General features: G+C 43.1%; 2 protein-coding genes across 8 annotated transcripts in view; one reads left to right on the top strand and one right to left on the bottom strand.

The window, feature by feature from the left end:
• Positions 1-44437, bottom strand: part of epb41l4a (erythrocyte membrane protein band 4.1 like 4A) — a 201741-nt gene extending 157304 nt beyond the window's left edge. The window contains 2 exon segments of the mRNA XM_055633209.1: positions 43332-43779; positions 44232-44437. Of these exon segments, the coding sequence (XP_055489184.1) occupies positions 43332-43430 (99 nt within the window). The 5' untranslated portion in view covers positions 43431-43779; positions 44232-44437.
• A 62773-nt stretch (positions 44438-107210) lies between these two features.
• Positions 107211-266071, top strand: apc (APC regulator of WNT signaling pathway). 7 transcript variants are annotated; one of them, XM_055633204.1, is made up of 17 exons: positions 107217-107442; positions 134130-134226; positions 161548-161706; positions 190169-190259; positions 214102-214303; positions 217739-217847; positions 222817-222930; positions 225047-225130; positions 229513-229620; positions 238492-238614; positions 249043-249421; positions 250294-250389; positions 254454-254593; positions 255009-255086; positions 256080-256196; positions 257177-257391; positions 258518-266071. In XM_055633204.1, exons 3-17 carry the CDS (start codon positions 161566-161568, stop codon positions 265152-265154), a joined length of 8634 nt encoding a protein of 2877 aa, XP_055489179.1. In that variant the 5' UTR covers positions 107217-107442; positions 134130-134226; positions 161548-161565; the 3' UTR covers positions 265155-266071. The 7 variants fall into 7 exon arrangements, with proteins under 7 accessions (XP_055489177.1, XP_055489178.1, XP_055489176.1 ...); XM_055633202.1 differs by lacking the exon at positions 134130-134226 and having other exon boundaries at positions 107211-107442; positions 222829-222930; XM_055633203.1 differs by lacking the exon at positions 134130-134226 and having other exon boundaries at positions 107211-107442; positions 238492-238590.
• Positions 266072-269150: the final 3079 nt, after the last annotated feature.

Below are 269150 nucleotides of genomic sequence, written 5' to 3'. Positions count from 1 at the left end.
AACAATTTTAAAATTAATAGAACTGTGGTTGCTGGTTCCAAAAGGTTTGCCCACCGACACATCAGTCACTTGCCTTTCCCAATTTCCTAGGTCAAGCTTTGCCCTCTCCCTGGAGGACCCCTCTACATACTGTCGAAGGAAACCTTCCTGAGCACATTTGACAAATTCCACCTCATCTAAGCCCTTAGCACCATGACAGTCCCAGTCTATATTGGGAAAGTTAAAATCCTCTACTACGATAACCCTATTAGTTTTGCAGCTACCCGCAACCTCCCAGCTCATATTTGCTCTTCTAATTTCCCTTGACTATTTGGGGGCCAATGGTACACTCCCAATAATGTGATCAATCATCCATTTTATATTTCTCAGCTCTACCCATATAACCTCACTAGACAGACTATCTGTAATGTCATATCAGACTACTGCCATGACATTCTCTTTAATCAGCAAAGCAACTCCCCCAACTCTGTCTCATGTGTAACACCTGTAACCTTGAACATCAAGGTGTCAGTCCTGGCCCTCTCTTCGCTAATGTTTTATGTATTTTGTAATGTTGATAACGTCCCAGTTGCATCTTATTACCCACTCCCCGAGTTCACCCGCCTTACCCATCAGGCCCCTCACAGTGAAATAAATGCAACATAAAACAATAGTCCTGCCTCGCTCCCCATCTACTGAACTTGCTCTCATCCTCTTCCTTACCAACTTCCAGCCTCTCACCTTGCTCACTCATGCATTGGATCCCATCCCCCTGCTAATCTAGTTTAAACCCTCCTATGTAGCAATCTCAAACCCCCCATCAGGATATTGGTTCCCCTCCAGTTCAGGTGCAATCCATCACTCTTGTACAGGTCATCTCTGCCCCAGAAGAGGTCTCAATGGTCCAAAATTCTAAATCCCTGCCCAAACAACTCAGCCACAAATTTAACTGTCCTGTCTTCCTGTTCTAACCTTAACTAGCACATGGCTCAGAGCAATTAAAAAAATATTACTCTGCATTGTTTACCTTTGCCTAGCTCCCGTATTTACTCTGCAGGACCTCTTCCCTTTTTCTACCAATGTAATTTGTGTCAACATGCACAATGACTTCTGGCTGCTTGACCTCCTCTTGGGAATGTTTTGCAGACACTCCAAGCAATCCTGAACCCTAGCACCAGGGAAGGAATACACCATCCTGAAGTCTCTTTCACAGCCACAGAATCTCCTATCAAATGAGTCTCCTATCACTGTCGCTCTGCCCATCTTCACTCTTCCTTGCAGTGCCTCAGAGCCAGGCATGATGCCAGAGATCTGACCACTGCCACTCTTCCCTGACCAGACATCCCCTTGACAGCATTCAAAGGGCCATGCCGGTTATCAGGGGTAATGGCTGCTGGGGATTGCTACACACTTTGCCACACTTTGCCTACTCCCTTTTCTGGTGGTCACCTATCTACTTTCTGCCCATACCCTGAGCATGACCACCTCACTGCAACTCTTATCTATGACCTTCTCAGTCTCCTGGATGATCTAGAGGTCATCCAACTGCTGCTCCAGTTCCCTAACAATCTGTAAGGAGCTGCATCCAGATGCACCTCACACAGGTGTTGTCCTGAAGGACACTGGAAGTTTCCCTGACACTCCACATCCTGCAGGAGGAGCATACATGCGTATATACTGCACTCGACCAAGGAAAATTTACAAAGGAAGAAAAAGCACAGGCCATACCTTATCCCACCATCACCCCCTACACAAAAGCCAAAGGGTGGGGGGGGGGGGGGGGGGGCTTTCTGGAGCGCTAGTATGGGTGTTATGGGCTAAAGGGACTGGTTTCCAGAGGGCTAGTATGGACATTGTGGGCCAAATGGATTCTTGGGCTGGCGGCTCAGTCACTCAAGCCTGTTGTGCTGGCAGCTCACTCACTCGTGGCTTGTGGGCTGGCAGTTGACTAACTGCTATTCCTTGAAATTCCATTTCAAGCTGGGTGCAAGGTCATCAAATTCAAGTGCAGTTTCATACCATTTCAAGCAGGGTGCAAGGCCACTAAAGACAGCGAGTCGTGACCTCTCCCTCCTCCATCTAGCAGAGACTGAGTCACGCCCACACTTCTGGGTTTTATTGTCCCTCCTCCCTCCCACCAGAAGGGGCATGGCCTTCATGGCATGATTGACAGGAGAGAGAATCTCAACATTTTTTAAACACTAATAACTCTTTTATTTTTCATCGATGGGAAAAATCCTCGGCACCTGATGAGCGGAGGGGGACTCTGAGTAAGATGGCCAAAAATCACAGCCGTACGTGATAGAGTTTTTTCTACAATCAATATAAAGCGCAAACAGGAAGTGGTCAAGATTAGACTTTTAATAATATAGAAGGCACGGCAACTTTAATTGAGCAAGGCAACGTTAGTTAGGCAAGGCAACTTTAATTGGGCAAGCAAGGCAACTTTAATTAGGCAAGGCAACTTTAATTAGGCCAGGCAACTTTAATTAGGCATGGCAACTTTAATTAGGCAACACAGCTTTAGCATTTCCAAACCAAAGGCAACACAGCTTTAGCATTTCCAAACCAAAGGTAACACAGCTGCAGCATTTCCAAACCAAAGGCAACACAGCTTTAGCATTTCCAAACTATATTTTCAAACCACATTAAGGGCACTGACATGTCAGTAAAACCACTCACAGTTTAGTAGACATTTGTTCAGTGTTATTCACAGCTCAGACTGAGAGACGTGACCCTCTCGCTCCCCCATCTTGCAAAGACTGACAGAGGCACTCAACACTTCCGGGTTTATAGTCCCTCCGGAAGGGGCGTGGCCTTCAGGAGAGAGAATCTCAAACATTTTTAAACACTAATAGCTCTTTTATTTTTCATCAATGGGAAAAATATTCTTGTCCTGCGCAGCAGAAGGGGACCCTGAGTAAGATGGCCAAAAATCACAGCTGTAAATGGCAGCGTTTTTTCTAAAATCAATATACAGAACAACAGGAAGTGGTCAAGATCAGACTTTTAGTAAGATAGATTATGGTAGATGGTGCTTGTCTAGATTCGCTGGAATTCCCCACAACTACACTGGAGAATCGCCTTTTTGATTCTTGTCTTGGCGACTAGGTTGTTACTATTTTACTTCAAAGTCAAATTTATTCATCACATGCACCAACCAAGGGACAGTGAAATGAAGTTGCCAGCAGCGATACAGTTGAAAGAAAGAACACACAATACACAATAAAATCCAACACAAACATCCATCACAGCAAGTCCATGCTAGAAGCTCTGCGGACCACAGCCCCATGATGCCAAAGTCACCAGGCCAGCGATCTGAGCACTCCTTTCTGGCGACCCCGGCAAGGGTTCGCCCCCGCTCCGCGATGGAAAAGTCCGCACAGCGCCCGCTGCTGATGCTCTGGGCCCAACTCCGAGAGGGGAGGCGGAGAAGCGACATGGAAAAACTCACCTCTCCATCAAAAACGGTTTCCCCCTCCACCACCCCCCACATAAGACATACAGAGGGACACTGAAACAAACACTCGGACATACAAAAAAAAAGTCGAAATAACGAACACGCTGCTCGCAGGGCAGCCGACTCGCAGCGCCCCCAACCGATCAATAATAATGATTTCTATAATGATACTCCAACCTTTATAATGAAATTCCCGTTATATTAATTTCTAAGGATTTGCTATGCTTATATTGATTTTATTTCTCTAATTGTAAGCTTCTATTAAAAACGATTAAACCTCACAATGTTCCATCTCCAGCTTTAGCTTCCATCAGAGTCTGTCAAAGTATTACTGTTGCTGGCGCTTCTGCTGCCTGCTGTCCAAGACCTACTCAAAACATGATTCCAGGTTGCACAGGGTCATTGACTTCAAATCTGCCCAGTGAGTCAGTTGAGGCAGGGGATAGTTGGTTTTAAGTCCTCAATTATAAAACAAGTTTCATATACCTGGTCAGAGATTCCAAATGCAGATCAGAGTCCATGAATATCTGATCCAAAGACTTCACAGGGACCAGGCATTTTGTGGAGATAAGAGAAGGAAAATAAACGGCACAATTTAAAAACAAATCTATTATTCACAGTGGACAGGTTTATTACCCACAGTAAAAACTACTTCTGGTGCAGTGGAGAATAGGTTTCTGAGAAAATTAGTGGTAGGGGGGAGCGGGACAGGATTTCCTAACAGAAATGCTAGGCGTAAACACAATGGGCCGAATGGACTCTTTCTGTGTTGTAAGTAAATATGGAAATTATTACCCCTCTATTTTGATCTGATGATATGATGGATGTACCTGTACTATTATTGTCTGTTTATTTTTTATGTTTACGCTAGACCAATGGCAGACCCGTTGTGTCTGCTCCCCCAACGCAGCCGTTCCCTACCCGTAGCCCCCACGGGAGACGTGGCCCTCGAACTGAAGCCGTTCTTGAAAGGCCAAATTAAATGGCGTGTCTTGAGGTTGAAATGCGGGCGCCAGCAGCCGTTATGGTCGCTGGCCAGCAGGAGGCGACAAAATGAGTGAGTAGGGAGGGGAGAAGGTTTTATTAAAAGTGTGTACTTAAAGGCGACGAAATGTAATGAGGAGCGGATACTTAGAAAGAAAAGCGAAATCGCCACCGAAATGGAAAAGATCTGGGAGATTGAGCGTCTGGATTTGGCGTGGCAGTGAATCAAAGTCGGTAGTGGGGAAACTGCTAGAGTCAGTTATTAAAGATGGGATAGCAGCACATTTGGAAAGTGGTGAAATCATTGGACAAAGTCAATCTGACGAATCTTATAGAATTTTTCGAGGATGTAACTAGTAGCGTGGATAGGGGAGAACCAGTGGATGTGGTGTATCTGGACTTCCAGAAGGCTTTCGACAAGGTCCCACATAAGAGATGAGTATACAAACTTAAAGCACACGGTATTGGGGGTTCAGTATTGATGTGGATAGAGAACTGGCTGGCAAACAGGAAGCAAAGAGTAGGAGTAAACGGGTCATTTTCACAATGGCAGGCAGTGACTAGTGGGGTACCCCAAGGCTCAGTGCTGGGACCCCCAGCTATTTACAATATATATTAATCATCTGGATGAGGGAATTGAAGGCAATATCTCCAAGTTTGCAGATGACTAAGCTGGGGGGCAGTGTTAGCTGTGAGGAGGATGCTAGGAGACTGCAAGGTGACTTGGATAGGCTGGGTGAGTGGGCAAATGTTTGGCAGATGCAGTATAATGTGGATAAATGTGAAGTTATCCATTTTGGTGGCAAAAACGGGAAAGCAGACTATTATCTAAATGGTGGCCAATTTAAAAGGGGGAGATGCAGCGAGACCTGGGTGTCATGGTACACCAGTCATTGAAGGTAGGCATGCAGGTGCAGCAGGCAGTAAAGAAAGCGAATGGTATGTTAGCTTTCATTGCAAAAGGATTTGAGTATAGGAGCAGGGAGGTTCTACTGCAGTTGTACAGGGTCTTGGTGAGACCACACCTGGAGTATTGCGTATAGTTTTGGTCTCCAAATCTGAGGAAGGACAATATTGCCATAGAGGGAGTGCAGAGACGGTTCACCAGACTGATTCCTGGGATGTCAGGACTGTCTTATGAAGAAAGACTGGATAGACTTGGTTTATACTCTCTAGAATTTAGGAGATTGAGAGGGGATCTTATAGAAACTTACAAAATTCTTAAGGGGTTGGACAGGCTAGATGCAGGAAGATTGTTCCCGATGTTGGGGAGGTCCAGGACAAGGGGTCACAGCTTAAGGATAAAGGGGAAATCCTTTAAAACCGAGATGAGGAGAACTTTTTTCACACAGAGAGTGGTGAATCTCTGGAACTCTCTGCCACAGAGGGTAGTTGAGGCCAGTTTGTTGGCTATATTTAAGAGGGAGTTAGATGTGGCCCTTGTGGCTAAGGGGATCAGGGGGTATGGAGAGAAGGCAGGTACGGGATACTGAGTTGGATGATCAGCCATGATCATATTGAATGGCGGTGCAGGCTCGAAGGGCCGAATGGCCTACTCCTGCACCTAATTTCTATGTTTCTATGTTTCTAAAGGAAGAAAGTAAAAGGATCCATTCCGATTGGACATCTGCGAGCATCAGCCATTCCGATTGGACATCTGCGAGTATTGGGCACGAATCAAAAGGCAGAAAGGCAGCCACAGAGTTTTATAAATATACTAGACCAAGTGCAGACCCGTTGGGTCTGCTCCCCCAATGGTGTGATCCCCCAACCTAATATTCCACCATGCACCCGTCTCCTCCAACGGAACTGAAGCCGTTCCCAAATGTAAGATTCCAGCACTCCCCTGCCTCCCTCAGCAGTGGATTAAAAAAAAAATCCAATTGCACCTCCCCTGGCTGCTGCAGCAGTGAAAAGTTCAGAGTGTTCCTGTCTTGCAACTTTGTATTGAAGTGTGTTGGAAGCTGATAGGAAGGAGCAGCCGTCAACGAATCAAAAGGCAGAAAGGCAGAAAGGCAGCCGGACGGCTGCCGGTCGGATGTCACGAGAGTTTTATATATTAACTAGACCAAGTGCAGACCCGTTGGTCTGCTCCCCCAATGGTGTGATCCCCCAACCCAATATTCCACCATGCACCCGTCTCCTCCAATGGAACTGAAGCCGTTCCCAAATGTAAGATTCCAGCACTCCCCTGCCTCCCTCAGCAGTGGATTAAAAAAAAAAATCCAATTGCACCTCCCTGCCTGCTGCAGCAGTGAAAGGTTCAGAGTGTTCCTGTCTTGCAACTTTGTTTCAAAGTGTGTTGGAAGCTGATAGGAAGGAGCAGCCGTCAACGAATCAAAAGGCAGAAAGGCAGCCGGACGGCAGCCGGTCGGATGGCACGAGAGTTTTATATATTAACTAGACCAAGTGCAGACCCGTTGGGTCTGCTCCCCCAATGGTGTGATCCCCCAACCCAATATTCCACCATGCACCCGTCTCCTCCAATGGAACTGAAGCCGTTCCCAAAAGTAAGATTCCAGCACTGCCCTGCCTCTTTTAAAAAAAAATCCAATGGCACCTCCCCTGCCTGCTGCAGCAGTGAAAAGTTCAGTGTTCCTGTCTTGCAACTTTGTTTCGAAGTGTGTTGGAAGCTGACATGTAAATGGAGAAGCCTGTTTATTTTTGAAATACTTGGGGGTGGGGGGGGGGGGGGAGAAGGATTTGATTAAAAACGTGTACTTCAACACGACGAAATGAAATGAGGAGCGGATACTTAGAAAGAAAAGCGAAATCTCTACCGAAATGGAAAATATCTCGGAGATTGAGCGTCTGGATTGGGCGTGGCAATGAATCAAAGGAAGAAATGCAGCCGGCAGCCGTACATGCAAATGAATCCATTCCGATTGGACATCTGCGAGCATCGGCCATTCCAATTGGACATCTGCGAGTATTGGGCACGAATCGAAAGGCAGGAAGGGCGCCGGTCGGCAGTCGGTCGGATGGGGCCAGAGTTTTAAATATATATAGAAGATAGATAGATAGATAAATAGATGTGTGTGTATATGTGTGTGTGTGTGTGTGTGTGTGTGTGTGTGTGTGTGTGTGTGTGTGTGTGTGTGTGTGTGTGTGTGTGTGTGTGTGTGTGTGTGTATACACACATACTGAACTTTTTTTTCTTGTTTATTATATTATTCTATCTGAGACAAATGATAATAAAACGCTCTTGATTCTCTTAATCTCTGATTTCACCAATCTGCTAAACAAGGCACAAGATTGCGTCCTGGAACTATTGTTGTAAATATCTTAAACAGTAATGAATTATAATCTAATTACAATATATAATAGCAATAAACTGGAAACTTGAGTCAGCACTTTCAGAACATGGAATTCTTGAACTATAACTTTGTGATGAGGGTTGACATTGTGCCAAAATAAATAACCTGTGTACCCGACTTTCTGAAGTAATCTCTTCACATTTTAAATAATGCAATGTGCAATATCGATTTTCTTCTGTAAATTGTATTGATCTATACATTTTAAACCAATTCTTCCTCGTCTAATTCCACCCTGCAATAAACTAACTATTGGCTCTATTGACCCAGCTCTGCTAAAGGTCCCATTGCCCAAGAGAAATTAATATGTTAATTAAATTAGCTGTCAGGCTGCAAAGAGAGGAACATTATTTTTTAAACTGTAAATCAATCAGGAAGTTGGATTCCCAGAGAATCCATTTATAACTCATCTCACCTCATGAGTTGGAATGCTAAGCTTTGTAAATACTAAGGCTACGTTAAATATTTAATATATATAAAATATTAATTACATGAAACAAAAGCGATTACAGAGATACAGAAATGTCTGGCACAACTTGTGTAGTACAGAAAAACAGTTCCAGTTGGTGTAACATACATTAAGATATTGGATTGGTCTTTACTTGAAGTACATATTATAGTGGAAGTCTTGCAGACATAGGGTGTAACGATGGTAGTTTAGCTTTGTGACACTGGGACATCATTGTTACTCTATAGTTCAGGTTGAGCTACAACCACTGTGAAAGTATTACTTTCATTATTGGCATTACTTTCTATATCGACAACAGTAAATGTAGGGAAAACACACAACAGGTTAGGCAATAAATGTGAAGAGAGAAACTTGCCATTTAAGTTCACCAACCTATGCATTTCATCTGATGGTAAATGAGTGTAAGGGGAGGGGGAACTGGTTGGGCCTTCTGGAGTGAACGGGAATCTAAATGGGTTTGATATCCTTGGTGAGCCAATTGGGACCAGGAAAAATGTCAAATTGGCAGATGGCATCAGAGATGTCATGGATGTGATGGTGACATCTCTGATGTCATCTCTGTGCACATTCCCCTCTGTGAATTAAACAGTAATTCAAAACAGGCTAGATGCAGGGAATAGGTCCCGATGTTGGGGGAGCCCAGAACAAGGGGTCACAGTTTAACAATAAGGAGTAGAGATGAGGAAAAATTAGGACTGAGATGAGGAAAAAACGTTTCACCCAGAGAGTTGTGAATCTGTGGAATTCTCTGCCACAAAAAGCAGTGGAGGCCAATTCACTGGGTGTTTTCAATATAGTTAGCTCTTTGGGCTAACAGAATCACAGGATATGGGCAAAATATCCCATATATGTAGCTCTTTGGGCTAACAGAATCGAGGGATATGGGGAAAAAGCAGGTTTTGATTTTGGATGATCAGCCATGATCATATTGAATGGTTGTGCTGGCTCGAAGGGCTGAATGGCCTACTCCTCCACCTATTTTCTATGTCTATATCTACAAGAGTAAAACAAAGGATCTCATATGTTGTGTTTTGCTTTTAAATACAATTTACAAAATCCTTACAATATAAACCTAATTTACGAAGTTTCGCAGCCCTCACATACTTTTCAGTCCTTTGACAGAAAACGTGTTATGATTATAAACAGTGTGAACTTTCTTAAAGAACAGTATATTTGTTTCAACTGCATTCTCAAAAATAAATGTTCCAATTTACATCCAAATTTGCATTATATTATTGTGTTTAAATTCTAAACATCATGTTGTTAAGACCACCATCCTAATCCCTTAGTGTTTTCTATTTTTGTCAAAGCAATCAATGATGTGATTGTAATTGGGTAGGAGTCCTTAAATGTTTTATTGAAGAAATGCAGTAGAATATAAATAACCCAACTGTTAAAAGATAAATAGCCACTGTAATGGATAACCCTGTTGTGACACAATTAATACACATCCAACATCTTATAACCATATAACCATATAACAATTACAGCACGGAAGCAGGCCATCTCGGCCCTACAAGTCCATGCCGAACCATGCCGAACAATTATTTTCCCTTAGCCCCTCTTGGAAGAAGAGTTTATTTCCAACAACTAACAGAAACTTCTAGAAGGTCATTTCTAGAAAGTCACATCTCCCCCTTCAACTTTTATTACATTACATCTCACCCTTCAACGTTGGGGTCACAAATTTTTCAATACTAATAAATTTAACCTTTAAACAATTTAATGTGGATAACAAACTATTTTCAATACTGATATTGATGACAAATACAATCACACATCTGACACCATGTAACCATATAACAATTACAGCACGGAAACAGGCCATCTCGAACCTTCTAGTCCGTGCCGAACACATATTCTCCCCTAGTCCCATACACCTGCGTTCAGACCATAACCCTCCATACCTTTCCCGTCCATATAACTATCCAATTTATTTTTAAATGATAAAAACGAACCTGCCTCCACCACCTTCACTGGAAGCTCATTCCACACAGCCACCACTCTCTGAGTAAAGAAGTTCCCCCTCATGTTACCCCTAAACTTCTGTCCCTTAATTCTCATGTCATGTCCTCTTATTTGAATCTTCCCTACTCTCAGTGGGAAAAGCTTATCCACGTCAACTCTGTCTATCCCTCTCATCATTTTAAAGACCTCTATCAAGTCCCCCCTTAACCTTCTGCACTCCAAAGAATAAAGCCCTAACTTGTTCAAACTTTCTCTGTAACTTAGTTGCTGAAACCCAGGCAACATTCTAGTAAATCTCCTCTGTACTCTCTCTATTTTGTTGACATCCTTCCTATAATTAGGCGACCAAAATTGTACACCATACTCCAAAATTGGCCTCACCAATGCCTTGTACAATTTTAACATTACATCCCAACTTCTATACTCAATGCTCTGATTTATAAAGGCCAGCACACCAAAAGCTTTCTTTACCACCCATTCTACATGAGAGATTCCACTTTCAGGGAACTGTGCACAGTTATTCCGAGATCCCTCTGTTCACCTGCATTCTTCAATTCCCTACCATTTACCATGTACGTCCTATTTTGATTTGTCCTGCCAAGATGTAGCACCTCACACTTATCAGCATTAAACTCCATCTGCCATCTTTCAGCCCACTCTTCCAACTGGCATAAATCTCTCTGTAGACTTTGAAAATCTACTTCATTATCCACAACCCCACCTATCTTAGTATCATCTGCATACTTACTAATCCAATTTACCACACCATCATCCAGATCATTGATGTACATGACAAACAACAGTGGACCCAACACAGATCCCTGTGGCACCCCACTAGTCACTGGCCTCCAACCTGACAAACAACCATCCACATTACTCTCTGGCATCTCCCATTCAGCCACTGTTGAATCCATCTTGCTACTCCTCCATTAACCCCCAACCATTGAACCTTCTTAACCAAGTAGTGTAATAAACTGTTCTTACAAGATGTCGGACATGTATTCATAATGCTAGTCACAAATGGGTTATACAGTTTATTTCCAACAACTAACAGAAACTTCTAGAAGGTCACTTGACCTGAGTAACGAGGCACAGACACACTCGCCAGCTTCTTCTCCTGGCCTCAAGGGGAGCTGGCATTTACATTACAGCCATATCACTGAAGTACATTATTCGTCTTTTTTAATTGGTTTAGTTTAGAGATACAACATGGAAACAGGCCCTTTGGCCCACTGAGTCCGTGTGGGCCAGCAGTCATTCCCGTACACGGGCACTATCCTACACGCTAGAGACAATTAACAAGTTCTGTCCTTCCCCCTCCACTTATATTCCTTTCAATGTCTTCACAATTATAGACAATAGACAATAGGTGCAGGAGTAGGCCATTCGGCCCTTCGAGCCATTCAATGTGATCATGACTGATCATCCCCAATCAGTACCCCGTTCCTGCCTTCTCCCCATATCCCCTGACTCCGCTATCTTTAAGAGCCTTATTTAGCTCTCTCTTTAAAGTATCCAGAGAACCTGCCTCCACCACCCTCTGAGGCAGAGAATTCCACAGACTCACAACTCTCTGTGAGAAAAAGTGTTTCCTCGTCTCTGTTCTAAATGGCTTACCCCTTATTCTTAAACTGTGGTCCCTGGTTCTGGACTCCCCCAACATCGGGAACATGTTTCGTGCCTCTGGCGTGTCCAAATCCTTAACAATCTAAAATGTTTCAATATGCATCCAATCCACTCTCATCCGTCTAAACTCCAGAGTGTACAAGCCCAGCCGCTCCATTCTCTCAGCATATGACAGTCCCGCCATCCCGGGAATTAACCTTGTAAACCTATGCTGCACTCCCTCAATAGCAAGAATATCCTTCCTCAAATTGGGGGACCAAAACTGCACACAATACTCCAGGTAACAACCCCCCCCTTCACCCTCCCACTTCACCTCCCCCTTATCCACCCATCACCCCATGCTTTGTCCTGCCCCCTCCTACTTCCAGCTCTCTCCATTCCCCCCCAACATACATACATTTTGATTAGTGTATGCCTAAGAACTGTGTGCACCTTGTGGTATGATTTGACCCATTGTTAAACCAGCCACACTTGCTAATTCTCTTCAACAAAGGATGTTTTGTTAGTACCTCTACCTGTCATTTGCTTTTTCTAACTGGTATCACCAAACGCACATTATATTTTGATACGATGAGATGGTTACAAAAATATAGTACCTGTAGCACACAAATAATTAACTTAGATTTAACATCTCCTCGTCCTTTTGGGAGGAAAAATATAATGTCACTTTGTATTTTATTGTAAAGGGAGAAATTGAGATTCCATTGATTGAAAAGATACCACATCATAGTAAATGATTAACCAGGAGCCAGCAAAGGCATGCAAAGTATGCTTACCCAGCTATGTTGTGGGGAGCTGGGTGATCAATGTTTATTCTGCACATTCTGAAATCCTACAGTCAGTACAAAGAACATACAAATGAAACAAACCTACAAAACTCTAGGTTATTTCAAACACCAACTGCATGAAGCTTCGAAACGGAATCCAGTGAGTCTAATTAGTAATTTGCAACGTTTAATGGTTCTAATTTAAAAAGATGAAGGGTTAAGGGAGTTTAACTCTGGTCTCTTCAGTTACTGCTGTTTAATAATAACTAATCAGTTAACTTATTCACTGAGAACAAATTGTACCAGCTGGGAACATAGAAAACAGGGAAGAAAGAAACAAGCACAGTATTTAAAACTCACTAAAGCAGGCTGCATGAAAATACATCTTTATTTTCTTGTTTCAAAAATAACATATCTATCAAAGATGAAGTTTGTAAACTCAAAAATTGACCATTGGGAAAATTGCAGAAAATGCAGTTCTGTTAAAGCCTAAAACATTCCGCAAAATCTTCTTGACTTTGCATTTATTGTTTTACAGAACAAGCCATAACTGACACTGACAGATAGTCAAGTGCATCCATTGTGCAAATTTGGAATTTTTTAATGAAGCAGCTCTCTAAAGTAGTTTGTTGTGCTCTTCTTCTCATAGAATCAACCTAATTTCCCACCCACATATTCATGATGTTAGTGCAAAGCTGGCACAGTTAAATTATAAAAGGTAGCCATTCATAGAAATGCAAACCAATCTTCATAAATAATTTCAAAATCTAAATTCAAAAGGTAGACAGTTCTGAAATTAAAAGCACAAGTACCGTCATCTTATGAGAACTGGCAGTAGGAGGGTGCTTAATAAATATGGTTTGTAAACTGACATGACAATAAGGCATTCCAAATTACATGCTTAGAAAAAGAGGTGATGTTAATTGGCCTACATCAAACTAGGCATCAGATATCTTCACTGAGACAGAGATCATGGAGAGCTCCTCACTGTAATTGCCATTTGTCATCAAAACATGGTAACAGGAATTTTGTTCCATCAATTAATAATTGGGGACATATGTTCACCCAGCAAATCAGCCCCCATAACACTAATTCCGAGTGCCTGGTGTTTGTCCTCAAAAGCTTTCAGACTATCCATGCAAATTCCTTTACTCAGAAGTGTCTTGTCTTGGGGGTATGCAATTCAATGCAACTCTAACTACTGAAATAATATTCCATCACTTGTTATTTTGTTCTTCAGTGCATAAAGAAGGATCACAACCTGAAAAGTCGACTATACATGTCCTCCAGTGATGTCTCCTTAAGGGCCTGTCCCACTAGGCAATTTTTTTAGGCGACTGCCGGCGACTGTCATAGTCTTAGCCGGTCGCCAAAAAACCAGCGACTGGACTAATGGGCCTGTCAGCGACTGCAGGTGACTACGACATTGGAATTCACCAAACTCAGCACCTGGGACAACTGACATCACCTGGCGACAACCTACGACAACCACTATGTCAAGAGAAGACAAGCTGCGACAAGCCCACAGTCGCTGACTGTCGCCGAAAAGTTTTGAACCTTTCAAAATCCAGCTGCGACCAGAAACACGCTACGACTCTATGGGCGATTGAGGAGACTACTCACAGGTGACACCCCGGCAACCATGTGGCGACAGCCTAGTCGCCGGCAATCGGCTAAAAAATCGCCTAAGTGGGATAGACCCTGAAGTGGGACAGGCCCTTTACCTGCCGAATTATTCCAGCACGTTGTGTTCTATATAAAAATTGAATAAACTTTCAGTTAAGAGAAATTCTACTCCAATGAAAAAATCTTCTCCTGAATGCCTGCTTGTGCTTAATGAAGACCTTTTCCATCTACTACTACAGTCATTCACATTCACATTCACAGCACCTAGAGTGCCCTCCATAAAGTTTGGGACAAAGGCCCATCATTTATTTATTTGCATCTGTACTCCACAATTTGAGATTTGTAATATAAAAAAATCACATGTAGTTAAAGTGCACAGATAAAGGGTGTGGCCACGGGGAAAGATGGCAGTCCGCTGTCTTTTCATTGCTATTGTTATATATTTTGTCTGTTAGAAGTTTGTTTTAATGTTCTACTGGTATGTTTTATGTGGGGGGGAGGGGGGGAGGGGGAAACTTTTTTCAAGTTGTTACCTTCCCGGAGATGTGATTAATTTTCGGATCACATTCTCCGGGCTCTGCGGCCTACCATCGCTGGAGCTGATAGCCTCCTCGGACTGTCGTGAGCCCCACCGCGGGGCGTGGACTTACGTGGACTTACATTCCATCGCCACGGAAGGCTCGACCTGCCCCGACGCGAGGTTCGTTCACCCGGCGCGGGGGAGCTGACAACTCCCCAATGCGGGAGTGGAGCGCCTTGATGCGGAGAGCCCGAACACCGACTATGGGAGTCAAGATCGTCCCGTCAACGGGGGCTCGAGGCCCACGACTGCGGAAGAGCAAGGGGAAGGACTTGAACTATATTTCACCTTCCACCACAGTGAGGAGTGTGTAGGAGTCACTGTGATGGATGTTCAATGTTAAAAGGTGTTTTGATTGTTTTACCTCCAAGATGGCTGCCGGAATCGAGAGTGAACGCTGGTGCGTTAATCTGCCACTGCTCTCTCTTTGAATTGTGTGTTGTTGATGTCCCTACTATTTTTTTGTTTTTGTTTTTTGTTTTATTCTGCTTATATGTTTTGTAATCTGCTTATTAAATTTTGTAAGGCGTCCTTGAGAGTCATTGAAAGGCGCCCTTAAGTATGTTAATAATAAAAATTGTCAGATTTAAAAAAAGGCCATTTTTACACATTTTGGTTTCACCATGTGGAAATTACAGCAGTGTTTATACATAGTCCTCCTTTCAGGGCACCATAATGTTTGGGACACAGCAATGTCATGTAAATGAAAGTAGTCATGCAGTATAATGTGGATAAATGTGAGGTTATCCATTTTGGTGGCAAAAACGTGAAAGCAGATTATTATCTAAATGGTGGCCGATTGGGAAAGGGGGAGATGCAGCGAGACCTGGGTGTCATGGTACACCAGTCATTGAAGGTAGGCATGCAGGTGCAGCAGGCAGTAAAGAAAGCGAATGGTATGTTGGCTTTCATAGAAAGAGGATTTGAGTATAGGAGCAGGGAGGTTCTACTGCAGTTGTACAGGGTCTTGGCGAGACCACACCTGGAGTATTGCCTGCAGTTTTGGTCTCCAAATCTGAGGAAGGACATTATTGCCATAGCGGGAGTGCAGAGACGGTTCACCAGACTGATTCCTGGGATGCCAGGACTGTCTTATGAAGAAAAGACTGGATAGACTTGGTTTATACTCTCTAGAATTTAGGAGATTGAGAGGGGATCTTATAGAAACTTACAAAATTCTTAAGGGGTTGGACAGGCTAGATGCAGGAAGATTGTTCCCGATGTTGGGGAAGTCCAGGACAAGGGGTCACAGCTTAAGGATAAGGGGGAAATCCTTTAAAACCGAGATGAGGAGAACTTTTTTCACACAGAGAGTGGTGAATCTCTGGAACTCTCTGCCACAGAGGGTAGTTGAGGCCAGTTCATTGGCTATATTTAAGAGGGAGTTAGATGTGGCCCTTGTGGCCAAGGGGATCAGAGGGTATGGAGAGAAGGCAGGTACGGGATACTGAGTTGGATGATCAGCCATGATCATATTGAATGGCGGTGCAGGCTCGAAGGGCCGAATGGCCTACTCCTGCACCTAATTTCTATGTTTCTATGTCATGTTTAGTATTTTGTTGCATATCCTTTGCATGCAATGATTGCTTGAAGTCTGCGATTCATGGGCATCACCAGTTGCTGATATGTCGGACAGGTGTTTGGGAATTTTTCTTTATTATAGAGAGAAGTCTTCTGTCATCAGCTGTGGAGGTCTTTCTTGGCCTGCCAGTCCCTTTGCGATTAGTAAGCTCTCTTTCTTCTCAATAATGTTCCAAACAGTTGATTTTGGTAAGCCTATGGTTTGGCTAATGTTTATAACAGTTTTATTCTTGTTTCTCAGTCTTATAATGATTTCTTTGACTTTCATTGGCACAACTTTGATCCTCATGTTGACAGCAATAAAAGTTTCCAAAGGTAATGGAAAGACTGGAGGAAAGACAAGGTGTTGAGAGCTCTCTTATACCTGCATGAAGGAGGCAATTAAACACACCTAAGCAATTACAAATACCTGTGAAGCCATGTGTCAAAACATTATGGTGTGCTGAAATGGGGGACTATTTTTAAACACTGCTGTAATTTCTACATGGTAAAACCAAAATGTATAAAAATGGCCTTTAATAAAATCTGACAATGTGCACTTTAACCACATGTGATTTTTTTTTCTAGTACAAATCTCAAATTGTGGAGTACAGAGGCAAATAAAAAAAATGATGGGTCTTTGTCCCAAATATTATAGCGGGCACTGTAACACATAGCATTACACAACCTTCTTTTGTCATAGCTCAATTTTCTGAAAAGTATATGCCCTTGAATTGTTAACTTTTTTATTAAATTAATTCCCATCCTCTCAATTCAGGATCTTTCTTTTTTTCCTTTTAAATCAGTATTCGCTTCTGCCAAAAAACATCGTTGTCAAATCTTATTTCCAATGCTTTGGCATTCAACTATGCAAATCATAATATGTGGACAGAGATTTATGCCCTTGGTTATAAGTTTGCATTTCTTATCAGGTGGGCAGAGGGGGTGTGGTAGCTCTGTTGGTGAGGAATGCAATTCAGGCCATTGCGAGGGGTTTCATAGAATCAGGAAATGTAGAGGCAGTATGGATAGAACTGAAGGATTGTAAGGGTAAAAAGACCCTAATGGGAGATATCTACAGGACCCCAAACAGTAGCCTGGATATAGGGTGCATGTTGAATCAAGAGTTAAAATTGGCATGTCGCAAAGGTAATGCTACGGTTGTTATGGGAGATTTCAACATGCAGGTAGACTGGGAAAAACAGGTTGGTACTGGACCCCAAGAAAGGGAGTTTTTGGAGTGCCTCTATGATGGATTCTTAGAGTAGCTTTTACTGAAGCCTACCAGGGAGAAGGTAATTCTGGATTTAGTGTTGTGTAATGAACCTGATTTGATAAGGGAACACGAGGTAAAGGAGCCATTAGGAGGTAGTGACCATAATATGATAAGTTTTAATCTGCAATTTGAAAGGGAGAAGGGAAAATCGGAAGGGAGAGTTAGTATTACAGTTGGACAAAGGGGACTATGGAGCCATGAGGGAGGTGCTGGCCAAAGATACCCTAGCAGGGATGACAGTGGAACAACAATGGCAGGTATTTCTGGGAATAATACAGAAGGTGCAGGATCAGTTCATTTCAAAGAGGAAGAAAGATGCCAAGGAGAGTAAGGGGCGACCGTGGCTGACAAGGGAAGTCAGGGACAGTATAAAAATAAAAGAGAAGTATAACAGAGCAAAGATGAACGGGAAGCCAGAGGATTGGGAAACTTTTAAAGAGCAACAGAAGATAACTAAAAAGGCAATACAGGGAGAAAAGATGAGGTACGAAGGTAAGCTAGCCAAGAATATAAAGAAGGATAGTAAAAGCTTTTTTGGGTATGTGAAGAGGAGAAAATTAGTTAAGTCCAAAGTTGGACCCTTAAAGACGGTATCAGGTGAATTTATTATGGGGAACAAGGAAATGGCAGGTGAGTTGAACAGGTACTTTGGATCCGTCTTCACTAAGGAAGACACAAACAATCTTCCTTATGTACTAGTGGCCAGAGGATCTAGGGTGACGGAGTAACTGAAGGAAATTCACATTAGTCCGGAAATGGTGGGACTGAAGGCTGATAAATGAAGGGATAAATGAACTGATGGGACTAAAGGCTGATAAATCCCCAGGGGCTGATGGTCTGCATCCCAGGGTACTTAAGGAAATGGCTCTAGAAATCTTGGACGCATTGGTGATCATTTACAAATGTTCTATAAATTCAAGATCAGTTCCTGAGGATTGGAGGGTAGCTAATGTTATCCCACTTTTTAAGAAAGCCAGGGGAGAGAAAATAGGGAATTATAGACCAGTTAGCCTGACATCGGTGGTGGGGAAGATGCTGGCGTCAATTATAAAAGACACATTTGGATAGCAGTAACAGCATCGTTTTGAGTCAGCATGGACTCATGAAGGGGAAATCATGCTTGACTAATCTTCTGGAATCTTTTGAGGATGTAACTGGGAAAATGGACAAGGGAGAGCCAGTGTACCTGGACTTTCAGGATGTAGTGTACCTGAACTTTCAGAAAGCATTTGATAAGGTCCCACACAGGAGATTGGTGGGTAAAATTAGAGCACATGGTATTGAGGGTAGGATACTGACATGGATAGAAAATTGGTTGGCAGACAGGAAACAAAGAGAAGGGCTAAACGGGTCCCTTTCAGAATGGCAGGCAGTGACTAGTAGGGTACCACAAGCTCGGTGCTGGGACCGCAGCCATTTACAATATACATTAATGATTTAGATGAAGGGATTAAAAGTAGCATGTAAATTTGGCAGTGAGAACTGTGAAGAGGATGCTATGAGGATGCAGGGAGACTTGGACAAGTTGGGTGAGAGGGCAAATGTATGGCAGATGCAGTTTAATGGGGATAAATGTGAGGTTATCCACTTCGGTGTCAAAAACAGGAAGGCAGATTATTATCTGAATGGTGTCAAATTGGGAAAAGGGGAAGTACAACGAGATCTGGGGGTCCTTGTACATAAGTCACTGAAAGTAAGCATGCAGGTACAGCAGGCAGCGAAGAAAGCAAATGGCATGTTGGCCTTCATAACAAGCGGAGTTGAGTATAGGAGCAAAGTGGTCCTTCTGCAGTTGCCCTAGTGAGACCACACCTGGAGTATTGTGCGCAGTTTTGGTCTCCAAATTTGAGGAAGGCATTCTTGCTATTGAGGGAGTGCAGCGCAGGTTCATGAGGTTGATGCCCAGGATGGCGAGACTGTCATATGTTGATAGAATGGAGCGGCTGGGCTTGTATACTCTGGAATTTTGGATGAGAGGGATGAAATTATTAAGGATGAGATTATTAAGGGTTTGGACACGCTAGAGGCAGGAAACATATTCCTGATGTTGGCGGAGTCCAGAACAAGGGCCACAGTTTAAGAATAAGGGCTAAGCCATTTAGAACGGAGATGAGGAAAAACGTTTTCACACAGAGGGTTGTGAATCTGTGGAATTCTCTGCCTCAGACGGCAGTGGAGGCCAATTCTCTGGATGCTTTCAAGAGAGAGTTAGATAGAGCTCTTAAAGGTAGCGAAGTCAGGGAATATGGGGAGAAGTCAGGAACATGGTTCTGATTGTGGATGATCAGCCATGATCACAGTGAATGGCGGTGCTGGCTCAAAGGGCCGAATGGCCTACTCCTGCACCTATTGTCAATCCACAATCGTTTTTTTTTCTCTCTCGTGATTCCTTTCATGGGAAGAAAACACAAAATGCTGGAAATATTCAGCAGGTCAGGCATCATCTGCGAAGCAAGAAACAGAGTTAACAATTCAAGAAAATGTTTCAGGTTCTGTCAAAAGATAATTGACGTGAAACATTGACTAAATGTTTACTTTTTCAGATGTGTTTGCATATAGTATTTCCTTCACAGGTCAGAGCATAAGGGTCAGGAAATAATGTTGTGACTTTATCGGACTTCGGTCAAGCCACATTTGGAGTATTGTATGCAGTTCTGGTCTGCCCATTACAGGAAAAATTGTGGGGGCTTTGGAGAGTGTGCAGAATGCTACCTTGATTATAGAGTTTAACTACAAGGAGAGGTTGGACAAAGTTGGATTGTTTTCCCTGGAGCATCAGACGCTGAGAGGAGACCAAATAGAAATACCGTAAACCGGGGGGGGCTGATGATGCCTGTTATTGCCGATTGTCCACTAAACCAAGTAGGCCTTTATCATTGGATAGGTAGTAGAAGCAACCAACTGCAGTTGCTGGTTAATGCACAAAAGAACGCAAAGTGCTGGAGTAACTCAGCCAGTCAGGCAGCGTCACTGGAAAACAGGGATAGGTAATGTTTCGGGTCGAGATCCTTCTTCAGACTTGCGACTAGAATCCAGGTGCGTTGCCAGCCCTGGACTACTGGTGGATGATCGGCAGAGTCAATGGTCATGGCCCGCGGATGGCCGGAGTGCAAGGGACGGCGGTGGTGGTATCAGTGCAGGCGCAGCCTAGAAGCAGCCATGTGGCCCGGCAATGGGGCCGTGGGTGGGGAGCAGTTGGCATCAGGATGGAGTCGCTGTTTTACAGCACCAAAGACCAGGGTTCGATCCTGACTACTGGGTGCTGTCTGTACTGAGTTTGTACGTTCCCCATATGACTGGTGCTCTGGCTTCCTCCCACATTCCAAAGACGTACAAGTTTGTAGGTTAGTTGGCTTCTGTAACGTGTCCATAGTGTGTAGGATGGATCTAGTGTGTGGGTGATCAATGGTTGATGTGGACTCGGTGGGCCAAAGGGCCCGTTTCCTCTCTGTAATCCCAAACCAAACTAATCCAATGGCGACAGAAGATCAGGCTAGAGAGACTAGTGTCTGCCTCTTGTATTATCCTGGATTCCTATAGTAATGTATATTTTGTCATTGTTATCTGGTTTAGGTGCAACCTAAAATCGTTAGTTATGAAGATAGCATTGTTCTATACTCATTGTTTTGTCAACCACTGATTTATATTCTCTTGATAAATAATCCTATCCCAAATACCAGAAGTATATGTGAAATGATTCCAAGTGTTACTTGCAATTTTTAGACAGGCAACTGGTAACTTTTGAAGCCTTTACAATATTTCTCCTTTTGACATTTAACCCTGAAATCATTTTTCTACTTCATCTCTCACAGTCTGTAGTATTCTTCTAATTCTTCTGCAATATACTGTATATTATTCTAATTTGTTCTTATCTTATCAACTGCACGGTATTACACTCTGCAGTAATTTCCATTAAATGCAGAATGCATTGTCGTCCAAGTTCAACTTAAAAAAAAAATCTCTTACTGAATATATAAAGTTTGCTCTATTCATCTTGTTGTGCGTTCCAAAGACCTGAGATTGGCTTGGAGGATTAATTAAATTACATCAACTTCCAAGTAAAATAAAACATCTTTGAAGGACATATTGTTTACATATTGATGCTGGTTTACACCGAGATAGACACAAAATGCTGGAGTAACTCAGCGGGACAGGCAGCATATCTGGAAAGAAGGAATGGGTGATGTTTCGGGTCGAAACGTCCAAAGAAGGGTCTCAACCCAAATCGTCACCCATTCCTTCTCTCCAGAGATGCTGCCTGAGGTACTCCAGCATGTTGTATCTATCTTAGGTTAGCTGGGTTTCTATTCACTGGAGTTCAGAAGAGAGAGAGGCGACTTCAGTGAAACTTACAAAATGTATAGACAGCTCTACAGGGAGATACTGCTTTGGATTCCGTTGGGTCACAAAACCAGAAAAGGGACCAAGGGGTACCAGTAATGCACAGGAACATAATGTTGTGTTAGAACCACAAGATGACACAAAGTGCTGGATTAATTTAGCAGGTCAGGCAGCATCTTTTGAGAATGTGGACAGGTGACATTTCAGGTCGAGACCCTTCTTCAGACTCCATTTTAGGCCGAGACCCTTCTTCAGTTTTTTGTTTCAACTCAATGTTCATCCAACTGGGTTATAAGTTACCCAAGCTGAATATGAGGAGCTGTTCTTCCAATTTCTGCGTGGCTTCACGCTGGCAATGGAGGCTGAGGACAGACAGGTTGGAATGAGGAGGGAAAGGAAAACGGTTAGCAACCGGGAAACTCCAGCTAACCCTGATGTATAAAGTGCAATTGGGCAGCCAATCTGTTGCCTAACCTATGCCCGATGTAGAGGAGGCTGCATTTCAGAGCAAATTACCAGGGATACCACTAGATTACATTTACATAGTTAAATCGCTGCCTCAAAAAGGCAGCCAGCATGATCAGTGACCGTTACCATCCTGGCCACACACTCAGTTCACCCCTGCCATTGGGAAGAAAGTACAGGAGCCTGAAAACTGTAACGTCCATGTTCAAGAACAACTTCGGCCATTCAGCTATTAAACACTACAACCTCAAATAAGCTCTGAACTACAGAGACTATTGTTATTATTGCACTATTATTGTTTGTTTTTTGTGTGTACGTGTGTGTGTGTGTGTATCTATATTACTAAAAGTCTGTTCTTGACCGGTTTTGGCCATCTGTGCTGCGATTTCCGAGAGAACGCCGCCACCTACGGCCGTCATTGCTCAGAGCCCCCCTCGCCGTATGTGTGCCGAGGATTTTTCCCGTCGATGAAAAATGACAGAGATATTAATGATTTTACAAAATTCCCCATTCTCTCTGCTGCCCCTGCTGGCGGCAGGAGGGGAGGGACTATAAAACCAGGAAGTGGTGTGCCTCAATCAGTGTCTGCAAGCTGGAGGAAGGCAGAGGGTCACTTTTCTCTGAGCTGTGAATAACACTGAACACATGTCTACTCAAATGTAAGTGTCCTTAGTGGTTCTAAAACGCTTGCAGAATGGGTCTATTGGTTCTAAAATGTTTGCAAAAAGTGTTTATTGGTTCTAAAATGTTTGCAAAAAGTGTCTCTTTTGGTTCTACAATGCTTGCAGAATGTGTCTTTTTTGGTTCTAAAATGTATTTTAGGATCTCCTCCCCCTCTGCTGCTCCCCCCCCCCCCCCTCTCCCCCCCCCCCCCCTCTCCCCCCCCCCCCCCCATCTCCTCCCCCCCCCCCTCTCCTCTCCCCCCTCTTCCCACCTCCACCCTCCTCCTCCCCCCCTCTCCTCTCCCTCTCCCACCCCTCCCCTCCTCCCCCCCCTCCCCTCCTCCTCTCCCTCCCCTCACCCCTCCCCCTCCCCCCCTCCTCCTCCCCCCCTCTCCTCTCCCTCCTCCCCCCCCCCTCCCCCCCCCTCCCTCCTCCCTCCCCTCTCCCTCCCCTCCTCCCCCCCCTCCATCCCCCCCCCACCATTCCTCCCCTACCCCCCCCTCCTCTCCCCACACACCCCCCCCCCTCCCTCCCCCCCCCCTCCCTCCCCCCTCCCCCCTCCCCCCCCCCCCCCCCCCCCCCCCCCCCCCCCCCCCCCCCCCCCCCCCCCCCCCCCCCCCTCCCCCCCCCCCCCCCCCCCCCCCCCCCCCCCCCCCCCCCCCCCCCCCATCCCCCCTCCCCCCCCCCCTCCCCCCCCCCCTCCCCCCCCGCTCCTCTCACGCCTTCCCCTCCCCCTCCCCCCTCACTCCACCCCTCCCCCCCCCCCTCCCCCTACCTCCCCTCCCTGCTCCCCCCCGCCCTCCCCCTCATCCCCCTCAGCACACTCTCTCTCTCCTCTCTCACTCTCACCCTCTCCCCCCCTAAACCCCGTCCCCTCTCTCCTCCCCTCCTCCCCCACCTTTCCCCCCCTCATCCACCCTCCCTCTTCTCCTCCCTCCTATCCCCCCCCTCTCCCTCTTGCCCCTCTCTCTGTGTGTCTGTCTCTCTCTCTCTCTGTCTCTGCCCCTTCTCTCTCTGCCCTCACTCTCTACCCCCCCCCCTCTAGTGTGACTGCAAGTTGGGGGCTATGTGTCAGTAGATAGGGTGTTTATGGGGTAAAAGGAGCAAATTAATAATATTAATATAATATCAAGGGGGGTAATTAGCGTGAGTGCGGGGGGGGGGGGTAGATAGTGTGTGTGACGCTGCATGCCGCCGCCCCCCCCCACAACCGCACGTTGGGGGAACAGACCCAACGGGTCTGCACTTGGTCTAGTATATCTCTATAACTTTATTAACTCTCATCTTGTATGTGTGTGTGTGTATCTACATTTTTCGCCAAAATGCTACGCGGTAACGATAAATTTTTTACATATTCTGACTCACATTTTTCCCCTCTAAACAATGATCAGCTTCACAAGATATGATGCAATATTTCACGACATTGGTGATTAAAGTTTAAAAAAAATCCAAAACTGCCTTTTAAGCTTCGACTGATGACGTCACAATGAGGTGGGCGGCCACGATGGCTCTAGACGGCGCCGTTTCACACACAGAATGAGCTTCGAGTGACGTCAGGGGGAGGGCCGCATTTAAATTAATGTTCCGCTTTTTCCAACCGGGCTTCTAGCCGTGACGCCCCAGCTGGGCTTTTATGCGGCCATCAAGGAGGCATTGAGACCGCAGTGGTGAAGGTGTTAATACTGACCAAATTAAAGACACCATAAAATGGAGAATCCCTGCACTTGTCAGAATTGCTTAACAAGTGTCAGCTGATATTTACAGGCTTTGGATGGGGCCAGCCATCTAGGCTCAGACTGATATGCAGAATGGTGAAGGATCCAGGTGTTCTCCTTGTTTCTCCCAACTTGATAAAATGTATAGTAGTTTTGCAAACAAACCTTAAATGCATCATTCCGATTAGATTGCTGCAAGGGCATTGCAAATAGTATAAATAATGTTGCAAGACGAGTGTCCTGTTAATTGTTGATTGGTTGAAATGTTGAGCCTTGGAGGAACTGTTTGAATCCCAGGGCACATGTTGCACTATTCATCTGTGTTGGCTTCCTTCAAGAAGCTTCTTTCAAATACAATGTATTCAAGATTATATTATTGGGTTAGGGAACTTTCAATTATGTAGTTATTATCAATATGTTTGATTGGTTTATAAAGAGACCACCCCCATGTGCTTTGGCCCCTCAAGGTTCGGGGACCTATAAAAGGTAGCCCCACGGGGTCCTGTGCCGATCTTCTGGAAGAGCGCTTGGGACTGCGTGACCTTTTGAAGTGTCTCTGCTTGCACAAGGGCTTGGCCAAGCAGATACAAGGATCAAACCCACGGTGGTTAGGTATTGTATAGGGGAATTTGTGTTGTGTTACCCAAAATAAAGTTTAGTTGCTCAAGTGCTTGATTCAGCATTTTATTGACTGAAACTAGACTGGGAATATTCTTAGAATAAAGGGGAGGTCATTTAAGACTGAGGTGAGAAAAAACTTTTCACCCAGAGAGTTGTGAATTTATGGAATTCCCTGCCACAGAGGGCAGTGGAGGCCAAGTCACTGGATGGATTTAAGAGAGTTAGATAGAGCTCTGGGACTAGTGGAGTCAAGGGATATGGGGAGAAGGCAGACACGGGTTATTGATAGGGGACGATCAGCCATGATCACAATGAAATGCGGTGCTGGCTCGAAGGGCCGAATGGCCTTCTCCTGCACCTATTTTCTATGTTTCTATGGGGGGGAGCTTAGAACGAGCTATTTACAAGGAGACATCGAGACGGCAGCGGTGAGTCATCGCGACGGTGGGGCCTCGTGGTGGCGGTGGGGTCCGGCCCTGTCGGTTGGCCCGGCGAGAGTTGAGATGGGGTTTCTGATTCTTCTCTGCACTAGCTGTTGGGCTGAGTCCACTGGTGTCGTCGGTCCGGGTCTGTCAGTTGGCCCGCGGGAGTTGAGCTGTGGTTGATGCTTCTTCTCCACGCTTGCTGTGGTCCCAGGCCCACTGCCAGCGCGGAGAAGAAATGGCAACCCCAGCTCAAAAAGGCTGTGATAATAACCCCTCGGGTTATTCGCACCCCCCCCCCCCCCCCCCCCCCCCCCACCCCGGGTTATACACACACACCCACACCCGCCCCCTCAAAAGGGCAGCCAACATCATCAAAGACCCACAACATCCTGACTACACACTTATTTCACTTTTGCCATCGGGAAGGTACAAGAGCCTGAAAACTGTAACGTCCAGGTTCAGGAACAGCTTCTTCCCTACAGCCAAGCAGGCAAGAATTTAATTGTCCTATCTGGGACATATGACAATAAAACACTCTTTTCTCTTGACCCTCCCCCTCCCATAGCCCACCACCCACCCACCCTGGGGGGTGCTGAGCTGGGGCAAGAACGGAAAGACTGATTATTATCTGAATGGTGTCAGGTTAGGAAACGGGGAAGTACAACGAGACCTGGGTGGCCTAGTACATCAGTCACTGAAAGTAAGCATACAGGTACAGCAGGCAGTGAAGAAAGCTAATGGCATGTTGGCCTTCATAAAGTGAGGAGTTGAGAATAGGAGCAAAGAGGTCCTACTGCAGTTGTATACCACACCAGGAGAATTGTGTGCAGTTTTGGTCGCCTGATTTGAGGAAGGGCATTATTGCTATTGAGGGAGTGCAGCATAGTTTCACAAGGTTAATTCCCGGGATGGCGGGACTGTCATATGATGAAAGAATGATGCGACTGGGCTTGTATTCACTGGAATTTAGAAGGATGAGAGGGTATCATAGAAATAAAATTATTAAGGGATTGGACACGCTAAATGCAGGAAACATGTTCCCGATGTTGGGGGAGTCCAAAACCAGGCAAATAAATAAATGATGGGTCTTTGTCCCAAACATTATAGAGGGCGCTGTAGATCTAAGTGATGGTGAAGCAGCATTTGATACCACAAAAACATATCTGGAATTGCAAATATACTTGTTTTATGTGATATCAAGTTACTGACTAAATATTTTGTAACAGCATGGTTTTGTTTTGTGTATTTTGCCTTGATCAAGAGTTGATATATACTGACTTACGCTTTCATCATTGAACTATTAATGTATATCAGCAGTTCTAAAATGTTTACACGTTTCAGTTCAGTGAATTCAAATTACATTTTATTTAAAATAATATCACAACAAAGCACAATGTATTGACGTAAAAACAGAAAATGGTGGAGACATTCAGCAGATAAGGCAGATCTGTGGACAGAGAAACAGATTAGGTTTCTTCAACCTGTCAATTTAGCTCGGTTTCTCTTTGCACACAGTTATAATGGCCTTTTTCAGAGTAGAGAAAGGGATGAGAAGGTCAATAAATAAAAGGATAGAAAATGAATTACAAGGAAAATAACCAAAGGAGTTTTCTTTAAAAATGGAATCAGTTGCTAAAACTCAAAGAGGCCTGAAGAAAATAACTTTCAAAAAGCCAATTGCATATATCATAGAAAATGAGAGAATTGTGGACTACGGAGAAACAGCAAAAAAAAAAGACATAGGAACCAGGTTTACAAAAAGAAGACAAAAGCACTGGAATAACTAAGCGGGTCATGCAGCATCTCTGGAGATCATGGACAGGTGACGTTTCGGGTCGGGACCCTTCATCAGACTGATTATATGGTGGTGGGGGGGGGGGGAGTCAGAGGGTGGTGAATCTGTGGAATTATTTGCCACAGAAGGCTGTGGAGGCCAAATCAATGGATATTTGACTATGAGTGACAGGGGTTATGGGGAGAAGTTAGGAGAATGGGGTTAGGAGGGAGAGATACTTCAGGGAGTAGACAATGGGCTGAATGGCCTAATTCTGTTCCTATCTCTTATCACATAAAATAGGGACCTTTACATAGTTTTGAAATTAAGCATGTATGGTACCCTACTATGCTGTATGATTCCATGAATTGAAAATTCAGGTAGTATAGGTGGGACTTCCAATTCTCTAGAATTGGTGGATTGAGACCAGGTGACTGTATGGGATTTTTGGGGGAAAACACACACCCTGTTCCAAAACCCCAGTCTAAGCATAACAAACCTCGGCTGCCAGTGAACAATCAAAATGCTTAACTTGGGAAACAAATTAAAGCCAAACTAGAATAGTTGAATGTAGACAAGTACTTACATGTGCATTTAATGTTCTTTGGATAATTTAAAATGCTTCTTAAATTATTATTTTAAATTGGTTCAAAACTTTACGATGTTGCAAGGATTTCCTGAGGTTGAATGACCATGAAACAGAGGCAAGTTTGAACAACATTTGTTCTAGCTATTTGACTCTTCATTGTCCTTTCTGAATAAAATCTTTTTTTTTTGCAATTGGTTGCTCAGTTCATGAAGCGGTCAGGAATAATAGTGTCAGTTCTTCAAATATAACTTACACAATTAAACTATTCGTAGTCTGTCGGATGCCTGGAATAGACCATGAAGGACTCATCTATTATATGTGACTTTTCAGCTACCTCTACATGTAGAAGCTCTTTTTCTTTTCAAAAAATAAAACCTGTTGACGTTCAACATGCTATTAATGAATTAAAGGATGATTGTGGATCTGGACCAGCTGGTATTGAGACTAAATTCATTAAGTTAGGAGCTAATATTCTAATGTATCCACTATGCGACCTGTTTAATTTGTCCTTCTCAACTTGTACCCTGCCTTCCGCATGGAGGTGTGCCAATGTTACTCCACTGCATAAGGGAGGCGACCCACAAGATATTAACAATTACCGCCCCATCTCAATTATCAACTCGGTGGCTAAAATCCTCGGGAAACTAGTGTTCAACCAGCTATCACATTATGTCTCAACTTTCAACATTCTATCTCCATGCCAGTCTGGGTTCAGACCTAATCACTCCACAACTACAGCTCTGTTAAAACTCACCAGCGATGTGTTCACTTTAATGGTTGTCCTTCTAACCAAGGCCTCAATGTTGTGACCAATACCTACCTGCTTGATAAACTTTACTCCTTTCTTCCGCATGGAGTGTGCCAATGTTACTCCACTGCATAAGGGAGGCGACCCACAAGATATTAACAATTACCGCCCCATCTCAATTATCAACTCGGTGGCTAAAATCCTCGAGAAACTAGTGTTCAACCAGCTATCACATTATGTCTCAACTTTCAACATTCTATCTCCATGCCAGTCTGGGTTCAGACCTAATCACTCCACAACTACAGCTCTGTTAAAACTCACCAGCGATGTGTTCACTGCTTCTGAGGATGGTAAACTCACCGGTGCCATCTTTCTTGATCTAACCAAGGCCTTTGATTTGTTGTTGACCACTACCTACTTGCTGTGATCTAAACTTTACTCTATGTATTGTCTTTCTGAGAAAAAAACAATCTACTGTGGTTTAACTCATACCTTCATAACATCTTCAACGCCAATGTGTCACCTTTATAATGGAAGTCAATCCAATTCCTTAATTGTTGAGAAGGGGGTCCCGCAAGGTTCGTCCTTGGGATCCCCCCACTCTCGAAGATTCTCTCCATTTTCATAAACGACCTCCCTAATATCTGTTCTGACTGTCAAACACAACTATATGCCTATGATTGCAGTGCTATATACATCCAAGTACTAATTGGGAAGTGCATTGAAATTGAAAGAACCCTTCAATCAGATCTGCCTACATCTGTTCAGCTAAAATGGCTATTATTTAACAAATTAACTTTAAATAAAAATAAATCATGCAGTATCTGTTATTTGGTACCAGTATACAAGGCCTTGGTAATTCTGTAGATTTGACTATATCATTTGAAATGAAGGATCACCATTAGAACAAGTATTGAACTTCAAATATCATGGTGTTTGGCTTGACCCAATGCTTTCATTTACGCAGCATAGTGAGACGATTACTAAAAAACTCAGCTGTAATCTAACTATTCTTTACCGCCATATAAATTGTTTCTCTTGAGTTCCAAAAAAGTTCCCACCCTTTTCAGATGAGAAAAAGAATTGTCTCTCAACTACTACTACCAACACTGGATTATGCTGATATTGTCTATCAGAATACATTTGATATACATCTTCAACCCCTTAATATAGTTTATAATAGTCTTTGCAGATTTATTTTAAGGTGTCCATATCTAACTCACCACTGTTCTATGTACGAAACTCTAAACTGGTTATCCCCCCACGCTCGAAGATGCTACCACTGGTTCCAGTTCATCTTTAAATGCATCCACCTCAATTACCCTTCTTATTTAAAACCCAAGACCTATTAGCCCCGCTCCAATACAGAGGAACACGCTCCCCTCATACTCACTAAGACGTCTTATTCAGCAACCCTCTTATTCACGTCTCCGGCCACCCCCCTGTCAGGAGCTGAACTGGGAAACAAAGTGAGCAGGGATGGGGACGTTTGCATTTGCAGAATTCAAGGGCGGTACAGTTCCCAGTCTCCTTCCTGGACTGGAACACTTTGCCTAGCAACCATAATCCAAGAACTCACATTAGCTCACTTTCGTCTATTTAAACTCCAGAGGAACACTTTTACCTTTTCTTATAAAATCATGATTCCTCTGGAGTTGGAGGGACGAGGAGACACAGCGCTTTTGAGAATGGTGGGCAATCACCTGCCCACACAGTCAGTACACCTCTCCTACACTTATTTCTAGTATTAGAGTCTTCGAGCTCCTTTATCCTAGCCTAACCCTCCCTGTGTGATCATTTGCAAGCAAAACCATTGTATACTGCATGGCCATTACACCTTATGTATTATTGCAAATTGCATATTGCGGTAAGCCAAGGTCTTATATTGTATTATTCCCAATATCGAAAATAATCTGAATACGAAAAGTGTCTGGTCCCAAGGCTTTCGGATAAAAGGTTGTATGTATTAACGTACGATGTATGATAGGTGGTATATGGTATTATGCATTAACATTATGCTGTAACACATAACTATTGTTATTATTGGATATGTAAAGCCAATTAACAATTGTTATAAACTATAACAAGTGGGGATGGAGGGGTTTTGGGATTGGTGTGTGGGTAGGTGGGTCAATGAGAGCCTCTATGTATGTTATGTCTTGTGCTGTATGTTCTATGTTGGACCCCCTCGAAAACGAGATGACTGTCCATCTCAAGGGGTTATCCATGAATAATCTTGTTTCAACATGTGCTGGCACTGGAGAGGGTCCAGAGGAGGTTTAAGAGAATGATCCCAGGAATGAGTGGGTTAACATATGACGAGCGTTTGAAGGCACTGGGCCTCTACTCGCTGGAGTTTAGAAGGATGAGGGGAGACCTCATTGAAACTTACCGAATAGTGAAAGGCCTGGATGATTTGGCTAGGTATTCTTATGTACAGAAAATTGATGTTAACATTAATTTGTATAACTGAGTTTAAAAACCAAACTCTCATATACTCAGTTGACATCTGGCTTGCACTGTGCAATTCCATCCTATTTCATGTTTTGGAAGTCACCTTAGTATTAACATCAAGACCACTTGCTAGGCAACATCACTTTCCAATTAAATTTGTAAAGACATTTCTTTGTTGCATCAGTAATGGATGTTAACAAGATTCAAATCACTCTGGCCTCTGATAGTCAACAAAACAATATTAACTAGAGTAATAAATGGATTGATACAATTTATACCATTAGATGGATTGATAAAATTTATACTGTATGTTTCAAGGGAGCAACGTTTCCATCACTCTGTCTGTAAGGTCTTACAATTTAAAGTGATTCCCTGAACAAATGAAGCATAAATTAAAACTGATCTGCTATATACACATATTGGAGCCATTAAACTGGTGGCAATTCTCAGTGGCATGAAGAATGATGGATTCCAAACCTCAAATCAAATGAAGAATTATACAAAAAAAATGTGCTTAAATATTTCACATATAGATGACATTCTTATGACTAACGGATGGGTTCAGACATTGTCTGAAACCATATTCTGAAATTCTAATGTCATCGAGCAAATTTTCAATGATTACCTAATCCAAATCAATCAAATAATTTAACTGCAGAACAATTACAGCAACAAATAGAAATATCAGGTTCAAATCCTTGAAACTTTGAATGAAATAGGTTCTTTAAGCATTAGCCCTAAACTTTGTAAAATGCTTGAATCTTGGAACAGGATAAGAAAAGCAAGCCAAAATAAATTTAGAACCAGCCTTCTTTCTTCAACATGGTAGTCAATTTAGAAGTTCTGAAAATAGAGAACCACCACTAAAGACCATCATTACCACTAGAGATGGCCAGCAGCAACATTTACTGAAGACATATGTATCGTAAGAAAATGTGTTATGATATACGGAGTTTGTGCATTCTCCCTGTAACCACATTGGTTTTCTCCGGGTGCTCGTTTCTTCCCTCACTCCAAAGACGTACATGTTTGTAGGTTAATTGGCTTTTGTAAAATTGTAAATTATCCCCAGGGTCTATGATACTGTCAATTTACAGGGTGATCGCTGGTCGGTGCGGACTCGGTGGGCCAAAGGGCCTGTTTCCGCGCTGTTTCTCTAAAGTCTGAAGACTTTTATCATAATAAAATAATCAGATTGTACCCAGGTGGATTGTTTTTCCCCATTAAATTAGTGATGTCGTAAATAGAAATGCAGATTATGTTAGGATAGAATTAAATTGAATGTCAGAAATGTTTGTTTTACATTTGGGAAGGGGAATAAAACAAAGATCACTGGATTATAATGGCAGTCTGAGCAACAAATTCTGTGCACAAAAGAATGCTGTATGTTGGACTTAACTTACATTGGTTTCACTACATTTGGAAATTAGCTGGGATGCTGAATATTGTGCCTCATTACTACTGTGAAAATTAAACTGATTGGTTTCAAGGCTTAGAATGTTACTAGAATTCTTTCCACAACCATCTTTCCACTTTATTTTTCACACACAGAGTTGTGAGTGTCAAATTCTCTGCCTCAGAGGGCGGTGGAGGCAGGTTCTCTGGATGCTTTCAAGAGAGAGCTAGATAGGGCTCTTAAAGATAGTGGAGTCAGGGGATATGTGGAGAAGGCTGGAATGGGGTACTGATTGGGGATGATCAGCCATGATCACATTGAAAGGCGATGCTGGCTCGAAGGGCCGAAGGGCCTACTCCTGCACCTATTGTCTGTTGTCTACCCCTACCTCTCGCTGAGATCGCCAGTGTGTGGGGCTCCGTTCGGCGTGGTCTGTTGGCTTGGAAGCCGTCTCCGGTAGGAGGGCCCGTTCCTGGCACCCCACAGGCCTGCTGCTAATCTCACACGTCTCAGTACCAACGAGAACTGCACAGAACATTAGGCCCCCTTAGTTACTATAAGGCCTCTGATCTTGGATGTGTGTGGACAAGTGTATGGGGACTGGACTTTGTGCGTTCCCCCACAGTGGAAAAACCATTGTGCTCTAACGTTTAAAATGTTTATGTTAAAGTTCTTGGTAGAGATTTAGTGTGCTGGAGACATCTGAATTGCTCCTCGGGGACAAATAAAGTGTTTTGTATTGTATTGTATTGTATTTATAAAAATGTTCACAAATCCATCGCGCAAGGGTCTTGGGCCTGTCCCACTTTGGCCGTCAGTTCCACGACAGGCCGTTGGCGCGCAAAGATTTTGTTCACTGCAAGACTTTCGGAGCCCCGCGCAATGTCGGGACCAGCCCTGCACAACTCTACACCCCACCCCTTCTAAGTGGGACCGGCCCCGCGCGGCCATACGGTGCCCGTACGCCTCAAGTGACCACAAGGTCGCGTAATTTGCGAGCCATGGACGAGTAAGTGGGACAGGCCCTTTAGGAATGCTGGTGCTGGACTCCCAAAAAGTTAATTTGCAATTCGAATCAGTAGTAAGGAAGCCATATTCAATGCTAGCATTTGTATCAAAAGGACTGGAGTACAAAAAACAGAAATGTATGCTGAGGTTATATTAGGTGCTGGTCAGGCTGCATTTGGACTACTGCGATCAAATTTGGGCCCTATATCTGTGGAAGGATGTGTTGGCTCTAGATAGGGTCTAGAGGTTTACAAGAATGATTCCAGGAATGAGTGGATTAGCATGTGATGAGTGCTTGACAGCACTGGGCCTCTATTCGCTGGAGTTTAGAACGTTGAAGGGAGCAAAATAATGAAAGGCATAGATAGTGTATGTGGAAAGGATGTTTCCACTTGTGGGAGAGTCTAGGACCAGAGGTCATAGCTTCAGAATTAAAGGGCGCTCTTTTAGAAAGGAGATGAGGAGGATGTTCTTTAATGAGAGAGTAATTAATCTGTGGAACTCAGTCACAGAGGGCAGTGGAGGCCAAGTCAGTGGATATTTTTAAGGCAGAGATAGACAAATTCTTGATTAGAATGGGTGTCAAGGGTTATGAGGAGAAGGCAGGAAAATGTGATTGAATGGCAGAATAGATGGCAGAATAGACTCAACACCATTGTTTAGAGTATAGAAGTGAGATTGACCGATTGACCACTGCCCAGTCCATCACCGGCTCTGACCTCCTCACCATCGAAGGGATCTATCGTAGTCGCTGCCTCAAAAAGGCTGCCAACATCATCAAGGACCCACACCATCCTGGCCACACATTCATCTCTCCGCTTCCATCAGGTAGAAGGTCCAGGAGCATGAAATCTGGTACATCCAGGTTCAGGAACAGCTCGTCCCCACAGCCATCAGGCTATTAAATTCGCCATCAAACAAACTCTGAACTATAACAGACTATAGCACTTTATCTGTTGATTTACGTGTGTATATATATATGGTCTCTGCTATATAGACACACTGAACGGTTCTGTAGTTATGCTTACAATACTCTGTTGTGCTGCAGCAAGTAAGAATTTCATTGTCCTATCTGGGACACATGACAATAATCTCTATTGACTTGACTTGATTGGCCGAATGGCCTAATTCTACTCCTATAACTGTGCTGTAGTCGGTCAACGGAACAGGCAGCATCTCTGGAGAGAACAAGTGGGTGATGTTTCTGGTCGAGACCCATCTTCTGACTGAGTCAGGGGAGAGGGAAACAAGATATGGAAGGGTACAAAGAACATGCAAGGTGTGAAAAGAATAGACGATGATCAAGGAAATGTGGAAATGGTTCATTGTTGGATGAGGGAAAGGTGATATGAGGCATACAAACAATAAAATTACTCAGGAGAACCGTGAAACTAGTCAGAGAACTGGGGTGGGAAGCGGTGGAGAAAGAGGGAAAGCAAAGGTTACTTGCAGTTAGAGAAATCAATATTCATACCGCTGAGTTGTAAGCTGCCCAAGCAAAATATGAGGTGCTGTTCCTCCAATTTGCATTTGGCCTCACTCTGACAGTGGAGAAGGCCCAGGCCAGAAAGCTAGTTTATGGATATGGAACTAATCAGGTGAGAAGACAAGCAAATTCATCTGAGACGCCACATGTTACTAAATGGATTGCTATCACCAACTTCTTCAGCATAAAACAACTAGATTACAGCAAGTAAAACAAAAAGGAAGCAGACCCATTCTACTTTCAATATTTAAATCACACAAACTAAGCCACATTTAAAATTAGAATATTAAATTCCTACCAATTAATTGCTTATTGCACAATCAAATATCAAGTGGTAAGAATGCTTTTTCACTTTGTTTTATTTTAAAGTACATTAATAACAATAACACAACATTAACTTGTAGAATGTTTTATAATTTGTTGTGGAATTATCCATCTTTATCCCATATTTCACTTCAATCCAAATAGCCAAACCAGATAACCTGGGCTATCATGACGAATAGTAAAAAAATCATGTTTTTAATAAATTAAAAAATAATAACGTTGTGCCAAATGAGAAAATATACAAACAAAATGGCTTGACACATTGCAATTTAGTATGCCTATAGAATTAACGGAAGGTAATCTGCAACTGCAATGGAGATAGTTTCAATCGGTTATCCATTATGTATTTCAGCCAAGTTTATACTTCCAATTATTTCAAGTCAGTTATTTCTGCGTGTTCATCTCACCTCCTGAACTGGTATCCCTTCCTTTTCTTCAGTCAAAATTCTCAGTTGTACATCACAACGTCCCTCTGGTTTATCTCCTTTAAGGTTAAATATTTTCTATACAATTTCCTTTCCAATAGTAATACCAATATCCATTTTACACACACTTCCTTTGCTTTTAATGATCCATCTCCTCTGCAAATTGGAACAGCGTACTTATTTAGTATTTTGACCTTTCCCTCATTGTCAGTGTGCTAAGGTCACCGATTGTGATAATACAAATAGACCAATAAATCACAGGACCAGCAAACTAAATTAGATGTTAGAAACTTATTTGTCAATGTAATCATACAATTAAGAGTTTTGACAAAATAAATAAATGACTCAGACAAAATGTTTGTAACGAAAAAGAAAGATTTAGCTCAGATATGGCATCTATCTATATATTCCTAAAACTTTCTGTTTGTTTGTATGTATGCGCGTGAATGCGTGACAATTCAAAACTCCACCAAAACGGTACATGATAGCGCCTTACTCACCATTAACCTGGGATGTAAAAGGGATGTTTCGTTCGGATTGATGTTATATTTTACAAGGGGGTGGGGAGAAGAGAGGGTTATGGAGGGACTGAGGGTAGGGGAAAGGAAAGGGGGAGGTAACATAGAAACATAGAAATTAGGTGCAGGAGTAGGCCATTCGGCCCTTCGAACCTGCACCGCCATTCAATATGATCATGGCTGATCATCCAACTCAGTATCCCGTACCTGCCTTCTCTCCATACCCCCTGATCCCCTTATCCACAAGGGCCACATCTAACTCCCTCTTAAATATAGCCAGTGGATGAACTGGCCTCAACTACCCTCTGTGGCAGAGAGTTCCAGAGATTCACCACTCTGTGTGTGACAAAAAGTTTCTCTCATCTCAGTTTTAAAGGATTTCACCCTTATCCTTAAGCTGTGACCCCTTGTCCTGGACTTCCCCAACATCGGGAACAATCTTCCTGCATCTAGCCTGTCCAACCCCTTAAGAATTTTGTAAGTTTCTATAAGATCCCCTCTCAATCTCCTAAATTCTAGAGAGTATAAACCAAGTCTATCCAGTAAGGGAGGGAGTGGGGAGGGGAGGGGAAAGAAGAAGGAGGGAGTGCTGGGGGTGAGGGGGAATGGCGGACAGGGGTAGGAAGAGGGATGGCAAGGTAATGGAAGGGGGAAAGGAGAGGAGGGGAGGGAGGGGTGAGGGGAGGAATCAGAGGAGGGTTGGTGGAGTGTGGGGAGAGGTAGGGTAATGGAGGAGGGGAATAGGGGACTGAAAAGGGAGAGTGAGATGCGTTCACATTGATCTTATATTTTACAAGTTTTTGCCATTTTAAACTTACAAATGTCAGCCTCGCCTGCGCAGTTGGGGGCTATGGGTGAGTGGTGGAATATTGCATTGGGGGGACGGGTCCGCATGGTCTAGAATGAACCTAAACACAAACTGCTGGAGAAACTCAGTAGGTCAGGCAACATCCGTGGAGGGAATAGGCAGACAATGTTTCAGATTGGGATGGTTCTCCAGTCTGATTGGAGGAGTGAGGAGAAAGCTGGAAAGAGAGTAGGGGGCGGGATTAAGCCTGGCAAGTGATTGATAGATACAGAGCGGAGATTAGGTGTTGATAAACAGATGGGTGGATGTGACAAAAGCTAGAGGAAATAATAGGATGTCAAATAAGGGGGGGGTGAAATGCATAGTGAGGGATGAATATGCAATGAGGTGGGCAGGGGGAGGGAAAAGAAGGAGGATAAAAAGGGAAATTTGGGACAGGAATGGATTTAAGCATATGAAGGAGTGGAAAGGACAGGGTGACTAGGGTGGTGGGATGAATGTGTGAACGTTGGGGTGGATAGGGCAAGGAACAGAGAAGTAGGTATTACATGAAACTGGAGAATTCAATGTTCAAACCATTGGGTTGTAAACTATCCAAATGGAATAAGAGGTGCTGTTCCACTACTTTGCTTGTGACCTCACTTTGGCAATAGAGGAGGCCAATGACAGGTCGGGTATTGGAACGAGAATGAGAATTGAAACGATTAGGCGAGACGACCAGCAGGCCTGGGCGGAGAGAACACAAATGTTTGGTGAAACGGTCACCAAGAAATATAAATCAGTTTGCATTTCTCATTGATATCAACAACGATTGCAAAAAGCACTTGTTTTGATTGTTTTATTCTTACGTTTCACAAACTTTTTTTAGCCTTCAAATTTCAGTTTTTATCATTTCCCTTTCTATATGAACATACAAAGCTACTGGACTGTATTCAAGACAAGAATTTCACTGTGCGTTTGTGCTTCTCACATGTGACAATAAATCACCATTGAACCAATTCCCTTTGGAATGCACTGCCTCAGTGCAGAAGATAAATATTCTACAGCAGCCATCAGATGGAAGTAAATAATTAATTGGGGAGGGGGTTGATTTTGGTTTCCACCTAATAACTACTATAGAATATTAATCTCTTGCCTCATAAAGTAATGCATTTCAAATCCTAAACAGATGTGGAAATATATTTCCTTACATCCCACTGGATATATGGTAAATTATATCACCAGAGAGTTGGGTTAATAAAGGAAAGCATTTCAAACTCTTCATGATGTTAAACCCTCGATAAAATCTTCTTTAAGTCTTCTGTGTTTTAAGGAGAAAATACATTTGAAATATGGTCTTTACTCACTATTAATTTATCTGTAATGTTTTCAGGAAAACATTTTGACCTCTGCTGTAATCACCATCATTTCACCTCCATAGTCACCAACAACAGAAATGTTGCATTGATTGGTGAACTGACACCAATGAATAATCAACCCTCAGAAGATGCAACTAATTCTCTCAGTATATCCAATGCCAGAGGTTTATTTTACGACAACACAAATTCTGGAAAAAAAACATTCCATGCCAATGGAAATCACCCTGATGTTTCAATGAAATAGAAGTCAAACAGAAAACAGACTGAAACTTAGTCATCAGCACACCAGATTACTGTAATACTGCACTTTCTTGAATGATAATACTTGAGATTGTACCTCCCTTTGAAACAGTGGAGCAATTGTCTATTAAATGCCTAACCACTCTCTTTCTACAAGCTTCACCTAACATCAGCTGTTCTTTCAGATCTTAACATCAACAACTGGGAATTATATAATGCCCTTTTTGTTAGTTTCTCTGTCAGACACCGATATATATTTCACTGCCATTTTAATTCTTGGCTAGAGCTATAAACATTCTTATTGTGTTTGTTCCATTCTCACCTTACAGCTGTGTTAATCCCTGTATTTATACAAATATTTGTCTAATGAAAAAAAGAATCAGAATTAAAAATGTGTTGGGGTAATTCCAGCTCCCACATTCCTAATGGGAAACTCCTGCTTCACTGAATTTAAAAGTACTTCACCTCCATGGCCCTGATTCTGCAACATAACTGTCTGTCAGTGAGAGCCTGTAAAACACTGAACCATGTTAAACAATGCATACCGCAGAGTACGAACCAAATTCCAGCTTTGATGTGACAATATTTCTCTGCCTTACTATAAGCACCGGCTCAGGTGATCCACTATTGTATAGATTCAGACCATTATATTTATTGTTTGAATGAGATATTGGAATGATTGAATGAGATATATCAAAATTGGGATAATGTTAAACAATAGTTAGCATAGTTTTCTTTTAAACAGTAATGGTTAACAAATTATTTGACATTTGAACTGGGTAGAATAGAAATAAATCTTTTCATATGGATCTGCATCATCTATACTGTACATAGTGCATAATACCCATCTCATGATGAATCATTCATTGCATAATAGGATGTACATTTTCAACCACATTGTGCATAGACACCTTAATTACACTCACAGCAAATTCTGCTTAGAATACAATTGTTCATCTGTTCTACAGATAAAGAGGAATTTCAGGCTAAATTCAGGAAATTTATCTGCAGGAATGGAAACATATTTGACAAAAGTACTGATCAGAGAACTAAATTAGTTTAATTTATTATTGTCATGTGTACCGAGGTACAGTGAAAAGCTTTTGTTTGTGTACTATCCAAAGAAAAGACTATACATGAATTGACCCACCCATAGTTCACAGATAAAGGAAAAAGGGTAAAACATTTAGTGCAAAGATATAACACCAAAGTCTGATAAAGTCCAATTAAAGATAATTCAAAGGTCTCCAATGAGATTGATGGGAAATCAGGACTGCACTCCAGCTGGCGAGAGGCCAGTTCAGTAGCCTGATAACAGCCTGGAAGCAACCGTCCCTGAACCTGGAGGGGTGAGTATTCAAACTCTGTACCTCATGCCCAAATGGGAGAGGGTAGAAGATAGAAGGACCAGAGTGAAACTGGCCCTTGATTATGCTGGTTACCTTGTCGAGGCAGCGTAAAGTGTAGATCGAATCAATGGAAGGAGGGCTGGTTTGTATGATGGTCTGGGATACATCAACATCTTTAAGGAATTTCTTCCGGTCTTGGATGGAGCTATTCCTAAACCATGCTGTGATGTATCCCAATTAGATGCTTTCTACGGTGCATCTGTAGAAGTTAGTGAGGGTTGTTGGGGACATGTCAAACTTCCTAAATCTTGTAAGGAAAGTAGAGGTGTCGGTGTGCTTTCTTGGCCATAGTTTCAATGTAGCTGGTCCAGGACAAATTGGTGCCGATATTTATTCATAGGAATTTGAAGTTTTCAACCATCTCTACTTCAATGCCATCAATGTACCTAATGTTCCATCCTAATGTTCTCATTATAACCATATAACCATATAACAATTACAGCACGGAAAACGGGCCATCTCGGCCCTTCAAGTTCATGCCGAACACTTATTTCCCCCTAGTCCCATCTACCAGCACTCAGACCATAACCCTCCATTCCTTTCCCGTCCATATAACTATCCAATTTATTTTTAAATGATAAAATTGAACCTGCTTCCACCACTTCCACTGGATGCTCATTCCACACAGCTACCACTCTCCGAGTAAAGAAGTTCCCCCTCATGTTACCCCTAAACTTCTGTCCCTTAATTTTCAAGTCATGTCCTCTTGTTTGAATCTTCCCTATTCTCAAAGGGAAAAGCTTATCCACGTCAACTCTGTCTATCTCTCTCATCATTTTAAAGATCTCTATCAAGTCCCCCCTTAACCTTTTGCTCTCCAAAGAATAAAGACCTAACTTGTTCAACCTTTCTCTGTAACTTAGTTGCTGAAACCCAGGCAACATTCTAGTAAATCTCCTCTGTACTCTCTATTTTGTTGACATCCTTCCTATAATTAGGCGACCAAAATTGTACACCATACTCCAGAATTGGCCTCACCAATGCCTTGTACAATTTTAACATTACATCCCAACTTCTATACTCAATGCTCTGATTTATAAAGGCCAGCACACCAAAAGCTTTCTTTACCACCCTATCTACATGAGATTCCACCTTCAGGGAACTATGCACAGTCATTCCTAGATCCCTCTGTTCAACTGCATTCCTCAATTCGCTACCATTTACTATGTACGTCCTATTTTGATTTGTCCTGCCAAGATGTAGCACCTCACACTTATCAGCATTAACCTCCATCTGCCATCTTTCAGCCCACTCTTCCAAATGGCCTAAATCTCTCTGTAGACTTTGAAAATCTACTTCATTATTCTTCATTAAACTTTAGTCTTAATTATTAGAAAATGCTAATTCTATGAATTAAATACCCAAACCTGTATTTCTGATTACCTAGTCCATGGTCTAGCTGAGCAAATCCCCTTACAAACATAAAATTACTTGTTTAAGAAGGAACTGCAGATGCTGGAAAATCGAAGGTACACAAAAATGCTGGAGAAACTCAGCGGGTGCAGCAGCATCTATGGAGCGAAGGAAATAAGCAACGTTTCGGGCCAAAACCCTTCTTCAGATTGATGGGAGGTGGGGGGGGGGGGGGGGGGGGGGGGGGGGAGAAGAAAGGAGAAAGGAGGAGGAGCCCGAGTACTGAGGGAGAGATAGGAAGGGGAGGAGACATCAAGGACTAACAAAATTGGGAGAATTCAATGTTCATGCCACCAGGATACAGACTCCCCAAGCGGAATATGGGGTGCTGTTCCTCCAATTTCTGGTGCTGCTCGCTCTGGCCATGGAGGAGACCCAAGACAGAGAGGTCGGATACGGAATGGGAGGGGGAGTTGACGTGCTGAGCCACCGGGAGGTCAGGTTGGTTAATGCGGACCGAGCGGAGGTGGTCGGCGAAACGATCGCCAAGCCTACGCTTGGTCTCACCGATGTAGATCAGCTGACATCTAGAGCAACGATGCAATAGATGAAATTGGAGGAGATGCACATGACCCTCCCATTCCGTATCCGTCCTCTCTGTCCTGGGTCTCCTCCAGGGCCACAGCGAGCAACACCGGGATTTGGAGGACCAGCACCTCATATTCCGCTTGGGGAATCTGCATCCTGGTGGCATGAACATTGAATTCTCCCAATTTTGTTAGCCCTTGCTGTCTCCTTCCCTTCCTATCTCTCCCTCAGCCCTCGTGCTCCTCCTCCTTTTTCCTTTCTTCTCCCCCCATCCCCACCCCCCATCAGTCTGAAGTAGGGTTTTGGCCCGAAACTTTGCCTATTTCCTTCGCTCCATAGATGCTGCTGCACCCGCTGAGTTTCTCCAGCATTTTTGTGTAAATATAGCAGTCACCCTCTTTCTATATTTTTAGAAATAATCACTTTAACACACAGATATCACCGCCTACAAAACATTGTTGAAATTATATGTATAGGAGTAATAGGTAAAACGATTTACCGTATGGCCGCTGTCACTAATCAAGATTGTGTAGAACTGAACTGCAGATGCTGGTGGACACAAAGTACAGGAGTAACTCAGCGAGTCAAGCAGCATCTCTGGAGAAAAGGGATAGGTGACGTTTCGAGTCGGCACCCTTCTTCTCACCGATCAAGATTAATGGCTAACAAGTCTCATTAGTTTCAGGTTCTTTGTATCAAAATTGTTATGAGTAAATAAATGTTTTATTCATAAACATCTATTCCCTGCGTGGTAGAGGCAAGATAACTCCAAGTTTATATCCTCGTTCACAAAATTGAACAACCGTGCAAAAGTCTTTTAATATACTTACAACACATAAAAAGACCGCTAATCATTTTCTACCATATTCCTGGATCTATAATAAAATGAGCATGAATATTGTAACTAACATCACATTATGAAAGAATTTGACTAAATTAATTAATTAAGCTTCCAGTGTTAATATTTCAGAGTAAATCGACACGTGCCTTGATGACTGTATAGCGATCAACTTACTTTTATTCCTTGTTGTTGAGTGGTTAGAGTAAGCTTGGTCTCGTCTAAAAGTAATACTTCGCAATAAAATTCTTCCTGTGTCGTGCAGAAACAACCCATTGCTGCATTGAAACCAGAAGTGGGGCCGAATCCTGATAAAGTCCACTAATGGTCCGTGTTTTTTATTTAAATTTAAATCGACTTGAAATTCCAGTTAAGCACGCATCGAGACGGATAGCATTGCACTGTGCCGCTTTCTCATATCTCAACGAGAGAAAATGTACCAACTGGTAACATGAAACATCAGGTGCAGCATATCTTTTCTCTCTTCGGATGGGAAAAAAACCCCGCAACAAATACAATACGGACTGTTGTATCCTTTAAAATGAATGGTGTAGAACGAAGTAATCCTGGCAACTGATAAGTTCGGCGAGCTGGTTTTTGGAAGTGGAACGATGGGATGGGTGATCTGAAAGAACAAAAGCAGCCTTTAATTAAATATTTCCACAATTTACACAGCGCAAGAATAGAGACTTCGTGAAAATTACAAGGATCAAAAACGAATCACGATCCTCTCCTAGGTGTTTACGTATTGATCGTTTTATATAATGGGTTCGATTGTCTGAATTTACGTGAACGGTCCGCAGACGCCCCTCTTCACAATAGCAAGGGGGAAATCTAATATGCGCTCGTACAAAAAAAAAGCAAACACGTTTACACACAGGACAGCAACCACACATTTCAGTGGCTAAACGCGCTATTTAAAATCGCCGATCTTGTTTTTAAACACCATTATGGGACGTTAACTTGCCCTGCGACCGTCGCTGTCCCTGAGACAACAGATGGTGAACGGCGGGGAATGTCTCGCCTGTTTCTGCCCGTCAGCTCCGCACCGACTTGCACCGACCCACAGGAGCTCACCTTCCACCTCCCTCCCTCAGGCACAAGCCGGCAACCTCCCGGGGGCTGACGCCCAGGCGGCCAACATCCCGCCCGCCCGCCTGCACTGGTGCTGGTGCTGGAGCTGGTGCTGGAGCCGGAGCCGGGCGGCAGAACTACGTCTCCCTGGCGCTTTCTCCCACTTTCCACATGTTTCAGTAGCTCCTGCACTGGGTCCGCTCCTTCAGCTGGCAAATGCAAGATCACTGCCCCCTTCGCCTCGCCGCCTCCCTCCAGCGTCCCCATCCCCGCCCCATCCCTCCCCTTCCCCGCCCCATCCCCGCACTGACCCCGGCGCTGCCCCGGTAACCGAGGAGATGCCGCCACCTTTCACCCACAGCAGCGGTGCGCGATCCCGGCCGCCAGCTCGCTCCCCTGCCGGCACCGCTCTGCAGCCTGGAGTTTGCAGTCTGTGCCAGACAAAGCCTACTGCTTATCAACAGTAATCAATCACTTCTACTAGAATGTTTTTTATATATTGCACACAAAAGACACTGTTGGCGGACGTGACAGCAAACTTTGCAAATGTGAGTGACAACTACAAAACAATCACAAAGAAGAGGTGGCCATTTCAGGTTATGTGCTTGTGACATTCAGCTTGCAATCTTCACGGTTCCCTCAACGAACATTAATTACTTTCTGACTGGTGTGAGGCGCTATTTTCTTAACATTTAGCTTTCGTATCCTTTGTTCTTTTCAACCTAGAAAAGGAACAAAAATAACCAACAGCTTCTAAAATGTTGCCAGCTGAAGAACAAGTGTGACTATAAGCTGATGTCGTTGCTGGCTGTTCAATGGCCAATTTTCCTTCATTAATATTGATGAGTATCAAATATAAGTACATATGCTAACATTTGAAGGAGGAAAGCAAGACATGGGAAGCAAATCAAATATGGAAAAGCACTTACTGCAGGTAGGAACTGAAATGCTTCTGAATCAGCAACATTCTAAGGTGATGTAATCATAGAGTAATACAGTGTGGAAACAGGCCCTTCGGCCTAACTCATCCATGCCAACCATGATGCCCCATCTAGGTTGGTCTCAGCTGCCTGCGTGTGACCCGCCACTCTCTAAATCTTTCCTATCCATGTACCTATCTAAATATCCCTTAAATGCTGATGTACTGATGGGAAACTAGCCTGATTCACATTGATAGTTTATCAGGGGGGAGAGAAATTCACCGTACCCTCAAAACGCTGCCTCAAAGCTCTGATGCTTGTCATGTATTAGAGAAAGAAAACACATCAGATGCGTATTACGTGTTTGAAATCCCAAGGGGAAGGTGGAGAGAATATTACATTTGTGAACATTTTACTGATGGCAATAACTGATACCAATAACGTATATATGACAGTTTTATCATTCAAAAACAAGTTGCATGAGTATTCATTCTGAACTCAATCACATAATTCAAGGAGTGTTTTAGGTGAGTTTACTAAGTTAAAATCTAAGGAAGTCTTCCAATGTTTTGGAGACATGAAGAACCTAAAGGGCCAGGCCCACTTACGTGACTTTTTCGGCGACTGCCATCACCCGTCATAGGTCGTCGCAGGTCGGCAAAAATTTTCAACATGTTGAAAATTTAGCGGCGACCAGAAAGGCGCTACGACTCTTTGGGTGACTGAGGAGACGACTCATGACCATACAGGCGACATGTCACGGGGTGAAGCCTGTATGGTCGTGTGTAGTCACCCAAAAAGTCGTACCTTGTTCAGGTCGCAGCTGGATTTTCAACATGTTGAAAATTTTCGGCGACCTGTAACGACCTATGACGGATGCCTGCAGTCGCCGAAAAAGTCGCGTAAGTGGGACAGGCCCTTAAGGAGGGCCTATGAGGACCAGTGGGAAATCCAGTGACTCGGGCACTTGAGTACACAATCACCAGCCATATGACAGAGACTGGAAATTGTATAACTGGCCAGATTTGGTAGGGTAGAGAGCGATGTACAATTATTGCATTAGTGAAAGTTGCAGAAAGTAAGGACAAGACCATGGAGGGATGCAACCATGAGAATGATTTTTTTAAGTGATGAGCTGTTGTGCCAATTGAATCCCACTGAAATCTGCAAATGAGATTTAGTCCAGAATAGGATGCAAGTAGCAAAGGCTTTGATGGTTTGTAGAAGGAGCAATGAGAGGCTAACCAAGAGATCTTAGGGATTATCATGTCTGAGGAGAAAAGATTACAAATTAGTTTTTCTGCACCAAATGGGCAAAATTGCATAAGAAGAAACATAGAAACATAGAAATTAGGTGTAGGAGTAGGCCATTCGGCCCTTCGAGCCTGCACCGCCATTCAATATGATCATGGCTGATCATCCAACTCAGTATCCCGTACCTGCCTTCTCTCCATACCCTCCGATCCCCTTAGCCACAAGGGCCACATCTAACTCCCTCCCAAATATAGCCAATTAACTGGCCTCGACTACCCTCTGTGGCAGAGAGTTCCAGAGATTCACCACTCTCTGTGTGAAAAAAGTTCTTCTCATCTCGGTTTTAAAGGATTTCCCCCTTATCCTTAAGCTGTGACCCCTTGTCCTGGACTTCCCAAACATCGGGAACAATCTTCCTGCATCTAGCCTGTCCAACCCCTTAAGAATTTTGTAAGTTTCTATAAGATCCCCTCTCAATCTCCCAAATTCTAGAGAGTATAAACCAAGTCTATCCAGTCTTTCTTCATAAGACAGTCCTGACATCCCAGGAATCAGTCTGGTGAACCTTCTCTGCACTCCCTCTATGGCAATAATGTCCTTCCTCAGATTTGGAGACCAAAAGGGAGTTAGATGTGGCCCTTGTGGCTAAGGGGATCAGGGGGTATGGAGAGAAGGCAGGTACAGGATACTGAGTTGGATGATCAGCCATGATCATATTGAATGGCGGTGCAGGCTCGAAGGGCCGAATGGCCTACTCCTGCACCTAATTTCTATGTTTCTATGTTTCTAAAACTGTACGCAATAATCCAGGTGTGGTCTTACCAAGACCCTGTACAACTGCAGTAGAACCGCCCTGCTCCTATACTCAAATCCTTTTGCTATGAAAGCTAACATACCATTCGCTTTCTTCACTGCCTGCTGCACCTGCATGCCTACTTTCAATGACTGGTGTACCATGACACCCAGGTCTCGCTGCATCTCCCCTTTTCCTAATCGGCCACCATTTAGATAATAGTCTGTTTTCCTGTTATATCATCTTTATATCAAATACATCATCTTTGAGATACAGGCTTAGAAAAGTGTGACAACATTACAAATGGTCTGGTTTATCCAAAGGGGGTGATAATGGAATCCACAATGAAGATATATTGTGACTAAAGGGTGATGACTTTGGTGCTTATCTGGAAGGATTTATAGCTCACCCAAGACTGGATTTAAAACAATGCGACATGAAACAATTGAAACATAAAAACATCTCAATAAACTGAATTGTCTATTGTACATCAGAGACTCAATTATTTAAATTGACTGTCTACATGGTGCTGAAGTGGAGACGGTTAAGAGCATCAAGTTCCTAGGTGTAGATATCAACAGCAATCTATCCTGGTCCTGGTTCAAACACAGCCAAAAAAAACACACCAATGCTTCTATTTGCTCAGAAACCTATGGAAATTCGACATGCCTGAAATGATTCTTACCAATTTCTATAGATGCACCATAGAAATCATCATATCCAGATGCGTCATAACTTGGTTTGGCTATTGTTCTGCCCAAGACTGCAAGAAATTGCAGAGTTAATGGGCCAAATGGTCTCTTCCTGTGCCATAAATTTCCATGATTCTATTAAATGGTGTACGATAGGTATAAGCTAGTGTGGAGCATAGAGAAAGGTGTCATCGAGTTATAGCAGGTGATTTACTTCTGTAAAACCCTAAGTAATGTTATAAAATGTAATTTAAGATGTAGGACTACTTATAAATCTTTTCTCATATTATTGTTGCACACAGCTGCCTTCTAAGACAGCAATTTAAAAATAATTTATCCCATTTAATTTATTTTTATAATGTTATTTATACATTCATAAGGATAATTGCTATGGCCTTAAAACTTTGTGTGTGACTTGTGAGGGAATTTAGAGGAGGTAGTACACCTATAATCTGTTACCCTTGTCCCTTGTTGGTGGCAGATCATGGATTTGTGAAGTGTTGCTGAAATGAAGCCTGCTGAGTTACTGCAAGGTTGCTTGTAAATGTTATAAACTGCAAACATGGTGGACTGCAAAGGAATGAAATAACACTTAAGAATAATAGGAGATGGTATGAATATGAATGAATATGAATGAATGAATATGAATATGAATATTTATTACATGTCATTTGAACCTCAGTGAGGCTCAAACGAAACTCCGTTTCCACAGCCATACAAACAGAGACAATTCCTACAAGACATACAAACAATTCAATTTACACAAACATCCATCACAGTGAATCTCCTCCTCACTGTGATGGAAGGCAAAGTATTTTCTCTCCCCTGCACCATTTTTCTCCCGATGTTGAGGCCCCAGGCGGGTGATGGTAAGTCTCACGGCCATTTTAGGCCACGCCGAGCGATGTACACCCCGCTCCATGTCTAAAAGTCACAAGGTTGGAGCCCCCGGTCGGTGTTTGAATGTCCCGCGGCCATTAAAGCCGCGCCGGGAGAAGTCGCGTTGCGGGAGCTCCGAAAACCGGTCACCATCCGGACCCGTGAGCTCCCGATATTCCAGTCCACCGGACCTACGGCTGCAGCTGGAGCCTCCGAGCTCCGGGGTTGCTTTGTCCTGGAGAGTGGCGAATTTCTCAAGGGTCTTGGAGATTCAATTGTCCAGTAAAGGGGCAAATATTCTCTCACATTCTTGACTTGTATAAAGATGGAAATGAAATGAGGTCAAAAGACCAGAGTTACTCCTTACAGAATTTCCAGCCTCCAGCCTGTTTTAGTAGCCCCAACATTTATGCACTGGCTGGTTGCATCCTGGTCAATAGGGATGGGTGAGATTCTTTTTTTTAAATTTTTTTAAAATATATTTTTATTAGAAGCAAACACATATTATAAACATTTCATGTATATCAGTAGTGCATTATTAATATTATCAATTGTGGATTGGTTCTGCTTCTAGTTTTTTTTTTAAAGATAGGAAGTAAGAGAGAAAGAGGAAAAAAAACCCACAAATGTCAAGATAAAAAAAAGAATGGAATGGTTTACTAATAATACATCATTGGAGATAGGCTAGTGGATTATAAAGTATAACTTTTCATCTAATCCTGAGGTCAAGCTTCAGTTAGGTTCCTGTGCTGAACTGATCTACCCCTTCAAATAGTCAATGAATGGGGTAGATCGGATGGGTGAGATTCAGCAATAATGTGCTGAATGTCAAGGAAAGCAATTAAAGTTTCGTCAGTTGGAGATGACAACTGTCTGACAGATATTCAGCAGGAATGTAGTCAGCGACTTTTGAATTGTTTAACAATTTGTCCTCGATGTTTGAGATCTGGGCAAGGCTAGCACGTGCAGTATGTATTACTCTTCCAAATTATAAAATAGTTGTGGGACCCTTTCTTGAACCACTACCTGGTTCCCGATGAAGGTACTCCTATAGGGTTGTTGAGTTCTGAGATCCATGATTTAGAATGAATAATGATGAAGGACCAGTGATATTTTACTAAATCAGGACCCAGTAGGGAATCTGAAGTTAGTGGTTTCCCAAGTCCCTAAAACCTCTGTTCTTCTTGAATGGTGGAGTTTGCAGGTGTGGGAAGTACTGTCAAATAACCTAGTTTGAATACACTGTCACCACAATGTGGCAGCAGCGGGGGGAATGAAGGTTTAATGAATAGGGGACCTATCAAGAGACCTATTTTGTCCCGGATGGTGTTGAGTTTTTGGAACTGCACCCTTCTAAACACTTAGAGAGAACTCAATCACACCCCTAATTTATAGATTTAAAGACTTGAGGATATCAGAACAAGATAATATCAGAGTTTTTGTGTTAGAGGGAAGCTCGGCAGAAGATAATTGGCACCTGAGAAACTCCTGCAACAAAGCCCTAGGATTGACAGCAATTCCAATACAATCTTGGTGACCCTCGGACTTTCCTTGATCGGATATTGCTGGCTTTACCTTGCACTAAAAGTTACTACTTTATCCATGTATCTATAAACTGTAAATGGCTTGGTTGTAATTATGTACTATTTTTCTGCTGACTGGATAGCACGCAACAAAAGCTTTTCACTGTACCTTGGTACACATGACAATAAACTAAACTGAACTGAATTAAACAAAAAGTAAGGCTATCTATCTTTCTTTGTTTTATGTACAACACTGCCACTACCGATTTCCATTTAATGTCAAACTTACCAAAAATGTGTGGCAACATTCTTGCTGTCATATTCAGACAAATCCTGTCTTAATCAGCATTGATATTGGTTTAATATTGTCATATGTTCTGAGATACAGTGAAAAAAATTGTTTTACATGATATCCAGTCAATTGTTACTAAACACGAGTACATTAGGCAGTGAGAGAGGGAAAATGAACAGAGTGCAGAACACAGCTACAGTGAAAGCGCAGAATAAAAAAAGTGCAAGGGCTGCAACGGGGTAGATGAGAAGATTTAGAATTCAGCCTTAGCATTGGAGAGAATCTATCAAGACTCTGATTGCAGAAGGGAAGAATCTGTTCAAGAATTTGGAGATATCAGTGTAGAGCCAGGAAGATGAAATCTGCCATTGACCTATTGGATCCGTGGATCTTAAAATTGAGCCAGTCATTCTCAACCAATCTTTTGATGTGGCTATGGACAAAGGAGACTGCAGATGCTGGAATCTGAAGCAAAAAATGAGACTGCTGGAGCAACTCAATGGGTCAAGCTTCATCTATAGAGTAAAAGGGATGGTCAATGTTTCAGGTCGAGGCCCTGCATCAGGATTGAGAGTGCAGATACATGGTTATGTTTCAGCAGGATTCAGCAGGCATACTGTCATAATCCCGGAGATGGTATCTTTTCACCGTTGGCTTCTCAGCTGAGCAATATAGACCAAATGTCCAAACCTGTGGTTCATCTTGTACTGCGCAGGATTACTATTGAGTACTAGTATACACTTTTGGTCCCGATCTGAAACATCCGGCCATTCTTTAGCCTCCACAGTTGCTTCCTCCAGTAGTTTGGTTTTTGCGTTGGAATATGGCTCTTTTATCTTTCTTTGTTGCAAGGATATAATGATGTCTGGAGACAACTGTTACTATTGGAGCCCAAATTTAACATTGGATATCGGTACGTGTTACATGTTAGCATTCTTAAAGACCCTGGCCATTATTTTGCAAAAGAACGAGTATGTGGTATGGTAACTGTTCCGCTCTGCATCCTTTTTGTGGAGACACAATGATCAGGGAATCATTCAATTTGTTGGGCAGGTGCCAATATTTTATCGGCACTGGACCAGCTCAACTAGGGCCACAGCTGGTTTTGAGGCATACATTTTCAGCCTGAGTCCATTTCTAATATATTTAAAGCTTGAATATTTAAATTATAAACAATGGAAAGTAAAAGTAGGGGGAACATCAGGAGGAACTTCTTTACTCAGAGAGTGGTGGCTGTGTGGAATGAGCTTCCAGTGAAGGTGGTGGAGGCAGGTTCGTTTTTATCATTTAAAAATAAATTAAATAGTTATATGGACGGGAAAGGAATGGAGGGTTATGGTCTGAGCGCAGGTATATGGGACTAGGGGAGAATACGTGTTCGACACGGACTAGAAGAGTTGAGATGGCCTGTTTCCGTGCTGTAATTGTTATATGGTTATATGGTTAAAGTGCAGCACCAAAGAGCTACTGAGATAAATCAATTTTTTGATTAAAACACTCTCAGCCAACAATAAATGTAAATCTTGCAGAGTTGAGATTTTCCGACATTATATGAAGTGTGCATCACACGACTTTCAAAATATAGATATTGTGCAAATGAAATTCTGAGAAATCCCATTTGTTTGCAGGGTATGTTTTGAATTTACCTGACCATGATAAATTGGGGGTGAAAAGCCAAAAGAATAATTTTTAAAAGCAGGAATGAAGAATGAATTTAAGAGGGAGTTAGATGTGGCCCTTGTGGCTAAAGGGATCAGAGGGTATGGGGAGAAGGCAGGTACAGGATACTGAGTTGGATGATCAGCCATGATCATATTGAATGGCGGTGTAGGCTCGAGGGGCCGAATGGCCTACTCCTGCACTTATTTTCTATGTTTCTATGAAGCAAAACCCAAATTAAAAGATATTGTCAAAGTAAATTAAAGAAAGTCTGCAAATTTGTAAATACTGGAGAGTTGTCATTTCAGTAGTTTCCAGAAGAAAATCACCTGCAAGGTTTCAAAGAACTTTAGTAATACCTTGAACATAAATTAAAATCTCAAGCGTCAACTTCTGTAACAGTATAGATGTCACAATCAGAAATAGGTTCCATGATTTGACTTGTTATAATTTAGGTTAATTCATGTACGATGCCACTGGCCTGGCATAATGATAAAGACTAAAAACTAATTATGTTTGTTTTAAAAGGATAATGAATTTCATTATTAAGGCTGAGGTTTATTTAAACATCCATTTGAGCTGAAGTGACTCTACTTTGTATCTGTAAACATACGTAACTCTGAAAATGATCCTGATTCATTGTTTTTTCTCTACTGAGGCTAAAAGATGTTGGGGTGAAAACTAGGGACGTTTTGCCAAATTTCTGCTTGGTGATACTGCCTCTGACGTGAGATGTCTCAGATTGTACAACTGAGTCAGTTCTGAAGGAAAATGTTTTATTCTCCCAGCGTATATTTGTAGCAAAAACCTTTATCTCTCTTGTTGAAATCAATCATACGCTTGTAAAATGAAATAACCCGTGTATCTATGTTCACCAGATTAATGCCATAATAATATAAACACATTTCAAATCAAATCTTTAAATGGGTTTACTGATCTCGAAACCTTAGTTCTGGCAAACTCCCAACCATTCAATGTTTTTCAAAAGCTTGGGTGTCTTTTAAGTCCTATTCTCTGTTCAATGTTTACATGCGGCAAACAAGAATACAACAAGGAATTGTAAATTTTGAAATATAATTTGTTGTAGGCTAATCTTCCTTGTGTTTGAGGCAACTTTCCAGAACTTTTGATAATTGCTGTTTGATACTGTTATGCCTTGGAAGAAAATCATGAAATACCTTTGAACCAGTGCATGGAATACATGCCCATTCCAACCTATATTTATAGATGTTATACCTCTGGTATACTTGAAAGGGCAGCAAAGGGGGGGGGGAGGTGGAAGCACGTCCCTCCCATGCTTTAAGAGCACTTCCCTCCCATGCTTGTCCAGTCCTTTTATAATTTTATATGCTTCTATAAGTTCTGGTCATCCAGTTAGAAAAAAGTCATCATTTTGGAAAGGCTTCAGAAGAGATTTACCTGGATGTTATGTGGGCTTGCTGGCAAGATAGTATGGACAAGCTTGTTTTTAGATCGTAGAAGTCCTTGTTGAGGTGTACGAGATCATGATACACATGGAAAAAGTGAATGGATAACGAGAGGATTCTAAAATTAGAGAACATAGGCTTAAATTGAGAGGAGAGAGATTGATGAGGGATGCAAGGGCAGGCTTTTCACTCAGAGGATAGTCTGCAGCTGAAAGGAACAGCAAGAGGAAGCTATAGAAGCCCCGCCAACAGTCTGTCTGTTCTTTTGTCTTTTTTTTACATTTTGAGAGTGTGTTAAACATTTGTGTGAAGGTTCTCTGGTTTGTTTTATGTGTGGGGGAGGGGGATTGGGTTAGGGGAAACTTTGTTTCAGCTTCTTACTTTTCCGGAGATGCGATTGCTCTCTGGTCGCTCTGCGGCCTAACATCGATGGATCTGGAGGTCGGCTCGGACTGACTTTGAGCCCCACCGCAGGGCGTGGACTTAACGTCGGAGTCGATCCCTTGCCTGGGATCGCTCCAATTGCGGCCTGCAGACTTTACCATCGTGAGCTCACAGTCTCGGGAAAGGCCGAGTCGGGAAGCCCCAATGACGCAGAGGCTCGGCCAGCCCCCACGCGGGGTCCGATCGCTGGCGTGGGGGAGCTGACATCCCCCCGATGCAGGAGCTGTTCGCCCCGATGCAGAGAGCCCAAACGCCGCTGGCTATGGGAGTCAAGATCATCCCGTCAACGGAGGGCTCGAGGCCCCCGACCGCGGGAGTGCAAAGAAGGGAAGGGATTTGAACTTTTTTTCACCTTAAATCACAGTGAGGAATGTGGGGGAATCACTATGGTGGACGTTTATGTTAAAATGGATTTTGTGTGTTTCGTTGCTTTTTATTTGTATGAATGATTTGGCAAAATGAAATTCCTCGTATGTTGCAAAACATACTTGGCTCATAAATTGGGGGCACAGTTCAAGGATAAGGGGGAAGTCTTTTAGGACCGAGATGAGAAAAACATTTTTCACACAGAGTGGTGAATCTCTGGAACTCTCTGCCACAGAAGGTAGTTGAGGCCAGTTCATTGGCTATATTTAAGAGGGAGTTAGATGTGGCCCTTGTGGCTAAAGGGATCAGGGGGTATGGGGAGAAGGCAGGTACAGGATACTGAGTTGGATGATCAGCCATGATCATATTGAATGGTGGTGCAGGCTCGAAGGGCCGAATGGCCTACTCCTGCACCTATTTTCTATGTTTCTAAAGTATTATTGTGATTGTGATTGTGAGAATCGGGTACAATTAAGACTTTTCAAAGACATTTGGGTAGATATATATGAACAGGAATGGTTGAAAGGGGAGATAGACACAAAATGCTGGAGTAACTCAGACGTCTGAAGAACAACCCAAAATGACACCCATTCCTTCTCTCCAGTCCATCTTTGGTGTAAACCAGCATCTGCAGTTCCTTACTACTAATGTTGAAGGAATATGGGCCAAATGCAGGCACCAGCTCAGTATGCTAACTTGGTGGGCATGGCTAAGGTGGGTTTTGTTCCAATTGTATGCTGTAAATAAGAAAGCCTATTGACATGTTTATCTGTGACATCCATTCCTGATATTAGATAGAACATAAAGAGTTTCCATTTATATACCGGTAAACCCTTTTAGTCCCAGAAAGCATCTCAAATATTTCACCATTCATTGAAAGATCCAAAATGTAGTCACCGTTATTTTATTGACATGGTAACCAAATCCAATGCAGCAAAGCCCCACAGCAAATTTGATTAATTCACAATTTATCTGCTTTGAAATAAACATGTTGGCTACAATACTGGAAGTATTCTTACTTCTCTCAAATTATGCCCTGGGATCTTTTATGTATGTCTCAATGGATAAACTACCCTTCTGTTTAACATCTCGGCTGATAAATGGCATCTTCAACAAATCATTACTCTCTCAGCAATACACTGAAGTGGCCATCCAGTTTATGTGCTTAAGTCCCTGGAGTGGAACTTGACCCATGACTTTCTCATGCAGTGCAAAAGGAAAACAAAATCCCTGGAAGTAAGTTGGAAACAAATCATATTTTTCATACTCTATATGATTAAACTGGACTTCAAGCCTTTAATTATATTTAGAAGGCAGAGGTGTCATCTGATTTCATCTTAATGTTTTCTTATGTTTTTGTCATCAGTTTATTTATCATGCCGGCATGTTTTGTGTTTAAACTGCCTCCATAGCTGGGAAATATATTTAATTTGTTTCAATACCAGAGTTGTGGCAAAGGTTAAAATGTCAGAGAATATATGAGGTTGATTTTTTTTCAGAATTTTATATACCTGATCACAAAAAACTTTAATTTCTTTTGTATTTTACATGGTATATAGTTTTTAACTGTTTCAACTATTTGTGCTTCACTTTCGAAGTAACAACTGTGAAATTCTTAAATTTATCATCAATTAATTTCACATGAAAATGAGAACTGCACTATGTGTCACCATTCAAAATGTTGCTCTGGTGCTCCAACACATATGTTCTGGCATCAATATTGGTTTCCATGGTGCATTCGTGACCTCTGAAGAAGCATCTGTTTTGGCATTGGTCTCGTCAGACATAGCACAGCACCCTGTTTGCTGACAGAAATGTAATGTTAATTCGATAACATCAAAATAATTAAAAGTTACTCAAATTTTTTGCCTCTTTGTAAATTTCATTTGCATTTCAGTTCAGTATACCATCCTGAGAAAAAGCTGTGGTGCGTCTAAAACGGAAAATAAGGCAGAGAGGAAGGAGGTGATTTATGCCATTGAGGTTCAAATCACATAATTTCAGCTGCCTCCTCACATCCATCAAGAAACGAGAAATTCAATTCCAAACAGACAATTTAATTGTAAATCATCAATAAATTCAGCTTAAATGCTAATTTGCAGCTGCAATTTGAACAAGGTATTGATGAGTGACATTCATCCAAATAAAAGTGTGATCCAGTTTCATGAATGATTTAATCTGCAATGTGTTCCCCAATGTGCTTTAAAATGTGTGGAAATTGTTATTTTAAATTAAATTAATGAAAAACAAAATCTTAAAATATTCATTAAAAATGAATGTGTAATAAAAAATGCTTGCAACAAAATTCTATGTTAGAATTTTATTACACCTTACATTATGATTATATTGACCTTTTAGACAAAACCCAATACAACCTCTGGACTCTCTGACCTTCTAAATACTAACTACTCTAGCATCTTTTCTCTGTATGTAACATATTTTGTTAAATCTCCTGGTGTCCATGGCAAAGGTTATATTTTACTTGTAAATGCCTCTTAGCCCTAGGCACAAAATTCTGACAAAGCTGCAGGCTTAACAATCACACTGTGACATCTTAACTTGTCAAGCGCCGAGCTCTGCTTTTATACCCCAATGCTTTCAGGTGTTTATTGTAACACAAACCCTAGCAACCATCTAAAAGCATTTTACCTCTTTCAATACACCCGTGACATCATTGACTGTACTCAATAACAAAATTTTCTAAAGGTGGAACCACTGCTATAAAACACTAGTTAATAATTTCAACATTCCATGCTTAAATTATATGCTGGCGAATATCTAACTCTGAATAATGTGATGCTTGGACTTTAACAGCAGTCAGTACAAAGACCTATTCATATGCTTTTGAAAGGGTTATATAGTATATATTCTAAATTTGATTAAAAAGCAACACAGTTTATAATAGTGAGTCATATATATATTTTTATTAGTTGCAAATATGTTCAGAATCTAGTTATAATCTAGTTGCTATGTTCAACTATGAAAATGATCAGAAACTGAAATTAATGATTTATTTAATCCTGTCGAGTATTATTTCGATATTGCAATGACACATTCATTCACTTAAAACAATGACTTTCTACTGCCCTTGCTCCTTTGTTTTACTTTCATCTTCCACACAGATCTGAATTTCCAACATACATTGTGATGTACAATTTGACTAGCAGTGATTCCATTCAAAAGCAATAAAGAAAGCAGGGGAAGAAATCAGTGGCTCAGGCAATACATGGACAGATGATGTTTTCGGTCGGAAACAACACTTTGTGTCATCTTTTGCCAAGTCTTCACCCAAGTGGCTCAAATGAACAATTTCAGACTGTATTGTATTCATTTATGGGATCTTGGTGTGTTACCTCTTCCCTAACTTGAAGGCTGTAAGATTTGATGTGATATCTATTGCCTCTTTCATCAAGGATTAGCTCGTGGCCAGAGAATGATTCAATTCTAGGATTTTCCTGATTTTAGTAGCCCTAGAGTCAGAAGATGTTCTTTTGACTCATTGGGACTCAGCCTGTCTTTATATTTAATGAGAAATTCCTTGCAAGAAAAAATGCCAAATCTTTATTTAGGATTAGCTATCGAATCAAGAGTTTGATATAAGAATGCCCTGTTGGGTACATAATTTAAAGCACTGGATAGTTGATCCATGCAAGTCTGAACTTACATGCTCACTCATTGGCATGATCACACTCGGAAAGCTTTGATAGGCCACAATGTCCTCAGATCAGGAAGAATAGCCAGTGTTCCTGCTGGAATGCAAGTGCATGTAAATTGAGGCACCCTCCAAATCACCTGCTTTTGGGTGTGGGATAGATTGATGACAGCAAACAAAGAACACCAAATTGAAAGGAAATTAGACTTGGCATCAAAAGCATAAAGATCAATTAAGAATGGAATGTTAAGAAGGATTACCTTAACTACATCAGATGCATCTGCATGAATGCCAGAAGCGTTTGTAACATGATGACCAAGCTTGAGCTTGTTAAGGCAATTGGAAATGCTAAAGTAATAAGAATTAATAATATGTGAGACACGTTTTTACTAGTGATGGACTCAAACCAGATCCTTCCAAGACCATTGCCATCAACGAACTACCGGATCCCACAGACGTAAACAGCTTACAAAGATTCCTTGGCATGGTGAATTACCTGCGTAGGTTCATTCCGAACTTCATCGAACTGTCAGCACCACAGCAGCAGCTGACACACAAAGATGCAACCTGGTCCTGGTACACACAACACCAGAGAGCATTCGATACCCTAAAACAGACAGCAGTTGTCCTGTGCCCCAACTCTGGCTTACTTTGATGTGAAACTGCCGGCAACGCTAACCTGTGATGCCTCCCAGTACGGATTGGGTGCTGCCTGTCTTCAGAGCACCAATAACGGTGACAACAGACCCGTGGCATATGCCTCTCGCACGATGTCTGAGACCAAGCAACGCTATGTTCAAATCGAAAAGGGACTACTGGCAGTTTATTTTTGGAAAGGCTGTGACTGTTGAAACAGACCACAAGCCCCTGATCAGCATTTTGAACAAGTCAATCCATGCTGCTCCTGCCCGGCTGCAGCGGATGATGATGCAGCTTCAAAGGTACGATATCAACCTGGCTTACAAACCAGGCAAAGACATGCACCCAGCCGTCACTCTATCCAGAGCCCCAAGCAAGACCTGCGAGCAACAAACTTCAGACAACGACACCCACATGTGATGATGGTTTCTTACCTTCCCACAGAGTGCCTGGATGCCTTGGCTGCCCAGACAGCAACCGATGACACCCTACAGTCCCTGTCCTCGATCATCCGGCATGGCTGGCCCGATAAACAGCACAAGGCACCTATTACCGTTCCCCCGTACTTTCTGGTCCTTGATGAGCTTGTGCTCCAGGAAGGTGCGATTGTCAAGGGGCACAAGGTGGTCATTCCAACTGCTCTACGAGACAAATATTTTGACTGGGTCCACGGGGGACATCCCAACACCGAGGCGACCATTCTTTGAGCCAAGAGCATGTTTTTCTGGCCCGGAATGACCACGCTTATACGGGAGAAGGTGGAAGCCTGCGCGATCTGGAACAGCTTGGCGCCCCATCAATCCAAGCAGCCACTTCCCCCTCACACAGTCCCTGCCTTACCATGGTCCACACTGGCAGCAGACATTTTTGAATGGCGTGGTAAACAATACCTGCTTCTGGTTGACTCGTACTCGGGCTGGTTTGAGATCAATTTGCTTCCCAGCCCCACTTCAGCAGTGGTGATTCTAGAACTAGCGCAACACTTTTCAAGTCACAGGGCGCCTGTTCAACTCGAAGTGTTTGGCACTCCGGACGGCCCGCCCGGCCAGCCCGTTAGATTGAGGGAATTCGGGACTGCTGGTAATGTGACAAAAGTCTCATCGTTGGGCAAAATCCTTGAAGCACTGGCTGGTGAACTGGCTCCCGTCGTCAGACAGGAGTTTAAACACTTACCGGCGAAATCTGATGTTTCCCTGGACTTGCTCAACTTGAGAAACATTGCCCGCGACCCAGTGCTAGGGTCACCTGCCCAACGCCTCATGTCAAGGCAGACCACTACCATGCTGCCCGTACCCAAGGAATTACTACAGCCACAGGTTCTCAAGCCATCAGTGATTCAAGCACAACTTCAGCATAAGCGCAAGATTCAAAAACACTCCTTCGACAGAACAAGCAGACCACTCGAGCCGCTGGCAAGCGGACAAGTTGTAAGGCTTCAAACTGACAAGGGTCACGGATGCCTTGGTGCAATCCGCAGCCCGGCACCAGAACCACACTCGTACATGGTCGATTCTAATGGAGGGACTTACTGGCGAAACCGTCAACACCTTCAACTAGTGAAGGAACCGCAACCTATGATCTCCTATCCAGATGTTCCTAGACCGTATGACTGATACTTTCTCTCCCCCGACTCCGTCTGCGCCCAGCCCAGCCCCAAGCAGCCCAGCCCCAAGCAGCCCAGCCCCAAGCAACCCAGCCCCAACTCAGCCCAGCCCCAAGCAGCCCAGCAGCCCAGCCCCAAGCAGCCCAGCCCCAAGCAACCCAGCCCCAAGCAGCCCAGCCCCAACCCAGCCCAACGTTGGGAGACCCAACTCAGCCCAGCCCCAAGCAGCCCAGCCCCAAGCAGCCCCAGCCCCAACCCAGCCCAGCGTTGGAGACCCAACTCAGCCCAGCCCCAAGCAGCCCAGCCCCAAGCAGCCCAGCCCCAAGCAGCCCAGCCCCAAGCCCCAAGCAACCCAGCCCCAAGCAGCCCAGCCCCAAGCAGCCTAGCCCCAAGCAGTCCAGCCCCAAGCAGCCCAGCCCCAAGCAGCCCAGCCCCAACCCAGCCCAACGTTGGAGACCCAACTCAGCCCAGCCCCAAGCAGCCCAGCCCCAAGCAGCCCAGCCCCAACCCAGCCCAACGTTGGAGACCCAACTCAGCCCAGCCCCAAGCAGCCCAGCCCCAAGCAGCCCAGCCCCAACCCAGCCCAGCGTTGGAGACCCAACTCAGCCCAGCCCCAAGCAGCCCAGCCCCAAGCAGCCCAGCCCCAACCCAGCCCAGCGTTGGAGACCCAACTCAGCCCAGCCCCAAGCAGCCCAGCCCCAAGCAACCCAGCCCCAAGCAGCCCAGCCCCAACCCAGCCCAACGTTGGAGACCCAACTCAGCCCAGCCCCAAGCAGCCCAGCCCCAAGCAGCCCAGCCCCAACCCAGCCCAACGTTGGAGACCCAACTCAGCCCAGCCCCAAGCAGCCCAGCCCCAAGCAGCCAGCCCCCAACCCAGCCCAACGTTGGAGAGGACCCAACTCAGCCCAGCCCCAAGCAACCCAGCCCCATTTCACCCGGCCCACAAACCCCACTCCCCCCACAACTCCTCTCCGTCCACACACCCCTCCCCCCACCCCCCCCCCCCCCCCCCCCCCCCCCCCCCCAACACCCCCCCCCCCCCCCCCCCACCCAACCCCCCACTCCCCCCCCCCCCCACCCTCTCCCACTCTCTCCTCCGCCCCCTCAAACCTGCCCCCCGGCCCCACAACCCCCCCCTCTGCCCCCACCACCACCACAACCTTTGCGGCCCCACAATCCCCCCCCCATCACAACCCACCCCTCCCCCCCCCGTCCCACACCTCTCCCGCCCACATACACAGACTCCCACCACACCCCCCCCCCCCACTCCTCCTCCCCTCCCCCCACCCCCCTCTCCCCCACACCACCCTCTCCCCCTACACGTCCCCGTCCACACACACCCCTCCTCTCCCACCCCACACACCCCACTTCCCTCCCCCCCTCCCCTCCCACACATGAAGAGGTGGTGAAGGGGGTGCTCGGGGATGAGGGGAAATGAGCCACACCTGCGCAGTTAGGGGCTATCAGTGAGTGGTAGAATATTGCATTGGGGGAACGGGTGAGTGGTGGAATATTGCATTGGGGATGGGTTGCATTGTGACTGGGACCCTACGGGTACCACTTAGTCTATTACTAACGCTTTCAGCCACTAGTCCGTTAGTCGGGACGTAGTCACAGTGGTGACTACTTGCAGTGTAACTTTACTACAGAGTATGTTAATAAACTTGCTGGAACATTACTTGGAGTGTTCTTTATTAGCTCTACAGTGTGCAAAATTCAAAAATGCTCCCAAAGAACTGACCAGACAAAATATGAGGTGAATTTAGTTATCAGAAATAGGTGGTTTGGTATAATACGTTAGTCCACTTCACCGGTTGAGATGGCCTGCAGTGCAAAGTAAGCAAAGAACAGAAATATAAATTGAAAAGACTTCCATAGGAAATAGAAGATACAATATACAATACAATACAATATTTATTCAATGTCATTTGAACCTCAGTGAGGCTCAAACGAAACTCTGTTTCTACAGCCATACAAACAAGACAATTCCTACAAGACATACAAACAATTCAATTCACACAAACATCCATCACATTGAATCTCCTCCTCACTGTGATGGAAGTATTTTCTCTCCCCTGTGCACCATTACTCTCCCGATGTTGAAGCCCCAGGCGGGCGATGGTAAGTCCCACGGCCATTTAGGGTCAGAAGAGTCATACCAATTAGAAATGTTAAATAATATATAAATTTAGCATGGCCAATGGATTTAAAATCTGAACATGACTGCTGCCAAGATGAGTTGGAGATGTCAAAAAAGATAACTCACACCTAACTAAAGGAGATCCTTAAGATTTTATCTCCAGTTCATTTTATTTTCCTTTTACATTAAGGTAACTGTATCAGGGTACATTGGGCTGGCTTCCATGCATATATATGATCATAAACCAGCTGCTCTATGACCATTCCTCATCCCAGCTTTGACATTTCAGGGACATACTTGTAATGTGCAGATCCTTAATATACTGATTGGGCCAGCATTCTTACATGGCTTGTGAAACTGGCTCCCGTCGTCAGACAGGAGTTTTAAACGACTTATGGAAAGATGTTTCCCTGACATTGCACTTACTTTTTAGGGATTCCAGCGCCACAAAACATTCAAGCCAGACCACCCATGCTGCCCTACCCAAGGAATTAACTACAGCCACAGGTTCTCAAGCATCATTGCTTCAAGTCACAAACAACCAGCGTAAGCAAAAAAAGACGCTGGAGACAAGACAGAAATACTGAAGCGGGGGTGTGTTGTTGTAGCAGCATCTATGCGTAATGCGGGCGACTGACAATAGGCAACGTAGTTTCGGGCCGTGAAAGCCTTCTTTTTTTTCCAGATTCTTCTCTCAGATTCAGATTAATTACAATACAAAATACACTAACATTTCATTGTCATTTGAAATCAAAATGAGAGCGTTCAAACCGAAAATTTGGTATTCATAGTTTAACCGCTCTCTCTGACCATCTCAATCAGCTTGACCATTTATGATGTACTGTGCAAACAATTGGATGTCTTAAAAGACGTGATGGAGACCAACTTATTTTACATGTGTAAGCAGCCGCACCATCGCCCAGCCTTGGATTCCAGCACAAACGTCAGCCAGACCTTTAATGTCATCCCAAGGTACACAACAAACTCTGGAGAAGCGAAGCAGCCCAATCCATTGAAGCGAGGAACTAGGCAACGTTTCGGGCCAAGAAAAGCCTCTTCAAGGATTCTTCAACCCAGACCGTTAAGATCGTTAATGTACGTGGACTACCCAAGCAGCCCGCCCCCAACAATACCATTTATTTGCCCAGCCCCATTTGAACATCACATCGTGAGGTTTCAACGAAAGCCACAAGTCATCAGCCCTTGCATCTACCATTGGAGACCCCACTACAGGGATGCCGCACCAAGGCAAAGTCTTCGGGCCAGTCATAGATCCTCCTTTTATTTCAGGAAGTATATCCACTGGCCTCCCCAGGGTGTTGCTCCACATTTCAAAGGCCCGTTGCTGCGTGCTCCGCAAAGCCAGTCTCCCACCGGGGGGGGAACCGCGAGCTCAAAGTCTTTCTATTCATCCTAACCTCTTTCAGCCACTAGTCCCGTTAGTCGGACGATTCACAGTGGTGACTACTTGCAGTGACTTTGCTACAGAGTATGTTCATAACTTTGCTGAACATTACTTGTAGTGTTCTTTATTAGCTCTCCCCAGTGTGCAAAGTCAATGCTCCCAAAGACTGACCATACAAAATATTAGGTGAATTTAGTTATCAGAAATAGGTGGTTTGGTATAATACGTTAGGTCCCTTCACCGTTGAGATGGCCGGCAGTGCAAGTATCAAAAACCTTTAAGGTAACTGTATCAGGGGTACATTGGGCTGGCTTCCATGCATATACTGATCATAACCAGCTCTCTCTGACCATCTCATCACTTGACATTTCTGCTGTACTTGTGCTGTCATCTTGCTTGCTCATTATAAAGACTTGAAAGAGGTGAAGTTTTTATTATTACATTTCTGCTGTACTTGTGCTGTCATCTTGCTTGCTCATTATGACTTTGTAAGACTGACACCATTACCTTTGGATTCCAGCACAAACTTCAGCAGACCTTTAATTTCATCCCAGGTACACAAAAAAGCTGGAGAAACTCAGCGGGTGTAGCAGCATCTATGGAGCGAAGGAAATAGGCAACGTTTCGGGCCGAAACCCTTCTTCAGATTCTTCTTCAGATTGAGATCTTAATTTCATCCCTCTCTTCAAGAACAACCGAGGGTTGGACCTGGCTGTTTCCAACCGTAATATTATAATTGACTGCAAGCTAAGCATCCTCTGCTTCACAAAAAAAGATTCTTATTAATATTATTCAACACTAAACCTGTTCCCAACACTCTCTCAATCCACCATTCTTCCTCCTTCGATTTGGTGTCTGTGTAGTCTCTCGTCTTTCTCACTCGATCATTGCAAATTTCTAGATTACCTTACCAATAAGCCCAACATCCTGTTCATTTGCTTCTCTTGATTCTCTTTTCATCCAGTTTTCATACATACAACCATACAATTGTCCTGCCTGGCCTCAGTATGAATGGGTATCATCCATAGTTTCCTCCCCATTGGCACCATCCAATTCCCTGGTACATATTTAAAAATAACCATTCAGGAACACCCAAGGCTCCCTGTTCACATCAACCAAGCACCCAGAACTTCAACTATTTTTCTAAGGTCTTCAAATATGGTCCTAGGTGCGGCAGAGGTTCACCTGCACCTCCTCAAACCTCATCTATTGCATCCGCTGCTCTAGATGTCAGCTGCTCTAAATCGGTGAGACCAAGCGTAGGCTTGGCGATCACTTCGTCGAACACCTCCGCTCGTTTCGCAATAACCAACCTGATCTCCCGGTGGCTCAGCACTTCAACTCCCCCTCCCATTCTGAATCCAATGTTTCTGTCCTGGGCCTCCTCCATGGCCAGAGTGAGGACTATCGTAAATTGGAGGAGCAGCACCTCATATTTCGCTTGGGCAGTTTGCACCCCAGCGGTATGAACATTGACTTCTCTCATTTCAGGTAGTCCCTGCTTTCTCCTCTCAGCTCTCCCTCACCCCCACTGGTTCCACCTCTTCCTTTCTTTCTCCCCCACCCCCCCCCCCCCCCCCCCCCCCCCCCCCCCCCCCCCCCCTCCACTCCCCAGTTCAATATAACTGAACTGATCTTTGGCCTCAAGTCTACTTTCTTGACTGATCCCCTTAATCCTTCATTTCCCCAAAATCCAAAACTCTGCATGAAGGTAAAACAAAATTGAGGTGTGGAAGCACTGAGTATGATACATGCAAGGATCTGCTTTGACGTGTACATCAATGAACCAAGATCTTCTTCTTTAACATCTCAGATAATCCTTTGACAGCCTCTTTGATACTTGAGCACCAGTCTGAGATCAAATAGTTCACCCTGAATTTCCTCCAGCTCCTGAATGAAATACTAAACGCATTGTATTCAGACTTCGCCTCAATTTTCCTTTGCACTACTTATCTGCCTGGTGAAAATCTCTCCAATTTATCTGCTTGGCAGAGATCCAAAATTAATATCCTTCGAACTTTAAATTCTCTAAGTTAGCAATAGCTATGAATCTAAGAACAGATGTAACTCACCACAGCTGACTTTGACATAATAGCTTGAAACTAGCTGGGGCAGAGCTGGGAGGAGCTCAAAGTAAAAGAGACTCAAGATTTAACATGTCCAGTCACTGAAAAATTGTAATCAGCATCACAAACAGAATCATAAAATGTATCATGCCCCGACAATGAAAAGCTGAAATAATGAAACCATATACTGCATTGGTTAGGCTGCACCTTCAAGATTATGATCAGATCCTGCACCTGAGGCATAAATAAATCATTTAAGAACAGAAGAAATTAAGAAATGGGAGCAGGAACAGCCATACAATCCCTTGAGCCTGTTTGGCAATTCAATATAACTGAACTGATCCTTGGCCTCAACTCTACTTTCTTGACTGATCCCCTTAATCCTTCATTTCCCCAAAATCCAAAACTCTGGATGAATGTGCTTATTGAGTCTGTTTAGTTTAGTTTAGTTTAGTTTAGTTTAGTTTAGGGATACATTGCAGAAACAGGCCCTTCGGCCCACCGAGTCTGAACTGACAGGTGTCAGAGGTTATGGGAAGGCAGGAGAATGTGGTTAGGAGGGTGAGGTAGATCAGCCATGATTGAATGGCGGAGTAGACTTGATGAGCCAAAGGGCCTAATTCTACTCTTATTCCTTATGACCATATGACCAGCAATTGTCGCACACTAGCACCATCCTCCACACCCTAGGGACAGTTTTTACATTTTTCATTCACCAAGCCAATTAACCTACAAACCTGTACGTCTTTGGAGTGTGGGAGGAAACCGAAGATCTTGGCGAAATCCAGAGTTCTCTGCCTCAAAGGCAAAAGGAATGACCTGAATAATGAACAGAGTCCTTTGCCATGAAGTACCACTTCTACAGAGAAAAGAATTTACAGGATTTTGACTAGTAGAGAAAATTTGGTACATTGAGAGGAAGAGGTGTTCGCAAGCTAATCTAATAAATGGAGACGTAGCAGACCATCTCAGACGCATGGAATATACATTGAATGTCATGAGGAAATCTCATGATGCTCCATATGTCCTGAACTGGCAAAGATGCAGGAAGTATTATCAGCTAGAGGCGATAGAGCATCAAGTTTTGGAGCTGGAGTCAGGGCCGGATTTAGATGAAGAGAGGCCCTAAGCTATTTCACTTGTGAGGCCCCCCACCCCTTCCCAAACCCCACCCCCATGCCTAGAGGACCATGACTACCCGACAGTGACAGTGTGACACTCTTAGATCCTACTGTATGTTGTCATTAAACAGTTGGTTTTAAAATACATATTGGATTCACCGTGGAGCAGGCGATGCTTCACCTGGATTGCTGTTTGAAGCTCTGAAGTGTTGGGCCTGCTGCTTCAACATCATGGAGCTGTGGTTTGCGGAGATCCTAGCCTCGGGCCACATTGATTTTAATATCGCGGAGCCCTGGGAACCCTTTGCCGAGGGCCGCTAGCGTGAATCTCCGCCCAGCTCAGCCTGTGGAATTTGGGAGCCGCGGTCTCCGGGAGGAAGTGGCCGATTCGGAAGTGCAAGCCACTGAGAATGTTCTCCCGTTCTGACGTAAGATGGTGACCCCCAAATTTCATTGTACCAATGGTCATGGGGGGGGGGTGTCCAAGAGGAGGGGATCCATTGGAGGCGGGGAAAAGGATCATCAATGGGGGCGAGGACACCTTCCCATGGAAGAACGGTGTGAGGCGGAGGTGACGGAAGAAGAGCTCCAAATCGCGGCGGGCACAGAACTCATTGAGGTGGGGACGGAGGGGGACAAAGGTAATGCCAGGGCTGGCCTTCAGCCGATTTGACCAATTGCTACCAATTGGGCCCCGCGAGTTAGGGGGCCCCGCTCCAGAGTAATATACTCTCGGCTCGGGTAGATCTACCCCGGGTGGAGGGGGGAGAGAGGGGCGGAGAGAGAGTAGAGGGGTGGAGGGGGAAGAAAGGGGTAGACGGGGAGGGGGGTGTGAGGGGGAATGGAGAAGGGGGAGGTGGGTCATTCCCTCACGGTCCCGGGGCAACGGTCCCGCCCCTCCAGTCGCCGTGCTTCATGCACACAGCCCTGGCTCCACCCCTCTCTCTCCCCAGGGAGATGCTGTGAACAATACACGGAGGGCCGGGCCGGGGGTTGGAGCAACGTTTACAAACCTCGGCCTCAGCTCACACCCGTCCGCCCGGACCCCGGCATCTGCTCCCGCCGTCGGCCCTCTCTCTTCCCTTCTCTCCTTCCCTTATTCCCCTCCCTTCTCTCCCTCCTTCCTCTCTCTTTTCCCTTCTCTCATTTGCTCCATCCCTTCTTTCTCTCCTTCCCTCCCTCCTTTCTATACTCCCCTCCTTCCCTTCTGCCCTACCTCCCTTTTCTCCCTCCCTCCCTCTCTCCCTCCCTCCTCTCCTTCCCTCCCACACACACATCACGCACAGACAACTGATACACAGTTAGTATGGGGTAGAAGCCCAAAGGGTAGGATGGGGCTGAAGCCCAAAATGTAATGCCTGGACTGGTTTTTCGCCAATGGTTATTGGTTTTCCAGGATCTAGTTAATTAAATTACTTTTTTTTTCCATTTCACAGTCACTAAAACAAGTGATATTGTAACTATGTACTTTTCAGAGGTGATCTGCACATTTTGTTTGTTACTTGTAGGCTTATATGTATGCAATTTTATATTAAAATGTAGCTTAGATCTGTTTGGTCCTTTAAGTCGCAGGCACTTTTTAAGCGCACATTTTGATTACTTTCCATTCTACCATAGAGATATAAAATCTATAATAGACTTTAATTATATTTCTATGAATCTACAGACCTTGGCTGGGAACCTGGGGCTCAACAAAATTGTTCCCAATTGGACCCCGCACCTCCTGAGGCCGGCCCTGGGTGAGACCTCTGCTGAGCACAGACCGTTCGGTATCTGAGAGGGGGAGGTCAGGGGGGGGATGGTGAACACACGGCAGTGATGGGGGTTGGGGCCGGAGGAAGGCAGGTGAGTGGACTGAGGCCGAGGCGATGTCTGGTGGTGGGTGGTCAGGGGGTAGGGGGGTATGAGGACTGTAGTGTGGGTGGGGAAGAGCTGGGGTCACATGGTTTGAGGGGAATGGGGAAGACCCAGTGGAACAGCCACTGAGATTACCAGGTTTGGCTGACTAGCATTAGGACCCAGCGCAATCAAACCCAGGGGAGTGGGAGTCTGCAGCGTGGAAGCTTCAGGCCAGGCTGCAGGTAAGGCGACGGCAAGTAGGAGGTCCCGGTGGGCGGATGGTCGGTGGGGCGGCGAGGTTCGACGGGTCCGGTGAGGCAGCGAGGTGAGTAGGCCCCCCTATATCTCGAGGCCCTAAGCTTAAGCTTGTCTAGTTTATACGTAAATCCGGCCGTGGCTGGAGTGAGAAATGACATTAGTGTGGCCCATCTGTGAGGTGGAGTGTTTCATAAAGAGCAAGTTTCACTCTACAGCTCAAGAGAGCCAATGCAGGCAGAGAGCAACTGAGTGAGTGTCAAATACAGAAGTTCAGGTCGATCAGGTCTCTAATCGGTTCTCAGCACTGAATATTGATAGGGAAAAAAGTTTCTACTGGAGAGTGGAGTCAAAGTCATGACCACAATACCACAAATGGCACAGCTGTACAAGGAGTGAGGAGAAAGGTCAAGACACCAATAGTTATAAGGTATCTCAAGTTCAAGTTCAAGTTACATTTATTATCACGTGCACCGTTTGGACAGTGAGATTTGAATTACCATACAGCCGTACGAATAAAAATAACACAATACAGAATTTAACATGAACATCCCCACACAGCAGAATCAACGTTTCCCACTGTGAGGGAAGGCAATAAAATTCAGTCATCTTCCTCTTTGATCACCCGTGGTCGGGGCCTTTGAGCTCTCTGCTATGGGCAGCCCGATGTCTTAGGCCCTCACGTCAGGATGATCGGAGCACCGGCGTTGGAACGGAGAACACTCTCAGCGGCTTGGAGTTTCCGAATCGGCCACTTCCTACTGGAGACCGCAGCTCCTGAAGTCCACAGGCCGAGCTGGACGGAGATTCAACCCTGGCGACCCCCGGCAAAAGATCCCAGGACTCCGCGATGTTAAAGTCAGCGCTGCCCGCGACTAGAAGCTCCGCAAACCACAGCTCCACGGTGTTAAACAACAGTCCCAACACTACGGAGCCTCAACACAGGCGATCCCCGGTAAGGCATCGTCCCGCTCCGCGATGGAATCCAGCGCTGCGCCGCCGTTGAAGCTCTGGCCGCATGAAAGACAGCGCCAATCCAGATGGTAGGCCACGAGAGGGGGGGGGAGGGGGGGGCGAAGACGCAACTCGGAGAAAAGACGTATCCTCGACCAGGAAGTGACTGTGAAAACAGTTTCCCCCTCCCCCCCCCCCACATAAAAAAGACTAAGAACCCTCCAAAACCATACTTTTGACACTAAAAATAACAAAAAGGGTGAAATGACAGACAAACTGCTGGCAAGGATGCTGCGCGCGGTGCCACGTGATGAAGCTCGCTCTTGTAGTAGTATCTTGTAGTAAAGGTTGTACAATAACATTTCTGGACAGATGGTGCAAGTGGAAGGTTTTTAGATTTGGGACATTTGGATCATAGAGTCATCGAGTCATAGTGATACAGTATGTAAGCAGGCCCTTCCGCCCAACTTGCCCACACGGGCCAACAATATTCCAGCTACACTAGTCCCACTTGCCTGCACTTGGTCCATATCCCTCCAAACCTGTCCTATCCATGTACCTGTCTAACAGTTTCTTAAACAATGGTATAATCCCAGCCTCAACTACCTCCTCTGGCAGCTTGTTCCATACACCCACCACCCTTTGTGTGAAAAAGATACTCCTCGGATTCCTATTAAATCTTTTCCCTTTCGCCTTGAAGCTATGTTCTCTGGTCCTCGATTCCCCTACTCTGGGCAAAAGACTGTGCATCAACCTGATCTATTCCTCTCATGATTTTGTACACAAAATCCTCTCGTGATAAGATCTCCCCTCATCTTCCTGTGCTCCATGGAATAGAGACCCAGCCTACTCAACCTCTCCCTATAGCTCACACCCCCTAAACCTGGCAACATCCTTGTAAATCTTTTCTGAACCCTTTCAAGCTTGACAATATCTTTCCTATAACATGGTGCCCAGAACTAAGTTCATCAGATCAGGTGTAAAGAAGATGAGACGATGCAGACCAGGCAGCTAGTATAACAATAGGGCTAATATCCTCAATGACTGGTTTGGTGGTGCTGTTGTGAAAGTTTGACATAGTTTGGGTGGAGAATCTGAAGTTGAGTATTCATATATAACCCCTGTCCCACTTTGGAAACCTGAACGGAAACCTCTAGTGACCTTGCGCCCCACCCAAGGTTTCCGTGAGATTCCCGGAGGTTTTTGTCACTCTCCCTAATGGTCGAAAGTGGTTTCCGCGTAGTCGAGCTTTTTCTATTTTCCGGCGACTATTTCAAAAAATTGAAAACCGGCCTCGACTAAAAATAGGTTGCCGTTTTAAAAATCAGTAATTGTTTAGTCGAAGTCGGTTGCGATGCTATTTGAAGGTGGTTACCGGAGGTTGCAGGTAGTGGAAGGTAAGACCTTTTTTTCACCCAGTTTTATTCCACCAGGGAGGTCTTACCTTCCACTACCTGCAACCTCCGGTAACCACCTTCAACTAGCATTGCAACCCCCATTACTCAGATTAAATATATCTTTACACATAAATCATGAATAAAGATAAGAATTTATACACAGTTTCTTCAGCCAGCGCATTGTTCACTTTTTCTTTATAGCCAGTGACCTTTGACAAATCCTTGCATTTTTACGGAATACCGAACTCGTTTATTACAGACCCAAAATGCTGGAGTAACTCAGCGGGTCAGGCAGCATCTCTGGAGAGAAGGAATGCATGATGTTTTGGGTCGAGACCCTTCTTCAGATTGCAGTTCTTTCCTACACATCTGCATCTGAAGTTCTTTCCTACACAGAGGAGGTGTTATATTGGATTAGCATATTTGAAAGTGATAACTTGCAAAGAAAGAAATAATAAAAAGATTCTATACAAATCAATAGAGCAGCACGTGTTCAGCCAGTCCTTGATTTTATTCAGACACAAGGAACTGCGGCATCTTCAGCAAAACACCAGGTGCTGGAGTAACTCAGCAGGTTTGGCAGACTCTGGAAGACATGGATTGGTGACATTACTGCAGCAAATAGATATACATTTAAGATGTAACAAAAGATCTTCCACTGACCAATGTAAGTAGTTGTATTTGTGAATTTAGAGCCGATTTGTTGAAGCATTGGCCATGCTGTTTCAACATCTCAATGAGAGGTTATAAGGTTGTCCAAGAAAATTTTCTCATGGTAACTTATTTGTTAGTGTTTGCTGAGAAAATAGAGGCAGTGGAGTGCCACGATTACATCTATGTGCTAGGCCAGGGAAAGGCCATTTGAAATGTTAACACCAAGGAAATTGAAGCTACTACGTCTCTTCACCGTGGACCTGCCAATGTATGTTGAGGCCGTGGTCTCCAGTAGGAAAGTGCTGATTCGGGCACTCCAAGCTCCAAGAACTGGACCTCTGATTTGACCTTGTTTGACCATCACGACGTCTGAGATTTGATCATCCTGACGAGAGGGCCTGTACATTATGCTGTCCGTAGCAGCGACTATGGAGGGTGTATGGCCCCTACCATGGATGAACAAAGGAGGAGGACTGACTGAACTTTGTTGCCTCCCACCATAGTGAAGAATTTTTTTTTTTTTTTTTTAATTTCAAAATAGACTTTATTAATTGATAAATATATACGCACGGGTGGGGCATACACATTTATCAGCCGGAGCGGAGAACCACGGTACATAACATCCACCACGAGGAGACGCCCCGCAACCACCTCCCTGACCTCAGTGATGGCGAAGTTCCCTCCCCGCAGCAAGATCCCCAGGCCAGAAGCACGACAGTCATTTCCCCCCGACCACACCGACAGTCCGTGGGGCCACCATCGCGACCACCTCCGATAGCAGCGGAGGTGTGGCAACCCACACTCTTGCAGAAAAGTCACATCTGCCTTGACCTTGGCCAGGTACTGCAAGGCATTAACACATCGCGCAGTGCTCTTCACACTGCGCACGTTTAAGGATGCCAGTTTCAGCTCCATTAGAGTCACTGACCTAATTCCTTGGAGTACAGGGTACTGAATAGAGAAATATAAAATTATGAGTGTAATAACTAGAGTGAATTGACAGTCTTTTTCCCCCAGAGTAAAGGAATCAAGAACTACTCTGAGCATAGGTTTAAGATGAAAGGAGACTGATTTAATCGGAAATTGAGGGGCAACTTTTTCACAAGGGAGTGGTGGGTATATGGAACAAGCTTCCAGAGGAAGTAGTTGGGGCAGGTACAATAACAACATTTAAAAACAATTTGACAGTGATATGGATAAGCAAGATTTTAAGGGATAGAAGCCAAACGCGGGTAAATGGAATTAGCTTAGGTGGGGCAGCCTGGATGGCACGTACGAGTTGGGCAGAAGGACCTGTTCTGTGTTGTGTGGCTTCTATGACTCGATTGTCCTTTAATACCCCAGTCAGTTGAACTGCAAGGTCTTTAACACTTGGCCAGATACGCCATCTGAGCCGATGATACACGACTGTTCTGTGTTGTGTGTTGGTCCACCTGTCTCCTCAGATCCTGGTGAACTTCTACCGCTGCACCATCGAGAGCATCCTTACCAACTGCATCACAGTATGGTATGGCAACTGCTCTGTCTCCGACCGGAAGGCATTGCAGAGGGTGGTGAAAATTGCCCAACGCATCACCGGTTCCACACTCCCCTCCATTGAGTCTGTCCAAAGCAAGCGCTGTCTGCGGAGGGCGCTCAGCATCGCCAAGGACTGCTCTCACCCCAACCATGGACTGTTTACCCTCCTACCATCCGGGAGGCGCTACAGGTCTCTCCGTTGCCGAACCAGCAGGTCGAGGAACAGCTTCTTTCCGGCGGCTGTCACTCTACTCAACAACGTACCTCGGTGACTGCCAATCACCACCCACCCCTCCCCCCCTCCCCCCCCGGACACTTATTATTTTTTATTCAAATCGTTTGCTATGTCGCTCTTCAAGGGAGATGCTAAATGCATTTTGTTGTCTCTGTACTGTACACTGACAATGACAATTAAAATTGAATCTGAATCTGACTTAGTTTGTATTATATTTCCCTCAGATATTGGTCCAACGGTTTCTTCATTGTCACGTGTACCAGGTACAGTGAAACACATGTTTTACACACAGCTAAGCAAGACTATTCTTGTACATACCTGTAGGCGCAAAACCCCCAGTCGGTACAGAACAGCCCACTGAGTCCATATGCAAGAGACGCCATTTTGGCGCCACTTTACAATCCCAGCTGCAGCTGGTAACTAAGGCCCGTTACAGCCTCCATTTTTGGTTGTCCTGCGATCCGATGTCCATCTCCACGCCTAGCCTTCTTCAGCCCATGTTCCCTAGTATCTGCCTCCGTCGCCGTATCCCTCAACCTCCTCTCCGATTCACGGCCAACAGGCGAATATAAATATTTTCAACTGCAATGGATTTAAAATTAGAAATATTTATTGTTTTTTATCACATATCAACTTCTTCCTTAACCATATGCATGTTCCATTCTTTTTGGTACTCCAATATTTTTTTTTAAATGTATAAATTTTCCATCCCAGATTGCTGGCGGTGCAAATTATTTAATATAATTGGCTTCTCAGCCATCTTGATCAAATCACAAACAGAAAATGCTGGAAACACTCAACAGTTCCAGTAGCATCAGTGGAAAGAGAAACAGAATTAATGCTTTAAGGCAAAGACCTTTTTCGGATAATAGGTGATATTCATAGCGCCTGTCTGTCTCTGTCTGTCTGTCCGTCTGTCTGTCTCTGTCCGTCTGTCTGTCTCTCTGTCTCTGTCTGTCTGTCTGTCTCTCTGTCTGTCTCTGTCTGTCTGTCTCTCTGTCTATCTGCCTGTCTGTCTGTCTGTCTGTCTGTCTGTCTGTCTGTCTGTCTGTCTGTCTGTCTGTCTGTCTGTCTGTCTGTCTCTGTCTATCTGCCTGTCTGTCTGTCTGTCTGTCTCTGTCTGTCTCTGTCTGTCTCTGTCTGTCTGTCTGCCTGTCTCTCTCGCTCTATCTCTGGATCTATCTCTCTATCTATCTATCTGCATTTTGTTGTCTCTGTACTGTACACTGCACAATGACAATAAAGTTGAATCTGAATCTGAATCTGAATCTCTCTGTCTATCTCTCCATCCATCTCTATCAATACATAACTAAAACTGATCTTGTGCTCTTCCAGTTTGCATGGTTTCTCTATTTGCGCAAAAACGGTACACAATAGCTCTACGTATTTTCGCCACCTTACTCACCATTCTCCTGTGCTCAAGTGCACCACGTTTTGTTCCGATCTATGGTAAATTGTAAACGTTATTAAGGTGTAAAAATCCTAAAAACAACACATGCACAAATTGGTCTTCTCTCCTGTCAGTCAGCGCCACGCTGATTGGTCATTTCTCCTGTCAGTCAATGCCACAGCCGGGACTTCGATGCCTATTCCAGCACCATCGCCGTACTGATTGGTGCCCGCCTCCCCTGGCGAGGAGAATATAAAGCTGAAGGGGTGGAGTGAGCATCACTAACGCTCCGCCGGCTGGAGAGCAGGTGGGGCCGCCTCCGCATCCACCTTGACCACTGCCTTGCGGGCGAGTGGCCGAGCCCACCTCATGGCCTCCGTGATGCCCAGCCGTGGGCGCTGTCTGCTGTTTCGTCCGACCCGGGCTTCTACCTGCGAGGCCCTGGCTGGGGTTCTACAGGGCGATCCAGGAAGCATCGAGACAACGGCAGTGAGGTTTCGCGATGGGGTCGCGGCGGCAGTAGGGGAAAGGAGAGGGAGAGAGAGGTGAGGAGTGGGGAGGGAGAGTGGGGGGATTGAGAGAGAGAGGAGGGGGTAGGGAGGGAGAGGGGGGGGGAGGAGATGAGGAGGGAGAGCAGGGGAGGAGGAGGAATAGATGGAGAGGAGAGGGATTGTGGGGGGGATAGGGGGAGGTGAGGAGTGGGGGATAGAGAGGTAGGAGGGGGATAGGGAGGGGGATGAAGTGCTGGGGGATGAGGGGAATGAGCCGCGTCTGTGCAGTTGGGGGCTATGGGCGAGTGATGGAATACAGCATTGGGGGACCAGGCCTCCCGTGTGACAGAGTCTAGTCAGTACTAAATATCTGGAAACCCCTCAAGCTACAAAGTGTCAGAAAAATGTAAATTCTAATCACAGATATCAATTCAGTATCAAACATCATTGCTTTCCAACTCACTATAAATATGGAAACTTTATTTTGTCAAAAAGTGTCTGCAAATTTCTGGGGGGATTGTGGAATTGGTTCTGCCAGGAATCCTGACACATTCCACATTCCCACAAGGACACAAAAAGCTGGAGTAACTCAGCGGGACAGGCAGCATATCTGGAGAGAAGGAATGCGTGACGTTTTGGGTCGAGTCCCTTCTTCAGACTGAACCAGCATCTGCAGTTCCTTCTTACTACATTCCCACATGTTGTTTATCAGATTCTCAGATTTGCTTGTGAAGGGTGACAGGTTCCAAAGAAAGACTGAAAATGGTGGCCTGGTCTTCTTGGAATGTGCACTAATGGGTTAGGAATAAGTATAAAGCTGTTGCAGTACATTTCCATGCACCTTGCTAGATTCCAAGTGCAATCAGAGTTGACGTTTCACAGTGACATGAATATCATTGGTTATGTTAGTGGGTGTGGAAGAGATGTACAGAAATGCCTCGGAGGAATGTGGTCTTGTGCAACATTGTAGCAGCGGTAGCATGGCATAGAGGTAGTGTGAGAGAACCCAAAGTCATGAGAATATGTCTGAAGAAGGGTTTCTCCCCAAAACGTTGCCTATTTTCTTCGCTCCATAGATGCTGCTGCACCCGCTGAGTTTCTCCAGCCCTTTTGTCTACCTTCAATTTTCCAGCATCTGCAGTTCCTTCTTAAACAAATGTCATGAGAACCAATATCCTTTTCAAAAGTGTTGATATGGCAAAGATACACCCTCCATGAAACTATAGATTATCTTTTGCTTTAATCTATTTGTTCATGCAGTGAATGTGTTGCTACCACTTACAGCTTGTCCTTAATTGATATGAAACTGGGTGGCTTACTGTTATTGAGAAAGCAGTTGAACACCATTGTATGGAGTTACATATAGGCCAGATAGCAAACTTCATTAAGCAAACCAAATAGGTTTTATAACAATCTTGACGTTCAAATGCCATCATTTCTGCTACCAGCTTACTTTTCTAGATTTATTAATTTACTTGAATTTAAAGTACCTAACTACCTGCTGGAATTTAGACAATAGACAATAGGTGCAGGAATAAGCCATTCGGCCCTTCGGGCCAGCACCGCCATTCAATGTGATCATGGCTGATCATCCCCAATCAGTACCCCGTTCCTGCTTTCTCCCCATATCCCCCAACTCCGCTATCTTTAAGAGCCTTATCTAGCTCTCTCTTGAAAGTTTCCAGAGAACCTGCCTCCACTGCCCTCTGAGGCAGAGAATTCCACACTCCCAACTCTCTGAGAGAAAAAGTGTTTCCTCATCTCCGTTCTAAATGGCGTACCCCTTATTCTTAAACTGTGGCCCCTGGTTCAGGACTCGCAACATCGGGAACATGTTTCCTGCCTCTAGCGTGTCCAAACCCTTAATAATTTTATATGTTTCAATAAGGTTCCTTCTCATCCTTCTAAACTCCAGAGTGTACAAGCCCTGGTGCTCCATTCTCTCAGCATATGACAGTCCCGCCATCCTGGGAATTAACCTTGTAAACCTATGCTGCACTCCCTCAATAGCAAGAATGTCCTTCCTCAAATTAGGGGACCAAAACTGCACACAATACTCCAGATGTGGTCTCACTAGGGCTCTATACAACTGCAGAATGACCGCTTTGCTCCTATGCTCAACTCCTCTTGTTATACAGGCCAACATGCCATTCGCTTTCTTCACTGCCTGCTGTACCTGCATGCTTACTTTCAATGACTGATGAACAAGGACCCCCAGATCACATTGTACTTCCCCTTTTCCCAACTTGACACCATTTAGACAGTAATCTGCCTTCCTGTTTTTGCTACAAAAGTGGATAACCTCACATTTATCCACATTAAACTGCATCTGCCATGTATCTGCCCACTCACCCAACCTGACCAAGTCACCCTGCATTCTCATAGTTCACACTGCCACCTAGCTTTGTGTCATCTGCAAATTTGCTAATGTTACTTTGAATCCCTTCATCTAAATCATTGATGTATATTGTAAATCCCCAATCAGTACCCCGTTCCGGCCTTCTCCCCATCCCCTTGTCAGCCACGGTAGCCCCTTACTCCCCTTGGAATCTTTCTTCCTCTTTGGAATGAACTGATCCTGCACCTTCTGTATTATTTCCAGGAATACCTGCCATTGTTGTTCCACTGTCCCTGCTAGTGTATCTTTCCAGTCAACTTTGGCCAGCTCCTCCCTCATGGCTCCATATGCCCTTTGTTCAACTGTAACACTGACACCTCCAATTTACCCTTCTCCCTCTCCAATTGTAGATTAAACTTGACCATATTATGGTCACTGCCTCCTAATGGCTCCTTAACCTCAAGTTCCTTTATCAAATCCGGTTCATTACATAACACTAAATCCAGAATTGCCTTCTCCCTGGTAGGCTCCAATACAAGCTGCTCCAAGAATCCATCACGGAGGCACTCCACAAACTCCCTTTCTTGGGGTCAAGTACCAACCTGATTTTCCCAGTCTACCTGCACATTGAAATCTCCCATAACAACCGTAGCATTACCTTTACTAAATGCCAATTTTAACTCCTGATTCAACTTGCACCCTATATCCAGGCTACTGTTTGGGGGCCTGTAGATAAGTCCCATTGGGGTATTTTTACTCTTACAATTCCTTAGTTCTATCCACACTGACTCCACATCTCTTGTTTCAATGTCACCCCTTGTAAGGGACTGAATTTCATTCCTCACCAACAGAGCTACCCCACCCCCTCTGCCCACCCGTCTGTCTTTTCGATAGGAGGTATACCCTTGAATATTCAGTTCCCATCCCTGGCCCTCTTGCAGCCATGTCTCTGTAATTCCCACAACCAATTTCTAACTGAGCTTCAAGCTCGTCCACTTTATTTCTTATACTTCGCGCATTCATACACAACACTTTGACCTCGGTATTCACCTCCCCTCTCGCACCGCTCGCTATTGGCTCTGACCTTACTCTCTTATCCCTTCTCGAACTATCTGGTCACCCCATTACAGGAAGGATATGAGGTTAGGGAAAGGGTGCAGAGCTCCAGATGAGCAGTCTAGAGTTCAGTAATTTAACTATAATACAATTTATATTCATCATGATTCGTGTTATTTTACTTTCAGTACATTGTTTTTATTCACTGTAATTAGTGTTCATTCAAATAATACGTTGATTCCCCTAAATCACAAGGCTATAATTGCCACATAATTAAATGGATTTGATCCACACACCAGACATTTTTGATTAAAAATTCTTATTGTATAGGACACAATGCAGGATTATTATTACATTATTACAATTGAAGTATATTTAAATTTTTTTCTGAAAAAAAAGTTTTCTGATCTAATACCGTAATCCCATTTGTTGTCAGCAGATGCCACTGCAGTCATTTTTGGAAGTTAATTGATCAAATGAATGTATTTTGTCATCAAATGGCATTTTAGCTTTATAAACTGCCCCCTGTTTGTTGGTTTTATTTTATTTTAACGCGAAAAAGAACTTGAATGGAAGAATCAAGTGATAAAAAGTAAACAAATAATCTAAGATATAAAGAAAATAACATGTTTATGGTTGTCATAAAGAGCTTTGAACCTTACTGACACTATTATTTGGGAGGAACACTCAGCAAATAATTTTGGGCATACAGAATCCAACGAACAACAAATAAAGGAATTGGCAATGAGGTTGAAGGTATAGCATGAGAAATCCTCATAGAGCATCATGGGCATAGAGCGCACCATGGTGGTGCAGCGGTAGAGTTGCTGCATTACAGCACTTGCAGCGCCAGAGACCCAGGTTCGATCCTGACCACGGATGCTGTCTGTACGGAGTTTGTACGTTCTCCCCATGATCTCGTGGGTTTTCTCCGAGATCATCGGTTTCCTCCCACATACCAAAGACCTACCGGTTTGTAGGTTAATTGGCTTGGTATAAGTGTAAATTGTCCCTTGTGTATGTAGGATAGTGTTAATATGCGGGGATCTTTGGTCGGATAATGTGGGCGGCAGGGCCTTTTTCCACGCTGTATCTCTAAACTAAACTAAACTAGGTTGTGCAATTAAATTGTTATGATGTGAAGTCAGTTGACGGGCACGTAACTGGATGTGGATGTCCCTTTAATCTCCAGTGTTCCAGATAAAACAATGCAAGTCTGTCCAACCACTCCCAGTAGCTAACACCCACTAATACAGCCACTAAACATCCTCTGCATCCTTTCCAAAACCTCATATCCTTCCTGTAATGGGGTGACCAGAAATAAGCTCAATACTCCAAATGCGGCCTAACCAAATTTCTATGAAGCTGCATTATGACTTCCTGACTCTTATACTCAGTGCCCAGACCCATTGAAAGAAGCATACCATATCCCTTCTCTACCACTCTATCTACTAGTGTTGCCACTTCCCTGAGAGTTGTGGACCCCAAGATCCTTTTGTACAGCAAAGGTCAAATTAGCAAGTTCTCAGCTCTTGATAGTGTTACCTCCTACTTGCAACACATATGCACTGATATTAATAACTTTTGCTTGGCATTTTATCAAAAGCCTTATGAAAATCCAAGTGCACTATATTAAATGGATTCCCCCTAATCTAAATTGCTAATTATAATCTCAGAAACCATGATTTCCCTTTCATAAACCCATGTTGAATCATCACAGTACTATTATTTTCTGATTGATAAAATACATCGATAGATGCTCCTGAACACATCATCAGTGATGTAACCTGGGCTCATTGGGTGTTTCGGGTCTTTCAACATCAGACACCCTCACCCAGGCGACCCAGCTGTGGTTGATCAGACCACGACTTGTGTTCAGGTGGCATCCGCTCCTCCCCATGGACCTCCTATCCTGATCCAGAGCCATCTCGAGGCTTTCTCCGCTGCCTCTGTGGTGTTCTTGATGGCTCTTCTCCTCGCCACTCTGTTGATGCCCAGTGCACTCAAGGCTTTGTAGAGCGATTGCCCTGCAAAACCTCTGCAGCCAACCTCGATGGGCAAACACCTTGCCTTCCAGCCCTGCTTGCGGCCGTCTATGACCAGCTCTTCGTACTTGGTCTTCTTCCTCTCGTGGGCCTCCTCCAGACGGTCCTCCCACGGCACTGTCAGTTCCAACAAGACGATGTTTTTGGTCGCCTCTGAGACCAGGAGGATATTTGGCCTCAGGGTGGTTGTGGCAATGTGCTGTGGGAACTTCAGCTGTTTCACCAGGTCTACAGAAAGCTGCCAGTCCTGTGCAGTCGCCAGGATTCCTGACTGATTCCTGGCTGCTGTGGTTCTTGGCAGCTGCACTCCGGCCTTCATGAAGGTGATAAGCTGGGTGGTGGGGCGTTCTTGTCTACAGCTGCTGATTCCCATGCTGATGGCTTCTGCACTGGGTTGAAAAACCTGATCGTGACGCCATGTGTACCGGCCCTGCCCAAGAGCCTTTGGGCAGCAGCTCAGGATGTGTTCCAACGTCCCCTTGCCTGAGCATTGCGGGCAATCTGGAGATTCCGCTTTGCCCCAGATGAAGAGGTTCGATGGGCTGGGCAGGACATCATACACTGCCTGGACCAGGAACTTGATGCGCTGTGGTTCAGCCTGCCAGAGCTCAGTCCATGTGACTTTTCGGTCCATGGCCTGCTCCTGCCTGTCCAGGCTCCCTGCTGCCTCAAGCCAACCACTCTGGTAGACCTCTCCTCCTCCACCGCTGCCCTCACTTCCTCCTGGACCAGCCTGTGCCTCTCCTTCCCCTTGGCCTTGTCGAACTGGAGAGATTCCCAGACCAGCTCTTATTCGAGTCACTGCTCCCACCAGGATTCAGTGGCGTATCCGAGACTCCGATGCAGCACGGCTTCGCCGGCTCTCCACTTCCTCCCAGTTTTCACCTCCACCCCTGCTTGAGCCACCTTGGGGTCGCTGGAGTCCCTGTACAGCATCACCTCTCTGGCCCGAGTCACCTCAAACTCCTCCTCCAGGGACTTCAGGGGCAGCTAAAGCCTTCTCTACCACTCCATCTACTAGTGTTGCCACTAGGCCATGGGCCAAGCATCGAAAAAGCGTCTAGAATTTAACTTTCGTGACCCATGTCTGCTATCTGCCTGAAATTTGGCACAAATTTAGATAAAATATCATTGAAGGAATTCATAAACTCGTCAATGCCAAAAGTTGCACACTAATTAAGATAATTAGAAAATGTATTAGAAAAAGTAACAGCGCCCTCTTGTGCTCAATAATAGGTAGCTTAATATTACTCTATGGGGAGCTGGATTCCGTGCTGCCGGCTATTTACTTCCTGGCTCAGGGAGATCACATAGTGGGGGGTGAAGAGAGAGAGAGCGAGAGAAAGAGCGCGAGAGCCCGGGATGGATCAGCCAGCCTTTCACCCAGTAGCTACCTGCCAACTACCACCTCCACCGGTTGCGCCTGTGCCGAAGGACACCGTGGCTGGCTGGCTAGCGGGCCGGCAGAAGGCGCTGAGGTGGCGGACAGTTCCACTGTCCAGTCCCGGCGGCTGCTCGTAGTCACCCAAGCTACTTCCCTCCCCGATGACAATGCGGTGGCTCCACGCAGGGAGCGCCACAGGAGCGGTGAGTGAGTAAGTTGCTGGTATGATCCCCGACACCCTCCTTTTCAACGCTCCTGCCCTCCCCGCAACTTTATCCCTGGTGGCCCAGCCAAGTTTGCTACTTTGTACAGCCCAGGCCATGCTGACCCCAGCCAGACCCCCCACACGCTGTGGAAGAGAACTCTCCACCAACTCGTTGGAAAGCTCGGGTGTTTGCGAGCGGCCGCTGGGACTGGACATTGGAACTGGCCACCACTTCAGCGGCTTCTGTCAGCCCGCCCGCCCGCCAGCCACGGTGTCCTTCGGCACAGGTGCAACCGGTGGAGGTGGTGGTTGGTGGGTCACTACTGGGCGGAAGGTTGGTTGCTCCATCCCGAGCTCACTCTCTCTCTCGCCGTTATGTGATCTCCCTGAGCCAGGAAGTAAATAGCCCATGGCACGGAATCCAGCTCCCCATAGAGCAATATCCAGCTCCCCAGAGCAATATATTGTTGAAATAAGACCAAAATGTGTTTTGTTCTTTGATGTGGGATTGGCACGTTTCTTGATTGTCATAAACCACAAATGCACAGCAAATGGTTACGAATTCAGTTAATAAAAAAAAGAATTTTACATCTTGTTCCAGACTCAACAGCTAATGGAAGTTTATAAACTTAGTAATACTTAATTTGACACACTAAACAGCAAAAGTAGACTGTATATAATCATACAGGTGCGGCAGAGGTTCACTTGCACCTCCAACCTCATCTATTGCATCGGCTGCTCTAGATGTCAGCTGCTCTACATCGGTGAGACCAAGCGTAGGCTTGGCGATCGCTTTGCCGAACATCTCTGCTCGGTTCGCAATAACCAACCTGATCTCCCGGTGGCTCAGCACTTCAACTCTCCCTCCCATTCCGAATCAGACCTTTCTGTCCTGGGCCTCCTCCATGAAGTTGTCATCTAGTTTTTGCCAGAGAGTGAACTGAGGCCAGAGTGAGGACCACCGTATATTGGAGGAGCAGCACCTCATATTTCGCTTGGGCAGTTTGCACCCCAGCGGTATAAACATTGACTTCTCTAATCTCAGGTAGCTCCTACTTTCTCCTCCCCTTCTCAGCTCTCCCTCAGCCCACTGGCTCCATCTCTTCCTTTCTTCTTCCCCCCACCCCCCTCACATCAGTCTGAAGAAGGGTTTCGACCCGAAACGTTGCCTATTTCCTGCGCTCCATAGATGCTGCTGCACCCGCTGAGTTTCTCCAGCATTTTTGTCTCCCTTGTATATAATCATTTATTTTCCCAATCTTTTGGTTTAGATTTCGTAGGTGGGTTTGTCATGTATGGTTAGTTTATAAACAGAAACATTGCATTTCTATTGTTTCTATTAGTACACATACAAAAGAAAACACTACAATCTCACAATAATAATCATGTCTTGGACTGGTCTCCGTTTTGGAGAACATTGTTACTTCAGTATAGTTGGGTATTACTCAAAGTTGAACTCTTTCAAACATATACATGCACAGTAATCTGCAGTTCACTCTCTGGCAAAAACTAGATGACAACTTGCTGAAAGTTCACAGTAATCGTCAATCATACTGTCATGGTTTATTATGGTGTGGATAATCATGTGAGGTTATTTGTATTATTATTTTGACCGTTAAAACCTCTTGCACTAACCTTCCTCGGATTGGAAATTACTGCTCGGAAAATTGGAGGTTTTTTCCATATTTAAAAATACGTGCAGGTTTTGTTCTTGACGAGTTTCAAGTATGATTTCTATAATATTTTTGCACAATATGTTATAAATACAGGTAGATATGGGATGTGGGTCACGAAATGAAACGAAAAAGCACCTCGACCCAGGGTCTACACTTAACTCCCTGAGAGTTGTGGACCCCAAGATCCTTTTGTACAGCATAGATCAAATTATCAGGTTCTCAGCCAGTGTAACCCTCCTACCTGCAACACATATGGTCTGAAGAAGGGTTTCGGCCCGAAACGTCGCCTATTTTCTTCGCTCCATAGATGCTGCTGCACCCGCTGAGTTTCTCCAGCAATTTTGTGCACTGATATTAATAACTTTTGCTTAGCATTTTATCAGAAACCTTATGAAAATCCAAGTGCACTATATTCCCCCTAATCTAAGTTGCTGATTATAACCTCAGAAACCATGATATCCCTTTCATAAATCCATGTTGAATCATCACAGTACTATTATTTTCTAAGTGTATCAATTTCTCAATTTATAGATTCTCACATTTTCCCTTCTATTGGTGTCAACCTTGTGGGTCTGTGGTTCTGTTTTCTCTCTCCTTCCTTTTTAAATAAAGGGTTATGTTTGCTACCTTATAATCTTTGAGAAATTCTAGTGAACATTTGGAAAACCTTCCATTCACTATCTCAATGACCACCTCTATCGAAATTTAAGGTTGTAGCTTATCAGTTTCTGGAGGTTTATCAGGTTTTAGTGATTTCTCTAATATATACTATTACTAAAACTCTCATCTTGACCACTTCCGGGTCTGCATTGTTTTAAAATTTGCGCAAAAACGGTGCCGTATATCGCTAGGTATACGGTACCCCCTCCGTTACCTCCCCCCCACACACACCCCCTCCCCCCCCACACACACCCTCCCCTTACCACCCACACCACACACCTCTCCCACATACACCCCACAACCTCCCTACCCCCACAAACGCACTCCTCCCCCACACACACACACCCATCCCCCCCACACACACACCCATCCCCCACACACACACATCCCCCACCCACACCCCCCCCCACACACACACCCCATCCCCCCCCACACACACCCTCCCCCCCCCGCCCACACCCCACCTCCCCCACCCCCTCCTCCCCGCCCACACTCCCCCCACACCCACACGCTCCCCCAAACCCCACCTCACTACCTCCCCCACACACCCCCTCCCTCCCACACAGACCCCACCAGCCCCCGACGGTCCCTGATTGAAGCCATCCCCATCCCCCGGCTACAGAACGCTCCCGCCGTTGCATTGGGGGAACATGTGAGCGGTGGAATATTTCATTGGGCAGGGGCGGAAAACCCGGTGGGGGGTGGGCAGAGGGGACATGTCCCCCCCATGTTTTGAGAGGTGGGGGACATCCCCCCCCCCAAGTTTTTGTGATCCGGATTTTAAAACCCAGTGAAATCTCCGCTTTCCGTGAGACAGTGGGGGTGGGACTGATGATCGAGGGCGCCGATTGGACGAGAGAGACCTCGGTCAGCAGGCAATGGGGGCGGGACATGATGATTCAGCACAATGATTGGAGGAGGGAGCGGTGAGGTGCGGTGGGACTGAGGATAGAGTGCGGTGATTGGAGGACGGAGACGTGGCACAGACCTGCACCTCATCCGCAGGCACAGACCGATCCCGGCCACCTCCCATCCCCCCCCCGCAGGTGTCCAGCTAGATCGGGAGTCAGACGCGAGCGATGCCCCCGGGCCCACAGCCAGCGCAGAGAAGTAGCGCTAACACCAGCTCACTCTGCCTGTCCCGCCAGGTGAACCTACAGCCCTTCCTGGACTTGTAGGAAATATGGCCAGCGTGGAGAAACAGCACTGGTGTTCCATCAGTCCAGACAGGGCTGTAGTTAACCCAGTGAGACAGGCAGAGTTGAGCTGCATTTAGCGCTGGATTGAGCCTCCAAAGACGCGCGTGCGTGCGTGTGTGTGTGCATGTGGCCGCCAAAAGATTGTGTCCCCCGGTCCCTTCCATGTTTTGATAGCGAGTTCCACTCTTGTCATTGAGGAATGCGTTGCTTTGGGGGACCAGGCCTCCCTTGTGTCTGGGTCCCAAAGGGTCCCATTAGTCTAGTGCTAACTTCATTCTACTCCTTATTCACTCTAGATTTATTATTTTCCAATATTTCTGGGAATTTCCCCTGTATTTATCTTCACAAAGGGAGTCAAATATTTGTTTAATTTCCCTGCAACTTCCTAATTTCTCAGTATGATATCTGCTGTAGGGGGCTCAAATTCGTTTTGCTAATCAATTTTGTGTGACTCACTTGCATGGACATGGAGGGCCCAAGAAACAGTTTATATGCAGTAAAACATAGAAACATAGAACATAGAAAATAGGTGCAGGAGTAGGCCATTCGGCCCTTCGAGCCTGCACCGCCATTCAATATGATCATGGCTAATCATCCAACTCAGTATCCTGTACCTGCCTTCTCTCCATACCCCCTGATCCCTTTAGCCACAAGGGCCACCTCTAACTCCCTCTTAAATATAGCCAATGAACTGGCCTCAACTAACTTCTGTGGCAGAGAGTTCCAGAGATTCACCACTCTCTGTGTGAAAAATGTGTAAAGGATTTCCCCTTTATCCTTTAACTGTGACCCCTTGTCCTGGACTTCCCCAACATCGGGAACAATCTTCCTACATCTAGCCTGTCCAACCCCTTAAGAATTTTGTAAGTTTCTATAAGATCCCCCCTCAATCTTCTAAATTCTAGCGAGTACAAGCTGAGTCTATCCAGTCTTTCTTCATATGAAAGTCCTGACATCCCAGGAATCAGTCTGGTGAACCTTCTCTGTACTCCCTCTATGGCAAGAATGTCTTTCCTCAAATTTGGAGACCAAAACTGTACACAATACTCCAGGTGTGGCCTCAACAAGACCCTGTACAACTGCAGTAGAACCTCCCTGCTCCTATACTCTAATCCCTTTGCTATGAATGCTAACATCCCTTTCGCTTTCTTCACTGCCTGCTGCACCTGCATGCCTACTTTCAATGACTGGTGTACCATGACACCCAGGTCTCGTTGAATCTCCCCTTTTCCTAATCGGTCACCATTTAGATAATAGTCGACTTTCCAGTTTTTGCCACCAAAGTGGATAACCTCACATTTATCCACATTATATTGCATCTGCCATGCATTTGCCCACTCACCCAACCTATCCAAGTCACCTTGCAGCCTCCTAGCATCCTCCTCTCAGCTAACACTGCCCCCCAGCTTCGTGTCATCCGCAAACTTGGAGATGTTGCATTCAATTCCCTTGTCCAAATCATTAATATATATTGTAAATATCTGGGGTCCCAGCACTGAACCTTGCGGTACCCCACTAGTCACTGCCTGCCATTGTGAAAAGGACCCGTTTACTCCTACTAGAGTCGGAGGTCCAACCGGCGCGGCCTGAGAACTTTTGACAATGCAGTCTCCGGGGAGGAAGCGGCCGCTTCAGTCCAAACTGCTGAAGAATGTTCACCCGACGCCGATGTTCCAGCTTCACGGCAAGAGGGCCTGAAAGCACCGGGCTGGCTGAGGAGGCCACATATAGACCCCGACCTCAGGTGGACTATGAGGAGGAGAACTGGATATTTTTAGTGCCTTCCCTCACAGTGAATTCTGCTGTGGGGGGACGTTTCTTGTTGATTTCTATGGTGTACTGTTCTGTGTCTTTTTTCTTTTTTATTTTATATGTATTTATGGACATTTAATCTATTCAATTAATTTAATCAATCTCTGTAAAGCACTTTGGTTCAAAGTGATTTTGATTTAAAAGTGCTATATAAATAAATATTACTTACTTACTTACTTACTACTCTTTGCTACCTGTTTGCCAGCCACATCAATACTGAACCCCCAATGCCTTGTGCTTTAAGTTTGTATACTAATCTCTCATGTGGGACCTTGTCGAAAGCCTTCTGGAAGTCCAGATACAACACATCCACTGGTTCTCCCTTATCCACTCTACTAGTAACATCCTCGAAAAATTCTATAAGATTTGTCAAACATGATTTACCTTTCGTAAATCCATGCTGACTTTGTCCAATGATTTCACCACTTTCCAAATGTGCTGCTATCCCCTTTAATAACTAGCAGTTTCCCCACTACTGATGTTAGACTAACTGGTCTGTAATTCCCCATTTTCTCTCTCCCTCCCTTTTTAAAAAGTGTTGTTACATTAGCTACCCTCCAATCCTCAGGAACTACTCCAGAATCTAAAGAGTTTTGAAAGATTATTACTAATGCATCCACTATTTCTGGGGCTACTTCCATAAGTACTCTGGGATGCAGCCTAACCGGCCCTGGGGATTTATCGGCCTTTAATCCATTCAATTTACCTAACACCACTTCCGGCTAACCTGGATTTCACTCAGTTCCTCCACCTCATTTGACCCGCGGTCCCCTGCTATTTCCAGCAGATTATGTCTTCCTTAGTGAAGACGGAACCAAAGTAGTTATTCAATTGGTCTGCCATGTCCTTGTTCCCCATGATCAATTCACCTGTTTCTGACTGCAAGGGACCTACATTTGTTTTAACTAATCTCTTTTCTCTTCACATATCTATAAAAACCTTTGCACTCAGTTTTTATGTTCCCTGCCAGTTTTCTTTCATAATCTATTTTCCCTTTCTTAATTAAGCCCTTCGTCCTCCTCTGCTGGACTCTGAATTTCTCCCAGTCCTCTGGTAGGCTGCTTTTTCTGGCTAATTTGTACGCTTCATCTTTTGTTTTGATACTATCCCCGATTACCCTTGTTATCCATGGATGCACTACCTTCCCTGATTTATTCTTTTGCCAAACTGGGATGAACAATTGTTGTAGTTCATCCATGCAACCTTTAAATGCGTTCCATTGCATATCCACCGTCAACCCTTTAAGAATCAATTGCCAGTCAATCTTGGCCAATTCACGTCTCATACCCTCAAAGTTACCTTTCTTTAAGTTCAGAACCCTTGTTTCTGAATTAACAATGTCACTCTCCATCCTAATGAAGAACTCAACCATATTATGGTCACTCTTGCCCAAGGGGCCACGCACAAGAAAACTGCTAACTAACCCTTCCTCATTACTAAGTTAACTAAGTTACAGAGATAGGTTGAATAAGTTAGGTCTTTATTCTCTGGAGCGCAGAAGGTTAAGGGGGGACCTGATAGAGGTCTTTAAAATGATGAGAGGGATAGACAGAGTTGATGTGGACAAGCTTTTCCCTTTGAGAATAGGGAAGATTCAAACAAGAGGACATGACTTCAGAATTAAGGGACAGAAGTTTAGGGGTAATACGAGGGGGAACTTCTTTACGCAGAGAGTGGTGGTGGTGTGGAATGAGCTCCCAGTGGAAGTGGTGGAGGCAGGTTCATTGGTATCATTTAAAAATAAATTGGATAGGCATATGGATGAGAAGGGAATGGAGGGTTATGGTATGAGTGCAGGCAGGTGGGACTAAGGGGAAAAAAAATTGTTCGGCATGGACTTGTAGGGCCGAGATGGCCTGTTTCCGTGCTGTAATTGTTATATGGTTATTACTCAATACCCAGTCTAGAATAGCCTGCTCTCTCGTTGGTTCCTCTACATGTTGGTTTAGAAAACTATCCCGCATACATTCCAAGAAATCTTCTTCCTCAGCACCCCTGCCAAGTTGATTCACCCAATCTATATGTAGATTGAAGTCACCCATTATAACTGTTTTACCTTTGTTGCACGCATTTCTAATTTCCTGTTTGATGCCATCCCCAACTCCACTACTACTGTTAGGTGGCCTGTACACAATTCCCACTAGCGTTTTCTGCCCCTTAGTGTTTCGCAGCTCTACCCATATCGATTCCATATCCTCCAAGCTAATGTCCTTCCTTTCCATTGCGTTAATCTCCTCTCTAACCAGCAACGCTACCCCACCTCCTTTTCGTTTCTGTCTATCCCTGCTGAATATTGAATACCCCTGGATGTTCAGCTCCCAGCCTTGGTCACCCTGGAGCCATGTCTCCGTGACCCCAACTATATCATAATCATTAATAGCTATCTGCACATTCAACTCATCCACCTTATTACAAATGCTCCTTGCATTGAGACACAAAGCATTCAGGCTTGTTTTTACAACGCTCTTACCCCTTATACAATTACACAACCTCATGAATCTAATGACACAGTTTGTGCAATTAATCCAAGCTCTCTCACTTATGATATCCACCCACAAATATCAGGGACTATTCATATGGAATGTACACTGCATGGCATGTGATTCAATTCGTTTATGATTTTCTAATTTAGATTTTAGAATGTGGCCACACCTATGAAAGCATGTTTACAAGGTGATATATTCAACACAGCAATGCAATTTAAAGACCCAATTGTACATTTAACACTTATGTCTGCAGCAGAATAGTCTGATGGCAGCAATTAATTCACAAAGGTACTTCCATTTATCCCAACAACCATTGTTCACTATAAGTGCTTCTGTGGGCCCCATTGGTTTTGATATACGAGTTGGTCTTTCGGACAGATGCTAACGGTGTGACATACTTCACAGAATAGCTGGAGTTCTCATGTGTATAATCATTCACAAAAATTCAGACAGAATTCATTATTGTTTAACCTGTAAATTGGCAGAATGTAAACTGAAGCCATAATATACCCAACATAACCCAAGACCATCTGTGCTTCTGGCAACCCACTAAGAAATGTTGTAAAGAATGTGTAGATGGTTTATGCATGCAACCTGTAATGTAGCTACCTCAATACCACTAATCACTTAGTTATCCCAGTATAATTGTGATATCTTCCCCTTGCTCCTCCCCTGGTTCCAGTATGCCTGAAGACTAGATGCAGTCAGCACTGGGACGTGCCTTACATGTGCCTTTATTAACTACTCAGTAAAGTTCCAAGTGTGCCAGACTTGACTTCTTTACATGGTGTCGGCAAGTTAAACGTGGGCCTTCTGTTTATCGGGTTTTATTTGCTCCTAGTTTTACTAGTGTTTAAATCCCCTCCATGCCATGGCATTCTCGTGCCGCAAGCCCTCGCCCCTTGTCTGACATTGCGGAACAATGGGCTAGTTTTGTGTTGGACTACAACCACTTCATCAATATCGTGCACCAAAATGACCCTGGTGCGGTCAAAGCCTCAATCCTGCTGAACCTTGCCGGTCCTGATGCTATGAGGCGAGCTCAGACTTTCACCTACAATCCAACGGTCCTGGATGACAACGACCAGATCATCGAGCCGGCGGAGTCTGCCAACGACCCGGTATGTCTCGCACGAAAGTTTGCGGAAATTTGTGACTTGCCCTCCAACCGTATATTGGAGCGGGCCAGATTATTTACAAGAAAACAGCAGCCTGATGAGCCTGTTGATTGTTTCATCACTGACCTGCGCTACCTTGCTCAGCGGTGCCGTTTCAAGAACATGTGTGATCAGCTAACTAGAGATATTTTAGTCACCGGTATGCTGGATCAGAAGTTACGATTCGAGCTGCTGCGAAGACCAGATCTCACCCTGACTGAAGCTATGCACGCATGCAGACTGGCTGAGGTGGTTGCCCCGCTACACGGGCAGAGGGGATCTGACAGTCGGTCTTTCAATCTGATTGGTGTTACCATGCCCCGTCGCAAGCAAGACAACGTTCGCCCTGCACCGCGGCTGACATATGCCGCTCGGGACACGTGCCTTTATTAAATACTCAGTAAAGTTACAAGTGTGCCAGACTTGACTTCTTTACAGAATGCATTTACCCTTGAACTTAGCCTTCAAGAGAATCCCATAGTCATGCTGATGAACGTACAACAAAAACCGCACTTGTTGTTCTGACTTAAGTAAATGATAACCACATAAAAGGTCAACTAAATTTCTTAAAAATGGTTGCAAATAAATCTATCGTCGGGACGGTTGAAACTCACCGCGACTTGGAGCCCCGACTCAGTCTCTAATAGGGTTGCCAACTTTCTCACTCCCAAATAAGGGACAAAAGGTCAGAATAAGGGATAAATAAATTCCCGATGGCAATTCGTTGACCGACTCGGCCGTGATTGGGTGAATGATGAGTTGGCCCGGGTGCTGGACTGTACACAAAGCCCAGCCGACGGGCCAGCTGAGGAGAATTGGCTCAGGCCGCGCGACGCTACGCGCAAGTCCGGCATCCCATCCAACTCATGAACCTATGATTGGCCATGAGAAGGAGGGGTGGTGGTGTCTGCGGTAAGCGAAGGTCCGAAGGTCGGACAGCTGGCCGGACTGACAACCGAAGGGGCCACAGGCGAGGCGCTGCTGCTGCACTCCATGGGCTGCACCACCGCAGGACGGGTGAGGTGGGGTCGGACGCGGCGCTCCAACCTGACAGTCCCCTCGACCCCAGTAGTAGCAGTCAAGTTCCGGGACTGCTGGGCTCTGCAGGGTGTTGAATGTATCCTCAATAAGGTTTGTATCATAGTTGTATAGTAAGTTATTATGGATATATGTTTGTTTTATATTATGGTGGTGGGTTCTGGCTTGTTTTATTGTAGTGTCATTATTATTTTTTAATAATTGAATACATTTTTTGATAAAAATTTAAAAAAAGTAGTAGCCGTCAAATACGGGACAAGAGCCGGTCCCATTTGGGACAAACCAATTTGGCCCAATATACGGGATGCCCCGGCTAACACGGGACAGTTGGCAATCCTAATCTCTAACAAGGGACCATGATGATTAAACCGGGCTCAAGAAGTTAAAAGTCCACAGAGCCGTGGTTGGAGCTCTCCACAGTCGATTGCCGGCAAGGGGATTGCAGCTTCACAATGGTAAGTCCACGCCGCGCCTGCGGTGAAGCGCCGGGTCTCCAGGTAAGGCCGCGCCGCTCCACGATGTTAGGCCGCAATGGGGGAACGGAGATACGACAAGGAAAAAAAAAAATCGCATCTCCATCGAGGTAAGAGATTGAAGAAAGTTGCCCCCAAACCTCCCACACAAAACCAACCAAGAAACACTAAAGCATACTTTCAACACATACTAAAAATAACAAAAGAGAAATAAATGACAGACAGACCGTTGGCTAGGTGGGGGGGGGGGGGGGGGAGGGGTGTGGGCATTATCATCAGGAAGGTCCCACATGATCAGGAAATTACTTGTGCATAAATGTGTATATCTGCTGAGTGATGTAGCTGACTTCTGCAACTTTGATCCCATGCCCATTTGTTCTGGTATTGATGGAGACTGATTTTCAATGGTGCGTCCTACAGGGTTTCCTGCGTGCCAGCAGTGCATTTCATGACATTTTGTACAGTTCCACAAATTAACCACATATGACTTTTGGAATCATTCACATCATTGCATTTGTGGCATCATAGCAAGGACTCTTAAGAGTACTACTCATCAGCAACTGCTGCTTTAAGTCATTGAACAGCATTGGGGTGAATAGTGTGCGAGTGGTGGTAGCCAGATGAGTGAAGCCACGGCCCAGAACATGGTACTACAAGTGGGTCAGCTGCACAAGACAAGGAGAGGGAAACTGAAAGAGGAATGGTTATGGAGATAAACTGTTTGTGTGGCCGTAGGTGCATCGTTGGAAATTCATGCCAAATGAAAACCCTTCTCACCTGTGTACTCCTATAGACAAGAGACAATAAACAATAGGTGCAGGAGTAGGCCATTCGCCCCTTTGAGCAAGCACTGCCATTCACTGTGATCATGGCTGATCATCCACACTCAGTACCTCATTCCTGCCTTTTCCCCATATCCCCTGACTCCGGTATCTTTAAGAGCGCTATCAAACTCTCTCTTGAAAGCATACAGAGAATTGGCCTCCACTGCCTTCTGAGGACGAAAATTCCAGATTTACAACCCTCTGTGAAAAAGCTTTTTTCTTGTCTCCATTCTAAATGGCTCACTCCTTATTCTTAAAATATGGCCCCTGGTTCTGGACTCCCCCAACATTGGGAACATGTTTCCTGCCTCTAGCGTGTCCAAACCCTTAATAATCTTTATGTTTCAATAAGATTCCCTCTCATCCTTCAAAATTCCAGAGTATTCAAGCCCAGCCGCTCCATTCTATCAACATATGACAGTCCCCCCATCCCGGGAATTAACCTCGTGAACCTACTCCCTCAGTAGCAAAAATGTCCTTCCCCAAATTTGGAGACTGAAATTGCACACAATATTCCACGTGTGGTCTCACTAGGGCCCTATCACTTGTCATTTGCAGCTTTCTCCCCTGTACTACAATCAATCTGAGGAAGGGTCCGAACCAGAAACAACACCTATCCATGTTCTCCAGATATGTTACTTGACCCCCTCAGTTATTCCAGTATTTTGTACAGGAGTTGGGATGCTGTTTTGCAATTATACAGGTATTTGGGAGGTGAGGCCACATTTGAAGTACTGTGTACACTTTTGTTTCTGGAAAGATTTGATGCCACTTGTTTTGGTAACAATTGGAGTCAGAAGTTTCTCTTATTTCAAAGGAAAGATAAACTTAAAAGTAAAAATGTACTTCTCAGCTGACTCATGCTTGGCTGGGATTTGTTGGCAAGGCATCGCTTCACATTAAAATTGCTCTAGGGATCTATTGATATAAAAGGAGTGTGATTTTAGTATACTTTTGAGTCCATCAGCAGATATTACACAAAATCCATCCTTTACAATTGTGCAGAGCATGAGTGCAGCATGATCAATGTTCTGGCCATATTTTAATGCAGTGCCTTTTGACCAGTGCGAGTATTTGAAACCACACAATGAACATCTTTTATAGTCTGAAGAAGGATCACAACCCAAAACATCGCCCATCCATGCCATCCAGAGATGCTGCCTGAACAACTAAGTTACTCCAGCATTGTGTGTTTTGCTCATATTTCCTACTTTAATGCATTGACATAAACATTTGTCTTAATTTCCCATTCTTGATCCTCTTTCAGAACTGAGCCCCTCTAGTCAATTATTGTTCTCAAATGAAGATTTGTGTCGACTTTTGTACGTATAAATAGCTGGACCTTTTGTATGGTTCGCGTCATACGATGTGCTCGTTTAAGTCCACTTAGAGATTAAAGACACCAAGCTTGCAAGATGGTATGTTGCCTCCCTGGACCCACGGTGTTACTTTATGACTGCAGACATATCTTGAATAGCCATGGATAGACAGTGAGAAATGGTGGTCCATATCAACACCAATGATAACCTGCAATGTTTAGAAAACTAAGAAATAGGTTAAAAATAGGGCTTCAAGTTATTTATTATCACTTATTACTACTGGTACTCCTGTTTCTACTAATACTGGGGTTCCCAACCTTTTTCATCCCTTTTACACCTGGCAACTTTAATAGCACATAACAATGTTCTTTCACTTATTTATGAACAACTAATGATGAACAGATACCGGGTATACCAGAACCAAACATAATCAGTCAATGAGAACAAATATGTACAAATCCAGAATCAACAAATTCACTCCCTGGGTAGGCAAAATTTACCCCCTGGGGGTATTTACCCCAGGGTGGGAACCCTTGTACTAATGACTCCAAAAATATGAAAATAAAATAGATGAATGGGTTGCTGAAGTGATGGTGTGGAATGGAGGCCTTTAGCTTCCTGAGCATTTTGGACCATATCTGGTGGAGAAGGGACCTCTACCAGCCTGATGTGTTGCACCCCAGCAGGAATGGGATCAATATCTTCACACGAGAGCTTGTTGATGCTGTTGGTGGGAGTTTAATTTCGAATGGCAGGGGAATGGAAAACTGGAGGGTAGAACCAGAATGCTCGCACCGCTGCCTACAACTCGGGCCTGGCATCAGGAAACATAGACATCTACAAGGTAGAGTCCTACCGACTGCGAAAGACGGTGAAGGACGCAAAAAGGAGGTACAGGGACAAGATGGAGTCACAGATGGAGCAGCAGGACACCAGAAGCCTGTGGCAGGGGCTACGGACTGTAACCAACTACCAGAGCATCCCACCCTCATCCGCAAGTGCTGGCACCTCCCTAGCTGATGGCCTGAACTCCTTTTACGCTTGTTTCGAGAGGGGCAACACCACTCCAGGTCTGCCGACTATCGACAATACCGCCAGCGGGCTGGCTATCGAAGCTGAAGAGAGGAATGTGCACACATTCTCGCTGTCCGAGCACGATGTGAGGAGCGCTCTGACACGGGTGAACACGAGGAAAGCTGCAGGCCCCGATGGCATCTTGGGGCGAGTACTCAAGTCCTGTGCTACGCAGCTAGCTCCAGTGCTCACTACAATATTCAACCTCTCCCTGGACAAGTCCGTGGTCCCTGCCTGCTTTAAAAAATCCATCATTGTACCAGTACCAAAAAATGCCTCCCCAACCTGTCTGAATGACTATCGGCCGGTGGTCCTGACCTCGGTAGTCATGAAATGCTTTGAGAGGCTGGTGAAGAAACACATCTGCGCCTTCCTCCCTCACAACATGGACCCGTTACAGTTCGCCTACCGTCCGAACAGGTCCACGGACGATGCGGTCTCCCAGGTCTTGCACACCGCTCTCTCCCATCTGGACAGCCAGAAGGGGGGCTACATGAGGATGCTGTTCATAGACTTCAGTTCAGCCTTCAACACGATAGTCCCCACCAGACTGGCCGAGAAGCTACTGGAATTAGGGCTCAACACCCCCTGTGTGCCTGGGCCCTGGACTTTCTCACCGCAAGGCTCCAGGTAGTCAAGATGGGAGGGAATACATCGGAGTCCCTCACCCCGAGCACAGGATCTCCCCAGGGTTGCGTCCTCAGCCCCCTATTGTACTCCCTGTACACACGGCTGTGTGGCTAGGTTCAGCTCCAACTTAATAATTAAGTTTGCTGATAACACTGTGGTGGTGGCCCTGATCTCAGACAACGATGAGAAGGCCTACCGGGTGGAGGTGGCTGATCTGGCACTCTGGTGTCAGGATAACAGCCTCCTCTTGAACATCAAAAAAACTAAGGAGCTGATCATGGATTTAGGAGGGCACATCATCCGAGGACGTACACACCATTGAGGATAAATGGGGATACTGTGGATAGGGTGAACTGTTTTAAATATCTGGGAGTCCACATCTCTGAGGATATGACATGGACATCACACGCCGCAGCACTCGTGAGTAAGGCAAGGCAGCGCCTTTACCACCTCAGGCAATTGAGGAAATTCAGAGTGTCTCCGAGGATCCTCCAGTGCTTCTACGCAGCGGCTGTGGAAAGCATCTTGTCCGGAAATATTACCATCTGGTTTGGGAATTGCTCTGCCCAGGACAAGAAGGCTCTGCAGTGAGTAGTGCGTTTGGCCGAACGCACTATGGGAACTTCACTCGCCCCCCTGCAGGAACTATACGTCAGGAGGTGCAACTCCAGAGCCAATAAAATCATGGGAGACCCCTTCCACCCCTGCAATGGACTGTTCCAACTGCTAAGGTCAGGCAAACGCCTCCGTTGCCATGCTGTGAGAACGGAGAGGACGAGAAGGAGTTTATTCCCAGAGGCTATTAGGACTGTAAACTCCTATCTCACCAGGGACTAACTTTTACTGTACTACTCTACTGCTTTTTTTTATTTATTTTTTTAAATTGCTGTTTCTTTCCCTTTTTTCTACCGCCCACAATATTTAATATGTAAAATAATATGTGATTCTGTTCCATTCTGTTTGTAGTTTGTTTGGTTGTTTGTTTGTTTGGCTTTTTGCACAAAGTCCGCGAGCATTGCCACTTTTCACTGCACATCTCATATGTGTATGTGACTAATAAACTTGACTTGACGACAAAAGATTTAAGGTGGAAATATCAGGTGAGAGAGTGCTCAGGAAGTCAAAGGATAAGACATAAAACAGGGCATTGGCAGAGTAATGATCAAAGATCCTATAGCGGAGTAAGATGGACTACTCCTACGCAAAACACGTAGTATGGTCATGGGCAGATTCATGGGTAATTATACGACACATTTTTGTAACCAGCTTCCGCCATCTTGCTTCCGCCCAAAGATAGGATCTTTGCTTCCGCCTCCGCTCTCGAATCCAAAGAATCTTTGCTTCGTCCATGGCGTCCACGTCTACTAGTCCTGCATTCTGCTCTGCGGTAAATTGCTCCAATCGGCAATGTAGGCGACCCGACTTGTCTTTCTCCAGGTTCCCCGTTAAGGAGGAAAGGTAAGAAAACATTTATTACTTCTGTGGCATATTGAAAATCTTATTTAGCCTGTTCAATCTCTCACTGTAGTTAGATCATTGAGCTCAGATATTTGAGTCCCCATGGCAACATCCTTGTAAAAATCTTCTCCTCAAGAGCATTTTCTTTCTACCTCTATGTTATTTAATGCAGAATAAGAACATATTGACTCTGTTTTGTACTGAGAATTTTAATAAGTCTGCCCCAACTTTCACTATAGTGCAGATCTTAGAGCTGGGTGCTCCCCTTTGTCTCAGATACAGTTGAGGCCTCAATAGACAATTGGTGCAGGAGCAGGCCATCTGGCCCTTCGAGCTAGCACCGCCATTCAATGACATCATGGCTGATCATCCACAATCAGTACCCTGTTCCTGCCTTCTCCCCATATCCCCTGACTCCACTAATTTTAAGAGCCCTCTTGAAAGCATCCAGAGAACCTGCCTCCACTGCCCTGGGCAGAGAATAGTAAGATTAAACGAGAACTTACCAGTTTGAAGTTTGATCTGTATTTTATGAGGAGGAACGTTGAGGGAATACATGAAGAAGCCCGCCCACAGCGCATGCGTGTCATCCTTCAAAGCAGCGGTGTGAGGTCACAGATACCCAATATTGACCTAAAATAGCAAGATTATTAAAGAGATACCAGCTTAAGATATGACCCTATGAGGGTGGGAGCGGAGGGCATGTATTCCCTCAACGTTCCTCCTCATAAAATACAGATCAAACTTCAAACTGGTAAGTTCTCGTTTAATCTTACTATTTTACTTCGGAGTCACGTGAGGGACTCCATGAAGATTTCAAAGCTCTGTGACCTCACGCCCTGGAAAAACCCGAGTCCATGCTTCACAACTGCCTTGGTAGTTTGGGAGAAATTGTTAATGATTTTTTAAAACCAGAAAAACATTGATACCAATTGTTTAACGTAACAATAAATAATATTTATTAATTCAAATCATAAACCCTTGTTCATCAGGGATAAATTATAATACGGAACTTAAAAGTTTCCCCGAAAACGTTTCTATACCACTAAGTGGTTTATTATAGAATTTTTGAAATGTCCTCTCCGACGACCATCCTGCAGTCCTGAGGATTTGGTCCATGGAGACCTCAAGGCGTTTTGCTGCGGATGTAGCTGCCGCCCTGGTGGAGTGAGATTTAAATATATTAGTGTCCACTCCTGCCTTCCTTAACCCATATTTAAGCCACCGTGAAATGGTCTGAGTAGACACCCTCTGGTATGGTTTCCTATAGCTGATTAACAGCCCCATTTCTTTGCCTCTAATGGCCTTAGTCCGTTCAATATACAACAAAATATGTTTCATAATACAGAGGCGTTCGTCCTCCGGGTAAGCCAGAAATTCAATGACCTGTCCTGCTGATCCTGGTCTATTTTGTTTAATTAAATCCTGTATTACAAAGACCAAACGTCCTGCCGCCATAGTGAAGCTATCCAGTCTCAACTTTTGCAGCGACTGGACCCTCTGTGCTGTGACCAATGCCATCAGCATAACCATTTTTCTAGTTAACGTGTCCAGAGTCAATGCTGTGGCCGGCGACCAACTTCTTAGCATGTTGAGGACCACACTAGCATCCCAGATCTGGTTATATCTTGGTTTTGGTGGTCTGGTGTTAAAAATTCCTCTTAACAGTTTAATTACCAGCGGATGAGACCCCACTGATAGACTATCTGTTCCTTGCCACAAAAAAGTTGATAAAGCACTTCTGGCACTATTAACAGTGCTATAGCTAAGTCCTTCGTAGTGCAGACTGGTGAGGAACTCTAGCACTGCCGGAACATTCTTATCTCTGTGGTCCAGATGATTATAATGGCAGTAATTAATCCATTTCCTAATGTGACTTAAATATTGCTTTTGTGTTGACCTTCTTTGCGCTGCTGTGATCATATCCACAGTTCTACTTGATAGCCCCATGTCCCGTAGAGGTTCCTTCAAAGTCTACAAGCCAATAAAGCAATATTTTTATAACATGGATGGCTATCCTGAGTTACCGGATGCACCAGCAACTTAGGACTATGTTTAAAGTGCATACATGGTTCTAAAACCATATCCTGTATCACCGAGAACCATGGTTGTGTAGGCCAATCAGGTACTATGAGAATCCCAGATGCCGAATCCTGTTGAATTTTCCTTAGTACCCGATTGATGAGGCAGAAAGGAGGAAATGCATATATGAACCATTTCCCCCAGTGCAGTGAAAATGCATCTGTAGCTTCTGCCCCAGGATCTGGTTCCCATGATACATACCTTGGTAACTGGTGATTTAACCTGGATGCAAAAAGATCAATATCCGGTCTTCCATACTTTTCTGTGATTTCCGCAAAGACCCTTCTATCCAACATCCATTCTGTATTTTCATTAAATTTTCGTGACCTGGCGTCCGCCACTGAATTTAGTATCCCTGGTAGATACGTAGCCGATAACCAAATATTCCTTTGGATACACCATTGCCAAATTAAATTTGCCAATTTATCACAAGATATTGATATATTTCCACCCATATGATTTATATATGCCACCACCGTGGTATTGTCTATCTGCAATCTAACATGCTGCTGATTCATACCTGAGCAAAAAGACTTAAGCCCATAAAATGCACTTAACATTTCTAAATAATTTATACCCTTAGTATTTAGTAGGTTAGCTTCTTGAATATTCCATCTCCCTCCACAGCTCGAGATGGTATCCGTTGCACCCCAACCAATTGCACTGGCATCTGTTTGTAATACCACAGACGGGTTGTCAATAACTATTGGGTTGGAGCCATACTTAACATTGTGTTCCCACCATTGTAATTCTTTTATAGCTTCAATTGTTAGCTCCATTGGCCTATCAAAATGGCCTCTATTAATTTTGAGTGCTCTTATTTTGTCTCTCTGTAAATTTTGGTAATGTAATGGTCCAAATTGTATGGCAGGAAATGTAGCCACAATTTTTCCAATCATTCTGGCTACCCGTCTAATGGATGGTTTAACGGTATTAATAAGCTCTGTGCAATCCTTTTGTAATTCTGTGGCTTTCCCTAGTGGTAAAGTCACTAACATATCAATTGAGTTAATGGTGAACCCCAGGTAATCCATATTAGTTGATGGTGTTAATTTAGACTTAATTGGATGGATAATGAATCCCAGCTGTTCAAACAATTGCTTAGTGGCAACCACTGCCTGACATGCCAATTCATAAGTTTTCCCCACTATAAGTATATCATCCAAATATGCCATTACTCTATGATTTTGTTGTCGCAGTAACGCCAAAGCTGGTTTTAGAATTTTTGTAAATAACCTGGGCGCTGACGTAAGCCCATTTGGCAAAGCCTTATACTGCCAAAGCTGTCCCATCCAATTAAATTTCAAAAACCTCCTGTGTCTATTTCTAATGGGTATTGTATAGTAAGCATCCTTAAGATCAATACTTGCCATAAAATAGCCTTTTGACACTAACTCTATAGCAGTGCTAAACGTATCCATTTTAAAATGAACATATTGCACAAATTTGTTAAGTGTTGACAAATCAATAATAACACGACAACCCCCATCTTTCTTATTCCTAATAAATATGTTTGAGACAAACTCCTGTTTTTCAGGTTTGGTTTGTTCAATTACCCCTTGATTGAATAATCTTTTTATTTCTATGTGAGCTTTAGCTTGTTCTAATTTAGTAAGTATATATTTTCTGTCCGGTGTATGTTGTACTGGAGGGTTATGTTTGTGTAAGAACTCTATCAGATATCCCTTAATACTGCTAAGGATATATCTGTCCATAGTTATATTGCACCATGCTTCCAAATGAAGTTGCAATGCCCCTCCAACTTCCGTGCTCCCTACAAATTCTGGAGCCGCAGATTCACCTACCTCCATGGTTATCGGTGGTAATTTAGTTATTTCCTTATTTTTATTCGTGGATGTGGAGGCCCTTGAAGTTGAGGTTGCGATGGCTGCTGATGTACTGGCTTCCGCATTTTCCACAGCGGACGTCCCGGGCCAAACCCTAAAAAAGGACGCTGCTGCTGCTGGGGGCTCCTCTCTCTCCAATTCCTAGTGGTATTATAGAGCCCACCCTTTTTTGGACGCCCATAGGGTTGATATCTCTTTCCTAGATACCCTTTGGCTGCCCTAATCAGCCCCAAAGTCCTGGCCTCCTCATCCAACTCTTTAACCTGTTTGGACAGGTCTCCTCCAAATAGCAGGGTTTGGGGTTTTATATCCCTTTGCTTGCACAAAACAGCAAATTTTGGGTCTAGAACTGGCTGAATAGCTCCCTTTCTTAAATTGTTTAACTCAAATTGTACATTACACAATAATGCTAATGCATCCTTTTGATCACTATTCATCTCCACTTTCTCGAACGAACGGGCCAAAGCTGTAATCCCCGCCGTGAGACTTTTGAGGGCATTTTGGACTTTAAGATCCTGATTCCTAATACCCCCCCCCCCACATGCTTCCAAATACACCTATTTACACTGGCTACATGCAGCGCAGCACAATTCCCCGGTGGTAAGTGCCTTGCCAATACTTCAGCCATCGTATTAGCCTGCAACTGGTGTGTGGACATGTACTCTATACTTGCAGCCATCCTGTCCTCGAGGTTCTTGCCGGTCTGCTCCTGCTGGAAGTACTGTCCCACCATGTCCAGTAAGTTGTGTTCCTTCCCTTCAATGGGAGAAGACGGTTCCACCTCTTGCTCAGACTCTGAGCTGGTCAGACATTCGATATCCTCCTCAGAGGAGTCTGATATATCTTGCAGCCCTTTAAGGGAACCTGCTGTGGGGCTTACATTATGCCCACTGTGGCTATCCTCCCTCTCACGGAGCCTGCCACTGTGGATAATTTCATCCAGCAGCCGCTCCAGCCGACTTTCGCGCTCTGTGTTAAAACGCATTTGTACTCCCTGGCTTTTGACCATGCCTGAGGCTTTGCTTCTGTTTGTGGTGTTTTTGATGTTTCTTTATTTTACATGTCTTTTCCTACTATTTCTTTTGATTGTTATTTTTGGTGTGTATTAACTTTTTTGTCAATGATTAGTGATGCAGCACTCGGGCACTAGTCGCTCGCGGGGTTCCCGCTCCAGCCGGTGCACCCCATGCGCTCCCTGCACCGGTCGCTCCCGGCCTCCCCACTGGTTCTCCCGGCCGCCAATATTCTCCTGCCGCCCTTCCCGGCCCCGGTACTCACGAGCACCTGTCGCCGGCGGCTGGATATCCATCCATTGGTAGCGGCTTTCCAGCTCCGTAGGGCTGGCCGCTCCTGGCTGCTCCATTTCCCGCAGCTGCTCGTCAGTTCTCCGGAACTGGTAAGTACTGTCTCCACCACCAGAATTAAGGTGATGGGACTTTTGTTTTGCCTTCCCGCCCGGTCGGGAAATCGATTTTGCCGGCGCGGGGTTCAAGTCGGGCACAGCTGGTTCCTCCATCGGTAACACCTGTGGCATCGGCTGCTGCTGCTGCAGGTCCCCGGCTCCTTCCCGACTTACTTGCTGCTCCTTTCTCACCGACTTCCTGCGAGGTGCTCTGTCCATTCCTACAACAAAGTTAGAAATGCAGAGTCACTTACCTGCCGTTCGTCGGCTTTTTACTCTCCCATTCACGGGGACGTCCTCCCCAGGTGTGACTCGTCCATGCGTTGTTTGCGATATGACACGCATGCGCTGTGGGCAGGCTTCTTCATGGAGTCCCTCACGTGACTCCGAAGTAAAATTCCACAGACTCACCACTCTCTGTGAGAAAAAGTGTTTCCTCATCTACGTTCTAAATGGCTTACTCCTTATTCTTAAACTGTGGCCTCTGGTTCTGGACCCCCCCCCCCCCCAACATCAGGAACATGTTTCCTGGCTCTAGTGTGTTCAAGCCCTTAACAATCTTATATGTTTCAATAAGATCCCCTCTCATCCTTCTAAACTCCAGAGTGTACAAGCCCAGCTGCTCCATTACCTGCATGCTTACTTTCATAGACTGATGTACAAGGAACCCCATATCCCGTTGTACTTCCCCTTTTGCCAACTTGACGCCATTTAGATAGTGCTGGAATAGATGCAGGAGTACCAGTTGCTTCATGGGAACATACTTGTAAAAATCTTCTCAAGAGTATTTTCTTTCTACCTCTCTGTTATTTAATGCAGAATAAGAACATATTGACTGCATGATATTTTCTGTAATTTCAGATGTCGACTGTGTGTCCAGAATACTCGCCGACATGATCTCCTACACCGAACTGCAGAGTATTTGTCAAATAACTGCCGTCTTATGTACATTGTGTGAAATTGTGATTTGTTAGCTGCGCAAAACAATGCAAATGGCGATTTATTTATTATTGTATCTACGTTGGACGTTTGCTTTTTGGTGTAAGCAGAGGTGGGGCTATCCATTGTGTTACATACGTTGAATTGTACATCACTTTCACTGGTTAGCTGATATGCTGAACACTGCAAATCTCGCACACAGAATAATGTGAATTATGTAAATCTTCCTGTGCATGTCAGAAATAAAGTGTTAACCATGTTAATGGATTTCTATTATAAATTATTTAAAATTGAGTGGGTTGGTGCAATATTGGTGCCATATGCTGCTAATGTGTCGTTATCAGATATTCAGTGTTAAAAAGAGAAATAAATCACAATAAAAGCGAAAAGATGTTCCTTCCACAGTGTGCGGGGAGCTGGCCCGGATCAGCACGGCCGAGACACCAAAGTGAAGTTGCGGGGAGGTTTACAATGTTTTTTTATTTAATGTTGTCCCTTGTCTAGTCTGAAATAAAGTTCATCATTGGATATAAAAATCAGAAGAAATGTAAATGTGTGTGTTATATTATTATATACATCTATATCGCATTCATGTATGTGTGTTCTTTCCAGCACAATCTAATCAGTTGTATGCTCGTTGAATAAAACCATCCTTAAGTTATACATAATTTGTAAATCTTGCTTAAACAAATTTAATTTGGTGAAATACTTAATTTAGATAACCCCACCATTACAGACAGATCTCATTCCACTCTCTGGCTATTGGGAAGACCAGACCCATTTTATTGTTGAGAAACTCCATATACACAAAAACATTAAGTAACATTCCAGGGCTAGAGCAACTGGAATCTTCATATTGCTATTATTTTCCCAAATACCGCAGTTGTATGTGATGGCTGGTGGGGTGAAAGTAATCCTCTGTCAGTTTCGCCACCTCCAACATGACCCTACCACTCGCCACATCTTCCCATCTCCCTCCATGTCTGCCTTCCGCAAAGACCACTCCCTCTGTAACTCCCTTGTCAATTCTTCCCTTCCCTCCCGTACCACCCCCTCCCCGGGCACTTTCCGTTGCAACCGCAAGAGATGCAACTTTACCTCCCCCCTCGACTCCATTCAAGGACCCAAGCAGTCGTTCCAGGTGCGACAGAGGTTCACCTGCATCTCCTCCAACCTCATCTATTGCATCCGCTGCTCTAGATGTCAGCTGATCTACATCGGTGAGACTAAGCGGAGGCTGGGCAATCGTTTCGCCGAACACCTCCACTCGGTCCGCAAGAACCTACCTGACCTCCCGGTGGCTCAGCACTTCAACTCCCCCTCCCAATCCGACCTCTCTGTCCTGGGTTTCCTCCATGGCCAGAGTGAGCAACACCGGAAATTGGAGGAACAGCACCTCATATTCCGCTTGGGGAGTCTGCATCCTGCGGGCATGAACATTGAATTCTCCCAATTTTGTTAGCCCTTGCTGTCTCCTCCCATCTCTTAGGCTCCTCCTCCTCCTTTTTCCTTTCTTCTCCCCGCCACCCTCCATCAGTCTGAAGAAGGGTTTCGGCCTGAAACGTTGCCTATTTCCTTCGCTCCATAGATGCTGCTGCACCCGCTGAGTTTCTCCAGCATTTTTTTTATACCTACCTGGCATGCTGACTATGTTCCATATTCTCCTATTGGTTTTCATTCGCTGCAATAGCTCGGAACTGCATTTCACAGCTTTTATAAGTCCTTTTGTTTTGTCTAACTACCCTCATTAAACAATTTATGCGATGGCTTTGAACACCACGTGTCATCATTAGCAAACCTGGCCTCGCCCTATCACATATATTTCCTTTGTCCAGTTCCTCACTCTCTGAAACTTAAAAGGCACTTGCTTCGGCAATTTTCCAGTGCCGATGGAGGGTCTTTGACCTGAAATATCAACTCTATTTCTCTCCCTCCACAGCTGCCGAACTTTTATTCCTGCAGCTGCAGGCTTTAAAAAAAAAAATTCAATTCCTGCAAATGCTCAGTTTCTTTTCTGTAGGATGTTTGCACGGTGTTTGCATTCATTATGTTCTCATTACATCCGCTTGTGAGAGCAGATGTGTGAATTGTCCATGCAGATCTGGCTCCATTGTTTACAGTGCATGAGGTTTGTGTCTGTTCCTGACGATGCAGATGCATAATTACACGCCTGCCGCTCCGGCTTTGTCACTGCGCGCGCGCACACACACACACACAGACAGCTGTTACAGTAACGTCCGCATCCCAGCGTTCCGGGCGGCGGCGGCGGCGGAGGCGCATGCGCAAGGTGCGCCCCCTGCCGGCGGCGGCGAGAAGCGGTTGTGAAGCAACATGGCTGGCGCAGGAGGATAGGGAATGAGAACAACACGAAGAGAGAGAGGCAAGACAAGACGGGAGCGGGAGAGAAGGAGGAAGGAATGAAGGTGGCGGGGAATGGGTTTGCCGCACGGACAACGGATGTTCAGTAATCGAGGAGCTTTTGAGGGATGCAACAGCAGAAAGGTGTGTCCGGGTGTGAGCGAGGGTGCGGGCCTTGCACGGTGACGGTGACGGTGACGGTGACGGTGGGGTTGCTGGTGCAGTGGCAGAGAGCAGCTGCTGCCCTGGGTGGGTGGGTGGTCATTGTGAGCTGCACACGGGGGGGTGTGAGTGTGTGTGTGTGTGAGTGTGTGTATATGTGTGTGAGAGTGTGTGTGAGTGTGTGTATATATGTGTGTGAGAGTGTGTGGGAGAGAGAGAGAGTGTGTGGGGAGAAGGTTGGGGGCTCCTTCACCTCCACAACACTTCACCAAAAACAATGGGCTGTGTGATCATCAGGTTAGTCACAGTCAAGCAAAAGGATTCATGTAGAATTTGTTTAACCCCCCCCCCCCCCCCCCCCCCCCCCCCCTCTCTTCCCGATAGTATTGAACTCTAAAATCAGTAATTGGGTTAAACTTTTTGGAAAAACTCCACTTCTTTCTCCTCCCTTTCGATTTGAACGTGCCGTGAATTTTAAAACCGACAAGGAAACGGGCAAAATTGTAGGATTGTGCGATACGGTTCTATTCGAGTTTCAGAAAAGTATGTCACTTGGTGAGGATGAGTAAAATTACACACAAAGTTCACGTGTGAACACTGTTATTGTTTCATAATCCTTCAGCAGATGAGGTCCGGTGAACTATGTTTTGCCATTCGGTTGAATTTGGCCCAAATGTTATCGCCGCTAACAATACTGTTGACGGGTATAATCAGTTTTTTTTTAAATTTTCAAAACCAATCAACTTAAAAACAACCTTATCCTCTTCACTTCTTCTCACCTATTTTTCTCAAGCACTTGAATACGTTGTCATTGAAATTTATACTTCAAACTCAGTTAATTCTTCCAAAGAAATTTCTCATCATAGACACAAAATGGAATTTTCGCTCTCAGTAGTGACTTTCTGTAGGATCGAACATGACAGCACAGCAACAGGCCCTTTGGCCCACAATGTCTGTGTGGATCATGATGTCAAGACCAATGTAATTTGCCTGTACTTAATCCATATCCCTCCTTTCCTACATATCCAATGTGCCTATTCAGAAGTCTCCTAAATGCCACTGTTGTATCTGCCTCAGCCATCACCCCTGGCAGCGCATTCCTGTTCAGTTCAGTTTATTGTCACGTCTACCGAGGTACAATGAAAAGCCTTTCTTGTGTGCAATCTAGTCAGCTAAAAGACAATACAATCGAGCCATTTACAGATACATGATAAGGGAATAACGTTTAGTGTAAGGTAAAGCCAGTAAAGTCTGATCAGAGATAGTCCAAGGGTCACCACTGTGGTAGATAGTAGTTCAGAACTGCTCTTTGATTGTTGTAGGATGTAATTCTTAACATTGTCTGTGTGTGTGTAAAAAAAAGCAATTGCCCTGCAATTGCCCTTTAAACTTTGACCCCCCTTAAAGCAATAACCTCTGGTATTTGATTTTTCCATCCTGGTGGGGGTCTGACTGTCTACCCTATCGATGTCTCTCATAATTTTATGTACTTCTATCGGGTCTCCCAACAGCCTTTGGCATTCCAGAGAAAACAATCCAATTATGTCCAATGTTTCCCTGGCGCTAATACACCCTAATTCATGCATCATTCTGCTAATCCTCCTCTGCATCCTTTCCAAAGCCTTCACATTCTATTTGTAACAGGGTGACCAAAACTGCACACAATACTCCAAATTTGGGTAATCTAAGTCATATGAAGCTGCAGCATGACTTCCTGACTATTGTACTCCGACCTATGTAGGCAACATATGCCACCTTTACGTTGCCACTATCAGGGAGTTATGGACATAGACCCTAAGATTCCTCTGTACATTAATGTTGTTAAGAGTAATGCCATTAATTGTATATTTTCTCCTTACATTTCACCTCCCATAATATTGCAACACCTCACACTAGCTTGGATTAAGCTCCGTCTGCCATATCGCCACCTATTTCTCTGGCTGATCTATTTCCTGTTGTCTACTTTGACAGCCTTCCTCACAGTCTGTGACAGTTATTAACCAACTGATCTACGTTTATGTCCAAGTCATTTATGTGAATCGGAAGCAGCAGGTCCCAGCACAAATCCCCATAGAACTCCACTCATCACAGATTTCCAGCCTGAATATTGTCCTTCCACCACTACCCTGTTTTATAAGGAAGCTTGTTCTGAATCCTAATGACCAAGTCCACTGTTAATTCCGTGAATGTTAACCTTTTGGATCAGCCTACGATGGGGGACTTTCTTGCATGCCTTACTAAAATTCATGTAGACCACATCCTAATCCCTTTGTCACCTCCTTGAAAAACATGATCGTTAATAAGACATGCCTATCCATGTACAATGCCATGCTGACTGTCCCTAATTAACCCATTCTCTTCCCAAATGGGAGTAAATCCTATTCAGAAGAATTGTCTCCAGCAGCTTCCCTACCACTGATGTGAGGCTCATAGAAACGGAGAGAATAGATCCAGGAGTAGGCCATTCGGCCTGTCGAGCCAGCACTGCCATTCATATGACCATGGCTGATCATCCCAAAATCCGTACCCCGTTCCTGCTTTCTCCCCATATCCCTTGATTCCATTAGCCCATATAGAGCTATATCGAACTCTCTCTTGATTATACCGGCCTATAGTTCCCTGTATTCTCTCCACTTACCTTAAGCAAAGGAACAACATTTATTTCTCTCCTGTCCTTCAGTGTCTGCCTCCCTCAATAACCTTGGATAGATCTCACCAGGTACTGTGCTGTGGAGAACCAGCGAGATTGCATCCCCCGTGATTTGATTGTGGTGGTAAGCAAGTTGTAGTGGTTCCTGGTTCTTGCTAAGTTAGGATTTGATAAGTGCTATAACCAACCTCAAAGCATTTCATCACCATGGACGTTAGTGCCACCGGTTGGCAGTCATTGGAGCGTATCACTTTGCTCTTCGTGGGCACCGGTATTATTGATGCCCTTTTAAACCACGTGAGGATCTCATGTAATGTGGATGGCATGTAAGAAAAGCAATATTGCAGTGATCAAGGGGGATTTTAATATGCAGGTAGACTGAGAAAATCAGGTCAGATTCAGATTCAGATTCAATTTTAATTGTCATTGTCAGTGTACAGTACAGAGACAACGAAATGCATTTAGCATCTCCCTTGAAGAGCGACATAGCAAACGATTTGAATAAAAAATAATAAGTGTCCAGGGGGGGGGGGTGGTGATTGGCAGTCACCGAGGTACGTTGTTGAGTAGAGTGACAGCCGCCGGAAGAAGCTGTTCCTCGACCTGCTGGTTCGGCAACGGAGAGACCTGTAGCGCCTCCCGGATGGTAGGAGGGTAAACAGTCCATGGTTGGGGTGAGAGCAGTCCTTGGCGATGCTGAGCGCCCTCCGCAGACAGCGCTTGCTTTGGACAGACTCAATGGAGGGGAGCGTGGAACCGGTGATGCGTTGGGCAATTTTCACCACCCTCTGCAATGCCTTCCGGTCGGAGACAGAGCAGTTGCCATACCATACTGTGATGCAGTTGGTAAGGATGCTCTCGATGGTGCAGCGGTAGAAGTTCACCAGGATCTGAGGAGACAGATGGACGTTCTTCAGTCTCCTCAGGAAGAAGAGACGCTGATGAGCCTTCTTGATCAGAGTAGAGAGTCCAAGAGAGGTCATCGGAGATGTTGACTCCCAGGAACCTGAAGCTAGAAACACGTTCCACCTCCATCCCGTTAATGTGGATGGGGGTGTGCGTGCCGCCTCTGGACTTCCTGAAGTCTACAATGAGCTCCTTGGTCTTCTTGGAGTTAAGGGCCAGGTTGTTGTCAGCGCACCATGCTGCTAAGTGCTGGACCTCCTCCCTGTAGGCCAGCTCATCGTTGTTGCTGATGAGGCCAATCCTAGGAGGTAGGTTGCTACTGGATCCCAGGGGAAGGGATTTATCGAGTGCTTACGAGATGGTTTCTTAGAGCAGCTTGTAGTCGAGCCTACTAGAGAAAAGGCAATTCTGGATTTCATATTGTGTAACAAACTGGATTTGATTAAGGAGTGTAAGGTAAAGGAACCCTAGGAGGTAGTGACTAATATCATAAAATTCAACCTGCAATTTGTGCGGGAGAAGATTAAATCGGATGTGTCGTTATTACTGTTGACTAAAGGTGACTACAGAGACATGAAAGATAAGCTGGTTAAAGTTGATTGGCAAGGGACCCTAGCAGGAATGACGATAGAGCAGCAATGACCGTTGTTTCTGGGAATTATTTGGAAGATGCAGGATCTTTTCATCCCAAAGAGGAAGAAAGATTCAAAGAGGGAGAATGAGGCAACTGTGGCTGATAAGGGAAGGCAAAAACTGCTGGCAAATGATAATGTGATAGAGAAGTGATAATGGGAATTAACGAAATGGCAGATGAATTGAAGAAATTTTTTGCGTTATTCTTCACAACGGAAGGCACCAGCAACATGCTTGAAATTCAAGAGAGTCCGGGGGCAAAAGTTAGTGAAGTGGCTATTACTAAAGGGCCTGTCCCACTGTACGAGCTAATTAACCATATAACCATATAACAATTACAGCACGGAAACAGGCCATCTCGACCCTTCTAGTTCGTGCCGAACACATATTCTCCCCATGTCCCATATACCTGCGCTCAGACCATAACCTTCCATTCCCTTCCCGTCCATATAACTATCCAATTTATTTTTAAATGATAAAAACGAACCTGCCTCCACCACCTTCACTGGAAGCTCATTCCACACAGCCACCACTCTCTGAGTAAAGAAGTTCCCCCTCATGTTACCCCTAAACTTCAGTCCCTTAATTCTCAAGTCATGTCCCCTTGTTTGAATCTTCCCTACTCAAGAGTTCAAGAATTCAAGAGTTCTCCCGAGTTTCCCTGATTCGAACTCGGTGAATTACGGAAATAGCCGCTCGTAGGTACTCGGGGCTCTCGTGGACATTTTTCAACATGTTGAAAAATCTTCACGAGTTTTCATGAGCTTACCACGTTTCCCGAGTACCTGCCGTTAGCATTACGAGCTGCTGAGAGATGTCCCGAGCTCCGACGTACCCGCTACGTACATTTTACGTGCTTACCACGAGTTTGATTTTTTTTTAAACTCGGGAGAGCTCTTGAATTAGCTCGTCCAGTGGGACATTCCCTTAAAGAGAATGTGGTTGGGAAGGTGAAAGGTCTGAAGGCGGATACGTCACCTGGACCAGATGGACTACGCTCCAGGGTTCTGGAAGAGGTGGCTTTAGAGATTGTGGAGGCATTAGTGGTGATCTTTACAAGAATCACTAGAGTTTGGAGGGATTCCAGAGCATTGGAAAATTGCAAATGTTGCTCCGCTGTTCATAAAGGGACCCAAGTAAAAGAGGGAAACCATAGGCTGTTTAGCCTGACTTCAGTGGTTGGTAAGATTTTAGAGCCCATTAGGTGTCGGGGGAAGGTGGGAGAGTTCTGCAGCTGGGGCAGGAGGACGGCTTCAGGCAGGGGCTGTCGGGGGCCGGTGGGGGGAGCGTCCTGCAGCCGGGGGGAGGAGGAGGGCTTTAGGCGGGACGTTGCGGGTGGGGGGGGGAGATAGCTCGGTGAAAAGATGGGGTTGTGGGGCAGAGGGGGTATCATGGGGTAGGGGGGCAGGAGCCAGCAATGGGGACGAGAGGGGAAGGGGGTTGTAGCTGAAGGTGCGATGGGGCGCTGGTCGCTGGACATTCTCCTCCGTCAGGATGAATGTCTTCCCTTTGCTGTCTGGCGACATCTCCGATTACGCACTGGGTTGGGTTGAGCCGGGCCACTTCCGGTCCCTCCGAAAATTGTGTCTGGTTTGAGACCAGGCCATCCAGAGCCTCCTTCAGCTCCAGCAGAGTCTCCGTTTTCCGTTTGGTGACATCGGCAACGTCTCCGACTCCAGGCCTGGTTGGGTTGGGCCGGGGCACTTCCAGTCCCTCCGAAAATTGTGTCTGGTTGGAGACCAGGCCATCCAGAGCCTCCCTCAGCTCCAGTAGAGTCTCCGTTTTCCGTATGGCGACATCTCCAACTCCGCGCCGGGCTGGGCGGGGCCGCTTCTGGTCCCTCCGAAAATTGTGTCTGGTTGGAGACCTCCGCCGGCCATCCAGAGCCTCCCGCAGCTCCAGTAAAGACTTGATGGCGCAGGAAGAGGTGGACCGTCACGCGGAGTGACAGGAGAAAAGACCTAGCCACGCGGCGCTGACTGGCAGGAGAGGAGATCGATCTGCACCTGCACGATTTTTAAACCTCACTAACTTTTACATTTAACCACTGATCAGAACGAAACTTGGTGCACTCGCAGCAGAGGAAAACGGTGAGTACGCTGGTAAAAATCGTAGCTCTATCGCGTACCGCTTTTGCGCAAATAGAAAGACCGCGCAAACTGGAAGATAACAAGATCAGAGCTTTAGTTATGTATAGATAGATAGATGAGGTTTCCACATACTTAGCACATGATAAAATTAGCCAAATTCAGCATGGTTTTGTGAAGGAGAGATCTTGCCTAACAAATATGTTGTAATTCTTTGAGTAAGTAAATATTAAGATGGACGAAAGAATGTCAGTGAATGTTGTTTACCTGGATTTTCAGAAGGCCTTTGATAAGATGCCACATGCGAGGCTGCGAAAGAAGATGAGAGCCAAGGTAGTTGAGGCTGAATAGCAGAAGGCAAAGAGTGGCAGTAAAAGGTGCTTTTTCTTTTCCTTTTTCTTTCTCATTGGTTGCCAGTGACTAGTGGTGTTCTGTAGGGGTGGGTGCTGGGCCACTACTCCACGTTGTATATCAATGATTTGGATGAGTGAATTGAAGGCTTTGCGGCCAAGTTTGCAGATAATATGAAGATAGACGGAGGTCAGGTAGTGTAGAGAAAGCAGGGACTTTGCAAGACTTGGACTGGTTGGAGAGTGGGCAAAGAACTTTGGTAGTAGTAATAAGAGTGTGGACTATTTTCTAAATGTTGGGATTCAGAAATCAGGTGCAAAGGGACTTGAGAGCGCTGGTGAGGATTCCTAAAAAGTTAATTTGGAAGTCAAATTGGCAGTAAGGAAGGCACATGCAATGTCACTGTTTATTTTGAGAGGACTAGAATACAAAAACGGGGTGTAAAGCTGAGGCTTTAAAGCATTTGGAGTATTGTGAGCAGTTTTGGGCTCCTTGTCTGAGGAAGGGGTCCAGAGGAGGTTTAGGAGAATGTTCCCAGAAATAATGAGCATTTCATGGCAGTGTACTCGTTGGAGTTTAGAAGGATGAAGGGTGGCCTCATTGAATCTTACCGAACAGTGAAAGGCCTGGATAGAATAGATGTGGAGAGTATGTTTCCACTAGTGAGAGAGTCTAGGATAAGAGGGCATAGCCTCAGAACAAAAAGGACGCACCTATAGAAAGGAGATAAGGGAATTATTTAGTCAGAGGGTGGGGAATGTGGAGTTCATTACCACAGATAGCTGTGGAAGCCAAGTCTGTGTATTTTTTAGGTGGAGATTAACAGATTCTTGATCAATAAGGTGTCGGGGGTTGTAATAATAATAATAATACATTTTATTTGTGGGCGCCTTTCAAAAGTCTCAAGGACACCTTACAGAATTTAACAAGAGTAAAAAAACATATAATTGGAGTAAAATAAATAATAAAGACATCACCAGTACAGAAATTAAAGACAGAATTCGATCCAAAGACAAAAAAATCAAAAACCCAGTGTGAAGAGAGAGCAGCAGCAGCTAAACCGCGCCAGCGTACACGCTCCCTTCCGACAGCCATCTTGGACACAAACTAAAATAATCACTTACACACAAAAAATCATCCTCCCACAATGGTTACCACTGTGGGGGAAGGCACAATGTCCAGTCCCCATCCCCAGTTCTCCCAAAGTCAGGCCTATTGAGGCCTCCACAGTTGCCTCTACGGAGGCCCGATGTTCCTGGCCGTTCTCGCTGTTGCCCCGGCATCGGGAGAGTCCTCTCAGTGGCGAAGGCAGGAGAATGGGGTTGAAAGGGAAAGAGGTTGATTGAATGGCGGAGTAGACTCGATGGGCCGAATGGCCTAATTCTGCTTCTTTGATTTATGAACTTGCAGTGATGAGAGGTTGAAGTTTTCCATAAATCCATAGTTGGGTCTTGCAGGTTTTGATAACACAGCCAGGTACACCATCAGGTCCACTTGCTTTCCGAGGGTTCATCCTCCTGAAGGATCTTCTGAAGAATCTCTGCTTTCTCTATCACACTTCCCACCTTTGGGATGCACTTTAAAGTCTTGCTTACTAATTACTTATGGTCAACTCTTCTAGTATTTATTTTTGTGCTAGTTTGAAATTTTATTTGATAATGATTCTGTGAAGTATCATGGGATGCTTGGGGTAAAGGTAGAACATGTGCATGAAGAACTAAAAATGGACCTGAGGGGGGCACCCTTTTCCATGCAGAGGGTGGTGTGTGTATATGGATCAAGCTGCCAGGGGAAGCTATAGAGGCAGGTGCAAGTGCAAAGTTTAAATGCACACAGATGGAATATGTTTAGAAAATGGGATAGCACAGTCAGATGCGACCAGCTCAGATGGATGCTTTAGTCGGCATGGAAGAGTTGGGCTGATGGGCCTGTTTCCATGCTATATAACTGTCTTAATGGTTGTGGTGCTAAAAATCAACAAATTTAAACCATTTATACTTAACAGCAAGATTACAAAATGTTCATAATTATGAAATTTGATTTTATAAAATTATTGGGAAACATTTTATAGGAGTAACATTTTTACGGAGCGGATAATGGTGTACAATATTAGATGGGATATGCGTGTATGTATGTGTGGAAGTTCAAGTTCAAATGTATTTGTCACATGCACCACAAATAAGCGTTACAATTAAAAAAGGACACAATACACAACATAATTTAATACAGACATCCACCACCGCATTCTTCACTGTGGTGGAAGGCAGTACAGTTCAGTCCTCCTCCTCCCTTGTTCACCCGTGGTCGGGGCCCTGACCCTCCGTAGTCGCTGCTACGGACAGCCCGATGTTCAAGCCCTCTGATTGGGATGGTCGAAACGACAATGTCGGGACAGGTCCAGCACACACCAGAGATGGCAGCTTCCAGGTATTGTAGGCCGCAGGCCGACGATCGGAGTGCTTCTTAGGCGACCCCCGGCGAGGGATCGCCCGTTCCACAATGGAAGGTCCGCTCCACGCATGCAGCCAGGGGTTCCACAGACCGAGGCTCCAAGATGTTGTTGGCCCGTAGCCAGCGGTCGGAGCACTTCGGCGACCCCCGGCAAGGGGACGCCCCGCTCTGCGATGTTAAAGTCCCCGCTGCGCCGCCACTGAAGCTCTGGGCCTGACTCCGGGTAAGGCCGCATCAAATCAGCTGTAAGGCCAAGGAAGAAAGTCACATCTCTGTCGAGGTAGGTGCCTGAAAACAGTTTCCCCCTATTTCCCCCCCCCCCCCCCCCCCCCCCCCCCACCACAAGACATACAGACAGAGAAACACTAAAATTTACTTTTGGACATACTGAAAAAAAAAACAAGTTGAAACAACGAACCCGCTGCAGCCGACTTGCAGCGCCACCGGAACTGGAAATAACACTAACAAGAAATAGTTTAGTGAATTTGTAAATGCTAATTTGAAACTGATCTTTGATTATAGTTACCTTTTGTGTAAGGAACAGAATTGTGCACAATGTTCCAGGTCAATGAAAACTTAAGGCTATCCATGGAACTTTGGGTTGAATTTGTAAAACGTCTTCTGTTTCCTAAATAAACTGTTCTTAGATCTAGATCGGGTGCTTTTATGAAGATAGCATACTTTTGTGTTGAAAATGTTTATTGTTGTAATGCCGTTGTGTAAACGGATTCTTCGGCTTTAATAAGCCTTCAAACTAATTTGAGTCAAGTACTGGATTGGTTTGTTTAAAATTTGATCTTTTGGTGGCTGGTTCATAACATTTTTGCTTAATTAGCGGATGCATTCTAAACATAGTATTTCTGGTATGCTAGCCTTTATAAATCAGAGCATTGAGTATAGAGGCTGGGATGTAATGTTAAAATTGTACAAGGCATTGGTGAGACCAAATCTGGAGTATGGTGTACAATTTTGGTCGCCCAATTATAGGAAGGATGTCAACAAAATAGAGAGAGTACAGAGGAGATTTACCAGAATGTTGCCTGGGTTTCAACAACTAAGTTACAGAGAAAGGTTGAATAAGTTAGGTCTTTATTCTCTGGAGCGCAGAAGGTTAAGGGGGGACTTGATAGAGGTCTTTAAAATGATGAGAGGGATAGACCGAGTTGATGTGGACAAGCTTTTCCCTTTGAGAATAGGGAAGATTCAAACAAGAGGACACAACTTCAGAATTAAGGGACAGAAGTTTAGGGGTAACATGAGGGGGATCTTCTTTACTCAGAGAGTGGTAGCGGTGTGGAATGAGCTTCCAGTGGAAGTGGTGGAGGCAGGTTCGTTGGTATCATTTAAAAATAAATTGGATAGGCATATGGATGAGAAGGGAATGGAGGGTTATGGTATGAGTGCAGGCAGGTGGGACTAAGGGGAAAAAAGTTGTTTGGCACGGACTTGTAGGGCTGAGATGGCCTGTTTCCGTGCCGTAATTGTTATATGGTTATAGTATTGTGATTTGAATTTGGAGGACATTTTTAACCTTTGTGTCCAAACATCAAAAAAATGCTGAGGAAAAGAACTAAGCGTACTGTTTTATTTTACAAGCGGTTTTCAGAATTTATTGTGCATTAACAAGATAACATTCAGCCCATCATAACTTATCCATTGAAGGGTATTCTTGTGTATCAATATTTTAGTACCCAATTGTTTCATAAATTCAAGAGTTTCAATTTAACTTTGTTTAAAGATTAATGCACATGCTGGCCTCAATAAAGGATTTTATGACTGAAGTCCAACATTTACTGTTTCTTAATCTACTGTTAGTTTAAGAAAATGCAGTTTCTAATCTTTTTTTAATTTACCTAATTATCCTGCTTTGCTTGATCTTTGTAATGCTTTTCCTCAAGAATCGCTTGGAGGTTATGTCCTTCATAACCTCAGAGTAAGTGGTCAGACTGGTGCTTTTCTTTAATGCTTCCAGTCAGTGATTATCTCTGTTATGTCTCCGTAAACGGAACTCAAACAGTTATCATGTGGTTGAGCAAATTATTGTATAATTGTCTGATGACAAAATAGGAGCATTGGCAATCCATAATGGCCTTCTAATTTAATCTGATGGTAGTAAGATCATGTCCAATGCATTAGTTCTTGCTTTCTTCCTGTCCAATTTATATATTCTGAAGGTGGCATTTCAGATAGATAGTGTGGTGAAGAAAGCTTTTTGCATGCTGGCCTTCATCAGACAGATAATTGAGTAGAGAAGTTGGAGCAGCATGTTACTGTTGTAAAAGTAATTGGTGAACATAGTGTTCAATTTTGCTCATCCTGTTGTAGGAAAGATACCATTATGGGGAATGCCAAGGATCCACGAACCTGCCTTCATCGTTGGGGATAGTCAGCAACTTCAAGTTCCTGGGTGTGCATATCTATGATGATCTGTCCTGGGCCCGGCACATTGATGCAATCATAAAGACCATCAACATCTCTACTTCCTTATTAGATTGAGGAGATTTGGTATGCCAACGAATACTCTCTTGAATCTCAACAAGTGCATAATAGAGAGCATGCACTGGTTCCAATACGATGGTTTGGCAACTGGAATAGCCGTGAACGAGTGGTTGATGCTGCCTGGTCAGTTGATTATGGGTACTTTGGTGCAGAGATCAGTACCTGTGCTAGATCGACTAGACAATGTTCACCACCAAAAAGGCAGCCGGTATCATCAAAGATCCACACCACCCTAGATAGCTCTCATTTCACACCTACCATTGGGAAGAAGGTGTAGGATTCTGAAAACCATAACCAGGAGTTTCAAGCATAGCTTTTTCCAAACAGCCATCAGGCTCTTGAACTCTACACAACACTAACCTCAACCATGAACTATGGACTGTCTTTGGCTGCACTAGGAATTTGAGTTTTTTTGCATTGGTATTGGGGTTTTGTTTATTGTATGTTATCAACAGTGCCCTCCATAATGTTTGGGACAAAGACCCGTCATTTATTTATTTGCCTCTGTACTCCACAATTTGAGATTTGTAATAGAAAAAATCACATATGGTTAAAGTACATTGTCAGATTTTAATAAAGGCCATTTTTATACATTTATACACATTTTGTGTATAAAATGGCCCAATTCTTGTGACCAAGTCAATCACCCGATCTGAACCCATTTGTGCATGCCTTTTATATGCTGAACAGAAAATTATTTTATATACCATATAAGACTAGCCCCCAAAACAAGCGTATGCTAAACATGGCTGCAATACAGGCCTGGCAGAGCATCATCAGAGAAGACACCCAGCAACTGGTGATGTCCATGAATCGCAGACTTCAAGCAGTCATTGCATGCCAAGAATATTCAGCAAAATACTAAACATGACAACTTTCATTTACATTACATTGCTGTGTCCCAAACATTATGGTGCCCTGAAATGGGGGAGACTATGTATAAACACTGCTGTCATTTCTACATGATGAAACCAAAATGTGTAAAAATACCCTTTAATGAAATCTGATAATATGCACTTTAACACATGTAATTTTTTTCTATTACAAATCTCAAATTGTGGAGTACAGAGGCAAATAAATAAACGATGGGCCTTTGTCCTAAACATTATGGAGGGCACCGTATATTTAATGCCCTGACTGATTACCATCCTATCCATTTGTGTCGCCACTATCAGGGAGCTACTTGCACCACAAGATCCCTCTGTACATCCCTCTGAAGAGCCCTGCCTTTTACTTCAATTTCCTCTTCCATTTGACCCAAATGTAACACCTCATGCATTTCTGGATTATATTCCATCTGCAATTTCCCAGATCATACTTCCAAGTGTTCTAGACTTTCCAACTCATCAGGTCACTTTTATTTTCATCAAGATTTCACACAGAGAGTGGTGAATCTCTGGAATTCTCTGCCACAGAGGTAGAGGCCAGTTCATTGGCTATATTTAAGAGGCAGTTAGATGTGGCCCTTGTGGCTAAAGGGATCAGGGGGTATGGAGAGAAGGCAGATACAGGATACTGAGTTGGATGATCAGCCATGATCATATTGAATGGCGGTGCAGGCTCGAAGGGCCGAATGGCCTACTCCTGCACCTAGTTTCTATGTATATTACAATATTACACACAATAGAGATTCCAGCACTAATCTTTGCTAGACAGCCATTGGTCACATCCGTATGTATTCCTCTACCAATTCTATCTTCTATGGCAAAGCCAAGTTTGGATCTAATTTGCCAACTTGCCTTGGACCCCAATGACCATATCTTCTGGAACATCCTACCATGAGGAACCTTATCAAATGCTTTACCAAAGTCCATATCTGGTAGTTGGATTCACTGCCTAACAATCTATGGGACTGAAATGTGTCTGTTGTCCAATCTCCTTCAACCCTGACCCACCTTGGAGATGCTTCATCCGCTGGATATTCTTTCATTCCCCACACTGTCCCATCCTTAATCAATTTTTGGCTTCATACTACATTTTACACTTCAATTTTAAGCCAATTTTGTTTTGTTAACTTTTTATTGCGTGATAGAAATCGAGTTCCCTGGCCACTATAAACAGAGATTTAAATACAAACATCTTTTAAAAACGAAATAGAATTGTAGATATTTTTAAATATATATCCACTATAGGTAGAGTGGGGAGCCAAGTAAAAGAGGGATTGGGATACTCTTGTTGAGATCCACTTAAAGTCATAACTCTGAAGCCAATTGTAATAATTTGTTAATTTAGCTGACTATCCATTTGTTTAATTAGCTTGTGCATCTTTTGTATTCAAATGTATTTTTTGAAAAATGCTTGACATTTTTGTCAATTGGCAAAACAATATTTTTAATCTCAACTTTCACTAGGGAGTCTCCTCTACTTATAACAAAAATCTTTGAACCAAAAAGTAATTGTTTACTTGTGATTAAATCTAAATTAATGCATAAAATTGCTTACTGCAAACTTGCATTTGATCGTTAACAAAATGAATAGAAACAACTGAAAATTACTCTGAGCTTAAAAGAATATTCTTCCAAATTTAAATGTTTTGTTACCTTAACCCAACATGAAATTCTCTCTGTTTTGCAAATTAGTCAGTCATGGAGTTGTACAGCATGGAAACAGGACCTTTGGCAGGCCTTGTCCATGATGACCAATTTGACATTCTGGGCTAGTCCCATTTGGCTTGTAGCCCTCTCAATTCTTCCTATCCATATCTGTCCAAATGTCTTTTAAAAGTCAGAATGCTATGCACTTCCATCATTTCCTCTGGTAGCTCATTCATTCTCTCCAGAGTTGCTGCCTGTCCCGCTGAGTTCTCCAGCTCTTTGTATCTGTTCTCATTAGTCTTACTTTGTTAGTTCTTCGTAAAATGTATTCATGTTATTCAGGTAGGACTTTTTCACATAACCTTGCTAATTTTGTCTCTTATTAAACTTGTACCATTCTAATAATTAAAACTCTTAGAATCTAATAATTGCCCATAACCACCATTAAGGTGAATGGCCACTATGTTAGCAATCTCCTCGTAATTTGACAGTACTTTTCTAGCTGAAGAGAATGGGGAAAACCATGGCCAAAATCTCTACTGTAACCTCAAAGGATTAATTTAAGCAAAAGCCTTTAGTTTTTTGAACAGTGCTGTATTTTACTTTGTTGATCTTGAATCTTATGCTGACTTCAAACTTGCCCATCTTCCCATACTCCACATTCCAACACTCACTCCCCATTTATTTTTTGTTTCATAATTGATTGTGAACACTTCTTGGATCTTCAGTCCTGGAGAAAATGTCTCCATCAGTAATTACAAAGGTTCATAATAGAATTGTACAGCATGGAAACAGGCCCTTTGGGCCACCTTGTTCATGGCGACCAAGTTGGCATTGTAGGCTTGTCCTATTGCATGCATTTGTCCCATAATCATCTAAACCCTCCCTGTCCATATCTGTCCAAAAGTCATTCGAAAGTTGTATTTGTGTGCGCTACTATAACTTCTAGTAGCTTATTCCAGAATAGGACTACCCATTGAGTGAAAAAGTTGCCATGTGGTCTCTCTTGAATCTCACCCCTCTCTCCTTAAACCTTAATTTTCTAATTTTAGAATTATCACCCTTGGGGGGGATAAAAAGACTGAGCATTCAATGTATCCATGCTCCTCGTGATCTCATGCAGCTCAATGTCATCCCTCGCCCTCCCACGCCCCAAAGAAAAAAGTCCCAGCCTACCTAGTCTCTCCCTATAATTCAAATCTCCATCCTGGTGGATCTCTTCTGCATCCTTTCCAGCCAAATGAAATTCTTCGTGTAGCTGCATGGCCAGAACGGCATGCAACGTCGTGAGTGTGATCTCATCAATGACTTGTACAGCTGGATCATGACGTCCCAACTTTTGTACTTGATACCCATCCCAATGAAGGCAAACATTCCTAATGCCTTCATCAGCACCTTGTCTACCTGATTCGCCATTTTCAGGAAACAATGCTTCTGTACTCTGAGATCTCTCTGTTCTGCACATTGTCCGGGACTCTACCATTTACTGAGCAAGTACTGCCCTGGTTTGACATACCAAAGAGCAACATCTCACTGTTTATGAGTTAAATTCCATGTGGCATTCCTGAGTCATCCTTCCCAACTGATCTAGATCCTGTTGTATACTCTGATATCCTGTCACTGTCCATAAAATCATCATTTATTTGTGTCATCTTCATATTTAAAATCACTGTTAACTGCATTATCATCCAAGTTGTTAATGTAAATAACAAACCACAATGGATCCAGCACTGGCCTCAGTAGCACTCCACTGGTCACATACCTCCTATCAGACAAACAATAATTCACAACCACCATTTGACTTCTTCTTCCAAGCCAATTTTCTGGTCATTGGATTCTGTGTGATCCAACCTTCCAGACCAGCCTACTATGCAGGTCCTTGTAAAAGTTCTTACTAAAGTCCAAAGCCATAACGTCCGTTGACCTGCTCGTGTTAATCCTCTTGATGACTTACACTCTTTCACATACTTGCAGAGATCTTTGCTTGTTCCTTCCTGGCTGCCTAAATGTGTATTATGTTACAGGCATGTTATACTACTGCAAGTAAGAATGTTGGTGTTAAATTGTTGGTACATATGACAATTAAAAACTCTTAAATCTGCTGCTTGCTGCTGCCTTTATCCTGACCAGAGCCTCAACATTTCTCATCATCCAAGACTTCCTTAACTTGCCAGCATTAACTTTTACCTTAACAGGGGCATGCATCCCGTGTATTTCTGCAAAAACACTTTTCAAAGCCTCCCGCTTGCCAGCCATCCCCTTACCAACAAACAGACTCTCCCAATTGACCCCTGAAAGTCCCTGAATAATGCCTGGAAAAATTGGCTTTGCCCCAGTTTAGAACATAATATGATTATTTTTCTGCAATTTGAGAAGGAGAAGGTTAAATCGGAAGTGTCAGTGATGCAGTTGAACAAAGGGGACTATGAAGGCATGCGAGAGGAGCTGGCCAAGGTAGACGGGAAAGGGATCCTAGCAGGAATGACGGTGGAACAGCAATAGCAGGAATTTCTGGGCATAATCCGGAAGACGCAGGATTATTTAATTCCAAAAAGGAAGAAAGATTCTAAGGGGAGTAGGAGGCAACCGCGGCTGACAAGAGAAGTTAGTTACAGAATAAAACTAATAAAAAAGATTTGTAACACATCAAAGAGTAGCTGGAAGCCAGAGGATTGGGAAACTTTCATAGGGGAACAGAAGGAAACGAAACAGGCAATACGGGCTGAAAAGATGAAGTACGAAGGGAAGCTGGCCAGGAATATAAAGAAGGACAGTAAAAGCTTCTTTAGATATGTTAAGGGAAAAAGAGTAGCAAGGTCAGATGTGGGTGAAATTATTATGGGGAACAAGGAAATGGCAGAAGAGTTGAACAAGTACTTCAGATCTGTCTTCACTAAGGAAGACACAAACAATCTCCCAGATGGACTGGAGGACAGAGGATCTAAGGGGCTAGAGGAACTGAAAGAAATTTTTATTAGGCGAGAAATAGTATTGGGTGGGCTAATGGGACTGAAATATGGTAGATCCCCTGGGCCGGATGGTCTGCATCCCAGGGTCCTCGGGAAGGTGGCTCTAGAAATAGTGGGCGCATTGGTGATCATTTTCCAATGTTCAATAGATTCAGGATCAGTTCCTGTGGATTGGAGGATAGCTCATGTTATCCCACTTTTCAAGAAAGGAGCGAGAGAGAAAACGGGGAATTACAGACCAGTTAGCCTGACTTCGGTAGTGGGAAAGATGCTGGAGTCAATTATTAAAGAGGTAATAATGGGGCATTTGGATAGCAGTAAAAGGATAAGTCCAAGTCAACATGGATTTATGAAAGGGAAATCATGCTTGACTAATCTGGAGTTTTTTGAGGATGTGACAAGCAAAATGGATGAAGGGGAGCCAGTGAATGTAGTGTATCTAGACTTTCAGAAAACCTTTGGTAAGGTCCCGCACGGGAGACTGGTGACTAAAATTAGAGCAAATGTATTTGAGGGTAGGGTGTTGACATAGATAGAACATTGGTTGGCAGACAGGAAGCAAAGAGTAGGAGTGAACGGGTCCTTTTCAGAATGACAGGCAGTGGTGAGTGGAGTGCCGCAAAGCTTGGTGTTGGGGCCACAACTGTTTATCATATATATATTCATGATTTGGAAGAGGGAATTAGGAGCAACACTAGCAAGTTTGCGGATGACACAAAGCTGGGTGGCAGCGTAAACTGTGAAGAGGATGTTAGGAGGTTGCAGGGTGACCTGGACAGATTGTGTGAGTGGGCAGATGCGTGGCAGATGCAGTATAATATAGATAAAAGTGAGGCTATCCACTTCGTCGGCAAAAACGAGGGGGCAGATTATTATCTCAATGGGGTTATGTTAGGTTAGGTATGGGGGAGGTGCAGCGAGACCTTGGTGTCCTTGTACACCAGTCACTAAAAGTTGGCTTACAGGTACAGCAGGCAGTGAAGAAAGCTAATGGAATGTTGGCCTTCATAACAAGAGGATTTCAGTATAGGAGTAAAGAGGTTCTTCTGCAGTTGTATAGGGCTCTTGTAAGACCACACCTGGAGTATTGTGTACAGTTTTGGTCTCCTAATTTGAGGAAGTACATCCTTGTGATTGAGGCAGTGCAGCGTAGGTTCACGAGATTGATCCCTGAGATGGCGGGACAGTCATATGAGGAAAGATTGAAAAGACTAGGCTTGTATTCACTGGAGTTTAGAAGGATGAGGGGGATTCTTATAGAAACATATAAAATTATAAAAGGACTGGACAAGCTACATGCAGGAAAAATGTTCCCAATGTTGGGCGAGTCCAGAACCAGGGGCCACAGCATTTAAGAAATGGCCTCCCCTTTCCTGAGGTGAGAAAAAACGTTTTCACTCGGAGTTGTGAATTTGTGGAATTTCCCTGCCACGGAGGGCAGTGGAGGCCAAATCACAGGATGGATTTAATAGAAAGTTAGATAGAGCTCCAGGGGCTAGTGGAATCATGGGATATGGGGAGAAGGCAGACACGGGTTATTGATTGGGGATGATCAGCCATGATCACAATGAATGGCGGTACTGGCTCGAAGGGCCGAATGGCCTCCTGCTGCACCTATTTTCTATGTTTCTATGTTTTAGAACTTAACTTGTAGAGCAGTTCTATCCTTATCCATAATGACTTTAAAACTGATAGAATTATGGCCACTGGTCCATCCCAAAGTGTTCCCCTATTGACATATGCATCCTCATATATGAGACAAAAATTTTTTTCTAGATTTTGCATAGCTGCTGGGTTTATTTCTGCCAGACCTTGGAGTGAAAACATCTATGGCGTCATGGAGTGATACAGTGTGGAAACAGCCCTTCTGCCCAACTTGTCCACACCAGCCAACATGTCCCAGCTACACTAGTCCCACCTGCCTGCGCTTGGTCCATATCCATCCAAGCCTGTCCTATCCATATACCTGTCCCAGCCTCAACTATATCCTCTGACAGCTTGTTCCATACACCCACTACTCTGTGTGTGAAAAAGTTACTCCTTGGATTCCTATTAAATATTTTCCTCTTCACCTTGAACCTATGTCCTCTGGTCCTCGATTCCCCTACTCTGGTTAAGAGATTATGTGCATCTATTAAATCTATTCCTCTCATGATTTTTTACACCTCTATAAGATCACCCCTCATCCATCTGTGCTCGAAGGAATAGAGGCCCAGTCTATTCAACCTCTCCCTGTAGCTCAGACCCTCTAGTCATGGCAACACCCTCGTAAATCTTCTCTAAACCCTCTCAAGCTTGACAATATCTTTCCTATAACATGGTGCCCAGAACTGAATACAACACTCTAAATGCGTTCTCACCAACGTCTTATACAACTGCAACATGACCACCCAATTTCTATACTCAATACTCAATGACTGATGAAGGCCAATGTGCCAAAAGCCTTTTTGACCACCTTATCTACCTGATAAGGTGGTCATACGGTATTTCTATTCTTTTCTTTCCCGGATGTTTTGACAGTAAATGAAAGTTTGTGAACTATGTGATTAACCTGCTCAGGTAAATGACTAGAGTTTGTCAATCTTCAACTAAACAGCTTTATCATCTTGACGGCCTTTTGGATTTCCTGTCCTGTATGTGGCACCATGTTAAATTTTGTTTGAGAACTGTACTGCAAAGTACCTTTTGGAATGTTTCTCTGCATTAAAAGTGGAATATAAATACTTCATTTTATGCTGCATTAAACTCCATCTGCGGTATTCTACCTAATTCACCATCTTGTTATCCCAAAGTATTCAAAGTAAACTTATTGCTGTATCTTTGATTGCTAAGTTTAAAATTATCAGCGAATTTCATATTGCTGCTTCCTACACTTGAGACTGGATCAGTGAAATTAAAAAAATATGATGGACCCAAAACAACTCAGGAATGCCATTTCCTGGTCAGAAAAACATCTATCCAAAATACCATTGTGCCAATTTCTTATACCTTTAGAGAAAGGAGAAACAAGAACTGCATATAATTTTAGCACCACATTTTCTCTTAATTCTGTAGACTTTCATTTTTTCTTCAACAAATTTGTTTCATGATTCTCGTCAATTGCTTTCCGTAGTGCGTGCATGCCATATCTCTTGCGCCATCCTTATTAAAGGTCTCAATTACTTTTTTCACGTGTCTTTATTTCACAAATTGCCTTTTCCTGCCAGGCCCTTTCTTCAGTCATTGCAATTAATTGTTTGTTGTTCTTTGGGTAATTTATTAAGGAAGTTATGTTATTATAGAAGGTCAGCTTTATTTTGCTGCTCATCTTTGAGATTTGCCATTGAACGTGCTTATAATTCTTTTCGCAGAGGATTATTTTAAAAGAATGTCCCAGCACTGCTATTTCCACTGTTTCTGATGTCAAATATATCCAGTTCTTGAGCCAACTTGCTTATCTTCAATTTAGAATTTTAGCATCATTTTTCCTTGCTGAAACCTTCTACTGTTACTGAAAACTTGTTATCCAGAAACATTAAAAACCCATTTCGGCATTTGATGATCATCTGGCCAAAATCATAGGTGAATGTCGTAAAATTATTATTTGAACTGAACAATGTGTCATTTTTGCTCTTTCTCAAACAGTGACCTGCACTCTTTTTGACTTGCTTATATGAATATTCGGATATCATTACGACTTGTCTAATTATCCTTTGTCAAACTAAAAAATTAAATTAAAGAAATTAAATAAATTTCCTTTAACCTTTATCTGATTGTAAAAAATGGTTTTAAATTGATTACCCGTTGTTATTAATTATATTGTTTCGCAGTGCAATCGTAGTATAATATGAACTTTTATATATAACATTAATTTTAATTTTAGCTTACTCTTCAAGGTGGTTCCTTCATTGCTACCTCCTCACCAAACATGCCATAAAATTTCAGATCATTTCCATTTCCTTCCATTTTTATACCAGCAATGAGATTCGTCAGCTTTTACTGCTGGTGCTTATTTTTGATTGTGAGCTCTAGCATCCTTTTTTCAATTGTTGTCAGACATTTTGGCTGTGTTTGAGGGCAACGTGGAACAAAGCTTTAAGTTTGGAATTGGCTAAATAAATAACAAAAATTTCATAGTGTTTGGTAGTTTTTTATCATGTTTTAATCAGCGAGATTCTGATAAAATAACAGACCTACATGTACGTTTCCTCTAATTTTTCTTTGTTCTTTTTCTATTAAAAGAACTAGCTGATCAAATGTGCCACGTTCTGTCATTACTATTTTTTAATACAATTTGTCCACTAAGAAAAGTGTAACGAGTGATGTTTGTTAACTTTTAAACTTAACAATGGCTAATCAGTGACTAACTTGCACGCATTGTAAAGTGTCTAGATCAGTGGTTCCCAACCTTTTTTTGGCCATGCCCCACCTAATCACCTCTAAAATCCTGATGCCCCCCCCCCCCCCCCCCATGTGGTGATATATAATTCTTATCATTTAAAAAGTGAACTCCGTTTCAGCTGAAGAAGCTTAAAACGCCAATACCTTGGTTTAAACAAGCTTCAAAAGAACATGGCATCCATGAAAAAGAAAAATGAAATAAACAAAAGGCAGTTAAAGTTCTGAGCAAGAAATTACTAAAAAATTGTAAAAAAAAAAAAGAAAAAAACATTAGGTGGTATTAAAATAATAATAATGATAAATATGATAATAAAAGAGTATTCACAGGTAATAGAGAGAAAAATAAAAATCAAAAATTTGGACCCAGACCTCAGTCGCGCTCAATTGCCCCCCTTAAAAATCAAATTGCCCCCCTGTGGGGCGTACGCCCCACGTTGGGAACCACTGGTCTAGATCAAGTGTACACACCCAAACTCCATGTGGTGCCCACTGAACGGGTGCTGTTCAGCAGCAAATCACTGACTGTAACTTCAGATTTTTCACTAACCAATGTTTATGTACATTTAAATCCTTGGTATTGTAAACTTGGTTTGCTTTGAGTCCCCTATGCAGTACTTTACCGTTATTTACTCTATCTCTAAACTTTTAACGTTTTGTTTCCCGAGTTTTGTTATGGTTCCCGAATCAGTTTCTGCTATATTCTGACTTCATACTTAACTGTTCAGTTTAATTCTTGCCCATTTCCACAGATTTTTGTGGCCTGATCTCAAAATTAACATTTTAGTTCCTTTTCTTATTCTGATCAGTTGCCCTTCCTTATCTTTTCAAAATCTATATATAATTCTGAGGTATGCAGTACTCCAGATAAGGATTATGGTTGAGAAGCATAATTTTCCCGTTTGTTTTTCAAAAAAACTTGAAAAAATATATAAAGTCAAGGTTTCATGTACTGTATTTTTGCTTATAGTAATTTTTGTGCAAGGATATCTTTAGTTTAGTTTAGAGATACTGCACTCAAACAACCACTTTGGCCCACCATGTCTGCGCTGACCAGCGATCCCTGCACACTAACACTGCCCTACACACATTAGGGACAATTTACAATTTTACCAAGCCAATTAGCCTACAAACCTGTACGTCTTTGTTAACCATATAATAACCATATAACAATTACAGCACGGAAACAGGCCATCTCGACCCTTCTAGTCCGTGCCGAACACATTCTCCCCTAGTCCCATATACCTGCGCTCAGACCATAACCTTCCATTCCCTTCCCGTCCATATAACTATCCAATTTATTTTTAAATGATAAAAACGAACCTGCCTCCACCACCTTCACTGGAAGCTCATTTCACACAGCCACCACTCTCTGAGTAAAGAAGTTCCCCCTCATGTTACCCCTAAACTTCAGTCCCTTAATTCTCAAGTCATGTCCCCTTGTTTGAATCTTCCCTACTCTCAGTGGGAAAAGCTTTTCCACGTCAAATCTGTCTATCCCTCTCATCATTTTAAAAACCTCTACCAAGTCCCCCCTTAACCTTCTGCGCTCCAAAGAATAAAGCCCTAACTTGTTCAACGTTTCTCTGTAACTTAGTTGCTGAAACCCAGGCAACATTCTAGTAAATCTCCTCTGTACTCTCTCTATTTTGTTGACATCCTTCCTATAATTAGGCGACCAAAATTGTACACCATACTCCAGAATTGGCCTCACCAATGCCTTGTACAATTGTAACATTACATCCCAACTTCTATACTCAATGCTCTGATTTATAAAGGCCAGCACACCAAAAGCTTTCTTTGCCACCATATCTACATGAGATTCCACTTTCAGGGAACTGTGCACAGTTATTCCCAGATCCCTCTGTTCACCTACATTCTTCAATTCCCTAATATTTACCATGTACGTCCTATTTTGATTTGTCCTGCCAAGATGTAGCACCTCACACTTATCAGCATTAACTCCATCTGCCATCTTTCAGCCCACTCTTCCAACTGGCATAAATCTCTCTGTAGACTTTGAAACTCTACTTCATTACCCGCAACCCCACCTATCTTAGTATCATCTGCATACTTACTAATCCAATTTACCACATCATCATCCAGATCATTGATGTACATGACAAACAACAGTGGACCCAACACAGATCCCTGTGGCACCCCACTCGTCACTGGCCTCCAACCTGACAAACAACCATCCACCATTACTCTCTGGCATCTCCCATTCAGCCACTGTTGAATCCATCTTGCTACTCCACCATTAATACCCATCTATTGAACCTTCTTAACCAACCTTCCATGAGGAACCTTGTCAAAGGCCTTACTGAAGTCCATATACATAACATCCACTGCTTTACCCTCATCAATTTCCCGAGTAACATCTTCAAAAAATTCAAGAAGATTAGTCAAACATGACCTTCCAGGCACAAATCCATGTTGACTGTTCCTAATCAGACCCTGTTTATCCAGATGCTTATATATATTATCTAAGTATTTCCATTAATTTGCCCACCACTGACGTCAAACTAACAGGTCTATAATTGCTAGGTTTACTCTTAGACCCCTTTTTAAACAATGGAACAACATGCGCAGTACGCCAATCCCCCGGCACTATTCCCGTTTCTAATGACACTTGAAATATTTCTGCCATAGCCCCTGCTATTTCTACACCAACTTCCCTCAATGTCCTAGGGAATATCCTATCCGGACCTGGAGACTTATCCACTTTTATATTTCTCAAAAGTGTCAGTACTTCCTCTTCTTTGAATCTCATAGTTTCCATAGCTACTCTACTTGTTTCCCTTACCTCACATAATTCAATATCCTTCTCCTTGGTGAATACCGAAGAAAAGAAACTGTTCAATATCTCCCCCATCTCTTTTGGCTCTGCAGATAGTTGTCCATTCTGACTCTCTAATGGACCAATTTTATCCCTCGTTATCCTTTTGCTATTAATATAGCGGTAGAAACCCTTCGGATTTCCTTTTACCTTACTTGCCAAAGCAACCTCATATCTTCTTTTAGCTTTTTTAATTTCTTTCTTAAGATTCTTTTTACATTCTTTATACTCCTCAAGCACCTCATTTACTCCATGCTGCCTATAATTATTGTAGATCTCTCTCTTTTTCCGAACCAACTGTCCAATTTCCCTTGAAAACCATGGCTCTTTACAATTTTTACGATTTCCTTTCAACCGAACAGGGACATAAAGATTCTGTACTCTTAAAATTTCACCTTTAAATGTACTCCATTTCTCTTCCACATCTTTCCCATAAAACAAAATGTCCCAATTTACTCCTTTTAAATCCTTTCACATCTCCTCAAAGTTAGCCTTTCTCCAATCAAAAATCTCAACCCTAGGTCCAGTTCTGTCCCTCTCCATAATTATATTGAAACTAATGGTATTGTGATCACTGGACCCGAACTGTTCCCCAACGCATACCTCTGCCACCTGACCCATCTCATTTCCTAACAGGAGGTTCAGTACCGCCCCTTTTCTAGTAGGTACTTCTATGTATTGCTGCAAAAAACTATCCTGCACACATTTTACTAACTCCAACCCATCCAGCCCATTTACAGAATGTGTTTCCCAGTCTATGTGTGGAAAATTGAAATCTCCCACAATCACTACCTTGTGCTTACTACTAATATCTGCAATCTCCTTACATATTTGCTCTTCCAATTCTTGCTCCCCATTTGGCGGTCTATAATACACCCCTATAAGTGTTGCTACCCCTTTCCCATTTCTCAGTTCCACCCAAATAGCCTCCCTAGACGAGCCCTCTAATCTATCCTGCCAAAGCACTGCTGTAATATCTTCCCTGATAAGCAATGCAACACCTCCACCTCTTGCCCCTCCAATTCTATCACACCTGAAGCAACGAAATCCTGGAATATTTAGTTTCCAATCACAGCCCTCCTGCAACCATGTTTCACTGATCGCCACAACATCATACTTCCAAGTATCAATCCAGACTCTAAGCTCATCCACCTTTCTTACAATGCTCCTAGCATTAAAATATACACATTTAAGAAACCCACCCTCTCTTATTCTCTGTTTATTGTCTTTTTCTTCTCTCTCCCCTACATTTTGGGTCAGAGTGCTACCATTCTCTGCCCCCTGCTTCACACACTGACTGCTAGCTTTCCCAATTTGAGTACCTCCCCCCCAACCATACTAGTTTAAAGTCTCCCCAGTAGCCTTTGCAAATCTCCCCGCCAGGATATTGGTCTCCCTTGAGTTCAAGTGCAACCCGTCCTTTCTGTACAGGTCGCACCTTCCCCAAAAGAGGAGCACCTGAAGAAAACTCACGGGAAGAACGTACATACTCCATACAGACAGCATCTGTAGTCAGGATCGAACCCGGGTCACTGGTGCTTAAGGCAGCAACTCCACTGCTGTGCTATGGTGCCGCCCTGCATACCTTTACTTTTTTGTGGTTCTTAGCTCACCATTTTTGTTTTTCTTCTGCTAGAACTGGATGTCCTTGCATTTTCCCAAATTTAGCTAAATATTTGACTACCTTGCCTGTTAATTTAATTTATGTTAACTATGGCTTTCATCAGTGGGTAAAAAAAAATACTTTACAACTTGCTATTCCATTACGCAGGTTGTTGAAAAGTATGCTCAAAGTTGAGGCCTGGTACTTATTCCTGGGAAGTACTCCCAACCAAAACATCAAGTAAAAAGTAGGAATTTCCAATATAGTCTTGAACCTGATGCACCATTCCATAAGACCATTGTTGATTTTACTTTGGCCGCAACTTCCCTTTCCTGCCTGGTCCTCGCCTTCAATTTCCCTGAAGTCGGAACATCTATTTGTTCTGATTCTTGCCTCTCAAATACATTTCAGCCATATTTCAAGCTTGACATTAACTGCATGACCTGTTCTCCAGAGGTACTGCCTGGTCCGCTGAGTTACTCCAGCACTTTGTCTTTTGTAACAAACCAGCAAATTAATATCCTTGATTTTCCACATCCTTCGATCTTTGTTAATTATTGTTGGCAAAGGCATGGTAACTAGGGATATATATATATCTATATCTATATATATATATATATATCTATATATATATATCTATATATCTGTATATATATATATATATATCATTGTCTGTAGTTTTCTTTAAATTTGTGTGCAATCATATTAGCAGAGGAATTGCTATTCACATAAAGTAGTTGTAAATTTGGGTAATTTCTTTTCACTCTCAGATTTATTGAGCATGTTCCTGTGCTTGGTGAATTAAATCGTGGGTAAAAGAAGGAACTGCATCTATTTGTTGCATCTTTGCGACAAAACCAATTTCCTGTAAGTGCAATTTTCAGATTTTCATTGAACAATTAATTTTTTTATATACCCAAATGCAGTATTTTAAGAAACTGTTTGTTATAAGTTTAGAAGATTGATATTTAACAGAAAATAATATGCTTGTTCCAATATTACAACACAATTTATTCCGGTTTAACAAATTGTTCTGTTCCCAATATTTTAATCTAGAAGTATGATGAAACTAAACGTATCAAAATTAAGATAATTTGGGTGGAGTAAGCAAATCAGAAAATGTATTGGAATCTGTAAAAGTTTTGTTAGCTTTTTCTGTTATTTAGAATGAGTAACTGTAACAACTGGATTAACGTGTTTGGAAATATACATTTTAAAACTAATATTTTATATGGCCATACTTTGTTCAAGAATACAAATTAGTCTCTACAGTATTGAATGGAATTTGCCTCGAAAAGAAAGTTATCTTTTACTTAGATACTTATATTTAGGTGCTCTGATCAGTTACTTAAATAACTCTTTGCATGTATGCTTTTAATATACATTGCAGGAAGTAATTGTTTGCAGTGTTCCATGTTCCAGACCAACGTCAAAAGTTCTGCTGGGTCATGTTTGAAAGCATTTTATTTTCTCATTGACATAATTGGAAACACTCAAAAGTCACAGTAAATTAAAGTTTATTAAAGTAAGTTGATAAACTCTAATTTAAGTGCAAAGTTATTATTAGTAAATGTGATGTATTATACATTTGCCGAAGTCTCTGAGATAGTGTAGTAAGATTAAACACAAGCAAAGTAACAATAAAGGACTTTGGAATTTTAGCCATGGTACTTTTGTGCTGGGTAAAGAGGCAATTAATTTAGGTATAAAAATTAATTAAATATTCTGAACTAAATGACTGGAGTTCTGAATGACTATAACAAGCATACAAAAAGGTTTCAAAGTTTTGTAATTTATATATTATTTTAATAGAAGGAATAAGGAAACAAGCAGTCTAAAAATAGGAATCTAAGGGGTTTAAGAAGGAACTGCAGATGCTGGAGAATCGAAGGTACACAAAAAAGCTGGAAAAACTCAGCGGGTGCAGCAGCATCTATGGAGCGAAGGAAATAGGCAACGTTTCGGGCCGAAAACCCGAAATCTAAAGGGATTGTTGCTCAAAAGGATTGAATTGCAGCAGATTATAAAAACAAGGATTACAAAGAAAACATTTTTAAGCAAAAAGAAGCATTTTTTGTTTATTATGTTATCTATTGAGTACTATGTTTACAAATCTGTTATGCTGCTGCAAGTAAGGAATTTCATTGTTACATTTTGGTACATATGCCAATTATTTACTCTCTCGACTTGAACATCTACACCAGGGGTCGGCAATCTACGGCCCCCGGGCCGAATGCGGCCCATAACCTGAAATCATCCGGCCCGCAGGCGGTTTTTTTCCCCCCATAATTATCCAGCCGGCTGACTTACATCATCTCTGGTACCTCCCAGACCCGAGGCCACGGCTCCCAGGCGTGGTGACACAAGGTGGCCTGTGTTGGTGGCCGCAATGGCGGAGCCGCCGAGCACCGATCAGCCCCGAGCTCTGGCTGTACCGCATCCTGTGCAAAGCCGCCTGCACGGCTGCACACCTTCTGTGTCTGGGTTTCATTGTCGGGATCAAAGATCCGCTCTATGATCTTTGGTTGGGATCGGGGTTGTCAATAGGCCGGGGACGAGTGAGTTATTGGTGGCGGCCTCGAAGAGGCGGGACCCATGTGTAGATGTGGCCTGCCATCCGTTTACAGACATGTGTCCTGGCCCCTATGCAGAACAAGGATGCCGATCCCTGACCTACACAATCATGTATCTATGCAATATTCTAGTCTCCATATTATGGAAAGAATATAAACATAGAAACATAGAAATTAGGTGCAGGAGTAGGCCATTCGGCCCTTCGAGCCTGCACCGCCATTTAATATGATCATGGCTGATCATCCAACTCAGTATCCCGTACCTGCCTTTTCTCCATACCCTCTGATCCCCTTGGCCACAAGGGCCACATCTAACTAATAAAGAGAATGAAGTTGATATAAAAATATTTCCCAATACATAATTGATGCTCTAATTGAGGAATTTGTTATCAGGATTGATTGTGCAGATTTATTTATCTGTAGCAAGAAAAATCTAAGTGAAGATGCACTGGAGGCTTTTGTCATTAAGAAGGTGTAGGTGTCATGGATGAGATCTTTCACTGAGCCATTTAAACTAAAATTATTATTTTCAGGTAGCTGTGACAAGTTTCAGTTCAAGGGGTTAGCACCTTAGTGGGGACGGCATAAGGATATAAAGGAGAAAGCAACAGAGGAACATGAAGATACATCTAAATATAATGGGAAGGAAGTTTATTTGAAGCACAAGTACCGACTGAATGATAATTTTTGCCAAATATTTGATGTAATTTTATAATAAGTAATGGAGAGTTGTAGACAACAGGTTAAGTGTGGATTCCTTTAGAATGGATTTTGATAAACCACCACATAGCTAATTAAATGGGTGAAAGCCCATTAAATCCAAAGGAAAACAGGGGATCTGAGATCTACTGAATGTTGCAAGCCAAGAATATTGGTTGACAGCAGTGTTTATTAATTCGATTTTTTTATGGTAGGGTCTCGAGAGCGCAGATCTGTTGATTTTAATGTTTGTGCTACTGATTAGGGAGAATGTCACAACCGTGCTGAGAAAGGACATGCTGAAGGGCTCATTGAGTGAAGCAATTTGGGTAAAGATCAGGAGTCAGAAAGGTGCTATCACTATAATAGAATTATATTATAGGGATGGTACAATCACTATGATGAGATTATATCGCAGGAAAGGTGCAGTCACTATGATGGGATTATAGTACAGGCCTCTTAATAGCCAATTGGAGATAGAACAACAGATATATAGAGGCAGATTGTGGAAACATGTGAAAGCAAGAGTGTTGTTGTAGTAGGTGACTAGTTTCCCCAATATTAACTGGGACTTCCTTAGTGGTGGAGACTTGGATCTGGCAGAATTTAGGTGCATCCATAACAGTTTCTTGAAACTTAGTTTTCAAATAGTTCCAGGTAAAGATAAGACTGGACCTTGGAAAGTTCTAAATTGACAGTTGATTAATTACAATAGAATTATGCAGGAGCTGGGGAGAGTAGATTGGGAGCAGCTGTAATTGGATAAATCCACATCAGACTTGGGAGTTGTTTTTTAGCCAGCTGGTCAGAATTTCGGACTAACATATTCCTATGAGGACAAAAGACAAGAATGGGAATGTTGCATAACTAGTAATTGTAAATTTAGCCAAAAAGAAAGGAAACATATACGTAGCTAAGGAACCTAAAATCAGACGGGGCCCCATGAGGAATATAAAGGAAACGGACACGAATTTAAAAAAAAATCAGGAAGGCTTACAAAGTACCACAAATGTCCTTAATGTGAAGTAATAAGGAGAACCCCAGGGTTTTTAGGAATTTTAAACCTCGCTATCTTTTACAATAGACCACCATATATAGGAACGAAACTTGGTGCACTCGCAGCACAGGAGAACAGTGAGTGAGCTGGCGAAAAATCGTAGCGCTATCGCGTACTGTTTTTGAGCAAATAGAAAAACTGCGCTAACCAGAAGAGCACAAGACCAAAGTTTTAGTTATGTATCATTAAATAATATATATATAGATACATAGAAATTAGGTGCAGGAGTAGGCCATTCGGCCCTTCGAGCCTGCACCGCCATTCAATATGATCATGGCTGATCATACAACTCCGTATGCTGTACCTGCCTTCTCTCCATACCCCCTGATCCCTTTAACCACAAGGGCAACATCTAACTCCCTCTTAAATATAGCCAATGAACTGGCCTCAACTACCTTATGTGGCAGAGAATTCCACAGATTCACCACTCTCTGTGTGAAAAATATTTTTCTCATCTCGGTCCTAAAAGACTTCCCCCTTATCCTTAAACTGTGACCCCTTGTTCTGGACTTCCCCAACATCGGGAACAATCTTCCTGCATCTAGCCTGTCCAACCACTTAAGAATTTTGTAAGTTTCTATAAGATCCCCCCTCAATCTTCTAAATTCTAGCGAGTGCAAGCCGAGTCTATCCAGTCTTTCTTCATATGAAAGTCCTGCCATCCCAGGAAACAGTCTGGTGAAACTTCTCTGTACTCCCTCTATGGCAAGAATGTCTTTCCTCAGATTAGGAGACAAAAACTGTACACAATACTCCAGGTGTGGTCTCACCAAGGCCCTGTACAACTGCAGTAGAACCTCCCTGCTCCTATACTCAAATCCTTTTGCTATGAATGCTAACATACCATTTGCTTTATTCACTGCCTGCTGCACCTGCATGCCTACTTTCAATGACTGGTGTACCATGACAACCAGGTCTTGTTGCATCTCCCCTTTTCCTAATCGGCCACCATTCAGATAATAGTCTACTTTCCTGTTCTTGCCACCAAAGTGGATAACCTCACATTTATCCACATTATACTGCATCTGCCATGCATTTGCCCACTCACCCAACCTATCCAAGTCACCTTGCAGCCTCCTAGCATCCTCCTCACAGCTAACACTGCCCCCCAGCTTTGTGTCATCCGCAAACTTGGAGATGTTGCATTCAATTCCCTCATCCAAATCATTAATATATATTGTAAATAGCTGGTAAATATACTAGACCAAGTGGGACCCGTTGGGCCCTGTTCCCCCAACGCAATATTCCGCCACTCACCCGTTCCCCCAACGCAACTCGGTCCCCCAATGCAACATTGCACCACTCATCCATAGCCCAAGCTGCGGCGTGGCACATTTCCCCTCATCCCCCAGCACTCCCTCCCCCTCCTCTTCACCCTCCATCTTTTTTCCCCTCTTCTCCTCCCCTCCACCACCCCCTCTACCACTCCCTCCCTCTCCTTTCCCCTACCCTCAGTAGCTCCCTCCATAACCCCTCTCCCCTCCCTACCCCCTCCTCTCCCTCTATCTCCCTGCTCCCTCACTCCTCAATTTCCCCCAATCCCATCCCCGCTAAAGACAGTTTAAATAACATTAAACAACAATCCTCGCCCTCTCCTCTTCTCCCCCATTCCCTCTCTCTCCTTACACATTGTGATGTCATTGTGGGGTGGAACACCGATGATGGGGAGTTTATGTTAATGAGATCCCATTGTGACATCATACGCTGCTAACTGCCAGTGCAAGTTCAAGTGATTTTTGGCAAACTGGATTTTGTAAAGTTTAAAACGTGAATAACGTAAAATGTACAATCAATCTGAATGAAGCTTGATACAACACACCCCCAGGACAATAGTGAGCGCTATCATGTACCGTTTTGGCATAATTTCATGATCATCCGGACAGAGACAGACAAACACGATGAGTTTCGTAATATACTAGACCAAGTGCAGACCCGTTGGGCCTGTTCGCCCAACGCGCGTTTGTGGAGGCGGGGCGGCATGCGGCATCACACACATTAACCAACACACACACACACACACACACACACACTAACTAGTCCCCTTTGATATTATATTAATATTATTAATTTGCTCCTTTTACCCCATAACCGCCATATCCACTGACGCATAGCCCCAAACTCGCAGGCGCGTCTAGAGAGGGAGGGGAGTGGTAGAGAGTGAGGGCAGAGAGAGAATGGGAAGATACAGAGAGAGAGAGAGAGAGAGAGAGAGGCAGAGACAGAGGGGCAAGAATCAGAGGTGGGGGGGAGGGGAGGAGAGGAGGAGAGGGAGGGTGGGTGAGGAAGGGAGAGAGAGATGGGAGGAGGGAGAGGGGGGGAGAGGTGAAGAGGTGAGAGGAAGGGAGGGGGAGGTTGAGAGAAGGGGTAGGGGGGGGGTGGAGGGAAAGGGGGAGGGGGGGAAAGGAGGGAGGATGGGGAGGCAGGGGGGGGCAGAGAGAGAGAGGGGGGGGGGAGAGAGAGAGGGAGAGAGGGGGAGGAGAGGCGCACACACACACACACACACACACACACACACACACACACACACACACACACACACACACACACACACACACACACACACACACACACACACACACACACACACACACACACACACACACCAACCCCCCCCCCCCCGCAATTAGATATTCCACCACTCACCAATAGCCCCGACGGGAGGCCTGGTCCCACAACGCAACCTTTTCTCTAACGTAAGATTCCACCACTCCCATGCCTCTCCCAGCACTGGACTTTAAAGAAATTTCCAATTGCACTGCCCCTGCCTCCCCCAGCACTTCCAATTCCAATTCCAGTTCCCCTGGCCCTTACCCCTCCTGTTCAATCACTTGCTGCCAGGACCCCGACTAAGTGTTCTATGATGGCAACATTGTTGCAAATGTCGGATGGAGGACTGTGAGATCCCATTGTGACGTCATAGTTGCAACAACCAGCACTTGAGTGTTGAAGTAATTATCAAAGTGGATAAACTTAAAAATGTGATAACTTGTGAAATATAACATCAATCTGAGCGAAACTTGATACAAACAACCACAGGTCAATGGTGAGTAAGGTGGTGCAAAAAGTTTTGCGCTATTGTGTACCATTTAGTTGTAGTTCCATGAGATCGCATGCAGCCAGACAGACGTCCAAACAAGACGAGACTTCTAGACCAATAGACCAACTGGGACCCGTTGGATCAAAGCTGCAACAGCCAGCACTGAAGTGTTGGCGTGATTATCAAAGTGTACGTGAAATATAACATTAATCTGAGCAAAACTTGATACAAACAACCACAGGTCAATGGTGAGTAAGGTGGTGCTATTGTGTACCGTTTTGGTGTAGTTCCTTAAGATCGCACGCAGACAAATGTCCAAACAAAACGAGACATTTAGTAATACTTCTACGAGACCAAGTGGGACCCGTTGGGCCCCGAATCCCCAATGCAATATTCCACTACTCACCCGTTTCCACCACTCACCCATTCTGCCAACGCAACCCGTTCCCCCCAACACAATCAATGCTTCCCACATGAGGGGGGGGGGGGGGGGGGTGCAGCAGCTGGTGCTTCCCTGAATCAATGAATGGACTCGACTCTTGGGACACCATCGGTGCTCACACTCCCTTCTACCAACCAATCCCTTCCTTGGGGGGGGGGGGGGGGGGGCCCCAAAATATAGGCAATAGACTCATCACCCGTTCCCTCAGTGGGCGCTTCACGGAGCCAGTGAATTGGCTCGATTTGAGGGGGGGGGGGGCGTCGGCAGTCCCTGGAAGCAATGAATCCTTCCCGGAGGAGGGGGGAGGGGGGGCGGGGAGGGCAGTCGGCGCTTCCCAGAGTCAAAGAATGGACTCGACTTTTGAGTTGGCGTCAGCGTCCCTGGAGCTGATCAATCCTTCCACTGGGGGGGGGGGGGGGGGGGCAAAAATGTCACTCTCTCTTTACTCCCCTTGTAGATGCTGATCCCATTGTCTCTCTGTCACCTCTCCTACCCTCTCTGTTTCCCTACCCACAGTCACTCACTCCCTCACCTCTCCCCATTCGTACACCCCCACTAAAGACAATGTTTAAATCACATTTCTTCTCCTCCTATCCCCCACTCCGTCACCTCACACAGCTTGTGTATTGGCAGCAGAGATCACATTGTGATGTCATTGTCAGAATGTTCCCGGCAGCGTGTGCCTGAGATCCCATTGTGATTGGAGTGTGAGATGTCATTGTGACATCATCACTGGAAGCTGCTAGAAAAGTCTCCCACTCACAGGCAGTTTCAAAGTTGGCTTTTTTTTAAACTTTAAATATCAAAAACTTATCAATATCAATCGTCTTTTTTCTGACTGGATAGCATGCAACAAAAAAGCTTTTTCTGTACCTCAGTACATGTGACAATAATGATAAATTAAACTCTGACCCTGTTTTCATTATATCTCTTTTGTATTTGCAGACATATAATTTCTTCTGTCTCCTGATGACTGTTAGGTGGTATGTAATACACCACCAACAGAGTGACAATGCCCCCTTTTGTCCTTCACTACCTATATGGCTTAATTTCGGGAGCCTTCTCGAATATTCTCAGTACTGTAATAATGTGATCGGTGCCAAAAAAAAACAATATTTTCTTTCATAAATTGGTGATTATCATCTGGTTCAGAGAAAATAACAAATGATAATGGGAAGAGCTTGAGAGGCTTTTAATCCTCTGTGCTGGAGTTTGGATAAATCCTCAGTCAAGCGATAAGGTAGTTGCTTATGGATACAAGGAACTGCAGTTGCTGGTTTAGAAGAGGAGACAAAGTGCTGGACTAACTTGCTTTGTTCATCAAGAACATGGAATTTGTTAAAGTAGATCAGTTCTTGAAAATTCTCAAAATTGTTAGCATAAGAAATAGGCATATGAGTTGGCTATTTATCATCATGCTGTACTGGAGCACTGGAAATTGAGTTGAGCTGTTTCTAGAAGTGTGCCGCCTCTTTTTGATGAATGTAGAACACTTCTGACAACCTCTTGCACAAGTTTCCTCCCAATTAGAGTAATTACATTAAGGTGCTTAAATGTACTTATTTAAAGTTTGTTGTGTTAAATAAACATTAAAGTAATAAAATTGATTAAAACTAAATCTGAATGTTCTGCAATGCCATCAATACTATTGTTTCATATTTGTTTAAAAACCTGTTTCTGAAAATAGATGATTTATAATTATTGGAATTGCTGATAAATAGGTGTATGACATTTCGCTGGAGATGCCTCATTACATTTTCTTAAGGCCATGAAACGAAAGGCTGTTGTCAAGTTGTTTTTTATCATTGTTTTTTAAGCAAATGGAGAAAATGTAATTGTTCAATCGTTAATTCCTGTGGAATATACCCGGTGTTTTCATTTGCAAAGCTTGTACTTGCATGATAATGTAGTTTTGTTAATTTTGTTACTGAGCGCAGCTACTGGAAACTTGGATATTGAAAGCATTCCAGAAAGAGTTTCTCACCAGTTTCTGTTAAATGCATCACAGGATAAGAGTTACAGTAATTGAATTGAAGCAATTTTAAAGAAATCAATTTTGAGAAAGCATTTTCATAAAAATATCATTTTAAACGGTGCTTGAATTTTAAATCCCTTAACTATGCAAAACACAAATATCTGTGATATTGTACTCAATAAATTAAAACTTTGACACTGAGCTCCATTAATCGTGTGAAATATTCTGAGCTTAGTTTAAAAAAGGATTTAGTGGATTCTAATTTGTTGTAGCAAAGCCTAAAAATGCATTTTTATCTAACCAGCTCATGTCAGTTTTGAGAATGTTTTCAAGGTTACCATTAATATTGTAAATAAACTAAAATTAATTTCTGCTTCGGATTTTAATTTTGTGATTGCTTTCTGTGTCTTTCTACTTTATAGAAACATAGAAACATAGAAATTAGGTGCAGGAGTAGGCCATTCGGCCCTTCGAGCCTGCACCGCCATTCAATATGATCATGGCTGATGATCCAACTCAGTATCCCGTACCTGCCTTCTCTCCATACCCCCTGATCCCCCTGATCCCCTTAGCCACAAGGGCCACATCTAACTCCCTCTTAAATATAGCCAATGAACTGGCCTCAACTACCCTCTGTGGCAGAGAGTTCCAGAGATTCACCACTCTCTGTGTGAAAAAAGTTCTTCTCATCTCGGTTTTAAAGGATTTCCCCTTTATCCTTAAGCTGTGACCCCTTGTCCTGGATATACTATAGAAAGACCAAACCATACAGTATTGTGATATTGACAACCCCTGCTTTTGTGTCCCATGAAAAACTAATAGCATTCTTATTTTTTTTTTCCCCTCCGGCAACATCTGGGGACAATAGGTGACAATCGGGTTGTGACCTTTCCTCAGATTCATTGTGCTTGGTGGGGAGATGGAGGAGAGAAATGGGGTAGAACAAAGCCTAGTGAATGAAAGTTGGATATAGGTGACGATTTTTCCCCTCTCTTCCCTGTGTCCCACCTGGACTTGCACCTATTTCTCCTGTCCCCTTTACCTATATTCTTTTTCACTGGCTTCACAATTCTCACCTCTTCTATCCTTAACTCGCACTTTTTGACTTTTCAATTCTGGCTTTGTCCAACCATCTGCCGATCAAACCCCCTCTCACCTTTATCTATCTTTCATTGCCACCAATTCCCCCGCCTACACAATCAGTCTGAAGAAGAGTCCCTACACGAAATGTCACCCATCCACGTTATCCAGAGATACTGCCGTATCCGTGGAGCTACTCCAGCACTTTGACTTTATTTGTAAATGAGCATATGCAGATCCATGTATCTTTTTTTTAAATTCTATGATGCCTACCTAGCAATCAGCAATCTCATTAATTTCTTTAAACACTCATGTTTAGCAAACGATTCTGATTACTTTTCTTGTATGCAAGACAGTGCCTTTCCATTGTGGCTATTTCTGCCATTTTGCTTCTTATTGCTGGAAATTGTACTTGGAGAACTTTTTTACATGAGCAATTGAGCCACTGAGGCTGATAGATTGTGAAGATAATGTATTGGCACTCCATGTTGATATAAGGAAGGCCGTCATATTGGATTTCAGTGAAAGGCAATTAAGGTATAAATCATGACTACTAAATATTATAAAATTTTACCTGCAACTCTTTTAAAAATCGTTTGGAGATGTACATGGCTGGATTGAAGTGATTAAGAGGTTGCTCTTTCATTTATCTAGTATGGTTAACACCGCAAATGTTAAGCAGTAATGCCCCTGTCCCACTTAGGAAACCTGAATGGAAACCTCTGGAGACTTTGCGCCCCAACTAAGGTTTCTGTGCGGTTCCCGGAGGTTTTTGTCAGTCTCCCTACCTGCTTCCACTACCTGCAACCTCTGGCAACCACCTGCAACCTCCGGGAACCGCACGGAAACCTTGGGTGGAGCGCAAAGTCTTCAGAGGTTTTCGTTCAGGTTTCCTAAGTGGGACAGGGGCATAACTGTACAGCATGATCACAGACCACCAGCCAGAATAACACCCTTCCACCACTACCCTCTCTATGGTAAGCCAGTTATGAATCCGAACAACCAAGTCACCACAGATCCCATGGATCTTAATCTTCTGGATCAGCCTAACCATGAGGGATTGTATCAAATGCCTTACCAAAATCCATGCAGAGAACATCCACTCCACTACCCTCACCAATCACCTTTGTCAGCTCAAAAAACTCAATCAAGTTAGTTAGGCGTGACTTTTTGCGGGCAAAGCTATTTTATCCCAAATTATTCTATTTCATAATAATTCATAACAATTTCATTGTTCTATCTGGGATATATGACAATAAACCACTTTTGACTCTATTCTCTCTCAATTGTGAGCATAATCTATCCTGAAGAATCCTCTCCCTACTTCCCTATCACTTGTGACTAATGACTCGGGGTTCGGTGTTGGGCTCGTGACTGTTTGCCATCTACATCAATGATTTGGATGAAACTATACATACAGAGCAAAATTAGCAAGTTTGCTGATGATACAAAAGTGAGTTGTTTTGCAGATAGTGAAGATGTTTGTGAAAGATTGCAGCAGGATCTGGATCGATTGGTCAAGTGGGCGGAGGAATGGTTGATGGAATTTAATACAGAAAAGTGTGAGGTGTTGCATTTTGGGTCGTCGAACAAGGGCAGCACCTACACAGTGAATGGTTAGGCCTCTGGATAGTGTTGTAGAGCAGAGAGATCTAGGAGTACAGGTGCATGGTTCCTTGAAGGTCGAGTCGCAGGTAGATAAGGTGGTCAAAAAGGCTTTTGGCACTGGCTTTCATCGGTCAGAGTATTGAGTATAGAAGTTGGGAGGTCATGTTGCAGTTGTAGGAGACGTTGATGGGACTGCATTTAGAACTCAAATTTCACTGTACTTTAATTGGTACTTGTGACAATTAAATTGAATCTTAAATCTTGAATCTTGAATATTGTGTTCAGTTCTGGGCACCATGTTGTAGGAAAGATATTGTCAAGCTTGAAAGGGTTCAGAAAAGATTTACAAGGATGTTGCCAGGACTAGCGGGTGTGAGCTACAGGGAGAGGTTGAGTAGGCTGGGACTCTATTACATGGAGTGCAGGAGGATGAGGGGAGATCTAATAGAGGTATACAAAATCATGAGAGTAATAGATTGGTTAGATGCATAGTCTTTTGCCCACAGTAGGGGAATTGAGGACCAGAGGACATAGGTACAAAGTAAAGGGAAAATATTTTTTTCACACAAAGGGTGGTGGGTGTATGGAACAAGCTACCTGAGGAGGTAGTTGGGACTATCCATTCGTACATGAAACAGTTAGACAGGTACATGAACGGGATAGGTTTGGAGGGATATGGACCAAGCGCAGGCAAGTGGTACTAGTGCAGCTGGCACATTGTTGGCGGTGTGGGCGAGTTGGGTCGAAGGGCCTGTTTCCACACTGTATCACTTTATGACTCTGACTTGAAACTCACTGGCCTATAATTTCCTGGTTCCTACTCCCCTTCTCAAACTAAGGAACAACACTGGCTCCTCTCCAGTTCTCTGGGACCGCGCCTACGCTTAGAGAGAATACAAAGATCAAGGTCCATGCAATCTCCTCCTGTGCCTCTCTCAACAACCTGGGATAGATTCCACCGATCCCTGGGGATTTATCCACCTTAATACTTTTTAAGAGACCCAACACCATCTCATTCTTGATTTTAAACTCCCTAGCTTATCAATATACACACACTGATCTCACCATATCCTTGTCCTTTTTCTTGAGATGTGCAGATATCTTGGAAAGTTATAGTACCACTGTGGATTAAACAGATGAATGATGAGGAGGTTATCTATGGAAGATTTGAAAACCAGGATGAGAATTGCACACTGTCCTTCAGTCTGACAAGGAAACATTCACAATTGTCTGTCCCTTGACTTTAGGAATCACGGCTCCTAAATTGCTGCAACCCATCCCTTCTCAGCCTTCCCACATTATAAATTGCTCCAGTTATCTCTCCATGAGGGCATTAATTGTTGCCCCCATAGAGGTGGTTAGAAACAGTACCTGTTTCTCTTTCACAATTTTTCTAGCCACAAGAAAATGAAACTGAAATTGCACCATATTCATAATTAGATAATTCAGATTTTTGATAATTTAGAAATAATGTAATGATGTAGCAGTAAACCAGATAAACTAATCACATCCTGGATATTTCTCTCTTTGTTTCTTGGTCTTTGTAGAGCAAGTTCATCTTGATCAAGGCGAGTATGTCAGGACTGTACTTCGAGTATTTTTTCAGTGGATGTTGGGGAGGAGTGGAATGGTGTGGGGGTGATGTGGTACATAGGTTGGAAGCAGAAAAACTAAAGTTTCTTATTGCTGTTTACTTTCTTATCAAAATGATATACTCATATATAATCTCACGTTAATAATTTTGATTTCTCTACCAGTGGTCATGATTGAGAACTATTAATATATTCTTTAATTAAATACATTGAAAATGACTGAGATTGATAGAATTTTGGCCACTGAGAAAACCAAGGCATGCAGGAAATAAATGGCTTAATCTAATTGAAAGGAAGAATGGGCCCGAGGGTGACGCATGCATGCCTGTGTGATCCAGTTCTGCTAATATGTTTGTTTAAAGGAGAAAATTAGGAAATCAAACTAATAGTACAGACTTCACGTTTTTGTTTTCTTGCCACTCAGAATCTTCCTTGGGGTGGGAGATTGCAACCTTCACGTGGTCCGCCCTGTTTCAACGAATGCAATCAACCTTGGGTGCACAATTAAATAAGATCAAATAGAACAAGTTGCCCTACAACATTAGGCTGTGCACGCGATACGCAAGAAGAAGAAGAATCTTCCTTTAACAAAAACCAAATTGCAAACTTAATACTGGTGGAAAGAAAAACAAAGTCTGTAGTGCTACGAAAAACGCAGGTCATAGTTGCTGAGGTTAGTGTTGTGTATGGTTCAAGAGCCTGATGGTTGCTGGGAAGAAACTATTCTTGAACTTTAGCTCCTGGGCCTTCTTTCTGGTGGTAGGAGCAAAATGAGAGTGGGCAAGGTGGTGTGGTTCTTTGATATTGGCTGCCTTTTTGAGGCAGCGTTTGCAATAGATCCCTTCAATGATGGGGAAGTCAGAATCTGATGGGTCAGGTAGCGTCTACCGCTCTGTAATCTTTGTTTTTGGGCGTTCGAGTTGCCAAACCAGACTGTGATGCAACCAATCAGTGTGACAAGGTTAATTACATAATTTATCTTGCTATTAACTCGTTGTTCCATTTGTGCAACTTTACTATTATTAATTTAGATACTATGTTTTGCCTTTAATTTGTTTTGCAATAGTAACTGCTTCAGTTTTTCCTTTCTTATTCGGTTTTTGCAGCTTTTGTTGTGTGACTGAGAATGCATTCAGAAAAAAATTATTTTATTGACAGAAGAAGGTGATAGAAACTGATTTTCCAGGCATTATGAAGCCAACACTTGGAAGATGAATTTGAAATGTCAAATTGATGGTGTGCCTTTAATGTTGCCTGACATGACAAGTTTTAATTATGTTGAGAGACTGGATATGCTGGGGTTTTTTTGCTTTGCTTTGGGATGGAGATGGTTGAGGGTTGACCTGATTGGACTATATAGATTATGAAGAGCATAGAGCAGATAATGAGAAGCTTTTCTCTTTTCAGGGATATCTGCAACCAGAAGCCAAATGTTTAAGACAATTGGAGGGGATTTGAGGGGTAGAACATTTGGAGGGGATTCGAGGATGATTATTTTTTTCATTCAGATGGTGGTTAAAATCCAGAATGCACTGCTTGAAGGGTACTCTCACAACATTTAAGTGTTTAGATGACCACTTAAAACGCTAGGAATGCTACAGGTAGAGTATTCAAAGATAATTAAAAAATCCCAAGGCATTTAATAGGACACTAAATTGACACTAAACCATATAAGCAGGTGGGAGATGAGTGACCCAAAGTTTTGCCAGTATGTATTACACAGCATTTTATAATGGTGGAAGCTACTTGAGAGACGGGCCATAAAATAGACAGTCATGCAGCACAGAAACATCTATCTTATCCATTCTGCCCAAGATGTACCATCTAAGCCAGTCCCTTTTACCTACATTTTCCCCATATCCCTCTAAACCCATCCTATCTATGTACATATCTAGGTGGCTTTTAAATGTTGTTATTGTACCTGCCTCAACTACTTCTTCTGGTAGGTACACAAAAATGCTAGAGAAACTCAGCAGGTGCAGCAGCATCTATGGAGCAAAGGACATAGGCAATGTTTCGGGCCGAAACCCTTCTTCAGTACTCCTACTTCTTCTGGTGTCTCGCCCCATATCGTACTGTGTGGAAAAAGCTGCCCCTCAGGTTCCTATTAAATCTTTCCCCTCTTGTCTTAAACGTATGCCATCTGGTTTTTGATTCCCCTACCCTAGGTAAAAGATTCTGTGAATTCACCCTTTCAATTCCCCTCATGATTTTATACGATCCCTCTACCTCTTGCACTCAAAGGAATAAAGTCCTAGTCTGCCTGATCTCCTTATAGCTTGGGCTCTCGGGTCCTGACAGCATCCTTGTAAATCTTCTCTGCATTCTCTCCAGCTTAATGCCATCCTTCCTCTAGCAGGGTTACAGAAAATGGGACACAATACTTCAAAGTGCGGCCTCAACATCGTCGTTAACAAGTGTAACATAACGTGTCTATTTCTATATTCAATTCCCTGATTAATGAAGGTCAATGCACCAAAAGCGACAATAAATTAGATATATAGTCTTGGATAGCTTATTGCTTATGGCAATTGAAGAATAAAATTAGTAATTTTATAATCTTATGATTTCTGAAAATATTTGATAGTTTGAAGATGCATAACTTGTTTCTTCTTTCTTTGTGCTGTGTTATTCAAGAGATTACACGTATCCAGTGTTACACTTGTGCACATGTGGAGAATTCTCCATCGGAATATTTAGCTGTTACGCATTTCAATGCATTAAGGGTTTTCTCATTCTGCCCTCATGCTTTTCTCTTGTAAAAGGTTCTGATTTCTCTTGACCTACCAGAACTGTTCAGATTGTTTCTAATCTGCTTCCTTGCTGCAAATTTCTGGAAATTAGGAGACAGTTGCTTTTTTTGCTAATATACTGCTTCAACCTCACTGTCAGAGCAAGTTTTTATTTTGCTATATTAGATATTGAGCATGGAATACTATTTTAGCAGTCTGACTTTATGTTTTCAGGCATGGTGGGAGGAGGCTGTTTATAGCTGATTTAAAGTATGCTCACTGTGATTTTCGTTTTGTAAATTGCTGCCATTTCCGAGCCTTGGTGACAGCTGGTGTGACCTTCTAGCTGACTGGACCTCTTGGCCTTGTGCCAGTCATCTGCTACAGCATGAAACCTCTAGCACTCACACAGACAGGAATTTAATTGACTACGGGAAGCAGCTGTGTAATCTTCTGGATGAAGGCCACCAAATATCCTCCAGAATTAAGGGAGGTTGTCTGCAAAATGATTGGTTGATAAAGTGAACATGTGACTGGAATGGCTGTATTGTGATTTAACACGGGAAGGGTGGAAAAAAATGGAGGTATATGCTGCTTCAGAAATGGGGTAGGTAAAAATCATTTTAAAATAAAATACAATTATTGTGTCCTATTGTCAGTCGGTTATATGGTTGTATTGTATATTGGTGTTTACTGTTGACTGGGTTTATTATGGCACTAGGTCAGCAAAAGCTTTATTTTGTGGGCATCAGCTTTTCCTGCTTTGAAAGGGAGGGTTGGGAATGAAGGAGGCATTGTAGTCTAACAGGATTGATGTTGGTGCTTGAGCAGAAGACAGGGAGAGGAAACTAGAATGGAATCCAAAAATTATAAAGACCGATAATAAATGATATCCTTATTTTTTTGGGGGGAGAACAAAGCGACAAACAGATTGTTTAATTTTAGTATAAGCTTATGCAAGTTTGATGCAGATTTTCACCTTAGGTCTTTATGCTGAGTTTGTTTAAATTGCAAATGCTTCCTTCATGTTTGGTATTTCAATTTATGATTGAATGTTTTATATTTTGTATATTTTATCGTGCTTTAAATGTCTGCATGGCTGCTGGGTGGTGTTTTTTTTTATTTACTGCATCCTTACTCTTGAACACTGCGTAAGAGCTAAATTGCTGCATTGCTGACTTAAAAATATTTGGGAATCTTTGGTTCATTGTGGTATAATGGAAAGTCTTTCGTCCCATGTTATTTGAAATGAAATGAGGCTTTGCTCGTCAAAGTAAATTGTATCATGAAGTTTATTTTAAGGATGAGAAAAACGAATGTTGTAATTTCTTTTGTACCAGAAGCACAATAGCTCAGCTGAAATCTGCAATTTCAATTGCATGCTCAAAGAAATCTTGTTAAATTATTTATGAACTGTCATTTAAAGCAAATAGGATTTTCCTCACTGCACGTCAGCAACAACACACAGAACACTATAATCTGGTTGCCGTGTGCACCCATGCATGAGTGCCATAAACCTTTCCTCCCAGACATTTTAGGATTGCAATTATATTTTAAGATGGAGAATGTTTATGTGCACCTACAAAGGAATGTAAAGATATTGTATGGGTTGACTACAGAAAATAATTATAACATTTTGTTTGCTGAAGCCATACGAGGTTAAATTTTGTATTTCTAACCTATTTCATATTATATAATTTCATTCAATTTTTGTTTAAGAGATCAGCCAAAATGTATCCGCTGTGATTTGTTAGTTATTCATGAGAATCCCCGTTTATTTTGGTTGGATTTGTGATTTGGAAATACTGAAAAAAAAGGTTATTTGCATTTTTTTAAATAAAATAGTCCGCAGAAGGCATTAAAGCACTCCAGATTATATTAATTTGTTCTGTCAAAGATGGTCTACGGCCCTGAGTTAATTGGGGATTGTCTCGTTCATAATATTGCACTAATATTTGCCATGCTCCCAAAGGACATGCTTAAAGAATATTATTTTGTGGGACATGCCCCACAGCAAGGTACTGTAAATAAAAGAAGAATTACTAGATATTCTTCAAGTATATGTTTTTGAAGGAGAGACAAATATTGGCCAGGGTACCATGGAGAACTCCTTAGCTTCTTCACAAACTCCCACCTGAAGGAGCAGATGTGGCCTTAGTTTAAGGTGTCACCTGAAAGATAGGGCATTCACTGGAGTTGAACTTCAATCCTGTTTTTCCACATAATGGAACTGGGCCTTTGTTACTTCATGTTGTCGAAGAGGAAGAATTGCATTAGATTTTTGATTTAGAATTATGCTTCAGAATGTACATTCCTTGACTACTTGTGAATCGCATGCTAGTTCTACAATTAAAATTATTCACTTTCAATCTTCAGTATAATTTCAGTGCTATTTTATATCAGTTGTACTAATATTGCGACCTTTGTATAAATTAAATTATATACAAAGAAGGTGGAAAAGGCTTTTAAGGATGATGGTATGTTGATGTAGATTGCTCATCATTTTTATAGAGAGAAAATAACATTTTGATATGCTATTCAAACATTAATGGTGCAGAAGTAGAGAAGGTCAAAAACTTCAAGGTCTTAGGAATAAATATCACCAGCAATTTGTCCTGGACCAGCCACATCGAAGTTATGGCCATGAAAGTACACCAACATCTCAACTTCCTTAAGAGGCTTAAGAAGTTCAGTATGTCCCCAACAACCTTCACCAACTTCTGTCGATGCATGCAGCGTAGATAGCATTTTATCAAGGTACATCACAGCATGGTTTCAGAACAGCTCGATTTATGAGCGCAAGAAATTGCAGAGAGTTGTGGACATAGTCCAGACTATCACACAAACAAACCTCCCTCCCTTCCATTGACTCCATCTACACTTCATGCTGCTTTGGCAAGGCCACCAGCATAATCAAGCAACACTCAGCTCGGTCACTCCCTCTTCTCCCTTCTCCCAATGGGCAAGAGGTACAGAAGTTTGAAAACACACACCTCAGGGACACTTCTGGGACAGTTTCTTCCCAGCTGTTGTCAGGCAACTGAACTGTCCTCTCACCAGCTAGAGTGTGGTCTTGACCTCCCAACTACTTCATTGGTGTCTTTTGAATTATTTTTATTCAAATTTTATCTTGTATTCAATGTAGTACCCTTTATTATTTATCTGTGTGCTGTGGACGGCTTGATTATAATCATGTATAGTCTTTGCTTTGTCTGGAAAGCACGCAACAAAAAGGATTTCACTGTGCCTTGGTACATGTGACAATAATAAATTAAACTAAATTAATAATAATCTGATAATCTGAACTCGGACAGCTGATTAAATTCTTGCTCCGTTTTCACTTTTTTCAGCTTTATTTCAACTTTTTAGCATTTGCAGATTTTCTTTTTGGTGTCTATTTAGACCGAGCCAAATCATCCGATCATTTTGCAGTAGCTCATCTTTCATTTGTTATTATCAATTACAAGTAATTCTCCACAGAAAACATCTATCAGATATCAAAGTCTAAAAAGATATTAGATAGCACGAATAGAAGATTGTTTTTAGGTGTTTCCTTTTGAATCTCATCAGAATCATTTTGATCTTACTGATAAAGATAATTGAAATTTTATGCGCAACATATATTGACAGTAGAAAATTGTATTGAATGCATTTCTTAAAGGGATATTGTGAAAGACAATGAATAATAGCCCATTACTTTTTGATTACCTCAGTATGTTATTGTCAACTTAACATGATAGATCATATTATTGAATCTCTTACTGATACTCATCTGCTCTAGATATCTTTGGGCTCATTTGGTGCATAAGAATGTTTGCCACACAAGTAATTATAGTCTCTAATATTATGTGAATACTGCAACTTAGCACCTCGGAAATAACTTTACGGATTTTGGGTTGATTACAAGCATGATAGCTCTTATTTTTATTTAGTTTGCAATACATTCAGTGGTTTGAGTGATTCATTTTGAGGGCTCTTGTCATGTTCATGATTCATGTTGCAATCATTGACGAAAACACAGGAGCCTTTTTTGAGTGATAAACTGTACAAAGGAGGCTTCATTTAAGAATTCCAGTAGCAATCTAAAATGTCTGTAACTAATGAATGTGGTATTGATCTTTCATGACCTTTTATTGAAATGACAGTAATCGGGTCACAATTTTAGTGATCATGTGTTTCTATTTTTGGCAATATAATTGCTTGATTGTCAGTATATGTTAGAAATATTTTTTCTTAATTTTGAGGGATTATTTAAGACAAATTTGAAATATTGCAAATGAACCAGCAGAAGAACTATATTTAAAATTGTAAATTTGTAAATTGCACCCCATTTTTCCTGGATGTATGGTTTGGAGATATTTAGTTATGAGGTGGATTGCAGCAAGTTATAAGCAACATTTGTATACTTGCATAAAATCCTGACAACTTGCAAATTTTATACAGCCTTCACAGATTGACCTCCAAAAATTAGCCTTTGTCACAGGCAAAATATACACAGTGATCAAACTCATCTCGGCACGGTGGCATAGTGGTAGAGCTTACAGCGCCAGAGACCCGGGTTCAATCCTGACTGCGGGTGCTTGTATGTTCGGAGTTTGTATATTCACCCCGTAACCTGCATGGGTTTTCTCCAATATCTTAGGTTTCCTCCCACACTAAAGACATACAGGTTTGTAGGTTAATTGGCTTGGTATGAATATAAATTGTCTCTAATGTGTGTAGGATAGTGTTAGCGTGCGAGGATCGCTGATCGGAATGGGCCGAAGGGCCTGTTTCCACCCTGTATCTTTAAATTAAACTAAACTAAATCTCCAAATACCTTGATTCTATCTTATCCTTCCTTGTCCAGTCTCTTCCTACCAACATCTAAGACACCACCTCCACTTGTTAGCATGTCTCCTCGCCCGTAACAACTTCTCTTTTGTCTTGTCTTACTTTCTTCACGTCAGAGGTGTAGCCATGGGCACCTAAATGAACCCCAGCTATGCGTGTCGTTTTGTTGGTTACGTTAAACATTCCTTGTGTCAAATGTACCCCGGCACCATTTTCCAACTCTCCGCTACTTTGATAAATACATTGGGGCTGTCTCCTGCACTCGTGCAGAACATTGATTTCATAACTTTACCAATTTCCAACATATCCTCACGTTTATCGCAACTATCTCTGGCACCTCTCTCCCCATTGTTCCATCACATGACACTGATATGTACTGACGTCTACTACAAAGCCAATGACAGTTACCTTGACTACACCTCCTTCCATCTCCATCTTGCAGGGTGCCAACCCTTCCTTTCAATTTCACTCTCCCTGTCGCATCTGCTCCCAAGGTAAGGCTTTCCACTCTAGGACATCACCTTCAGTAAACTGGCTTTTTCCCCCTTTCTATTTTGGATGGAGCCCTGACCAGTGTCTTCTCTCTGTTTATATTTCTGCTTTCCTCTCCCTCAGCATCTCATATTCCATTTAGGTAGCTTACAATCCGTGCATTGAAGCATTGTGCATTGAATTCTCCAAATTTTAAGTAATGTGATGCACACTTTACTTCCATCTACCCAGTCATCCTGCTCGTTTCCCCCCCTTCGTATGCTTATTTCAAACCTCCAAGACCCACATTTCCCTTTTAACCCCCCCCTTTCCCCTCCCCATCTCTTTTCACCCATTTCATTCCTCTTTCCTTTTCTGACACCCCTTTGTCCCCTTTTTACCTCCATCTGTAGTCACTTATTCCACCCATTTGCCAATCACCTCTTTCATATTCCCTCAGCTGTATCTAGCTATCACTTGCAGGCCTTGCCCCCGCCCCATCTCAATTTTCCAACATTCCCCCCCCCCCCCCCCCCACTCCAATCCGCCCGAAGAAGGGTCCTAACCCGAAACACTGCTTGCCCATTTCCTTCCTCAGATGTTGTCTGACCCACTGAGATCCTCCAGCACATAAAACTATAACTATTTATTAAGAGTAGTAATTTGTAAAGGTCAGTAGGCATGTTTGCTTATTCTTCCATGTTGGGGGATGGAGTGCCAGAGAAATAATTGATCTATATGAATGTATTTAATATTCTAAACAAAGGCTTCTTATGCTATTGCCCCAACACTTGGTTTGATTCAGGTTCAGGAACTGCTGGGCCAGTAACTGCCCCATGCCATTCAAACCAATTGAGTCATTGAAGCCACCATTTTTCCTGCTTTGGCTTTGAGCCCTGATCTGGGTCCACACAAACCAATTCCACTACACGCTTTCCCCCCAGACTGTCATGGATGCCCCCCTTCCTTCACTCCAGCTGCTTGTACGAGAGAGAAAGAAACTGCTGTATAGTCTAAATCTAGGGGGCTAATCTTGCTGTACAACAGCCATTTGGTATTACGTACTAAAGTCCAGACTGTGATCAGGTGGCATGCTGCCTAACAAATGCTCCTGGTGGGTCCCTTTGGCACTACTCTCCACAGTCGGAAAGATTCACCCCAATTTTAGTTTGTGCATGTTTCTCTCTCATATGCAGTGTCACAAATCTGTTGTATGCATCTGTAAACTTTATATTCTGCTATGTGTTCTGTATACTACTGGAAAACGTTGAAGGCAAATTTTCACAACTGGCAGCATCAATCTTTTGGAGAGATCATCATAAATGATACGGCACAATACAGCTATCATTGCTTAATAGAACCAACTTTACAATACATTACGTGTAAGAAGGAGCTGCAGATGCTGGTTTAAACTGTAGATAGAAACAAAAAACTGGATTAACTCAGCGGGACAGGCAGCATCTCTGGAGAGAAGGAATGGGTGACGTTTCGGGTCGAGACCCTTCTTCAGACAATACATTACCCCTCAGACAAATTTGATAAATTTATTATTGTGTGATTGGAAAAGAAATGGGGTCGAGCACAATGCCACTGTTTCCAATTCTTTCATATAATAGATCTCTCTTACCTCCTAATAACGGAAATAGCATTTTTATTGGATAGTTTTATTGTATAGTTCCCACATTCCCCTTTAACCCACCTGGGCCCCTGTTCTTTAGGCATTGAATTTGGTGTTGAAGGAAGTAAGTATGTCATGTTCATCTGATAGTGGCCTCTTAAAATAGTGTAAACCCCATTTAACTTCCCTTCAGACATCTCTTTTGCTAGGACAATAGCTTTGCCAATCGCTCCTTGAAATAATTTTGTAACCTAGGCTGCAAATTAAAGTCTTAACACATTAAGAAATCACACCTATACCTGTTGTGTGGTGACCTTTATGTAGTTCTAGTATTGCCTTCCAAATGTGTCGCTTTAACATAGAAACATAGAAAATAGGTGCAGAGGTAGGCCATTTGGCCCTTCTAGCCAGCACCACCATTCAATATGATCCTGGCGGATCATCCAAAATCAGTACCCTGTTCCTGCTTTTTCCCCATATCAATTGATTCCTTTAGCCCTAAGAGCAAAATCTAACTCTCTCTTGAAAACATCCAGTAAATTGGTCTCCACTGCCTTCTGTGGCAGAGATTTCCACAGATTCACAACTCTATGGGTGAAAATGTTTTTCCTCATCTCAATCCCAAATGGCCAACCCCTTATTCTTAAACTGTGACCCCTGGTTCTGGACTCCCCCAACATCGGAAACATCTTTCCTGCATCTAGCCTATCCAATTCTTTAAGAATATTATATGTTTCTATAAAATCCCCTCTTATCCTTCTAAATTCCAGTGAATACAAGCCCGGTCGACCCATTCTTTCATCATATGTCAGTCCCGCCGTCCCGGGAATTAACCTGGTGAACCTACGCTGCATTTTCCCCAATAGCAATAATGGCTTAGCTACTTGAGAGTTTTTGGTGCTGTCCTCATCCAGGTAAGTGCAGAGCACTCCACGCTCCTGGTTTATGTCGTATAAATGGTAGAAAGGCTTTGGGGTATCATGAGGTGATTCCATCACCGCAGAATATTCGGTCACTTGTTCTTGCAGTCACGGGATTCTTGTGGCTCTGGCTGTTGGTGAACCCTTTAGCTGTTGATGTTGAATGTCCAAAGTAAGTGGTAAGATTTTCTCCTCTTGGAGATGGTCATTGCTTAGCACTTTGGTGGGAAATCTGCCCAAATTGAATCTTATCCAGTTCTTGCTGAATGTAGGCATGGGTTATGGAGAAAATACATGTGCAGGGGAAAATAGGAACAAGTAAAGTCTATTCAGAGACAACAATTTGAAGCTCACTAATTTAAGATGGCATCAAAATTGGTGGTGTAGTGGGCATTGAAGGTGGTTGTCTAAGGTTACAAGGGAATGACAGATCGTGGACAAGTACATTGATGCATTATGGAAGTTAAACCAGAGCCGGGTGTGCTCAGTAATGGTAAAGTCGTGTGGAAAGTTGTTGAACTGAGGAGCCTTTGGGTTCAAGTACACAGTTTGTTGAAAATATGAGAACAGGTAGACGGGGTAGTAAGGAAGGCATATGGTAAACTTGTCTTTGTCCAACAAAGCAATGAGTACAGGAGTTGGGACATCATGTTGCAATTATACAAAACATTGGTTAGGCTGTTTTTGACGCATGGTGTGCAATTCACACTTTAGGAAGGACGAGATTAAGCTGGAGAAGGTGCACGAGAATGTTGCTTGGATTGGATGTTTTGATTTATCAGGAGAGATTGGATCAGTTGTTTCCTGCAAGAGCAGCTGAGAGGTGACAGGATAGAGGCATATTAAATTAGAGATGGCATAAATAAAGTAGATAGTAATTTTCTATGTCTCCCCATGGTCTCAAACTATGGTGTGTAGTTTAAGGTGAGACGAAGGAGGTTAAAAAATCTGAGGAGCCGTGGTGGCAAGCTGCTGCGGCCCGACCCAGGAGGTTCGGAGGCTCCAACCGCAGGTCTGGTGGACAGTAACACCAGTAGCCCGCGGGTCCCTGGTGGGAGACCGCTTTTTGGAGCTTCCGCAACGGCGACTTTTCACGCCCGAGTTGTGGGGTTGAAAAGTACTTGGAGCAGGGCCTTACATCGCCCGGCGCGGCTTTAACGGCCGTGGGACTTGCTAGCGCCCGCCGGGGGTTCCAACACCCAGACCCGGAGCGCGGCCTTGCATCGCCCGGCGCGGCTCTAATGGCCGCGGGACACTTACCATCGCCCGCCGGGGACTTTGACTCTGACATCGGAAGGAGTGCAGGGGAGAGATAAGACTTTGCCTTCCATCACATTGAGGAGGAGATTCACTGTGATGGATGTTTGTGTAAATTGTGTTGTGTCCTGGTTCTTTTTCTTGTGTGTATGACTGCAGAAACCAAATTTTGTTTGAATCTCAAGAGGTTCAAATGATAACAAATAAAGTGTATTGTATTGTAAGCTGGAAAGGATGCAGAGAAGATGCTGCTAGGACTCAAGGGCCTGAGCTAGGGAGAAGTTGAGTAGGCTACGACTTTATTCCTTGGAGCACAGGAGGACTGGCCAAGTTCTGTGCCTTCCACCACAGTGATGAATGCTGTGGTGGATGTTTGTGTTACATTTTTATTGTGGTTATGGGTTCTTTATTATTGTACCGCTGCTGACAACCCAAATTCCACCAACCCTGGTTGTGTGGCAAATACATTCTATCTATCTAATCTAATCTAAGGAGCATGAGGGTGATCATATAGATGCGCATACGATCATGAGAGGAATAGATAGGGTAAATATAAATGGTCTTTTACCAGGGTAGGGGGATCCAGAGGATATAGATTTAGGGTAAGAATTAATAGGAACCTGAGGGCAACCTTTTTTCATAAAGAGTGGTGGGTATATGGAACGAGCTGCCAGAAAAGGTAATTGAGGCAGGTACTATCGTAACGTTTAAAAGACATTTTGAAAGGTACATATATAGGAATCAAGGGATTATGGGGAGAAGGCAGGCACAGGTTGCTGATTGTGGATGATCAGCCATGATCACAATGAATGGCGATGCTGGCTCGAGGGGCCAAATGGCCTTCTCCTGCACCTATTTTCCATGTTTTTATATGTTTAGAACGAAATTGGCCAAACGCAGGGACTAGTGCAGATGGGAATATTGGGCTGGAGGGCCTATTTCCAATTGAATGACTGAAGGGTTCTGACCTGAAATGTCACCTATCCATGCTCTCTGGAGGTACTGCCTGACCCGCTGAATTACTCCAACACTTTGACTTTCTTTACTGATCTGCTTGGCCTGTCCGATTGTCCTGCAGTCCACAATATTTTATACTTAATCTTCATTACTGTTCTCCAACCAGAGCCACAACCCAGAGAGTTGTGAATTTGTGGAATTCTCTGCCACAGAAGGCAGTGGAGGCCAATTCACTGAATGAATTTAAAAGAGAATTAGATAGAGCTCATGGGGCTAGCGAAATCAAGGGGTTTAGGGAGAAGGCAGGCACGGGTTACTGATGGTGGATAACCAGCCATGATCACAATGAATGGCGGTGCTGGCTCGAAGGGCCGAATGGCCTCCTCCTGCACCTATTTTCTATGTTTCTACACCGTTGCCCACTGTTTTTTCCAATACTTAGTTCCTTTGAACTACCGTAAGTTTCTCTTCTTGTCATAATATGAAAGTCCTGAAGGGGGACCTATCCCTGTGGCACCTATTTATCACAATATACACTGTAACTCAGTTTGAAATACCTTATATTTGTTCTCTTTAGGATATTTCTTTTTTTTTCAACAGTGATGCTCTAAGCTTTCTGTCTGTTCTTGGTTGTTTTTTTTTGTGGAAAAATATTTCATCGTACCTACGCTCTTGCTAAATTACTTAAAAATGACCCAGGATACTAGTTTACTCTTGAGGACATTGGGGCCCAGTTCTGTTGAGCTGCAGCCCATTCATCTTGTAAAGGCCGCTCTGGTGCAAGAGGACATCAAATCCCCCGTGATTTGAAGTACACTCTCCAATAGCATTTCACGCGTCTTGTGTTAACCAGCTTCTTGTACTCATTCATCCATTGTACAGAAAGTGCTTCAGATATTTCTATCCTTGATGTTCTGCTTTTTATATTCTTGGCTTTGGAATTTTATTCCCTTAGGTTACACATACAGAGATTTAATTAAATTCTAAAAGTAGTGGTATTATAGTAAATAAACCTGTATTCTAATTTTGTGTACATGCCATTATATTGGGTGTGATATTTGGTTGAAGAATACCTAAATGTTTGTAAGGATGATTTTTCAAGTTAAACTTGATTTGGTATGGGTTTTATTGTGTCCGTTTAAAACACCAAGCTGCAGTTTAACGCTTGAAAATAAATTATACAACAGTGCTCCATAATCGATATATGGCAAGTACTCTGAATGGATTACAATTATAAACATTGAAATTAGTAGTTTTTTAAGAGGCACACACCAATTCAATTGAATTTTTTTAAATGCGATGTTCTAATGCTGGAATTTGATATATTTTTTAAACAGGTCACCATCTCATTCAGGATGGCTGCATCATCAGCTTCATATGATCAGCTCTTGAAGCAAGTTGAAGCACTTAAAATGGAGAATTCAAATCTGCGACAAGAATTAGAAGACAACTCAAACCATTTGACACAACTAGAGACAGAGGCATCCAGCATGAAGGTACATTTTAAGTTTTGCACGACTAAATATTACTTAACACCTTGGGTCAGAGGTTTACTTAATATTTGGCATATGCCATTATCATTGGCTGACCAAAAGCTATGCAGCTCAATGTGACCAGATTCATATGCATTTGGTAGTTAGATATTGAGAGCTACCTTTGTTGCAGCAATTATGAATCTATTAGAATTTATTTATTTCCTGGTATCCAAAATATTGTCATGCTGGTACGGTTAATGTTGCAAGATGAGTCCACGGTTGAAAATAGGCACATGGTGAGAGTTACTTGGGCCTAAATTTCGACAGATTGGTTAGTAAGTTTGCAGATTGGTTAGTAAGTTTCCTGGTTGAGAGCACTTTCCACGTAATGGTAACGGGTCTCGTCGACCGTTTACACCGCGGATGTGGAACTGCTACTCGTCCTAACGGAACCATAGCCCCGGCAGCGAGGTCCAAAAGGTAGGCATCTTCAGGACGACCGCGTTGAGTTCAGCCTCGTAGGCGGCGCGGTGCATTTTCCCGGAAATTTTTCCAGGATTACACTCCTGGTCACAGGAGTCCAGCCAAGAATTAGTCGGAACACCGAACTCCCCCCTCCAGAGCCAACGGTTCGCTCTGCCCATGGCCTACCACCGGGTGCCGCCGCAGTAGCATTTTTTTTAGCTTTTTTAAAACCTTATGCCAAATTTTGTTGGCTCGCATATTGTAAATCGATTTGGGATTCATTCCTATGCGATGATCTGTTCGTTAGTATGTATATATGCTTTCTGTGGCAAACAATGAGGCCAATTGCGCTTTGAGGACTTGTTAACATGAACACAAATCATGGTGCCGCACAAGTACTTTCATTGTCTTTTTATTTTTGTTATGTAAATGGTTACTTAAAAGTGACGAGGTTACTTAAAGGTTACTTAAAATAAGGGGTGAGCCATTTTGAATGGATATGAGGAAAAACATTTTCAAACAGAGGATTGTGAATCTGTGGAATTCTCTGCCTCAGAAGGCAGTGGATGCCAATTCTCTGGATGCTTTCAAGAGAGAGTAAGATAGGGCTCTTAAAGATAGCAGAGTCAGGGGATATGGTGAGAAGGCAGGAGCGGATACTGATTGTGGATGATCAGCCATGATCACATTGAATGCTGGGTCGAAGAGCCGAATGACCTACTGCACCTATTTTCTATTGTCTATTGAAAAACATCCCATTTAAATTGATTTTGCTTTTGTTAAAATTAATTTAAAAACCATTTTGGAAAATGTGAGCACTATGAAATTTGTTTAGTAGTACAGGTGCACAACCTTTTATCAGACAGCCTTGGGACCAGACACTTTTCGTAATTCGGAATTTGTCTGCCTTCGGAATGGAAATTTTTTAGCGTAGATTTTAACGGCTGGCTCAGTGGTAGAGTGCTCGGCTCATATCCGCAAGGTCGCGAGTTTGCGCCTTGATCCCGGCAGTTTCTCAGTCGTGGGTTTGAGTCTTCAATGTAGTTTTTTCTTGCAGAATAAATGTCTGTATGAAATGCAGTGTGTTGAATGAATTCCTGAATTTGTAAATGTGACCGCAGCATTGAATCACCTCCCGCACTCATGTCACCCTAGCGGGGCTACATGCCCTTAGGCGGCCTAAGGCGACATTTTCACACTCTTATATCCGTGTGCAGCAGAGGTGACGTGCGTTTGGCGCCAAACGTGAGCTTTGGTGTGCAGACGACATCCTGGAAAAAATGTCCGGTTTCTTCCAGGTAGGCGATATACCCTCCCGGGCAATATACCCTCCACTTCTCTTTTATGAAGGGGATTTAGTTCCCCTTTCTTCCAGGACCGACCGGAGGTTCCGCTGTCACCTCAGCGGGCCACCCTCGGTGAACGCTCACTCAACTTTGTCTTGGGATTCCTACTCTCCCGCGCAATGTACCCTCACCTTCTCTTTTATGAATGGGGATTTAGTTCCCCTTTCGTCGAGGATCCGCTGTCACCTCTGTGGGCCGCCATCGGTGAACGTCCTGTCTCCCTGTCCCTGGGATAGCAGGGGGCGATCAAACAGCACAATACCCCCCTCCCCCTCCAACTCCAGAGGAATCCGCTCCCCGATGGGCCGCTACGGCGACAAGTGGCAGTTAGCCCACAGCCCGAGCTGCGCGACCCCAAGAACAAGACGTACCTTGCACACCATCAGCTTCTGCCCCTACGGGGAGCGTGTTCCTCTGGAGTTGGAGCGGCGCTGGGCTGGAGTTGGTGATCTGGGATCTCCGTGCTTGCAGTGGGCCTGGGGGTCGGTGTCCCGATGAGGGGGCGCAGCTCGGGCTGTGGGCGAACTGCCACTTGTCGCCGTAGCGGCCCATCGGGGAGCGGCTTCTGGTGGTCCTGATGTCTCCCGCTAGTTTGCAGTTTTCCTCTGGAGTTGGAACGGGGCTGGGCTGCTACTGGCTGTGGGTCTCTGGGATCTCCGTGCTTGCAGTGGGCCTGGGGGTCGGTGTCCTGTTGGTCCTGACGTGTCCGGTGACTGGCACTGTATGCTGGCATCGCCGACATGAAGACAGTGCAAAGCCCCCATGCCAGTGCAATGGGCGGGGAGCTGGAGAGGGGAGGGAAGGGGTCACACACGTGGCCGGGAAGCAGAGGGGTGTAGGTGGGGTGAAACTGAAGGGAGCGACAATCTGCTGCTCCCTGCCCACTGAGTTAAAAAGTTCCCACGCAAGACTGTGTATCGTGAGTCTACCGTGGGAACTTTTTAACTCAGTGGGCAGACAGCAGCATATTGTCAATTATTAACCCTCCCGCGCAATATACCCTCACCTTCTCTTTTATGAATGGGGATTTAGTTCCCCTTTCTTCGAGGACCGACCGGAGGTTCCGCTGTCACCTCTGCGGGCCGCCCTCGGTGAACGTTTTCAAGGATCTTTCTTCAAGGACTGAAAAAATGTCCGCTATTCAGAGGTTTTCGTTATTTGGATCTTCGGATAAACGGTTGTGCACCTGTAGTTGCCAAAAGGTTATCTGACTATCTATTTATGATTTTTGTCCAATTACTTTTTGGTATTATAATTATGTCATTAATTCTAATTAATTATTGAGCAATAATTGATGACTAAGTATGAACCAGTGGTGGACAAAAATGCTGGAGGAACTCAGCGGGTGTGGCAGCATCTATGGAGAGAAGGAATAGGCGACGTTTTGGGTCAAGACCCTTCCTCGGACTGAAACGTCGACCCGAAACATCGCCTATTCCTTCTCTCCATAGATGTTGCCTCACCCACTGTGTCCTCCAGCATTTTTGTCTACCGTCAATTTTTCCAGCATCTGCAGTTCTTTCTTAAACAAGTATGAATCAGTGATGAGGCAGCAAGTCGGTGAAATGTTAGTGGTTTTGATTGAGATGAATATGATTCATGGAATTTTCTCTCCCAAGTATAAAATGGCCCTCTGAGGAAAATAGCTGATTACTTTTATTCCTGCACATCGCACCTTCTGTTGTATCAGAAATAAATGGAGTGCATAAGATTTTCTGATGGTAACTTTATTATTCATTTATATTGTTAATATGTATTTCCTTTTTGGCTAGGATAAGCAAATGTGAATCTTAAATGAAAATGTATTGAATAAAACAGTGGTAAATGTTATAATAGAATGTATTCAATATTTAAAAATGATGTTAATTATACAAACATCAATGAATTGGTAATTGTATCCTCTGCTTGTATTAGTTTGAAGTTAGAACTGCATATTTCCTGTTTTACAAAAGCTTGGCATGAACTTAATGGAGCTCAGAAATATGTGTCTATCGTATATTTTCATTCTTTTGCCTTTCTTTATAAAGCATCTTCAAATGTTCTACATGAAAGGATCTAATTAATTTTGCAAATCTTTATAAACTTTCAGCTGCTTGAATGCCCTTTTTTCTTGTAAGCATTCTTTCCCGCTGATTTCCCTCAATCTTTCTCTCTGCCCCTTCTCTTTTTATCTGGGCTTTGCGGGTCAAAAATGTAAATTGACCAGCAGCTGTTAGTGGCAAGCATTAAGAGTGATTCTAATATTAAAGATAAATTATGTTGACTGTTAGGGTTTGCAGCTGAAATAGTTTGATGGCAGTGGTGCATTACCAGAAAACAGGTGAAAGCCCTAACTAAATTGTTTGCAAATAATTTCTAAAATTCAAAAACAAATGCCACCCATCGTAGAAAAACTTACACCACATGCAATCAGTGTTGCTCTTTGTACTTCCCCTCATTGCTGATGAACATTGACTTCATCAGTAATGCAACATTTTCTTCCAGTGGGTTGTTGAAATCTGGAACACACTCTCGAAGGAGGTGGGGGCTGGGTATTCTCACAACATTTAAGAAATATTTAGAAAGCAAACTATAGGGCCATGGCATAGAAAACTGCAAGCCAAATTCTGGTTAATGGTTTAGTACCGATAAGTATGTGATGGCTTGCACTGATGCTTAGTGAGATCCAATTAAAAGGCCTGCATTGATGTGTGGGCCAAAGAGCACATTTCCTTGCTATAAGATTGTGACTCTCTGCTTGTTGCTGGTGTGCCAATTATTAAATGGAATCTGTGTTTTATTGAAATATTATTAAATGCCTGAGTAGACTTGGTATTGTAGGTGTCACGCAGGCACGTGCTGTCAGGGTAGGCAAGGTAGGCACTGCCCACCTTGACTAAAATTATGACATGGTAATCATTAAATATAAATAGTAAAGACATGGGAGAATTATGTCTATCTAAGTGATCGATCTCTTAGGTAGGCATAATTCTCCGTGCCTTTCAACCGCAGCACTTGTAACTTGTGAAGGTCTGTGTAGCCCACGTACCGTCAGCACTGCTTCCAGCCGTCAATTTCAAGCGGGGCTGAAGGCAGCTGAAATTCTGCCTTTGCTGTACTGCGCATGTGCAGCAGCTTAATGCGCTTGCGCAGCGTGAGTTTCTTGGCGTTTTTTTTCAAATATGGATTGCCATTATCTGAAGGCTATGTTAGGAAGCAAAGAGAGAAGAATGGAGTTTGTGTACCGATAATGTGGAAGTACATTTTTTGGTACTTTATGTTTTTAAATACTGTATTTCCCGGGGTGGGCGGAGAGCTCCTTTCGCAGTGTTTGGGGAGTCTGGCCTGAGGTAAATTTGCGGGGAAGGCGGGAGCATTGTGAAGGAGGGGATCGGGGCCAGTAATCCACTTGTGATGCATTGTGGCCGGGAAGTAAAGTAGCTTGGGTGGCTGCGAGTGGCCACCAGGACCGGACAGCCCATTCTGTCGGTCCCCGCACACCTCTGGCAGTGCTCTCCGTCTGAAAACCTCTCCCCTGCCGCTCGCCATCCTCACTCAGGCCGGTGAGTGGCAGGTGAGAGGTGTTCTGACGGAGAGCACTGCCAGAGGTGAGCGGGCCGGCAGAAGACGCTGAAGTGGCAGCCGGTTCTGCTGTCAGGTCCCGGCGGCCCCTCGCACTCTCCCGAGCTGCTTCCTTCCCCGGAAGTGGTGGCCAGTTCTGCTGTCCGTGCCTGGAGCATTGCAGCAACGGTGAGTGAGTCTGATATGATCTCCGACCCACTCCTTCTCAACACTCCTGCCCTCCCCGCATCTTTAACCCCTGGCACAGACTCTCCACACGCTGTGAAAGGAACTCTCCCTCCAATTGGACCCTTGAATTAGTACTGTCATTCAATAAGATGACAACTGATTCAATGTCCCGTTTGCTCCCGTTTTGCCTACCATTTCTCCACCTGCTTTCATCCTCCATCCCCCACCCATTCAGTTATTAAAAAATGAAGGAGATTTAGAAGCCTTGGGCAAATTGAATTGTTACTTATTTTAATTTTATTTTTAAGGAGAGAACAATCTGCGCATACCTACCTTGTGTAATTACTCACGGCACGTGCCTGGTGTCACGGTATGTGCCACGCTGTGCAATAGTTGCCGTTACCTTTAACAATTTTTTTGCAATGTTACCACAAAACAGTCTCTTGTAAGGAAGCTATCCTTTCTTAATTTCACCATCTCTGCTGCATTTGTTCTTAAGATGATGCCACCATTTCTTGAACTTGTGTAATTTGTTCCTTTCAGAAACATGGCAGACCCTCAGCAATAGTTGATGGATCCTTTGCATGTATATCCTACATTTCTTGCATATCATCATTTATGTATCATCCTATCTGGCTCTACTTATTAACTACCAGACTTTATCTCCCAATCCTTCCAGGTTCCATCAACCTTTCATCTCGTCTCCATCTGTTCTCAGCGATTGCCAACCAGTCTCTGTCCCACTATCTTGTACTCCATCTAGTACCACCTATCAGCAACTAGCATTTGTCCCACTCCTGCTTCGTAGTCTTTATTGTCAACCTGAAACAGATTTTTGCCTTCACAGATTATGAGTTTTTCCAGAATTTTACTTTTTTGTTCAAGATTCCAGCATCTGCAGTCTATTTTGTATTCAGTGACTAGGTTGAGTTTGTTTTACTTGGTGTAAAGGGGGTCAAGTGGAGTTTAAATGAGAAATACAAAATGGGATTGGCATAGATGGCTACTTGCTACTTGATGGTTGACAAAGTGTTACCATAGCCCTTGGACTTTAGACCTTTTTGCGGCAAAATCGTTCTTGTTGCCACATGTAACATGAGAGTGCTTGTTCATGATATGAACATGATATGATTGTTCATGAGTGGCATCAAATTAGGTATGGAGAGAACCCTCAGAAAATCAAATTAACCCGCAAAGTGAGAAGGGAAGAAGTCAAAATAAACCACTCAGTGGTTGGAGCTGTACCTTATGCAAAATATATCACAACACAGCCATGATACAGTCCTATTCAAAATCACAAATAAGTATAATGTGAAAATAGGTGCAAAATTATCTTTGTGTGCACTATCTTCTGCGTTGGCTAACTGTGGGGTTATTCATTTGAAATGTCAGAGGAAGTAAAAATGATGGAAACGTCAATGAACTGTCTGCATCTGTGCTATCGGCATCTGTGGAGAGAAAGAAACAGATTAACCTCTTAGAAGAAGGGTCTGAAGAAGGGTCTCGACCTGAAACGTCACCTATTCCTTCGCTCCATAGATGCTGCCTCACCCACTGAGTTTCTCCAGCATTTTTGTCAACCTCTCAGATTGATGACCTTTCAGCAGTACTGAGAAGTTAGAAATCAAAAGGTTTTCAATTGAGGGAGGAAGGGAGGAGAGAAATGGACTGTCTGATAGGCGTGTTGAACAGCACATGTACTGGTTGTGAAGGCTTGCCAAATGCAGCCAATCTGTCTGGAACAGACAAATTGAAGGAGATGAATGAAATCAGGTGGAGAGAGGGGTACAAACAATGCTGGAACAATGAAGGGCTGAAATCTGAAATAAAATATGGAAAATGCTCAGCAGGTAAGGAAAAATTGTGGAGAGAGAAAAATAGTTAATGTATGCTGATAAACTTTCTTCAAAACTGGCCAGTTCTGTTATAATTAGAAAGGCTGTTTAAGTGCAATATTTGCACTCTGCTTATCGAAAATAAAGCTAAAGCCCTGTCATCCAAGTTTATTTTTGATGGCATTGCTGTTGCTGAAGTCATCACAAAGATCATCTTGAAGGGATGGTTGGGGGTGTGTATATGCAATGGGAGATGGCTTTGCTATTGACAAGGATCAGTATAATGAACAGTATGGCTGCTAGGTTGAGTGCAATGTAGAAAGTGATGCCATCAAATATATTCCACCCAGAGTGACGAATGAGAACCATATCAAACTTCAGATGAAAGAATAATCTTTGCACTACTGAATTGATTCTGTGTGGTTCAGGACTTGCATGGAAGAGTGAACATGTTTACATCTTTTTTGGAAGTTGTTTAGTGGGACCTCAATATTTATTTGATTATTTTGTAATGTTCTACTTAATTTTTCCTGTTGAGAGTTCTCCTTCCATAGGATAATATAGTGCACCCATGCCCATGAAATCAGTCTGAAGAAGGGTCTCAACCTGAAACATCACCCATTCCTTCTCTCCAGAGATGCTGCCTGTCCCGCGGAGGTACTCCAGCATTTTGTCTACCTTCGATTTAAACCAGCATCTGCATCTTTCCTACCCATGAAATTTAGAATGGTTAATGAATTATAACTGTATGTATGCATTAGTTACTTTTAATTAGTGAGCATCATGTAGTCAGGCCATTCAGCTCATCCAACCGACATTTGTAGTTCCTTGATATTACAGCTCATTCAGTTCTTGTCTGCCTTCACATAAGCAGATATATATAATCTTATTTGCCCAACCTGTTCCTAATTTTTACTTTTCTATTCAACATTGATTGTTGCTGTCACAACTACTGCCATTTTAATTCCACAGCTTGGCTCTAATTAGTTCAGCTTTATTTTAATTATTTTATTGTGCTCTCTAAATGCCTTAATGTGATCGAATTTGCAAAGACAAATCTGTCTTGGTATTCAGTTGTTGGAAATTGGCATCCTCTCGCAACTCTGTCCTTAGAGAGTGTCGCAAGCTAAAATAAAACAATAACTAGTCTATAAAAATAAAAGCGAGAGAACAGATCCAGGCAAAGGATCTTTTTGGATCAGAAAAGTTAACTCTTTTCCCTTTGTACAGATGCTACTTTGATAAAGTTCACTTCTTAATACTGAATTAACATGGAATTTTCACAAAAGAAATTGAATTGAATTTCCTTTATTGTCATTCAGACCTTACGGTCTGAACGAAATTTTGTGCCTGCAGTCATACATACAATGATACAATAACAACAACAATAAACACAAATTAACATCCACCACAGTGAGTCCTCCAAACACCTCCTCACTGTGGTGGAGGCAAAAATCTTAGGGTTGCAGTCTCTCCCTCTTCTCCCTCTGCGCTGAGGCGATTCCCCCCCCGGGCGATGGTATAAACAGTCCCGCAGCTCACCGAACCCCGAGAACGGGCCGGTTCAAACACTGCGGCCCGGGGTTGTCGAAGCCGCCGCACCTCCAGTCCAGCACACGCAGCCGCCGGCCCGCGGCTGAACCCAGGACTCTGGACACCGCCGCCAGAACGTCGTCCCAGCCACCGGAGCACCGTCCCAGCCCCCGGACCGGATCGCCCTCACGTGAGTACCGTTCCACCCTCGGGCTGGGCCACTCCGACGGGAGTGCCGTTCCTCCCTCGGGCTGGGCCACTCCAGCGGGAGTGCCGTTCCTCCCTCGGGCTGGGCCACTCCGACGGGAGTGCCGTTCCTCCCTCGGGCTGGGCCACTCCGACGGGAGTTTCCGAAAATGGGCATCACAATTAGGTTTTGAAATTGTAAGGTGTATCTCCATTGTTTTCCCTCCTTACCAGCATGCTTAAGGGAGTGTATATAATATAAAAGAACTGTCAGAAAAACATCAGTTACACAAACTTGTCCGAAAGGGCTGAACCAGTGGCCCGTCAAAACCAAATGGCTCAGCCCTCTCGTTTCCAAAAATCGTGTCGCGCGGCAGAGGCGTCCCTCTGTATTAACTTTACATCACTCATGTCTTGGCAAGGCTATTCTGTCTACTAGAATCTTTGCTTCTGTGGGGACCAATGTGCAGAATTTGGTGTCTTGGCAGAGGCAAGGGGCGACAGTAATATCCTGTTTCAATGATACTCTGTGTTGTTTAACTCTCTCAATGATAGTCTCAATTACTGCTCCTCCTACCCCTTTTCTATAAACAGGGTCGCCATGCCAGACAAGGTTCCCCAGGGTTATTTCATTTTGGTGCCCTTTTTTTCCTTTTTTTGTTACCAATTGTCACTTAATTTGAGACTCAATCAGGTCTTTTCCTTTTTGGCCTTTTCCTGTTGCTTTATCATGCTAATTACATTCTGCTTGTACACATCCCAATTCTTAGGTATACCATCTTCTTTCATCTTTTCTGTCTTTTTAACAGATTTTACATTCCATGTTCCTCCGACTGGCCAGAATTCATCTCCCAAACATTTGGTTAGCTAATAACTTAATATTCTATAGTCTTTGTTACTTTTAGGATTCAAATAACACATATGTTGGACGGGAGTTCCCCATCACTTTTATCCAGATTATTCCTCTCTCTCAATCCGGCTACTTCGTGAGCGACAATTTTTTTGTAGTTTGCTCTATCCAATTGCCAACTCTTTCTCAGTAGCAACATACCATACCAATTACTCTCCTAGTAAGTAGCAAAAACCTATTACCAACTACTTTCCTAGTAGCAAAAATATATTAATTTACGACAGCAGCAGCGGCGTGTCTGTTTTTTTCACCTTTTTTAATGTTTTTAATGTTTCTTTGTGTGTTTTGTGTTGGCGGTGGTGTGGGGGGGGGTGAGGGGGAAACCGCTTTGGTCGCATCCTCCACGGAGAGGCGACTTTTTCCAGGTCGCCTCCCCCGTGGCCTAACAACGAGGATCGGGCGGCCTTTCCCGGAGACGCGCCCGCTTCAGCGGCGGGCGCAGCGCAGACTCTCGGCGTGGAGCGGGGCTCGCCGGAGGGGAGCGCTCCGTTTCACTGGACCGGGGCAGCCAGCAGCCTGAAGCCCTGGTCTGCACAGCTCCAGCTGGCGTGGCATCTACAGCCCGGGATCTCACGTTGGGGACCCGGGAGAGGAAGAAGCTCCCACTTCGACTGCCGGCCCGCGGCCAACTTTTACCGCGGGCGCGGCATGGACCATCGGGAGCGGGGTTCCTCGCTGGGGATCCCTGGAGGGGAGCTTCAACTTCGACTGCCGGCCCTGCAGTCTGCGGTGCTTCTGGCTGCGGCGCAAACTCTAAATCACCGACCGCTGGCCTGTGGCCTACACCAATCTGAAGCCGCGGTCTCCGGTGGAGGAGGCACCGATTCAGGACTTACCTTGACTTTTATCATCATGACGCCCGCAGCGGCGACTGCAGAGGGTTGAGGTCCCGTGTACGTTTTTTGTAAAATGGAGGAGGACTGGCCAAATTTTGTGCCTTCCACCACAGTGATGAATGCTGTGGTGGATGTTTGTGTTAAAATTTTATTGCGGTTTTGTGTGTTCTTTCTCATTGCTGCTGGCAAATTCATTTCACTTGCACTTTATGTGTAATGTGACGAATAAAACTGATTGTATTGTATTGACAAACCTTTTTAGTTTGCTCTATCCAATTGCCAACTACTATCCCAGTAGCAAAATACCCAACCAACTACTCTCCTAGTAGCAAAATATTTTACCAACTACTCTCCTAGTAGCAAAAATTCTCAAAGCAGTTGGTCTTACCTTCGTTGCCTGGTTCTAAGGATTTCGGCAGGGAACCAGATCAACCTACTGACGAGGGACCTGGGTTTTTCCGGGAGCTTCTTCGGGAGATCAGTCTCAAGGGGTCAGACTAGTGCGCTTTTTTTATCCCTATCCGATCCCGGTCAAACTGCGGCCTCTTACTCAGTCGTCTGTTGATGGTCCCAGCAAAATCCTGCCGACTACGCCAATGATAAAGTTCACTTCTTAATACAGACAACAACACAAAGAGTTAAAGGTAAACCAAGCCAAGCTTTACTCAGTTCGTCGTGACGAGGGTGGTGGGGACCAGTACAGAGAGTATACCAACAATACACTCAGTACTCCCCGATCAGCCACCTAAAGATACAGTGTTTTACAAATTCTTATATACTCTTAGTCAAGTAAATGCCTTAGTCAATTTTACAAAAACTACTGCCGAGGCATTTTTCCAAGAAACAACTGCTGACGTCTGTTCCAGTGACTGTTATATACTGCGGAGCAGCGGCCTATGTACGTCAGTTCGGTCAACTGCCGTTATGTAGTTTGCTTATCCCAGGCATATTCTGTTCTTTGATTTTTCCAAGGATTGCAAGTTTCGGTCACATCTACATGAGTCAGCAGTATTTTAGTTATTAGTTACGCCCATACGAGGCACTAGCAGTATTTCTGTTTTCAGGTACATGAGTCAGCACTACATTTCCTCTGTCAGTACTTATAAATCTATATAAGCATTTAAGCAAGAACACAAAAATTGTCATGTATCCCATCATGCAAGGTAACCCTAGCTAATAGCGATTACCTCTTTCAACTTGACTTGCTGACTGCTTACAGCATCTTCTGTATTTATTTTAGCAGTCAATACTATTATTTCAGTATTTCATTCAGGGTTTAAAATGAAGAAAGAAAAAGGTGCAAATGGCACGTCAAGCAAAATTTGTAGATTATTCATATTTTCATGCCTTACCTTTACTGAGGCATAGGGGCAATAAAATATCAAATCGTTTAAATTAATGACAGTTGTGATGTCAATATGGAATTGTTTTAAATGTAGCCTAGAAACATGGATTAAGTTGAATCCTTGGACATTGCAGAAAGATACAAAGACCTACTTTATTCAGTGCATAATAGTTTGACAAGTTCTATTATGTGATTCTACGTTGCATAATGGCAGCTGTTGTTCTCTAGGATAAAGCAGTAAAGCCGAAGGAAGCTTGCTGAAAAGATTTCTCAACTGTTTTTGGTCATTCACCAGCAGGAACACACCACCAGCGAAACAACATGGAGATGTATGCAAATGGATTTCCTTTCATTATCCTTTGTTTCTTGACTGGTACCAGTAGCATACTGGAAACTGAGTTTCATTTAGAAATATTGGATTTTTATTCGATGATGAAAAAATTATGAATCGATTACATTTTCTGCATACTCTTATCTGCATTATTTTGTGTGTAATCATGCCAATGTGCCACCTGTAAATTACCAAGTGGGAGTATCTGCCTATTATTCCCTTCCTTAAATTATTGACATAGGGACCAGCTGCATCTCCACGTGGTGCGGCAGCTGTACAGCTGCGGACTGGAAGTGCCTTCAGAGAGTGGTGAGGACAGCGGAAAAAATCATTGGGACTTCTCTTCCTTCCATCATGGACATGGGGTACAAGCGCTGTCTGATTAGAACTAAGGGCATTACCAGAGCCCCCACACACCCACAATTTGGACTGTTTATACTGCTTAACTCTGGGAGGAGGTACCGCAGCATGAAGAGCGGGACAACCAGGTTCTGCAACAGCTTCATCCCCCAGGCCATAAGATTACTGAACAATCAACAAAATCGAGGCTAGAACTTTTTATATATATATTTGTTTTACAGCACCATGCACATGAGGCATTTTTATGGACGCACCTAGCAATTTTTACTATTACCTGATTTTGGAGAGTCAAATGCAACGAAATTTCATTCAAGGTGCACTGTGTCTAGGTGTATATCTGAATGACAATAAAGTTTTCATTCATTCATTCATAGAAACTAGGTGCAGGAGGAGGCCATTCGGCCCTTCGAGCCGGCACCGCCATTCATTGTGATCATGGCTGATCGTCCCCTATCAATAACCCGTGCCTGCCTTCTCCCCATATCCCTTGATTCCACTAGCCCCTAGAGCTCTATCTAACTCTCTTAAATTCATCCAGTGACTTGGCCTGCACTGCCCTCTGTGGCAGGGAATTCCATAAATTCACAACTCTCTGGGTGAAAAAGTTTTTTCTCACCTCGGTCTTAAATGACCTCCCCTTTATTCTAATACTGTGGCCCCTGGTTCTAGACTCGCCCAACATTGGGAACATTTTTCCTGCATGTAGCTTGTCCAGTCCTTTAAAAATTTTGTATGTTTCTATAAGAATCCCCGTCATCCTTCTAAACTCCAGTGAATACAAGCCTAGTCTTTTCAATCTTTCCTCATATGACAGTCCCACCATTCCAGGGAACAATCTCGTGAACCTACGCTGCACTACTTCAATCACAAGGATGTCCTTCCTCAAATTAGGAGACCAAAACTGTACACAATACTCCCAGATGTGGTCCCACCAGAGCCCTATACAACTGCAGAAGAACCTCTTTACTCCTATACTGAAATCCTCTTGTTATGAAGGCCAACATTCCTTTAGCTTTCTTCACTGCCTGCTGTACCTGTAAGCCAACTTTCAGTGACGCCCAGGTCTCGCTGCACCTCCCCTTACTTAACCTAACCCCATTGAGATAATAATCGGCCCCCTTGTTTTTGACGCCAAAGTGGATAACCTCAAATTTATGTATATTATACTGCATCTGCCACACATCTGCCCACTCACTCAACCTGTCCAGGTCACCCTGCAACCTCCTAACATCCTGTTCACAGCTCACAAAACAATTCTTATGCTTGTCAGACAATGGGAAATTCACAAAAATCCATGGTGACTATGTGTGGTAAACACAATTGAAGTAAGCCATATACCTGATCATTTGTTTTAAAGAAGTGTTCACAAAAGTTTGAGGTTTACAGAAAATTATTTTTCATACCTTTACATAATTGTAATTCTTTTTCATACCATTACATATTTGTGGTATAGCCATTTTCAAATCTGCTTCCTGGCACTTCAAATGCAAGGCATGTCATGCAAAATATTGTTTTGCATCATTCATTCCAGGTCATTGTTGAGCAGTAAGCAGTATTTAAAAGCTAATTATAATTGTTATGTTGAATATGACAGCCAAAGGAATTTTATTTTAATTGTGACACAAACGCATTAAAATCAACAGCAGCAATTTTTCTCTGTGAAATCACCTTTTATTACAGTACTAATAGTTGAAATTGTGTTACCAGAAAACTCAAAATATGTATCTGCCATAATCCACTGCTGTGAGCCATTTTAGGACATTTTCAATTGTTGAAGATTCTATGGTAGTGCAAGTTATGTTTGATATTTGATGTTCATTTAACTTTGCCTATTTTTGTGCTTTACCTTTTCAATACTTTGCTCACTTTGTGTTAACAGAATTTCAACTTGGCCTAATTTATCAACACCCTTGTCCCCTGAATCCCAAGATTTTGTGGTCAGATTCCATTTCAGGAACATGAACACATAATCTTGAGTCTCGACTGAGGGCCATGTCCTTACAGGTGGATGCTCTAGGCACCATTGTATAAAAGCTGCAAAGTTCTTTGTGTCCTAGATAACGTTTATTCCCGCTGGGGAAAGTCCAGAATCCCTACATCTAACATGAGTGCTGTTGTGTCATACACAAATTGAAAGGCAGTTTAGAGTCATAGAGTGATACAGCGTGGAACCGGGTCCTTTGGTAATATTTACATGAAGAAATTGAAGCTCTCAGTCATTTCTACTCTGTCAACATTGATGTTAATTTGGGCATGTACTCCACCATGCTTCCGGAAGTCGATAACTAGCTCCTTTGTCTTGCTCACATTGTGGGAGAGGTTGTTGCCCTGACACCGGCCAACATGCCCCATCTACACTAATCCCATCTGCTCATATTGGCTCATATCCTTCTAAACCTGCCCTCAAGAACAGCTGTACTTCAATGGCTGCGAATTTGTTTTAAGGATTTTTCAGTGATCTGAAAGTAGCTAGAGAAAATTGTCTTCCCTCTCTGTTGAAATAGAATGTTTTTTATATTAGTACTAAAAAGTTACTAAGAATGCTGGAGCTCACAAATATGCCATGGTCCTTGCCCACATTCCAAATGTGTAGGGCTGACTTTGCAGGTTTTTCCCACCTTTATGTTTAAGCAAGGCTTAGAAGCCAAATCAACAAGTAATGCAGCTATGAAGCCTCCACCCTTGGGTCATCCCTGAAATATCTTGAGAGAAACAATGACAAGATAAAGTATAGGAACGAGATAGAGAATTTAGTGTTTGGGCAACAACCTCTCCCATTATGTGAGCAAGACGAAGGAGCTAGTTATCGACTTCAGGAAGCATGGTGGAGTACATGCCCAAATTAGCATAGATGTTGCCAGAGTGGAAATGATTGAGAGCTTAAATTTCTACATGTACATGTTGCCAATGATCTGCCATGGACCAACCACATTGAAGCATTTTAAGCATTTATATTTTGAAACTGTGAGGAATTAAATAGAAGCTGCTTGTCGCTATCATTTACTATGTGTATTTTTTTCTGTATTCAACTGGTTGCACACAATTGTAGTAAGCTAATGATGTAAAGTAATAAGCACTTTTTTTTGCAATTGAGTACAATGGGTCAGGTAATGCTGGACCTTGTTTGTATGTCTACAGTCCCACTTGTCCAGAGTGCTCACATGCCAGATTTAATGCTCAACTAATGTCAGGCAAATCATGCAAAATAATTTTGAGTGCGATACAAAGCAGTGGCCTGTAAATGCAGCAACCAAGGCCAACATACAGTCGGAGAAAGATTTATTTGGAAAGTCTGTTGAAAGACTGATAAGATGGCAACGTTTTTTGGAAAAGGTTGTGAGGAGTGGGGACTAAGATGGTAGAAACAATAGGCTGTTTGGTTCAACCAAGGTGCATTCACAATCATTCTCATCGTAAAAAATATTGTTCTAATGACACTTTAGATTTTGCAATTTTCATGATCGGTGCCATAAAATGTGTTTTGTTGCTATTCTAATCCATTTTGCACAACACCCTGAAAGCGACATGTTTCTGATGTATTTAAGAAGGAACTGCAGATGCTGGAAAATCGAAGGTAGACAAATGTGCTGGAGAAACTCAGCGAGTGCAGCAACATCTATGGAGCGAAGGAAATAGACAACGTTTCGGGCCGAAACTCTTCTTGTTTCCTATTTCCTTCGCTCCATAGATACTGCTGCACCCGCTGAGTTTCTCCACCTCTTTTGTCTTATGCTTCTGAAGTAAAAGTTCATTGCCTTTTAATCATTGTGATTATGCTGCTTTCTTCCCACTATAAAGTCTCAACAGCAGTGATTCCAATATTACATTTTGTGGTCCAACCAGGAATTATATTAAAGGATTATTTTGGCTCATCATTACATCATGGTGTCATGCTTTGTACTTGTAATGATGACATTGAGAATTCTGTTGGTTTTTATTACAAATCTGTAGTTGCTGCCATCTAGTACTTTTCTATCTCAGCATTTTAGGTAAGTTTAGAAATCTTCTTATTTCTTAGTATTATACCATGGAATTGTATAACTTTGTAACCGTCGGGTTTTCTTTTAAATTTTGCTTGTCACGTATCACGCAGGAGTGGGGGGGGGGGGGGTCACTTCTAAGGTATTGTATTCCATATATGAAAATTTGAATATATGAAATATCAAAAATAATATTAGTTTAGTTTAGAGATACAGCATGGAAACAGGCCCTTCGGCCCACCAGCGATCACCGCTTGCAATCAATCAATCAATCAATCAGTTTTATTCGTCACATTGCACATAAAGTGCAAGTGAAATGAATTTGTCAGCAGCGGTACAATAATAAAGAACACACAACCACAATAAAAATTTTACACAAACATCCACCACAGCATTCATCACTGTGGTGGAAGGCACAGAAATTGGCCAGTCCTCCTCCATTTTCCCCCGTGGTCGTGGTGGTCGGGACCTCAACCCTCCGCAGCCGCTGCTGCGGGCGTCCAGGTGGTAAAGAACAAAGTCAAAGTCAAGGTAAGTCCAGGATCGCACTTCCCCACCGGAGACGGCGGCTTCAGGATGGTGTAGGCCGCAGGCCGGCGGTCAAAGATTTAAAGTTCCCGCCGCGCCGCAGCCAGAAGCAACGCAGACCGCAGGGCCGGCGGTCGAAGCTGCCCCTCCAGGGGTGATGGTGAGTCCATGCCGCGCCCACCTTAGCTTCTGAAGTGCGGGCCGGCGGTGGAATCTTCTGATTACCCCCGGGTCCCCCCAAAGTCTCAACAGCAGTGATTCCCGGGCTGTACACGCCGCGCCACCTGAAGCTGTGCAGACCGCGACTTCAGGCTGCATCATTACTCCGGGTCATGCTTTGTAGCTTGGAATGCTCCACTCCGGCGAGCCCCAGTTGGTTTTTACCCGCTCCACGGCGAGAGTTGCACGCTGCGCCCGCCGCTGAAGTCCCGGTCTCCGTGGAAAGGCCGCGCCGATCCTGATTGTTAGGCCACGGGGGAGGCGACCTGGAAAAAGTCGCCTCTCCATGGAGGAGGCGGCACGCGAAACGGTTTCCCCCTTATCCCCCATACACCAAATTTGAATATATGAAAAAACAAAACTAATATTAACAGTTTAAAAACAGATGGAAAAGACATACTAAAAAAAATCCAAAAAACCAGAAAAGACTAACACGCACTAACACTCTTACATACTAGGGACAATCTACAATTTTTATCAAACCCAATTAACCTACAAACCTGGACGTCTTTGGAGTGTGGTAGAAACCGGAGCTGGCAGAGAAAACCCATGCAGTCATAGGGAGAACATACTAACTCCGTACGCACAGCACCCGTAGTCAGGATCGAACCCAGGTCTCTGGTGCTGTAAGGCAGCAACTCTACAGCTCCACCACTGTTCCGCCCCCAACGTTAAAACAAAAATGTTGAAAGCATTAGAAAATTCAAAAATGATAACTACTTTTGATTCAAAATGATTCAAAAATTAAACTAACTGCTTTGGTACATACTAATTGCAGTTAGGATTTGGGCAAAAAAAAAAGTACAAACTGTTTTTGATCATCATCCATCTATTCTGCAATCCTCTATTAATCCTTTGCCTCTATCCCAAGACTCCAAACCACAAACCTGAAGGTGACTTGAATACCGGTCAAGCCTAACTTGTATGCAAATAGAAACAATTGCAGATATTTCCAGCGAAACCATTGTTTCCCTACAATGAATCTTTCCTCTTTAATACCCTGTTTTCTAGATCTGTGTTTCTGATTTCATATTTTGGCATGAAACTCGTCCAAAAGTTCCATGATTAGACTGGGTGTCACTAATCTTTTCCAACCCATTTACTGAGCTGAGTGTAAAGGTTCAAACTGAAAGAATGCAGCTAACTGATTCAACAGAAAATTGCATGCACCGTGTCATAATTTCAGTAGTTAAGTTGTAATATAAGTTTTCACTACCGAACCTTGCATTTATATTCCTGAAACAGACCAAGTTTCTTGGCACTTTACAAAACTTCAATGTATAAATGTTCAAACCAGATGATGTTACGATTTTGTTTCCACCTCAGGAAATGGCTTTAAAATAAGTGAAGATTATGCCAACTCACTGTCGTAGTATGATATTTCCTTGTTAGAGGAAGAGAATATAAAGCAGTTCAGGAAAACATTACAATAAAAATCATTTGCATGATTATAAGTTTTTGTACTTTTTTGTAAGTTTTCTTTCTTTCTATCAGTGTAATAAAATGCAGCAATGTTATTTAAAATAGCTAAACTATTGATCCATGATCACAGTGAATGGCGATGCTGGCTTGAAGGGCTGAATGGCCTACTCCTGCACCTATTGTCTATTGTCTAAACTCATTTTATAGGATGCAAAGTGATTAAGTAACATACCTGTGAAGTGATCCCTCAGATGTTGTACTTAAGATTTCAGAATCATTCATATTTTGCAAAATCCAATCAGTGCTCATTTTAAACCTCGTGAATCAAACTACTGCATTAAGAACTGTGGCAATATCTGCTCTCACCTTTTCAAAGTGAATCGTGAGAAATTCATGACACAAAAGAAACATGTCCAATCCATCATGCCAGTACTGGTTGATAATTTCAGCCACGGTGCACTTTCCAGCAGTTATTTTGTAGCATTGTATGAAGCATGGTGTGCAAGTAATTTTTAAATGATATGGGATTTCTACTTTAGATCATCCATGGAAAGATTTTGAAATCTTTGGCCACTTTCAGGGTGGAAAATAAATATTCTCCTAATCCTCCCTGGGCGTAGACCTCTCTGCTAAAGAAAGTAGGTTGGTCTTATCCGTTACGTTGAGGAACTTCATAATTTTATATCTCTCAATTACATTTTCTCCAAGCTTAAAGAAGCTTGTGTAAGCTATCACTCCTTGCATTCTCAAGTACTGATATCAGTTGTGTAAATCCATCCAGTAATGTGCTAAGAACTGTGCACAGCATTTTAACTGTGGGCTAACTTCTATTTTATTGATTCTGGCACAAGCTCCTGTTCTTGTGTTTTGTGCTTGGTTTATAAAGGAGAATGTCACGAGTGTTGCTTTAATCGTATTCTGCATCTAGGGATCTCTCGTCATGCATTCTGAGGAGCTGAGGCACCTTGGCACACATTTAACAGAATTCTAAGTGAAAGGCTGCTTGTCTAAATTGTAGCCCTTGAAATAAAGAGGTCAGAATCAGCATCAATAAAAGACTGGCTCAAGGACAAAGCAGAGAACCTTAAAATGGTTGTTTGTCAGACAAGGTTTGTGGGCAGTGGTGTTCCCATATAATGGCTTGCATTTGCAGATGGCACCAAACCATGTGATAAGCTGAGAAGAGAATATTAATCAACTTCAAGCGGACTTAGTTTGGAATTTGAGCAAGTAAGAGGCAGGTGAAATTTAATAACGAGCTGTGGAAATGATGTATTTTGTAAAAAAGAAAAGCAGCAGGATACCTTCATGCATAATCTTTGAAAATGACAAGATATTGAGAAAATGGTTGGCAAAGCAAATGAAATCCTATTCTTTAAATACAGCTGCAGAGTACAAAAGAAAAAGGCATAATACTTATAAACATACTATTCATGGGCAAGTGTAGACTATGCTGCTTAGGCCTATTTTGTAGGGTTGTAATGGCTGATCTGATTGTATCTCAACAGCATTTCCGTTTATATAGAATAATCTTTCTGAAGTTCCCTCTTCAGTGGGTAGTAAAGAGGAGCTCTAAAGATTTGTGACCTGAGAAAATTGTTACCTCAATTAATCTCAAATGAACAATCCCAATTTTAAACATTGTCCCCTAGTTCTAGATAGAAACATAGAAACATAGAAATTAGGTGCAGGAGTAGGCCATTCGGCCCTTCGAGCCTGCACTGCCATTCAATATGATCATGGCTGATCATCCAACTCAGTATCCCGTACCTGCCTTATCTCCATACCCCCCTGATCCCCTTAGCCACAAGGGCCACATCTAACTCCCTCTTAAATATAGCCAATGAACTGGCCTCAACTACCCTCTGTGGCAAAGAGTTCCAGAGATTCACCACTCTCTGTTGAAAAAAACAGCATTTGATGACTTATCCTTAACTGTGAATGGACTTCCCTAACATCGGGAACAATCTTCCTGCATCTAGCTGTCAACCCCTTAAGAATTTTGTAAGTTTCTATAAGTATCTCCTAAATTCTAGAGAGTATAAACCAAGTCTATCCAGTCTTTCTTCATAAGACAGTCCTGACATCCCAGGAATCAGTCTGGTGAACCGTCTCTGCACTCCCTCTATGGCAATAAACACTTGTTATTCACATATTCTTCCAGACTAAGCATTAATATCAACAATTTCAGAAAATTACCCATTCCATCCCAGTAGTTTCATTTACAGCATTTGATGACGATACGAATGTCCCAAATCAAGGCTTCACAATAGTTACAATGGAAATTAATGCTACAGAGCATCAATAATAAACATTAAGATACTTTATAAAAATAGACAATAGGTTCAGGAGTAGCCCATTCGGCCCTTCGAGCCAGCACCGCCATTCAATGTGATCAAGGCTGATCATCCCCAATCAGTACCCCGTTCCTGCCTTCTCCCCATATCCGCTGACTCCGCTATTTTTAAGAGCCCTATCTAGCTCTCTCTTGAAGCTCTATCTAGCTTTCTCCAGAGAACCTGCCTCCACCGCCCTCTGGGGCAGAGAATTCTACAGACTCACCACTCTCTGTGAGAAAAAGTGTTTCCTCGTCTCCGTTCTAAATGGCTTACTCTATATTCTTAAACTGTGGCCCCTGGTTCTGGACTCCCCCAACATCGGGAACATATTTCCTGCCTCTAGCGAGTCCAAGCCCTTAACAATCTTATATGTTTCAATGAGATCCTCTCTCATCCTTCTAAACTCCAGAGTGTACAAGCCCAGCTGCTCCATTCTCTCAGCATATGACAGTCCCGCCATCCCGGGAAGTAACCTTGTAAACCTACGCTGCACTCCCTCAATAGCAAGAATGTTCTTCCTCAAATTGGGGGACCAAAACTGCACACAATACTCACTAGGGTGGTCTCGCTAGGGTTCTGTACAACTGCAGAAGGACCTATTTGCTCCTATATTCGATTCCTCTTGTTATAAAGACCAACATGCCATTCGCTTTCTTCACTGCATGCTTACTTTCATAGACTGATGTACAAGGACCCCCAGATCAGTTGTACTTCCCCTTTTACCAACTTGACGCCATTTAGGTAGTAATCTGCCTTCCTGTTTTTGCTACCAAAGTGGATAACCTCACATTTATCCACATTAAACTTCATCTGCCATGCATCTGCCCACTCCCCCAACCTGTCCAAGTCACCCTGCATTCTCATAGCATCCTCCTCACAGTTCACACTGCCACCGAGCTTTGTGTCATCTGCAAATTTGCTAATGTTACTTTGAATCCCTTCACCCAAATCATTGATGTATATTGTAAATAGCTGCGGTCCCAGCACCGAGCCTTGCGGTACCCCAATAGTCACTGCCTGCCATTCTGAAAGGGACCCGTGAATCCCTACTCTTTGTTTCCTGTCTGCCAACTACTTCTCTATCCATGATAGCACTCTACCCCCCAATACCATGTGCTCTAAATTTGCCCACTAATCTCCTATGTGGGACCTTATCAAATGCTTTCTGAAAGTCCAGGTAAACTACATCCACTGGCTCTCCCTTGTCCATTTTCCTAGTTACATCTTCAAAAAATTCTAGAAGAATAGTCAAGCATGATTTCCCCTACGTAAATCCATGCTGACTCGGACCGATTCTGTTACTGCTATCCAAATGTTCGGCTCTTTCATCTTTTGTAATTGACTGCAGCATCTTCCCCACCACCGATGCCAGGCTAACTGGTCTATAATTCCCTGTTTTCTCTCTCCTGCCTTTCTTAAAAAGTGGGATGACATTAGCTACCCTCCAATCCACAGGAACTGATCCTGAGTCTATAGAACATTGGAAAATTATCACCAATGCATCCACAATTTCTAGAGCCACTTCCTTAAGTACCCTGGGATGCAGACCATCAGGCCCTGGGGATTTATCAGCCTTCAGTCCCATCAGTCTATCCAACACCATTCCCTGCCTAATGTGGATTTCCTTCAGTTCCTCTGTCACCCCAGATCCTCTGGCCAGTACTATATCAGGAAGATTGTTTGTGTCCTCCTTAGTGAAGACAGATCCAAAGTACCTGTACAACTCATGTGCCATTTCCTTGTTCCCCATAATAAATTTTCGGTCTTCAAGGGTCCAACTTTGGTCTTAACTATTTTTTTCCTCTTCACGTACCTAAAGAAGCTTTTACTATCCTGCTTTATATTCTTGGCAAGCTTACCTTCGTACCTCATCTTTTCTCCCCGTATTGTATTTTTTAGTTATGATAATAATTGTGACACTTCACACAAGTGGTGACTGAGGGGGAGGTTAAAATAGTTGTGGATCCTGGTAGAATTTAATATGTGTACAATTATGATGGGACATGTTCATAAACTTAATGAAAGCACATTACATTGGCAATTCAATTATAAATATAGACAAATAAATTCCTGTTTTTTTTTATGGTAGTCAGGAGAGAATTAACAATCGTGACCAGTGCATGACAACGCTGCTTGCTGATTAAGAGTTTAATGTAGGAAAATAAATGAATGAATGAATGAATAAGTTTATTGGCCAAGTATTCACATACAGGGAATTTACCTTGGTGCTCCGCCCGCAAGTGACAACATACAGTGACAGTTAGGAATGACACATAAAACATTAAACATTAATAATAAAAGATTATTGATTAAACATGTGAATTAAATAAAATACCAGAGCAAAAGGAGGCTACAGATTTTTGGTTATTGAGTAGAGCTACTACTCGTGGAGAAAAGCTGTTTTTATCTGGCTGTGGCAGCTTTGACATTCCAGAGTCACCTTCCAGAGGAAATTGATTCCAAGAGCTTGTGGCCAGGGTGAGAGATGATCTTACCCGCTCGCTTCCTGGCCCTTGCAGTGTACAGTTCGTCAATGGAGGGAAGGTTGAAGCCAATAACCTTCTCAACTGATCGGAATATTCGCTGCAGCCTCCAGGTATCATGCTTGGTGGCTGAGCCAAACCAGACCATGATGGAGAAGGTGAGGACAAACTTACAATGGTCGTATAGATTTGGACCATCATTGCCTGTAGCAGATTGTGCTTCCTCGGCTGCTGCAGGAAGTACATCCTCGGTTGTGCCTTTTTTTACTGTGCCCCCCCCCATTTAAGGTCCTTGGAGATGATGGTCCGCAGGAACCTAAAAGACTCCCAGGAACTTAAGTAGACATGCAATGTAAGCAATTTTTTAAATTTGTGAACACGAAAGAAAATGCTTAAAGGGGCTGTCCCACTTGGGCGACCTAATCTGCGAGTTAAGAAGAGAGAGAGAGAGAGAGACGCACGCACGCACACGCAGTGATTATGGATTAGTTACCAGATATTTCCAGCTTGTCGCACCCGTTTACAGGAAGACTTAACTGGGCACTTTTTTGAAAAACAATAAAGTACTCAATTTACTTCAAATAATGACCACATAGAATGAACCAGTAAGTGGTTGTAAGTTTTAAAGGAGATGTGTGGGGCAAGTTTTTTTCCACAGGCTGATGGATACTGGGAGCGTACTGCTGGAGGTAGTGGTGGAGGCAGATATGAAGGTGACATTTCAGAGTCTTTTAGATGGACACATTGCAGAGAATAGAAGGTTATGGATTATATATTGGAAGATGAGATTAGATTATTTTGGCATCATGTTGGGACAATGTAAGCTGAAGGGCCTGTTCCTGTGCTGTACTTTTCTATGTTCAAGTATCGTAGATTTAATTAATTTTCAGTTAAGAGTCAGTTGTTAACAATGGTGGATTTTGTGATAAAATTATTTTTCAGATACATTAATAAACTTAATTACTTCTTAAATGCACAAAGGATATATTAATGCTGGATAAATGCATTCTTAAGATATCAAAATGCACTGGTTCATGAACATTTTAACCTTGAGTAGAAACTAAGGCAAAATAATTTATTATGATTGGTGTAATTTAAAGTGTTTATACTAAGATTACTTATCCACACACTGCTGAAACTAATCCCAACAAGATTGTGAAACAATTGTGAACAAATTTAAATTTCTCTTGAATTTCCACCAAATAGTTTGTATCCAAATATTCCCCATTAAACAACACAAGTCTGAAGAAGGGACTCGACCCGAAACGTCACCCATTCCTTCTCTCCAGAGATGCTGCCTGTCCCACTGAGTTACTCCAGCATTTTGTGTCTACCTTTGATCAATTGAATATTGATTGAATACAGCATGGAAACAGGCCCTTCGGCCCATCAAATACACACCGGCCATTGATCGCCCTTTCACATTATTTCGATGTTACCTGACTCTTGTATCCACTCCCTGCACACTAGGGGCAATTTACAGTGACCAATTAGCCTACAAACCCGCTCGTCTTTGGGATGTGAGAGGAAACCAAAACATCGGGAGGAAGCCCAAGCTGTCACAGAAGGTGCAAACTCCACGCAGACAGCACCCGAGGTCAGAATTGAACCCAGGTCTTTGGCACTGTGGGGTAGCAGCTTTTCCAGTTGTGCCACTGTGCTGGCCCACTGCTATTCTGAGGATCTTGTGGTATGGAGGAACTGTAGGAAATTCCACATTAATCAGAACATGCTGTTAGGTAAACTGTTGGGACCGAAGGCAGATAAATCTGCAGGGTCTGATGGTCTGCAACCCAGAGTACTCAAGGAGATGGCTCTAGAAATCATGGATGCATTGGTGATCATTTTCCAATGTTCTATAGACTCTGGATCCTGAGGACTGGAGGTTAGTTAAAGTAACCACAGTTTTTTAAGGAAGGAGGGAGACGGAAAACACAGAATTATAGACCAGTTAACCTGACATCTGTAGTGGGGAAGATGCTTGAGTCGATCATTAGAGATGTAATAGCAGCGCATTTGGAAAGCAGTGACAGGATCGGTCAAAATCTACATGTTAATTTAATGATGTTATCATTGCTCTCACTGAAAGAAACGCTCATGGGATATGCTACTCTATTAAAATATTACTTTAAAAGAAATAGCAAATTCTGCATTTGACTCGCCTTAATCCCAAAGATAGCAACTTTTAAACTTGTCCTTTTTGTCGGTGAATTTAGGCTCTTGACACTTGACGTCTAGTATCTTTCCTTTAAAAAGTACGATTTAATTCTAGGGGTATAATATTGCTACATTCTATCACTATGGTTTCTGTTTACTTTCATTTGTGATGTCAGAATTTTGTGTCTATGATTTCAACATTTGTTTTGTTTTACACTTTTGATGCTGAAAATCACTTGCAGATGCATATCTGCATTAAAATAAGCTTATATTAAACACTATATAATGTCAAACCCAAACAGGTAAGAATAATGTGGTGCACAGATCACATTTTTGATAGGAAAAGCTATTTAACAGGTTTTTTTGTGCATCCATATTTTTTGTCCCTTATCTTTTCTTCACTGCCAATGAAGTTTTGGTTTGTATATGTAAGCCACACTCATACTGCATCTGTTCTGACCGTCATGATCTCAGTTTTGAATATACTTCTTTATAGAAGGCCTTTGATAAGACATTAATTTGGATAATTAAAAGTCTTGGGGGGAATACATAGCATGGGTTGAAGGTTGGTTGTCATCTAGGGAACAGAGTGTAAGAATAATTGGGGCGTGCAGTGCCATACAGTGATTAGTGAGATATCCATGGGATCCGAACTTGGACCCCATCTATTCACAATATTTTTCAATCATTTGGATGAGATAACAGATTGTCTTTTTTTTTTTTAAGTGCCTGACTGCTAAAAAACCTGTTAGTGTCAAGAGTTGTGAGGAAAATTCAAAGAGATTTCAAGGCAGTTTGGAAAAGTGAAGTGAGTAGAAATATGTGGTAGATGCAATATAACCGAGACAAGTGTGAAGTTTTACATTTTGTTTGAAAAAACAACGAGTATCATAGAAATGGCTAGAAACTGGGAAATGCCCATGTGCAAAACAATCAGACTGTCATAATACACCCATCATTGAAACCAAAGACCTAGATGCAACAAATGGCTTAGGAGACAGATGGTATGCATGCCTCCCTTGCACTGTAATTAATCGGGCTTGGGGAGACCCCACGTGGAATATTGTATGCCATTTTGGTCTCTAACCGAAGAGTACATTTTCATGGATGGAATACAATGAAGGTTCATCAGAGTGATTCTTTCGATGACAAACTATCATAGGAGAAATTGGGTTAAATAGGCCGGCATTCACTAAAGTATGGACGAACAAGAAGAGATCCCGTTGAGATGTAACAAAAATGTAGTTGGCTGGACAGCTGGATGTTTCCCTTGGTAGGGGATCTAGAACTAGGAGCGGGGTATTGGGATACTGTTACTTAGGATTGTGATGAGAAATTTGTTCAGTCAGAGAATGAGGAGCCTATAGACTTCCCTAACCCAGAACATAATGGTCACAATTATTTTTGAAAATCTTGCTTGACAAATAACTTTTATTCTGAAGCTCTAGTCCATAACCCCCCCCCACTTTGTTCTATTGTCACAATTGTTTTTTTATAATGCAATTTGTTATGACACAGACTTTCTTGGCACACAACTATTGTATTGTCGTAGAACTACTTGTAGTCCATCAGCTTATTTGGTTAGTTCAGTTTATTAATGTCACAGGTATAGTGAAAAAATAATTTCCTTCTGTAAATCAACATTATACTTCTGTCTGAAGAAGGGTCTCGAGCCGAAACATCACCCATTCCTTCTCTCCATAGATGCTGCCTCACCCGCTGAGTTTCTCCAGCTTTTTGTGTCTACCTTATACTCCTGTTAGTTCAGTGAGTCATCTGCCAAAAATCTGAAAGGAGCATTTTCCTTATACCTTGCATATGCAGCTTAAGGAAATTAAAAAATAGTTTCAGAACACAGTACAGTATTTTACTAAGAAAGTGAAAATATTGGTACAGCATTAGTATGTCATTAAGATGGAAATGGTGCAGAGAAAATGTACAAGGAAATTGCCAGGACTCAAGGACCTGAGCTTATAGGAAGAGGTCGGCAGACTAGGACTTTATTCCTTGGAGCGCAGGAGGTTAAGGGATGAACTTAGAAGTGCATAAAATCATGAGGGGAATAGGTAGGATGAATGAGGTTTTTTTTAACCTGGTAGTGGAGGCAAGAACGAGAGAACATAGATTTAAGGTGAGAGGGGAGAAATTTGAGGGGAACCTGAGCGGCAACGTTTTCACACGGGGGGGGGGGGGAGGAAGGAAGGGAGGGTGGCAAAGGGCGGGGGGGGGGGGTAGCCTAATAGATATGGATAGGAGAGGTTTAGAAGGATACGGGTCAAATGCAGGCAAATGGGACTAACGTAGATGAATGATTGGCATGGGCAAGCTGGGCTGAAAGGCCTGTTTCCATGTTCTTGGTATTTGTACTTTGCAGCTGGGTGCTCCAGTATATGGCTGCTGTGCATTGTGCAGCCTGTCTTATACGTTGGGTTTTGCTATGTTTACAGCCATTCTGATTGTGCTTCACTTCGTGCTGCAGGAGGTCCTGAAGCAACTGCAGGGTAGCATTGAAGACGAGGCTCTGGCTCTGGCTTCTGCTGGACAGATTGATCTACTAGAGCGACTAAAAGGTAAGTCTTGTAGCCAAATACATACACTAAACATTTTATTGCACTTTCAGTTTCATAGCCATTGAACGACATAGCTTGAATATTATAAAGGAAGCTTTGGTGGTATTTTTCAGATTATTTTTTGAAATGATCTGACCAATACATAGCAATGTTACAAAATTTTGAGATTTAAAAAATCAAGTCTGCAATTTATCCCATCAGATAAAGCATAACAATAAGTTTAATTTGACACCTAATTCACTTTCATATCTCAAGTAATAAAAAAGTTATGGCCATTTTCATACTCGGAAATTAGCATCTTGTTCCCTATTGATTTTCTATGGACATAACAAAAAAGCTGTGATCGTGGACAGTCAAAAGCCCATAACCTTCTTAAAAATTAAGAGAACTGAATGAAATTTTCAGTTATCATAGATTGAAGCATTCTGAAACAAATATAAAATAATCTTACTTGGATGACCTGAAATTAAAGCATATAATTAGTTAGTTACCTAATTGTAGCTAATTTCATACTTCAATTACTAGATCTAAACATCTATCCATTTCTTAATAAATGATTAACATTTTTAAATAGCCCAAGTGTCCAAATAATATTCACAAATAATTCACAACAAAACATGATTTTTAAATCTCATTTACATCAATTTATAGGCCAAATGGAAGGAATTTAGTGTTCATTTGCTGTAAATTAAAGTCAATTTAAATCGGCTTTCTAGTGGGTTCCTGTGAACGCGCTGGTTTAGAACGTTCACATTGCGCTGGATTTGTGCCCTCAAGTGCCCAGAAAAATACTGCGGGATATAAAGAGCCCAAAATGAACTACTCGCTATAGAAAACTTTATAACAGGGTTATATACAAGCCCCATTTAATGTAAAAATAAGGTACATACCTTTAATTGTTTGCTTTATAAAACCCTGGGGCTGCGAGAGGTTGCAGAGTGAGAGAGTGATTTTTAAACTACTATAAATATTATACAATTTCATAAAAACTAATAATACCTTTTGCGACGGGGTCTTTCAGCGATTTTCCGTTAATGATTTAATAGGCTGAACATTTTCGATTGGAACAGCCTAGTAAAAATCGCGTTTTAAACCCGCCCCCTCTAAACAGCGCCAAAATCACACACACGGGGTAGGGCAGATGCTCAGCCACGATTCAGGTAGGTTTTGTAACATACCTACAATACATGAGAGATAGTTTTGCAGTTTCCTCATTTGATTTTGTTTTTGTCTGGGATCTCCAATTATATTTGGACATCTACAGTTTTTTGCTGTGCCTAATGCACATTCTTCTCCCAATTAGCAGTTTCAATCTGAGTACGGAAAATATTTGAATGAATTTCGAAATATATTACTCTTGATTTTGAGTGATTTGTTTACTTTATATTAATAATGGAAAGAGGTTGAGAATCTGAGCTTTAAATAGCTGGAATACACTTCAAGTTTCAGAGTTGTAAGCTGATTGCTTTTGTTGCTTGACTGCTATCTGTTTGTGCCATATCCTGTAGCACCAGAATGGACCAAATGACAGATTATACTGCTCATATACTGCTACAAGGCAAATTTTCAATGGTTGCTGTATTGTATCCTCTGCAAATTTGCTCTTATGAAAGTTATCTCTTCAGGTAGACAGATCCACTGTTACTTAGAAGCTCCTTCAATCACTTGCATTAGTTTCTTAAATTTTTTCAGTCTTACGACGTGGAAAATTTGGCATTTAAAATGAGAATGGTATTTATCAAATTATAGCCCCCAATCATTGCTCCTCCAGTGCTTGACCAATGCTGCCTTCTTATGCCTAATACCACTGCTGTGTAAAGTTCTGAAGATCTTGTCAAATCTTGTCCTCAAATAGTTTTTCTCAATGCTTTATGGTCTTGCCGCAGCCTCATTCTTGTATCTCAATGATGCTAGAAAGCCTTTGAGAGATCAGGCCATTTATCACAAAACATCTGATTACAACCGTTAGTGCGGTTTAGTTTATTGTCACATGTACCGAGATACAGTGAAAAGCTTTTTGTTGCGCGCTAACCCGTCAGGTGAATGACAATACATGATTACAATCAATCCATTTACAGTGTATATATACATGATATGGGAATAACGTTTAGTGCAAAGTACGGTCAAAGATACTCCGAGGGACATCAAAGAGGTAGATGGTAGTTCAGCCCTGCTCTCTGGTTGTGGTAGGATGATTCAGTTGCCTGCTAAAAACAGCTGGGAAGAAACTGTCCCTGAATCTGGAAGTGTGCGTTTTCACACTTCTGTACTTTTTGCCTGATGGGAGAGGGGAGAAGAGGGCGTGGCCAGGGTGCAACTCGTCCTTGATTATGCTGCTGGCCTTGCCGAGGCAGCGTGAGGTATACATGGAATCAATAGGTGGAGGTTGGTTTGTGTGATGGCCTGGGCTGCGTCCACAATTCGCAACAATTTTGTACGGTCGTGGATGGTGCTGTTCCTCAAACCAAGCTGTGATGCATCCCGATAAAATACTTTCCATGGTCCATCTGTAGAAGTTGGAGAGAGTTGTAGGGGACATGCCAAACTTCCTAAGCTTTTCAAGGAAGTAGAGGTGTTGATATGCCTTCTTGGACATTGCTTCAATGTGGGTGGTACAGGAGAAGTTGTTGGTGATATTGACTCGGGGGAATTAGAAGTTTTCAACCATCTCTACTTCTGCACCATCAATGCAAATTGGGGTATGCGTCCCGCTTTGTTTCCTGAAGTCTTGCTGATGGTGAGAGAAATTTTGACACAAAAAGCTGGAGCAACTCAACGGGATAGGCAGTATCTCTGGAGGGAAGGAATGGGTGACGTTTCGGGTTGAGATCCTTCTTCAGACTGAGAAAGGTTGTTATCTCGACACCAGGACACGAGGTTCTCAATCTCTTTCCTGTACTCAGTCTCATCATTATTTGATATCCGGCCCACAATGGTGGTGTCATCTGCAAATTTGAAAATGGAATTAGATTTTTACATGGGTTCGCAGTCGCGGGTGTACAAGGAGAAAAGAAAGGGACTGAGAACATATCCATACGGAGCCTCATTGTTAATATATCTGATTTTGCTCATGATATTGAAAGTGAATATATCAGTGATGGTACTGTCATTGAAAAGGAAGATAAATATGAGATGACTTTTCTCATAGTAGGGATTGTCACTGCCTGAAAGCTATGTGACTCCAATGTCACTTTCCATGTTAACATATCTTGGATGTTGCAGCTGACTGAGGCTGCTTCATTGTGGCTGACTGAGGCTGCTTCATCGGAGAATTGTGAATTGTTGCCAAGCAGTGTTACTCTTTACATCAGAGGTGGTCATTAATGAAGAATCTGACAAAAATGGTTTGTGTGAGGAAGACATCCTTGACAATCTCTAATACCTGTCCTAAGGGTGTAATGTCAGTTTCTGATTACCTTTTCCTTTCTATTAGTTATGATTCCAGCCATTGGAGGATTTAAGTTTTATTTTGGCTTATTTCTCTATTCCTCTGCAGAGAGTGCTTTAGTCTGATAACAGTGGATGCTAGTATGCAGTGGTAAAACGTTTGTATGCTCATGGTGTGACAGGAATGAGAGAGGGTGTTTTGCAAATGGAACCCCATGCTTTATTTGATTATATTAAGATATTTTTCTGATTAGTAACTACATAAGATAAATATTTGTGCTTTATTAGGATCTAGGTAAAAGTTGAAGGGGAAAGGTAGTTTGACTGATTGTCAACCCCAATCCTTTGCTGGAGAAATCTTTAAAGAAACTGCTCAATGTACACCAGTATAATCAAGCCATACACTATTTCAACAGGTTGTACACAGAGAAAAATACCACAGGGGGGCGGCACAGTGGTGCATCAGTTAGAGTCGCTGCCTTACAGCACCAGAGATTCGTGTTCGATCCTGACTATTGGTGCTCTGGAGTTTGTGTGTTCTCCCTGTGACAACGTGGGATTTCTCTGGGTATTCCGGTTTCCTCCCACATTCCTAAAGACAAGCATGTTTGTCGGTTAATTGGCTTCTGTAAATTGTTCCTAGTGTGTAGGATAGAACTAGTGTACAGGGGTGAGCAGCTGGTAGGCCAGAGGTCCTGTTTCCAGTTGTATCTCTAAACTAAACTAAACTGAGTGTAGCATATAGTGTTACAACATTATAGTGTTACAGCTCCAGTGATAGCGCAGATAAAAAGTCCAAGGGCCGCAATAAGGTAAGTTTATAGTTCATGTCATCCCAGCAGAATTAGAGCATTTGGCTCATTGAGTCTAGTCTACAATTCAATTACTAACTTCCATCCGGCACTCAAATACACCTGGACCATTTCCGACACTTCCCTACCATTCCTTGACCTCACTATCTCCATTGCAGGCGATAGACTTCTGACCGACATACACTATAAACCCACTGACTCCCATGGCTATCTGGACTACACTTCTTCCCACCCTGCTTCCTGTAAGGACTCCATCCCCTACTCCCAATTCCTCCGTCTACGCCACATCTGCTCCACGGATGAGGCGTTCCACACCAGGACATCGGAAATGTCCTCATTATTCAAGGAACGGGGGTTCCCCTCCTCCACCATAAATGAGGCTCGCACCAGGGTCTCTTCCATACCCCGCAACACTGCTCTCTCTCCCCATCCCCCCACTCGCAACAAGGGCCGAGTCCCCCTAGTCCTCACCTTTCACCCCACCAGCCGTCACATACAAAAAGTAATCCTCCGTCAGTTTCGCCACCTCCAACGTGACCCCACCACTCGCCACATCTTCCCATCTCCCCCCATATCTGCCTTCCGCAAAGACCGCTCCCTCCATAACTCCCTTGTCAATTCTTCCCTTCCCTCTCGTACCACCCCCTCCCCGGGCACTTTCCCTTGCAACCGCAAGAGATGCAACACTTGTCCTTTTACCTCCCCCCTCGACTCCGTTCAAGGACCCAAGCAATCGTTCCAGGTGCGACAGAGGTTTACCTGCATCTCTTCCAACCTCATCTATTGCGTCCGCTGCTCTAGATGTCAGCAGATCTATATCGGTGAGACCAAGCGGAGGTTGGGCGATCGTTTCGCCGAACACCTCCGCTCGGTCCGCAATAACCAAGCTGACCTCCCGGTGGCTCAGCACTTCAACTCCCCCTCCCACTCCGTCTCCGACCTCTCTGTCCTGGGCCTCCTCCATGGCCACAGCGAGCAGCACCGGAAATTGGAGGAACAGCACCTCATATTCCGTTTGGGGAGTCTGCATCCCGGGGGCATGAACATCGAATTCTCCCAATTTTGTTAGTCCTTGCTGTCTCCTCCCCTTCCTCAGCCCCCCTGCTGTCTCCTCCCATCCCCCAGCCTTCGGGCTCCTCCTCCTTTTCCCTTTCTTGTCCCCGCCCCCGATCAGTCTGAAGAAGGGTTTCGGCCCGAAACGTTGCCTATTTCCTTCGCTCCGTAGATGCTGCTGCACCCGCTGAGTTTCTCCAGCCTTTTTGTGTAACATTCAATTATGGCTGATCTATCTTTACCTTTCAACTCCATTCTCCTGCCTTTTCTCCATAACCATTGATAACCTTACTAATCACGAATTTGTCAATCACCGCTTTAAAAATACCAAATGACAGCCTCAACAGCTATCCTTGGCAATAAATTCCACAAACGCGCCACCCTCTGACTAAAGAAATTCCACGTCATCTCATTCTGATGCTGTGCCCTCTGGTCCTAAATTCTCACCCTAGTGGAAACAATAGATAATAGGTGCAGGAGTAGGTCATTAGGCCCTTCGAGCCAGCACCGCCATTCAATGTGATCATGGCTGATCATCCCCAATCAGTACCCGGTTCCTGTCTTCTCCCCATATCCCCTGACTCTGCTATCTTTAAGACCCTATCTAGCTCCCTCTTAAAAGTATCCATAGAACAGGCCTCCACTGCCTTCTGAGGCAGAGAATTCCACAGACTCACAACTCACAACAACACACAACTGGTATGTTAGCTTTCATTGCAAAAGGATTTGAGTATAGGAGCAGGGAGGTTCTACTGCAGTTGTACAGGGTCTTGGTGAGGCCACACCTGGAGTATTGCGTACAGTTTTGGTCTCCAAATCTGAGGAAGGACATTATTGCCATAGAGGGAGTGCAGAGACGGTTCACCAGACTGATTCCTGGGATGTCAGGACTGTCTTATGAAGAAAGACTGGATAGACTTGGTTTATACTCTCTAGAATTTAGGAGATTGAGAGGGGATCTTATAGAAACTTACAAAATTCTTAAGGGGTTGGACAAGCTAGATGCAGGAAGATTGTTCCCGATGTTAGGGAAGTCCAGGACAAGGGTCACAGCTTAAGGATAAGGGGGAAATCCTTTAAAACCGAGATGAGAAGAACTTTTTTCACACAGAGAGTGGTGAATCTCTGGAACTCTCTGCCACAGAGGGTAGTTGAGGCCAGTTCATTGGCTATATTTAAGAGGGAGTTAGATGTGGCCCTTGTGGTTAAGGGGATCAGGGGGTATGGAGAGAAGGCAGGTACGGGATACTGAGTTGGATGATCAGCCATGATCATATTGAATGGCGGTGCAGGCTCGAAGGGCCGAATGGCCTACTCCTGCACCCCTAATTTCTATGTTTCTATGAGAAAAAGTGTTTCCTCGTCTCCGTTCTAAATGGCTTACCCCTTTTTCTTAAACTGTGGCCCCTGGTTCTGGACTCCCCCAACATCGGGAACATGTTTCCTGCCTCTAGCGTGTCCAAACCCTTAACAATCTTATATGTTTCAATAAGATACCCTCTCATCCTTCTAAACTCCAGAGTGTACAAGCCCAGCCGCTCCATTCTCTCAGCATATGACAGTCCCGCCATCCTGGGAATTAACCTTGAAAACCTATGCTGCACTCCCTCAATAGCAAGAATGTCCTTCCTCAAATTAGGGGACCAAAACTGCACACAATACTCCAGGTGTGGTCTCACTAGTACCCTGTACAACTGCAGAAGGATCTCTTTGATCCTAAACATCCTCTCCACATCCACACTATCCAGGTATTTTGCTATTCGGTAAGTTTCAATGAAGTCCCCCCTCAGCCAAATCTCCAAGAGTACATGCACAGTGCCATCAATGCTTAACATACGCTAACCCAATAATCCTTGGGATCATTCTCATAAACCTCCTCTGGACCCTCTCCAACACCAGCACATCCCTCCTCAGAAAAAGGGCGCAAAACTATTCACAATATTCCAAATGCTGTCTGTCCAGTGCCTTGTAAGGGATTAGCATTATATCCCTGTTTTTATGTTCTAGTCCACTCAAAATAAATGTTAACATTGCATTTATCTTCCTTACTACCGATTCAACTTGCAAATTTACCTTTTGGGAATCCTGCACCAGCACTCTAAAGTCCATTTGCACCTTTGAATTCTGAATCCTTTCCTCATTTAGAAAATAGTGTAGACCTTTATTCCAACTACCAGAGTGCATGACTGCACACTTTTCTACAATGTATTCTTTCTACCACTTCTCTGCCCACTCTCCCAACCTGTCCAAGTCCTTCAGCAGAATCCCATCTTCCTCTGCATGACCTGCCCCACCAGCTATCATGCTATCATCTACAAACTTGGCCACAATCTCTCCCTCATTGGCAACAAGATAAATGAGCTAGTTATTGTCTTCAGCAAATAATTTGGTCAGCATTGATGGTGAAGTGGAGATAGCTGAAAGTTTCAACTTCCTTGTCATAGACAAGATCAACAATTTATCCTGCACCAACCACATTGATGCTGCAACTAAGAAAGTACACCAAGGTCTCTATTTCCTCAGTGGGCTGAGGAAGTTCAGCAGGTCTCCAACGACTCTGGATAAGCACACAACAAAAGCTTTTCACTGTACCTTGGTATACGTGACAATACATTAAACTGAACGCTGGACAAAGCTTTCAATTCACTCATCTAAATCATTGATACACAATGTGAAGAGTAATGGCCCCAGCACCGAGCCCTGCAGAACACCATTAGTCATCGGCAGATAACCAGAAAACGCCCCCTATATTGCCCACTCTTTGCCTCTGCTACCAGCCAACCTGTATCTTCCCTCTGATACCATGGGCTCTTTAACAGCCTCATTTACAGCATCTTATCAAAGGCCCTCTGAAAATACAGATAAACCACATCCACTGACTCTCCTTTGTCTATTCTGCTATTTACTTGCAGGAGATGAGGAGAAGAAATGTCTTTAGTCAGAGGGGGGTGAATCTGTGGAATTCTTTGCCATAGAAAGCTGTGGAGTTCATGTCAGTGGATATTTTTAAAGCAGAGAAAGATAGATCCTTGACTATTTCAGGTGTCAGGTTATGGGGAGAAGGTTGGAGAATGGGGTTAGGAGGGAGAGATAGATCAGCCATGATTAACCATATTAACCATATAACAATTACAGCACGGAAACAGGCCATCTCGACCTTTCTGGTCCGTGCCGAACACGTATTCTCCCCTAGTCCCATCTACCTGCGCTCAGACCATAACCCTCCATTCCTTTCCCGTCCATATAACTATCCAATTTATTTTTAAATGATAAAAACGAACTTGCCTCCACCACCTTCACTGGAAGCTCATTCCACACAGCCACCACTCTCTGAGTAAAGAAGTTCCCCCTCATGTTACCCCTAAACTTCTGTCCCTTAATTCTCAAGTCATGTCCCCTTGTTTGAATCTTCCCTACTCTCAGGGGGAAAAGCTTTTCCACGTCAACTCTGTCTATCCCTCTCATAATTTTAAAGACCTCTATCAAGTCTGCGCTCCAAAGAATAAAGCCCTAACTTGTTCAACCTTTCTCTGTAACTTAGTTGCTGAAACCCAGGCAACATTCTAGTAAATCTCCTCTGAACTCTCTCTATTTTGTTGACATCCTTCCTATAATTAGGCAACTGAAATTGTACACCATACTCCAGAATTGGCCTCACCAATGCCTTGTACAATTTTAACATTACATCCCAACTTCTATACTCAATGCTCTGATTTATAAAGGCCAGCACACTAAAAGCTTTCTTTACCACACTATCTACATGGGATTCCACTTTCAGGGAACTGTGCACAGTTATTCCCAGATCCCCCTGTTCACCTGCATTCTTCAATTCCCTACCATTTACCATGTACGTCCTATTTTGATTTGTCCTGCCAAGATGTAGCACCTCACACTTATCAGCATTAAACTCCATCTGTCATCTTTCAGCCCACTCTTCCAACTGGCATAAATCTCTCTGTAGACTTTGAAAATCTACTTCATTATCCACAACCCCACCTATCTTAGTATCATCTGCATACTTACTAATCCAATTTACCACACCATCATCCAGATCATTGATGTACATGACAAACAACAGTGGACCCAACACAGATCTCTGTGGCACCCCACTAGTCACTGGCCTCCAACCTGACAAACAACCATCCACCATTACTCTCTGGCATCTCCCATTCAGCCACTGTTGAATCCATCTTGCTACTCCACCATTAATACCCAACCATTGAACCTTCTTAACCAACCTTCCGTGAGGAACCTTGTCAAAGGCCTTACTGAAGTCCATATATACAACATCCACTGCTTTACCCTCATCAATTTCCCGAGTAACCTCTTCAAAAAATTCAAGAAGATTAGTCAAACATGACCTTCCAGGCACAAATCCATGTTGACTGTTCCTAATCAGATCCTGTTTATCCAGATGCTTATATAATATTATCTCTAAGTATCCTTTCCATTAATTTTCCCACCACTGACGTCAAACTAACAGGCCTATAATTGCTAGGTTTACTCTTAGACCCCTTTTTAAACAATGGAACAACATGCGCAGTACGCCAATCCTCTGGTACTATTCCCGTTTCTAATGACATTCGAAATATGTCTGTCATAGCCCCGGCTATTTCTACACTAACTTCCGTCAATGTCCTAGGGAATATCCTGTCCAGACCTGGAGACTTATCCTCTTTTATATTTCTCAAAAGTGTCAGTACTTCCTCTTCTTTGAATCTCATAGTTTCCATAGCTACTCTACTTGTTTCCCTTACCTCACATAATTCAATATCCTTCTCCTTGGTGAATACCGAAGAAAATAAATTATTCAATATCTCCACCATCTCTTTTGGCTCTGCAAATAGCTGTCCACTCTGACTCTAATGGACCAATTTTATCCCTCGTTATCCTTTTGCTACTAATATAGCTGTAGAAACTCTTTGGATTTACTTTCACCATTACTTGCCAAAGCAACCTCATATCTTCTTTTAGCTTTTCTAATTTCTTTCTTAAGATTCTTTTTACATTCTTTATACTCCTCAAGCACCTCATTTACTCCATGCTGCCTATAATTATTGTAGATCTCTCTCTTTTTCTGAACCAAGTGTCCAATTTCCCTTGAAAACCATGGCTCTTTCCAATTTTTACTATTTCCTTTCAACCGAACAGGGACATAAAGATTCTGTACTCTTAAAATTTCACCTTTAAATGTCCTCCATTTCTCTTCCACATCTTTCCCATAAAACAAAATGTCCCAATTTACTCCTTTTAAATCCTTTCGCATCTCCTCAAAGTTAGCCTTTCTCCAATCAAAAATCTCAACCCTAGGTCCAGTTCTGACCCTCTCCATAATTATATTGAAACTAATGGTATTGTGATCACTGGTCCCGAACTGTTCCCCAACGCATACCTCTGCCACCTGACCCGTCTCATTTCCTAACAGGAGGTCCAGCACCGCCCCTTCTCTAGTAGGTACTTCTATGTATTGCTGCAAAAAACTATCCTGCACACATTTTACAAACTCCAACCCATCCAGCCCATTTACAGAATGTGTTTCCCAGTCTATGTGTGGAAAATTGAAATCTCCCACAATCACTACCTTGTGCTTACTACTAATATATGTAAGGAGATTGCAGATTTGTTCTTCCAATTCTCGCCCCCCATTTGGCGGTCTATAATACACCCCTATAAGTGTTGCTACCCCTTTCCCATTTCTCAATTCCACCCAAATAGCCTCCCTAGACGAGCCCTCTAATCTATCCTGCCAAAATAGATTGAATGGCAGTAGACTTGATGGGCCGAATGGCCTAATTCTTCTCCTATCACTTATGACCCTATCTTTGCAGGAAAGTCAGGTGTTGCATAGATACTTGCTGATTAGCAATCAGCTTCAGCATCTTGCTGTAGGTAGACACAGACTTGGATTGGTGGGTGTTCTGCTTGATACTCGCAGAGGCAGATTCATCATTGAAGCGGGCTGTTCAGAAAAAATCTTGGGGGCCATTTGTGCACCATACTTTTGCATCCATGAGTGGCTGAAACCACGGTTTGATTTTCATCTGGAGAAGACTGTGGGGTATACCTTCAATAGTTTTGGTGTAAATTTTCAGCTAGGTTTTTATGCTCAAGTTTATGGTCGAGAACTATAGTTGATATGACTTTCAAAAGACATTGGAAATATTCCAAATGTGGGCAAATGGGGCTATGCCAGCTTGGTTGACATGAACAAATTGGGCCCATGGTCCTGATTCCATTCTGCAAGGCTCTGTGACACTCTTTAAATCAGCAAGTGAAGGAAAACTGACGTAATCTTAGGTTCCGCAAATTATTGAAATGTAGCTCCTGCTGCTTGGAATGTTTTCATATGAGAAATCCCTTTCCATGACAGCACAAGAAGTTCTGATTTTTTAATATACCTTCAAGATTTTTTTTGGGATCTGTTTGAAACTGGCCTTTACTAATTTTTACCTGGGTGAAAATGCACGATGCATGTCAAACTAATTACACTGAATTTTAGGGGCAACCTGATTGGTTCATGCTGTTAGCTAGATAAAGCTTGCACGTTTGAATTGTGGATTTCGTGAAGATTTTTTTTTAAATTTCCTGCTCATTATTCATTTTCCTTCAGTAATTTCATTGGAATATGTCACATTTCAAGGTCACATTGTCAAGAATCAAATTCAGTGTTTACTAATAAGAGTAATAAGGGTACATCAATACCAACGCTTAAAATGTGGATTGCAAGTATGTTGGACACCGCTCATCTTGAGGAAATGCGATTCCTCCTAATGGATAAATCAGACCAATTCATAACGAGTTGGTCTCCATTCGTCGTTTTTTTGGAATCATATGGTGCAACACAATTGTAAAAAATAACTGTTTCAGGACTGGACGAGGGTTGGTCAAGACTATAAATAATGATCTCCTTTTCTTTTCACTATTTTCTCTCTCAACTTTCTTCATTTACTCGTTTTCTTTCTTCACACACTATATATTTCACATTTTTCTATCCTTTACTATCTAACTTCTTTTTCTTATTCTCATCTTTTTTCAATGTAACAAAAAAAAAAGAAGTTGTACATAAAATGTATTATGAAAATATATATTAGGCACTTTGGTGCCATATGACTGTGCTTACTTCTAATAAAATAAAATATTAAAAAAAAAAAAAAAAACTAATAAGAGCTTCAATTTCAGCTCATCACCAATTTAAAAAAATCACAAAACATATTAACCTGAACGCTTGATGAGCTGAAATTGAAGCTCTTATTAGTAAACACTGAATTTGACTCTTGACAATGTGACTTCTTGAAATGTGACATCTTCCAATGAAATGACTGAAGTGCTCATAAAGAAAACTGCTAGATGCCGGCAGTGTTTCCACTTTGAAGGAAATTACCGGAAATTCGGGAAATTCTGCTGTCTTCGGGTAATTTTAGGGAAATGGAATAATTTCGGGAAATTTGTGCATCCGGCCCATGAAGGGGTGTAAAGGTAATACACACAGCACTGCCGGTTAGCGCTCAAAGGTTTAAACAGAACGCCGTCAGTTTAACATGTGGGAATGTAAACAAAGAGCTGTCGGCTGCAGCGCTATGGGCTTTAAACATAGCGCTATGAACACAGTGCTGTGGGTTACAGACTGTTCGGGAAAAATCTCGTATCACAATGAGTCTTTGGAATTCTCTTTCTCAGTGGAAGTTGAGCCTTTCATTATTTTTCAGGCAGTGGTAGAATTCTGGATAAGCCAAGTGGTGAAAAGTTACCAGTGGGCGGTGGGATTGCTGTTACATTGGGATTGGCTTTGATCTTACAGAATGGTGGGTGGGCTCAAGGGGCCGAGAGGGAGAAAGAGGGAACCAGAGGGGGAGAGAGAGGGAGCCAGGAGTGGAGAGAAGGAGTGAGAGGGAGCAAGAGAGGGAGGTAGAGAGGGGGATGGAGAGAATAAGAGAGAGAGAGAGGAAGGGAGAGAAAAAAAGGAAGGGGAGAGAGAGAGAGAAGGAGGAAGTGAGAGAGGGAGGGGAAGAGAGGGATTAATAGAGGGAGAGATGGAGGGAGAGAGATAGGGCGGGAGGGGGAGAGATAGGGCAGAGACTGAGACACATGAAAGCAGGTTGATAAAACGAAGACAACGAAAGCTGTTGGAGGCAACGAAAGCTGCCATGCACGGTACCTGGACGTGGCGCCGACAGACAAGAAGCCGAAGCAAAGAACAGAATGGAAACGAGGCTAAAACGCCAATAAACCGAAAGAGTCCGAAGAAGAAACTCCTACTAACCGAAAGGATGGGAAGCCTAAATGCAAACTTTCCGAATGGCCGCTCTGTCGAAACGCCACCTACCCGAAAGGCGGCGTCACCTACAGGCCAAAGGACCGACTGCCGCTCAACGGAAAAGTCCAATAATGGACTTGATGGGAGCGTGGGGTTCATTTTCCCACACAAGCCATAGGTGACTGGGCAATCTGAACCCAAGCACCAAGTTGAAAGTGGCCGAAGGTGTGCATCGCTCGGGGCAGCCCCCACTCTCCCACGGCCACCCTCCGCGGGCTGCGGGTCGGGTGGAGTGGAGGTTTGGGATAATGTTCATGCCTTCACAGTGATGTGATGTACGCGGGGGTCTGGACCAATCGCTGACAAGTCCCGCCCCCCGGCAACGTCAAGTCTGTTATTGGACTTTTCTGTTGAGCGGCAGTCGGTCCTTTGGTCTGTAGGTGATGCCGCCTTTCGGGTAGGTGGCGTTTCGACTGAGCGGCCATTCGGTAAGTTTGCTTTTAGGCGACGCAGCTTTTCGGTTCCTTTGGTTTTAGGCGTCCCGCCCTTTCGGTTAGTTTGCATTTAGGTGTCCCATCCTTTCGGGTTAGTAGGTGTTTCATCTTCGTACTCTTTCGGTTTATTGTTGTTTCGGCCTCATTTCCATTCCATTCTTTGGCTTCGACCTCTTTGCTTCGGCCTCTCGTCCAACAACAAATAGCTCGCAGGAAGAATTTTTTTTAATATTTCAGGAAATACCATAAAATTACCGGAAATTTGGGCTTCTATTTAAAGAAAAAAGTATTTGAGCTGTGGAAGCACTGGATGCAGGATTTGAAAATCTACAGTTAATTTCTACACTCTGCTTAACGAGTTGGTCTCCATTCGTCGTTTTTTTGGAATCATATGGTGCAACACAATTGTAAAAAATAACTGTTTCAGGACTGGACGAGGGTTGGTCAAGACTATAAATAATGATCTCCTTTTCTTTTCACTATTTTCTCTCTCAACTTTCTTCATTTACTCGTTTTCTTTCTTCACACACTATATATTTCACATTTTTCTATCCTTTACTATCTAACTTCTTTTTCTTATTCTCATCTTTTTTCAATGTAACAAAAAAAAGAAGTTGTACATAAAATGTATTATGAAACTATATATTAGGCACTTTGGTGTCATATGACTGTGCTTACTTCTAATAAAATAAAATATTAAAAAAAAAAAAATTTCTACACTCTGCTTTCCATCTGTTTTTAATGTGTTTGCCCTGAGTGTGATCACAGTTGTGCCAACCTGTCACACATTGGGCGCCGAGATTCAGATAAATAATTTGGCAGTGTCATTAGTATTGGTAACATGTACCAAGGTACAGTGAATAACATTGTTTACATGCTATCCATTCAAGTCATACTATCCCTGAGCACATTCAGTCGTGCAAAGAGAAAAACAATAGAATATAGTGTTGCAGTTTTATAGCAATGTTACCAAGAAAAACTTCAAGGGCTGCAATTTTGTAGGTTGGGAGATTCGGATCACACCCTAGCTTATGGGAGGACAGTTCAATAGCCTGATAACAGTGGGGAAGAAGCTAAACCAGTGGTATCTACTTCCAAGCTTTTTTATCTTCTGCCTGACAGGAGAAGAGGCCATGGCCAGAGTAAAAAAGGTGCTTGACTATGTTGGTTATTTTCCTGAGGCAGCATGAAATATCAATGGTGGGCTGACTGGTCTGTGTGATGAACTGGGCTACATCAACGGCTCTCAGCAATTTTTAGCACAAAACCAAACAATGATGCTCCTTTGCATATGTAGAAATTGGTAAGAATCATTGGAGAAATGCTGCACTATCTACGTCAAAGGAAGTAAAGTGCGTGGTCTGCTTTCTTGGCTGTATCTTCATTGTTGTTGGTCCAAGATAAACTTGGTTATATTTTCACTTAGGTTCTTGACCATCTCAACTTTAGGACCATTGAAGTTGATCGGGGCATGTACCCCACCTCATTAACGAGCTACTTTGTCTTGTTGACATTGAGGGAGAGGTTGTTGTCTTGATACCATATTACTAAGCTCCCTGTCTCCTTCCTGTACTTCTTCTCGTCATTATTTCAGATCCAGCCCTAGGCAGTGATGTCATCAAAAAAAAAAACAGATTTAGTTAAAGTAGAATTTGGCCTACAGTAGGTAATATCTGGGGACTGTAGTACGGGGCTGATAACATATCCTTGCGGGACACCATTTTTGAGATTTATTGGGGGAATGTTTTGTCGCCTATCCTCACTGACTGCTCCATGGGTCAGTCGTCAAGGACCTAGTGGCAAAGTGGGTGCTGATTCCTAGGTCCAGAAGTTTGGAGATGAGTTTGTTGCTGCTACAGCGGCCCGATGTTCAGGCCCTCTCGCCGGGATGATCGGAGCTCCGGTGTCGGAACGGAAGACACAACTCAGTGGCTTGGAGTTTCTGAATCGGCCGCTTCCTACCGGAGACCAAGGACCGAGCTGGGCGGAGATTCAACACTGGCGACCCTCGGCAAAATATCCCAGGACTCCGTGATGTTAAAGTCAGCGCAGCTCCGCAACCACAGCTCCCCGATTTTAATCAGCAGGCCCAACACTCTGGAACCTCAACACAGGCGATCCCCAGTAAGGCATTCAGTAAGGCATCCCCAATGGAATTCAGTGCTGCGCCGCTGCTGAAGCTCTGGCCGGACTTCGACAGGAAAGCCTGTGCCATATAACCATATATTACAGCACGGAAACAGGCCATCTCGGCCCTACCTGGCCGTGCCGAACAACTTTTTTTCCCCTTAGTCCCACCTGCCTGCACTCATACCATAACCCTCCATTCCCTTCTCATCCATATGCCTATCCAATTTATTTTTAAGCTGATGCCAATGGCCTCCATCACTTCCACTCTCATTCCACACCGCCACCAAGCCTGAGTAAAGTGCCAGTCCAGTTAGTAGGCCACGGGGGGGGGGGGGGAAGATGCGAAGGAGCAAAGATGCATCTCCGTCCAGGTCAGTGACTGGAAACGGTTTCCCCCTATCTCCCCCCCACCCCATAAAAAAGACTAACTTTAAAATACTTCTTGACATACCAAAAATAACAAAAAAAAGGGTGAAAGGACAGACAGCTGCTGGTGAGGCTGCCACACTTGATGGCGCCACCCGATGGACAGAAATATATGACGGGGGGGGTCAATAGAAATATATGACAGAGGGGTTCAATTCTCCAGCATCAGATAAATGTTATGTAGCCTACTCCCACTCTCATAGTCTGTAAACCTGCATATATTCAATACAACATGGAGGCTGACCCTTTGGCCCAATTTGCCCTCGCAAACCAACATGCCCTATCTATCTATGCTAGTCCCACCTGCCTGCATTTGGAAGGTACACAGAAATGCTGGAGAAACTCAGCGGGTTCAGCAGCATCTATGGAGCGAAGGAAATAGGCAACGTTTCGGGCCGAAACCCATTTCAGACACATATAGTCCGAAACCTATCCTCCTGTGTACCTGACAAATGTTTAAATTCAAGGTTCAGGGTGTTTTATTGTCATGTGTACCAATTAAGATTGTGATATTAAATTTACCAGACAGCCATATTTTTTTTTAAAAAGCAACAAGCACACAACTGCATAAAAGTTAACATAAACATTCACCACAGCGGCTCCTCCACATCCCTCACTGTGATGGAAGACAGTAAAGTCCAATCTTCTTAACTCTTTATTATCCCGCAGTTGGAGCAGTTGAACCATCCGCAGTCGGGCGATCGAAGCTCCCGCAGCCACCTGCCTCAACTACCTCCTCTGGCTGCTCATTCCATATACCTACCACCCTTTATGTAAAAAAAATCTGATGAAGGCCAAAGTGCCAAAAACGTTTTTGACCACCTTATCTACTTGCAACTCGACCTTCAGGGAACCATGCACCTGTACTCTTGGATCCCTATGCTCTACAACACTACCCAAAGGCCTACCATTTATTATTGTTTGCCTGTCAGAATTTGTTTGGTTAATTCTTAGTTATTCCTTTTTATATGCCCTTATTGAATAAATTCTATTAAGCGTTCTCAATTGCATTCATATCATAAAATCCACAAATCTGAAAGAACAGCAATATAAAAAGCACAGCATGAAAATTAGTGGCTAGCATTGTACAACAGTAAACTTCTAAGAGTCAAGTCAAGTACCTTTGACTCCTACCTCCTCGCCAATTTTGAATCTATGTGCACAGCTCACCACAGATTTCATGTGTTCAAACCTTCCCAATTCACCTCCAATGAGGGATCTTATAAAAAGGCCTTGCTAATGTCCATGTCTATAACATCCAATACCCCCTGTCTCCATCGTCAGTCCACTTGATGACCTTCAAAAAAAACTTTGTGAGGCAAGATTTCTAACACACAAGGCAATGCTGACTACCCCTAATCAGTCTGTGCCTATCCAAAAGCTGACTGATCCTGTTTCTAAGAATCCCCTCCAACAACTTTTCCACCACTGACGTCAGGTTCACTGGCCTGTAGTTCCTTGGCTACTCGTTGCTGCTCTCCTTAAATAATGGTACAATATCAGCCACCATCCAGTCTTCCGGAACTTCACTTGTGACTAAAGATGATGCAAATATCTTTACATGGGTAGTCACAGTTTCCCACAAGAGTACAGGCCCAGTGCCGTCAAACGCTCATCATGCGTTAACTCAATCATCCCCGGGATCATTCTTGTAAATTGTCAAATTTACCAATATCTCTGTGGTAATTGACATCACAACTCTGCCTCAATTCCTTAGCTTCCATTATTATCTCCTCAGTAAAAGCGGATGTGGTGTTCATTTAATATTGTGGTCAAACACAAAGAAGGCAACGCTGATGTTTAAGGGGACCTATTCCTTCCCTCGCTGCTCTTTTCTTTTTGATATACCTGAAGAATCTCTCGGGATTTTACTTTACATTGCCAGCCATTTTGCCTACCTAATTGCCTGAATTGTACTCCCAACAACTTTTGTACATAATTTTAGTTTTCCTGATATTTTAACTTTTTAACGTGTAATATTTCATTTTTAATACTTTTTGAATGTTTATAATACCCAAAATATTCACAAATATCCAAGTTGTATTCACAAATATCCAAGCCTTGCCAGTCAGTTCAATCTGGAGGCATGCTTTAGTCGGCTATTTTAACATTCCCTTGGATTTATAATTATAAAGCACAGTGCATGGTATTAAGATAAAGTTGACTTTGTTCAGGAAGTTTTTGCCAGGCCATCTACGCCAGGTAAAAGTTGAGGAATGGGTGAGCACTGAATGGATATGACTTGTTGCTCCCAGGAAATGAATTGAAATTGTGCTTAAAGGGCTTACACTGACTGTAAAGTGTTTTGGAATATCGTGAACTCATGATTGGTTTGATCCACATGACATTGTCGCAAGCAGAAATAAAGCAGTTTGCCTGAAGATGATGGATGCATGCCTCATTTTAAGTGGGAAAACAAGAATCTTATTCTACTATGTTACCCCCCTTGATCAGAAGAATTTGCACTGATTTGAAATGATTTTCGCATTGCTTCCGCTGAATATTTTATGGGCCACTCAGTTAGAAAAATGTAATTTTTAATGAATTTTATGGAATACCAAATTTGTTTAAGGGGGAGAAAGTTGGAAAAGAAGAGTGGGCAGGTCAAAGCCTGGCAAGTGATAAATGGATACAGTTGAGAGGGGGTTTTGATTGACAGATGGTTGGACAAAGATCAGCGATGAAAAGACAAAAGTGTGAGATAAGGAGACGAGGCATGAAATGTGAAGCTGGAGATCGGAATATAGGTTAAAGGGCATGGAGAAAAGGGCGGGATTGTGGGAGAAATGGGTGTCATCCAGATGGGCGCAAGAAAGAGGATGGGGGGAAAGGGATGGGCGGTGTGTTTGTTTGGTTAGTTGCCTAAAATATTCATATTGTTGAGTTGCAAGCAAGCCAAGCAGAATATGAGGTTCTGTTCCTCTGCTTTGTGCTTGGCCTCACTCTGGCAATGGCGTAGGTCGAGGACCAAAACGTCTGAATGGAAAGGAAAGTTAAAATCGATTGCAACCAGGGGATCCAACATGCCCGCCAGGGGATCCAACATGCCCTGGTGGACACTGTGCAAATGTTTGGCAAAACCTTCACCTAGTCTATGATTGGTCTTGCGAATTAACTTGAATTTCTGTTGCATTTTGTATCAAGACTGGTTTAATGGTGATTGAGAATTACTATGTTTGACTGACTATATATTGAATTGCAAATACAGTGAACTGCCCTCCAGCATTTATTTTGTGCCTTGTTGTTGTTTTACCTGCCGAAATACAATATTTTCCATTACCTCCAAGCTAAAATATCACATGATATTCAATACTATTGTTAATGATGCCTTAATTTCAGGGTGGCCTTCCACCATGATCTTATGGTGAACCTTTTATTGTCAGGGGGCGACACCATTCCAATTTTCATATTTCCTTATGCCAAATCAGAGCCAACCCTTTCATCCATTCATTTATCTGAACATGTTCTCATATATTCATTAATTCTACCATCCACACTATATTTGGAGCAACTTGCATTGGCCAATTAATGTTCCCAACCTGCATGCCTTTGGGATGCAAATGAAAACCCATGGTCAATATTACTCCTTACACTCAAAACTGCAGGTCAAGATTGAACCCAAGTTGCTGGAACAAATAGTCAGCAACTCTACTGTGCCACTTTGTGTTGTGCAGCAAGGCATGTTAGTCACGGTCATGGAGTGGTACAGTGTGGAATCAGGCCCTTCAGCCCAACTCGCCCACACTAGCCAATAATGTCCCAGCTACACTAGTCCCACATGCCTGCGCTTGGTCCATATCCTTCCAAACCTGTCGTATCCATGTACCTGTCAAACTGTTTCTTAAACGATGGGATAGTCCCAGCCTCAACTATATCCTCAGACAGCTTGTTCCATACACCCACCACCCTTTGTGTGAAAACGTTACTCCTTGGATTCCTATTCAATCTTTTCCCCTTCACCTTGTACCTCTGGTCATCGATTCCCCTACTCTGGACAAAAGACTCTATGCGTCTATCCACCCGATCTATTCCTCTCATTATTTTATATATCGCTATAAGATCTCCCCTCATCCTCCTGCGCTCCATGGAATAGAGACCCAGCCTACTCAACCTCTCCCTATAGCTCACACCCTCTAGTCCTGGCAACAACCTCGTAAATCATTTCTGAACCCTATCAAGCTTATATTAGTATTGGAATTTTTGTTTTGCGGATGTTTAATCTAAGGTTCTTTTAACCAGTCTCTGAATGGGCCCGGAGATGATATAGGTCACAAGGAATAGGATTAGAATTAGGCCATTCGGTCCATGAATTAATAAGTTTGAATGAATGAATGAATAAGTTTATTGGCCAAGTATGTAAACATACAAGGAATTTGCCTTGGTGCTCCGCTCGCAAGTAACAACACGACATACAGTAAAACATTAAAAATAAAACATAAAACATTAAAACATTCGGAATAAAACATTTTGGTTTAACATGTGAATGAAATAAAATACAAGAGCAAAAGGAGGCTACAGACTTTTGGCTATTGAGTAGAGCTACTGCTCGTGGGAAAAAAGCTGTTTTAATGTCTGGCTGTGGTGGCTTTGACAGCCCGGAGTCACCTTCCAGAGTGAACTGATTCAAAGAGTTTGTGGCCAGGGTGAGAGGGGTCAGAGATGATCTTACCCCGCTCGCTTCCTGGCCCTTGCAGTGTACAGCTCGTCAATGGGGGGAAGGTTGCAGCCAACAACCTTCTCAGCTGATCGAACGATTCGCTGCAGCCTCCGGATGTTGTACTTGGTAGCTGAGCCAAACCAGACCATGATGGAAAAGGTGAGGAAAGACTCTATGAAGGCAGTATATAATTGGACCATCATTGCTTGGGGCAGATTGTGTTTCCTCAGCTGCCGCAGGAAGTACATCCACTGTTAGGTCGGTGAGGGTGCTGCGAGTCGGCTGCCCTGCCAGCAGCATATCTGTTATTTCGACTTTTTGGGGGGGGTTTTTTGTGTGTTCAAATGTATTTTTCCTCCGCCACCTCCTCCACGGAGAGGCGACTTTTTCCATGTCGCCTCTCTTGCGGCCTTACACCGTGGATTGGAGTGACCTTTCCCGGAGTCGGGCCCAGAGCTACAGCAGCGGACGCAGTGTGGACTACAGCAGTGGGCCCAGTGTGTAGCGGGGGCAAACCCTTGCCGGGGGCCGCCAAAGAGAAGTGCTCCGATCGCTGGCCTAGTGACTTTGTCATCATGGGACTGTGGTCTGTGGAGCTTCTAGGCGTGGCGTGGACTTACCATCCGGAGCCTGGGATCCCTCGCCGTGGATTGCCAGAGAAGATCTTCGACCGCCTGCCTGCGGCCTGTAACATCTTGAAACTGCGGTCTCCGGTAAGAAAGTGCCGATTCGGCATCTCCAAGCCGCGGAGCGCATTTGACCGTCCCGACGTCGTAGTTTCAAATCATCCCGACGAGAGAGCCCGTACATCCGGCCGTCCGTAGCGGCGACTACGGAGGGTTTATGGCCCCGACCACGGGTGAACAAAGGAGGAGGTCTGGCTGAACTTTGTGCCTTCCACCACAGTGAAGAATGCTGCGGTGGATGTTTGTGTTAAATCTTATTGTGTATTGTGTGTTCCTTTTAATTGTATCGCTACTGGCAAATTAATTTCACTGCACCTTCGGGTGTATGTGACAAATAAAATTGACTCTGACTTGTGACTGGAGTCGGTGGTGGCCCCCCATTTAAGGTCCTTGGAGCTGATGGTTCCAAGGAACTTAAAGAACTCCACAGATGTGACTGGTGTTGTTGATGGTGGGTGGGGTGAGGGGAGGGGGAGCTCTCCTAAAGTCTACAATCAATTCCACCGTCTTAAGAGCATTGAGCTCCAGGTTATTACGAAGGCACCAGGACGCCAGCGGTGTCACTTCCTGTCTGTAGGCAGATTCCTCCCCATCCTGGGTCAGTCCAATCAGGGTTGTGTCATCCACAAACTTGAGAAGCTTGACAGAGGTGTCTGTGGAGGTGCAGTCATTGGTGTAGAGCGAGTAAAGGAGAGGTGAGAGTACGCAGCCTTGTGGTGCTCCATCAAGTCTACTTTTCCATTCAATCATGGTTGCTGTATCTCTCCCTCCTGACCCCATTCTCCTGCCTTCTCCCCATAACTGACACCTGTACTAATCAAGATTATGTACATAGATTGAGCAATATATAATTTCTCCTGTAGGTTACCTTTACTCCAGTGGAAAAATTGTGGGGGTCAAAATCGCCAACAGTATGACTATTTAGCTCAATTACTGCCCGATTTCGGAAACATAGATTCCTCAGCAAGTTCCATCACAGAAAGATTACCGAGAGGACATTGGACATATGAAATGAGTGTTCTTAAAGGCTATCTTTTATTTTTAAGTGACATTCTCACCAAGTGGTGACTGACTGCGGCAAATGATTGCTCAAGTTGGAGAAGGAACAACCACAAAGTGCTGAGTATCTTGAATCTTTTTGTTGGGAGCTTTTGGAAGTCCACCGGTCAAGTGTTTCTACCCTCACTTATGGGAGAATATGTGGATCCCACATTGATTTTGCCATCCTCCACAGAATTTACAGAGCTGGAGTAGTAGCAGACTGTTCTTGAGTGCGAGGAACTACTGAAAACGGAAGGTTTTCCTGCAGATTCCTTAGTTGGTGTTCAGATGCTTGAAAGCTGAAATGATCATCTTCATCTTTCACTGTCTTCCTTTGTGCTTATCATTTCATCCATTTTTCACCTCATTGACATTGCTCACATGTCACATTCAGCCAGGAATTGCCCCAGCACAGAAAGAGGGAATTTGGCCCATCAAACCAGTAGCAGCTTAATGTATAGTTTACTTTTTCTTCAACTACTAAGTTTTGAAAACCATTGAACTTGCTTTCACTGCTCCTTTAGAAATTGAATTCCAAATCAGTAGAACGCAGTGTTACTATTGTGGGGAACACATTCTCATTTCATAATTAGAGTTGTGCTTTTATTATATCTGGGCCAAGGTTGTAATATGGTCTGATACTGAATGCACTTTGTTAGACCAAAACTAATCATAATGGGCCTTGATTGTTGTTGCTGAGCAAATGTTGCCTGATGGCACACTGGTGATGGTACCTGCAGATTTTCTGAATAGTTTCCTTTCTTCTGAATATTTGGATTAATTTTATTATGTTATTTTAAGACCGTCTTATGGTAGTTATGTAGTTTTTAGAGAAATGTTCCGTAATTTATTACACATTTTTAAGAAATGTCTGACTCAATGCATATGCTTTTGTTTTTCAGAATTGAATTTGGAGTGTGCAAATTCACCTGCGATAAAATTAAGGCCAAAGATGTCACTGCATTCATATGGAAGTCGAGAAGGATCAATGTCTGGTCGGTCAGGAGAGTGTAGCCCAGTTCCAGTTGGTTCAATTCCAAGAAGAGGATTGATCAGTGGAAGCAAAGAAAGCACTGGCTACTTGGAAGAGTTAGAAAAAGAGAGGTACATCTTGTTGTAGCTGTAGTTAATATCTTACAATATAATTTGTTTCTTTAATCAATAGAACAACAGCAATGTCTGAGTCGCCCATGCCTTTCACTTGCACTTTGCATGCATGCGAACAAAGAGGTTCAAAAATGTGTGTAGATTCATTAATTATCTGCAATTTCATGACAATGCATTAGATGAAATTCACAATGCATATTTTCCGCTTGCCACACTTTACATTTTTCACATATTTCATTTTAAATATTTGTGAAAATTATTATGAATACCTATATGAACAATGAACTACTGTTACACTGGGGGAAGGGTTCATTACTTGGGATGTCAACAAGGTTTGAAGAAAACACTTCCATACTTGTCCCTGTCATGCAGTACCAGAGGATCAGACACCCGCTACCACTGCTATTCCACCATCAAAGATGCCTATGGCTCCACCCCCCGCCCACACTTTTGGAAATCAAACCACCTTGCTGTGCTCCTTCCTGCATTGAGGCAGCAATTGAACAGTGCAGCTCCAAGGGTGAGGACTGATCAGGAGGCTCATACATGACGTCTGTTCAGTGCTACAACAGAGTTCAGGAAGTCAATCACAGATAATTGCAAGAGTTAACCTGGAGGACAATGTACATACATATCTGTTTGTATTGTACCACCGTCCCAGAGAATATATTTTTTTTTAATATAGAGATGACTAGTTTTATCTACGTCTACATAACCTGTAGTAATAGTTAAAATTGTCCCGTCTTTTTGCCAAAATTTGGACGAGAGTAACATGCATGGTGTTTTCAAAAGCTGAGATTGCCAACATATTTTAGATCCTTTCCAATGCCTTGGGGAAAGCAGAATCTTGAAGAGTATTGGTTACAATTTAAAAATTGATCCAATTGGTGCTTTTCTTTTTCAAAATGCTTGTGGCATGGAATTTAATGATGTATCTTAAAGCCCTGTCCCACGGTACGAGTTCATTCCAAGAGCTCTCCCGAGTTTGCCCTGATTCGAACTTGGAGATTTACGGTAATGGCCACTCGTCGGTACTAGGGGCTCTCGTGAACATTTTTCAACATGTTGAAAAATCTTCACGAGTCTTCCCGTGCTTACCTACCGTTAGCGTGTCTTCCCGAGTACCTAACGTTAGGGTTACGAGCCGCTAAGCCCGAGCTCAGACGTACCCGCTACATCCATTCTCCGTGCTTACCTCGAGTTTGATTTTTTTAAAACTCGGGACAGCTCTTGGAATGAACTCGTACCGTGGGACAGGGCTACAAGAAGGCGATTGCCTACAATGGATTTAAGGTTTCTTTAAAATTCCCTTGTGTCGTAGAGAAGCTACTAAGGATTTTCTTTGAAGGTTGTACATTTTTTGAAGGCAGAATTCTGAGGTAATCACGTAGCACTTTTCCTCCTGTACATGAACACGGTATATCATGTGGTTATTTATAACAATTTTTATGATCACGTTTGATAAATAATCACAGATGTTTATGATGAAATAATACTTCCATTTCATGAACATTTTACTATCTAGTTCATATTTTCACATTTAACAATTTCAGTTTCAAATTCAACACCATTGTTTTGGCGAGTTGATTTTCGACTTTGGTGCCATACTAGCAAATATTTCCGGACAGCTCAATGTTATTGTAATTAACACTCCAGCACAGTTTTAATTAGTTTTATTTTGGATGTTAAACATTCTGATATTGTGATCACTATTTCCTTAATGTTCCCCACTGATACTTGTGGCACTTAGCTTGGTGCAGTACCAGTTTGGCCCAGAACCAAATTTTGGGCTAGAAACACATTTTTATGAACCTATCTTGAAAACTACCCCTCCCTTTGGCTTTCTTATTGTTATCGCTGTCGATATTTCAATATGAAAAATCCGGCATTAACATAAGTCTATAACTTTTGCACACCACGTTTTACTGAAAATTAACTGTACAATATTCTTATCAGTATTTGGCGCCATATAAAATAGACCCAGTCATACGAGTACATCTCTTCTATTTATTTAAATAGGGATTTAAGGAAACTTTGGAGCTAGATTGAAACAGGTTGGGACTGAATATCATGAACACATGTGGAAGCTCCCCTCACAGGAGGCATAGGTCATGATCAATTTAAATTGGACCACTGAGCTGTTATACCTCTGTGCATCCATAGACAGTAAGAGCTGTTTAAGCAATCTTCATGTCTCAGGATCTGGGTGGGACACCATTGATGACAGTGGAGGCAAATCAATAACTTGAGTTGACAGTGCTGTGGAATTCCATCTGTTGTTAAACATTGACCTGAAGTTGTTTAATTGATTACAAGAAGACGTGGGTAGATTCACCTTGATTTAAAGTTGTATTGTATTCTTTGTATTGTATTCAAATTTATTGTCATTGTCTCAATTAGAGACAACAAAATGAATTTCCCTTTACAGTCAGTATCATAAAAATAAATAAATAATAAATATTAAAACATATTAAAAAAATAAAATAGAAATTTTAAAAAAAGCACAAACACAGAAAGTCCACGACACAACATAACACAGTGGCACCAAGGTGAGGAAGGCACCATAGTCCAGCCAGCCTCCCCTCCGATCTTCCCAGGTGTTCATCCGTGGTCGGGGCCTTCCGAGCACCTGCAGTCGCCGCCCCGGGTGGCCCGATGTTCAGGCCCTCACGCCGGGCTGGTGGAACGCCGACGCCGATTCCCGACGGTGAGCATCCTCCTCCTCAGCGGCCCGGACCTCCTGATCAGCCGCCTCCCGCAGCCGGAGTCCGCAGCTCCCAAGTCTGCAGGCCGAGCCGGGCAGAGTCACAGGACCCCGCGCTGTCCATCAGCGCCGCCCGCGTTGGGAGCTCCGCAAACCGCAGCTCCAGGATGTCGGTGCAGCAGGTCCAGCACTCCGGGCTCCAGACGGCGACCCCCGGTAAGGCATCGCCAGCCCCGCGATGTTCCAGCGCTGTCCCGCTGCTGCTGGAGCTCTGGTCGATCCCGGCAGGAAAGGCCGCGCCAATCCAGGTAGGTAGGCCGCTGGGGGGGGGGGGGGGGGGCGAGGACGCGACTCGAATAATAGTCACGTCCTCACCAGGAAGCGGCTGAAGGACGGTATCCCCCGCACCGTGCCCTCTTCCCCCACATAAAGACATTAAAAAAATCATAAAAAACACACTTCCAACATAACTGAAAAAACAAAAAAACAAAAAGATACCCGGCTGAAGGTGGAGGCTGCTGGCACCAGCGCCACCGGAAGTACAATACAAACAAAGTTAACACATTGGACAGTATATGATACAAAGCTGTTGTCTTTAGAGAGCAGCATGACATCTAAATTAACATTGAAATTCCATAGCAATATGACATTTTATTAGACAGATATTCCTGACATTGTTTTAAATATCTATGTGCATTGTAACAGTAGCATTTTGTTTTATTTTATAGATCTTTGTTACTTGCTGAGATTGAAAAAGAAGAGAAAGAAAAGGATTGGTATTATGCTCAGCTTCAAAATCTTACGAAGAGAATTGATAATCTCCCCCTTACAGAAAATGTAAGTTCAAATTTTTGGTATGAAATAGAAACATAATTTTATAAGATTTCTTGAATTGTTTTTGACCTTTTTATTTGTTACATTGCAATTAAGACCATTACTGTAAGAAAAAGTGCATGTTCTTAACTAAAGGAAGAATTTTCAGAATTTAAAATATATCAGATACCAGCAATGATGAGTGAAAAGGATACCTGTGTCCCGTAAGCCCTCGATCAGAGAATTCTAATGAATCATTGCAAGGAGAGCTTTAGAAAAGGGTTACTTAAATGTGAAATTGAAATAGCTGAAGTTGACATGAAAAGTGTGAGCTTTAAAAGAGAATGGTGGGCAGAACAGTATTGCATGACTACAGAACCTAGAAATAAATTGCAAAGATGGAAAAGGGAGAATCTATTGGAATTCTTGTAGATGTGAGTAAAGAATTTGAAATGAGTGCAGTGATGGATATGGAGTTTAGTAATTTTTTCTGAGGACTGAAATAATGGGAGAATGGGTATCATTTGGGATAGAATATGTATAATGGAATTTGGTTTAACATCCTGGAAAGCTTGCAAATTGTTAATGAGAATACTTGAGTCATAAGACAGGAAAGGTATGGTGAAAATGAGCTGTAGTGGTACATATTTAAGAATAGATATACAGTGCCATGCCTGTAGATAGACAGTCATGTTAATGGTAGGATGGAGGCTTTTACGATCAGTATGGGTGTCGGACGTTATGGGCAGAAGGCAGGAGTATGGGGTTAGGAGGGAGAGATAGATCAGCCATGATTGAATGGCAGAGTAAACTTGATGGGCCGAATGGCCTAATTCTACTCCTATTCCTTATGACCTTATATCATCAGCCTAGGGACAAGCAAGGCACTAATGTGCACAAGCAACCAAGGAGAGAATAAAGGTCATTACTCGTCCAGAGAAAATTTGACTTGAAATCAATTCTTCCTCTTAAATTTTAAACATCATTCAGTTGAATGGCAGCAGTTGAAGAATCAAGTGTTTTGAGGAGGTGACAAAGGTGATTGATGAGGGTAGGGTGGTATATTTTGTCTACATGGATTTTAGTAAGGCATTTGGTAATCTCCCATGGTAATCTGACCCAGACGATTAAAACGACCTGGTCCACCTGGCTTAACGTCGGAAAACACGAGGGTTGTGGTGGAAGGACAATATTCAGAATGGAAATGGACTGAGTCAGATTGGTTAGTAAATTTGCAGATAATACCCAAGATTGGTGAGTCCAACCACGTGTGTTAAAGACTATTGCATTCATTGCCTAATTCAGCTAGGAGTGCAAATTGGCTTCCTCCTGAAACCCCACCATCACAGAAGTCAATCCCCACCCAATTTGATTCAATCCATTGATTATCAATAAAAGCTGAGAGCATGGGAAACAGCAAAAACAATGAGACATGACGACATCCTGGCTGTAGTACTGAACACCTGTGCTCCAGGGACTAGTTGCATCTGAAACCAATCTGTTCTAGTAATTGACAACTGTGGCATTACAGTTGGCATTTGGGTATTAATGGTGGAGTAGCAAGATGGATTCAACAGTGGCTGAATGGGAGATGCCAGAGAGTAATGGTGGATGGTTGTTTGTCAGGTTGGAAGCCAGTGACGAGTGGGGTGCCACAGGGATCTGTGTTGGGTCCACTGTTGTTTGTCATGTACATCAATGATCTGGATGATGGTGTGGTAAATTGGATTAGTAAGTATGCAGATGATACTAAGATAGGTGGGGTTGTGGGTAATGAAGTAGAGTTTCAAAGTCTACAGAGAGATTTATGCCAGTTGGAAGAGTGGGCTGAAAGATGGCAGATGGAGTTTAATGCTGATAAGTGTGAGGTGCTACATCTTGGCAGGACAAATCGAAATAGGACGTACATGGTAAATGGTAGGGAATTGAAGAATGTAGGTGAACAGAGGGATCTGGGAATAACTGTGCACAGTTCCCTGAAAGTGGAATCTCATGTAGATAGGGTGGTAAAGAAAGCTTTTGGTGTGCTGGCCTTTATAAATCAGAGCATTGAGTATAGAAGTTGGGATGTAATATTAATATTGTACCGTCTGGCATTGGCATTGGTGAGGCCAATTCTGGAGTATGGTGTACAATTTTGGTCGCCTAATTATAGGAAGGATGTCAACAAAATAGAGTACAGAGGAGATTTACTAGAATGTTGCCTGGGTTTCAGCAACTAAGTTACAGAGAAAGGTTGACTTGATAGAGGTTTTTAAAATGATGAGAGGGATAGACAGAGTTGACGTGGAAAAGCTTTTCCCACTGAGAGTAGGGAAGATTCAAACAAGGGGACATGACTTGAGAATTAAGGGACTGAAGTTTAGGGGTAACATGAGGGGGAACTTCTTTACTCAGAGAGTGGTGGCTGTGTGAAATGAGCTTCCAGTGAAGGTGGTGGAGGCAGGTTCGTTTTTATCATTTAAAAATAAATTGGATAGTTATATGGACAGGAAGGGAATGGAGGGTTATGGTCTGAGCGCAGGTATATGGGACTAGGGGAGAATATGTGTTCGGCACGGACTAGAAGGGTCGAGATGGCCTGTTTCCGTGCTGTAATTGTTATATGGTTATTATATATGGTGTGGCATCTATTCTAATTTTAAAAAAGGTAGGGGAAATCCAACCTGACTAATTAGGACTAATTAACTAATCAGTCTATTTTCAGCCGTCAGCAAAGCATCAGAAGCTGCTGTCCTAATTGCTCTCGTGCCACTTTCTCACCAATCATCTTGTCAATTATGTTTATTTTGCGATTTTGCCAGGATTATTCTGCTCCATTGTACTTTAGTCCAAAAAATGGCCTGACAGCTGAATTCTAGAAGTGAAGTGAGAGCGACCACCCCTGTCATTGATAAATGATTAAATGATTAACTGTGGCATCAAGGGGCCCTGGTAAAGCTGATTTCAATGGACATTATAATGCTTGGAGTTTATCCAATGATTGGAGGGGGAAGTTTCTCGCAAATATGGTAGTCAGGGTCTGAAATGTGCTGCCTGAAGAGGTGTTGAAGACTGATACTCACAACATTTAACAATCATCTAGACAAATACCTGAAGCACCAAGGCACAGAATGTTACGGGCCTATTGTGAGTCAATGGAATTAGCCTGGATATGTACTATCCAGTCCGGTTAGGTATAGTTTGAATAGGTACTCAATGAGTATTTCTCCCCTGTATTTACCAACGGAGGAACTTTGGGTAGTCAATTGAAGTCTTTAGAGCAGTCATCGTTATGGTCGAAGAGTTGTTCTAGGTACTATCGTGTATGAAGGTAGACAAATCTCCAGGACCTGATCAGATATATCCGAATACGTTGTGGGAAACCAGAGAGGAAATTGTGGGAACCCTGGTTGAAATACAGGAGAGGTGCCGGACGACAGAAGGGTGGCAAATGTTGTACCTCTTTTCAAGAAGGGCTGCAAGGAAAATGCTGGGAACTATAAGCCAGTGAGCTTAACATCTGTAGTTGGAAAGTTACTTGAGAGTATTCTGAGGGATAGGATATACAGGTATTTAAATGGACATGGGCTGATTAGGGATAGTCAGCATTGTTTTGTACGTGAGAGGTCGTGTCTCACAAATCTGACTGAGTTTTTTAAAGACGTGACCAAAAAGGTCGATGAAGGCAGAGCTGTAGATGTGGTAAATGTTGAGGATGTTGTATATGTTGATGTTGAGGACTTCAACAAAGCATTCAACAAGGTTCCACGTGGTAGGCTGCTCTGGAAGGTTAGATCACATGGGATCAAAGGAGAGATAGCTGAATGGATAGAAAATTGGCTTCATGGAAGGAAGCAGAGGGTGATGGTGGAAGCTTGCTTCTCAGAATGGAGGTGTGTGACTAGTGGTGTGCCTCAGCGTTTTTGGTGCTGGGCCCCTTACTGTTTGTCATCTATATCAATGATTTGGATGAGAGCATACATGACAAGATCAGCAAGTTTGCAGGCCATACAAAGTGCATGATTTTGCAGGTAGCGAACAGGGTAGTGAAAAATTGTAGCAGGATCTTGATCTTATGCGATTGGCCAGAGGAGTGGTTGATGGAATTCAATGCAGAGAAATGTAAGGTAATGCATTTTGGAAAGTCTAACATGGGCAGGACCTACATAGTGAATGGTAGGGCTCTGGGGAGTGTTGTAGAGCAGAGGGATCTAGGCGTGCAGGTGCATGGCTCATTGAAGGTGGAGTAGCAGGTAGATCGGGTGGTCAAAAAGGCTTTTGGCACATTGGCCTCATGAGCCAGAGTATTGAGTGTAGAAGCTGGAAGATTATGTTGCAGTTGTATGAGACCACATTTAGAGTATTGTGTTCAGTTCGGGACAACGTTATAGAAAAGACGTTGACAACCTGGAAAGGGTACAGAGAAGATTTACAAGAATGTTGCCAGGACTAAGAGGGTCTGAGCTTTAGGGAGATGTTGAGCAGGCGGGGACTCTATTCCTTGGAGCACAAGAGGATGATGGGTAATCTTATAGAGGTGTATAAGATCATGAAAGGAATAAATCGGGTAGATTCACAGAGTCCCTTGCCCAGAGTAGATGACTTGAGGACTAGAGGACATAGGGGAAAGAATTTAATAGGAATCTGAGGGGTAACCTTTTCACACAAAGGGTGGTGGGTGTATGGAACAAGCTGCTAGAAGAGGGACTTTCCCAACATTTAAGAAACAGACAAGGTACATGGATAGGGCAGGTTTGGAGGGATATGGACCAAATGCGGGCAGGTAGGACTTGTGTATCTGGGACATGTTGGCCGGTGTGGGCAAGTTGGGCTGAAGGGTATCACTGTATCACTCTATGACTCAATAAAGCATTACTGCCATCTTTTCACCTCCCCAAAGCTATAATCAAACTTTTTTACCGTGAATTTATAATTATTCTCAAAGTAATGTGTTTTGGTGTCACCATCTCAATGTTATGCAAACTATATTGAATTGGTCAACTTTGGACAGTTTTCTCTGCAGACGGACATGACTAGGAGGCAATTAGAGTATGAAGCACGGCAAATTCGATCTGCAATGGAGGAACAACTTGGAACATGTCAGGATATGGAAAAGCGAGCTCAGGTAGTATCGAAATTATGCAATTAAAATATATATTATTTTTTTTTAATGTCAGACGTCATCATGGCATATAAGAAGGCCTTTGGCACATCATTTACTGCCATCTCTGCTAAGCCATCCAGTTAGTCCTGATCCTCCATGATCCTTCCTTTAATTTGCCTATTAAAGTGCCTATTCAATTTCCTTTTAGAATAATTGATCATCTCTCTCCCACTGTTCTCATACATAATTCCAGTTCATTACCACATGCAACATAAAAGAAAAAAATTATTCGCATTCCTTCAACAACTCTCGACCAAAATATAAAACTGTATCTGGCACTGCCTGACTTGCTGGGATTTCCCAATGTTCTCCATATTTCAAATCATTAGCAAATGCTGTGTTCTGTACCTTATATGTTGTGCGTATATTTTTGCGTCGTTTTCTGCCAAAGCTAAACAAAATATGCAAAGAATTTCACACAGTTTTATAAATTTTTTATTGAAAAGGAGGCTAATCTCTTTTAATCAATTCTGTATCGTTTAGCCGTTGGAGCTTTCTTTACATTAAAACCTGAAGGTAGCTTTTTAGGTAGAGAAATAAAAGCAGGGGGTCACCTTCCTCTGTATTCAATAAAACTAAGGTTGATCGGTTCTCAGCCTCATCTACATCTCCCTATCTGTTAGATTCATAAAGTTGTACAGCATGGAAAGAGGCCTCTTTGCCTGCCCCATCCATTCTTACCATGTTATCTGTCCTCGTCAATTCCATTTGCATTAGGTCGTTAACCTTTATGCCTTCTCAGTGCCTGCCAAAATGCCTTTTTGATATCTACCACCACTGGCAGCTCATTTCCAGGTAACCATCATCCTCTGAAGAAAAAATATCCAGCAGTTACCAATAGTAAGCTGGTGCATGTCTTCTACATTATTTCTATTGCTACCGCACCCTTCCAGTAGTACAGCATTCAGAACTGTACACAACACTCCAAATGCAGTCTAAACAAGTCCAAACAAGTTTTGTACAGCTGTTACATGGCATCCCATCTCTTATATTAATCGCTTCAGCACATGAAAGAAAGCATGGTAAATTTCACTATCCTATCTACCCTTGTCACTACTTCATTGAGCTATTGACTTACATCCTAAGGGGCCTCTGTAGATCAGTGCTCTTAAGGTCCTGTTGTTTGTTCTATATATTTTTTCAGAATTCGACTGTGTAGTACTTCACACTTTTCTGGATTAAATTCCATCTGCCACTGCTCCACCAAATTTTTCAACTAATCTGTGTCCCACTGTATCCTTGGTCAACTTTCTTCACTATCTATGACTTCCAATTTTCATGTCGCCTGCAGACTTACAAATCGCCCACTTACATTGTCATCAAAGTCATTTATACATTTTGCAAGATCCACTTGAATTACCAAACGCGATTCTTGTAGTAGGTCACATGTTACAGACTTCAGACAGAAAATCACCCTTACACCATTACCTTTTGCCTATCACTAAACCAATTTTCTATTCCATTTGCCGGTACATTGCAGATCCCACGTGATTTGACTTTCTTAAGCAGTCTGCCATGTTGGACCTTGATAATTCTCCAATGGTAGAAAAATCTCTCAACCTTGAATGTATTCAATGACTTAACTCCGTTAGGGCAAAAAGGTAGAGAATTGCAAAAATTCATGGTGTGAGAGGAAATTCTTTCTCATGACTTTGGAAAGATAAGAGTTTGTATTGATTTCAATGTTCAAAATATGATTGTAATATCACATAAACTTCAAGGATTAATTTTATTGTATTATTTACTGTTTTGTAAAGCGTAAAAGATCAAATCTGTTAACATAACTCAAACTTTCCATCGGAAAGAACATCAATATCCAAAATTATGAAATGTGTAGGAAAGAACTGCAGATGCTGGTTTAAATCGAAGATAGACACAAAATGTTGGAGTAACTCAGCGGGCAGGCAGCATCTCTGGAGAGAAGGAATGGGTGACATTTCAGGTTAAGACCCCTCTTCAGACTGGTCCCTTTGAGTTACTCCAGCGTTTTGTGTCTATCCAAAATTATAAATACTGCCACATTTAACAGAGAAGAAGAGAGAGTTCCCTTTTCTAACTTTAGTTCATCCGAATGCAGATGAGAGTTGTACGGATTCAGCAAATAGAGAAGGAAATGCTTCGTTTGCGCCAACACTTACACTCCCAAGCAGCAGAACCTGAGGTCAGTTTGTCTTTATTTGATTTGGAAACTGTGAATTTATTCTAACTGCATTGTTGATTTTGATTATTTGGACTTAAAGCAAGGCAGATTTAATTCTCTGAATAATCTAATCAAGCAAAGTCTCATCTTGTTTCCCCCGACCCCCACATAAAACAAACCGGAGAACATTTACACAAACTTTTAACCCGCATTAAAAATATAACAAAAAGACGACAAAACAGACAGGCTGTTGGCGGAGCTGCCAATTGTGCGGCTCCCCTGGTGGCACAATCATCTTCCTTTGTGCTGGATGTGACAACTGTGTTATCTCCAAGATGCCCATTGACTTTAACCAGCGCTCCTTGGTGCCACGTTATCAATTGTTGCCTAAAATGCCAGGGGCAATTAGTATAATCTCAACTCTCAAACTCAACTCAGCAAACTCTAAAATTCAAATTCATGTTTGGACTAAAACTGTGATGAGGTCTGGGTCAACCCAAATTGGAAGTATTAACTATTATTTGTGACTAAATGCAGTTTGATGCCTTGTCGATGACTCCTTTCATTGCTTTACTGATAAGTGATTACACCGGGCAGCATTTGGGCAAGTTGATGCTGGGCAATTTTGTAAATCCTCACATGCAGCACAAACCTTATATACTGAAAGGCAGAATGTTGTAGGATCACATAGTCTTTGGTGGATCCAGTGATCCCAGTCACATCTTGATATCATATGGAGTGAACTGAATCTGCTAAAGGCTGGTTTATGAGATGTTGACAATGTTGGGACAAAATCAAGGTGGTCCATCAGTCCTGTATTAATGACTGAATGAGGTTGTAAATGTTTCAACCTTGTTTTTAATATCCATGCACTTGTTTCTGTCATCACGGGGATTGTGAATGCTGTTGGATCTGGTGCGATTCTGTTAGCTTTGGTATTAGACGAACTTGCGAAAGTTGATTGGAGTAGGTTGTTTGTAAACAAAGCCACTCTGGAATGTGGAATGCTTTTTTTTTTAAATGACGGTGTGAGTTCAAGATATGTATGTTCCTGTTGGAGAAAAGCAAGAGAGGTCGGAGTAAGGAAACCTGGATGATGAGAGAAATTTAGGCAGGCTCTGGTCATGAAAAAGTGGGACCCGTTGGGTCCCAGTCACACGGGAGGCCTGGCCTGGTCCCCCCCCCCCCCCCCCCCCCCCCCTCCAGAGCCTCCGGAATTGCACACATGGGCAGCAGGCAGATCTGGAGCGCCATTGATGGTAGATTTTGTAACAAAAGATTTTGCTACTAACATCTGCTTCAGCCATCACTCTCGGCAGAGCATTCCATGCACCCGCTGTGTATACATATTTGCCCCACACATCTCCTTTAAACTTTGCCCCTCTCACCTTAAAGCTTAGGTGGTCAAAAAGGCTTTTGACACTTTGGCCTTCATCAGTCAGAATATTGAGTATAGAAGTTGGGAGGTCGTGTTGCAGTTGTATAAGACGTTGGTGAGACCGCATTTAGAATATTGTGTTCAGTTCTGGGAACCATGTTATAGGAAAGATATTATCAAGCTTGAAAGGGTTCAGAAAAGATTTACGAGGATGTTGCCAGGACTAGAGCGTGTGAGTTATAGGGAGAGGTTGAGTAGGGTGGGACTCTATTCCATGGAGCGCAGGAAGATGAGGGGTGATCTTATACTCGGTGTACAATATCATGAGAGGAATAGATTGGGTAGATGCACAGAGTATCTTGCCCAGAGTAAGGGAATGGAGGACCAGAGAACATAGGTTCAAGGTGAAAGGGAAAGGATTTAATAGGCATCCAGGTGGGGGCAACATTTTCACACTAAGGGGGGTGGGTGTATGGAACAAGCTGCCAGAGGAGGTAGTTGAGGCTGGGACTATTCCATCAGTTAGACAGGTACATGGATAGGAGAGATTTGGAGGGATATTGGCCAAGTGCAGTCAAGTGGGACTCTTGTAGCTGGGACATTGTGGGGCAGGTTGGGCTGAAGGGCCTGTTTCCCCACTGTATCACTCTATGACTCTGTGCCCTCTGGTATTTATTTTTTCCATCCTGGGAGAAAGATTCTGACTGTTTAATCTATCTAAGTCTCTCATCATTTAATATACTTCTATCAGGTCTCAATGCCAGTGTTCAATGCCAAATCTTTCCTGACTATCCCAGCTCGTACAATAGTTTGCCTATTTTAACATACTTTGGTCTGTGAGGGAGTAATTTCTCAAAATGCTGTCAGTGACAAATGCATCTGGTTAACCCTCGTGTTGAATCACTCACTATCTGCTGCAGATCAAGAGTATTTAATTGTCATATGCACCAGGATTGGAACAATGAAATTCTCGATTTGAGCAGCTTTACAGGCCAGACCAGGAAAGGGTGGAAGATTTCTCCCCTGAGGGATTTTAAAACCATATAGGTATTTACAACAGTCCTGAAGTTTAGTGGTCATCATTATAAATGACGAGTTTAAAAAAAAATCTGAGCTTCCGCCATAGTAAAAGGGCTTTCTCACGGTGCGACCTGACGCAAGACTTAACAAGAGTTTAACATCGTGGGATTTGCACATAGAACTCAAGACACATAAAAACACAAATTACATAAAACATTTAAAAAAGCCAATGACAAAAAGTTTTTTATAGGCGTACATCTGCTTCTCGATGGCCTCCTTTCAGCCGGTGTTGTGCTCAACCCATATTACCGTTCGCAGGAGTTCCCACGGTACCCGCAAGAGTCATTCCGGATATCGCACGGATATCGCACTGGCATCTGCGTTCATACAATGTTGCAACGCTGCTCAAGTCACTCTTGGAGAATTTCAAAAATGTTTGAATTTTCTCCCGACCTTAACAAGTTACACGACTACCTGCCGTTAGCGCCACGGAGGTCCTCGGTGGTCCACGAATGCCGTACTGTTATCGCAGGAGGTTCCCACGATGTTAAACTCTTATCTTGCGTCAGGTCGCACCGTGAGAAAGAGCCATAACTGTGAGTGGTGCACACAGTTCTGAGTTGCCAGTTTTCCTAGTAGGTCTTTACATTGTGGAATTTAACCCGTACCTGGACTGCTCGTCCAGATCTCTGGATTGCCAATCCGCTGCATCACTGCCTTTTGAGTTTAACTTCAAGCCTGTCATACCGAACTTTGTCAAATATATACTACTAAAATTATTTTTATTATCTTGTTTTAGCCGTTCTTCCAAAAATGTAATAATTCTGCCCTCCACTGTATTTCAGCATTCCCTTTTGTTCTCACTGCCCCATCGCTCTTTCTCTCCTGCCTTTAAACATGAGATTTGTATATTTGTCTTTAAATGAGAGAATGGTCTATTTTCCATTTCTTGTTGATGTATTTTTTTCATAAATTACTGCGAATCGGATATGAAAAGGAGCTTGTATTTCCAGCATGCTTAATAAAACAGTGGGAAACACCCAAGGGAGTGGGGGGGGGTGAGGCAGGGTGCAACTAAGTCCATATAACTGCTACGGTAACTGATATTGTTTATTGACTCAGTAACCCATTTGTTATATATTCAAATTTATTTTGCAACATTGGAAAGACATGAATTTAAATTGCATTTTTCAGTGATGCAGGGTGCATCAAGGCACTACAGTGCTTCATTTCAACAATGTATTTGCTGTTGTAATTTCTGAACTCCTTGAGGCTTTGGTTTAATGTCAAATCCAATAAACGGCATCCCTGCACAGGAGCACTTACTCAGCACTGAGCTTCCGCCCTAGATTATGTCCTGTTGTCTCTGAAGGAGGACGAAGCCATTGCTCTATAATTCGGGGAGGAAGGATACTGCTGTGCTGTGGCAGACTGAATAATTAGCGAACCCTTTTAATTCTGCGATGGGTTTTTTAAATTTTAGCTTGCAGCAATTTTTTTAACCTGAGACATAAATGCTCCTGATAGATACTTTCTCCAATAAAAGTGTGAAATGGATATTCTAGATAAGAAAAATGCTTATGTCCGCCAGAAATGCTTTTTAAAACATTTTTATGTCTGCTATTTAATGTGAAGGAGCTTATTGGCCATAAGATGTTCAATGTCGGTCATGTGATCAAATGCTCCTGGAGCTGGTTCGTGCATTTTCATCCACCCCCACAGGATTTTTCGCTTGTCATTTTAACAGCAGTCAGAAAAGGTCTGTAGATTTCTGAGCACATCCTTTGTGTCTGTATTGTGATACACTGCAAGGTCTCAGTGGACGTGCTGTTCTCTGATCATGTCATGCCACTGAGGGGGATGGTGCTTGCTGCAGTTCATTTAAACTAAAGAGTAAGGACTACAGCATTAGTTACATATCAGAGATGCCGCTTGGAATTATAGCAGACTTCAAAAGTAAATCATCTCCCTCTTGATGTTCTAAATTCCAATGTACTTTAAACAGAAATCATCACAAACTAAACACGAACAAGCAGTGTCAAAAGATGCAGATGGACCGAGTGATTGTCTGGAAACAACGGAAGCTAGCGTGAGCACTACGGGGAATGGGCAGGTGAGGACATTTTCAATCTTCAACGGAATACGAGAAATCATTGTCATTTCTTTCAGCAAAACGGTATATTGGTGCCTTTCCATTATCTGGTATTGCACACTTCTGTGTCTCCTAAATAGCCTTGATGATTTGGGTGTAAGTCTATTCATTAAATGGGTTGTTTGATTAAATAAATGTGTTTTACAATATATCACCAAATGGAATTTAAGGGAAAATTACACATTGTATAAATTTGGAATGTTCAGCATTAGAATTATTGATATTGATGTAGTTACAGCTCAAAATCATTAAAAGAGACACAAATGCTGTTAAATAAAGTATTAATTCAATAAACTTAGCATTTAACAGAAGAAAACAAAATAACCCAATTTGGATTATGAAATTAAGTAAAATTCTGTGAAATAACATTGTGTCACATTTAGCTTCATCATGCATTTAAAACAAAACGTAGACAAATAAGAAAGCTCTTTCTTTAATAACTGGATACTATGTAACTTGGGTCACAGCAGTCATAATTCATGCTTCAGGTTCTGCAAGTGAAATGCTTCCTTATCTAAACTGAACTGTCTGATCCAGGTAAAGAGCGTGTATTTATTTACTTTTGAACAACGTGGACATTCCATTCTGCAGCGCATGTCTCTGAAAATGAAGTCTTTCAAGTTTTTGCATTACACAAGCAATGTTACATGAGCAGCATCAACGTAACATTAAAATAAGTTTCCATTGTTGGTTTGAAACATATGCTATTCACTGCAGCATGTCGCTTAGGCATCGGTTTATCAGCTTTCTAGAACATTGTACCAGTGGGGAAACATCATTGCATCTCTAGGTTGCAGGATAACTTTTCATTACACTAATTCCTGGCCATTAGCCAGTTTTGTATGTTTGCTGTTAACTGTCCATTTTATCGCATAGTCTTCAGTTTTGATGATAAACTTAAGTAGCACTCAATCATAGGCCTATTGAAAGTCTGTATGTACAGCATCTACTGCATTGCCATTGGCAACTGTTTCTGTAACAACTCCAAAAATGTAAATAAGCTAACAATATGCTATTTGTCTTTAAATAAATCTCTGACTTCTTTATTAATCTAAATTTTTTATTTCTTGCCATTATAATTTATAACATTTTCATTTTCAATGAGATTACACAGAATGGCATGAATTTCCTGAGCATATCCAGCCAGCATTTCTTGCCATGGTTTCCACAGGAACTGCCAACTAACTAGCTATTTAGTTCAAAAGTCGGACATCCGACCATTCCTGATCTTACTAAATTATGGAGCTGATTGAGAGGCCATCAGATCACCTGGACTTTGGGCTCCTCATCTTTTCATGGTTCATAGCCCACATGTGCACAACGTTGACTCAAAATATAACTAAACCGTTCCTTAATTCTCTCTGGTTATCAGAGACATTTTTAAATTGTTACAAGATCTCCTGGGGTGCAAAAAAGTAATTGGTGTCTTCCAGTGTGAGACCTCAAGAGAGGTTTTAGAAACATAGAAACATAGAAAATAGGTACAGGAGGAGGCCATTCGGCCCTTCGAACCAGCACCGCCATTCATTGTGATCATGGCTGATCGTCCCTTATCAATAACTCGTGCCTGCCTTCTCCCCATATCCCTTGACTCCACTAGCCCTCGAGCTCTATCCAACTCTGTCTTAAATCCATCCAGTGATTTGGCCTCCACTGCCCTCTGTGGCAGGGAATTCCATAAATTCACAACTCTCTGGGTGAAAAAGTTTTTTCTCACCTCTGTCTTAAATGACCTCCCCTTTATTCTAAGACTGTGGCCCCTGGTTCTAGACTCGCCCAACATTTGGAACATTTTTCCTGCATCTAGCTTGTCCAGTCCTTTTATAATTTTATATGTTTCTATACGTTTTGTTGGAGACACAGCCCGTGGCGAACTCTACAGGAGATCCTTGATCTGGTTTGACCATGCAGGCTGGGGTTCAATATCAGGATGATATTGGTGCAGTCGGGTGACCACCACATGGCAATGAGTTTGGACAGCAGGTCGATCCACTTCTAGATTTTGCCATGAAGGGAAGGCATCTACCCTGTCATCCCTCAGAATCTTATTTTCAATAAATTCACCTCTTATTTTTCAAAACATCAATTGTAGGCCCAATCTGCCCAATTGCTTCTCATAGGTCAATCCCTTTATCCCACAAATTGACCTAAGTTCCCTAAACTTCCTCCATTGTCTTTATACTCTCCCAATTAAGCAGATCAAAGGTAAAGCATGTGTAGGAAAGAACGGCAGATGCTTGTTTAAATCGAAGGTAGACACAAAATGAGTTACTCCAACATTTTGCGTCTACCTTCAAAGGTAAGCAGATCTCCAGGAATGGTCTCAGCAGTATATGAAAGTTGCAAACTCTGAGAGTTTTGTTGCAAACAGTAAAACCTTATTTTTACGGACTTCTTTGGAATGGATTTTAATTATAGCAAATGGACCTACCGGCACTCGCTCCCAGGCCAGGTTGCCAATACCAACCCTTCCCTGCCGCTTCCAGGCCAGCCTGCCATGCCGTGCCATCCCCTGCCCACACTCCCTCCCCAGCCACTTCCAGGCAGGGCTGCCAATGCCACTCCCAGCCCACACCACCTCCCCAGCTACATTCAGGCAGTACCTACTGTCGCAACTGTCAGCCCGCACACCTTCCACTTTCAGGCTGTGCCTGCCACTGCCCCCACCACTGCTGACCGTTACCTGCATTCCAGTCACCCCGCAGGCCACGACCAATAACTCCGCCGATCCTCACCTTTACCCCGAGCCACCAGCAGGCAGGGGCCATCAACTGGTTCATAGACAATAGGTGTAGGCCATTCGGCTCTTCGAGCCTGCACCACCATTCAATGTGATCATGGCTGATCATCCAAAAATCAGTACCCTGTTCCTGCCTTCTCCCCATATCTCCTGCCTCCGCTATATTTAACAGCCCTATCTAGTTCTCTCTTAAAAGTTTCCAGAGAACCGGCATCCACCGCCTTCTGAGGCAGAGAATTCCAGACTCACAACTCTGTGGAAAAAGTGTTTCCTCATCTCCATTCTAAATGGCTTACCACTTATTCTTAAACTGTGGCCCCTGGTTCTGGACTCCCCTGCCTCTAGCTTGTCCAAACACTTAATTATCTTATATGTTTCAATAAGATCCCCTCTAGTTACATCCTCAAAAAATTCCAGAAGATTAGTCAAGCATGATTTCCCCTTCGTAAATCCATGCTGACTCAAACCGATCCAGTTACTGCTATCCAAATGTGCCGCTATTTCATCTTTTATGATTGACTCCAGCATCTTCCCCACCACCGACGTCAGGCTAACAGGTCTATAATTCCCTGTTTTCTCTCTCCCACCTTTCTTAAAAAGTGGGATAACATTAGCTACCCTCCAATCCACAGGAACTGATCCTGAATCTATAGAACATTGGAAAATGATCACCAATGCGTCCACGATTTCTAGAGCCACTTCCTTAAGTACCCTAGGACGCAGTTCGTCAGTTCGTAAGTTAGAGCAGCAGAATTAAGCCATTCGGGCCATCAAATCTACTCTGCCGTTTTATCATGGTTGATCTATCTTTCCCTCTCAACCCTATTCTCCTGCTTCACCTGGATTTTTCTCCGTGTCGCATCTCCTGACCACGAGACTGAAGACTCTGATTTGACCCAAAACGTCACCTATCCATGTTTTCTGGAAATTATGCCTGACCTGCTGAGTTACTCCAGCACTTTGTGTCCAGCATTTGCAGTTGTTTGTTTCTACTAATAATCCAATGATAATTTTTTGGTTATAGCGGACAATCTGATAATAATGTACATCATTCCCCCCCCCCCCCCCCCCCCCCATGTTCCATTATAATGAGGGTTTACTGTACATGCAATGAAGACCAGCAATCAATTTGCATTCTTAATTGTTTGCTGTATCTGAATAATTTTACTTTTCCATGACTAAATCAAATCCCTCTGTACTGCACATTCTGCCTTTTAAACAATATTCCATAATTCTCAATTAATATTCCATTTACCAAATTTTTGTCCACTTACTTGAGCTGTATCACTTTGAAGATATTTGTATTATTTGTATTCTTCTCCCCTTTCTCATGGTCAATAGGTTTGGTAACATTGCACGTGCGTGCTTCCTCTCTTAATGATATAACACTTGCTGTTCTCCTGCACTATAGCACTACCCCCATGCCCTCATGCTCCCTCCTGACACTGTCCATAATTTAAGAGTGAGATGATTTGAAGATTATGACGAGTTTAAGACTAGTACTTGCATAACTTCCACACTGTTCTCTGCGACTGTGATGCACCCTTATGAATGAGATAGTCCTCTATCTGAGTACTATCTGTACTTCCATTTGATCAATTGTTAGCTTCATGCTATCTCAACCATATATTTCACTGTAATAAATTGGCAGTATCTTCCTTGAAAAATATGTCAAAGTTCTCTGTACTGCTTGCACTTCATGATGGCAGAATTTAATATAATTTATCACACAGGATGTAGGAATGTTACAAAATCTTGCGATTTAAAAAATCAAGCCTGTAATTTATCCCATCAGATAAAAGCATAAAAATAACTTTAATTTGATACCTAATTCACTTTCAGCTTCAGTATTAAAATGTTATGGCCATTTTCATACTCGGAAATTAGCATCTTGTCCCCTATTGCTTTCCCAAAAGCTGTGATTGAGGACAGTCAAAAGCCCATAACTTTCTTAAAAATTAAGAGAAGTGAATGACATTTTCAGTTAGTATAGATTGAAGCATTCTGAAACAAATACGAAACATCTTACTTGGATGACCTGAAATTAAAGCATATAAGTAATTAGTTTCCTAATTGTAGCTAATTACAAAATTGACCGTAGTGACGGAAATAGTAATAAAGACCCAGACTGCCTTGAAAATTAAAAAATGTGATCATCTCAAGATCAGAACATTAATATTATTGTATTATATGCTGTAAGTCCGTAACAGATAGGTAAAGAAATTACAATTTCTAGCAAAAGACCAAGTCTTTATGGAGAAGATCAGTTACTAGCTGGTACATTGGCATATCATAATCAGTAGCATCATACTCCTCAGATTGTAACCAATAAGCAATTCTGTTCACCTTGTTTTTCCTCAACTTTTCAATTTTGGCATTGTAAACTACAGGTTTTGCTCTTCAAACCACGCATGACATGCCTTTCTGCCCACTACTTTCACATTAAGAATGTCCTGTAGATCATCACACATTTGGAGTAATCCAAATTCGGATAATCTCTGCGAATGCTGTCTAAATCAATCTCTTTTGCTGGGCATTTGGATTGACAATCTTGCATTTCTTCTTCGGAGGCATTTGTTTAAAATGTAAAGGAAAAAAAAATCACTGAACAGCATTAACAGAAACAAGTTATTATTTGCAGTTTTAGAAAAAAGGTAGAAATGTTAAGTTAAGTAAAGTTAAACGCTAAAACAAATAGACAACAAAAAATTAATATTAATCAGTTTCATAAATTCATCTAATCAATTAAATTCATCTACATTCTATTACTAGATCTAAACATCTATCCATTTCTTAAGAAAAGGCTAAACATTTTTAAATAGCCTTAGTATCAAAATAACAAATAACGAACTGATCCCATTCACACACAAATTCAAAACATAACGTTTTTTAAATCTCACTTTGTCATGAATTTATATGCCAAATGGAAGGAATTCAATGTTTAATTGCCATAAATTAATCCTGAAACAGCCACTCTGAAGATAATCAAAATCATCATTTCTTTCGCAATACATCTAACTAAAACTGTACTGTGGATATTTAGTGTGAAAATATTGTTCATGGTTAGACAATAACACAAAATATAGTTGATTTAAATGCTCTTATAACATGATTGTCCAAAAAAAAGAATGAATTTGATTATCTTGAGAGTGGATGTTTCTGGAATGCGATCGATTGGAATGTTGCCATTGCCGTAAATTTAAGCCCATATCGGCAGGCAAGACATGGCCGATTTGTATGGGGGCCTAAATAACATTTTTTGCATCATAAGATTAAAATAAAGCCACACCATAAAGCAAAATAATATGTTAAAACCCGCGAACGGAAGCGCGAACGATTTAACTTCATCAGCTAGCAGCCCGAGGAAATCCCTCTCCGACAATCAATATAAACCTGCATCTTCATCCCGCCCCATTCCAAAGCCTCCGGAATCGCCCGCACAGGCAGTGGTAGATCTACAGCGCCGCTGATGGTAGGTTTTGTAATATCGCTACAGGGTGCAATACTCAATTGCATGACAATGTCAGCAGTGTGTGAAAAATCATCATGTACATAGCAATAGTATTGCAGTTATAATTTATGTTTAATCTTTTACAGCATCTTCACCCATCCCACAACGCGCACTTATTAATAATAATGACAATTCAGATGAAGAGATTATCTAGTCCCAAACTGCACCATGGCAGGGCTTTTGCTCTCCAAACACTAATATAATACAGACATAGGTGCAGGAGGAGGCCATTTGGCCCTTCGAGCCAGCACCGCCATTCATTGTGATCATGGCTGATCGTCCCCTATCAATAACCCGTGACTGCCTTCTCCCCATATCCCTTGACTCCACTAGCCCCTTGAGCTCTATCTAACTCTCTCTTAAATCTAACTCTCTCTCCATCCAGTGATTTGGCCTCAACTGCCCTCTGTGTAGGTATGTTGCAAAACCTACCTGAATCGTCGTTGAGAATCTTCCCCAGGCCGTGTGCGCGATTTTGGCGCTGTTTAGAGGGGGCGGGTTTAAAACGCGATTTTCACTAGGCTGTTCCAATCGAAAGTGTTCAGCCTAGTAAATCATTAACGGAAAATCGCTGAAAGACCCCGTCGCAAAAGGTATTATTAGTTTTTATGGCCTTGTATAATAGTTATAGTAGTTTAAAAATCACTCTCTAAACTCGCGACCTCTCGCAGCCCCAGGGTTTTATAAAGCAAACAATTAAAGGTATGTACCTTATTTTTACATTAAAAGGGGCTTCTTAAGAACCCTGTATATAAAGTTTTCTATAGCGAGTAGCTCATTTTGGGCTCTTTATATCCCGCAGTATTTTTCTGGGCATTTGAGGGCACAAATCCAGCGCAACGTTCTAAACCAGCGCGTTCACAGGAACCCATTAGAAAGCCGATTTAAAATGGACTTTAATTTACAGCAATTGAACACTAAATTCCTTCCATTTGGCCTATAAATTGATGTAAATGAGATTTAAAAATCATGTTTTATTGTGGATTATTTGTGAATATTATTTGGACACTTAGGCTATTTAAAAATGTTAATCATTTATTAAGAAATGGATAGATGGTTAGATCTAGTAATTGAAGTTTGAAATTAGCTACAATTGGGTAACTAACTAATTATATGCTTTAATTTCAGGTCATCCAAGTAAGATTATTTTATATTTGTTTCAGAATGGTTCAATCTATGATAACTGAAAATTTCATTCAGTTCTCTTAATTTTTAAGAAGGTTATGGGCTTTTGACTGTCCATGATCACAGCTTTTTTGTTTTGTCCATAGAAAATCAATAGGGAACAAGATGCTAATTTCCGAGTATGAAAATGGACATAACTTTTTTATTACTTGAGATATGAAAGTGAATTAGGTGTCAAATTAAACTTATTTTTATGCTTTATCTGATGGGATAAATTGCAGACTTGATTTTTTAAATCTCAAAATTTTGTAACATTGCTACTCTGTGGCAGGGAATTCCATAAATTCACAACTCTCTGGGTGAAAAAGTTTTTTCTCAAGACTGAGGTGAGAAATAACTTTTTCACCCAGAGAGTTGTGAATTTATGGAATTCCCTGCCACAGAGGGCAGTGGAGAATATACACTTCATAATTCCATAATTCCATCGGGTGGCACCACCGTGGTGGCTGCCTTGCCAACAGTCAGTCAGCCCACTCTCTGTTTTTATTAATTTAAGTATGTTTTAAAAGTATGATTTAGTGTTTCTTGGTTTGTTTTATGTGTGTGGGGGGGGGGGGGGGAATCGGGGGAAACCTTTTTCAGTCACTTACCTCAACGGAGATGAGATTTTTCTCCGTGTCGCATCTCCGTCCGTCCGTGTGTCGTCGTCCCCGCGGCCTACAACGTGGTGGTGCGGCCTTTCCTGGAGACCGGCCGGGAGCTTCAAACTGCGGGTGCAGTGCAGACTTCAACATTGGGAACTGCGATCTTTTGCTGAGGGTTGCCAGCGGAGCTCCAACCGTAGGGCCTGTGGACTTTAACACTGTGAATCCGCGGTCTCCGGTAAGAAGAAGCCGACTCGGGAGCTCCATATCGCAGAGTTTTCTGATCCATCCCGACGCCGGAATTTCGATCATCCTGACGAGAGGGCTTGAACATCGGACCGTCGGCAGCGGCAAGTGTGGAGGGTGAACAAAGGAGGAAGATAACTGAACTTTATTGACTTCCATCACACTGTGGTGGATGTTTATGTTAAATTGTATTTTACGTGGTTGTGTGTATGTTGCTTTATACTTAGTAGGGCTGTATGGTACCTCAAATTTCACTGTACCCATTGGCCTATTGAATCACATACCACGTGAATAAGCACAAGCAGAAATGGTGACAGCGGTGACAAGTTTTGCTGGGAGCACACTGAACTATCTTAAGTACCACTTATCTTGCAGGGATGGTCGATGATTGATGTTTTCACTCGTTGGACCATAAAGGTCTGCTTCCATGCAGTATCTTTCAATCAAAAACTGCTTTCAAATCTGTTTCTCCCAATTACTCCCAAATGTGAAACATTTCACAACATTTCAGAAAGGTTTTTTTTTTAATTAACAGATCCAATACGTATTTTTTTTCTGCGTTTTAGGGTTCAGGATCAAGGGTTGAACAAGATACTAATAGTGTAATGAGCTGTAGTAACTCCTACTCAGTTCCCCGAAGATTGACAAATCACCTGGGTACCAAGGTAACCGAAGATTCCAGGCTACAGGTCGCTACACTGCATTTTTTCTAATACGTCAATTTTAACAATGCTTTGGCTGCTTTACTAGCATGTTTCACAATTTTCATTAACAACTGCATGTGGTTCTCCTTGCTGTGTCTTTTGAAAGATATTTACAAAATGTTTTATTTTGGACTGATTATTGGCAACGGATATTGGAGGTGCATTCCACATATGGAGTGAAAAATAAAAGGTCATAGTAAGAATTATATTTGAATCGAGCTTAGTACCAAAAAGAATACTACCACAATTAAAATTATTAAAACTATTCTATCGAGTAGAATTAAGAGATCAGTATGTATTGATATTCAAATAACGTGTAACCAGGACAGTATTTTATCCAAAGGTAGCAAAAATACTGCTTCTTAACCACTGGAATTTGTCATTAAATCTGAGTAATGTTTATCCATTTTGTTATCATTGCTTCTAATTCCATCTGTAGAGATAGTATTGCTTGCTTTGCTGTAATTAGTTGCTGGTAATACTTTAAATTGTTTTCTTAAAACTTTTAAGAAAGTATTAGCTTTAAGAAAATATTAAATTCTTTAAGTATTTTTTAAACGTTCACATTGTTCAGTAAAACAGAGTGCTGATGAAACAGCGGATCAGACAACATCTGTGGAAGAAATGAACAGATCACATTTTGGTTCACCTGTCCATTTCCTCCACAGCTGTTGTCTAACCCGAGTTCCTCCAGCACTTGTGTAAGCAGTTCCTATTATTCAGTGGTAGGTTTGACCAAGTGCAAAGTGATAATAGTCACTGGGGCAAAACTGAACTGTAAATGTAAGTTCCTTGTTTTATAGGAATTTAATTGGTTTAGAGGAATGTTAGATTGAGGATAATTCTCGCCTGTTACAAATGATTCCCATAATGGTATGTGTGTTTTTACAAAATAATGGAAATTAATTGACTTGGTAGCATATTTGCTTCCCAATTTTAAGTTTTGGGAATCTTGATTGCTCGGTATCTCTGTCAGAATATATTGAATGGAAATCATGAAAGAAATAGGACTGATGAACTTTGCCCTCGTGGAACTGCCATCTATACTGACATTTATTTCCTGGACTTCCTACATTGCCTGAGTAAGCCCACACAAACTGAAGGAACAACACCTCACTATCTTATAATCCAGCAGCTTGTCCCACCTCCCCTCTCCTGTCCCCTTCGACCTATATCTATCCCTTTGGCTTTGCATTTCACTCGTCTCTGTCCTTTTATGACATCCTTTTGTCACCTTGTCTCGTTTTCGTCTCCTTTTATCTCCTTTTCATCTCTAGCTTTTGTCCACCCGAAGGTTAATCAAAACCGTCCTCACCTATATCCACCTATCATTTGTGTATCAAATCCTCAATGCTGCCACAACGAAGATATGACGATTGTGTACTCTATTTTGGGATGGGAGGTGGAGGTTGGGGATAAGTATTACTTATTATTGTCACATGCATCGAGGTACAGTCAAAAAGCATTTATTTGCTTGCTATCCAGTCATATACAATCATTGTACTGTCATGTACACAAGTACAATCAAGCTACACACGTCCAATAGGTTGTGCATAGAGAAAAATATCAGTGCAGAAAGGTTTGAATTGGCAAGTGATAGAGTGGGAATCTGCTCCAACCACTTTGCATAACTTTGCAGAATATTAATATGTTTTTGAGGAGAGTGTGTCCTAGGTATGTGACAAAAGCCTGCTTTTAGTGGCTGCATACCACTATAAATCAAATAAATCAAATTTAAATAAATCAAATTTGAGTGCAACAGCTAATTTAATTGTTGCTTTTTTTTGTATGTCAATGAATTGAATGAGAATGTTCAAGGCATGATTAGTTAAGAGCCTGTCCCACTTTCACGACCTCTGCCGAGTTTGTCCTTGACTCGTACTTGCAGCATGGTCGTCACCAGGTCGTAGCAGGTCGTAGGTAGGTCGGGATGCTAGTGATAGGTACTCGTGGCATCAAGTAGGTCGGGACGTTTTTCTAGCCTGATGAAAAATGTCCACGAGTAAAAAAGTTCGTGAATTGGGTTGTGAAAGTGGGACAAGCCCTTAAGTACGCAGATGACATTAAAGTAGGTAGTATTGTAGGCAGTGAAAATGGTTATTAAAAATTACAGCAGTATCTTGATCAGCTAGGCAAGTCAGCTGAGGTATGACTAATGGAGTTTAATGCAGATATGTGTGAGGTGGTGCATTTTGGTAAGACAAAGCGGGGCAGGACCTGAACTGTGAACGATAGGGAGTGTTGTAGAGCGGAGGTATGTAGGAGCACAGGCACATAGTTCCCTGAATGTGGCGCCATATATAGGGTATTGAAGAAGGCTTTTGGTATGTTGACCTTCAACAGTCAGATATTTAGTAAAGAAGTTGGGATGTTGTTGCAATTTACAGGATGTTGATGAGGCTGCATTTGGAGTATTCGGTTTGGGTCACACTGCTTTAGGAAGGTTGTCATCAAGCTGGAAACAGTGGTGAGAAGATTTACGAGCGGTTGGGCAGGCTAGGATGTAATTCCCTGGAGCGGAGGAGGCTGAGGTGATTTTCTAGAGGTGTAGGGAATAGGGTGAATATACTTTTACACAAAGTTGGAGAAACAAGAATTAGAGAACACAGGTTGAAGGTGGGAGGGGCAAGATTTATTAGAAACCTGAGGGCCATCTTTTTTGCAAAGAGTGGTGGGTTTATGGAACAGGCTCCAGAGGAGGTATTGAGGCAGGTACCATAATAGTATTTAAAAGACACTTGGACAGGTACATGGATAGGAAAGTTTTGAGGCATATGGGCCAAACATAACCAAATGGGAATTTAGTTTAGAGAGAGCATCTTGGTTGGCATGGACGAGTTGGACGGAAGGACCTGTTTCCATGCTGAATCACTCTTATAGCGAGACACGTGTTGTTAAACAAACTGATCTTTATTGAATTGAACAAGGAACCGTACACACGCGACTGGGGAGGGTTCTCCCAAAAACTATATATATATAGATAGGCACACCCCTAAGCCATGTGATGCCTCTTTCCCGCCAAATATAGTCACGTGACCCTGCCAGTCCTAGTGCTGAGGGTTCGCCCAGTAAGTGGCCTAACCGCCGGGCGGCGCTACAGGACCCTGCCCCCCCGAACCAGAAGCAGGAAAACAAGACGGAAGACAAACGAGGTGGCCGGACACAAAGCTGGGTGGCAGTGTGAACTGTGAGAAGGATGTAATGAGAATGCAGGGTGACTTGGACAGATTGGGTGAGTGGGCAGAAGCATGGCAAATGCAGTTTAATGTGGATAAATGTGAGGTTATCCACTTTGGTAGCAAAATCAGGAAGGCAGATTACTATCTAACTGTTGTCAAGGTGAGGAAAGGGGAAGTACAACGGGATTTGGGAGTCCTTGTTCATCAGTCAATTAAAGTAAGCAGGCAAGTACTGCAGGCAGTGAAGAAAGTGAATGGCATGTTGGCCTTTATAACAAGAGGAGTTGAGTATAGGAGCTAAGAGGTCCTTCTGCGGTTGTATAGGGCCCTAGTGAGACCACACCTGGAGTATTGTGTGCAGTTTTGGTCCTCTAATTTGAGGAAGGACATTCTTGCTATTGAGGGAGTGTAGCGTAGGCTTACAAGGTTAATTCGCGGGATGGCGGGACTGTCATGTGCTGAGAGAAGGGAGCTGCTGGGCTTGTACACTCTGGAGATTACAAGGATGAGAGGGTATCTTATTGAAACGTATAAGATTATTAAGGGTTTTGACACGCTAGAGGCAGGAAACATGTTCCCGATGTTGGGGGAGTCCAGAACCAGGGACCACAGTTTAAGAATAAGGGGTAAGCCATTTAGAATGGAGATGAGGAAACACTTTTTCTCACAGAGAGTTGTGAGTCTGTGGAATTCTCTGCCTCAGAGGGCGGTGGAGTCAGGTTCTCTGGAAACTTTCAAGAAATAGCTAGATAGGGCTCTTAAAGATAGCGGAGTCAGGGGAAATGGGGAGAAGGCAGGAACGGGGTACTGATTGGGGATGATCAGCCATGATCACATTGAATGGCGGTGATGGCTCGAAGGGCCGAATGGCCTACTCCTGTACCTATTGTTTGTTCTATTGGCCTTGTACACAAATCCCCCCCCGCACAACCGATAAAGGCGAAATCTGAATCAGCCGGGACTGTGGACGCCCCCAATGACGAGGCTGGGCCCACCTGCACTAGTTCGGTAATGTCCAAATGGGCCGGCTTCAGGCGAGCCAACGACACAGTCCCGCGTTGACCCCCCCCATGTCCAAAACGAAAGTGGTAAGTCCATGCTGCAGCACCTGGAAAGGACCCTTGTACGGACGCTGCAGCGGCAACCGGTGAGCATCGTGGCGCAGGAACACATACAACAGTCCTGGAGAGCAGGGGGAATATGGGAACGATCCACCCCATGGCGAGATGTCGGGACAGGAGAAAGCGCACCCACCTTCTCCCGCAAATGGACCAACACAGACGAGGGCGGCTACTGCAACAACTGGGCCGCCGGAACAAAATCCCCCAGAACCGTAAGCGGAGTCCCCTAAATCAATTTGGCAGAGGAAGAATCCAAATCCTCCTTCGGGGTGGTACAAATCCCCAGCAAAACTCACGGTAACTCGTCCATTTACTCCGAGCCCGTGAGTCAAGCCTTCAGAGCAGCCTTGAGGTGACGGTGGAATCGCTCCACCAAACCGTTGGATTGAGGATGATAGGCCATGGTGCGGTGGAGCTGAGTCCCCAACAGGCGAGCCGTAGCAGACCACAGTTCAAAGGTGAACTGAGCCCCCCGGTCCGACGAAATGTCCTCTGGGACACCAATGGGCGATCCAGTGGGCAGTGAGGGCACGGTCACACGTCACAGCACAAGTATCAGCCTGCGGGATAGCTTCGGCCACCGCGTGAAACGATCCACCATTCGAAGGAGATGTGTGACTCCCCGGGACGGGGGCAGCGGAACCACGATACCCACATGAATTGAATGTGGTCGAACCGCCGTTGAGGCACGGCAAAACCCTGAACAGGCGCCCGGACATGCCGCCGAACCGTAGACGTCTGACGCGGAATGCACGCCCGGGCCCAATGACCAACATCCTTACGCAAGCCATGCCACATGAAACGAGCCAACACCAACGCAATCGTCGCTCGGATGGAAAGGTGAGCCAACCCGTGGATGACATCAAACACCCGTGGATGACGTCAAACACTCCCAAGATATATGCCAGCTGACGCTGTTGCCGAGAGGACCCGGGATCCAACACCTTCGCGAACGCAAAGGTGAGAGGCTTATGATCCGTAAAGGCAGTAAAATCCTGGCCTTCAAGGAAATAAGTAAGTAAATGAGTACTTTTTTTTTTACAGTAAGTAGCGAAAGTGTCGCACAGCCAGATATAATGCAAGGAGCTCCCCGTCAAAAGCACTGTAGTTCTGCTCAGCTGAGTTGAGTTGCCGGCTGAAAAAGGCCAGGGGCCGCCAGCACCCCTCGATCAATTGCTCCGTGCACCACCCACAGCGGGGTCAGAGGCGTCAACCGTCAGGGTGGTCGGCGCATCAGGTGGACCAGCCACGGCCTCGTCGTTCCACTGCACGTCCCGCTGCTTGCTGGACAGTAACTGAAACAACAGTAGCATGATCCGGGCTGCTGCGGGCATGAACCGATGGTAAAAAGTCACCATATCCACGAACTCCTGGAGTCCTCGCACTGTGGAAGGCCACGGGAATTGGCGAATGTCCTCTATCTTGTCCGGAAGCGGGACCGCATCGTGCCGGGTCACGCAATGACCCAAGAAATCAATCGAACTGACATTTGTCCAAATTGATGGCCAGGCCGTGCTCGCTGAGCCGCCGGCAGAGCGATCGGAGGTGGGCACAGTGCTCCTGGCGAGAGAGACTGGCAAAGACAATGTCATTTAAATAAATAAGCAGAACGTCCAAGCCGCGACCCACCATGTCCATCAGGCGCTGGAAAGTCTGCGCGGCGTCCTTCAGGCATACGGAGGAATTGAAACAGTCCGAAAGGAGTGATGATGGCCGTCTTAAGCACGTCCTCCAGTTGCACAGGAATCTTATGATATCCCCGTACCAGGTCGGCCTTTTGGGCGGAAAAGTCCTGAATGTGTGGGATAGGGTATCGATCCACAATCGTGGCGTCATTCAGGCATCAGTAATCTCACAAGGTGTCCAGCCACTGAAGACCCTGGGAACCATGTGGAGCGGAGATGCCCACGGGCTGTCAGAGCGCCGTACAATTCCATCTGGCGGAATTCCGCCTTAGCAATCTGGAGCTTGTTGGGAGGAAGCCTGCGCGCACGTGCGTGGAGAGGCGGTCCTGAGGTGAGGATGTGATGCACCACACTGTGTTTTGGGCTGGCCGTATGAAATTGGGGGGGTCAGAATGTCTGGAAAATCCGCCAATATCTGAGTATAAACATTGTCCACGGAAGAAACCGGGTCACGGCGCGGTGTAGCGGATGTGGCGAGGCGTAAGGAGTACAACTCAAACGTCGCAGCATGAACGAGGCGCTGCCCCCTCACATCCACCAACAGAGATTGAACCCGGAGGAAATCGGCGCCCAACAACGGCTGGGAGACGTCGGCAACCGTGAACTGCCGGTAAAATGGCAGGAGCCAAAGATCAGCGGGACAGTGCGAACCCCATACGTCCGTATGCAGCTGCCATTTGCTGCGGTTAATGAGGATCCCCTCTTTCCGGAACGAGTATCGATCCCCGATGGGGGCAAAACGCTAACCTCCACCCCCGTATCGACGAGGAACCGTCGTCCCGAACATCGCTCCCAAGCGCAGAGGTGGTGTATCTGGCCGACTGCCGCAGTAATTACTGGCGGCCGGCCCCGGCATTTCCCGTAAACAAGCAGGGCGGATGGCAGTGACGGGCTGTGGAACCCCAGCATTGATGGTAGTAACATCACTTCCCTTTCCCAGCTTCTCGCGGGACCGGCAGCACAGCTGAACTCCCGGCCTGGTCGCTGGGCCTTCCAAGGCACTGGTGACACCCGACCGAACGAACCGCCACACTGCTGCTTGGACTGCCGTAGCTCGTCCGCAAGCTCCGTTAGCTGCAGGGGGTCGTCAAAATTCTCACCCGCGATGAGCATGCGGATGTCGTTGGGCACTGCTCCAGAAAGGCGCGTTTGAACAGGAGACAGGGCTGATGACCGTCCATCAAAGTGAGCATTTCACTCATGAGCACCGACGGCTTACGATCGCCGAGCCCTTCCATGTGTAGGAGCCGTGCTGCTCGATCCCGGTGGCTAAGCCTGAAGGTATGCAGAAGCAGAACTTTGAGGCCCCCGTACTTGTCCGCAGCTGGTGGCGCGCGTGGATAAGAGCAACAAGGTTTTGCTGGATCCGATCGACGGCAACCTCGGGTTGAGCCCTCCCCTGTGACACCGCAACCCCCCCCCCCTCATTCTTTATCCCCCTCTCTACGCCCTCCGTCTCCCTCTCTACCCCCCTCTAGCCGCGCCTGCGCAGTTGGGGGTTATGCGTGTGGATAGGGCGGGGATGGGGTAAAAGGAGCAAAGGAATAATATTAATATATCAGAGGGGGTTAGTGTGAGTGGGGGGTGGTTAGTGTATGCGGGGGGGAGGGGACGGTCAAAGGCCGCCCCCTTCCCCCCCCCCCCCCCAGGGGATGGGACCCAATAGAATAGAATAGAATAGAATAGTTTCTTTATTGTCATTGTAACATGAACCATGTACAACAAAATTTTAAAATGTCAGCCAGTCAGTGCACCATTCAAACATTTCTAAAAGCTAACGATACATACAAGGTAAAATATTTAAAAAAGATAAACAACTAAAATAGGTCCCCTTTGGTCTAGTATATATATATACTAGTATATATATTATACATATATATATATATATATATATATATATGTATAACGGGGCACACCCCTAAGCCACGTGACGACTCCTTCACGCCAAACCTCGTCATGTGACCCTGCCAGCCCTAGGGCTGAGGGTTCACCCAATGAGTGGCCTTACAACCGGGTGGCGCTACACTCTAATATTTTCCAGGCATAGCTTGTCGCACTGAAGTGAAAATAATAGTTCTAAACATATATTGTTTCTGGAAATAAAATGCTGTACAAAATAAGAAAAAAAATCAACAATTAACTATTTGATTTTAATTTGCATTAAATACCTGCTCAATAAAAAAAAATGAATCGAGCTATTTCATCTGTAATACTAGAGCTCCAGTGATTCTATTTGTACTATGTTGAAATTATTGCTGATAAATAGAGGGAATGCAATGAGACATTGATATGTGGGAACTTGTGGATGTTAGGACCTCTCAGATTTCCTGGTAACTGTTTTATTAATTATGAGGCAGTTAGGATAGACTGTCAGAATGTTTTTAACAGTTGGAATATCAAATGCCGGAGCGTGCGGCTTTAAAGTGAGAGGGGGAATGTTTAAAGTAAATGTGCGGGGCACAGTTTGTTATATGCAGGTGCTTGGAACATGCTGGCAGATACGATAATGGTATTTAAGAAGCCTTTAGATAGGCACATGTATATGGAATGGAGTGATATTGATCATGTTAATGCAGAAGGGATTAGTTTAATTTGCCATCATGTTCAGTACAGACCATGGGCTGAAGGTCTGTTTCTGTGGTGTACTGTTCTATGTTCAATGTTCTTTTTCCACATCTACCTGGGACAAAGTCATTGAACTGACACTGTTGGATATTTCTCTTGAGTCATATGTCAGACCAAGGAGTGCAGGTAAAAGAAGGAAAAAGTCAAACAGAAGATTAAACAGATTAAACAAGTTGTCTTACAACTTTAGGCTGTGCACATCATACGCAAGAAGAAGAAGAGGGAAAATGTGTATTAGTCATTCAGCAAAATATGGGAAATCAACAAATTTTCTACTTGTATGTGTATTACATGAGCAGTTTAAAAATGAAGGGATCTATCATGATGGCTTCCAAATTAAAGCTGTTGTGGCGTCACCTGGTGGTCAGCCCACTTACTGTCGAACCCTCGTCAGTAATTACGAGGACTGTCACGTGATGTCATGGGTTAAGGGGAGTGTCCTGTAACATCAGCAGATCTTACCTAGAGATAGTTAGTCAACACCCCCGCTCAGCAGCAGCAGCAGCAATGACTCTTATGTTAGAGAGTCCCAAATGCACATGTATGTTAAACCTATCATTTGATCACGAAGTTTGGACTCGCTACACTGTTGAGAAACTTGATTGCTGTTGAAAACGTGCCTCTCAATCAATAAAGCCTATGTTTTGATGATTAAACAATAAACTGTTTAGACATAGAAAAAATATTCCCTTTAGCATAAAGTCAAGAATCTCAGGGGAGGTAGAATGAAGGTGCTGTATGTGAGACTTGCATTCAAGTACGGAACATGTGGAGTCACGAAATAGGTAATGAGACGGATAGCAAACTCACTATAAGATGGAAATCTGAGGAGATTAAGCAGCAACATGATTGCCATATGAAATTAAAGTGTATTAAGACGGTAGATTGCCTTCTGAATGTTTTCCCTTCATCGGATGAATAAAACTCAAGACCTTAATTTGGGGGAAGGAGTAAGAGATTTAGAGGAGATCTGAGGGGGACTTCCTTCACTGTAAGAGAGTAGTTAGTGCTGAAATATACTGCCAAAGAGAGTGGCGGAAGCAGAGTTGCTGACAGCATTTAACAAGTGTATAGATTAGCACTTGAATCGCCTTGACACAGGCTGAGTGCTGAAAGATAGCATCAGTGCAGATGGTGCCCACTGGCCGGCAGGGGCATTGCAGGCCAAATGGCCTTTGATGCTGTATTACTCTCAGCTCCAGCTGCATGAAAGAGGAAACTCGTGAGAGAGAAAGAAAAGAGGATACACAGCATGGTTTAAATTAAGTAGGTTGGAAGGAAATGTACCTGTTGTATCTATGTTAACCTGGATCAGTTGGATCAAATGATTCCATTTCTTTTATGCACGAGTATTAGGCCTGTTAGATGTTATGACAGGCATTTTACTGTTCAAATGCAGATCCATAAAATCTGTGATGCATTTGTGATTCCATCCAAAGTTAAGTTAACAAAGCTTTTGTAGTTTATATTATTTAATAAATGAATCCAATATAACCTGAGGCAAGAATTCACTTATGATTCCAATCTGCAGATTTGGACCTTCTGATATTTGTAATAGATCAAAACTGAAAAGGATAGGGTGCAAATAAAAATGATTCAAATGGCTGAATTTATGTATTGTGCCTTCTTCGTCTGCTTAGTTATCTGGAAGTAGGACAAAAAGAAATGATTAGAGATTTTGAAATATGAGGAAATATATATTTTAATGTATTACTTGTTATATTTCTGTAATTTGGCTTTACATTAATATTTTTTTACTGTAATGTGAATAGAATTAACCTTTCTGGTTCACTTGGGCTGTAGGTGGAAATGGTATATTCGCTGCTGTCGATGCTTGGCACACATGACAAGGATGATATGTCTCGAACTTTGCTAGCAATGTCTAGTTCTCAGGACAGCTGTATAGCTATGCGTCAGTCTGGATGTCTTCCGCTGCTCATACAGCTTTTGCACGGCAATGATAAAGACTCTGTGCTGCTCGGTAATTCCCGTGGCAGTAAGGAGGCCCGTGCACGGGCTAGTGCTGCACTACACAATATCATCCATTCGCAGCCAGATGACAAGAGAGGAAGACGGGAGACCCGTGTTCTTCACCTGCTGGAACAGATCCGTGCATACTGTGAGACGTGTTGGGAATGGCAGGAGGCACATGAGCAAGGCGTTGATCAGGATAAAAATCCAAGTAGGACATTTTCTGTGTAATATTACATGTGAAAAAGCTTCATTATATTTTCTATAAAAAAGGAAAACCTTTAATAAAAAAACACTTTTTTTAAAATATAGACTTTTTTATAGTTAAATATGAGAAGTAATTTTGTTTCAGTTAAGTATTTCTGGCTTGGAGTCTTTTCCAGTGTTATTGTAATGTGTCATCCTTTCCCTCCTTGAATGTGCATTGCATCTGGACTGCTGGTATTAATGCGTTTGGTTTAATTATCATAGTCGCAAGATGTTTTGTGATGCTTGAATTAGATGTGTTTACTCAATAATAGCTATCGTTCATTTTGTGCACAGTATAGTTACTATTTAGATAAGCATTTTCTGAATTTTCATTTGATTTATAAAACACATTGTTAAGGGATATAATGTTACAACACTTAAAGTGACAATATTGGTATAGCATGTTTTATAACCATTTAATCTTCATAAGTAGTTAATTTAATTACAAAATTCAGCTTCTTTGAAGTTGGATAAACAGTTGATTTACTGTCAATGGCAGTAAAAATGATAGAAATGCAAGGCTGGTTTTTGCACATCTGTGTTCACCAATAGGCAAACACACAACGCAAAAGCAATGCCTGGATTTTTAGAAACACAAATTGAAATTTGAAGATTGCATCAATCAAATGGTTTGCTTTAAATGCATTCATCTTATTCAGTAAAAGGAAAAGTAGTATATCAGTGTGTGGTAAAGTTGATTTTAATTGACTACTGATTTCAAGTATGTTTCTAATGTTCATTACGCTACTATCATACTGGCATAATGAAAACCGAACATACAGAAATTGGAATTGTAAACATAAACCTCAATTCAAATGCATTATTTTCCCTTAGTGCCATCTCCGGTGGAACACCAGATCTGCCCTGCAGTGTGTGTACTGATGAAACTTTCCTTTGATGAGGAACACAGGCATGCAATGAATGAACTTGGTAAGTCTTATTTTCTACTTTGACGAATGTGTATTCCATGCTGCTGTGTTTGAAAATAGTTTGGATCAGAACAATAATGTGTTAATGGTCCTTGGCTGGGGTCCTTGAGGTATCCCCAGTCTTGGATTAAAAACTGGTGCACCATAGCCTTGATTTCCAATTTCATTTTGGACTATTTCTGGCTGAACGGTCAGGGGGAAAATGGCTGACTGAATAATCCTGCACCTGTGATAGTGACCTCTGGCACCTGCAAATGCAATCTGCAGTTCAAGAATAAATTGTCATGGTGATAACTAAGTATTAGGATCTAAAGCCCAAAAATGCTATTGGTATTCGCTGATAATCTACAGTTAAAGTCATAGATCAACTTGTTTTGCAGTGTATTGTATCTTCTAAACAGTGATGTTCCATTTTTATGTCAATTGTCAGATTTTCTTTTAAAATCTGATATCATTTTTGAAGCTTGCCTAGAGTATTGGCCGTTTCAGAAAATTGCACTGGATATAGGCTGAGGAAAAACATCTAAATTGAATGATTTTCTTTGCCTAGAGCTAATTAAGTAAGCTTTCAGATGTGTAATTCGAGACCAATTTGTACCTAAATGCACATCAGGGCCAGTGACCACTCAAGATTTAATAATCTGTAGACATTATAATCTCGATTCCTGGTTCTTCAGCATATGTATGCATTTAAGTATGATGACTCCTGTTCATATTGATGTGTGTACGACCAATAAAACCACCCACTAACAGGAAAGTGATACTTAAATTCAAATATATGGCTGCGTTTGCTGTAAGATAAGGACAGCAAACCCACAAATTCACTATAGGCACAAGAAACTGTCCTTTAAAAGAAAGGAGGGTACACAAAAATGCTGGAGAAACTCAGCGGGTGCAGCAGCATCTATGGAGCGAAGGAAATAGGCGACTTTTTTGACCGAAACCCTTCTTCAGACTGATGGGGGGTGGGGGGGAGGAGGATCCCGAGGGCGGGGGGAGGGGGGGCTGGGAGGAGACAGCTCGAGGGTTAAGGAAGGGGAAGGAGACAGCAAGGGCTAGCAAAACTGGGAGAATTCAACGTTCATGCCATCCGGACGCAAGCAACCCAGGCGGAATATGAGGTGCTGTTCCTCCAATTTCCGGTGTTGCTCACTCTGGCAATGGAGGAGACCCAGGACAGAGAGGTCGGATTGGGAATGGGAGGGGGAGTTGAAGTGCTGAGCCACCGGGAGTTCAGGTTGGTTATTGCGGACTGAGCGGGGGTGTTCGGCGAAACTATCGCTCAACCTCCGCTTAGTCTCCCCGATGTAAATCAGCTGACATCTAGAGCAGCGGATGCAGTAGATGAGGTTGGAGGAGATACAGGTGAACCTTTGTCGCACCTGGAACGACTGCTTGGGTCCTTGAATGGAGTCGAGGGGGGAGGTGAAGGGACAGGTGTACCTTGAATGGAGTCGAGGGGGAGGTGAAGGGCCTTGAATGGAGTCGAGGGTCTGAAATCCTCAGCTGTGTGAGCAGTGAGTGATTTTAATCAGATTGTAGAATTCTCCTGAGGTATGCAATCCAAACAAGATACGTAATACAGAAACCTATAAATGAACAAAAGCCTGTACATGAGTATTGCTTGCACTACACAATTTAATGTAGGCACATCTTATACCTTTGTACCACAATTGCACATTGCGCATGGGGAGGTAGAAGAATCCAGGCCAAAATAGTTGCTCGCAGATACCACTTGATAGACACACTAATAATACCAGCCTGTATTCAACACTTGTTTCCTGTAAATTGTTGAAAATATTGATTATGTAAAGTTACTGATTAACCAATCCCTGCCCACTCCCAACACTGTCCACATTCCACTGACTTCCCACTGATACTTTCATTCCAACCACGGTCATGCCCAATCCTTGTCCAATCCACACCCCTGTCCCTAACACCATCTTTCCTTGGTCTTCTGCCTGATGTGTACCCAATACTGGAATATACTGTCATGTAATTTGCTGTTTGGCACCACTATCCAAATAGTAACCCAGTCTCCAACTCCGTTCCTTTGCAGTGAGGGGAGACCGGGGATGAAGCGCATACATTACCATGGCCAAGCCCTTGGGGTCAGGCAGAGTAAAACAGAATCTCTGCAGCCGGGCTATTTGAGTTATAATTGTACTAACAGAGTCAGTACAGACTGGTGGCACAAATAAGCTTCTTTCATCTTGTTGTCCTTTAATTTACTTGGTTATACAGCACAGGAACAGGCCCTTTAGCCCAGGGTGCCCCCCACTTATTAATCCCATTTGTTCACGTTTGGCCCCTATCCCTATAACCCTTTCCTATCCACAAATCTCTCCAAATGTCTGTTAAATGTTAATTTAAACATCCCAACCTTTTTACTTGGTATCCTGACTTAAGAAGGCCAATGTACTAAAGACCACCTTTATCGCCAGTTTTGGGGAACTATGTACCTGATTTCTTAAAACCCTCTGCTCTACAACACCCACTGTGAAAGTCCTGCTCTGGTTCATCTTCCCAGAATGCAACAACTATCATTTGGCTGCATTAAAACCCATTAGCCATTACTCAGCCCACATGCCCAGCTGATTAAGATCCTGCTGTATTATTTGCCAACATCCTTCACCACTGAAGAAGGGTCTCGACTCCATACGTCACCCATTCCTATTCTCCAGAGATGCTGCCTGTCCTGCTGAGTTACTCCAGCTTGTTGTGTCTATATCTTCGATTTAAACCAGCATTTGCAGTTCCTTTGTTAAAGTTCGCTTCTTAAAACAGACAACAACACAAATGGTTGAAGGTAAACCAAGCCAATCTTTAATCAATATCGTCAGACTGGAGTGGCGGGTGCCTAGTGCAAAGTGAACTCAACTTTACACAGCGCTACCCATGTTCCACACTCCGAACAAAGGAAAATTAGTGCAGTTATCAGTAAAACACTCCACCAAGTCTGTATATGGCATGACTGAAAGATTCTACAGCCTTTCAGAATACAAGAAAAGATGGGTCTAAATCAAGCTCCTCCAATAACAAGTTATTGATTATCTTTGTAGTGTCATTGGCTCATAGTCCATCTTCATGGCCTTGCTCAAGCACATATTATATTGCAAGCTTCCATCTTAATTTCTATATCAAAATGACAACATTTACTCCATCTTTGTATTCTACATAGTAAATGCAGTCAGCAACATTATACAGACTTGGCACGGAGTCACTCTATTGTCCTTCACAGACCATTCGTTCCATCTTAATTAACAAGAAGAACAACTACATCTTAATTAACAAGAAGAATGACTCCATTTTGTGAATTCTATTAAATTTAACTATATTAATTCTTTCACCTTCCTACACATACAAACCACGATACCACCTAACCATGCCTTCTAAATTTTCATCTAAATCGTGAATGTAAACCAAAAAGAATGGGTCCAGCACTGATGTCTGAGATGCACCACGAGTCACAGCCTTCCATTCTGAAAAACAACCTTCCATCACCACATTCTGCTTTCTTCCATGAAGCCAATTCTGACTGAAGAAGGGTTTCGGCCCGAAACGTTGCCTATTTCCTTCGCTCCATAGATGCTGCTGGACCCACTGAGTTTCTCCAGCATTTTTGTGCACCTTTGATTTTCCAGCATCTGCAGTTCCTTCTTTAACACTTTGTCTATCCCAAATCAGACCCTATCTATCCAAATGCATATACATCTTATCCCTCAGAATCCTCTCCAGTAACCAACCTACCTCAGATGTTAGGCTCATTGGTCTATAATTCCCAGGCTTTATATGGGAATATAAATATATAGGAATTTCCTTTCCGCCATTCTTTAATACATTAGCCACCCTTCAGTCATCCAGCATTTCACTCTTGTCTAACAATGATAAACACTTTGAATTAAATATGATACGATGGTAGCCTTAAGAGTGGAATTGAGAATTTAAATTTATAGACTAACATTTGAGGTATTGGGTGAAATAAGAATTAAGTTTAAATTGCTTTTGGCTTGTATTTTTTAAAAAGGTGTTATGATTACTTGTAACTGTTCTTATCCCATGCAGGTGGTTTGCAGGCAATAGCTGAATTGTTGCAAGTAGATTGTGAAATGTATGGACTTACTGATGATCACTACAGTGTCACGTTGCGACGATATGCTGGGATGGCACTTACAAATTTAACCTTTGGTGATGTTGCAAATAAGGTGGGCAATTTGTCTATGAGGTTTATCTATTCCATCATAACGATAACCATGAATTATGGTAAAAATTCAAAAATGTGATTTTATTTTTTTTATGGGGGAGAAGGAAAAGGTTGTTTCAGTAATACTGCACTTACAAAATTTAGTTTTAGTTCAAAAGAACGTGGTGTGAAATAATTGTGAAATGAGTGGTCAATTCTGAACAAATCTACTTGAATAGTTACTTTAAGTTTTAGGTCATATTTATTTCAAACTTATTTGGCTAGCACAGTCTTGTACTACAAAACAGTGCCCAATATTCACCTTCCTTTCAGTTCCGAACTTTAGGCAGATTTATATATCTTGTTTGAGTAATCTTAACAATCAACTTCAATTTTTCATGTTGCATCACTGCTAAAATACTGTTTCCTTTTTACAGGCCACACTCTGTTCAATGAAAGGTTGTATGAGAGCTATGGTGGCTCAACTAAAGTCAGAAAGTGAAGATCTACAACAGGTAGGGATGGGTTTTAAACTTGAGTTCAGGAAAAATGTCAGTTTTATATGTATTTGTAATTCTTAATCTCTGAGGATCACTGGATCAGCAAAAGCTTTTGAAGTAGAACATTTCTCTGAATATATTGGGAACCTAAAAAGATTATATATGTGTAGTTATTGTTTAGCCACAGTGAGAATATACTGGAAAGAATGATTTGTGTAAGGTTTGAGTTATCTTGTTGAAGTTTCATTTATAATTTGCAATGGGAGAATATATTAGAGAACCATTAAAGCTCGTACATTCTGGTGGAAATGGTTTTTCAATCATCGTTTGGAGCGCAGAAGGATGAGGGATGATCCTATAGGGGTGTGTAAGATGATGAGAGGAATAGAATACGTTTATTGTCATTGCACAATACTATGCAACAAAATTCCATTGCATCTCCTTCAGTTTAAAAAGAACAAACACAACAGCCATTGACTCACATATACACAAATCAGTAAAGAAAATAATAAATAGGTATTAAAAATATTTTAAAAGAATATTGCGCATTATCTTGCACCCTGAATTATATTGTGCTTCCCCAGTTCTCTGTTAGAATTATTATTTTATCGCACTATTTTTTAGTCTCCCGGTGCGAGCCTTCAGACACCTGTATCGCCTCCCAGAGGGTAGCAGAGTGAAAATGTGGTTGGCAGGGTGTGATGTGTCGTGCTTGATGTTTGTGCCCTGGCACAAACATCGGGCCCTGTATATGTCATCCAGGTAGTTGAGCGTTTGTGTGACAAGTATTAAGGTTTTAGCTGTACTCATTTATTTCTAACAATGTTTTTGTTAGGTCATCTCGTTTTAAAAAGTATTGTCGTGGGTGATTATGACTGCCAGTGTGCAATCTAATCATAGGGATCAATTTGGTCTTAAACTTGGAATGAATGTGGAATAAAATAAGTAAATCTAAATAAATCCAATAAATCAATACATTGATTGTCAAATGTAATGTTTCTGACGCAGGTAATTGCAAGCGTATTACGAAATTTATCATGGCGAGCAGATGTGAACAGTAAAAAGATCTTGCGTGAAGTTGGCAGTGTGAGTGCTTTGATGGAATGTGCACTGGAAGTGAAAAAGGTAGGAAAATCATTATTTTCACTAAATGAATTTTAAGATCAGAAACCGACAGCTAGAGGAACTGAGTGGGCTAGTGGACCATCCGTGGCTCTTGTGGACAGGCAACGATTTGCATCGGGACCCTTCTTCAGGGTCTAAATAGGGCCCCAACTTGAAACATTGTTTACCGCCTTCAGCACCCCCATAGCGCCGGCTTCATCAGGCCGCCAGCTCACTTGCTGCAACACTGGCAGCCTGACAGCACGACTGATCCCTTGTCGCGCTTACCGGAGGCCCGGTCTGACGCTCACCACCCCCGGCGGAGGCCCTGCCCGACACTCACCGCCCACTGGCGGCACGACAGCCCGACCGATCCTCCACAGCATCCATCGGCCCACCGGCAAGCCCGACTGATTGATTGACTGACCGACTGATTGACCCTAACCCTAGCTGTACATATGTTATTTATCATTTTTATTTCACAGTTCACATTATAACTTTATAAAGATAAATCAATTGAGAAACAAAATGAACAGCAAGGTGAGCATTACCTTTATTCCTTGGAAACCTTGTAATTGCTTTGATGTAATGAGGAGGCAGCCATGATCCCAGAGTCCTCGCTGCCTAGTGACCATAAAACAAAGCGCGGGGATTGGTCAATTTGCGTCGACCTCAATGTCAAACGTGCATTGATTGGGCAATTACTACTCAGAAAATTTAAGGTTTTTCTCATATCTCTTAAAAATGTGCAGGCTTTGGTCTTGACTAGTTTCAGGTATAATTTATATAATATTTTTACACAATATGTTAAAAATGTAGGTAGTTCCGTGAGTTGGGTCACGAACCTGAACGAAAAAGCTCCTCGGCCCACAGCCTCTGTGTATCTGAAAGATGCATTATGTAAAATTTGACATACATGTATGGTAAAAAAATTTTTAATGTCCTTAAGTATAAATTAAAACAAATTGAAGATATATATTAATCTTTCTCTCATTTTAAAGGAATCAACTCTGAAGAGTGTTCTTAGTGCCCTGTGGAATTTATCAGCACACTGCACTGAGAATAAGGCTGACATCTGTACTGTGTGTGGAGCGCTTGCCTTTTTAGTCAGCACTTTAACTTACAGAAGCCAAACCAATACACTTGCCATTATTGAAAGTGGAGGAGGAATTCTACGGAATGTTTCCAGTTTGATTGCAACAAATGAAGATCACAGGTGTGTGTAATCTTAGATTTGTAAAAATTGAGTAATGCCCCAACAGCCTCGATTCCAAATGCTCATGTTTCACTAGCTTCCTCTCCTCCCTTCATGTCTTGCATGACTTCATTGTTGAATTCCAGTTCTCTCCCTTCTTCTTCCCTCCTACCCACGCCGTCCTTACAATCCCTGCTGCCCTTGCTGTTCTCCTCTCATGCCCTTCCCCCCTACTTCATCACCCTCTTCGCCTCTCTCTCCTTCCTGCCCTTACATAGAAACATAGAAAATAGGTGCAGGAGTAGGCCATTCGGCCCTTCGAGCCTGCACCGCCATTCAATATGATCATGGCTGATCATCCAACTCAGTATCCCATACCTGCCTTCTCTCCATACCCCCTGATCCCCTTAGCCACAAGGGCCACATCTAACTCCCTCTTAAATGTAGCCAATGAACTGGCTTCAACTACCTTCTGTGGCAGAGAATTCCACAGATTCATCACTCTCCGTATGAAAAATGTTTTTCTCATCTCGGTCCTAAAAGACTTCCCCCTTATCCTTAAACTGTGACCCCTTGTTCAGGACTTCCCCAACATCGGGAACAATCTTCCTGCATCTAGCCTGTCCAACCCCTTAAGAATTTTGTAACTTTCTATAAGATCCCCCCTCAATCTTCTAAATTCTAGCGAGTACAAGCCGAGTCTATCCAGTCTTTCTTCATATGAAAGTCCTGACATCCCAGGAATCAGTCTGGTGAGCCTTCTCTGTACTCCCTCTATGGCAAGAATGTCTTTCCTCAGATTAGGAGACCAAAACTGTACGCAATACTCCAGGTGTGGTCTCACCAAGATCCCGTACAACTGCAGTAGAACCTCCCACCGCTCTCCTGCCCTCACTGACCTTCTCCCTCCCTCCCTTCCTCCCAACTTTGCCGTCCCTTTCCTTCCCACTCACCCTCGTCATCCATTCATTCTCACCCCAAATCACAACCCCCACAACAATGGTACCCCTGCTAGCTCTCTGTTTGCTATAATTTAATAACATGTGATGGTTAAATCCATTATCTATTCTATTTATTACAATTAGTGTAGGGCTGTGTTTGTTTTTGGTTTGGAGATGTTTCCTAAATACTGTTATTTTCTACACAGGCAAATCCTCAGAGAAAACAATTGCTTACAGACATTACTGCAGCACTTAAAATCCCACAGCCTGACAATAGTTAGCAATGCATGTGGAACCCTTTGGAATCTGTCTGCTCGAAATGCCAAGGACCAGGAGTCTTTGTGGGACATGGGAGCAGTTAGCATGCTGAAAAATCTGATTCATTCTAAGCACAAAATGATTGCAATGGGAAGTGCTGCAGCTTTGAGGAACCTGATGGCCAATAGACCTGCCAAATATAAAGATGCCAACATTATGTCTCCTGGATCAAGCCTGCCATCTCTGCATGTTCGTAAACAAAAGGCTTTGGAAGCAGAATTAGATGCTCAACAATTATCAGAAACTTTTGATAATATTGATACCTTGAGTCCCAAAACATCTCATCGGAACAGACAAAGACACAAACAGGGCAGATACAGTGAGTATGTTCTAGATTCCGGAAGGCACAATGATGATGGAGTATGCAGATCAGAGAGTTTCAACACTGGAAACATGACTGTGCTGTCACCCTACGTGACTTCTTCCAAGCTACATAATTCATCAAGAGATGGCAGGGGCACAATTGATAGTTCCAGACCGGAAAAGGAGAGAAATATGGAGAGAGATCGAAGAGGACCAGATACTGCTTCCTTTCCTCCTTCTGAAAATGTGCCAGATCCTTCAAAAAGAATGGGGAGGCAGGTGCCTGCCAGCACAGCTCAAATAGCCAAAGTCATGGAAGAGGTATCAAGTATACATTTGTCATCGGACGACAGGAATTCACCATCGGATTTGCACTGTGTGCCAGATGACAGGGCTGGTATGAGGCGAGGATCATCATCTCATCCTCATTCCAACATTTGTAACTATAGTAAATCTGAAACCTCCAATAGAACCGCCTCCATGCCTTATGGGAAAACAGAGTACAGGAGGTCTTCAAATGATAGTCTGAATAGTGTTAGCAGTAGTGATGGCTATGGTAAAAGAGGGCAGATGAAACCATCGATAGAATCCTACTCTGAGGACGATGAAAGCAAATTCTGCAACTATGAAAAATATCCCGCTGATCTTGCCAATAAAATTCACAATGCTAATCATTTAGAAGACAATGATGCAGAATTGGACACACCAATTAACTACAGCCTCAAATATTCGGATGAACAGTTAAATTCTGGCCGGCAAAGCCCATCTCAAAATGAACAGTGGGCACGGCAGAAACATATTGTGGAAGAAGAGATGAAAAGAAATGAACATAAGCAATCTAGAACTCAACCCTCTGGATATTCTATATTTTGTGAAAATACTTGCAGCGGAGAGGAAACGCACATGAAATTCCAACCTCGATTCGGTCAATCAGATTGCTCTTATACTAGCAGGGCACATAACAATTCTGACCAAATTAGAGTCGATTCTGAACACAGAATGAACCAGAAAATCAATCCATCTCTTTGCCCAGTGGATGATTATGAAGATGAGAAACCGACTAACTACAGTGAGCGTTACTCTGAAGAAGAACAGCCTGAGGAAGAAGAGGACAGGCCCACAAATTACAGTATGAAGTTTACAGAGGAAGAACACCATGTTGAACAGCCAATAGATTATAGTTTGAAGTATGCTACAGAAGTACCTGCCTCGTCGCAGAGTCAGTCTTTTATTTATTCAAAAAGTCCTTCAGTTCAAAACACAACAAAAGATCGTGCATCAAATTGTGGAAGCACACCAAGCTCCAAAATCAACACTGCAGGTCAACAAAGACGACTTCACCCCAGCCCGGCACAAACAAGGACAACTACTGCTCCTGCCATTCAGAAATCAGCCACATGTAAGACCCCTTCAATTAACCAAGAAACCATGCAGACTTATTGTGTGGAGGATACTCCTATTTGTTTTTCAAGGTGTAGTTCACTTTCATCTTTGTCATCAGAGGATGAAATGGAAGGTCGTGGCCAGGCTAAGCATGTAGCAGATGATGGCACCACTTTGCAGATCATTGACCTCAAGGAAAATCATGGCCAATTATCTGTCGACACCACAATAGGTGAGGCATCATCTACTTCACATCATACCCGAATGAAGCAGAATAGACTGCAGGCCACTAACGTAGCTCAGCCGGATGCTGGTCGTCAAAAAGCTGTTGAGTTCTCTTCAGGTGCAAAATCACCATCCAAAAGTGGAGCTCAGACTCCAAAAAGTCCACCAGAACATTATGTGCAGGAAACTCCTTTGGTATTTAGTAGATGCAGTTCAGTCAGTTCATTGGGAAGCTTTGAAAGTCAGTCAATTGCCAGTTCCATTCAAAGTGAACCTTGCAGTGAAATGGTCAGTGGAGTTATAAGCCCGAGTGATCTTCCAGACAGTCCAGGGCAGACGATGCCACCTAGTAGGAGTAAGACTCCCCCACCCCAGCCAGCTCAACTAAAAAGGGAAACACACAAAATCAAGGATCAAACTAATGTTAAAAGTAGAGAAATTGGCCAACGCCAAGCGGCTGTGAATGAAGCGGTCCAAAGAGTCCAGATTCCTCAGGATGGCGATTGCCTGATGCATTTTGCCACGGAAAATACTCCTGATGGATTCTCATGTGCATCAAGTTTAAGCGCTCTGAGCCTTGATGAGCCATTTATTCAGAAGGATCTTGAGCTCACAGTAATGCCTCCTGTTTATGAAGATGATCACAAGAATGATGAGTCTGTGAAGGAAGATGATGGAACTGAGAAAAATAAATGTAAAGCAGAGAAAGTTGCAGAAGCTGAGAAAGATATACTTGATGACGACGATGATGATGATGATATTGATATCTTAGAAGAATGTATAAATTCAGCCATGCCAACTAAATCTTCAAGTAAAGCTAAAAAAACTGCTGCTGGTACTACATCAAGGATGCCACCTCCTGTCGCAAGGAAACCAAGTCAACTGCCTGTGTACAAATTGCTTTCTAATCAAAATAGAGTTAATTCTCAAAAACATGTAAGTTTTAACCATGACATATTTAGAGAAGATATGCCACGAGTCTACTGTGTTGAGGGGACTCCGATAAACTTCTCAACAGCGACATCTCTAAGTGACCTCACCATTGAGTCACCGCCAAATGAACTGGTAAATTCAGAAGCTAATCAGCCAGCATCTGAATCTACTGTGATGGAAAAGAGAGATACCATACCGACTGAAGGCAGAAATATGAATGATGCCGAAACATCAAAAGGCCTCACTGGTGCTCAGCCTGGGCAAGATGACAAAATGGAGGAAGGTGATATTTTAGCTGAATGTATAAACTCTGCTATGCCAAAAGGAAAGAGCCATAAACCATACAGAGTTAAAAAATTGATGAATCAAGTTCAACATGTGTCAACTTCTTCAAATAATGCAAATCAACAAGAAGTAGAAAGAAACCCAACATCTCCAATGAAGCCGTTGTCTCAGAACAATGAGTACAAGAATCGTTCATTGCACCGTTCATCCCTATCTGATCCTCAAAGTAGCTTCAATGCTGAAGGTAATTGCACAGAACACAGGAAGGACATGGAGAAAGGTAGCCAAAAGCAAGCCGCAAAAAATATTGCTGGGGATTTTCAAGATAAGCCACCTGGTAACGATAACCGTGTTCGTGGAGGTTTTGTATTTGACTCTCCACATCATTATACTCCAATTGAAGGAACTCCATATTGTTTTTCCCGAAATGATTCTCTCAGTTCACTTGACTTTGATGATGATGATACTGATCTCACAAAAGAGAAAGCTGAATTAAAAAAAGACAAGGGCAGAAAGGAAAGCGTCTCCAATGATGCAAAAAATTGTAACAACAAACAAATTCCCATTAGTCAGCAATCGTCTGATAGAGTTCAACCAGGTCAAAAATCTGTGTCGGGGAGAGGGCAGTCAAAATCTGCTCCACAGAGGCACGCTGCTTTTTCCCAAATACAGAAAGATAATAATGGCCGAGAAACAGTTACTGACGAGAAAATGCAAAATTTTGCTATTGAAGATACTCCTGTCTGCTTTTCTCGTAATTCATCATTAAGTTCTCTTAGTGATATTGACCAGGGGAATAATAATAAAAAAGCAGCACAGCATAGTGAACAGGGAGAACACACCAATAGCCAAGTTGCAGTGAACAGACCTCCAGCATCTGGCTATGCTCCTAAGTCATTTCATGTTGAAGACACACCAGTGTGCTTCTCTAGAAATAGCTCCCTTAGCTCCCTTAGCATAGATTCTGAAGATGACCTTCTACAAGAGTGCATCAGTTCAGCTATGCCAAAAAAGAAAAATATGCTTGCAGATGGCAAGAGTAACTGGGAAAATACAGGAAGTGATACTTCTGCAGCATCAGTAGAAGAGATGAATGAGCCTATGAATTTAAGGGACCAAGTGCAAAGCCCTATTTCAGAGCAAGCTTTCTCCCCAGATTCTGAAAGCTTTGACTGGAAAGCCATTCAAGAGGGCGCTAATTCTATAGTCAGTAGCTTGCACCAGGCAGCTGCCTGCCTGTCAAGACAGGGTTCTTCTGATTCTGACTCTATCCTCTCACTTAAATCTGGTATTTCCTTGGGATCACCTTTCCACCTTACACCTGACCAGGAAGAAAAGCCATTTACATCTAATAAGGGCCCTAAAATAGTGAAACCTGGTGAGAAAATTACTAGTGACAACAAAAAGAACGAAGAGGAAAATGTTAAGGCAATTCGAGGAGGGAAAAGAGTCTATAAAAGTTTAATTACTGGGAAGGCCCGTTCAAATGTGGAGACTCCTACCCATCATCCAAAACATTCCCAACAGGCAAACATGCCTATGATCTCGCGTGGCAGGACCATGATTCACATACCTGGTGTAAGGAACAGTTCACCTAGCACTAGTCCTATTCCGAAAATGCCACCTAAAACCATAACCTCCAAAAGTCCAAACACTGGGCAGAATTCAAATCATTCAAGAGGCATTAAAACTCCAATAAAATTAGAGTCAAGTCCAATAGGCAAGCAAATGAGTGCTCAGGGAGCATCAAGCAGCAAAGGATCTTCTCGATCAGGATCCAGAGATTCTACTCCTTCCAGACCTTCCCAGCAATCCTTATCAAGACCCATGCCGTCTCCTGGTCGAAATTCCATATCTCCAGGAAGGAATGGGATCAGCCCTTCTAGCAAGATATCACAACTTCCAAGAACATCCTCTCCATGTACTGCTTCAGCTAAACCTTCTGGATCAGGAAAGATGTCTTACACATCTCCAGGTAGACCGTTAAACCAGCAGGCCGCATCGAAGCAAGCGGGCCTAGGAAAGGGCACATCTTCTTTAACAAGAAGTGAATCCAGTTCAAAAGGCTTAAGCCAGAGTGCCAGTTGTACTGCACCAGGTAAAAGAGTAGAATTGTCAAGAATGTCTTCAACAAAATCAAGTGGCAGTGAATCAGACCGATCTGAAAGGCCTACATTAATGCGCCAATCAACATTTATAAAGGAAGCCCCAAGTCCAACACTGAGAAGAAAATTAGAAGAATCTAATTCTTTTGAATCTTTGTCTCCACCTTCTCGACCTACATCACCAAGTAGATCACAAACTCAGACTCCAGTTTTAAGTCCATCTCAGCATTTGGATGTGATGCCTAGTCACTTACCAAACCAAGCGAGTAGCTGGAGAAAAGTGCCTCCAAACCAGAATCTCATTGCAGAACAACTGGAAGGGCGACCTATGCGGAAACATGACATAGCTCGATCTCATTCTGAAAGTCCATCAAGGCTACCAGTGAATAGATCAGGTACTTGGAAGCGTGAACATAGCAAACATTCCTCATCTCTTCCTCGAGTTAGCACATGGCGTAGAACAGGGAGTTCTTCATCAATTCTGTCAGCTTCTTCAGAATCAAGTGAAAAGGCCAAAAGTGAAGATGAAAAACCATATCATGGGAGTTTTGTACATGGTAGCAAACAAGGCAAGGAAAATCCAGTTCCTTTGAAGGGAACTTGGAGGAAAATTAAAGATAATGAAGTTCCACAAATAAATAGTCAGGTTCAGATTCCTTCAGCTGCACATAGTGTTGAAAGCAAAAATTTGGTTTACCAGATGGCTCCTCCTGTATCAAAAACTGAGGATGTGTGGGTGAGAATTGAGGACTGTCCAATAAACAACCCCCGCCCTGGAAGATCTCCAACAGGCAACACACCACCAGTTATTGATGATTTTCCTGAAAATACATTTCCTAATGATGAAGAAGGTTCAGGTGATGCACAGAACAGACCAGCTTCAGAACAGAGAACTCCACCTCATGGTTTAAGAATGGAAAAATGTTTAAATTCATTTACTCCATTGGAAAGTCCAGAAAAAAAGGCAGCAGAAACAAAATCTGCTATGAACAGTTCTGCGACCTCACCGGAAACTGAGACGACAATTGTCACTGAGCGTACACCCTTTAGTTCAAATAGTTCAAGCAAGCACAATTCACCAAGTGGTACTGTTGCAGCAAGAGTAACTCCTTTCAACTATATCCCCAGCCCTCGAAAAAGTAGCACAGATAACAGTTCTACACGGCCATCACAAATTCCAACACCTGTAAACACCAAAAGAAAGGAGAGTTCCAAACCTGAAGCTACTGACTCTAGTGGAGCTCAAAGCCCGAAGCGTCATTCTGGCTCCTATTTAGTAACTTCCGTTTGAAATAACTGTGGTTGTATAAAATTGGTTTATTATGTATGATTCTTTGGCACAATTATCTGATATTTGAGGTTAACTGTTTGTTTTACAAGAATTATTGATCAGCTAAGATGCTCTTGTAAATATCTACTTTTTTTCTTCGCAGAGGGACTTTGTTTAGGAAGCCATATTTGTTAGAAAACTATACTGTCGCTGGTGGAAATTTGACAGGTGCATTTGGTTGGGAAGTTTGAGATGATTCCTACAGCTAGTAAAGACAACATTGTACAGTCAGTTGTACTTGTATTATGTATTAAGCGTTTCTGCCATGATCCCTTTATGTAATGCTTGGCTTATGTAACTTACAATTACTTGGGAGATAGTCTAGGAAATAAGTCCATTAAAATATATCAATCATGTTCAACATTTTAACAGCAAAAAAAGTCAGAGATTTAAAAAAAAAAAAAGATATTTAATTTACATTCAAAAAGGTGAATGAAATGAGTATTAATATTCCTTGTTAGTAATTGTGAAGTATCCTAATCCTCTAGGTAATCATGCAGCTGTGAAATTCACAGCCTTGTGATTTCTGGTACAACAGCCTTCCCCAGCCTGCTCTTGTGCATGATCAGATCGGATGGTATGTTGTCTGATGCAATGACTCAATTTTGTGATCACATGATGTGCATAGATAGCTACAGTGTATTTAGGTACACTGCTGTGTGTGTGCTGCAAAAAGAGATTGTCTGATACCTTGCAGCTTTGGACTGGAATATTTTTTTCCTGACCTAGAGTTTACCAGAAAAGTAGATAGAGCCATTGCTATGCTGTAACTTGTTGTATATTGTTATTTGAGGTCAGATGGCTACTCTTTTATGAATGAGACAAATTGTTTCAGAGGAACTAAATGAACATTTCAAAATAAATTATTACTGTATGTATTAATTGTTGCATTATTTCAGTTCTTGTGGATAATCTGTACTCCAGCAATTGATTGTACAAATAAATTAAGTTTAGTTTAGAGATACAGTGTGGAAACAGGCCCTTCGGCCCACCGGGTCTGTGCCGACAACGAATACCCATACACTAGTTCTATCCAACACACTACACTGGAGACAATTTACAGAAGCCAATTAACCTACCTGCATGTCTTTAGAATGCGGGTGGAAACTGGAGCACCCAGAGAAAACCCACACAGTCAAAGGGAAAACATACAAACTCCGTACAGAATGCCACCTTTGTCAGGATCGAACCCGGGTGTCTGGCGCTAAAAGGCAGCAGCTATACTGCTGTGCCACCCTTTCTTACCTGCAATTTTAATTGTCACACCCATAGGATGAAGGGGCTGGAGACGTGTTGCTGTGACTTGCCATGCGATTGCTTAATGTATGTCCTGCTGATCACATCAGCAACGAGCAGAAAAGGAGAAAGCAAAGACTGTTATATTTCACTCTTCTATTTCATTACCTATCCAATTGTAGCCAGAGTCAATAAGACTTCTTCCTGCACTCCCCAGAGATCCCCCAGGGCCTGTTCCCAAATCATCCCAAAAAGCCCCTTTGGTTTCCAGGTGTGCATTGGTAACACCCAGATTTGGCCCACCACCATGACCTCTCTACTGTTTCTAAATAAATGCCAAATGTCTGTTTGGCATTTAATACTGAATGGTAGAAACTTTCTCCAACTAAGTACTCGAAGACTAAAGCTACCATCTTCAATCTCCATCACAAATTCTGTTCCTAAACCACCAAAGTTCTGTAAAAACAGAAAATGCTGGAAACATTCAGCATCTAAGAAAAGACAGAATTAATGTTTCTGATCAAAATCATTTATCAGAACAGAGAAATTAAAAAAAAAAAACCATCCTACTCCCACTATAACCTTTCTGGGTCCTATACGGTTCCAAATGTAAGCTGCAGGAACAGCACTTCATCCTTCATTTTAGCACGGCAGGTTTGGGGATTCTTCATTGAAGTCAACATATTCAGGTAATTCACTTGTTTGTATCAAAGCTGGTTGCAAAGTTATCGATTTGTAATGTTAACCTAACTTTTCCCTTTGAAATATTGATCCACTGGACATCACCAGCATTGTCCTTTTGGTTTCAGATTTCAGCAACAGATCTAACCTGCACTTCAGTTTTAAAAGATCCAGCATTCTTTCTCTCGCTCTTATATGTTAAGCCCACGTTCCAGTACTTGACCTGTAGCCTTCCCATCAAGTCAGCTCCGCCATTCAATCATGGCTGATCTATTTTTCCTTCTCAATCCCATTCTCCTGCTTTTTCACTTGCCTTTTGACAACCTTTCCTACCCAAGAACCTATCAATCTCTGCCTTAACAATACCCAATGTCTTGGCCTCCACAGCCATTTGTGGCAATGAATTCCGCAGATACACCACCTTCTGGTTAAAGAAATTCTTCCTCATCTCCATTTTGATGGTACGTCCTTTTATTCTAAGGCTGTGCCCTCTGGTTCTAGATACTCCTATTACCAGAAACATACTTTCCACATAAAAACATAGAAAATAGGTGTAGGAGTAGGCCATTTGGCCCTTCGAGCCTGCACCGCCATTCAGTATGATCATGGCTGATCATCCAACTCGGTATCCTGTACCTGCCTTCTCTCCATACCCCCTGATACCTTTAGCCACAAGGGCCACATCTAACTCCCTCTTAACTATAGCCAATGAGCTGGCCTCAACTACCTTCTGTGGCAGAGAATTCCAGAGACTCACCACTCTCTGTGTGAAAAATGTTTTTCTCATCTCGGTCCTAAAATATTTCCCCCTTATCCTTAATCTGTGACCCCTTGTCCTGGACTTCCCTAACATCGGGAACAATCTTCCTGCATCTAGCCTGTCCAACCCCTTAAGAATTTTGTAAGTTTCTATAAGATCCCCTCTCAATCTCCTAAATTCTAGAGAGTATAAACCAAGTCTATCCAGTCTTTCTTCATAAGACAGTCCTGACATCCCAGGAATCAATCTGGTGAACCTTCTCTGCACTCCCTCTATGGCAATAATGTCCTTCCTCAGATTTGGAGAACAAAACTGTACGCAATACTCCAGGTGTGGTCTCACCAAGACCCTGTACAACTGCAGTAGAACCTCCCTGCTCCTATACTCAAATCCTTTTGCAATGAAAGCTAACATATCATTCGCTTTCTTTACTGCCTGCTGCACCTGCATGCCTACCTTCAATGACTGGTGTACCATGACACCCAGGTCTCGCTGCATTTCCCCCTTTCCCAATCGGCCACCATTTAAATAATAGTCTGCTTTCCCGTTTTTGCCACCAAAATGGATAACCTCACATTTATCCACATTATACTGCATCTGCCAAACATTTGCCCACTCACCCAGCCTAGCCAAGTCACCTTGCAGTCTCCTAGCATCCTCCTCACAGCTAACACTGCCCCCCAGCTTGGTGTCATCCGAGTACAAGTCAAGTCTATCCAGTCTTTCTTCATATGAAAGTCCTGACATCCCAGGAATCAGTCTGGTGAACCTTCTCTGTACTAACTCTATGGCAAGAATGTATTTCCTCAGATTAGAAGACCAAAACTGTACGCAATACTCCAGGTGTGGTCTCACCAAGACCCAGTACAACTGCAGTTGAACCTCCCTGCTCCTATACTCAAATCCTTTTGCTATGAATGCTAACATACCATTCGCTTTCTTCACTGCCTGCTGCACCTACATGCCTACTTTCAATGACTGGTGCACCATGACACCCAGGTCTCGTTGCATCTCCCCTTTTCCTAATCGGCCACCATTCAGATAGTAGTCTACTTTCCTGTTTTTACCAACAAAGTGGATAACCTCACATTTATCCACATTATACTGCATTTGCCATGCATTTGCCCACTCACCCAGCCTATCCGTCACCTTGCAGCCTCCTAGCATCCTCCTCACAGCTAACGCTGCCCCCCAGCTTAGTGTCATCCGCAAACTTGGAGATGTTGCATTCAATTCCCTCATCCAAATCCACTATATCTAGGCCTTTCATTATTTGGTAG

The sequence above is a fragment of the Leucoraja erinacea genome, chromosome 3 (genome assembly GCF_028641065.1).
Source record: "Leucoraja erinacea ecotype New England chromosome 3, Leri_hhj_1, whole genome shotgun sequence".
Lineage (NCBI taxonomy): Eukaryota > Metazoa > Chordata > Chondrichthyes > Rajiformes > Rajidae > Leucoraja > Leucoraja erinaceus.
Note: the sequence above shows the minus strand (reverse complement) of the source record. Positions and strands in the feature narration are given on the sequence as shown.

Excerpts from the sequence above, each read along its gene's own strand:
- apc (XM_055633201.1), top strand. The coding sequence starts at position 107,374 with ATGGGTTTGCCGCACGGACAACGGATGTTCAGTAATCGAGGAGCTTTT. Across the intron at positions 107,443-161,547 it reads AGGGATGCAACAGCAGAAAG|GTCACCATCTCATTCAGGAT; the intron begins GTGTGTCCGGGT and ends TTTTTTAAACAG. Across the intron at positions 229,621-238,491 it reads GCACTACGGGGAATGGGCAG|GGTTCAGGATCAAGGGTTGA; the intron begins GTGAGGACATTT and ends TCTGCGTTTTAG.